Genomic DNA, 288,358 nt, shown 5'->3' on the forward strand with positions numbered 1-288,358 from the left:
GGGCTTCCCCTCCTTTTTTTTTTGCTGTGCACAACTATCTGACCTCCCTTCAATCCATCACTTTGACTTCTACTGCACTGCAATCTGGATCTTCGGGAAAGTGGTTGTTGTGGTTGTTACATTTATTTGCAATTATCACGACTTTGGAGTGTAGAAGAGATCTGGTCAGGCAGTGCTAGTCTGGAGAGTTGTGTCTGCTCATCCAAAAACCAAACAGCACCAGCTCAGATTCCTTCCAAAGGCCCCATCATTAAGCCAATTGTAACAACGCTGGGCTGGAGTTGGACACAAGACTCCTTGGAGGATGAACTAGACCTCCCATCAAGTCTTGTCCTCTATGAATTTGTCCGCTTTGAAGGCTATCCAAGTTGGCGGCCATCACTGCCTCCTGGGGGAGCGAGTGCCATTGTTTAACTATGCGCTGTGTGAAGAAGTTCTTTCTTTTATCTGTCCTGAACCTTCCAACATTCAGTTTCATTGGCTGTTCACAACTTCTAGTGTTGCAACAGAGATTTCCCCCCTCTATCTACTTTCTCCACGCCATGCATAAAGTTATAAATGTCTATCATGCTGCCACCTCCGACTCTCTGTTTCTCAAAACTTAAAAATCCCAAACACTGCAATCTTTCCTTGGCACCGTCTACCTCACCACTTCATTCAGCTGCATAGGGAACCGATTAGGCCTTAGAAGCCTGCCATCTAGTGGAACATGCTAAATAATGATTGCAGAAACACAGGGAGGGGAAAAGAAGCCAGGAAAAGCTGATGGGAACTTACCAGCGTTATTTTGGCTTTCAGGTTCTTTGTTCTGTCAAAGCACAAACGGGAATGTATAATGTAAATTAGCGTTTCATTACTTTGTGTTATGGTTTGGAGTGCTTCCTGGATGCAGAGTCAGCATGAGTGTTTTGGTCTGGTTAATGTGGCAGGGGGTAGCTAAACAAAAACCCTAAGGGAATATTCACAGGAAAAGGGGGGCAAGTGTGGTGGTCACCACTCTGTTGCCAATGTACCGTATTTTTCGCCCTATAGGACGCACTTCCCCCCCTCCAAAAATGAAGGGGAAATGTGTGTGTGTCCTATGGGGTGAATGTCCTATGGCTCCCACGGCTTGCGGAGAGCTGCCTACATCCCGAAGCTGAGCAGTCGCGCCCGGGCTTCGGGTAGCTCTGCGCAAGCTGCGGGAGCCCTCCCACGGCTTGTGGAGAGCAGCCTGTTCTGGGGGCTGGGGTTGGGGGAAGCTCGGGCCTGGGGGGGAAATATTTTTTTTCCCTTTATTCCCCCCCCCAAAAAAAAACACCTAGGTGCGCCCTATGGGCCGGTGCACCCTATGAGGCAAAAAATACGGTAAATCCTTTAGAGCCAAGAAGAACTGTCACTGACAAAATGCAGTTCTGCAGCAACAGAAAACTTGGAGATGGCTCTAGTTTTTATGGAGCGCAGAGAGACCTAACACTTTGCCTTCTGGGAGAAGGAACTGCTGGTCTTGCCCAGGGCTGGGGCCCACTTGCTCACTTTAGGATCTGAGAGAGCTGTTCAGGAGTTGTAGCCCACATTGTAGAGCAGGATATGAAGACCTAAGCAGGGTCTGTGTCCAACAACTTCCACTTGTGCAATGGAACTTGCTTCCTTCATCTCCCCCTGTGTAACTTCCCCCTGCTCCTTCTAGATCTGGTCCAGAGAATTGTGGGAAATTAGGGACACATGGGGGAGAGAGAGAAGAGGAGAAGTTCCACGGTACAGATGGAAGTCATTCTGCTCATGCAATTATTTTTACTTTGCTACAGCTCTAGGAGTCCAGTGGGTGGTGGTATCCGGATTCAACACTGGAATGAATGGTCCTTAATTTCCTTGGGACTACCAGGATTAGGGGTCAGGTCTAAGGCTTGGGCAGCATCCTGGAAACAGCCAGGACCCAATGACAATCAGAATTGGAGAACAAGCCAGGAGCCAAGACCAGACAGGATCCAAGGATGAACCAGAAGGCAGAAGAAGCGAGGAATTGGAAGTCAAAGAACAAGACCAGAAACACTGACAATATGGAATATCATGTTGCTCAGACTTGGCATGCTCACCCTTCTCTCAGTGGTGTGTTAAGGTGGAGTCCAAACTGAGCTATCATTCACCACTTTCCCTTGTGCTACATAGCTTTACCACGTGACATTTTTGTAATGAAAGGTCAGTGATCGTTGGTAAGTCCTCATAAAATATCACCAGCATTTTAATCAGATTTCTCCTAATATGCTCATACAAAATATGTGCCGTATTTTTCGCCCTATAGGACGCAGTTTCCCCCCTCCAAAAATGAAGGGAAAATGTGTGTGCGCCCTATGAGGCGAATGCAGGCTTTTGCTGAAGCTTGGAGAGCGAGAGGGGTCGGTGTGCACCGACCCCTCTCGCTCTCCAGGCTTCAGGAAGCTATCTGCAAGCCTGGGGAGCCCGTGGGAGTTCCTGCCGGGCTCCCTAGTCTTGCGGATAGCAGCCTGCATCCCAAAACCCGGGGCGCAAAGCAGAGTGCGCCTCGGGCTTCGTGCAGCTCTGTGCAAGCTGTGGGAGCCCGGCGCGACTTCGCGCTGGGCTCCCACGGCTTGCAGAGAGCTGCCTGTTCTGGGGGCTGAGGTCGGGGGAAGCTCAGGGGGGAAATAATTTTTTTCCCTTTATTCCCCCCCCCAACTAGGTGCGCCCTATGGGCCGGTGCGCCCTATGGGGCGAAAAATACGGTAATTTTGCCTAATATACACCAATTGCAAAGCAATTTCCCTAATACAATGCATTTTTGGATACTATTTTCAACAATATCTGCATTTTTATGCTCAACTGACAGTAGTATGTGCATTTTTGTACACATTACTTGGTTTGAGAACAGCATTGCAAAGTTCGGAGAATGTGAATTTTGAAGCATGGAAAATGAAACTTCTTTATCAGCTTGGTTTGAATTGTTTGAAATGTTGAAAAGCTACCTACACTACCTTGCCAGACCCTTATTTATTTTCCTTTCCTTTCGTACCTACGGGACCGCCTCTCCTGGTATGCCCCACAGAGAAACTTATGGTCTTCAAATAAAAACATCTTGAAGGTCCCAGGCCACAGAGAAGTTAGGCTGGCCTCAACTAGAGCCAGGGCTTTTTTGGCTGTGGCTCCGATCTGGTGGAACACTCTGTCACAAGAGACCAGGGCCCTGTGGGACTTGACATCTTTCCGCAGGGCCTGCAAGACAGAGCTGTTCCACCAGGCCTTTGGCCAGGGCACAGCCTGACTCCCTCCCTCAGCAATCTTCGCGGAGCTCTGGCCCAATGGTTGCCAGTGGCCTGAATTAATTAATTTTATAATGAATGATTTTAGAGTGTTGTTTATGCTATACTTTTATACTGTTTTATTGTTGTTAGCTGCCCTGAGCCCGGCTTCGGCTGGGGAGGGCAGGATATAAATAAAAATTATTATTATTATTATTATTATTATTATTATTATTATTATTATTTCTGATATTTTAATTCCTCAATGTTGTTAATTTTACTGATCACCTTGTTGAAGATCTGCCCTCTCCTGCAGCTCTTAAAGCCACAGGTGCCCCACCAAAATAAGGCATTAACACCTCCCCACCCCACCCCACCCATGCAACCATTTCAATCAATCCTAAACTGGAGGGTCTTCAAAGGAAGGAGGAAGAATAATAACCATTTTGGATTAATGCCAATAAGAAACAACCTGAGGAATACGAAACGTAATGGCCTTTGGCAGGAATCTGAACACTATTTTTTCCAAGTAGTCCAGATCTCCAATAGGAGGACAAGGTGCTAATAAGTGATTTCTGGACTGCGGCCACTGGAAGCAGATTACTTGAAATGTTGACCAAGCTCCAGAATGTACAACCTCTTGGTGATTCATTTGTTGAGTTTTCAAGAGGTTTCTCAGGTGCCGTACCACAGAAAGACATATCAAGGGCAGTATTCAATGAAACAATTGTGCAAGCAGAACTATTTCCACTAGCGTGATACGACTTCCCTCTTCTCTTCCCTCAACGTGTGCCCTGTGCCATCTTGAAATCTGCCCCAAAGGGTCAGGAGAACCCCTAGAACAGATTTAGGGCGCACACAGGGAGAGGAAAGTGGGAGAATACTCCATTGCGCAAAGTGAAATCCTTGAGCTGATAGAACATTTGCCTTATGAATATTATTATTTATTAAATTTATTAGTTGCTCTATTTTGCCCAAGGCAACCCAAAGCATCTTCCAACCAACCAAACAAGCAACCCCACACAGACACATTAAAACCAAGGGCAGGGGGAGGAAGAAATAAATTAAAAATATCCCACCCACTTCTAAAAGGCCACAGATAGTTAAAAGCCAAAGGTTCTGATTATTGGGGACGTTTTTGCCTTTTATCTCTTACTACATGGACACTATGCTTTTGTTGATGCAGCCTAGGATTGCATTAGCCTCCTGAGTAGAAAAGCACAGGACTGCACTCCATGAGGTTGATAACAACAAAGCAGAATTATTAGCAAAATTTGGAAGGCAGGCAGGCGATGCCAAATTCTCTCTCAGATGGCTGGGCAAATGGAATAAATCTAACACTGGTGACTTCTGCATAGCTTTAACTCACTTCAATGTGTGTAATAGTCCTCTTATATTCCAGAGAATAGGCCTTCTCCAGTACATAGAATAGAATCATAGAGTTGGACCCTGAGGATCCTCTAGTCCAGGGGCCAGCAACCTTTTTCAGCAGGGGGGCAGTCCACTGACCCTCAAACATTGTGGGGGGCTGGACTATATTTTTTTGGGGGGGGATGAACGAATTCCTATGCCTCACAAATAACTCAGAGATGCATTTTAAATAAAAGCACACATTCTACTCATGTAAAAACACGCTGATTCCCAGACCGTCCACGGGCCAGATTGAGAAGGCGATTGGGCCAGATCCAGCCCCCAGACCTTAGTTTGCCTACCTATGCTCTAGTGACTAATCCAACACCCTGCAGCACAGAAATTTGCAGCTGTCCCATACAGGGATCAAACCTACAACCTTGGTGTTATCAGCACCACGCTCTAACCAACTGAGCTATATAGTTTCCTCCTTACAAATAAGCTGCTGCTGCTGTCCTGTATGCATTGAACTGAGGCGTTTTAGGCAAACTGCTTTGTAGAGCTAGACACCAAGGGGTTAAACTTTTTTCTTTTTAAGCTGAAAAATGAATTTATGATTAACCAAAAAAAAAGGTCAGCCTGGGAACCTCCAGCCGTTAAAGCCAGAGTCATTCAGCAGCTAAAGATCAGGACATACGTTTTGTGGGATCTATTTCCAGGAAAAGAGAAGACGGCGCAACACAAAGATGGGAAATGCCTAATGTGAAGCAACTGAAGTGGTAGGAAAACAAAATCCTGAAAGATCGCCTTGGGACTCAGCAGAGGCTCCTGGCTGCTTCCTTTTTGCTGGTAGGTTGGAGGAGAAATGTTAACGCTTGGTCTGTGAGCCGTCACTGAATGTAATATGCTCAAAGACCTTCCGTGTGTATCGTATTTGATTCGTATTTGATTCAAATTGACAAATATGCGACGCTTAGGATGTTGAGGGTGTCAAATGCTATTAAAATTCTGTGCTTCATCATTTTGAAAGGTATAGAGGGAGCTATTGACTAGGTTTGCTCTTTTTTAGAAGAAGTAAATAGCTTCCACTCGTTTCTCGATAAAGCCCGTGAATGGTATTCAGCTACGTTTTACCCAGAGTAGACCTGTTAAAATTAATGGGTGTAACTTAGCCATGCTCATTAATTTTAGTAGGGCTACTCTGAGTAAAACGTAGTTGAATACCACCCAATGAATCAGAAGTTTCACCAACAAAGTTGTTTTTTTAAAAATCAGTTTAAGAACTGTCACATCTTCCAGCGTTTCCCTGTTTAGAGTGAGAATTCTCTGTGTTGCGATGAACAATGCTGTGTTTTTTTTCCTTCGCCTTTCCTTTAAGGAAGGCATAAATAATGTTTCCCTTTCATCTTTGCTTAGACGGATCAGGCATTGTTTAAAACCAAAACAGTTAATGGAGAGGAATGTTTGTCCCCATGGGCTAAAGAGCGGAAGACCATCCCTTTCAAGATTGCATAAACCACCCTTTGGGACACTCTGCTCCTGTGTTAGGCTGTGTCAGATGTGCAGCATGATCCAGTTTTATACAATCTGCCTCTATCCCCTTGTCTTGCTGGTTTGTCCAATAAGAAAGCAAGCAAAGACAGAACTTCTACATTAGTTTGCAAGTTGCCAGGGTTTTTCTCAGATGATTGTGGATAGCTGGAAAATTATATTAAAATAATCTCATTTAGTCAAGCTAACTAACGTTACTTTAAAATACACACGCAATGCATTTAATTTAATTTCACAGGGAACAGGACAGAGCGCTGTCCAATTATTTGCAATCAGCAAGCACTATCCATTAATTAGTAGGAGTCACGTGTCATTCATGAGAGAGAACGCAATCTGAATATCCTGCAACCAACAAGGGGTTCCTTGTTTTTCCTCCATTGTCTGTTTAAAAGGGAGTCGCCCAATGACTACCTCTGCCTCTTCAGATTTCTGCAATTTCTTGGCTTGAGTTATTTTATGAGTACAATACACAAGCCATGATTTAAGAAGAGAAAAGGCAGCCAAACTGAAAACTGCTAAACATTAGCTCCAGACAGTTGAGTGGGAGCTGAAATAGGCCCATTACTTTGTGGGGAGGAAAGGCATCACATTTACTAATATGTCAGCTGATGGAAACAAATTCTCAGTCAACTGTTGTAGGGCGGAGATAGGGGAGAATCTTCTGACTTTGTTGGTATATATTTTGGACTTATGGTAACACATGATGTAGAACAGCAGCTCTAGAACACTGTGTTAGTGATGTCTGGGTCACAAGGTCTGGGGCGGGGCAAGAAAAATGCTGCATTCCCCTCAGGGTCATCACATGAAAACATGGGCCTCAATCTCGGCTCAGAAATGAGCTCCCCCTTGAGATCAGGCAGGCTCCTATGCTGAATGGGTTCTGGTCTTCTGCTTTTGGGGATGCGGGTGGCACTGTGGTGTAAACCACTGAGCCTAGGGCTTGCCGATTGGAAGGTCAGCGGTTTGAATCCCTGCGATGGGGTGAGCTCCCGTTGTTCAGTCCCAGCTCCTGCCGACCTAGCAGTTCGAAAGCACGCCAGTGCAAGTAGATAAACAGGTACCACTCTGGCGGGAAGGTAAACGGCGTTTCCATGCGCTGCTCTGGTTTCGCCAGAAGTGACTCAGTCATGCTGGCCACATGACCCGGAAAAACTGTCTGCAAACAAACATCAGCTCCCTCGGCCAGTAAAGCGAGATGAGCGCCGCAACCCCAGAGTCGTTTGCGACTGAACTTAACTGCCAGGGGTCCTTTACCTTTACCTTTTTATTCTGCTTTTGCTGGGCCTTTGAGTATTAGCAGTTACACTGCTTTTTTAAATGAGATAAATATTGTGAGGAAGTCTGCTGCATGCATTGGTTTTAGAGATTTTATTTATTTGTGGCTAACGGTTGTCATTTCTGTTTATGCCCTTTGATGTTGTAATCTGCCATGCGACCTTAGGGCGAAGGGTGAGATAGAATTTTTTAATAAAGACACAACATACACCAACTCCTGTTGGTGTAACAGACAGCACAATCTTACGCACGCCTGTTCCAAAAGTAAGTTTCATTAGTTCAGCTGGACTTACTCCCAGGTGAACAGGTATATGGTTGCAACCTAAGGGCTAGTTCGCATAACCAAGTTTGCCACCTGACTTTAGCACCAGTTGGTGAACTGGATGTATAAACAAAACAAGCTGTGACTACACTGCTGCACCAAAGCAGGGAGTAGCTAGCAATGCAACATCATCAGTGCCAAGGCTGAAGTTTGAGTCAATTTCTGGTGTTGACAAAAGATGAAGATGGGGAACCGGTGGCCTTCTGGATGCTACTGAACTACTATTCCCATCAGCCTCTGTCAGCATGATCAGTGGCCAGGAAAGATGGGAGTTGCAGTCCAGCAACATCTGGAGGACCACAGGTTGCTCATCCCTGGCAAAAGAGTTCCTTTTGTGCTGTTCCACTAGGATGCTTCTGCTCAAGCCCTAGAGAGCAGGTCCTCATAAAGCTAAATTCAGTTATACCAGTACAGTGGTACCTCAGGTTAAGTACTTAATTCGTTCTGGAGGTCCGTACTTAACCTGAAACTGTTATTAACCTGAAGCACCACTTTAGCTAATGGGGCTTCCCGCTGCTGCCGTGCCGCTGGAACACAATTTCTGTTCTCATCCTGAAGCGAAGTTCTTAACCTGAAGCACTATTTCTGGGTTAGCGGAGTCTGTAACCTGAAGCGTATGTAACCTGAGGTACCACTGTATTTATTTACTATCCATTATACAAATTCCAATGTTGCTTACAACTCAACTCCAATAAAACAATACATTAAAAACAAATGGAGTAAAACATGTTACAATTAAGTAAAACAAAGTGCAGAAACTGCAATAGCAAGATAATTCTCTGTGGTTTGGTATTACATACTCACAAAAGCCTGGGTGAATAAATGTGTTATAAGGAGGTGCTGGAAAAGCAACAACTGATGCCTTATTTCCAAAAATGAAGGGGAAATCTGGGTGCGTCCTATGGGGCGAATGCAGGCTTTCACTGAAGCCTGGAGAGCGAGAGGGGTTGGTGGCACCGACCCCTCTCGATCTCCAGGCTTCAGGAGAGCCGCATCGCCAGCCCCACAAGGTCGGGGGACAGCAGGGAGGCGGAACGCCGCCATCCCACTGTCTCCCGATGTGGTTTGGAGGCTGACGGCGGGGAGACGCGTGCTTCTCCCCACCGCCAGCCCCGCAAGCTCCGGGGACAGCTGGGAGGTGCAGCGCGTCTTCCCGCTGTCCCCGGACCTGGTATGCAGGCGGGCGGTGGGGAGAAGAGCGCTTCTCCCCGCTGCCGGCCCCACAAGCGCCGGGGGGAAATAATTTTTTCCCCTTTATTTCTCCCCCAAAAAACTTGGTGCGTCCTATGGGCCGGTGCATCCTATGGGGCGAAAAATACGGTAGTTCCTAAACTAGATGCCACCAGAGAAAAAGCACGCCCTTGGAGGTTGCCAGGTGTATTTCTGCAGACTGCAGCACACCCAAAGGGCTTCAGCCTGTGATCATAACAACTGGGCTGGCCTACATGGGCAAAGGTGTTCCTTCAGATAACCAGCCCCCAAGCTGTTTAGCGCTTCATAAATCAGCAGCTGATGTCAAAACTTGGCCTGGTAGCAAACTGGCAGCCAGGGCTGCTCATTCATTGGAGGTGTTGCATGATCCCAGGAGGCTGTTCTGGTTAGTAGCCAAACTGCTGTGTTTTGAGTAAGCTGCAGCTTCCAAATCAACCTTAAGGGTAGTCCCACATGCAGCGCATTACAGTCATCCAGTTGTAAGGATACCAACACATGGATCATGGCGCCCAAGTGATTCCTGTCCAGGAACGACCAGAGCCATCACATCAGCCAAAGCTGGAAAATATCACTCATAACTGCTCTGGCCACTTTGTCCTCTGTTGACCATGATGATTGAACTAGCACAGACCCTCCAAGGGTCCCTATTTTTCAGGGACAGCCCCAGATTCACAGAAGCCATCCCGGTTTCTGATTTGATCCCAGAAGGTCCCGCTTTTCCTTAGGGCGTCCTTATCGTCATCGGCGAAAGGTTGGAGGGTATGCAATCACTCCCACGCTACATACCTGTTCCTTAAGGAGAAAGGCAGCCCCATCCAGAACAGGGAGTCGCTTAAACACAGCCTCTGCTCCCTCCCGCCGCCCCCCGCATCTTGTCTGGATTCAGTTTCATCTTACTGTCTCTCATGTGCAGAGAGAAACTGCCACTGCAAGACCAAATCTCACCAGGTATTAGGGGGTTATTTCAACACCAATTCTGCCCTTGTTAGCATATGCTCTGCTTGTAACAGTTGTCTGACATTTCATGGTAGCTTCAGCCATGCCTAAGTGAAGCAAGTGTGTGCGTGCAGATGACTGGTGCTTCCTATTTTTGTGCAGAGTTTTTCCTCTCCAAAGCAGCAGGAAAAACAAACGTGTCGGGAAACAATTGGAAAAATGTCCGTCTGGGTCTCTTGGGGATACAGTATAAGAAAAACAGCATGCCATACATCGTTAAAAATTGGATTGCAAAAGGCTTGAGAAAAGGGAAACAGAACAGTAATCAAATCAAGGGGGACCTTGGAAGCACCTACACGAAAGCAATTTGCCTTCTGCAGCTGAAAGTCTTTGGAAAGCTAAAACTGCGACATCGATAACAGAACTTTTGCCCGTGCCATAAATCTGGTACTCAGAACAAATGAAGTGCCTGTTCAGACCTGCTAGCAGCTCTTGAGCTTGTGCCAAAGCTTTGAATCATAACTTCAGCCAGATCAAAATCGCAAACATAACATTGGGAAGTTCTTGGTGTTAAGGACTCATTTGTTTCCAAATGGGATCAAGCCATATCTGAGTACAAGGCATCTCATGAGATGTAGCCTTTAGGCCTGAAAGGGCTGCGATCTAAGGTGGTTGTCCTGTATGCATTAATGGTATGGAAATGGGTTAAATTGTAGATTTCAGGTTTAAACACACAGCTTGCTTTTGGGGTGGTAAAGGAGCATATTTTGCTCACCTTGGTAGGAACCTTTTAGACAAGAAAGATTCTGGAAGAGAGTAGGGTCAGTCTCTTATAACGCACAGCCAAAGCCAACAAAAGATCAGTCCCATTCCTTGCTAGTGATTGTGATGAATTGCTTTCTTGCACTTATTAAGATTAATTTAGATTTCCACCACATAAGAAAGTATATGGCCATCTTGGCTTTCCCCCTTCTGAATCATTTGGTTACAGACATACCACATCCTACATGCTTTTCTGTTTATAAGACCATGCTATTACCAAGCAGCCAAACATTCCTGATAAACAAAATTATGTATAGCTGCAGAGGCATTGAGTTTTTCTTGGGTTGCAACTGTAGGAATGTCCCCCTACCCTGAACTCATACAAAAAGTGTATTCTCTCTAATGTATAATTTGGATGTTTCCATAGCAAATTAAAATCCTTCTAATTAAATATGTCAGTGCTAACGAAGGTATCCTTTAATTTTGGAGAGCCTTTAACAAGCCAAAAAGAGGGGCAGGATGAGTATATACTAGTGGAAAAGATCAAACCGTTCTGCTGAGTTTTGACAGGGTGATGCTTTGTCCTATGCTGGACAACTACTATGGTTGATTGACATGGGATTTCCCCACTAAGGCTCTTAGTGATGCTGGGAGCCTGAAGTCCATTTCGAGCACAGTGAAGAAACAAGCCTTTCCTCTCTCCGCACTGCCTTCCCCTGAATCTGTAGTTATTTAAGAAAAACAAGATATGTAGCTGTCTGCTGCTTATTGTGTGCATCTGGTTTGGCCCTACAGTAGATCTGGAGCAGATTCATAGGCATCAGGATGGGAGGATGGAAGTCCAATTAAGCTGGAAGTAAAACCATTCATTTCAGTGGAACTTTAACTGGCACTGGAACCATGGTGCAAAGGATGGGGGCAGGAGGAGAAAGAGATCTTTAGCAATGGCGGAAGAGTCAGACAGGTTGGCAAATTTGCATACATTGTGAAGGGCCAGATCAAAAACATATGGTCTGAGTTGTATGAGAGGAGGTCTGTGGTGGAGATTGGTGTTGATGTTGCATCCAATGTTGTTGGACTGCTACTTGTGCACTTGAGTTTTTTCTGCAGTCCCCTGTTCACCCTCAAGATCTACTCCAGAAAGTTGGAGGACTCACCAGGGCAGATTTTGAGAACGTATGGGGAGAGGAGAAGAAGGGGAAGCCCTGTTGTGGAAGTGGAACTTCACATATGCAGGGTTGGATTAAGTCCATTGTTCTGTACCAAAAGGGAAGAAGGTGAGCGTGGCACTATTGTGTTAGTCTAACAAGTCTCTCCACAGTGTGATAGGAATTTTATGGTCTTAAATATATAGTAATGTTCATAACTGCACATACATAGATCAACACAGGAAAGCCATCCTGGAACCATTTTGATTCCTAAACTGAGCAAATGTTTCTCTGCAAGGTTAAACTGGAAAAGCCTCCCCATTGTCTGTTTCCTCACAAATCCTGTCTCAAAGATATGAATAAGGTGTGAGCCTGTGACCTGGCCCAGGAAATAAGTATTTTAGCACTACAAAAGAATGGCCAGGCTCCCCAGAAATCCAATCAAGCAACCTGCTAGACAGGAGATAAACAAGGAGAAGAGAAAAACAACATTTAAATTTCTGTGATGTAGGTGGGATGTATCTGAGGGGTGGTCTTAGGTTGCACCCCTTCTGTGATGTATGCATGATGTTTCTGGGGGTGGTCCTGATCTAGAGAAGGGGAATTTCAAAAGTCTTTATAAGGCCTTGCAGGCCATTGTTCTGGGTCCTCTTCCTCTCCTGCGTGTGAGGAGAGTACCCTGTTGCAACAGATCAATAAAGATCAAGCTTACTAGCTGCTTTGCTTCTCAATATTCTCTGGTTGGCCTCTGTTATTTTCTCCTACCAATAGGGAACCTATGTAAGGACTCTATATGGGCTCTTGGATACCCCATAAGGGAAAAGGGCATATTTTTATTTACAACAGATGGCGACCACGAAGGGACTTTTGGTTACCCGGATTCTGGAAGCGAGGAAGGACTGGTTATCCAGCGCGCACCAGGCAGTTTGCCAGGAGGAATAACCAGTCTTCCATCGGTCCCAGGGTCTGGCAATAACTGGAGTTTCAGCGGGGCTAACCAGAGGAAGCAAATCTTGATCCAGGCCGGCCTTAAACAACCAGTCAAGAGATCGTGGGATCACCAGGAACAGCGCATGCGGAAGTGAGTATTAAGTAGGAAACACGGGTAGTGGGTTGGGGTCTCTAAACCACAGCAACCAAAATTCTTTAATTCTTCCTTTTCCCTTCAAATCTAAAATTTCTACTTTTTTCCTCATCTAAAAATTGCCTTCTCCTTCTTTCTGTCCCCTCGATCTCAACACCAGCCCTAGCCTTTCGGAGTATGCCCAGGCAAAGGTTGTGTGTGATTTCTTCCACTTAATTCTGTATGCCAACCTATTCCTTCGGAGTTTTGCCCAGAAAGGTTGTGCAATTTCTTCTGCACTGAAAACTATAATTCCCAAAACTATAACTCCCAGGTGCAGCCGCACCTCTGCCATGGCGATCTTTGTTAGAGATGACCTGTGAGCAGAGAAAGCAAGGGCACCTGATTCCTTTCCTTCTTTGTCATTTCTGAGTCCCAATCTGGCACTGCACTACGCAAGCGTCCAGTAGGGAACTCTCAGGTTAGATTGTAAGAGGCAGGAGGTTGCTGTGGGCTCCCTGGCTGAGTAATGACCAAAGGGGGGGTTTGAGATCGCTGACCGCACTGTTAGCTTAGTAGCCAGGAAAGGCCAACAGCTGTACCAGCCTAGTAAGTCAGGCCAGACGAACGGCGGTGTGTCACAGTACAAATTCTCGGAGTTGTCCAAATTGAGTGTACTGTGGGTTATTTATTGTGTTTCCTGAAAAGTGGGGATAAAACCCCGACTGCAGTATAAAAGTAAAAGCTAGCGCTCTTAAAAATTCTTAAAATGGGTGCACCTCAATCAAAAGAAATGAACCCACAGACTCCTGATGGGAAAGAAGCCCAGTTGGTGCTTACTTCCTGCCTGGACTCTGACAGTCCCCTTCAATTTGTGTTTAAGAAACGTTTTTCCTGTGTTTAAATTGTACTTAGGTAACATCCAGCAGCTGCTTATCTTAAATGTACCATCTAAAATAAAATTGCAAGCTTGCTCCAAATTCTAAATCTAAGGAAGCCATGTTGAGCCTTATCAATCTTAAAGCAAGACAAAATGGAGAATGGAGTGTGAAAATGTTTGTTATTTGAGAGAGGCTCTAAAAGAGAGTTTCCCTCCCAAGTGGTGAAATCCTGTATACGTGCTACTTGTGTTCTGAAAGGGGGATTACCCCACCTCTTTCTTCTAGTTTTAAGTGAGGAGGGTGATTCTAAGTCTAATGGCAAATGATGTTTGTTGTAACTTTTGAGTTTGTGAGAAGGTGAAGTTAACCTAATGTTTCTGCTGCAAAAGCCTAGTTGAGCACAACTGCTCTCTCAAGCTAAAATGCAGTGTATGTATTTCATTAAGCATATGCCTATGAAAGTATGGTGTTCCTTCTAAGAAAAATATCTGAGTCCAGTTTTAACTTTGATCTGGTTGGACAGAAGAGTTATTGTAAGGCTCCTGGTATCAGTCTCTATAAGACGTCCTGGCCTCTTTTCTTAGAAAATGCCCCCCCTTGTTTCATTCTGTCTCTTTCAGGGTTTTTTCCCCTTCTCCTTCTTATTCTGTGCCAGGTAAATTTACTCCCGAGTAAGCTTCCTTTAAAGGAAACTGCAAAGGGGGGGGGGCATAGATTAGGCTTACTATTCCTCTGCAAGTTCAGGAAAAATTGTTCACTCTTGTATTCCTTTTAAATCAAATCTATGGCTGTTTAAACTTTGCTTTATAAAAGATCCTCTCCCTATCTTAGGAAAAATGTTAACTTCAATCTTCTTTTAAAGATAATTTCTATAGGAATTTGCACTCTTTAGTCTAAGGAAGTAAACTCTCACTCAAACTAGCTTCAAGATCTGCTAAAAGGGTTGGGTACTTTTATTTTCCTCTTCCTTAGTACATGATAGGCGCATGGTTTGTGATAGGCGCATGGCTTGTGGTCTCTTCCCTGGTTGTGTCTGTGTATATAAGTATGTGTGTGTCTTTCTGGTAGTATAAATCTTGCTGTGAACCCTATATTTTGGAGGGTTGGACTAGATGACCCCAGGTCCCTTTCAACTTTCCCAATTTGTGGCTGATGAGTTGAAATCCAGCCCAGATTGCTCTTTGTTTTTAAAGGTGAGAGGTGAATGTGTGTGTTTCTGGTAGTACAAATCTTGCTGCGAAATCTTGCTGTGAACCCTATATTTTGGAGGGTTGGACTAGATGACCCCAGGGTCCCTTTCAACTCTCCCAATTTGTGGCTGTGTGGAAGACCATGTGTCTGCAAGCATTGGAGGGTAATTCTTAAATTCTGGTGTGGTAATGGAGTTGAAATTCAGCCTAGCTTTGCTTTTTAGTTTTAAAAGGTGAGAGGTAAAAGCCATGATGTTTTGAAGCACAACTGGTAATATCAAGCATTTGAGTGATTACAGTATTTATCATTTTGTCTACTATTTTTTTTTAAAATCAAACTTAAAAGTCAATTCAAAGTTTAAGCACATACAAATGAATAATCAAGTACAATTAGCCTTGGCCATTCCTGTAAATTAAGGCGCAGAAAATAATAATATTAATAATAATAATAATAATAATTTTTTTGTCTGCAAATGGTAAGGCTGAAATGGCTGAGAATGTTAAAAAAAAAAAAAAAAAAATCCTATGAATTCTAACTCTGGCCATTTTTACTCATAAATAAGAGAGCGGTTGATTGTTCCGCGAATGGCCAGAGGGATATTAGCCCTTTCCTGTACATAAAGGAAGCTTGGGCTGAATGGTGAATACTTGAATTGCTGAGTTTCTCTTTTTGTTTTAAAATCTAACCCTATTTTTAAAATGTACTCCTTACCTGGCCATTTTTACTCATAAATAAGAGAGCGGTTGATTGTTCCGCGAATGACCAGATAAAATGACCAATAATGATAGCCCTTTCCTGTACATAAAGGAAGCTTGGGCTGAAATTGCTAGCTTTGGTGAATACTTAAATTGCTGAGTTTCTCTTTTTTGTTTTAAAATCTAACCCTATTTTTAAAATCTACTCCTTACCTTTCCCTTCCTTATTCTAATTGAGCCAAAAGATGCAACATTTTCAATGGTATAAAAGGTTTGCTGAGGCATGAACTCTGCACATGCACAGAGGCTAGATCAGCTTACAAGAGAGAGAGAGAGAAAGGAGGGGGGGAGAGAGAAGGTTTGGAGAGCCTGAAACCTATACAAATTTCTTTATGTAAAACTTTGAACCATTGACCCTTAATGTGTTTTGCTCCAGGGGCTAACAAAAGGTTCGCCTCCCAATGGAATTTAAATTTTATAAGTTTTTGTTTTTGTTTTTGTTTTTTTTTGGTGTGTGATGTGGGCGAGGGGGTATGGACATCTTAAAGGTCTGGACCTCATGGATGTATAAAGGTGCTAAACTGCTGCCACGTTGCATAAAAAGACAGCAGATTTGATTCCCATTTGGCTGCTCAAAGTTGAGAAGTCAACTTTTCCACCAGTACCAAAGTCCAAACCCGAGCATGCCAAGATTCTAAGTAAAGGATCTTGGGAGGATTCTATATGTGTCCTTATTTCTATTTCATCTGTTTAATATGTGAATATATCATGCATGCATTATAGGTGGTCTGGACCACATTTTGTGAAAATAAAAATAGAACAAAAATAAAAGCAACTTGGCTGACGGGATACAAAAACACAACAAATGAAAAGAAATACACCGTGTCTTCATGTTCCATGTTATGCTAAATCTCAGTTATTCTTAGAGAATCGCTCGCTCCCAGGGCTTCTCCCACAAGACAGTCAACTTTGACTCACAGAATTCAGGTTCCTCTACCCCTGCTTTCTGGGTCATGTGGAATGTCATTGTAACCTCATTTCAATAGCCCATTGTGGCAGAGACGTGCCTATCTTCCTGTTGGAAAAGGCTTCTCAGCAGTTTTCTGTGGCTCACTTTCAACAACACACTTCCCCCTCTGCCGTCTGTGAGGACATTCTAGTGTTTCCTCACAGCAGAAGGGCGATGAGGCAATTGTAAGGTGAGTGGGTTTTTCAGTGACATAATCGCATGCCTGGAGCATTAGAGGAGAATGTTCACAAATGCTCTTGCCTAATTCTCTACCTTCGATTAGTGCTGATCGACTGATACACAGCACAGGCTCCCCAGAAGTTTATTGACCCAATCTTATGCTAGACATGCTTTCACAAGGGAAACGTCCGTCTGCTTCTGTGCTTCCTCTATCTGCAATTTGAATGCAAAGCAAACATAGGGGTGCTTCCTGTTGAACCAACTGTGTTGTTGCTACCATTACTGGGAAAGGCGACATCTGGAAGTACCTTAAGATCAAATCCATGTGGGAGCTTCTAACATTCCTCGCTTAACTTCTTAGGACCCAGAATATATAATGATTTTTTTTAATGCCTCTTTTCCAAATTTTGTCCTGCAGCCGCCCCATTTGCAAGTAACCAGTTTCTCCCAAAAGGACCTTTACTGTTGCTTATGAAAATGCCATGACAGTGCAGGGTTGGTGTCACGGGTGAAGATTGTTAGGTGCTTGCCAAGGTCTGCACCCATGTGAGGACCACGCTCTAGAGGAGCGGTTAACCTGTGGGTCCCCAGATGTTGTTGGACTACAACTCCCATCATCTCTGAGCTCTGGCCTTGCTAGTTAGGGGTGATGGGAGTTGTAGTTCAACAACATCTGGGGACCCACAGGTTGAGAAAGGCTGCTCTAGAGCCTCCTAACCCTGCCTCCTCTTCAACCTTTGGGATTCTGCCTGTTCATCTGCTGCAATATTGTGGATACTGCCAGTTTCCCCATTGCAAGCATGCATGCATGGAATGGCCAGAGTGAGAAGGAAGGCAATGACAAGGGCAGGGATGGACATTTGTTTCACTGTTTCTCATTTTGTCTAGTCTTAAATTCAGTTCACCACTTTTTAAAAAAATAAATAAAGACCTCACAAGAATTTGTCAGCATCCAAGTGCACATTTCTCCTAACAGACACGTTTTGCCATGCTGCTTGCTGTAATATAATGCATTTCCACAAATATAGGCGCACTTTCCCCTAATATCCAGATTTCCACGCACATCATTTGGTTGGAGAACTGTACTGCAAAACTAAGAGAAGTGTGAGTTTGGCGTACTTGGTCACGTATTGTTTTGGGAAGTGCAAATCAGATAGTGTTGCACTGAATTGCAAACCGAATGAATTTTCTCCCTCATCCCTAGGCAAGAGCAAAGACTTTCCTTGTGCTCTCCCTCTGGGAAGTTGTGTGCATTGAGCAGAGAGTGGGAGGGCAAGCCAAGGGCAGTTCCGTGGAGAGCAGATGGGGCCCAACAAAGAGGAGACTCCGCTGAAGACACCTTGCCCAAGAGCCCCTAAAACCTGGAGCCTCTGAGATACAAGTTCACAGGCGCACGGTATAAGAAAGCACCTTTGCACAGCATTCAAAAGAACAGCCCTGAATATGTTGAGCCGGTTTAATCTTGTGTCTCTTTCCCCCACCCTCCGAGTTTGGATGGGATTAACATAATAGGTAAAGGTAAAGGTACCCCTGCCCGTACGGGCCAGTCTTGACAGACTCTAGGGTTGTGCGCTCATCTCACTCTAGAGGCCGGGGGCCAGCGCTGTCCGGAGACACTTCCGGGTCATGTGGCCAGCGTGACAAGCTGCCTCTGGCGAGCCAGCGCAGCACACAGAACGCCGTTTACCTTCCTGCTAGTAAGCGGTCCCTATTTATCTACTTGCACCCGGGGGTGCTTTCGAACTGCTAGGTTGGCAGGCGCTGGGACCGAGCAGCGGGAGCGCACCCCGCCGCAGGGTTAACATAATACACCGGTCAAATACGCAAAACTATTGCAGCAGTGCTTCTGAGTACAGTGGTACCTCAGGTTACAGACGCTTCACGTTACAGACTCCGCTAACCCAGAAATAGTACCTCGGGTTAAGAACTTTGCTTCAGGATGAGAACAGAAATAGTGCAGTGGCGGCACAGCGGCAGCGGGAGGCCCCATTAGCTAAAGTGGTACCTCAGGTTAAGAACAGTTTCAGGTTAAGAACGGACCTCCAGAACGAATTAAGTTCTTAACCTGAGGTACCACTGTATTAGAAATGGGATGGAAATGTAATATTATATTTTTTAAAAACTGGCAATAAAAAATACATTGGGGGTGTTGCATTGCATGCTTCACTGAGCAACCTTTTCCATAATAATGGTGCCACCCACAGATTTTACTGAAAAGAAAGTATTTAGAGGACAGCCCTCCCAGCAAGGTAATGAAGAGCTGCTCCTGAAAGAACACACAGCCCAGAATTTTCTGGGCTTTAAAGATTGCCACTAGTATTTGAATGCTTGGTTTTAACTAACAAACCCCTTGCTAGTTTTATTTGCAGGCAGTAGGTGGCACCAGTGTTGTTTCTGTAAGGCCTCTGCATCCTGGCTTTTTTACATCCTCCATTAAGGGAATATTGCTGTTTACAGTAATGAATATTGGTTCTTTAGTTCAACTTTAGTCCAAAACACACACCAGGAACTCCTCATTCGGCACTGAAATGTATCATTTATTTTAGTGGGAACTATGGCAATTCTAAACGATGACATATATTTAGTCATCCAAACAGAATGAAATGTTTTCCTTCCCTTCCTTGCTCAGCGGGTCAAAGTTTGTAATCTTATGACTACTCCTCAAATCTGTGGTAGTCGGTTGGTGTAGAAGTTGCTTTACAAGCCCTGTCTCATTATCGCAACCGAGATCTCTCACAATCATTCTTACTGTGCTCAGGCCAAAAGAGACTTTTACCAGCAAACTGCATCTTCCCATTCCTGTTCTGCTCACCTCCTTGACAGATGATCCACTTTCTACTATCTGTTGGAATTAGTTGGATGGTTATGACAATGCAACAAGCTTTCAGCCCATTTCATAAAAGTAATCAATGGGTAGGTAAAGAGTGCAGAACCACCAGTACAAACATTCTTCTTTTCATTTGCTCCTGCAGGTCTCTTAGATATTTATATAGTCACCAGATGAACTGGGGACAGGCAATAATGGACACACAGTAAAGCTGCAAGGAAAAGCAACTGAGTCCCATCAGGGAACAAGGCAGGGTACAAACAAACAAACAGCTTTGGGATCCTGTTCATTCTCCCAGGCTAATGGGTTATATTGATTCTGCTCACAGCTTGATAGGTGGGGTGGCAAGGAATTTGCCCTTGAAGGAGCTGGAACAACATCAAACACAGCTCTACCTGTTATGGTTTAATCTCTCTCCCCACCCTTGTAAAGCCCTGGTGACACAATACTATACAGTAGTTTGCTGAAGTTGTAAGAACAGTGCACTAAACCAAATTATTCCCAGTCTGCTGCTGGAAATTAGTTAAGCCAGGCAGTGGGCAGAAAGTACGGTAAATTGGAACTACTGGCAGATTGCTGGATGATTTGCAGTTGAGCAAGAATTTCTCTTTCATAGCAACACAAAGCCCCCCCTTCCCCTGAATTAGCCTGCCACATCACACATGTGGGTACTAGGTTCTGTTAATACTTTCTTGGGTGCAAACTCAATGGGAACTTACTTCTGAGTAAGATCTAGGATGGCACCAATCCCACGTAGAATGACCAGAGGGAAAGTAGGTCAAGGGCACAACAGGGGCAAAGAACGGGGGATTTATTTACTTCTTATTCCAAGTCCACCTTTTTCTCCAAGGACGTCGTGGTAGCACACAGTCTTTCCCCATTTTAGTCCCAACAACAACCTTGTGAAGTAGTATCTGAAGAAGTGTATCTGAAGAAGTGTGCATGCACACGAAAGCTCATACCAAGAACTAACTTAGTTGGTCTTTAAGGTGCTACTGGAAGGAATTTTTTTATTTTGACTATGGCAGACCAACACGGCTACCTATCTACACTTGTGAAGTAGGTTAGGCTGAACGGTGGCAACTGAACCAAGGTCACCCCATGAGCTTCATGGCCAATCAGGGATTTGAACTCAGGTCTTTCAGGTCCTAGTCTGACACTCTAGCCACTACACCACACTGGCTTATTGGACTTCCTTATACTCAAAGTTGTACCCTTTGCGCATAGACAAGTGCCAGCTCTCTAACTCCTTTAGACTGGAAATGCCAAGGATTGAATCTCAGGCCATCTGCCTACAAACCAGGGATGGACAAAACTATCAATTTTCATTTCTCTCGCTTTATAACTTTTCCAATCTTTAGTTCACATTTCCACACAAGTTTGTGGACCCCCCCCCCCATTTCTCATCATTTTAGTGTGAAAGTCTCCTCATATACACATTTTTGAATGCATTTTCACTCAATGTACACATTTTTGCAAAGCAATTTTACCTTGCCTGATGTGTTTTGCCATTTTATTTCCACTAATAAATACACAATTATCCCTAGTGATTTTTGTAGACGCTACTTGGCTAGAGAACTGTACTGTAAAATCTGGAAAGGTGCAGATTTTGAAAGATGGCCGTTCCTCCTCTGTTCACGCATTGTGTCAGCAAGTAAAAATTGGGTAGATCTGAATCCCCACCCCGTACTACAAGCAAGGCCTAAGGTCCAGCCACAGAGCAACTCTCACCTCCATTTCAGAACATGCAGTTTTTATCACAGCTGCATCTCCCCAAATCCCCCTGTGTGCTAATATTATCCTTACTGAGAAAACCCCTTGGCCCCAGCTGCGGCCCAAGACTTCTGCATGGCACCCTGGGGGGTGGATCTATGTCTCTGTGGTGAAAGCAGGTGCCTGCCAGGCTTGCGAAGATGCTTCCTCCTCCTTTATTGCTCTGTTGCTTTATTATCATTAACTACAGCCTCAGGGCCTTTCCCCTCAGGTCTTACCTGCCTGGCAAGTACTGCAAGTTAGGGCTCATATTCGGCCCTTCTTGAAGGAGACATTTCTTTCTTACTTTCTTCTGTTAGTTTAGGACGAGGCAAAGAGGCAGCAGGTACCGTAAGACAGGAAGAACGCCCCATTTTTGGTCTATGTTCTCTAATACTCCTGGCTATTCTGAACCCATGTTGTCTGCCACACCCATTAGCCACAGTTTTCAGTACCCGCAAGCAGCTTATGGGACACAGGAGGGTGACTTAAGACTGAGTCAGTCCATTGATCTACTTAGCTTAGTGTTATCTATATAAACAAGCAGTGGCTCTCTAGGGATTCAGATCCAGCCCTACCTTCAGATAATAACCATCATTTTATCATGTATACCTTGCCCATCTGGCTGGGCTTCCCAAGCCACTCTGGGCGGCTTAAAGCACATATAAACACATAATAAAACATCAAACATTAAAAACTTCCCGATACAGGGCTGCCTTCAGGTGTCTTCTAAAACTTCTGCAGATGTTTGGGATTGATCCTGAGATCTTCTGTATGCTCTACCACTGAACGAGGGCTTCCCTGGAAAAGCTGCCATCTTCTCACTGGCCCCATTTCTGTATCTTTCAGACCTTATGCAGAAACTGAGCCAATGAAGCTTTTCCCACCACATGACAGGAGAAGCTACAACACAGCTGCTGCCGCCACCTCCCCCCAAGCCTCATTGTGTGACAATTTGGGTGTGCAAGTTGGGTTGTGTCGAGGAAGGACAGGTCTCCTGCACCTTTAATATTTACGCAGGAAAGGGAATATCAGCAGGTGCAGCTTTGTGGGGTTGAGTTGGCCGTGCTGCATGACAAGCAACACCTGCTGAAAACCCCTTCTGCATAATTGTTAAAGAAGCCCTGTCTTCTTTTTCATCTGGCCACCTGAATGACAGTCAGAAATTTTAGCGAGAGCAGCTTTTCCGCCAGCATCGAGATGCAGGGATTTTAACCACTTTAATTGCCATGCTTTTCAGCTGGCTTGTTTTATTGTCTATTTTAATTAAGGGTGTTTTACTGCTCCGATGGAATAATTGTGTATTTTAATTATGTATGGATTTTACAATTGAACGCATAGTTGTAAAGTGCCTCGAGGCCGTTTGGGCATATAAATGGTGTACAAATTAAATAATAAATATAATAAACAACTGATGCAATGCAACCTGGTTCTATATGCATGTTTGTTTGAAAAGCCATTCAACTGATTTCAGTAAGAATACTGTGCTATGCATGCAGACAATGTAGTTATCTCAAACCCAGTACGACTCCACCTGTAACCTCCATATTCATTGACTCATTTTCGTATGAGGAGGTTGTGGGTGGAGCCTGAAGCCATAATCATATTCTTCTGTTTGCACTGGTGGCTTGAACAAGGCATTATTCTTTTAGGAGTGCAGCACGAACGTGCAAGCAAGCCGTTTAAATAATTCCCCCAAGATCAGACTTCTTGCTGTGAATAGGCCTAGCCATGAGTAACTGTGTCAAGCATGCAATTTAAGCTGCAGACTTCAAACTGCTCATTTGCAGAGTAGCCAACCAATTTAAATATGATTATTCTCAGATAATTGATTTGAGGAGTGCAGCCTCAGTGACAATATTTGCTTGTTAACATTTGTGCCATCTTTACTTTTCTCTCTGTTTCAGTCTTCACCAGGAGGGGGAAAGAAGCCTATGTGCATAAAATACTGTATGATTTATTTCACTAGGAGACTTGTGTGAGATGCCTCCTGCATGACTCCATAGCAATTAATTCAGTACTGCTTAAGCAGAACTCAGTTTGAATTAAAATGCATCTGTATTGTAATTGGAGTTTTTGTTTTGTTGCTGTCAGCTGGACATGCATAATAGGATGGGCCCCTAATTTTCATTATCAGTCGCTTGCCGTCTTTCCAGCGCAAGAGGAGGGACACAAACTACAAAATAAGTGCGGTGAGCCTCATCGTGCTGATAAACATACTGGCTTCTTCACCACCCATGACCTTTTGTCTAGTTTATGGCCAATGCTTTTTATCCACTGAACTTAGAGCAATTCACTAAGATGGCTGTGATTTATGATCTCCATTGTAAAGATTGCTAAACAGAGATGAAAGGCAATCTTGTTCCTCCTCTGCCACATGGTATAACAATGGTAGAGGCAAGCGTTAAACAGAAGTCTTCCATTTTTAAAATCTGGTCTCTAATCCATTGGAATGATGTTGACTACCCTCTCCCTCCACTGGCCCTTGTGATCTATATGGAGATCTAACTCTGCCTCCCTTAGCTCATAGCCAGTAGGGCTCAATCCTGCAAGGTGCTAGGTATAAAGAGAAAAGCATTTCTGTGTTTGTTTTAAGCATACAAGGACAGACAATGGTGTTGGAAATAAATTTGGATGAAAATCTCTGAGTTGCTCTGACTTAGAAAAAGTATGGATTTTCTCTGTCATTAAAAAGCAATAACACCTTATGAATCACTTTGACATTCCCATTGGAAGTTGGAATCTAAAATACTATATGTTCCACGATGCCAGCTTTGTACAATTTGTGACCCACCCAGAAGTCTTGGCGCCTTTCACCAATCTCTGGATGAACAAGATGGGGGCGCATTGTATGTATGAGAGCATTTCTGGAAAGAAGCAATGACTAGTTTGCACAAGCAAGCTCTCCATGCAATTCTTCTCATGCATAGGACAGAGCATCCAAAGTTCATTGTAGGGAAAGGTTTGCAGCTAAGCAGTCGAGGTCTCAGGAGGTCTCCAGGTTCAATCCCGGGCAACTCCAAGTGGGGCTAGGAGAGACCCATGTGAAACCTGAGAAAGTCACTGCCAGCCAGTGTAGACAATACTGAGAGAGATTGACCTGACTTACTTCAAGGCAGCTTCTTATATTCCTAGTGTAAACCAGGCTGGACACAAGTAGAGCACATGGCAACCATCTCTGTGATTTTGGCAGCTTAAACTACAGCAACAAAAAGCCAGCCTAATCAAAGGAATTGGAGCTGACTGCTGTAAAAAGTATTCTTCTAGAGTCTGATAACACTAGGAAAGAGCGTAAAAATTCAATAAGGAGTCGATGTACCTGCATGCATTGGCTTTAAGAAAGCCTGTGGAAAATAATGTGTGTATATGTGCTTTGGTTTGTAGGTTTGTAAGTTATTGAGCAGCGGCCACCCAGGATAGCTTTGATTGAAAGTCCCTGCCCTGTAAAAGGCCCTCCAGATGTCTAAAGGAAGACCAGGGCCAATATTCTATACTTGTTTCTGTCTCAGAGTCTGAAAAATGACAAAGCAAAACAAATAGAGAAGTGTAGGTATTTCGTTTAAACATTCACAGCTTGGGCAAAATTATTTGTTATTCAGAGGCTACAGTTGCAATGTAGATCTCTTGATGTCCACCTTTTGTGTGATTGGTTCTGTTCTCTGCTTTGGCTAAGGGCACCAACGTACAGGACAAAGAGGACGTAAATCCAAGACTGGCCAAATTTCTCAGCCGTGTTTCTCTTCATAGCGTGCCTTAAGCCAGGAAGGAGGGACCTAAGGCCCTCTGGGTGATGCTGAAATTCAGCTCCCATTCTTTCTAACCATTGGTCATGCTGGCTGGGGCTGATGGGAGTTCAAGTCCAACACCATTTGACAGGCCACAGGTTTCCCATCACAGTTTTGAGCTGCAGTCTCAAGGAAGTCCCAAACCTAGGGTGATTTTTGTTTTGTTTGGGAGTTGGGGTGTAATAGAAAGACTGTAATTAGAGTTGCATTGATATGAAGGGTCTTAACATTTACTTGGGAATAGCTCCAACTGAAGTGGGTTGACCTGATTTAATGTATGTTTAAGGCTGAGTTGTAAGTTTCCCTGGATCAATCTATTGATCTCAGCCACTTGATAGCTAATTGTCATCTATCTATCTATCTATCTATCTATCTATCTATCTATCTATCATCTATCTATCTATCTATCTATCTATCATCTATCATCTACCTTTCTAATAGCAAATTGTTATGTTTCCCCAATACTATAGTTCCTGAATGCCGAAAATGGATATATAGCAATATGTACCTCCCAGGTACATAATGAGTTAGAAGTGTATGCTAAAGTACCAAATGTGTTAATTATTTGAACTCTGTAGCTTGTTGTGATTCATGTGCTTTTGTTGAAACATACAAAGAGGCCTCATGTTTACACAAGATTCTTACGTGGCTGCAAACTTATAAATATTTTAAATCAAGTGCTAATTTTCCAAAAACATCTGGTTGCAACATTATTCTTTTTTGCCCCAGTTGTTTCAAAGGCCATACCCAGGCTGCCTGCCCACAAGCCGCGGAAAAATATGAGGCACAAACCTTTCCCTGCACGTTGGATCATCCAGGGAGGTCTTTAAAAAAAGAAAAAGACTAAAGGAGACAAATGCCATCACTTCTTCTGTAGAAATCATTGCTACTGACATTAGATGCCTCTTCAAAGCAGAATGCCTCTTCATAAAAACTAATTGTTTACTCCTGCTGTGTAGATACTGTGCAATATTTTTAATGTGCATCTTTTGCTGCTATACATGACAAAACTATATTCAACAAGCACAGCTATGTAAAATGCATGAGGGAAACTGGATTTTTTGTTTGTTTGCCTGGCCAGTAGAACAAAGACCAATATCGTTAGCTGCAACCAGTTCTCAGTCTCCTAAAACTTTTGCAGATGTTACATTAGCATTTTAATATTAATCTCAATTGCTTTATCTCCCAAGATCATGGTGAGCTCTTGCTGCAAAATGCAGGATGTTTGGGGATTGATCCAAGTACGCACTGGATCTTTCTTGCCCCAGGGCTGTTCTGCACTCTGCGATATGGGGGGCTTCAGAAATATACAAGCACATAAGATTATGATAAAAGCTGGTTAACATGAAGCAAACCTCAAGACTGCATTAGTCAGCCGCAACCATACACTCTCGTTTTACTAGTATCAGTGAACGCCAGCAATAGTTGTCTCTCCCACACCCTTCTTCCGTTGGAAGCAAAGCTGCAAAACCACTCCTTGATGAAATAATGACAATGAAATTGTTGTTATCCTCAGGAAAAAAACTAAAAAGGTCTCCAGCAGAGAAGCTTTTCTTGCCGAGATCTAACTATGGCATTAGTATAGAAGCCAGTGGATGCTTTGTGGGGCACTGTTCCACCAAGTCTGCCCGCAGGCAGCTCCCACAAACCTGCCTCCTTACAACCAGCAATATGAGGGGTATGGGGCACTAGTTGTCAGCCTCTTCCTTAGTCTCATTGTTTCCTTTATAGAACTTAGCAGAGAGGAGGATGGGAATGAAACCAGAATTAGTTGGGACCACCTGTCATTGGCTCTGGTGCCACCTGCTGGTGGCCTCCCTGGCTTCCGCCCTATAGTTCGAATGAGCACCAGACATCAAAGGTGGAAGCTTTTCAATTTTGGATAAAGGTGTTTTTTGTACTTTTTTTGCACCCCACACCAGGAGCTCCCCAATATACAATCATATTGATTATATGGTATCAGACTTGTGCTACCAAAATATTGTGAATTGGGGGAAATGGCATTTTGCATCAAAGGAACATTACATGGGTGCTACATGCTAGGGGCTTGCAAACAACTACTTGTTCCCCACAAGTAGGAGGGGCTAGTAACCAGGCTTAATTAAATCGTGACCTGGAAGTGACCACTTAAGTAGGTGTTTGCAAAAACCAGCCATGTAGTACAAAGTTCATGTTCCTTGTATGGAAAAAGTTACTTCTCTTGTAAGATTATACATATAAAAAAAGAATAGGACGTAAGTATCATAGGTAAGAGTGGAAACTGGCAAGCATTTTGGTGCACTAGGTTTTCCGGATCTAGTTCAAGGCTTTCTTTTGGCACCTCCACAACTTTGGTTAATGGGAGAAGATCTGTAAAGCCAATGATTTTAAGAAAACAAACGTAGATCGATGGTTGCCTATTTAGTGTTGTTTACTTTAAAGGATTGGCTTGCATGTGGTTTTGCATACCTTTGTCAGGCAGGACCAGGGAAGGCCATGGAATATGGCCTGGAGTAAATATTATCTCTCATGAGCTGGAACCAGAGACAGAGATGGGGTGGGGTTTGTGGCTTATGGGAAGGCCTGCAATGTGGGCTAGGCTGCACAAAGGCTGAAGGCCAGAGTTCTTCTTACACACCCTCCAAGTGTCCCTGTTTTCCAGGGACAGCCCTGGAATAACGAAAACCACCCTGGCTTCTGATTTGATCCCAGAATGTCCCTATTTTCCCCATCAGCGTCGCTGCTCCCAAGCTCAGGGAGAATGAGCTGATGCTTGTCTGAGCAGTGGTGACAGCAGTGGTGGCTGCGATGAAGCATTTGGCTGCCACTGCTGGCCTCCTCCTTTGAGCAGCTTGTAGCAGCTGCTGGAGAGAGGGCAAGGAGGAGCAGAGGTTGCTGCTGCTGAGGCCCAGCATTGAGTGACACGCCGGCTCTGAGGGGCAGGCAGAGGGCATGGCTGCAAGAGCAGAGAGCAAGGAGTCTTGTTTGTCTTTTTAAAACAACAACAACAACAACACGCTTTGTGCATCCATGTCAAATCTCGCCCTTTTTAAAATTTATTTATTGCAGTGTATTTTTCTTTTTTTGGTAAATCTGTTGTTGTTGTTGTTTAGTCGTGTCCGACTCTTCGTGACCCCATGGCCCAGAGCACACCAGGCACTCCTGTCTTCCACTGCATTGTAAATCTACCAAAGAATAAAATCAAATCAGGATTAAGGGGTTTTCTCAAGACGGTAGAGGGCATGTGTTCCATTGCTGTAGCGGCTCTCACCCTTCTTGTGCTAGGAAATGCTCTGTGGGGGCAGGAGACAAAAATGGGGAGCTGAGGAGGGTCAGTTGGGGGGAAGAGTGAGAAATGTCCCTATTTTCATCTGAGGAGCATTGGAAGGTCTGATACTATTGAGAGGGTGCAAGAAGCTGGGCATGCAAAGCCCTGGGTTGCTCAGATGATGCCATTCTCTGACCATATGGTTGACCTTCTTTTAAGGAATGATAGTGAAAGGATGACTGAACAACATTTTGACTGTTCAAAATGTATATTTCTCCTCTTGCAGGGTTTTTTTTAAAAAAACAAGAAGCCAGGTAAACGTTTCCCACTGGGATGATTTATGTTTAGTGAATCCTGCCTCAGAGAAATGAATACAATTCAACAGCACTGGAGGTCCCCTCCAGCCTTATGAATCTATAAATAAATGCCAGCAGGACATTCAACAGCCTTGATCCACAAGGCTCTGAACAGCTTTTTGATAGCCAATCAACAGGGCTATACAAGAATGATGCTATTAACAAGCAAACCTGCCCCAGTTGCTATCTTTTGGCTGGAGGGGGGTGTTTAGTAATTTTAAAAAGCATATCTCCCTATCATTGTTTCAAGGAAGAAGTGGGAAGACCATATTGGAAAATGCCCTCTGGATATCCATCTAAAATCGTGCAATATGTAAGGATGGGCAAGGAAACTTCCCTTCTCTGTGTTTGCTGTAGAAGTCAAACAAAAAGGAACAGGATCTGATGTTGACGATAGTGTGGAAGTACATGTGTGTGTAATGTACACACATATACAAACATTTGCTCATTAAATACACAGCCAAGATCTTTCCCTGTGCTCTAGTTCACTTGTAATAATATACAGTACGAAGAAGATATTCCAGCAAATTTGGACGCATGTTTCCAACGTATGTTTTCTTTCAGTGTCTCCTGATGAAAACATAACTTGGAACATGTGCTCGATGTTAATAAGCATTCAAATTCACTTTACAAGCAAATGTTAATGATACTCGCGGCCAGCTTTGGGGGCTGAATCCTGGCCCCCTAGATAGTCTCAGCTAAAGATCATGGATAAAGCACTTGGCCTGTCTCTGCCTTATGGCAAGGGTAGGTATTTGCCCTCCCCCTTCCCTCCCGAGTCTCAAAGCAGCTACAAAATCATTCTGTGATTACAACTGCAGCATCCTATGTATATCTACTCACGGGAGGTCCCACACATCTCTGTGAAGCAGAGGGGCCAGAGAGCTGCCACCTACATTGCTTCAGCCCTCACTTTGATCTGCAAAAAAGCAGATATCCACACAGAGGAAAATGACCCTTGATTGACTTAAATATGTACCTAGATCTGAAGCTGATTGTATATAAAACATATTCACCAACCATGCAGAAAACATGAGTCAAAATAGCACTTGGAAGGCCGTTGTGAACCAGACATTTGGAGTGGCATCTAACCACCACTTAGTTACTATTCTGAAGCAACTTTAGCGTACTTGCACTATGGAATAATCTCAGTCAATTACAGTGGTACCTCAGGTTAAGTACTTAATTCGTTCCGGAGGTCCGTTCTTAACCTGAAACTGTTCATAACCTGAAGCACCACTTTAGCTAATGGGGCCTCCTGCTGCTGCCGCGCCGCCGGAGCAAGATTTCTGTTCTCATCCTGAAGCAAAGTTCTTAACCTGAGGTACTATTTCTGGGTTAGCAGAGTCTATAACCTGAAGCGTATGCAACCTGAAGCGTATGTAACCCAAGGTACCACTGTATATATTTTGGGGCATGGGGATCATAGCAGATATGAGAAAACAGCCTTCCCTTTGTATATTTGAATAGCATTGCTAAAAGGGAGAAACTATTAGGCTGCAGTCTTATGCACACTTCTCCCTTGAACATAGCCCCACTGAACTCAGAGTTTCCAAGTAAATGTGAATAGCCTTGTGCTGTTAAGAGGTGGAGGTCATATTTACAACCAGACTTGACTACTGCAAGACATTATGCATGCCCTTGAAGATTGCTCAGAATCAACAATAGGTTCGAAACGTGGCAGCCAGGACCAGAATGCAGCACTGTCTGCTTGGAATGTATTTCACCAGCATTATACAAAAATAAAAAATTGAAAAACTCCACTGATTCCCAGTTTGCTTTTCATTTTCCAGGCATACTTTGGGACGTATTTTTCTTTTCTTTTCTTGGTGGAGTAGAAGGACCATAGTTCAGTAATAAAGCACATGCTTTGAATGCAGAAGGTCCCAGGTTCAAACCCCCCTATTCCTTTCTGAAACCCCAGAGAGGCACAGCCAATCAGAGTTGACAATACTAAGCTTAAATGGACCAATGGCCTGACTCAGTATGAGAACCTTCTTCTGTTCCTGTAAGGCCTATTAAGAATGAATTAAATAAATTTAATTTAATGAATTAAAGGAAGAAAGAATTAGACATGGTTCGTTTTAGAACATAGCATCTGCCTTATCAATGTTACAAGGTATGACTCCTTTCTAATTGATCTTTGTCCAAAGTTAAGACCTTTAAGTAGCTACCTTATAACCAGAATACCAAGGAGGAACTGACAAAAGTAGCCAGTGAGTCCACCTTGCAAAAGAGATTGCAAACTAAAGGGCAAGCATTCAGGTTGTAGACAGCATCATGACTTTATAAGGCATTCCTTTTTTCCATCCATTCACCAGCCACTGAACGTTCACAGGGCTGTTGCTCAGATTCAGGGGAGCCTGGACAGGAATTTTCAGTGGGTACATCAGAAAGTACATATTCCCTTTCTGGGCATTGGATTCCTCTGCCAGCATGATGAAAGCACCAAGGGCTCTTCCACGTATCTGGCAATCTTTGAGTGTACTTCTACACTCCATGGATAAGTTGCCTATTTGGTAGGTCATTATTATTCCTAGTTTACAAACGGGGAACTGATTCTGAAAGAAAGCAATTTTCCCACAGCTGACCAGTGAGATCATAGCTGAGTTACAATCATGGCATTCCAGATCCTGTGGGAGTGCTGTCTCCATTGGACAACAGCGAGTCTCTACCCATAAAGCGAAGGCACATTAGGTTAGTTATTTATTTGGGAAAAAATATACCACGTTTTCCTCCAAGGAGCTCAAAGTGCTGCACACTGTTCTCCAACTCCCCAGTTTATCCTCACAACAGCCCTGTGAGGCAAGTTAGGCTGAGAGGCAGTGACTGGCCCAAGTCCCCCAGTGAGCTTCATGGCTGTGTGGAAATTTGAACCCTGGTCTACCAGGTCATAGTACAACACTCTGATGGCCACCAAAATCTTCAGCTTAACCAGCTATGTACCTCTAGTGCAGGCTTCCTCAACCTCGGCCTTCCAGATGTTTTGGCTTACAACTCCCATGATCCCTAGCTAGCAGGACCAGTGGTCAGGGATGATGGGAATTGTAGTCTCAAAACATCTGGAGGGCTGAATTTGAGGAAGCCTGCTCTAGTGCAATGGTAGTCCATGTGATGCCCTCCAGATGTTGCTGGAGTAAAACTTCCATCAGCCACAGCTAGCATGGCCATTGGCCAGGAATGATGGAGGTGGTATACCAATAACATCTGGTTGGCACCATGTTGGTTACCGCTGCTCTGTCGCTATGTACATGTTATTGGCTTGAAACACAGCTATGTCGTTCTTTTTCTCAATTTGGATTGAAGCTGGTTTGGCGGAAAACACAACAAAACATAGTATTTCAAAAGAAACTCTAGCATAGATATGAATTGTGGTTATCACCGTGCATATACCACTTCCCAAACCAGTGAATACAGAGTAAACAGGAGTTTGTGCACAGCTTAAGTGTATCAATATAATGAGAAGTTGGAGGGGCTCTTCCACAATGGCAGTCTATGGATGGATGCTCCTCCAACGAACATACAGGTTAATCCAGTTAAATAAAAATATCAAAAATACACAGATTCAGAAAAAAAGTTGTGAGAACAGATACAAAAGCTAAGCATAAAATCCAGATATTTGAAATCAGTGGCAGGTAGATTCTATAGCTCCTATGACTTACATACTTTCTACTGTTATCAGATCAAAAACATTTTACTAAGTAGGTGGTTAAAAGAAACTTTATTTACTTTTACTTGCCGATTCTATCTCAAGTCTTGGGTGTTTTGTGTTAATGTTTCATAACGCTGGTTACCAGCAGCCCACACCAAACATCCCTCCTAACAACAGTATAACTATAAAAGCAGTTATTTCCCCCTTTATAGGAAGAACCAGAACAACCAGCCGAAGTATCAAAAGGCCATGAGTAGTCATGAGTTGCAGCTGGCAGCTAGCTGCATAGTTGCCTATAAGCCATTTACTGTGTACACTTGCTCAGTTTATCGAATGGGTGGGCCAGCCCCTTAGTACGTTATTCATACTTAAAACAAAACAAAAACCCCACCTTATAATACTTTTACTTTTAGGACAATAGCAAAAGTAAAGTTTAAATTCAGGCACTACCCATAACTGCTCTGGAGTTATTGGAATCTGGAGCAGGGAATCATAAGATGACCCCAACTATCACTGGGGCTTGTTTCTGAGAGGCAACAGTGGCTCTTCCACCACTGGCTGCCACACCCAGTCTGGCAGGCAATTAAAGTCCTTCCCTGCTGGTGATGGCTAAGGCCCCAATCCTAATCCCACTTACCTGGGAGTAAGACTCACTGAATTCAGTAGGGTTTACTCCTGAGTAGGCATGGTTGGGCAGGATGGCCACAATAAGAGGCAATGCTACAAGTTCCTACACTGATGAATCCTGTTTTCCAGCGACTGCTGGGAACACCAACCTTCCTGCCAGGCTTGCTCTGATTATAGCTCTTTCCATGGCTGACATGTCTTCCAAGGGTCTCTGACATTTGCATTAGTTTGGAATCTGCGTCTCCCTTCCTTCCCATCTCGGCAGCAAGCCATTGTGCTGTGGCCAAATCAGGATGAGGGGCAAGGCGCTGTAAGTTTGCAACAAGCACTCCACCAGCAACCCTGAATCAAACTGGAAAGGCAGGAGCATGTGTCATTCTCACAGTGCCAATGGGGATCTATGAAATATCCACAACATTGGACTGAAGTTGGTTTCCTCCATGACCCAAAACACGTTGCTTGGTCTCCCAACCCCTCTGTCCCCATAAATACATTGGACTTGGCATCAGCTCAGAGGGCAACTCACAGGCATTGCTCTTCGAGGCATTTCAATGGCTGGCTAGGAAATGCAATTACTGTTCCTAACTATCATGATGACAGGAAAGGAATTATCCAAGTATGACATATTCCCTTTAAATCTCAGGGAAGGGCTTCTGGAAGCACACCAAGAGACATTGCAGATGGGGGCTGCTGGAGTCCTTTCCGCCATGCCTCCCCTAATGTGACATGTGCTGTTTGTGGCACAGGCCACTTAGCCATATGCTATGATGTGTACATCTTGGGGATGTGCCAGTTACATTTATGGCACATAGCTCTTCTTTCCTGTGTTGTGGTTGAGCAAATAGCCACAGTCAGATACACAGTGCTTTTGTGACTAACCCACCATACAGAGGAAGTTTCTGAAAGAAGAGGAATCTGAGCTCATGATTCAAAAAGCCAGTCGCCCTTACCAATAAATCTGAATGCAGAACGGTGCACAAGCTCAAAAAGGATCAAGCCCACAGCCAGAATTCTTGTGGTGAGAGTCCTGGAGGATAAGAAATTGAAGAACAGTCAGAACATAAATACAGGTAGACTAATATATTTAAGTGTCTAAGTGAGCATTTGGGTAAAAAAGAAGAAGCCTCCTAACTGGGAAGCACAGCAAAAGTCTACAAAGAGATCGTTTATTTCCACTTCTTTTAACTTTTCTTTCCCCCTCCCTCTTTCTTCCTAGTGCAGCCTTCCCTCTCTCTCACATGAGCATCCTCAGATATTTTCCTGGGGTGGGTATTTTTCCTGGGGTGGGGCAAAATAAAACACTGAAAGGGTGGAACAGGCAAATTTCTCACAAACAAAATGAGAAGAATGGTGTTTGCATGCTTTGCCTCAAATCTCAGGTTGCAAAAATGACAAACTTACTTTAGTAAGTAATTAATTATTATTATTATTAGTAAAAAACCATGAAATCTGGGAATTTGGGGGTTGTGCTTTATTCCAGGGGCACCAAGGAAAGCATGGCACCCATGGGTGGTGATCCCTGCATTAGAACATCCAAACACAGCCCTTGGCTGAAAAGGCAGGCTGATCCTATACACATTTCCTATTAACAGGGGAAGGGTTTGCAGCTCAGTGGTTGAGTATGAAGAAGTTCCCAGATTCAATCCCTTGCATCTCCAAGGAGGAGTGGGAAACCCAGGCCTGAAACCCTGGAGAGCTGCTGCCAATCAGTGTGACCAATCATGAGCTAGATCTTGGTATAAGGCAGCTTCCTATTCATTCCAGGCAGAAATGAAATCAACGCTTTCCCACCATGCTAGGGGAAAGACTTCACCCACTGAACTTCTCCTAGTCACAAAGTTGTTAAAGCACGGGGGTGGGGGTGGTGGCAATCCAAGCCCATGTAGGATTGGTATTCACTTGTGTAGACCACTGTGTGTTGTGTTCCATAGATTTATGGAACAAGGCTAGAAACTGTTGTAAGCTAGTGACATTTTTTATTATTTAAAACAGTAGGCTTCCACCTTGACTGATTTTCCAGCTTGTTCTCTCCCATTCCCTCTCTGCAGCTGGCCACACCTCCTCACTCCTTGGTGGCTTCCAGCTCATCATATCTTAAAGCAGGAGTGCACAACCTTTTGGGGACACATTTAGAAAAAGAATCCCAATGAATTGTTCTGGGCAGCAGAAAACACACATGCCACACAATGAAATCTGACAATGCTTCAGAACTTCATTTGTGAAAGAGCGACAATGACCAACTCTCCCCAAAACAAATAAAAATCAGACAAAGAAACAGCAGGCAACCACCTGAAAACAGCACCGAAAAGCCTCCTTTAACACATACAGTACATACAAATTGAGAGGAGCAGTGGGCCTTGCCTGAGGGTGCCAGGGTGCCATGTTTGGAGACCTCAGTCTTAAAGGAAATTTACCCTCTCCACACTGACCTTAAAGTGATGGGGTGTGGATGAAAATGGATTGTGCTGTGATTCATCACTGCTTCCATATTCTTGGGGAAGACCTCTTGAGCAAGATGCCCCCAGTGGGCCTACCTCCTCAAGCAGGCCTCCCCTCCTTGCCAAAATTGACAAAGGAAGGCATGGTGTTCAGCTGCAGGCCCTTACTTGGATGTGAGCCTAACAGTGCTGTTCTCTGATGTTGATCCTACATGCATGAGACTATAAGGAAAGCCCTGCTTTTCTTACAGTCCCTTCCTCTGGCACGGGAGGTAGAACATAGCCACTGACGGCCATGAATTTGGCCGGTCCTCTTTTAAATTAGCCATCCAAACAGGTGGCTGTCATGACCTTGGAGGGCTGGCACTGCTACTCTTTTGTTGTTGTTTAGCTTTAAAGGCAACAGCAGAAAAAGATGGAGAACCAAAAAATTCAAAAGAGAACATGTGCTCCTGTGGTCTCACAGTTGCATAGTTGTGAAGTGATTTCAGCAGATACAACTTCCACAGACAGAAACAAGTCTTTTTTCTTATTCAGAATTACATGTACAGTATGTCCCCCCTTTCCTGAAAGGACCTCAAGGCTGGTTTTATCCTCACAACAACCCTGTGAGGTAGGATAGGCTAAGAGATAGTGGCTGGCCCAAGGTTATCCAGTGTGCTTTGTGGCCGAGTGGGAATTTGAACCCTGGCCTCCCACCAGGCCCTAGCCCTGGCATTCACCACTACACCACACTGCTGCAGGAACACACCCCATATAGGTGTTGCCATAAACCTGAAACTTAAAAGCCTACTAAATACCTTATGGCAAACCTTCCATAGATTAGAGCATTGTTAATCTTTAAGGTGCCTGTGCCCCAATATTATTTGACATTTCTTTCATGCAAGTGTTATTGGTGGAAGAGATTTGAATCTGGGCATCCCAAAGGAAAAAAGTTAAAACTGGGCGGCAGTAGGAGGTTTCACGGGCCTGAGAAAACCAGGACTGCAATGGAAGGGGGCTGTGATGCGTTATGCGCAGCGCCTCCGACGGGGGGGGGGGCAGCGTTTTCCTCTCTCCCCCCCCCGCGCAGTTGTGTCGCTCCGCGTGCTCCGCCCCCTCCCTGGCTGGGGTCCAACCCCTTGGCCGCCACGGGGTATATATAACATCTGCAGGCGCAGACGGCGCGCAATAGTTCCTCTCTGCAGGATTGTTTGGAGGCGAGCACGTGTGCGCTCCGGAGGCGACGCTGGGCTGGTGGAGCCGGGCGGCTGGGGTTGCCAAGCTAACGGCGCTGTTCCTTCTCTTCCCTTGTAGTTTTCGCCGCTTGTACGCTTGGCTGCGACCCAGAAGCAGCAGCGCGAGGGAGGGAGCCAGCAAACCAGCCTCGGCGGGCGGGTTGGTCGGCCTGCCCGCTCATTACCGCCAGGAGGAGGCGGGGCGGCGGCCTCGACATGAGCACGCAGGCGCGGGGCCAGGCTGCTCGCAGTGACTGGAGCGGCGGCGGCAGCAGCAGCAGCTTGCAGCCTCAGTGGCAGGAGCAGCAGCAGCAGCACCAGCAACATCTCCTCCACCACCTTCCTTCTTCTTCTCCTCCCTTGGGCCGCAGCGACCTCGAAGGCGACCCCGCGGCAGCCATGCCGGTGACCGAGAAGGACCTGGCCGAGGACGCGCCCTGGAAGCGGATCCAGCAGAACACCTTCACCCGCTGGTGCAACGAGCACCTCCGCTGCGTGAACAAGCGCATCGGTAACCTGCAGTTCGACCTGAGCGACGGGCTGCGCCTCATCGCGCTGCTGGAGGTGCTGAGCCAGAAGCGCATGTACCGCAAGTACCACCAGCGACCCACCTTCCGGCAGATGCAGCTGGAGAACGTGTCCGTGGCGCTCGAGTTCTTGGAGAAAGAGAACATCAAGCTGGTCTCCATCGGTGAGCTTGTGGCGCGCCCGTCGGGGCTGGGCAAAAGACCCGTGACGCCTAGGCGGGCGGGCTTCCGCGTGTGGCGAGAGCAGCGCTTACGGGCTGCAGGCTGCCTGAGGGAAGCGGTTCAGTGTCTGCACCCCCGGACCTCTTTAGTCGGGCTTGGTACTTCGTTTCAACCCAGCCGTCCGGGCACCTCTTGTGCCTGGGGGGTTACGGCTCAAGGTTTTGGGGGCAAACTCAAACCAGCTCGTCTGTTCGCTGCTGCGGGGAGGTGTCTGAATTTCTCCCGGCGTGAGGAAGGCAGAAATGGGGCCAAAGTGCCTGGCAGTGGGTGCCCCGTCGAGTTGCCGCTCCGCTAGAGTAGCGAGCGGGTGGGCGGGCGGGCGAGGTGGCCGCGGCTCTGCTGCTGAGCGTCTTCCTGAGGCGCCGACGAGCCCCCGGGAGCCCAGCGTGGAGGGCGGCTGTGGGGAGGAGCCGCCCAACCCGACCCTCCCGGGGCGGGTACCTGCCGGCTTGTTGCACCCTGCGAGATTGGAAACCAGCTCGGCTCTTAGCCTACCGCCCGCCAAAGGAGGACCCCTAAGCTATCTAGAGCCCCCCCCTTCTCGGTCTCTTAAATACTCTTGTAAAGCACGCCGGTTGGAAGGAGGAGGAGGGACGCCCAGGCGTCGGGTATTTGCATGCTCTCTTCCCCCGCCCCAATTAATGGTGTCTCCACCATCTACAAACTCCCCCGTCCCCGGGCTCGAATTGAACCGTAAACGGGGCCCGAGCCTAATCCTGGGAAAGCGGAGAAATGGCTGGCGCTGCTCAGACAGGATTTCCTGAGGTGCCTCCCTCCCAGCAGGTAGAGCCACTTCCTTTTGGCGGCAAAGACTTCGGTTTCCATGCTGGAGGTTTCTGAAGGGTGTGCGCTGTATAAAAGCCCAGTCTCTGATCTGAGACCAGCTTCTTCTCTGCTTTCCTGGGAGAAGCAGGCATTGGGCTGAACTTGGTTCCCGTTTAAAATTAAAGATGGAAAAAGAGCAGCTGCGGGGCTTGTGGTGATAGTTTGCAAAGCGGTGCTCTGCCCCTCAAGTTGCATGTCAGGAAGAAAACCCAGCCGGCCTTCTCATTTTATTCTCTGGAGAAAGTGGTGTAGCCAAAATGTGCTGTGCTGTTGGTTCTGTGCACTAAGGATGCAGTATATAAGGAATGCTAATAATTCCTTGTTAAATTGTTTTAATACCTTAGCAAGCATTCTAAAGTGTCTGGATTTCTAAAAGTGTGACTGTGATAGTACATCTATTTTGACCATTAGGATTTGACATTAAGACTAATTTGGTAGAGACCATTCACACCTATTTTTTCAGTTGGCACTGCTGCTGTTGAGTCAGCTGTGACCAGGTTCTTGGTGGAATGAGACAAACTGCAAAATGATAGGCTATGTATGGTAATCTGGGTGTACATATTTGACACATCACACCTATAAGGTGTTGTGCACTATTAACTAACTTGTCACCTATCAAAGGGATAGCTGCAGCAAAATACAATCTTGTTGAGCCCTCAAAGACTGACATCCTGATGGCATAAGCTTTTGTGGACTAGCCCACTAGATTAGATGTATGATGTTACCCTGAATTGCAGGTACATATGCAGTGTGTGTTGTAGAATTGAAGTGTGAAAGGATCTCAGTCATCTAGTCCATTCTTTTGCGAATACAGGAAACTGTATTGGGACTCCCTTAAAAATTGTCCATGGATAATGACACTCCGTATTTTTCTCTTTTAAAGCTGCATTTTTCCAAGCTTACGAGTTGGGAGGTGGTAGTGGTAGAGAGGGAAGATACTAGTCAGCTTCAGTCTAGTCAGAAACCATTTGTAAAGGACTAGATGGCATTTCAGATGCTGTGACTAAAAGGCCAAAGCACAACAAACTTCCAAGATACAGTTGAACTATAGAATGGATAAATGTAGTCTGATTACAATAGCCATTAATTGTATAGAAAGCGCTGCAGCTAAGTACTGTTGCGTTGACTGTGTTTCTAGTGTCTTTTGTGTTGGGAATCTTTTCTTGCAAAATGCCGAACTTGTATTAAAGGAGGGAATAAATAATGCAAAATAGCACTAGGAGGTGTTTCTGGATAATATTGCATGGATAGAATGCCAGCTGAAATTATCGAGAGGCTAAACCTGATGCCTTGCGGACACCTGTAGTGTATACCAAGAATGCAGGATATACCGTATTTTTCGCTCTATAACACGCACCCGACCATAACACGCAAGTAGTTTTTAGAGGAGGAAAATCCGTAGGCATGCCACCCGTAGGCATTTCCTCCATAACACGCACAGACATTTCCCCTTACTTTCTAGGAGGAAAAAAGTGAGTGTTATGGTGCAAAAAATACGGTACTTCACAACAGTTGTGTTTGTGAAAACATGTAGGTAGCACAAACAAAATATTTGACTGTGGCTTAGAAATGTTAATTATAAAAAAGCTTAAATGGCTTTTTCAGCAGAGACACCATCAGCGCACCCACTTTTCTGCTGCCAATCACAATTCTAAAGTGACACAAAATTGAACACTTCTGCTTTTAACAGCTACATGAACCTTTGCATGTTTTCTGGGAAGTAAATCAAAGGGGGATAATTGGGAGTGCGTGTGCACAGCCTGTTGGGTCCATAGAGCATGAAAGCAGGAAGGGGTCTTGCAGAATTAGGTTTTTACTAAGGCAGGCCCATACCCTGTTGCAGAAAAGGCGCATTATCCAACTTGTCCGTGAATGTTTATGGATGAAGGCTATGTGATATTTAGGGAGGAAATTATGCATCTACTAGCAACTGCCCATAATTCCCATTTTAAGAGCAGAAGTTGCAAATGTGGTATCAGTAAAGTGACAAATACTCTTAAAACATTTTCACAAAGATAAACTTAATTGGCAGGGTTTTTCTGGGCAGAGACTTCATCCATTGGCCAAAACCCAAAACAAAAAAACTCTGCCACCAAGCAACTTGGTAACCATTCTCAATGATAGTTTAATGCTCTCAGTTGCAGATGCAGCTTTTTTCAAGGCAGTAATGGATATATTTTGGGAGCACTAAATGCTACTCTGAACCTCCAGCAGAAATAGTGGGGGCATGAGTATAAAGCACATCATTTTCAAATGAAGGCAGCTTTCAAACTTTTAAAAAGATGGGTTAATAGCAAGTGGTTCTCATAGCCAGATCTTGCTGTGTTCTCTATTAGCAGCCAAGTAGTAGCACAGAACTGGTGTGTTAACAAGCAAAAGAAAATAAAACTAATACCTGCCTGTGGGAGCTGAAATCTAACTTTCTAACAATTGTTGCCCTGTTTGGAAGTCTGTCTGAGTTTTAACTGGGGAAGTAACTTCGGTTCTCTCTGCAGTGGTGTCTCTGGAGTATAGAACTATGTTATGAGCAAAACGTGACCTTGAGTTAGAGACCTGAAACAGAACTTCAGAGACGTCCTGTCTGTGTAAATAGAGTTGAGGCTTCAAGGAAAAGTATAGGAGAAAAGAATGTTGGTTCTCTGTATGTAACCCATATGTTTTGAAGCACGGAAACCTTGCTGAGCTCTGAATCAGACTCCTTGTGGGAAAATACCTTTGACAGCTGTTGCAAACTTGCTTTTCCAGGGATTACTTCACTCTGATTTCTTTTCAGTTTAAATATTAACAGCAGAATATTGTTGGTGCAAAGCGCCAACAGAAGTAACAAGCAGAATAATGTGTACTCCTGCAACTAGTGCTGCTAGTTTCAGAAACCCCATTAAAAACTGTTGTGGTGGGTGGGGGAAATTTCGCCTTTCACTAGACAAGGCCCCGCCCATCCTGTACTGCCCCTGGGAGATGGCAAGCTGCCTCTTACAAGTTGGTACTCCAATGTCTGGGCAAAGCAGGAAGTATTAGGCTCCTGCATGTGTGGATTACAGTATATTCTATGTAGCAGCAATATATTTGATTCTATCAGATTCATTGCAACATGTTTTAAGGAAAGTTTCTGAAATGTGTGTCCTGGGTAAGCTTAATGATAGCTGTGTTCTTCCTCCATTGTTGAAGGAAGTAAGCCTTTGAACATCAGTTGGTGGGAGCCATAGGTGGGGGAGAGGACCTGCTTTCAGATTTTCCATAAGCATCTGGCTGGCCATTGTGAAAATAGGATGCTGGAGCAAGTGCTCTTCCCATATATCCTGAATTCTCCAGGCTGCTTTAAATGCTAACATGTCATGTCACTTAAAGAGAGGCATAAACTTATCTTCGGGCCAGGGAATAGCAGAGGTATAATTTGGTGGCGGCATCATTTTGATACATTCCAAAGGATTAGAGATCAAAGGATCAAGCTTTGCTTTACAGCTGCTTTAGCTTCACCTCCTGTGAAGCACAAGTAGGCTGATGGACTATCCTCCTTCTTTTAGGTACTTTGTCACTCATCATGGGACAGGAAGGGTCAAAAGTTCCTGTGTGGTCTTGGAAGGCATTCTGTGCCATAGCTAGAACTTGAACATGAAATTCCATGCATGTTGCCTCCCAGGTTAAGCCTCAATGAGTTCATTGGACCTTTGCCCAGGTATAGGATTGCAGCCTAAAGCAAAGTAAGGGAACTTCAGAATTTCAAGTGTACGCATGAAGGTCCCACCAGCATGCTGCTATACCTCTGATTCAGTTGCTGGCATAGGTTATCTTATAAAACAATCACCTTGCTTGAAATAGGATTGAGCCTCAATGTGAGCTATAAACTTGCAACTTGTTACAAAGTTCTTACTGAAATCTTAAGTACAAACAGCCCTACTAATTTTGCTCCAGGTGTTTATGTTCCTGAATCAGATAAAATCTGGCATTTCTTTGGATAGCCCTGTTCAGCGGTGCTTAGGTCTAAAATATCGCATTTCAAATATAAGTGCATCACAGTAATCTAAAGAATACCTTATTTTGTCACCCTCTTTCTATATTACATTGCAATACTGAAACCTTAAATATTACTGCCCGAAACCCTCCCCTTAATGATCAGCCCTCTAGTGTCCTGTAGCTCATGTCTAGATGCAGATTTATGTAATGAATTGTACTCTGCTAAACCAGTAGTGGTAGCTGGAATTCAGACTCTTACTTAGCAGCATATACCTCAATATTGAAAGCTGCTTCAGTCAACAAGAGACATATGAATCCTTTTTTGCTGGAAGATGCATAGTTAAGCACCTGTATTTTGGCAGTTAACATGCAGCTAATGACTAGCTATCAAATTTAATAACTGAGATTTTAGTGAACCATTTTGGTTCATTTGCCCCAAGCAGGTTCCAGTGTAGCTTTCTTCTTAGGCTCAGAATTGGGTTGCAAATGAAAGTGTAAGAAGTGGGAATTGATCCAAACTTTTAAAATTGTGATTGCTGTGTGATTGAGAGTGCCACTCCTGAAGTACAGGTTATGAGTGTTCTCCTCATTCGGTATATATTGCCAGATCTTTGTGGGAATTCTTTTCCTTCAGTAAACCTGGCAGGTTTTTTCATGAGCAGTAAAATGCTAGCATATCTCCTGCACTACACTCCTTAATGAATCACCCAAGTGAGCAGTTGGGTTGCCTTCAGTGAGCCAGATGTCTTGAATAACTAACTACAAACTGCAGCACTGAATGCAGTGGTCTGCTGGTGGTAGGAGATGCAGTTTGGTTTAATGGCAAAGGCTCAAAGGGAACATGGAACCAAATGTCCATGAGCACCAGTAAGCAAAATCATTTTTATTGTCCTGGGTCAGCTTCGAATTCAGAAGTCTCCTAATACATTCCTTTTTGAATACCCATGGTAATGTGTGCGTACGTGGAGTGTGATGGTCTCTTCCCAACTGATCAGGGATTGGATCCAGACTTCTTTGATCAGAGTTCCATTCTGCTGATGCTTCTGCTGATGGAAGGGGGGGAGCTATTTCCCCTCCCCAATGCCCCTGCCCCTGAAGCCTCTATGCCCCTGCCAATTGCTCAGAAGGATTGGGGATCCTTCAGAATGCTGTAGGCTGCAAGCAGAATTGGTGCAAAGGTCTTATCTCCCCTCCTCCAGTGAAAACCTCCATTGAATCGGACAGCAGGTACCACAAGCAGAAGGTGCCATTGCATTTGCAGAACAGAAAGTATTGATCCAAACCATAATCTTTTACCCCCATCGTGTGGTAGAGGCAATAGCTCTCTGCAACATAGGGCAGATAACTCTTGAAGTAGAAAAGCACTACACCCATGCTGACTCAGTTTAACAGGAACACTGATAAGCAATGCTCAGATGTCACTATATGGAGAAATACTGAACCAATTCCTGCTAGACATTCAGTCATGCAACTGTTGTACTATTTATCAGTGGCTCACTAGGGTGTGTGTTTGGGTGTGTGAATTGAGTTGCAATTAGTAATGCTATTGAAGCAACTTCCTGTCTTCATGTTGCAGTTCAAGGAACGAACCTGTACTCGACTTGGGTTTTTTTGGGTGGAGTAGTTCAAATGAAATGTTTGATTTATGGGTTTCTTTATATGCAGTTGTCTCTGTGAACAGAACTAGTAGCTTTTTAAATAGAGAGGGTGGTTTCACTGCTGCCAGCTAATGTCCACACCCCATGTTTATATATACTCAAAAACCTAGGTAACAGCAAAGCTAGCTACTGTTATGCAGCAATAATTTGCTGTTTTAGGATGTGGGGACTGGAAACCAGCATGTTTCTAGTCTGTACAATGCAGGAACATACCTTGTGTAATTGCAGACTCACCCTCAGCCTAGTATGATGTTCATACTGTGGTAATATTCTAGTTTCCTCAGGCAAGGAGCAGAGTGATGAAAGCGTATGCCTTAGAATCCTCTTGACAGTGGTTAATGCACCCTTCTCTGGTCAGGCGAAGATGGCGTAATACTTTGAGCAACATTCCAAAAACGATTTCTGCCATATCGGGCCCCAGGATTTGCATGCCATTGCCACCCATTGAACCTGAAAAATCCAGACCTTCAACACAAATTCAGTATTGTCCTTTCTGAGTGGCAGTGGTTTTTCAAGGTCTTGGGCAGAGAGGGCTTCCCCAGTCCTGCAACCTGAAATTTCTTGCCTAGGGATGCTGATGATTAGAACTTGGAACTTAGTCACACAAAGCATGAAGTGCTGGGTGTTGTACAGAAAACATGCTTGCCCTTTAGTATAGAAAAAAATAATTTCTCTACTGTGCTTATGAGTTGATAGTTTTGTTCAGGTTGGTGTGTGCAAAGAGGCTTTGGCTGCAATTAAAAATGACTCTCCTGGGTGAAAATGACATAGAAACCTCATTAGCAATTTTTTGGAGTGTGTGTGATAGTATTGGGACTACTGGTGCTTAGACTGTAGTCTTTAATCTTGAAATGGAAGCTTCTTAATGTACTCATAATAAAGGGTGGCATTGGTAGCTGAAATACATGTGTAACCTGAACTTATAAGCAGACTTTGCTTGTTCTGTTTCAAAAAGCATGTTCTTCTGTGTCTGCCTGATCAGAGCAAATGCTGCATCTTACAACTTACTGTTGAAAGGAATGTTGGCAGCTTCCTCCTCCCTCTCCTCCCATTTTGCAGATCCTTGCATAGGAACTATAAATGCCTAGAGATTATCACAGTGGAAATGGTGCTGCAAAGCGCAACTCGCCACCTTTGCTCCTAGAACAATGATTTAGCAGACAAACTTCCTGAGGAGGAACCCAAGGTTCAAGGATTGCTTTCTGACTGTTGACTGACTCCTTAATCATCCTTAGTTGAAACTCCGTCTACTTGAAAAGCCGAATTACTTATCTCGGGGCTTTACCACCGAGTTTCAGCTAACATTACTTCTTTATTGCTAGTGAACACCAGAATTGTTATTCCTATGATGTGCTAGGTTTTAATAATGGGTGAAATGTAAAATTATTGTAGATAAAATTGCTGTGTAGGAGGCTTTTTTTTTTTTTTTTGCCCAGCTTATAGTCGTGTGACACAGGGACATGAAACACTGACTCACTCTGCTCTACCCCTTGCAATGACATGTTTGTGTGTGTGTGCCTGGTTGCCTGGGCATCTAAATGTCCTGGTAGAACATATTCCCAGCCCTGGCTAGCTGGGAAGTTAGAATAATTCCTGCCCGTAGTATATGTAGTGTGGTCTTTTTAGAAGAACTTGTTTTTAAAATAAGTTTTTATCAGGAATTTTAATGCACATTTTATATTTTATGTAATTCTCTTAGAGGTTTGGATAAATCCTGATATCTAATGTATATATTTACAAACACACACACACACACACACACACAGAATATGAATATGAGGGCATATGCAGTTACAATGAAAGACAACTACGTAAATGAGGCATAAAAACAAACCAACAAAGACAGCTGTGTTGGGATGAAAAATATCTCCCAACACCCATAGCTATATAATACCTTCATTAGGACAAGCCAAGAATCATGAAATGTGCAAGCTTTCAAGTTCTCCAGAACTCTTAATCAGGTGAGATGAGTTTCAAAGCAAGGGATGGGGATGGGGAATAAAAATTAAATTGGCTGGGCCTTCAAGTCTAAAGATGGAGATTGCAAAAATGAATTAGCCTCCTAGGTGCTTGCCAGTGTTATGATCCTTGCAGGTACAGTATTTGGTTAAACCTGGAATTCTGGCATAAACAAGTGGCAACTGCTCCCATTTTTTAAAAGTAAAGTTTAGCAGCTATGCAGGCTTCCTCAACCTCGGCCCTTTAGATGTTTTTGGCCTGCAACTCCCATGATCCCTAGCTAGCAGGACCAGTGGTCAGGGATGATGGGAACTGTAGTCTCAAAACACCTGAAAGGCTGAGGTTGAGGAAGCCTGGGCTATAGCTTGAGATGAGCCATGAAACTCACGGGGTGACCTTGAGCCAGTCACTGCCTTTCAGCTGAACCTACCTCACAGGGTGGTTGTGGGGGTTAAATGAGGAGGGGGAGAACCATGTGCACTACCCTGATTTCCTTGGAGGAAAAAAGTGAGATGGGAATGCAACAAAATAGAACAGCTTCCATTGTTCAATGGGGCTTACTTCTGAGTATGCAAAATCGAGGGTTGCAAACAGATTCACACTGTTTACCTCCGCTCTGAAGGTTTTCTCCTGTAAGAGAGAAGCAGGGACGTTTGGGTTTAATAGACTTGAAAATCCTCTGAGACCCTTCAACACAACCAAAAAGAAAGGAGGGAAACTGGCGCTGCTGCTGCTGCTGGCAGCGCAATCATGTCATGTAAAAATGAACCATCTGTGCAGAATTGCGTTGTTAATCTGAAGAATGACTGTTGGCAAAGATGTACTCAATTCATCACGTGAAATATGCTTCTGTACAGTTCTAGAGAACTGTAGGCTGGGCATAACTCTTTGGTGCTATTGAGCTGTCATAGTGGAGGTAAAAGACCAAGGCTCCTACTGTGAGCCAGGAAAGACTATTCCTTCTCTCCAGCGTTTGTTTGTGGGTGCTGGGCTTGCTGCCTTGCTGCTCCTGTTTTCATTGAGCGTTTAATGGATTCGCTCTATACTTCTTTTCTCTGTAAAAGGAATTGTTACGTGGAAAAGGTAACCTATGGCGGGTCATCTCCTTGAGTTCAGGGCAGGGGTCCCACAAACTTGCATAAATCACTACTTGCAACTTTAGATTCAATTCACACACTGTAGGTAACTTTAACTTGGAGGGGTTTCTCACTTCATGCTGTGTGTACTGTTTTTGTCTCCCACAAATCCTCTACCACAGGTGTGGGCAGACTTCAGACTTGGGGGGAATCTCCTTCAGGGTATTTTCTGCTGGCATCTCATGGTCTGCAAAAGAGTGTCTGCAGGTAGGGTGGGGCTGAATATATCCTAGGGAGCTTCTGAGGGACATGCTCAGCCCAGGAATCTGTTTTCAGTACCAGAGCTGCTAACTCCTTGTGTTTCTCTCCTCAACCCCCTGTGCAACTATGTGTTTTATTAGTCTAATTTGTTTAGAGGTGCTTTTTTTGTTGCTGTTGATAAAGGAAAGTAGGAAATGCTTGCTCCACTGCAAACAGCTCATATCTATCACATGCTGGGAACTTGGGAGGAGTGGGTAGGATTAATTAAAAAAACATTCTATGCTTTGAAGAAGCTGGCTGCAGCAAGTATGTTTGCCACTCTTTTCTCCTTCCAACTCTTCCCATTAAATACATGAAGCAACTCTCTTGCTATCGACTTTCCCCCCCCAAACATTAGCATGAAGCTGAGATAAAAGTAGGGCCAGTGGCTTCCCGGCCCCTTTCTTTATGGATGGGAGCCACTCCCCACTTGCCTGCTTTATATTTCTGGCACGAGGGTTGGAACACTCAGGCTTCAGTATCTGTGGCCCCTTCCCCCCAGTTCTGTTCAGTAGAAGTCAAAGACATAACACAGTTTTGTGGTGGTGCAAAGTCATATTCTTTATAGCAGTGCATTTTTTTTTAAGTGTGCTAAAAGCTAGGGTATTGCATCCATATGGGCTACAATGATAGAGGCCACCCAGGCAGTCTGAGTGTTTCATGTGCACTTTGCATTGCGGTGCTCTGTGTCTTGGAAGTAGCTCAAGAAATGGGTGAACAATAACCACCATGATCTGACAACTGAACTGGGACTTGTGCCAACATCCTTAACTCTGACGTTGGAAACTTGGTGGTGTAAACCTGACCAAGTACTATACTTTCTGATTTCATCGGCTGCTGTGGGATCCCTAATTGGATTAAACAGGTGAAAATAACGCTCAAGTTGTGCTCCTTCACTTTATGAATGAATAGCGAAATGGCTTAATGCTTTTAGCAGCACAGCTCCACTTGCTGCTTTAGGAAGTGAAGGCTGCTTTGACATAACATTGCTCTGAGTGGGACCAGGCCCAAACTTCAATTAAGTTAGTGGGGGTGGGAGGCAGAAATCTTAAAAAGACTTCTGTGTGGAGGTGGAGATAACTGTTTGATCTGCAGCACAGCTGACATGAAAATGTGCTTGGAGCTCTACAAACTGCAAGGGAACCCTTCCCTCTGGGCACTGTGGCGGCTGATGGGGCTCTTCAGGGGTGGAGTGAAAGGTGGGATTTCTGAGCACAGTGGTACCTTGGTTTACGAACAGCCCTGTTAACAAACTATTTGGTGTACAAACTCTGCAAAATTGGAAGTAGCGTTCTGGTTTGTGAACTTTACCTCGGTCTACGAATAGACGCCAAACAGTGGAAGGGCACCGGTGGCAGGAGGCCTCATTAGGGAAAGTGTGCCTCAGCTTAAGAGCGCATTTGGTTTAAGAATGGACTTCAGGAATGGATTTACCGGTAGTTCGTAAACAGGTACCACTGTAAAGAGCTTGGGGAACTGAAACTCAGTAGGCAGCTGAGGAAATTAGTGGCCCTGCAGCAACAGTATCCTGCTGCAACTTAACGCAGGAAATGGAGATGGTCAGCTCAGACACTTGCAAGGTTCTGACTTTGAACTGCTGAGGAGCAGGTTTATGCGCCAGTGACTCAAAGACTTGGAAAGTCCCTATACACAGGGATTGCACCTTAACATACATTTTACTTACGCTTTCCGCTCTTGCCTGCAGCCTCTGTGTTTTTCAGGGGAAAGACCCATCAAGCAGTGAGCCAAGAGGGGAAAAAGGAACCCCTTTCAAAAATGAAGTGAAGTGGGGCTGTAGCCAGTCTGAATTGCTGCTGATAGGAGGGTGCCTGTCTGATGGGGGAGACTCCGGCTAGCTCTGGCGGGATGCGGTGAGGCATACTGGTTCCTCTTCAGGAGAGAAGCTGCACAGATGGCTTGCCTGCTGCTGAAAGAGTTGCACTGGTTATGAATTGGCTGTCAGGCTAAGTTCAAAGTGCTGGTATTGGTGTTCAAAGGCCACCAGGATACCTAAAAGATCGTCTCACCCCTTTACATACCTAACCAATCACTGTGCTCTATAGAAGAGGGTCTCCTGCAGATACGACCTTATCAGGTGATCCATTCTGTATGATGTAGTACTTGGACCTTCATTGTGGTGGCACCCTCCCAATTATACACCAGACCTTTCCTTTTTGACTCCCATTGAAGGCCTTCCTTTCCCAACAAGCCCTTTAAGTGGATTTTTTTTTATATATCCCAATCTGTAGCGGATCTGATGCAGTTTTTACATATGCAATTCTTAGAGTCCCCCTAGTCAGACATGTGTCTCTGGCCTGCTTGGTGTGGTCACTGAAGAATGTCTGTGCTGGGCAGAGGAAGCAGTGCTGCCCATCTTCCTCTCTTGGAGGTGATGCTGAACTACTGAAGGCAGGCTGGTCTCTCAAAGCTGCACAGGCAAACGATTTCCTCAGGTAATGTTGATGAGAGAGAAAGCATCCCTTCCCACAAGTACTGGTCCCAGTTGATTACTTATTCCTTGCAGTTAAATCATGGTTGTGGTCAAATTCTTCCAGGACTCACAGCCAAGATGGCCTCTGGCCTCTCCCCTATTCCTGCTTAGTCTAGGTGACTAGGTACTAGATGACCCTCGAGGTCCTTTCCAACTCTACAATTCTACGGCGCTATTTTGTAATTTTTGGCCCAGGGCTTAATGTGGTGGCCACAATAAGTGTGACTTGGGTGAAACATTGGTTGTTTTGTTAACAAAAATGGGAACACCTTTTAGGCTCATGCCATGAGTCTTGCGTTGCTTACCTTAATCAAAATGCTTTAAAACAGATTAGTTTGAGGAAGTAGCCAAAATATTGCATGTATCAAAGTTTTAAGAGGTGTACCAGGCTATGAACATTAAAATGTTTTTCCTTTAACTAGAACACTTCCTTTTTCTGAATGCTGCTCTCTGCCTGTGATGGAGCCTGGCTGAACTGTGCATACTTGCATGAATGGGATTTCCTCTCACCAATCCTGTTATGTGTGGTGACTCTGGATGGTTTCAGATGGAAAAACTGAATCAAAGTGTACATTGTAGTCAAGGATTTCCCCAAACAGTAATCACTTCTGATTACTTCCAACGTGTTGGTTTTGGCTCTAAAAACCCCATATACACTGTGGCTTTAGTGTTTGGCGTGTGCTGCACAGAAGATATTTGGCTCTACCATATCTAAATAGCTTCACTTATCTGTGCAGTCCTCTGCTGGTGTGATGGCTGCCTGGAAGCATCTTGACCCACACCCAGTGTGAGTAAACATGCTTGCTAATGCTGTGGATGTTGGTCTTGGAAGCTCCCCAGACTTTGTCACTAACCATGTAGCCTCTACTACTGACTGATTGCTAAAACAAGCTGCTGCAGATGAGTAACTGGAATCTTATGAGACCTTTTTTGAGCATAGTTATATGAATAAGGAACAAATATTGGGGTAAGCTAGTTGTGGGAAAGATGGCCACTTCCAGCTTCACTCCAAGCCTGCCTGGGTCAGATGTACCCTTTCCTGTTTCTGGGAGGTATCCAGTATTTTGAGTCTGCATGCTTCTACCACTGGGGATAGATAAGGCCAGAAGAAGTTGTTGGACTACAGCTCCCATCAGCCCCTGCCAGCATGGCTTAGTGATCAGGGATGGTGGGAGTTGTCTGTCAGCAATTTCTAGGGGTCACCACATTGGCCATCCCTCTATGAAGCACCCTTATCTGATCCCCCACAAAGGGCACCAGGTGGTAGTTTACTCTTCATAGTGAAGGTGAGTATTGAGGGCTGTGTCTCTGAATAGTTCCTATGAACAGTATTCAGTGATCAAAACTGAGCAAGATGAGTGAAGTTTAGTTGGCTGGTTTTGAGACCTAGCTAGTCTGTTACCTGAGATACCAAATAGTTTGAGAGTTGGTATTGCAAAGGCTTTGGCTTTAGGAAAAGCTAAAAATAAACTCCCATTGTGCTTTTAGATAATGAAGCCTAAGGAGATCTTGCACAACTCCCTTTAGAGTGCAAGTCAAAGGTGTTTGGGCCTACTTATTCCAGGTCTACCACCCTGACCTCTGATAGGTCACTGCAATAAGGACAACTTTAGGAAATGTAGACTGCCAAGAAGGTTCTGATTTTTTTGTTCTGGGCAGGGTACTTATAGCAGAACATACTGCAGAGACATATAAAGGATGTCAATGCATATATCTAGTTAATAGTGTTGGAAAAAAAGCGCATTGCTCCTTGGTTGCTGCCTTCCTGGCAACAGGAACCTCAGATGCAGTTATGATCTGTGCATGTAAACTGTAAATAGCAATAATTGTCTGCATAAACCATACATTTTGACAAGACTCTGTGTTATCAAATGAGAGGGTATTGCGATCAGGAAATGAGAAGGCAACAGTGGCTTGAAGCTGACATAATTTGCACTCTTAATGCCACAGACTCAAAGCCAAACATACCTTAAAGATAACTGCAGGCTTAAATGAGGGTCTGTTGTCTGCAATTAGCCACTGAAATAGGAGTGTGATGTGCATAGTCCTTCCAGCCTCGATCTGAGGTGGCACTTTTCTTGTCCAGTTGGAAAGCTTTTGCACATACTGTTGATGTTTACTTGTAGTAGAATAATATGCATTGAACTATGGCATATCTTGATGATGGTTGTGTGGGTTGCCAAGCCCACAGAACCTGCATTCTTCTGCCTAGTCTTTCTGGAAGGATTGTTTTACTTCTGTCTTGGCAAATGTCAAATTGCAAGACTGGCCTGCCTTTTGGAGAATGAAGTTCTGGTTTTTGAGAGGCCTTTTGTGGGAAAAATAACAAAAATGACTGTGCAATTTATCATGCACTGAATCCTCCTAGTATTTTTCAGTTCTGTTGTAATTTCAGTCTTCCCCCAACCTGGTGCCCTCCAGGGTAATGATCACCTGAACTCACTTCAGTAACAGGGATTGTAGAAGTTACAGTCCAGCAACAGCTCAAACTCACTAGTTCGGGGGAAGTCTAGTGTATTTTAGATACACTTTCATTATAGCTTTCTATACTTTCATGGGGCCATTCAAGGTCTCTGTAATGTGTATGCTATCTGTTTCATACTTTCTGCCCCCCACCCCCACCCCAGATTTATTTGACAGCAGAATAATGGGAGTTTCTACCTATATTTACCTAAATTTAATAGCATTGGAAGATGGAGCATCTTATCTTACTCTGCAGTCATATGCTGTTGTTTTTGAAGTGAGGTTTGAAGACATGGAAGCATGCTAGGCAGGAGCCATAAGTGTAATGTGCCTTTCAAACAGTTATTTTATATGGCTGCCTTATTCCAGAGCCAGTGGCTAGTTGATCTAGATTCTAGATACACTGTGAGCCGCTGGAGAAACATACTTACCGGAGTGTTCAGTTCCTTTTGAGGCCTGGTGATGGGTGTCCTGTCTCCTTCCTAGATGATCTATCCCTGGAATTGCTGGTTTTTTTCATGTGCTTGTGATGTGTAGCCACTGACTGGTGCATTATATTCATGAGTGGGCACTCTAGTATTTCGGAGAACAGGCTGGTGGGATGCCTGCCTGAAAATAGACCCATGAACAAATATTCCAGACAGCAGCCTCAAGCAGCAAACTTGAAGGGGGGCATTGTTGTATGTCTAGACAGCTACCATGAACAATGTTGTGGGAAAGTTAATACCTCCTTTCTGGCATATCTGAAACGAAATGCAGGATTGGAGCCTTAATCAGCAGGCAGGGCTACTTCAGAACACTATTGTACTCATACGGATGGCGGCAGATTACTGGGAATGGTGGGTGAATGTGGGTGCAGACGTAACCGTAGGGCTTTCCAGACAACAGTTTTCCACACCATTAGCTGTTGACTATAGTGCTACCTCTGAAAGCACTTTCCTGACATTGTTTTGCACAACCTGTCTTGGACTGTCCCACCCATTCTGTTCCTGATTTGCCACTTGGCCTAGCAGCGATTAGCACAGTCGTCATGTGCTTCCATTGGAGCTGCCACTCCTTGGCCGTCAGCGCCCTGGGGGTCCAGTGGTGCAGCTCTGTTCTTCAGGATGCTTGCTTCCACAGCATCCATTCACCCGTCGATTATTGGATGAATGAATCTAGAACCTCTGAGGTAGGTTTGGGCTGCCAAAGCAATTGCCATAGAAGCGAGAACGAGAGATCTCTATAAACGCTTGAGGCAGCTTGCGTCGAAATGAATGGCAGCATTGGGGGGTTGGGGAATGATTCTGTGCATGTGCAGGTTAGAATGGCTGCCAAGAAAATCTCCTGGGAATGTGTGCATCAATATTCGGATGCTTTGCAAGGCAGTGTTCCAGTCAAGCCAGTAATGAAGCAAACTGATCTCATCTGCAGCTTCTGGGGGCTTTTCACATACATGGGGAACAAGGGGTGACCTCACTAATGTGGAATGTGCTTTGCTTAGTGTAAGAGGGGGGCCTGTTCTCCTGGGGGTTATTGTCAGCATAACAAGTTTGCCAATGATGTCATTTATTCAAAGCGTGCTGCAGCAGGCTTTAAGGACACAGGAAGGGCTTTTCGAAAGCCGAAGTTTCTGTTTTAGTAATAAATGGAACCAAAGTTCTCCAGGTTGGCTGTAGAAAAATTTTATTGGAAAAGGAAGCATTACCAGGTGCTGACTCCTGTTATACCACTAGTGCCAGATCTTAATAGCCAAAAGGCTCTTAACTCAGAACTGTGGTGGTAAATATTAAGTGATAACAAGAACTGGTGAAAAACAAACCTGAGCTTGGACTTAAGTAGTGATCACTTAGCAAATGTGCCACAGATGTTTTCTAAGCAGCATAATAAAGCGCCCCAGTATTCACTGCCATACTTCTTGGCATCCCACTTGTTGGCATCTGTCTCAAGAGGTCAAATTAGCAACACCAAAGTGACCTCCCTGAGGCACAAGCCTGGGCAGCGTGTGTGGAGCTCCTGGGCTGCCCAGGGTACAAGACTGTCCCCCCAGCCTCACTGCTGTGGTTTAAAGGAAAGCAGAGCAATGCTTTTGGCACCAGACTGGCTGCAGGAGTTGTCAGAAGGAGGGGTGCAAGGCACCATCCAGCCGTCTTAAGGACTATACTCTGGATATGTGTAGGGTTTACTCCTGAGCCATTTATTCTCCTGAAGTTATCTCATAAGGCAGTGGAGTTTTAAGACCAGAGTTTTCCTTCTCCTAGATGGGCTACCTTCCCAGGTTGATGAGCCGCCTTCCAGGCTGTTGGAGTCACTATTGATCTCGATTGCTTAATCCACCAGAGCCTGTGTTTACATGCAGGAGGAAGTCGCTAACTTACCAAGGGTTTGAGACCCATTGGTTATCCTCACCTGATTTAGGTGGCCAATGGAAGCCATTCCCGGGGTGTGGCTACTGTCACATGCTGACAGCTTCTAGGAGTCACAGGTGAGAGCTGAGTGCAGGGTGGGGACTAAAGGTGGACAAACTACCCCAGAAGGGGTACAATGTGTCCCCCACCAGAGTTACTGTCCCTCCCCTAACACCCCATACCTTTTTATTTAAAATGCCTACTGCATTCTTTAAAAGCACAATCCTCTTGGGAGAAGAACTTTGTTAATGTGGCTCTGGTTGCATGACGTTCAGTTCACACTGCTTTCAGGGTAAATCACAAACATGAAAACCTCCCACTTTGATAGTTGTGTGCTTTATTCGGAGGCAGGTGATGGGAAAGTTAGCAGTTCTGTTTTAAGGTGCAATACTGCAAGAGTAAACAGGGCAGGGCATGAATGCCATTCCTGAATACCAGTATGTTGCAAACAGTATTTGCAGGACTAAATCATCCCTGCAACCATGAGATTTGACACTTGCTTAATATGGAGACAGTATTTCCATGTTAAATACTACAGCTGCCGAAGACAAATGGCTTGCGACTCTGTACTAAGAAACTTGAAACTTCTAACACATTCAAAAACTAAATACCTTCTGAGAAGTGGGAGGTGCAGGGAATAGTGTTGGTCCTTGTGGTGGTTGGGGGTATAAAAATGCTTCCTTTAAACATGGCGGGGGCCCCTAAACCACGGGCAGCATTTGGCACCCCCAAAAGGTGGTTCTATGTGCTCTGAAGATGTGTTGCTCATTCAAAATTATATTGAAAATTTAAAATTTACTGATTTTAATGATAAATGGTTTGAAATGATACACAATGGTGGATGGGACCATTGCAAGGCAGCTTTGAGAACTGCAGTTTGCGCCACACTCATACTAACACTTAAGCCGCACCCATTTTGATATGTGGCCCCCGGAGGGTTGACAATAGGTCATTGTGGCACTTTACCCAAAGAACCACAGGTGATTAATTGTCTGCAACAGACTCTTGATTTGAAACATTATGTGCAACAGCTTCATCTTCCCTAGTTTACAAGACACCTAAGGATGCATTTGCAGCCATTGTAAGGCAGCTGATGATGGCGGGATTGGGATCTTGTGGCCCTCCACTTGCTGGACTAACTCACATCAGCTGCAACCAGGGATGGTGGGCGATGTGGTCAGCAGCATTCGGATAGCCACATAACCCCCCTCCCCCATGCCTTTTCTAGTATGTTCTGTACAGTGGTGCCTCGCAAGACGAAATTAATTCGTTCCGCAAGTTTTTTCTTCTTGCGAGTTTTTCGTCTTGCGATGCACGGTTTCCCATAGGAATGCATTGAAAATCAATTAATGCGTTCCTAGGGAAACCGCCTTCAGACCAGGTCCGGGGACAGTCTGTCCCCCGACCTCTTCTGAAGGCTGGGGGGGGGGAGGGCTTTTCTTCCCACCCCCAGCATTTAAAAAAACCCCGGGACAGCGGAGGACTTCTCCGCTGTCTGGGGCGATCTTAAAATGTTGGCGGGCGGCTTCTCCCATGCGCGCACGATCGCTTCCATCCGAGGCGGAGGTGCAGGCGGGCGGGGGGCGAAAGTCTTTGCCCCCCCGCCTGTCTTCAAAAGCCGTCCGGGAAGGCAGGCAGGGGGGAGCAAAGACTTTCGCCCCCCGCCCGCCTTCAGAAGTGGTCCTGGACCTCTTCTGAAGGCGGGCGGGGGGCGAAAGTCTTTGCCCCCCCCGCCTGCCTTCAAAAGCTCTCCCGGGAAGGCAGGCAGGGGGGAGCAAAGACTTTCGCCCCCCGCCCCCCTTCAGAAGAGGTCCTGGACCTCTTCTGAAGGCGGGCGGGGGGCGAAAGTCTTTGCTCCCCCCCCCCCGTCTGCCTTCAAAAGCCGTCCGCGATAGCGGGAAGCTCTTCCCTGCTATCCCGGACTGCTTTTAAAATGCTGGCGGTGGGGAGCAAAGCCTTTCGGCCCCCGCCGGCCTTCCTGGACCTCTTCTGAAGGCCGGAGGGGGGGGGAAGGCTTTGCTCCCAACCACCAGCATTTAAAACAGGTCCCCGCAGATTTCCCTATGGGCTTTCGTCTTGCGAAGGAAGCCCATAGGGAAATTCGTCTTGCGAAGCGCCTCCAAAACAGAAAACCCTTTCGTCTTGCAGGTTTTCCGTCTTGCGAGGCATTCGTCTTGCGGGGTACCACTGTATTTTCCTTGTAGTATCATTCTTTGGCTTTTTCCTGGTGTCTGAAATGATTAGTGTCCAGAATGGTAGCTGTGTTAGTTGTTGTAGCAGGGACATCAAATTCATGTGGCACTATCAATCAAGTCCAACACAGTTACTATGATGTAAGCTTTCATGGACTCTGACCACATGACTCTTCATTGAAAAAAATAAGTGGTTCAGTTCTACTTTCAGGGAAATCTGCAAATGATATCATTTCTATTCACAACTCCGGTCAAGAACTTGCACTGCTCCTTCCTGCAACATGTTTATTCTCTGTACTAGAGTTCAGAGATCATGTCCTCTTGCTATGGTTTGGACCCACAGGCTTGAGTCTTAAGGTCAGGAGGAATGACCTGTTTCAGACATTACGACAAGCCATGTCCTACCATAATGGGAACAATTTGTAGTGAGACATGTGTACATATGCTTCCATTGTTTGATGGGTTGCAACATGCCATTTCCTCCAAACTCAACAAACTGTGTCTGATGTTGCCTAAAACTCCTATCTTAAGGTAAGCATATGAAGCCAAACTCTCTGCTACAACTAGAAAGCTAGTTGGCACCCTCTGTTTGCTTTGACATGGGGGTGATCTGCTTCCAAGGAATACATCTTTCAAATTTAGGCATATGGGTCTGCTGTGACTTTCCTCAGAGCTATTTCTGTCCCTAAACATCATTTATGCTTTTAATGGTCATGTTTTAGACTCTCCTCTTGTCAGTTGTTGGTGGTTAACATGCTGGTGAACAATGTGCCTCTCCCAAGTGAAAGTGTGTGTGGATGTGAGCATATACACACCACATTGCAGCTTGGTAGCAGAACCTTTGCTGCTGCCCCTTTAAGGCATATAGTAATCTTTGCTCAGTTCTAGTGATTTTTTTTGTGTGTGTGTTTTTTTAAGACTATAAGCTAACAGTACCAAAAATAACATGCTTCGGGTTTGTAATAATCTCAGTGGTTCCATTTGTCATTTTAAATTGCAGATGTGTCTCTAAGCTCTGCCCTCTGTTCCAGCGGAAGGCCCCCCCAAAAGAGAAGTTACCAAATTATGTACTACTAGCTGCTGTTATCTGCATGATCTGCATCAAACCTATAAAACTGGCTTACACTTTTTCATGGAAAAATAGCTGTGCTATACCAGTGGATTTCAGCCCTTTTAGGTTATAGGAAACAAACCTTTTTTTTTAGTACCGTGGCCCTTTCTCCCTGCCCCTGACATTCACCCTACAAAGTAAAAACAGGTAATGCATTGTAAAATGTTGAAAGACCCAAGCATCCGGTGGAACCCTGGTTGGAAAAGGTGCAGTCTAAAAGGCAGCAAGCACATAGGTGGGTGTCTGCCTATAAGGCACACCGTTTTTCAATGCCTGGAACCCAGTGTAAGGGGTCACCCAAGGGGTGCATTTGGCTACAGAAGAAATCCTGTCATTTAAGTTATAGCGGCTCATACCCTTTGAGATACTGTAAATCCCTCAAAAGAAACTTAATGGCTGGGGATACTGTATTTTAGTTGTATTGCCTTCACTCTGAACTATCACCTGAAGTTTTAAGTACAATATTCTGAAGGCTTGCCAAAAGTAGTATATTACTCTCTGGGCACTAGGTTCATAAATGATAAATCTGTCTCCCTTCCGTAGGAGCCTGGGTGTAATCTCAAATCAAGGCTAGGCCAGGAGAAGACAATCTCAGTGACATTATTCTTACTGAAAACATTGCAAAAAGTGCATACCCTTTCAAGAAATAGCGTGGCTAACAAATACAAATGAACTGGAGGGAATAAATTTGAATTTGCACACCATAACCGAGCTAATGGCAAATATGATGACCTGCAGTGGAACAGATAGGTGTGTGTGCTGCCCAGAGCCTGCTGGTAACCATTTTAAAAAATCCAACATAAAATCTTTTCTAGAAATCTTACTTTCCTGCCCTCAACTTACTTTGCTCCTGGCATTTGAAAGCAAGCCCAAATAAAACCTATTTTGGGATTGGGTCAGGAAAATCTAGGGGAATGGGCTGCCATTGCAATGGAGCAGCCTTTTTCTCCATGCTCTTGCTGTTCTAAACTAGGTGCACAGTCGAGATACCCTGTTGCAAAGTGGTGTCAAAGTTTGGAGTTTGTGCTGTTTGCTGAACTTCTTCCTTCCACAAGTCCAAATGGTTGCTATGCCAGTGAATATGTTAAGAACTGGCTGCCTTTCATTCTAGGTCAGTAGTACTACATAGGAGCTTGTTCACCGTAGGTATGTCCTAGTTTGGTCACTTCCAGAGTCATAATATCATAAAACTGTAGAGTTGGAAGGGACAAGGGTCATCTAGTCCAACCCCCTGCAATGCAGGAATCTTTTCTCAATGGGGGGGGGGCTTGAACCCCTGATCTTTGAGACTGAGTCTCATGCTCTACCGACTGAGCTATCCTGTTTCAAGTGACAGTTAACCTGCTTTTCTCAAGCTGCCAAATCTAGCTTATAACAATACTGTCCTTCCTTTGCCCATGTTCTAATCTCTTGCTCGTGCCAGTAAAAAGCATAGTTCTTCTGTGTATTCCAGTTACCAAGGAAACTGACCACAGTAGCTTATCGTGTTTCCGCTAATTGTCTTAAGAGCAAATTCCTTGTAGTACTGCAGCAGGACAAAGTTTTTTTAAAATTAACAAATTCACTTGGCTCTTATGCAACGAGGTTTTAGTTGGTGTTTCCCAGTCCAGGCACTCGTGAATAAACTGAGCCGCAAACTTTGTTTTGAACGGTGGTCCTGCAGAATAGTGGGTTGCTGGCAAAATGAGAACTGTTTGTAAAGCAAGGCAAAAGGTCCTATTGGGTGTCACTCTGGACTGTGTTGAAAAGAATTCTTTGGATTGCAGTGCAGAACTAACCCAGCTAGTAAATGCCAGTAATAAACCCGAATAACTATTCTTCTTTTTAGTAAATATTTAACGCTGGCCCCCAGGATCTGACTAATTCCCAGGGCTGCAAGTACATACTTGCGAGATTGCTCAGTTTCAGTATTGATCACTCATGTGAGGTTCACAATGGGCTGTAAGTAGGAGAAGGGGCAGAATGTTACTACTGTTTTGAACATGTCCCAGGTTTTAAAATGCATGGGTAACAACCAAAGATGTATTTGGAACAAATTACAGCAATTTCTGAAGAACTAGCATCTGAAAGTGAGAAGGCCACCAGCTAAATACTTAAACGATTCACTGTTGGAAAAACAGAAAAGAACTACAGTGGTACCTCGGGTTACAGATGCTTCAGGTTACAGACTCTGCTAACCCAGAAATAGTACCTCGGGTTAAGAACTTTGCTTCAGGATGAGAACAGAAATCGTGCGGCAGCGGGAGATCCCATTAGCTAAAGTGGTACCTCAGGTTAAGAACAGTTTCAGGTTAAGAACGGACCTCCGGAACGAATTAAGTTCTTAACCTGAGGTACCACTATATGCTAAATTTGTCTTCTCTAGCATACAGTCGGCTGATCGGCGGAGATGTCTTGTCGCTATTTTATTTTGGATTGTTTTATTTGCTGTTTTAATGTGCTTTAAACTGCTGTTATAAGAATTTTAAGGTCTTAGATAGATAATAAATGTTCATAAATGTACCAAGCAAACATGTACACAAATATATAAACCACATGTCTGAAGCAGCACAGGAAGACAGTCCTGAAACCATTTTAACTCCCAAACTGACGAAATGTTTCTCTGCAAGGAGGGAGAAAATGAAAAAAACACACCTTCCCATTGTCCCAGGAATTAAGTAATTACTATCTCAAAAGGAATGGCTACCAGACTACCAGAAAAGGCAATCAGATAAGGCATTACCAGATAACCTGGCAGACAGGAAAAACAACAACCTTCAAATTTCTGTTGTAGACCACCTTTTCTGTGATGTGGGGGGTGGTCTTGGGCTATACCCCTTCTGTGATGTATGTATGGAGGGGTGGTCTGGAGCTCCAGGGCAGGGAATTTCAAAATGGATATATAAGGCTTTGTGCACCATTTTTCGAGGTCGTCCTCCTCTCTCCTGTGTGTGGGGGAGCACCCTGTTGTAACAGTCAAAGATCAGGCTTACTAGCTGCTTTGCTTCTCAATATTCTCTGGTTGGTCTCTGTTATTTTCTCCTACCGATAGAGAACCTACAAAAGGACTCTTGGGTACCCCATAAGGGGAAAGGAGCAGTTTTTTAAACTTATATCACTGCATAAAATGATATAGAAATGAAATGAATAATGATGATTAACAGTGGCGTAGCGTGGGTTGTCAGCACCCGGGGCAAGGCAAGTAATTTGCGCCCCCTAACCCGTGGATTTTAGCACTCGAGTCTCTTCCACTAGATTAGTTAAAGAAACCATTACCCCCTAAGCACATGTATTGTTTGTTATGAAAATACTGCTGTAATTAAAGTAAAATGCACCTAAAGACAAGTTTATTTTCAAACACTTTATTGAGTGCAAACATGCATTACACATTCTCCACATTTTCAGCAGGTCTATGAATACAAATCTACAAATGTAGTAACCTAGCATGGGCCATGCTATTATATGTCGTCTCACAACCATCGTAAATGACAAAAAATATCAAGAACAAAAACTAAACATCAAAATGGAACCATACCCTGGAGATGATCCAAGACTGGGCTAGATGGAGCCAACTTCCTCAATCCTGTGCCTCTAATTGTAATTCTTTAATAGAAGTGCAAGATATCAATCTTCAATCCATCTGGTCAGCTCAACATGCAGAATGACCAGCGTGCCCCCTTTCATTGCAGAATGACCAGTGTGCCCCCTTTCAATGCAGAGAGACTTACCTGCAGCGGTGGCTTCTACTCAGTTCCCCGCGTCTCCTCGAGTCCTCCCGCCTCCTGCTCGGCAGCTCAGCCAATTGCATGCATTCGCCTTTCGGCCAATGAGGAAGTGGATCCCACTTCCTGATTGGCTAGGAGGAGGATCCGTGTGATAATAGCGAAAATTTTGCGAAATTTGTGGCAGCGCTGAGAGAGAGTGAGTGAGCCAGGTAGGGGCAGAGAGCTGTGAGTGCGAGCGCCCCCCCAGATGTTGCGCCCGGTGCGGCCGGTCCCCCCTGCACCCCCCACGCTACGCCACTGATGATTAAATCCCCACTCCCAAAAGGCAACTAGACAGTCTTGTTATGACCGTAACCTAGGTTGAAGGTGCCATTTGGCAATGAGCTTATATACGAGCTTCTAACACAGCTCTGGATGTTGTTGGACCATAACTCCCATCTGTGACCATTGGCTTTGCCCACTGGGGCTGATGGTAGTTCAGTAACACATGCAGGGCCACAAGTTATCTGCCCACGCTCTAGTAGTCACCACACAAGATCATATGAAGGTCTCCCCATTGTTTCTATAGACACAGTTGCAGCCTTAAATTTGGAGCACTTTTGACCTGCGGTGCCTGTATCACTATGGAAGCCTGCTTCTGCCTGAACCATTTTTCTTCAGTGATGCTTGTAAATCTTTCCCTGTGGCTAATGGCTCTAAGCAACTCAATTCATTACATTATAGCTCTATCCCTCTGCAGCTAATGTAGGACCTGCCCTAGTATGACTGCATATTATCTAAAATACAATGATTCAGTTAGGAAATGCGCAGGTAAAAATTTGGTGCCTGCTACCCAAAGACATTACAGTGGTACCTTGGGTTACATATGCTTCAGGTTACAGACTCTGCTAACCCAGAAATATTGCTTCAGGTTAAGAACTTTGATTCAGGATGAGAACAAAAATCATGCTCCAGCGGTGCGGCAGCAGCAGGAGGCCCCATTAGCTAAAGTGGTGCTTCAGGTTAAGAACAGTTTTGGGTTAAGTACGGACCTCTGGAACGAATTAAGTACTTAACCTGAGGTACCACTGTACCAGTTCTTGAGTAGAAATGTTTTCTACATAAGGAGGAAATGTCCAATTGGTGCAAAATGAGTTCCTACACTTTGTGCAACTTTTGGTTCACTGGTGGAATTACTTTAGGCTACTGTTTTCTTGCAAGCCCTTGCAGCTGTGAGAAGAGGTGATTGCACACCCCTTTAAATCTTGTGTGCATATTGTAGCTGTATACTGAATTGAGCAATGACCCCCTGGAATCCGACAAATCTCAGACTTCACATGTTAAAAGACCAGTATGCAGCCACAAAGCTAACTTATCTTCAGCAGTTGATCTGCCCTGCAAACCTGGCTTGTGTGAGTCTACAGCTTAAATGTTGCAATATAACTAAACACTGTTCCTCAGGCCATGTACCTTAATAACCTCCAGACTGAAGCTGTATTGCTTAAACAGTTTTAAGATGCAATTAACAAATGACAGTGGCTAGATAGAAATTCCACTGTTAATTGCTCATGAAATATATTTGTGCTTGGGGCCAGAAACATTACAATAGAGTTTTGCAATGGAGAGAGTTGTGTTGAGCAGTTCCTCATCATAGTCTGAGAGTTGAGCAGTTCCTCATCATGGTCTGTGAGTCCTGGTCTAGTTCAAACAGACCTGGCAAACAGGGCTTGATGTGAGTCCTGAAAATATTTGGATAAGAGTTCCCAGGAAGGACTTGTTTTCGTAACTATGAATCTTTAAATTTCCCTGGTGTGATTTTGGTTTTACTACTGGCCAGAGTGGTGGTACGCTGCAAACCGCTTCATAAGTTTTCTAGCCGCAGTATCACTTATGCAAGGACTCATTTTAAGTTTATTTCTAGATCTCTTTGGTACCTAGTCACAAATAGCTGTTGTAAGAGTCAATATAGAAATGAACTTTTGCTTATTATACATCTGAGCCAGGTAGTAGGGAAGCTTGCTTTCCAAGTCCAGTTTTGTCGGCATGATGCCATTTTAGAAGCACATTCATCTATTTGGCTTTCTAGTTTCATCAACATACTGATGTGTCCCGGGCAAATGTTGACTAGGGTACTAAGGAATTTCTAGCTTGGTAGAAAGTCTGCTACTAATAGTTGAGTGATAAGGAGGGGAAATACTTGGACTAAAAATAACATTTTCATATTGATGTGAATAAGCTATAGCCAAATATGCAACAGGATAGAAATCTAGCTGTGTAAATGCTCCTTTTGTTCTCTAAATTCTAAATGACTGATGCAGATTGGTTCAATCTTGTCTTTGTATATCTTATTCACCATGTAATGTAGCTTTCTACAAGAAAGGTTTGTGTTGTAGAAGTAGCTCATGGTTTCCACCCCCATTATTAAACTCAAGGTCTGTTGCTGCCAATCTGCTTAATTTTGCAATTATGCAGATTCTGTAAGAAGCTGAGTAAAACATTAATCTTAAATCATGGTTGATTCACTCTTGAAGAGAAACCAGAGCAAAGGATTTCTACCCTTTTGGGATATCCACCAGTTAGTATGATTGGCTTACTGCCACTTACTATGGATGTACATAATGAAAGTATATAAACCATGTTTATGCTCTCCTTCAGAGCAAGGTCTTAGATTGAGGACAATAAGCTGGTTGTCCTAGTTCCCAAGTTCACATTATTATGATCTGTCTGTTGACAGTAGATAGCTGAACTAATGGCTTGAGAAGAAACTTGGAGGAAGCTACTCCAACCATGAATCAAGTAAAGTATATGTAAAAAGATCTCAACAGAGACCTAGGTAGATAACAAGAAACAATGTGTCTGCGTGGTTAGATTGATGGCTCAAAGCAAATGCCTTTAAGTGGATTTGTTACCTTTCAGCTTGACTTGATGCCTAATGGTGGTTTTAGTAGTAATTCTGTGTTTTTTCTTCTTTTCAGATAGTAAAGCTATTGTTGATGGGAACTTGAAGCTAATCCTAGGGTTAGTATGGACCCTTATCCTCCATTACTCAATCTCTATGCCAGTGTGGGAAGATGAAGGAGATGACGATGCCAAGAAACAGACTCCCAAACAGAGACTCTTGGGATGGATTCAGAACAAAATCCCTTATTTGCCAATAACGAACTTCAACCAAAACTGGCAAGATGGCAAAGCATTAGGTGCCCTCGTTGATAGCTGTGCTCCAGGTAAGCCACCTGTGACCTTTCCATTTTCTCGCCCTATGTCAGTAGCAGTTGATTTATCTTTACCTTAATGTAAATAAGATTCCCTTGCTTTGAGAAGTCCTGTACTTGACTAGAAGTCACACCTATGAAAACAAGCTCTAAATGTCTGTATAAAGGTCAGGAACCCTTAATGAAGGTTTCACAACTTTTAGGCATTGCTTTAAGTTTGCAATGCATCTTTAAAAAAACTTGGTACATATTTTATGGATTCCAAAATGACCAATCATAGTTCAGCACGTTTTTAGCTTCATGAAGTATTGCACGGATTCTAAAAGCTTTTCTACAGTTGTTTTTTTAACAAAATATTCTGGATGTAAATGCAGCAGTAGAGCTGTTTTGTCATGTTTAGGAGCTGTTACCTTTGCTGCACCCAACTCTCAAGTGAATGAGAAGACTATTGGCTATGTTAACCTTCTTGTGGTCCAGGAGTAGCCAGTAGCCTTATAGATGTTGGCACCTGTTTCTGAGCTAAGAAAAGAAGGATGTTGGTGGACTAAACCTGCTGTCACCCCTGGCATGGGCTGGTGAGAGTGTGGCAGACCATTTTGGCTATTCCTGCTGTTGTCAATAGGATTCTTTAGCATCTTATTTGTTCCTCCTTCTGGCGAAACAACAATTTTCTGAAAATTCAGCACTGCAGAACAACTTGATAAATGTTGCATCCAGAATTTCAGGATAATCCTTAATTATTGCATATTGTAAATTAGAGAGCAGTTTGTCAGAATCATAGAATTTGAGAAGACTGGCATCATGGATTACTGGAAAAGCCAATCAGTGGTTCAGCAGTCAGTGTTGCTCAGTGGATAGTTGGCAGTTCCAATCCGTTAGATCTCAAGTTGGCATTGAATCTCTTTCCTCACAAATGGGAGTGGAGGCCAAACAATACAAACAGGATTTATCTCACATATCCCAACTTTGCAGTCTGAAAACCTTGGCTACCAGGCTATAATCTCCACTTCCTACTCTGTGCAATGCAAGTGCACTTCTGTGGGTAGACCTTGACAGTTACTAGCTAAAATTAAAATGGATTTATGCTAAGTGTAAATGCTTCTGGATGTTCATAGTATTTTAAACGTTATAATTCTTGCTTCGCTAGGTCTCTGCCCAGACTGGGAAACCTGGGACCCTAAGAAGCCTGTTGATAATGCCCGTGAAGCCATGCAGCAAGCAGATGACTGGCTGGGTGTCCCTCAGGTATGGAGAAGAGAAATGACATTTGAACTTCAGCATATCCAGGTGGCAGGATATGAACAGAAATAATTTTACTTGTAGCATCTGATGGTCCCTGTCCCACAAATTCAGCTGTGCTTAAAAATACCTGCTGTGGTATGAAATGTCACCGTCTCAAATGATTAAAAACAGTGGGTCCTCTACACAGAATGCGTTTGTTGAGACTGCTTCCTTGAAAGCTGCCTCTGGAGTATACAGTAAGCCCGTAACTTATGCATGGGTTACATTCTGGGAATCGTCCCTAAATCCAAAGTTCTGTGTAGTCAGTAGACATTGGGTTCAATGGTAGGTGGAATTGTCAGTTGCTACCTGGATGCCCTCACACCCATTTTATTTTTATTTGCCAAGCCTGTAAAGCTGAATGCACACAAATTAAATGTGCGTAAATCACAAACTTACAATATTGAAAAACTCGAGTTTCCCCTCTCATTTTTACAAGGATAGAAGCCCCCCTTCCCCCTTCCTTTGAAGGTTGGGCTGGATCCTATCCCTGCTAGAAACACTTCTATAGTTTCCTCTGCCTTTATTGAAATGACTCATGTTATGCCCATTATTTGCTCCAGTAAAAGAAAGCACTTACGACTTACTGTGCCAGTGCCAGTTCAATAAATCTGCCTAGCTGCCCTCAGTGTTTCTCTATGATTAAGACCCTTGACTGCTGTTATGTACTTTTGAATTGGTCCTACTGAAGTATTTATTTGACAGGTCTAAAAAAGTTTGTACATAGAACCTAGGCAGTGTTTAGGGGGACCAGTCAAACACTCAGTGCAACTTCAAGCGATTGGCTGTTGGGAGGAAGGTGGCATCATAACTTTTTGACTGGCAGTAGTAACTCAACTGCAAATGACCCAGCTACAAAGCTATGTGCGCAAATAAAGTGCACTTTTTCTATGTGTTGCAATTACATGGCGTAATCTTTCAAAAGGCTTCTTGCTCTTAGGAATGCTACTGGTTCACTATATTTCCAAACTTTGGGAATTATTGGACGGGCAGTGATTTGGATGTGTAGGAATGTATGAGGGGAACTCTGATTCACATGTTGTAATCCTAATGAAAATATGTCCTTATTTACCAGGTCATCGCTCCCGAAGAAATCATACACCCTGATGTGGATGAACACTCTGTAATGACCTACTTGTCACAGTTTCCCAAAGCAAAGCTGAAACCTGGTGCTCCTTTGAAGCCTAAGCTTAATCCAAAAAAGGCAAGGGCGTATGGCAGAGGTGAGGTCTAAAATGCTTTTCTTATAACTTGTGTGTATTGTTACTTATACCTTGTTACATACATTCAAAACTATTGTGCTTTAAAAGACCAGTTGGTTCTTGCTCTATTTAAATCATGTTTGTAGACTTCCAAGTTGTATTGTATTCGTTTAGTGCAGTGCTGAGATTCAGAAAAATGTGGAAATAATCCAAAAGCCACTCCTACTTTCACATGAAAATTCCCACTTTGAGAACCAGTTTAGCAAGGCTATTGTCTTGTTCTAAGCTGTAAACCTAAACTTCATCACTGTCAGTGGGAGGGGACCAGTTGCTTCGTGTAAGGCAGTGGTTCCCAAACATTTTTCCATCATGGACCACCTGGAAAGTTGCAGAGGGTCCAGTCCACTTAATGGTATTTCGGCCTGTTGTAGCAATTGTAATGCACTATGCTGTATGGTTTTTAATTGTATTTTGATGGCTGCTTTTATTTTGCACAAATTGCATCAGTTTGTTTTCAAATAATACAGCAAAATACAATATATCTTAGTGTATAATAAGATGGTAAGAATGTTGTTACACTGCAGTTTGCATGACTGCCCAGACAGAGGGTTAGCAGGAAGGCATGCTAGGCAGGTGGGTGAATGGTTGGCCCAGGTGAGTGTTGTCAGTGGTGGCTGGTCGGGGCAAGTTATAGAGGAACATGCAGGGTTCCCCAGCAAACATCCTGCTGTTCTCCCTGTGAACCTCAGCAGCTTAGGGGACCTCAGTATGAGGCGTGTCTGCTGAGGAGCTTCCCTAACCTATTCCTCCATAGCTGGCTTGGGCTGCCATTTGGCCAAGCTGTAAGAGGGGCATGGCTTGGGTGGGTGAGTGACAAGGGAACTAGAGGTGGATGGAGGCAGGCTGGTGAGTGGGGTTGGAATGAGAGGGGATGGGATGAGAACCTGGAGAGGAACAGAAGTTCTACTGAAGGAAAACAAGCAGGGATCCTGTGAAGACCATGAAAAACTAATGCACATGTATATTCACAAAGCCACCAAAATCTAGGGTATCAATGTTGTCAATGCTAGATTTTTTCTTTTTTAAGCAACACTAAGAATTTTAAAGCAAACTCCTAATTCACACACACAGATGAATACACAGTTCTTTTGGACACCCCCAGTTCTGCACACCTCCAAATTTTGAAATACAACTCGCTACTCAAATATACAACTCGCTACCTGTGCATTAGGATAAAATTCATTTGGAAATGTGTACATTGAGAAGTATGTATTTACATTTATTTTAAAAATGCAGTTTAATATGACGGTAGCTAAGACCAGCTTCATCACCTTGTCTGTCAGTGGCAATTAACCACGTTAGCCACAAATTGAACTTCCCATATTTTGTGGCAGTGTTTCTTTTCTTCACCATTATGTCCTGATGCTACATTAAGAGCAAGGATAGCTACAAATTGGTGCTGATAATTCTAGGAAATAATGTACTTGCATCACAGTTTAGCAAGTAAAAACTTTCTGCATGTCGTCTTTACAGCCAGCTAAGCACAACCTTTTATTCCTGCAGGAATTGAACCACATGGAAATATGGTGAAACAGCCTGCCAAATTCAGCGTAGACACCATCAGTGCTGGCCAAGGCGAGGTATTGGTTTTTGTAGAAGATCCAGAAGGAAACAGAGAAGAGGTATGCATATTGAGAGGTCTTGGGCCAGGGAAGGGAAATGGGTTGACCACTTGCTACTATCTTACACTATGGTAAAGAAATCCGCTTCAAGTATGTTGGCATTTGAGTGAGCTTCATGAATCATGAGGATGGACCATAGTTAAGGGGTACATGCCATATAGAAGGCTCTCCAGTGCAGGCTACAAAAATGTCTGTATAAAAATAGGCACAATGTGTAGAATTAAAATTCTAAAATGACCACAGCAGCCAATACGATACCCGGTGAAAAAGATCGAGAGACTTAAGCATGACTGAGTTGCCTAATGCCTTCCTCTTTCTTAGGCCCTGGTGACTCCTGACAACGATAAGAACAAGACTTACGCTGTTCAGTACCTCCCAAAGGTTACAGGACCTCACAAGGTAAGAATGTCTGAAGATTCTGGAGGGAGAGGTGAGTTTTAGCTGCCAAGTACATTTTGCTCAGGACAATCTTGTTGTAATACTATCTCAAAACAAGTTGGTCTAGTTTTGTAGCTGTAGTTGACAGCGACAACCTTCTCCCCCCCTCCCCGGCTTAAAGTACTGATTGGCTGGTCTAACAATTGTTCAGGTAAAAGAGGAGGTGGAGGCAACACTGGTAGTCAGATTTATTTTAGAGTAGGTAAGCTGCCTTTTTTATCCTGCCTTCTCTTTTGGTGAGAAAGTGAACTATATGGTTGGTTGACGTTCAATGCCCTATTAAAATATGTTTTGCCTGTAAAAATGTGCATAATTCATCTGGATATGGTAGCTGGCATACCACATTCAATGTTGGGCCTGCAGACACTTCTCCAGAAGCTTTGTTGTTTTTTTTAAATTGGTTTTTAAAAGCTTGTGAATTTAGAACTCCTCTGGATCTGCTATTGAGTGAATGCAAACTGGCTCCTGCAGTGCTGCATATCTTAACTTGAATACTGTTACTACACTTCCAGGTTACAGTTCTGTTTGCTGGCCAGCACATTGCAAAGAGCCCGTTTGAAGTAAATGTTGATAAAGCCCAGGGAGATGCCAGCAAAGTGACCGCAAAAGGACCAGGCTTGGAAGTAACAGGAAATATAGCCAATAAACCTACTTACTTTGAAATTTACACAGCAGGTAAGATGGGCTGAATAGATTCCTTCCTTTGTGACATGGAGCTGTGAGCAGGCTTGCCTTCTCTTCGTATGGGCCATGATGTTGCTTCTCCCTGTAGTGTCCACACCGGATAGGGACCCTGGGGCTCTGCAGATGTTTTTGGGCACTGAATCTCACCTTTCCAGACGTCAGGAGTGATGGGAATTGGATGCATAGCCAGAGACTCCTCCCCTGACACAGAGCGTATGTGAGGGTGGAAGGAATGCACAGTGCTCCATGGATTGGGCATTTACTTTTATTAAAATTTTATTATTTGTGGTGTTTTGAAAGGGTTGTCTTTATTTCTGTTTTTAATTAATATCGTGCCACTTTATATAAACCACTGACATATTTTTTATGAAGTGGTATATGAATCTTGCTAGCTAGAATAAATACAAATAAATGGGTTAAGGATGCTCAAGATGCATTTGAAGCTTCAGGGTTCAATTTGCAATTCTTGGCCACAGTACTTAATAACAACACCTAGTTTGGACATGAAGGGGTGTATATCTGCTTTACATCTCTTTGGTGTCCAGTACAGAAGCCTGCCTCATACCAACACTTACTAGTCTTCCAACATCTGGCCCTGTAGCTTCGCTATTGTTTCTTCAGAAGTCACTTAAGATGAACTTAGTGAGTACTAGACTTAGGAGTTTATAGCGCTTGAATTTTGCAGTAGTAACTTAAACAAAAAGGTGACTGCGAATTGAGTATAACGAGGCTTTTCCCAACTGGGTGTGTGAGTCTTGTTGGGCTATATTGCAAAACTAAACCTGCTTTCAAATCCTTCCAAATAGGAAAACTATTTAGACATAAGTCTAAATAAATCTAGCAGCTTTTTCTGCAAAACAAGCAGGACCTTGGTATAAAGATAAGGAGAATTCTGGCTGCAAATGTCAAGGGTGTATTATCAGGCATTTTGCAACTCATTTCCTGAGGCTGCAAACCTTGAGGTCCTCCTGCCCTCTGTTATGGATCATTATCGTACTCAATAGCTTATGGGTTCTTTTTGGAAAAGCTAAACTGGAAATTATTGACAAAACAATGTGTTCTTGAGGGGAGATGGTCTCCGTGTCCCATTTCCCAACACCCCAACTTGCCTATATAGAGTGTGCATTTCCTTGGCCCTCTTTCCACTGGTATGGCTACTGGCCAATATAAGAAACCGGGAGACTTCCCTAACTGTAGAAATAATTTTTGAGCTCCTATTTTGTATCTTGTAGGGGCTGGTGTTGGTGATATAGGTGTAGAAGTTGAAGATCCTCAAGGGAAGAACCCCGTGGAAGTTGCAATAGAAGACAAAGGGAATCAAGTCTATCGTTGCGTGTACAAACCTCTTCAAGCTGGTCCCCATACCATTAAAGTGGCGTTTGCTGGAGAGCAAATTCCCAAAAGCCCTTGGGGTATTCATGTTGGTGAAGGTATGTGTTTAGGGCAAACGTATAACTATTTAACCACATTACTGGATACATGTGCACATTAAGTGCAGTATCTATGAGACTCTCTAAATGTGGGAATTTAGTCTTTTGGCTTGGATAAAGCAGTTCAATTCTTGCATGAAAGTCATTTCCCCCAAAAAAGGAATTTTAAATGTTAGTATCTTACCACATTTAACTAACTGGGTTTTATCAGTCTTGTCATCCTAAATGACCGCATTGCTCCTCCTTACACTTTTAGAATTGAGCTTTCTTGCTGTGTCTCTTTAAAACCAACTATATTCACTTTATTTTGTATCACAACTCTCTTCCCTTCTTGAACTGACACTTGGCTTTCTATTCCATCCTTGCCTGCTCCTGTGCTTTCAGACCTCTGCTCACCTCTCCTGAGCTACTTTCAATTTGTGAGATGTTGGACTTCACTGCTATTGGCTTCATAGTTGGGCAAGCTCTGTCGGTAAGAGGGTGTGCAGGGTGCACTTGTGTTGCTGCGTTTTTTCTGAACACCTAGTCAGCAGGTTTGCAGCCCTAAGCAGAAGTGGCTGGGTTGTATGAAAATGTTGCAAGCAGCAGGTCAGGCTTCAAGCAGTCTCGCAAGAAGTCAAACGGCTTAACCACAAACTGCCAAACTTTGTTGCAAGGAGCTTGAAACTGAACTTCGGCTTGCTGCTACATCCCTGGTTTGTTGCATATACAGATGGATGTAGAACTAGTCAATGGAGATTGGCTGGGGATGAGAATTCCCTGCATGCTTGCAGCAGGACAGCTTTTCGTGGGATGAATTGATTTTCCCTCCAAGGAAATGGTTGCCAACTCCAGAAGGAAAGGCATGGAGTTGAGCTGTTGGGAGCCCAAGCCTGCATGCCTCGCGGTCCAATTTCATGGCTAGGCCAAATACTGACAACTGTGAGCCTGCTTATCTCCCATAAATCATCATTCTGTATGTGGTCTTTTTCACACTGTGTATCCAGTGGTTTCTGCATACAGACCTGCTTTCCCTAATGGTGGCGGTGTTCAGGGAAGCATGTTTAAACTCTTGCGTGAGAATTATATTTCCCCACCTCCATGGTATTGTTCATTTCAGGCACATCTGCATGGGGCTTCCTCTGGGGATTAAATTTGCTAATTTAGGGGCAGTAGCAGGATCAGCATAGCAACACTGTCTCAACAATGCAAGGTGCAACATCTCTATGAGATGCTCCCTGTCTCATGCTATGTTTCACTTCTTGCCCTCTTCTTCACCCCCCACCCCTTGAAACCTGAGACTTCACTGGGGGGAAAAAAGTCTGGTTCAAACTGGAAGGTTTCATCTGCATGCATGCCCTAAGGCAATATGCCATCCTAAGTTTGAAACATTGAAAATGAGGATACTTTGCTCCTTTTACTTAAAACACTTTCCTTTTTAAAAAAACAAGAAGTTTCTGCATTTCCCCCGGTCTCTCACGCTGATGTAAATTTGTTAGGAGTTTAGCTCATTTAAATGAGACTTGTGTTTGTACATAGTGAAGCACGTGAAGCAAAAAAACTGCAACCCCCAGTTTTATGTTAATATAATGTTCATTGACAGCCTTCTTAAGACTGCAAAATGGTGTTCAGGTTTTACATTTCATAAACTTAAAATCTCATCCATCTTAAAGCAAGCTGAGAGAAACCGTTCCAGAGTAGCTTGGCTAAGTTAAATATCTCTAGGAATCAAAGGCTGTATTGATGTCTGTCTGCAATTCGCTTGCAGCGTGCAATCCAAATGCCTGCCGTGCCAGTGGTAGAGGCCTCCAACCTAAAGGAGTTCGGATCAGAGAAACCGCAGACTTCAAGGTTGATACTAAAGCCGCAGGGAGTGGAGATATCCATGTGGCAATAAAAGGACCAAGTAAGTGCTCGGCTTCTTAGCATTGCTGGGGCTTTGGGGTGGGGCCAGGGAAGTTTGCAAAGGGCTTAAAAGTGTAATCCACCGGCTTGTGATTCTGGTATCTGTATGTTGACTTTATCCCCTGGGGAAACTCCAGAAGTGAAATGGAGCCGTTCTTTTCTCTCTCTCATATCTAATTGCACAAGAGGAGACTAGGTAAACATGGCTGGAAATTTGAAATGACTGGTTCTTTGGGTGTGATAACCGCCTTGTTTACCTGTTTATACAGAAGTAATCTGAGCTGTGCAACTGCTTTAGTGGGTTTGGAAAGGCTTGAACTTCTACTTCACTATCTATGGTGCAAAGCTCTTGGACAAAAGGGGGTGTGTGTGTAGCAAAAAACGTTCAGTAATAATGTTTCATGACAACATTGCTCAAGAAATGTGAGGCAAACATGCAAAAGGGGAAGAAAGGTTAGGCCAAACTAGACAGGATGGTATCAGGTGCCTGCATTTCTTTGCTTATCAGCCTGAATGGAATATAAATAAGAGGCTGTGTGTGTGTCAAACTGATAACCAAATGAGATGTGTGGCTGAGGAGTTCCCCTCTGTTTCAGAAGTGGTTTACCTGGGGAAATGTAAATACTGGAAACTAATGGAACTTGTATTAATTGTTTGAAATACTCCTCAGCTGCTTGAGGTAACTTGGACATGATTTGTCAATTTTTACGCAACTTAACTTGACTGTTTCAGGATTTCAGACAGTCGTTTCTTTTCCTTTTCTCAGACTTGGTTAAAAAAAAAAAGTGAAACTTAGCAGTTCAGGATACTACATTTTACACATTTTGGGGGGTTCTGACCTTAAAGATGGGTACTCAAAACTGAACCCCAGGATCATTTCCCCTCTGCTTCGCTTTAGCAAGTTAATGCTCCATTCTGGAGTCATAATGGACAGAAAGTCCCCCGCTGGCTTGCTGATCATATGGCAGACACCTTTTTCTACTCTTGGATCACAGTACGGCTTGAAATAGATGTAGGGCTTTGTTGCCTTCTGGCCCCAGATCAAAATGAATGGCAATCCTTTTCAGCCTTGTACAAATTGGTGGGGATTCTGGTGGGCCTCTTGTGAGCCGTAATGTGCTTAAAGCGTTGGCTACGGCAGGGTTGCCAACTGTGCACTGTTAAAGACAATAGTCTTGTATCAACAAACTTCGGCATATTTAGACTGTTGCAGGAAAATTAAATCAAGTAGGCATTCCCCAAATACTTGTGGTCATGAGGTCTGATGAGGCTTAAGCTTCCCTTGTTTTAACATGACACGCATAATTCTTTAGACTAAGGAATAACATAAGGGAATGAGTTAAGCGAGGTAACGTAACACTTTTCACTCATCGATCTCTTCTGGAAATATTTATGCCATCTTTCTTGCATGACAACTTAGAGGCCATTTCTTCTCCTTGCAAACTATTTCTGGTTGGGGGGGGGATGACTTCATTCTTAGCAATTTTTCTTAAACTACTGGAAAGGGGCAAAATTGCCTGTAACCAGAGGATTGAGGCTGTAACTATGGAAGGTTAATGCTAGATTGATGATATTTCTGCAGAAGGTCTGGAGGAACTTGTGAAACAAAAGGAGTATGTGGATGGCGTGTATGCCTTTGAATACTATCCAGTAACCCCAGGAAAATACATTGTGACAATCTCATGGGGAGGCCACAACATCCCTAAAAGGTGAGTTAGAACATCCATTTCAGGTTTGTTTGTTTTTAGCAACAGATGTGTATTCCCTACCAAACACGTTGGAACTGCTTAAGTTTCCACAGCTGCCAAGAGCAAATTAACTGATGGTAGTACCGTTGTTTGGTCCCAGATCCTGCCTGCCCACCTAGCAGTACCTATTTATCTACATGGACGTCAAGTGCAAGTAGATAAATAGGTACCGCTTCTGGTTCACCAGAAGTGGCTTAGTCATGCTGGCAACATGGCCCAGAAGCTGTCTGTGGACAAACGCCGGCTCCCTTGGCCTATAGAGCGAGGTGAGCACGCAACGCCAGAGTCGTCCGTGACTGGACTTAATGGTTAGGAGTACCTTTACCTTTTAGTGTCTAGTACAAGGGTACTACCCTGTTTGGACAAATTGTATATTTCAATTTCTGAAGCGGTGGACTTGTGTCTGCTGCATTAAACCAAATCCTGTGGCACCTTAAAGGCCAACAAACTATTGTGGCACAAGCTTTCATCTGTATTTCTAGGTATTGGATTACTATTTGGTAGCACCAAGATTATTCAGATTTTATTTAAAGAGTGGAATTTTAATGTAGGCAACCTTTGGAATACCTGCCTTATTTTAACTTTCATTGGTCCCTGTCTGTTTTCCAAGTGATGCACCACATAGAGGCTAGGCTCCCACTTCATCTATCTGTAGCTCTCGGTCTTTTAGCTGGACAGAGGTGATTGCACAGTAAGCTCTGCCTTGTTCTGGATTCAGGCTGTAACTGGAATCATTGACAGTGTAGGGAAGGATAGTGGTGACCATTGCTGCTTTCAGTCCCAAGCTTTTCCTAGAGTCCCAGGTGCATCATATCCTTCCTCTCCCTACCCAATCTACCTGATCTGATTCCAGTGGCAGAAATGGAAAAGAAAGGAAGAGATTTTTTGAAGTCTGGATCCAACCCAGGAGGCGCTTACAAAAATGCATGAGGACAATGTTTCTAAATAGCTACATCTCTGTAGCTCTACCTGAGCCCATCTTTAGTATCTGATATTAATTGCTCCTAATCCTGCTTTCTGGTGTTTCTGTCATAGCCCATTTGAAGTTCAAGTAGGCCCTGAACCTGGTCCTCAGAAAGTAAGAGCCTGGGGGCCCGGCCTTCATGAAGGCGTTGTTGGTAAATCTGCCGACTTTGTGGTAGAATCAATTGGCCCAGAAGTTGGATCCTTAGGTAAGAACTTGCCTGGCTTGCCCTGCTTTGCTATATATGGTTATTGCATTAATGTGATGCCTAGCTAACTTCACATGGAGAAAGTCTCTCAACATCACATTGCAGTGGGTGTGGAATCACATCCAATTGGATTTAAAAGAAATTGGTTTGTATAACACTTCTGACAAGAACAATGATGACACTGTCCTCCACCCAGTTTTAGCATGACAGGCAGTAAATGTTGGTTGATGCCTTTGATTCTCATGATTTTGTGACGGTTACGATGTCTCTGGTAACTTCATTATTGACCCTGCCTTTTAGCAGGCTCCAGTGCTATAACACCAAGGGGAAGGACTTTTAAAATTAATGAGTACATTTATAAGCCATTTTTTCCTCCTAGAAGCTCAAGTTGGCACACATTAGTCTTCTTTGTCCCACTTTCACCCCACTCTAACTTCACAACAACCCTGTGAGGCTAAGAGACTGTGACTAGCCCCAAGGCCACCCAGTCCAGCACTCTAACCGCAACACTAAACTGGCTTCTGACATAAGTAATGAGAAATTCAGCACACGGCCCCTGAAGCGCAGTAACTGCAGTGCGTTTTCTGGTTTGCTTTGCAATAGATGGTTTCAGTTCACATAAGGGTTACCTCAAACAATACCTGCTTAACAGGCTTTAATGCTGTGGATTTAAAAAATGGTTTTGAACAGGCAACCCAAGGTCTTTGAGTCCTACTAGCTAAAGCATGGCACCTCTTAACAGCACTACTAACATGTTTGCTTCTTTTAGGTTTTGCCATTGAAGGCCCATCTCAAGCCAAAATTGAATGTGATGATCAGAACGATGGCTCGTGCGATGTGAAATACTGGCCCAAAGAGCCTGGCGAATATGCCGTTCACATCATGTGCGATGACGAAGATATCAAAGACAGCCCCTACATGGCGTTCATCCAGCCTGCTTCTCCAGGCTTCAACTCTGACAAGGCAAGTATCTGAGGAGCTGCCTCTCTCTCTCAAAAAAGCTGTTAATCTGTCAGCCTTCTGTATAAACTGTGCTAGATGGTATTCAGGGTCAGGATTTAACCCCAATTTAAAGGAAACTCACGGCAACACCAGATATGAGTCTGTCCCAGGTTAGAAGTTCATTACAGGAGAAACTCCTTCCATTGAGGACTGTTGTAAATTTAGGCACTAGTGCATGTATGCTTTGCATTGTGAGTTGTTCCCAAGAACATCAAGTGGAAAACTATTTATTTTAGCAGTGACATGCAAGGTATATCCAGGTATCTCACTCAAACAAACTTTGGGCATTGTAGTCTGAGCTATTAACAACCTGTAAAGGTATGTTGACATATTCTCTTATGTTTCTGCTGATCTTTCTTAGGTAAAAGCTTACGGTCCAGGGCTGGAGCGGACTGGCTGCATTGTGAACAACCCTGCAGAGTTTACAGTTGACACAAAGGAAGCTGGGAGTGCCCCTCTGAGGATCTATGCACAGGTAAGGTCCAGAGTTCCAGGCTGGAAATACTTAAGATGCCATATGGCCACAGGCATCACAGGATGCTAGACTTGATGGGCCATTAGCCTAGTCCTGGCACTTGCCATATTGGCGAGTGTGAGTATGCCCTGAGCCCAAGTCCTTATAAGATACAGGGTCAGGTTTATTCCTTGATAGGAAAGAATTGCACTATTGGTCATGTCAGCTTGTCCATGTTACCCAGGTGGTTGCTGGTAGGTGGTTCTAGCAACACTTGTTAGTGTGAATTTGGTCCTAAGTGGGAGTGGCTGATATTACAATCTGCCCTGCTCTGTGAAATCTAGCTATAGCCTATAGGATTAAAGTGGAGCAAGTATTATGGCTCTTTACATGGTGGCAGTGAAGAGAAAGCAGGAAGGGTTTCCAATACTGTAGATAAGAAGGTAAACAAAACACTTCTTCGTCCTCTATACCTCTGTTGTGTTCTTGCCTACAAAAGGTTTATACATTCTATGTACCGTTAGAACATACGGTGCCACAAGGTATTGAAAGATATTCTGCATGGAAGTCTTAAATGCTGACCAGTAAGTTCGCACTAAAGACTCTTGACTCGTCATAATTTGTGGTAAACCAGCAGTGATAGGATTCCAAAACCATGTCGGTCCGTATTTCGCCCCTCTTAAGAGGATCTATATTCTTCCTTTTTTTTTTTTTTTTACAGGATGCAGAAGGGAATCCCATTGACATCCAAATGAAAAGCAAGCCGGATGGTATCTACGCCTGCTCTTACAATCCAACAAAACCAATCAAGCACACACTTGCTCTTACTTGGGGAGGAGCTAATGTGCCCAATAGTCCTTACAGGGTAAGTTTTAAAAGCAGCTAAATAGCTGCAGCTCTTTATCCTCCAGTTGTAGCATGTCTTACCATGTCTTATGCACAAACCCTTGCTTATGTTAATTGGCGTTTAGATGGTAGTATTACACTAAGCCCAGAGGTGAAAAACTGTATCCATCTGGCAGGCTGGATCTTTATCTCCCTCACCTGCTTGCAGGCCAAGTTTGACAAGTGGGTGGTGCCACCCGCCCGTCAGTCAACTGATACCAGGTGACCAGTTTCTTTAAAAGAAAAACGTGCTTGCAAGACCCAACAGAATTTTGCTGCTGCTGCTGAGCAGTGCCTGAAAATTCTGTTTCAGCCCTATTCCCCGAGCACCCTTGACATCATACGAGGCTGTAGGGCAGGTCTGTGTGGTTTAGGCCAAAATGGTCTTGTAGGACAAATGGAGAAGCCTGGTGGGTCTGATTTGGGTGTTCTCCACTGCTGTTGTAACCAAAAGTTCAGTTGCTTTGTGCCATTGTTGCACATCTTTATGTGCCACGCAAAAATATTCCCCTTTACTGAGGCCTTTGGCCATTAAACAATCTATGGCCTGTTAAAGCTTGGGTGGGGAAAACTGTTCTGACTACTTTATTATTATGCTGTTTGTCATTATGCTTTTTATTAAGTTTTTATAATTACGCTCTGTAAAATGTGTTGTTAATGTTGTGCACCGTCCTAGGATCTTTTGATAAAGGGTGGTATATAAATAGAAATAATAATAATTAATAATGCACCATTAAAGATGTAAATGAGATTAGGAAAAGTTATGACCATAAAATAAAGCAGGTTCAAAAATACTCATGTTTTCTGGTCCTCTCAGTTCTTAAATCAATTTTTAACTTTGCCTCAGGTTTTGTTATTTTGTATTTAGTTCCCTGTTCATGATTTTGTTTTGTCTCCACAAGTATTTGTCGAATACTTGCTGTAAGCCTTCCCTATTATGGAGTGGCATACAAATGTTGTAATCAAAGTGGCTCCTCCTTTAACTTGATGAAATGTTCCCCCCTAGGTCCAGATTGGGCAAGGCAGTCATCCCCAGAAGGTGAAAGTTATTGGACCCGGGGTGGAGAGAACTGGTCTGAAAGCCAATGAACCTACTCACTTCACAGTAGACTGCACAGAGGCAGGAGAAGGTAAAACCAGAATCACTAACACCGTGAACCTAAGCTCTATTTGCTGCTGTTCCAGTGGAACTGTTGTAGAAAGAAATGTGCTAATGGAAGTGGCTGACAAAGCTGTTAAGTCTGTGTAGATGTGTTAAGCAGGAGTAGAGAGCCTTGGGCTCTCAGGAGTTGCATTTTAGCAACATCTTATCAGCTTTAGCAAACATGACCAATGGTCAGGGGTAGTTGGTAGTTCAACAACATCTGGAGGGCGTAGGGTTCTCCATGCTGGGCGTCAAGCCACAACTACTGATATGAGGGGGCAATTGTGAAGTCATTTTACTAACAGATTGATACTTTTGTTTTCTTCCTAGGTGATGTCAGTGTGGGCATTAAATGTGATGCTCACGTATTGAGTGAAGAAGAGCAGGACATAGATTTTGGCATCATACATAATGCTAATGATACATTCACAGTTAAATACACACCCCCTGCAGCTGGGCGCTACACTGTCAAAGTGCTGTTTGCTGGAGAGGTATGTAGTTAAGATGGTGGAGGGGGGAGTTGAGAGGCCATTTTATATTGCTCTCTGGTTAGCTGAAGCTTCTGTATGTATGACATTATCGTATGACTGAATTATTTTTAAGCTCTGTTTCACGTCTCACAAGGGTTCACACCTGAAGGTCCTCAGGGTGGTTTATGACAAAGAACAGCAATTATAAAAACGTATCTGATAATATATAGAGATGGTTGCAGCAGATAAAAAACCACTTAATGGACTCTTGATTTCATGTTCTGCAGTTTCTGGCTCCCTTGCAGTTGTCACTAATATTTGAAGAGCAAAATGAATTTCAGTGTTTGCTCTTTAGAAATGAAACTTGTTTAATACACAGATAATACAAAAACTGATAAAAAATTTGATGTTCTCTTGCTCTGTGGCCAAGGACTGATTGTAGTCGGAACTGATTTAGCATCAGTTAAATAAAAATTTAGGGCACTTCTAAAAGGCACACACCAAGAAATAGGAATGCTCATTAAACCAATGGCAGAAAAGGTACCATGCAAAGCATCACTTCCTCTCTGTATGGCACTGTGACATTTGCTTGAATGACCACTTGAAATGTTCCATGATATGTGCAGGAACAGCATTTGCCTTTTGACCTTCTGGAGCAGAAGATTAGATTAATATTGGGGTTTCCGGAGTACACACAAAGAGTTGATTACGTAAGGTGGTCTCTGCCACAAAAAGTTGATTTTATTTTGGTATTCTTTGTAAATAAAAGGAAATCAATAGCTACATAGTCTGGTGTATGTTTGAAGATATACATTTTGGAAAGATGCCCCGGGTGTCTCGTGAGCTAGTACTTTTGTATTTTCTTACTTGAAAAGAAGACTTGCATTGCAACAAAGCTTCTTTTTTTTTGTCTTGAAGGAAATCCCTACAAGCCCTTTCAGAGTGAAAGTGGAACCATCACATGATGCAAGCAAGGTGAAGGCTGAAGGGCCTGGACTAAGTAAAACAGGTGAGAGTTCACCTTAACTTGGTGAGTGTGGAAGTTTGGGGGGCTGTCATGATAGCTGTTTGCTTGTTTCTTTTGTCTTCATATTAAAACAGAGCAATACCCAGATTGCGCATACTCCTTGTGCAATGGACTCCCACTTAAGCAGAAGGGAATTCCTTTCCCTCTCCTCCTTCGCAGCTCCCTGCATGTGTCCAAATCCAAAATGTGTGCTTTAGCCTTAGGGGACTGCAGTGGGAAGGAGAAGGAAGGGGAAATCCACTAGAACAATGTTGGATCTCACCTGTACAATTCTGGATTTAGGAGAGATCAGTCCATTGATACAAAAAAAACACACCTTAATCATGAAGAGTTCAGTTTGGTATTAGCCTGGTGTCTTCATTCTGTTAAAAGAAAAAGAAAGCATGGCACACCTTCTTTCTGAATATGCCTTAAGGGGTGATGATAAATTCTACTTTTTCTCCCACTTAGGTGTGGAAAATGGGAAGCCAACACATTTCACCGTGTTCACAAAAGGTGCTGGCAAAGCCCCTCTGGATGTTCAGTTCAGTGGACCGATGGCAGGAGATGCTGTCAAAGATTTGGACGTAATTGACAACTATGATTATTCACACACCGTAAGATACACTCCAGTACAGCAGGTAGGATTTCCTATAAGGGGTATTAATGTGATCTCTTCTGTCTCATGGCTTAGCCCCAGGCAGCATGATAGCAGGAGGACCAGAGGAGGAGACCATGATCTCCTCTCCCAGGGATGGTTTGACTGAACTATCACTTTATGTTCAAAATTATGTTACCAGCTGCAACTTTCATTTTTGCCCCTAGTAGTTTAAGTGTAGTGACTGCTGTGTGCTTCTGGCAAGTGGTGTTTCTGTACATCTCCTTCAGGCAAGCAGTAAAACAAAACTGAAAAACCCAACAGGTCATTCTGGATTGGATCTTTAACATCCTTATATGACTTTTCTTGTAATCCTGAGCAGAGCAGACACTGGTTTCTGCACTGCCGGGCATCTGTATTGGTCCATTGATACAGGTGGTCTTTCATCTAAGCTATGTTCATTTTCACGCCGAGATGATCCTTTGGATATTTTGTGCACCTTTTAGGTGTCCACAATTTGGAGTAGCTGGGTTCTATAGGCTTTTGTTTTAGTTGGATCTTGCTAGCAGAAACTTCAATGCCAGCTTTCTCTTTGGCATGCCACTCGTGACACTGGCTGGTGTAAATAGAACTGGAGTTTATGACTTCGGAAAACAGTGGTGCTGTGTACTATCCTCCAGCAACTTGCAGCAAGCTTGCAAGTGGTGGGGTGCATTTGAGGGACTGCCTTCAAAATATGGCTGACACTTGTTGAATGTGTTCTTTGGAGGCCAGTTAACTGTTCCTGGCTTGCTTACACCTCAGAAAGTACTAATTTTTTCCTATGCTTACCAAATCCAAGATACACACTGATGACAGCTAAGCCATTTTACGCTTGAATCCTTACAGAATTGTAGAATTGTGGATTCTACCCATTTGCCTAGAGCTTTGTTTGTAAATGCTTGCTCGCATAAAAAGTTCCCCACATGTCCCAAGAACATCCCTGCTGGTTCAGGCCAAAGGCCCGTTTCGTCCAACATCCTTTTCTCACAGTGGCCGCAAATGGGACTTGAGTACAACAGCACTTTCCACAATTCAGATTTCTAGCAACTGGTATTCAGAAGCATGATGACTTTGACAGTGTAGGCAGTACCTAGCCATTGCGGCTAGCGTCCAAGAATAGCCTCATTGTCCTTTAAAGTTATCCATGTTGTGTGTCATAAACTAGCACATTTAGGAGAAGACTACACTGGACGTTAACTCACAGATGATGCTGAATTATTTTGTGCAGGGAACTTCTTCTGCATGGAGAGCATTCAAAAATGCGACCCACTTTCTGGGTACAGTGTAGAATATTTGGCCCATGGGCTCCCAGCTTAGATAAAGGAAGCGGAGATAAACTCAGGAAACTGAACGCTGGCATTCTGCCAGCATTCTGTCAGGGGTTGAAAATTATAGTAGGCGGTGGCACTGTTGAGAAATACTGCCATATTTGAACACTGCACCATATGTACCTTGCATTTTTGAAGCAAACGTTGACAGAGGTTCTGGAGGGGGAAGGGGAGAGTGAGCTGGTTAAAGTGAATAAGGGGTGGAGTAAGCAAACATTGCAGTCTGCTCTTTTGCTCTGTCAGTCTGTAAACATAGCAGTGACAAATACTACTTATCAAACATTAAACTGCTCCGGGCCCTGTGAAAATGTAACTTCCATTCCCAAATGCCTTATCCAAGGGATTAATTTCTAGAACTGCCGCATTATATGCACCTTAGTCACAGGGAGTTAACATGCTATGCTTTGCTGGCCCGTGCCCAACTAGCTTAACTGAAAAATCTGAATTTCAAAGTCTCTTCTGTATAGCCAGCCTCTGTTCCTTCAAATTTATTAGTGTTCTACAGCAAATGAACAAAGGGAGGCTGAAGATTCTGGATGCATTAATCTTGTGCCCATATGGGAACATTGCAGATGAATGCATGGCAGTTTCTAGGCAGCAAATGCTTCGTTTCTTGGCACCTAATTTAGCTGTTTTACAGAATCAAAAGTGAAGTTGACCGTCTGTCTTGTGGTGTTAATAGGTGCAGCTCAGACTGTAACGGACGAATGGGAAACTGGGAAAGCAGGTTGCAGCCAACGTATGGGTGGCCTGTTTTGATGTTGGAAATACCTTAGATACATAATGTTGGGATTTGAATGGGCTTGGTCTGTAAGGTTTAAACTATTGGAGTTGATATATAAAACCACCCTTTGCCATACACAAAGGTTTTATCAACTGAAGATTTCTTACATTTTCATTAGTGGGGTTTTTTTTTGTGCCCTTCCTGTATCTCTTATTTGTAGATTATAAATTTGATAGTTACGGACTTGGGAGTATACATATCCACATTATACACAGTGTAGACATCCATGTAGAGGTCAGGAGGGTGGCAACACAAGAATGGGCCTTCTCTGCAGTGGCTTCTTGTCTGTGGAATGCTCTCCCCAGGGAAGTTCGCCAGGCACCTTCACTATACATCTTTAGGCACCAGGCAAAAACATTCCTCTTCAACCAGGCCTTTGCCTAACCTGACATCCTATACCCTTTTTAATATGCTGGCTCTTTTCCCCGGGTGGGGGGTGGGATCTGGTTTTTGTTTTTATTTTATGTAAGTGATTTTTAATGTGAACCGCCCTGAGACCTTCAGGTATAGGGCAGTATAAAAAGGCAAAGGATCCCTGACAGTTAAGTCCAGTTGCAAACGACTCTGGGGTTGCAGCGCTCATTTCGCTTTACTGGCCGAGGGAGCAGACGTTTGTCCGCAGACAGTTTTTCTGGGTTGTGTGGCCAGCATGACTAAGCCTCTTCTGGCAAAACCAGAGCAGTGCACGGAAACACCGTTTACCTTCCCGCTGGAACGGTACCTAGTTATCTACTTGCACTTTGACGTGCTTTCGAATGGCTAGGTTGGCAGGAGCTGGGACCGAACAATGGCAGCTCACCCCGTTGTGGGGATTCAAACTGCCGATCTTCCGATTGGCAAGCCCTAGGCTCAGTGGTTTAGACCACAGCACCACCTGTGTCCTTATAGGGTGGTATAGAAATAAAATAAAACTGCAGAGGACCCCAACAGTATTTTTACACATCTATAAGAAGGGTAAAATAGCAAACCTTAACCTGCAGAGTTGTCGTCGTGTTAATTCTGATGTTTTGCTTAGTGCTTGTATTAAGCCCTTGCACATTAACTGTAGTTAACTGATTTACAGTATCCTTGGTTCAAAAACTTGTATTGTGCTGAAATTTGTAGAAAATAGATTAGTTTGAAACACAGTAGGCTTAAGAGTGAAGCTAGCAAAATACGGGTCCTTATAGGGCATGACTGGGCACAGGCTTTCATCTATAACAGGGCAGAGCATCTTGGTATCCTAGTAAAAACATAGTAGTATTTTAGCCTTTAAATGCAGAACTTTAAATGCAAAAGCTTCATGCCAAGGCTGTATCTGCACAAAGCCTGCTTCCGCTACCAATTGGGATTTCTCCTACCAGTTATTTACTTGCCTCTACAACTTTGCTTGTATATACTGCCGAACAATTTTAAGCAGAACTCTGGAGGTTTGGGATAAGCTTTTGCTTCTTGGTGTCTGAAGATATGCATGATGAAGTATTAGGGGGCAGTTGCATGTCAGACTCTGCTGCTGTAGTTTCTGGCTTGTAGCAAATATTGAAATCAGAAACAACATTTTCCAATCTGTCCAATCTCTCTAGGGAAGCATGAATGTTCAAGTGAGCTATGGTGGTGATCCCATCCCCAGGAGTCCTTTCACTGTAGGTGTTGCCGCTCCACTTGACCTAAGCAAAATTAAAGTTAATGGCCTGGAAAACAGTAAGTAACTTAAGTAACGTGAGCTTTTTTTTAAAAAAAAAACTCATGTACAGAATAAACTTATCTGGACTGGAGGTCAAGATGCCAGTAGACACCTGAATTGACAGATATCACTGTTTTGTGTGTTGTGTAGAACTTCTGAGTTTGTTCAAACCTGAGAATTTTGGGTGGAGAAGGGTGTATGTATATGTTCTCGCTGTTAAACTGAAATTTGGCCATTCTCTGCTTTGGAAAGAGCAGCCCATTTAAGGCAAGTACTTGAAGCGAGAGTTCTGCCTGTATTGGCAATAAAAGAAGTTGCGAGCTTAAAGGTCAGCATTGACCTAGGACTTTCCTTGGATAAGTCCCGTTCAATACCCAAAATGTGGGGTAAGGGGAAAAAAAGGAAGGCGTTGAAGATTTCCTGAGTTCTGCCCATTAACCATGGGGAAGCAGGAATCCTTCTGGTTCTAAACCCTTCACCAAACCTTCCCGTATGATGTTTGCTCTTGCTAAAAAGTTGGTTGGATACACGTGAGAATTGTTTGGAAGGTAGTTCCCATTTTCATCTACTCCCCATCTGCAGTCTCCCTATGCTACATCCTGCAGTGTTTCCTTGGAATTGGGGTTCCAGGAGTAAAGTGGAGAGGCAGGACAATAGGAAACAGCATTCCATGAACAGAGGGCTGCTCATGGATTGGATCCAAAGCATGCTTTATTTTTTAAAATGGATACACCGAGGGTCATGCAGAATTTTAGGTTGGTGATCATGTAGCATTCCAGATCCCATTTGATGACTTCCTGGAACATAGATGTGGAGATGATACGTTTTGCTCTACTACAGGCATAGGCAAACTCGGCCCTCCAGATGTTTTGGGACTACAACTCCCACCATCCCTGACCACTGGTCCTGTTAGCTAGGGATGATGGGAGTTGTAGTCTCAAAACATCTGGAGGGCCGAGTTTGCCTATGCCTGCTCTACCACTTTTCCAAGCCATTATTTGAGTTGATTGGCTTTTAAAGAAGGTGCGTTTGAATTTTAAGAACTTGAAAGACCTGCAGGCTCCTGAAGGGAGTGTTCTACTATGAAATACATTGAGCTACAATAAAGAGTTTTGCATCAGTGAGCACTGGACCTTAGGTTAACCAAACATTAAACTACCTTCTCCATTCTAGACTTCACATGGCACAATAATATTATGGTGAGGCGATGTGAAAATGGCCTATATAAAAAAAGAGTATCTTTAAAAAAAGTTCTCACCCTGTATGTTGCATTATGTGACTGTTTTAAACACCTATTGCTCTCTGTTCCCCCAAAAACCACACCTTTCATGGCAATATTGGCACAGAGCAAAATCCTGAATGTGTTTCAAAATGAATGTGTTCCAGTGAGCTGCAGGGGCAATTCTCTGTTCTACTGAGTTTGAGCATTAACTCTGGGGTTGGCTTGTAAAATGAAATAGTAACTCTACATATTTTGGAATGTACAGTCTCCCTATGTCGTTGTATTGATAGCCGGTATGAATTTTGTTCTGAATATGACCTATGGTCAGTGTAGAGAAAGAGAACATGCCATAACTGTGTCTCCTTTCCTTTCTGAAGGAGTCGAAGTAGGGAAGGATCAGGAATTTCTAATTGATTCGAAAGGCGCTGGTGGACAGGGCAAACTCGATGTGAACATCTTCAGCCCCAGCAAGCAAGCCGTGCCATGTCTTGTGGAGCCTGTAGTAGGCAAAGAGTGCAGCACTGCAAAGTATATCCCACGGGAGGAGGGCCTTTATCTAGTTGATGTAAATTATGATGGGAATCCAGTCCCAGGAAGCCCTTACGCTGTGGAAGCCACTCTGCCACCAGATCCTTCCAAGGTAAGCTGTTGCTAACCCTTGCTCCATGGGTGGGTGAGATTTGGATGCTTCCATTGCTTGGCAAGTTGTGATGTATGTGCATTACACTGTTGAAAAGTGTGACAAGTGTTATCTTTTAGCAGAAGCCCTTAGACGCAAATTTGGGGCATGGGCCCACATAGATGTGCATTTGATAACCTTACATGAGTTTAAATTCAAATTTCACAGAAACTTAAACTTATTAACCACCCAAATTATTTAATTTGCACCCTCTCAGATCACCCCAGAGCACTTCCTTTTCAGTTAATTTGACCCAGTTTCCTAGCAGATCCTCCTTCAAATCGAATTGCCCTTATGTTATCCCCATTCATTACTCATTCAAATAGTCTATTGATATTTATCCCCCACCATTCAATTTCCCTCAAATTCATTATGGACTTAGAAATGTTCCAAAAGAGGTATAGTAATAGCCATGGATCTTAATTGTTTTCTCTCTTGGCGTTCTCATATATTACAAATTGGTAAATTTGTTAGATTGTGCAATGAGTTGATATAAGACATTACAATTTACTCAGAATTATTTTGGATCATCTGTGATTACGCATTAATGTCAGGCGTTTTGGTAATGATCTAAGCTTCTACGTTATTTTAATGCATGTTGAGCCTTGTAATAGCTGGCAGGATTAAAAGGCCTATTTCTTTCATAGTTCCTGTTGAAGAAATGTTGGCAATTTCTGAAGAAGTTAATGATAAATCACATGGGACCGTTTTAGCTCTTGTTTTCCTTTGTGCTGATTGGGTCAACTCTCTTGCTTTCAAAACAGATTAGATTAATGAGAATCAAGTTGGCGGCAATATGCTAATTAGGCCAACTGTTGTGCAATGTCGCTACGTTTTCAAAATCGAAGAAAAAAATGTTGAGCTTGAAATCTTGCTGACTTGTGATAACGATAACTTGTGATAGTGATGATAACAGTACCTTTGAGCAGTAGAAATACTGTTTGGTTCTTATACATTTATTTAGTGACTGCAGACCACTAACATAAGAGAACTCTAGAACTGGCTCCGATCCCTTCCTAGTTAATTACTTAATTCAGCACTTTCCTGTCCTTCCCAGGTGAGAGCCTATGGTCCAGGTCTTCAAGGAGGCCTTGTTGGAAAGCCTGCTGAATTCACAATAGACACCAAAGGAGCTGGAACTGGTGGTCTGGGGTTGACAGTCGAAGGCCCATGCGAAGCCAAGATAGAATGTTCCGATAATGGGGATGGCACTTGCTCAGTCTCTTACCTGCCTACGAAACCTGGCGAATACCTTGTGAACATCCTCTTTGAAGATGTCCATATTCCTGGCTCACCTTTCAGAGCAGATGTTGAAATGCCGTTTGACGCTTCTAAAGTAGTCGCCACAGGCCCTGGGCTTGAACGTGGCAAAGTGGGGGAAGCGGGCTTGCTACACGTAGACTGCTCAGAAGCTGGGCCTGGGACTCTGGATATGGAAGCTGTGTCTGATTCTGGCTCCAAGGCAGATGTCGAGGTTCAGGATAACAAGGATGGAACCTACGCAGTTACATACGTCCCCCTTTCTGCCGGGATGTACACACTCAAGATGAAGTACGGCGGAGAACCAGTGCCAAACTTCCCTGCACGGGTCAAAGTTGATCCGGCTGTGGACACAAGTCAAGTCAAAGTGTTTGGGCCAGGAATTGAAGGAAAAGGTATGCCTTCCTTAGTTTCTCTTTAGGTTTGTAGCACTTGTAGAATCTAGTTGGAAGGTACCCAAGAGTCATCTAGTCCAACCCCCTGCAATGCCGAAATCTCAGTTAGAGCATCCATGACAGATGACCCTCCAACCTCTGTTTAAAAACCTCCAAGGACAGAGAGTCCACCACCTCTCATGGGAGACTGTTCCACTGCCGAACAGCTTTTACTGTAAGAAAGTTTTTCTGAATGTTTAGTCGGAATCTCCTTTCTTGTAACTTGAAGCCATTGATTTGAGTCCTACCCTCCAGAGCAGGAGAAAACAAGCATGCTCCCTCCTCCATGTGACGGCCCTTAAGATATTTGAAGATGGCTATCATATCTCCTCTAAACATACTCAGCTCCTTCAAGCGCTCCTCATAAGTCTTAGTTTCCATACCCTTGATCATCTTGGTTGCCCTCCTCTGCACATGTTCCAGCTTGTCAACATCCTTCTTAAATTGTGGTGCCCAGAATTGCACACAAAATTCCAAGTGTGATCTGTCTAAGGCAGACTAGGGTGGTACTACTACTTTCCTTGATCTGTATAAAAAAATTGTCCAGTGGCACCTTAGAGACCAACGAAGTTTGTTCTTGGTATAAGCTTTTGTGTGCATGCACACACTATACAGTGGTACCTCGGGTTATAAACACATCGGGGTGCAGACTCTGCTAACCCGGAAGTAGTACCTCGGGTTAAGAACTTTGCCCCAGGATGAGAACAGAAATTGCGCGCTGGCGGCACGGTGGCAGCAGGAGTCCCCATTAGCTAAAGTGGTACCTCAGGTTAAGAACGGACCTCCGGAACGAACTAAGTTCGTAACCAGAGGTACCACTGTACTTTTGTTGTCACTCGCATGACTCTTAACCTGCATATCCCAGTACATGCTTAGATGTGCCCCTGGCAGTTCACAGTGCTTTCCAGGAAAGCACCCTTCCCGCTACCAAATCACATGGCTCACTTCCTCATTTCTGTGGGTTGATAGTGACTCATGAGACTGTAGGAAAGCACCCTGGCAAAATATGGCTTAGGTGAGCAGGTTTGCGGGAAACTGCTTGGTTGGGATCATTCTTGCTCGATATCATTTGGGTCTCTTGAGTACCATTGCTGTCTCAGAGTGGCTGAACCTATTTCCATGCAGAAGCATGGAATTCTTGGACATGGTTCTGCCCAAAACAAAGCTGTTTCCCACCTTTATTTCATAGATGTTTTCCGTGAAGCAACCACCGATTTCACCGTAGATGCTAGACCCTTGACCAAGACTGGCGGAGACCATATCAAAGCTCAGATTGCAAATCCTTCTGGAGCTTCCACAGACTGCCTCATCAAAGACAATGCCGATGGGACATATGCTGTAGAGTTCACGCCCTATGAAAGAGGTAAAGTCTGCTAGTTGCTACTGACTTTGGAAGAATAAGGGAGGAAATAGATTGTACTAAGCGGCACCATTCTATATTTTAACACACGTCGAAAGGCAGGCTTGTTCCAGGACAAGGGTAGCCAACTTGATGACCTCCAGATGCTGCTAGACTAAAACTCCCATCTTCCCTGACCATAGGCAATGCTAGCTGGCAGAGCCATAGCTAGGTGATCTTGCGCCCCTGGCAGAACCACCCATATTGTGCCCCCTAGCCATGGACAAATTAGCGCTTCTTTCTGCCTCTCCACCAACCCACCACCTTCCACCCATTTAATTCACCATAAATTTGAAACCATTTCTTATGAGGCAATAATCAATATTTATACTTATGGACATATTTTTAGCCAATTTTTCACACACACCCCATTGCCTGCACCCCTGGCGGGGGCCCACCTCACCAACCCCTAGAAGTTGTAGTTGAACAACATGGGGAAGGCACTACATGTTCTAGAGCAGGCACCCCCAAACTCGGCCCTCTAGCTGTTTTGGGACTACAACTCCCATCATCCCTAGGTAACACAACCAGTGGTCAGGGATGATGGGAACTGTAGTCTCAAAACATCTAGAGGGCCGAGTTTGGGATGCCGATCTAGAGTAAACTCTCTTGCATTCTGAAAATAGTTAATTCAAATAAGGTGGAGACTAATTGCCAAACACCTGTGATGTAACTTTTGCAATGCTTCAGAGACTTCCCCAGTAAACGTTCCATCTTCTGCTTGCAGGTCCTCACACTGTTGAAGTAACCTATGATGATGTTCCTGTACCAAACAGCCCTTTCAGGATTGATGTTACAGAAGGATGCCATCCTTCTCGGGTGGTGGCCCAAGGAGCTGGGCTACAAGAAGCCTTCACAAATAAACCAAACCCATTCACTGTTGTCACTCGGTAAGTATGATGGACTGTATTCTGATACATTAATGTGGGCAGAGTAAGCTGCATATTTATAAAATATTGGAAGATCTGACTGTAGGTGCATGAAGTAGAATCCGGGTGTCCTTGCCTCTCCTCCGAAAGCAGCTGATTGACAGGGACATGCCATGGGCTAGGTACAAATAGCAAGAAGCAACTTAGAGATCTTGACATTACCACAGGCTTAAACATTGTCATCTTACTTACAAACCCGCCCACACACCTTCAACTCGCTGCTTTGATTCTTGATGACTTTCCCCAGACTGTGTGATTCACACGCCTGCCAAGTAATGTCCTCACCAATGACTTCAGAATTCCCCAGGCTAAATTGGACTTTAAACTGAAGAAACCATTAATCAATCAACATGTAGACCTACCTGCATTACAGGTTCTTATTCTTCTCAACTGTCTAGTAGGCTACTGTCATTCTGAGAGAATGCAGCAGAGAACAATTAGTTGCAGTCATGCAAAGCAAAGTGGGCTCTTGACTTTAAAATGCTGTAATAGAAAGATGTTAACTGTTCCCCCCCTTTTCTTAAATGCTTGCAGAGGGGCTGGAATTGGCGGCCTTGGAATAACTGTTGAAGGACCCTCAGAATCCAAAATAAGTTGTAAAGATAACAAGGATGGCAGCTGCAGTGCAGAATATATTCCTTATGTTCCAGGAGACTATGATGTCAACATAACTTATGGGGGCGAACACATCCCTGGTAAGACGGCTTGCATCCTGAGGTTGGATTCAAAGTAAAAGCCTGTGAACTGACTTTCATATTGGAGAACACTTCTTTTTTTAAAGGATGTTGTAATGTATAATAAATAATGTGCGTTGCATTTGAAAAAGTCAACACATCATGCTTTTGCAAGAACATTCCCAGTGTGAATCAGCGTTTCATAGCAGAGCCTTTAGATTTTTGGGAATACAAAGCAAATAGCCATATTGACCTATAACACAATAGTAGTATATTTTGCTGCTATTTAATCGCTACATAAGAATTTGTCTTACACAGAGTCCACCTAGCTCAGTGTTGTCTGCACTAACTGGCAGCAGCTCCCCAGGTTTTGAGTTTGGGGGTATCTCTCAGCCCTACCTGGATTGCCCAGAGATTGAGAATCTGGGATTTCTTGCATGCGAAGCTGATGCTCTGCCACTGAGCCACTGCTCTACCCCAAATGTATCTAAAGATTTTGTGGTGGGTGCTAGAACCAACTTTCAGTGCCCCAAAACATATTTTTCTCACCTCATTAGAGCATCAAGTTCACATTGCATACAGTCCCATTTCAATTAAAATTTAATCCTTGTCCATCTAAATAGCCAGTATAAATCTGATTTAAGTTGCCCTTTTTATCAGGATAGTCATCAGTAGGGGACCAAGGGAGCAGTGTGAGAGGAGCTGGGCTGCTTAGGGGTGGCTGTTGACGCACCTTTTCACAAGTTGCTACATTCCCCTTTGTACTGAGCTAGCACTTGCTTCATTGGCAGGCAGTCCATTTAAGGTTCCTGTAAAAGATGTCGTTGACCCCTACAAGGTGAAAGTCTCTGGACCAGGCCTGGGAACAGCAGTCCGTGCCGGAATTCCCCAGTCGTTTACTGTAGATACCAGTAAAGCTGGGGTAGCACCACTTGAGGTTACAGTAACAGCACCCAGAGGTAACGTGTTCCACTGCAATCGCTTGATACTTCTTTTAAATGAGTTGTATGATTAGCAGAAGTCATCACTTGGAAGCACTTGAATGGTAACTGGTAGGAGTTGAGTTGGAAGTACTAAGAAAAAGTAGCGTCGTGTACAGTTCTGAAGTACAAAGTTTTGGGTACTGCTGATATAGCTATTACTCTGTAGTGCTTCTGAAAGTTGGGAGCTTCAGTAATCAAGGTGCTCCTTTATAACTCAGTTGGGAGTCTTCAAGGCAAGTCTAGTGTTTAAACAGACATGGGAGGACAGCAGTTTGAGTACAGTTGTACCTTGGAAGCTGAATGGAATCCATTCCAGAAGTCTGTTCGCCTTCCAAAATGTTCGAAAACCAGATTGCAGCTTCTGATTGACTGCAGGAAGCTCCTGCAGCCAATCAGAAACCGCGGAAGCCCCATCAGATGTTCGGGTTCCAAAAGAACGTTTGCAAACCGGAACAATCACTTCTGGGTTTGCGGTGTTCAGGAGCCAAAACGTACGAGTTCCAGGGCATTTGACAACCAAGGTACGACTGTACTTGAAACTTAGAGTGGAGCATATCTGGTCATTGAATGAACTTCTTGCGCTAAGACAATATGCTTTTCAACCGACAATCCCGCTAACAAGTCATTGTAATCAAATCTTGCATAGAAAGCGGCAGACAGGAGTATTAATATTTGATGTATTGATTTGCATTTTTTGTTCTGTTGTGAGCCGCTATGAGAATATAAATTTAAATAATAAAAGCAAATGGTACATGCTGATCCAAATATATTAATGTTAGGTTGTTTTTTTAAAAAAATCAAGGTAGCTCAGGTAAAAATAGTACTGTATACTCTTAGGGTGGTGAGAAATGGCCTAGGATCATGTGACAGCTGAATGGGGGGGGATCTGTGTTTTGAAACACTTCTTGGCTACTTTGAAGGGCCGCTTAAAAGGTAAAGGTAAAGGTACCTGCTTTACTACCTTGAAGGGCCGCTTATAACCTGTTAAAGATACACCACCGCTTACTCTGTATTTGTGAATGTACTAGAAAATGTTAAGGTGGTTATCTCTTTGGCAACGAGTTCATTGAGCTGCCCTTGGTCCTATCCACTCCTGTGAGACGTAAGTGTCTGGCTGCCTTCTCTGTGAAGTGCCCTGATCCTTGATAAGAGCATGGAGAAAGACTGAGGGAGGAAAGGGGACAGAGGTGAAGGCCTGAGGAAAGCGCTGTGACGGGGTAGCTAGGAAACAAGGGTTGGAAGAAGGAACAGCCTGGTGGGATGAGGGCTAGTGGAAGAAGCCCAAAGCAATTCTGATGTTACTAGATGCTAAGCACTCTTGCGTGTCAACTATCTAACATTGCCAGATATAGAATGCGAATGCATTGAACGTCAGATGAATGAAGCCCCTGCCCCCAAATTGTAGTTGGGTCCCCTCTCTTACCTCATTCTTCCAGTTACTGAAGACCTAACAGGCTTTTATTTAATGTGTTCTGAGTACTGCAGACTTATGCAAGAATACTTGAGTATGTAAAATACTTCTTGGAGCAAGTACATTTCAGCTGTTGGCAGATCTAATTCAGCTTCATCTTAAGAAGTCTTTCTTCGCTGAAGTTGTGAAACTCAGCCCAAGGGCCAGGGGAGGCAATGACATTTGGAATTAAATTGCATGTACATTGCACACCGTGAACCTATGCTGAACGGGATGCACTTGGTCTAACGTAGCCGTTGCATGAATAACCACCTTTTGTGTAATTGGTTTTAAGGCAAACATGTCTCAAGGGACAACTGACAGAGCTCTGATTTTGTATTACTAAGTTAATAGCTTTTTAATTCTAGCTGATGAGCCGGATACCCAGTCATGGCGCAGTCCGCTGAAAGCAATTTCAGAGTTCTTTAAAGGTGACCCACAGGGTGAATCTAATGAGACAGGTTTGAACTTTTACTAACTAATTACCTGTGCCTCCAGCAAATCCTCTAAACTGTATAAAGTGCTGCTGTGAATGAGCTTAATTGAACTTCTGTGCTTAACTGCTGCTGTACTATTAATTCTCCACTGAGTTATCCTTTTTACTAAACAATTCCTTGTTTGATTTATATGCACACTTACTTTGGTCCTTGATCTAAATTGTAACTGCAGGCAGTTCTAATCACGTTTGCAACTAATCTTGTGAAATAGCTGCATGTGCAAATCCACATATCTTGATTTTCTGGGAATAGGTCCTTGGAGCTCTTCTTACCTTGAACTAGCCGATCATAACACTTGTTTGACAGCACCAAATTTTGTTGACTGCGCTCAACTTGTCAATGTCATACTGAGGCGTAGAGCCTAAAGAAGGCAGGGTATTTTTTTTCCATTCTGCGCCAGTTTTCATATGTTTATTCATATGTCAGTTTGATCCCATTTCTACATTAATCTGCATTTTTTTATATAAAAAGCACGAGCATTTGTATTCAAATACATATTGTCATAATAAATACTTTAAAATGCATATCTTATCAGTTTCTCAACCTTTTAAATGCTAAAATATGCAGCTTAATTTTTTACACATTTTGCTGTTTTTGAGAAGTGTTTTGCTGCAAAATTTGGAGAGCTGTTCTGATCTTTGTATTAACCTGGGAGGTGCAAATTGATTTGGTTTGCTCATCGATGCAGACCAAATAAATCTCTCCTCCACCCCTGGGTTATAACGAAAGTTACTAACTATTCCAGACTAACACGCAGTACTGAATTGGATGTTGAGCCTAATCAGTAGTAGTGTTTAAATAAAAAAAGTCTTCCTTTTTCTGGAAGCTTATATTTAAATGTGCCCGATAACTGACCTAACCAGCTGTATAATTTTGAAACAATAAATCACTCCAACCCCTATTTGATGGGGGTTTCTTAGCTTACAGCCATTGGAGTTGAGCCAGCCAAGGAACTGCTAGTGATTTCACCTCTCTCTAATTGATGAGGTCACAGACTGGGAATGATAGGAATAAATTGGCTTATCTGAACAGACCACAAAGCAGATGTCTCTGCAGATTTCTTGCAAAGCTTTAAATCAGCATTGTGTGCGTGTGTCGGTGCTCAAAGCGGCAAAAATTGCTTGTGTGTCATTGAGGCCTTTGATGAGAAGGAATTGAAATGTGGTCTTTTTACTATTTAGGCTTGGCAGAACCCGTAAATATAGTTGACAATGGTGATGGCACCCATACAGTAGCCTACACACCTACGAAAGAAGGTCCCTACACGGTTGCAGTAAAATATGCAGATGAAGAGATCCCTCGCAGGTAAGAGTGGGGTGCAGGAAACAAAGCTTATTGTGCAAACTGCAGTGCTGTTGGCTGGCCTCCAAATTTGAGGTGGGTTGCATTGTTGTTCATGAGCTTAGTCTTTGCACTTAGTTTTGGTAAAGAGGCTTCAAAGAAATGCTTCTACAGCAAGGACTTGGTTCCTCCTGGTGGTTGTCAGAGAGGGGGAAGAGGCTACAAAGTGCTGTGCATTTCCTTGAACTGTAGAATCTAGCAAACATTCTGTAACTAGCTCAGTGTTTGCTTCTGCCAAGGACCAGCTTGTTTATTTATGTGCTGCTATTATTGCTTGAATGCCAAAATAGGCTTCCGAGAAGATTTACAAACCACCAAAACGAGTTACACAAGCATTAAAATGCAAGTGCCCGTCACTGAAAGGCACAACGAAACAACACAGCAATTAAAAACAGGGGTCAAAAGATCTCTAGGGAATGCCTGCGTAAACAGGTATGTCTGTCCCACTCTCTTCCCCAAATGTCTAGTAGGTTTGTACGTATAGTAATGAGTGGTTCCCTAACTCCTACATCAAAAAGGTTCAGTGACTAATCCAGTGTCTGGCCTTCGACAGTAATCTCGTACCTTTGTTTAACCTTCAGAAATACTTTCTTCATGCCGGTGAGGCATCTGCTTACATGATCTTCATTGCTGAAATATGTCGCTCTGTTCTTTCAACAGCCCATTCAAAGTTAAGGTGCTTCCAACATACGATGCCAGTAAAGTGACGGCGAGTGGGCCAGGGCTAAGCTCCCATGGGGTTCCTGCCAGCATGCCCACCGAGTTTGCTGTTGATGCTAGAGATGCAGGCCAAGGACTTCTCTCAGTGCATGTGACTGTAAGATACAATTTCTTCCTACTGTTGACCATTTAACACAGGAGCTGAATCTTCACACGCTGAACTCAAAGACCCCTGGTATTTTGAGTAGGAGAACTAGAATGTTTCCTTCTGATGCACTGCTGAGCATCACTGGGGGTTCAACAGGGCAGGCCTCCATTCAGCAGTGCCCTTAAAGCTTTCCTTTAAAAGTATCAGTGGGCAAACTTTGCTCTCTTTATATATCACCCAAATTTAGCAAGGCTACTGTGTACTGAGTATTTCTAGGCAATACTCCTAATAGAGGATGTCCTGGACATAGTACAGTGCTTTTTGGTGTGAACTATTCCTAGCCTTTTCAGATCCCCATAAACTAGGCCAGTCTGCAGTTTTCACCATGAATGAACATAGACAAGGTTTTGTGGAAGGGCCAGTACATACTTCAGAGGTAATCATAGCTGTTCTGGGCTCTGTTTCAAGGCAGCTTTGTCATGAGCATTTGCAAAGACAAACCTTGGTTTCGAGGGATGCTAGTTAACCCCCACAGTCCATTAAAGCAAACAAGTATGTATTAGCCAGAATAATGCATGGTGTCCCACTCCCCTGTCTAATAAGCAGTGCTATGAAAACTTGTTATAAAAATATAGTGGAAGAGTAGAGCTTGCAGCTATTAGTCAAAGAGGACCTTTGACTTGCAGCTATTAGTCAAAAACTGCACAGATACAACACCTAAAAGCTGTCTGGTGACATTATGATATGCAATAGTCTTGCATTAGACTCCTGTTTCAGTATAAAACTAGATCATTCTTAATGAAGCAGAAACAGGTTAACAAAAATGACTGCTTCCAGTGTAACATGGAAAGTGTTTGCATTACCCACAGAAGAAAGCCAATTGTACATTGCTCATCCAAAGCCTGTGATATTTCTTGCAGGATCCAGGCAATGTGGATATTTACTGCCAAATCTTGTCCTAAGGATTTTTTCTTGTCACAAGATTGGCTTTTACAGGCAGCAACAAATCACATTTGTTTGAACTTCCATGTCAACCTCAAACTGCCCTTTGATTGCTTAAATACCAGGTCCCCTTGAAAATAAAAAACAGCATGTTATAGAAACTGTCAAGTTCAGGGTAGATGTAAACCTGAACGTCTGCTGTTTTTAGAGCTTACGCTCTGCGTCTTCTTTGTGATTGAGGCTTTCTTGCTGATTGTGGCTTCGCTTCCGGCATTCAGGACCAAGAAGGCAAACCAAAGAGGGTTGATGTCCAAGACAACCAAGATGGCACTTATGCAGTGACTTACCTCCCTGACAAGACTGGTCGCTACTCAGTTGGCATTAAATACGGTGGGGACGATATCCCCCTTTCTCCATACCGAATCCGTGTGTCGCCAGCAGGAGATGCTAGCAAGTGTCAGGCAACAGGTAAATTCGTTCTGTTCTCTCACTGTAAGCAAGTGTTTTATAAGAGTCAGGCAAGCTATGCAAACTGCTCTCCTAAAAGCCTATGCACAGATAGATTGAAGTGAAATGGGCTACCTGCCCTATATGGTCAGCACACATACTTAAACAGTAACTTTTAAAATCTGCATTTGTGCCAAGATAGCATTTTGATGTACAGCCTTTAAACAAACAAAATGCCTTGCACTAGGTCTGACTTTTGGTTCATCTGGCTTAGTTTTGCCTTAAATTGACTGGCAGTGGTTTCATGTAAAGGGCCTTCTCAGCCTTACCTGGAGATGCCAGGGATTGAACTCGAGCCCTTCTGCATGCAAAGCAGATGCTCTACCACTGAGCTGTGTACCCCTTCACCATGCACAGTGATTCCCCTTGGTGATTGCAGCTTGATGCAAGAATAAGTTGAGCCCAAAAGTCTGCTGCAGAATTAGTTCAAAGTGGAGCCTGTGGCCAGATGCCAACCGTGGGCCCCCAATAGGCATCTTTCAAGCACAAAGAATGTGGAAGTGTTGGTAAGCATGCCAGTCTCTTAGGAAAGCATCAATTACAGCCTGAAGCAAAGCTCCAATGCTAGAGCCTAGGGTTGACTGCAGGGAAAGACCATGTTTGCACCAAAGGAGTGACTGCACTGTTGCCTTGATCCACAGTGGTTCATTTCTGGTAGGGTGTATGTCGTGACATCTTCTGGTTGTTTAAAGGCATTAAGGGGGCACAGTGGGTTTAAGGGAAAGAGCAGCTGTCTCTGCTCTGATAACCACCTACTTCTTTTCACACTCCCCACCTTACAACCAGCAACCTGTCATTTGAAAGCTGACACAAGGATCTTGCTTTCTGCATGAATAAAGCTTTGTGTTGCTCATGCAGATGGCAAATCATGCAGGGCTCCTTTAAAGTTAAGCCAAACTACTTTAGTGTTCACAAACGTACAGACCTCTCCTTATCAAAGTATGCTGTGGTACCCTGATAAAAATTCTCACCTGTAAAACATTGCTGTCTTGTGTGAAAAATGCTTTTGATGTGTTACGAGTGCCAGATAAAGGAGAAATGGATCTGAAGGTGCAAATGAATCTCTTCCCCACTTCATCCACCTCCACACGCACCCAGGGGAGCCTTGCGCAACAGCTGGGCTGGTTTGCAAAGGTTTCGTGACAAAAGCCTGGTTTAGGCTTGCTTGTCTGCAGAAGTTTGGATTAACTTGCTGTGTGTTTCATAATGCAGGTGTCCAAAAGGAAACTGCACAGGACTTTCTTGGCACAAGATATGAGAATCTGCTCTGATGCTCACCATACCATTTATCTCGTAGGTCCTGGCATTGCAGACACAGTGAAGTCAGGAGAGGAAGTTGGCTTTGTGGTTGATGCTAAATCTGCAGGCAAGGGCAAAGTGACGTGCACTGTCCTGACACCAGAGGGTACAGAAGTCGAAGCAGAGGTCATTGAAAACGAGGATGGAACATACGACATCTATTATACAGCTGCTAAACCAGGAACCTATGTAATTCATGTCCGCTTCGGTGGAGTGGACATTCCAAACAGCCCCTTCACTGTCATGGTAAGATGCCTGGCTTTTGGTTTTGAAACCCTTTGCGTGAACTTAAGAGTAGACTGATAAGTAGTGAGCACGTTAGCTTTAATAATGAAGTTTGACACACAGTCGTTTGCAGCCTGTTAGTCCAAACCTTATCAAGAGTAATGAGAAGAAAGTTCTGTTGAGTTCAGTAGGACAAACTCACAGGTAAGTGGCGCTAGGATTGCAGCCTAAATTAGCATTTGGCGTGAGCTGAGTGTTTTGCCTATGTGGTTCTTGTGGACAAAGCAGTGTTTCTTTCGGCTATGAGAAATACTACCTCACAAAACCCTAGTGTCGGATGCCATTCTTCTGTTCAGATGTGCTGTTGTACCACTTTCCCCCTTGTTCAGGGCTCTTCGCCATTGTGGTCCCAGCTAGTTGGGAAATGTGAGCGAGAAGTCAGCCCAACACAGAGTGCTTGCGCAAGAATGAAGTTCCGTCCCAAAGGGCTTTGGGGCACATTCTCGTTTCATGTGGAAGAGAGGGAAGGTGGCTAGCTTGGAAGTGCCGTGGAACCCTTGCATTCTGCTTCTGGTGTAGCTGCTTTCATATGTACCTCTTAAGTTGCGATGTTTTTTATAAGCTCTATGAATGAAGAGGGTTTTTAAAACTATACCTTGCCTTTTGCCACTAACTAGGCTACAGATGCAGATGAAGTTGCAGTGTTGTCTCAGGAGCCACTAAATGCAGCATGTCCCCCTGGATTCCATCCCTGGGTACCTAGTTTTGTTTTTTTACACTGTCTTCCGTGTTCCATGCAAGAGTTGACATCCTGCCTCTTGGGTCTGTTTAAGCTTGCTTTCTTGTCATATCTTACTGGTGATCAAAAAGCTACTTTGGGGCAACTTGGGTTTGATTCAGAACCTTCCTTCATATATATATATATATTTAACAACTCTTAACATCATAATCATTTTAAACGGTGCATCTGTGGTACTTTGTCCTTAGGGAGCTATTTTCTTCTTGACTTCAGATGGTGAACGGCTTCTTCCTAAAGTATTGTCACTGACCATGTTGCTCTGGCTTTATGTTTTTGGTTTCTCTTCTGCTCTAAAAAAACCACAACTTTCTTCCAGACCATAGCCAGCTTCAGTGTTCCTTTGGACGGAGCTATCCTTGCATCTTTTACTCTTCCATTTTGTATGTTTTTAAAACTCTCTTCTGAATGTTTTTCGCATTAAACAATGAATGGGAGCAAAGCTTTGTGTGGTGGTCAACAGTCGGCAGTTGATTGGTGTCTTCATTCTGGATGCAACTGTCTGGACTGACCAAAAATAGCTAAGCAAACTGTTTTGTGCTAGAACTCCTAAAATGACAATAACTTTTTCTCCACAATAGGTCACAGAAGAAGCTTACGTTCCTGATGGTGACATGAACGGTCTTGGGTTTAAGCCCTTTGATATGGTCATTCCTTTCGCAGTAAGAAAAGGAGAAATAACTGGTAAACAAGCTTTCAGCACACAGTTGATGACTCTCTTTAAAGCAGTGATGAGGACCCTGTGGCCCGCCAGATGTTGGGCTCTTAACTCCCACAGTCCCTGACTGCTGGTTGGGGCTGATGTGGGTTAGAGGCAACATCTGGAGAGCCACAGAGTCTCCATCCCTTAGTTAATGTCAAGGAAAATGCCTTGCCCCCACCTGTCTTTTGGGTGCCCCTTGCATGGCTCAGTAGTTTAGCTTTGTAACACATTGTAATAGAAGCATAGATTTCACCCTGCAATATAATCCTTCAAAAAGATTGCGCTATTGTTTGGCCTTAGCAGAGCTGGGAGGAGATAAAAATGAAACTCTCCTAGAGTAGCCGTGATTGTCCTGTCCTTGTTCCCCGCTGCGCAAGTCTATTTAATCTGCTCTTAAGCATCATCCAGCTCTTCATTGGGGCCTTCGATTATTATTTCTTATTATTATTATTTATTGAATTTCTATATTGCCCTTCATCCAAGGATCATGGAGCGGTTCACAATATAAAAACCCAAAAATACATAACATAACAATTATCATTATTGTTATTTATTGAATCTTCATCCATAGATCTCAGGGCTGTTCACAACAAAAACAAGAAAAAGCCTTGCACAAAATGCTAAAACCAAAGCGCCTGAAAATAATATCCCACCCCTACACTGTTAAAAAGGCCATAGATTGTTTAATTTGCCAAAGGTCTGGTTGAAGAGGAACATTTTTGCCTGGTGCCTAAAGGTGTTACAATGAAGGTACCAGGCGAACCTCCCTGGGGAGAGCATTCCACCAAGTGGGAAGCCACTGCAGAAAAGACCTTTCTCATGTTCTCCAGATCTCTTATGGAGGAGACACACAGAGGAGGGCCTTTGATCATGATTGCAAGGTCCGGGTAGGTTCATATGGGGAAAGGCTGTCCTTGAGGTATTGCGGTTCTGAGCTTGAAAACAGTCAGCTTTGGCAGGCCATGGCAAACTCTAGAGAGAGTTGTCTCTAGAGAGAGTTGTAGATGCCACCAGGCCCTGATGGCTTTATGGATTTTGTCTGTCTAAGCCAACCTTCAAGGACACGACTTGTGTTAAAGAATATTAGCGTGTTATACTCTGGTCATTATAAGAAGAATAAATGGATCTCCAAACCTTAATGCAGGAGAATTTTTGGAATGCTTTCAAAGAAATGCAGGGAAACCTTTGCACCTTTGTATAACCCCCCCTCCTCTGTTTATATGAGTGAAAGGGGGGGGGGCAATACCGTGTGGATTTGAGTTTGAAAACATCAAAACACATGGCTTTGCTTTTTGAAGTATTTTGCAGTTTGAATTCAGTTTGAGCCTTGTGTTTTCAGGGGAAGTTCACATGCCCTCGGGGAAGACTGCACCAGCAGATATTGTTGATAACAAGGATGGCACTGTAACCGTCAGCTATGCCCCTGTTGAGGTTGGATTGCATGAAATGCATATCAAATACATGGGCAGTCATATTCCAGGTGAGTGCCAGCTGATCTCAAATCAGCGCTACGTTATAAGAACTCAGCTGTTGTTGATTTGCTGCATTTGCCGTTGTTGAGGGCTTCATTTATTCACACTTTTTCTTCAATTGTGGACACTTCAGTCCTATGAGTTGCCTTGGTCTAGGGTTGTATTGCATGCCTCGTATGGCGATGGCAGCTGAGTGAAGGCAGGAGGAATTCTTAGTGGGTTTACAGCCTGTGCCAGACTTAAAACAGATTTGGCTTTTGTGGACAGAGTTTTGTGGCCTTACTTTTGCAGTTAGCTTGGAACTTATAATTAACTTATTTTAGTGAGGAGGTACTACAACTAGAATTGAGAAAAAGTTTTGAAATGCATGTGTAAAATATTAGGCCTCCTTTGCTTAAACTATAATCTGTGGAAAGGATCAAGCTATAAAGAGCTCAGCCCAATTTCCTAGTGAAGTACTTACGCTGCCAGTTTTGACTGCCTGCGCCGCTTTTGCTGGCTGACTCGTATGCATCGTCTTCATTGAGAAGTTGTAAAAATGAAATCTGAATACAATCCATCTGGCCTCCCCCCCTCCCCCGCCTCCTCTCTTAAGCCAACACTATTAGCTAGCTTAAGGTTTACTACTTGGCAAGAATTTTCAATTAATTTTATCTGGGAAAATGGACAAATCCCTGGTAGTTCAGCTTTTGCATACATATTCTTCTGGCTTACTGGTATTGATACATCCAAGAATTCTGCATGGATATTTTTCCTCTTTGGCATGCTGGTGCTTCGGGGGTCACACTCGGTGCCTTTCCACACCTGTAGTGCCGCTGCTCAAATAATTTCTATTACATCACTTAGAGTTTTGTGACTAAGCAGCTTTCTAAATAAATAAAACAGAAAGAGGTGGATGTCCTGTTCCATGCTACCTGTGTGTACAGCTCCCTATCTACTCTTGGAAGCGGCATTGCAGGTTTCTGCCCATGTCAAAAGGGGCTTTTTGTTCCTTGAACTGGGGCACATCCAGACAAACTGGAGCCGGCTCATAGCTTTTGGGGACAGGGACACGTTCAGCTATTTCAGCTTTGAAGCCTGTGGCAGAGCTAGAAATAGAAGCGCCAGTTAAGTCCCAGCCACAAGAACAGTCTCTGCATAAATCTGGACTTTTTTTATTATATAAAAAAATAGCATTGGCTTTTTTATGTGCTCCGTGATGACTGGCTTAGTGAACCTCTGGCAAACTCAAACTTCACTGGCAGCAAGCAGTTGATAAATTTGTAAGGAATAGGATCCTTTACATGGGCATGACTGAGGACCTGCTTTTTGCTTGCTGGTAGAAAGCAACCGCACGGGACGGTTGGAGTCCCTGCTGTGTGGATGTATAAGCTGGGAGGTGTAAGGCAAATTCCTGTGGGAGACTTTGATGGAGGGCTGGGTGCTGCATATGTTCATTATTTGCAGTAGTAGGCTTTCTAGAGTGCTCTAGTACACTTTGGGGCAGTGAATAAATGTGAAACCTAAATGGAAACTAGTGAAACACTGAAATCAGAGGAGGATAAAGTTACTGGAACTGAGCAGAAGGCTTGAAAACTTTCCTAAATGCTCATGATTGACAGTGGATCTTGCATTTAATTTCTTGCAAGGCTCTCCAGCATCAGAGGCATCATGCCTCCATATATGAATGAATGGCTGGACAACTGCAGCACAAGAGAGCGATTGCCCCCACGTCCTCCTGCTTGTGGATTTCCTAGATAAGCATCTGGTTAGCCACTGTGGCCAATGGATGCTGGAGTAGATAGATCTTGGTCTTATATAGCAGGGGTCTTAATACGTAGCATTCTCTGTCATACGGAAGGGAATATAGGGAGGGACTGAAAATAAACACTGTGTGTGCAAGCTTAAGACGTGTTAAATTGCTGAGTAAACACACAAATTTATATTCGTTCTCTTTGGAGAGATGTACAAAAAGATGTTGAAATAATTTAAATATCCTATCTCAAGTGTGTTTATGCATAGTTTTTCAACCTTTGCAGAGAGCCCTCTACAGTTCTACGTGAACTATCCCAACAGTGGAAATGTAACTGCTTATGGACCTGGCCTTGTCTATGGTGTAGCAAACAAGCCAGCAACCTTTACCATAGTCACAGAAGATGCTGGTGAGGGTAAGTGGTCTATTCCGTAGTCTCTGAAGAATTTACTTGACATGAATCCTGTCTGATTTTTGGTGGAATATTTTAACTTCCATGTAAGCATGCCCCAAAATTTAAATTCCGAGGCGGATGCTATAATCAGACTTCATAGAGGTTGAATAGAAATAATTCATCATTTTCTTCATTTCCCCAGTAACTTTAGGGATCCATAAATATACAGTGGTGCCCCGCAAGACGAATGCCTCGCAAGACGGAAAACTCGCTAGACGAAAGAGTTTTCCGTTTTGGAGGTGCTTCGCAAAACGAATTTCCTATGGGCTTGCTTCGCAAGATGACAATGCCTTGCGAGTTCCTGTGGGGTTTTTTCCTCCCCCCCCTTTTCTAAGCCGCTAAGCCGTTTATCAGCTGATCCGATCAGCAGATAAGCCGCTAAAAGCCGCTAATAGCGCTAATCCGCTAATCTGTCAATGGGCTTGCTTCGCAAGACGAAAAAACCGCTAGACGAAAAGAATCACAGAATGGATTCTTTTCGTCTTGCGAGGCACCACTGTACCAGTGCATGGTTCAACATAGCATCACTAACAGATTGTACTTCTGAAGCATTTTGCAGATTACATGATGTGTTACAACTGTCCCATCTAACATTATGGTGACCCTAATGATGGGTTAGGCTGAGAGCTACCCAAAGCCATGAAGTGAGCTTTATGGCTGAGCTTGGATGTGTACCTGCAAGTCCAAATACAATTCTGGACACTGAACCCTCCTTTAGGAGAAACGTAGATGTTTCTGTATAGAGCCATAGACTTGGGACACAGGGTCTTTCTGCCCTTGTAGTCCAACCGCTTGTTTGCAGCTGACATTCAGAGCTGATTACAGTCAGTTTGACACAGACTTAATTCCCTTAATTTAAAGTTGTTTGCTTTCACTCCCCATAAAACATTTTTGAAACTTGTATATGACACATGAGATCTTCAGAGGGCTAGCCATGATGCTCAGTCTAAGCAGGGCCCCCCACATCTGGAACTGAAACGTGGTTCTTAATTGAAGTTCACTGATTTTTATTTCAGACAGTGTCTTGAAAAATGTAAGTTTGAGAATTCTTGTGGCACTTTTTTCTCCAACGTGACAGGTGGCTTGGACCTAGCAATTGAAGGTCCCTCCAAGGCAGAGATCAGTTGTATTGATAACAAGGATGGCACTTGCACCGTGACTTACTTGCCAACTCTTCCAGGAAACTACAGTATATTAGTCAAATACAATGACAAACACATCCCAGGAAGCCCATTCACTGCCAAAATCACAGGTACGAGGAGCACTTGAAACACCTACGAATGACCTAAAAGCTTTGTGTTTGCAATCCGTTGCATTTAGTATAAATGTACATAAAGAAAAGACTTGCCTTTAACACTCATACTCTACACAGACTGCAAACGGAGAACTGACAACTTGTTTTTAACCATGTGATGAAGTCATGTTGTGTTTAGCTGGCTTTTGCCCAGTAATTTAGTATGAACTGCAGAAACAAAAGGTTCCCTGCAATAACTTCTGAGCTGTCAAGTGTTGTCCAGTTACTGTCCACTAGAGTCCTGGTTTCGTGGAGCATAAATTTGCATTTGTAAGCAGCATACATGTCTTCTGATTCTCATCAATGCTTTCTCTGTAAATTTAAGTGGAAAGGCATTTGGATGGTTTGCCCAGAATGTTAAGATCCAGTAATGTTAATATCTAGTGGTGTTTTAATCCAAAGTCCTAATGGGAAATTTTCCTTCTTAAAGATGACAATAGGAAGCAATCTCAAGTTAAACTGGGCTCTGCTGCTGACTTCCTGTTAGACATTAATGAGACTGATCTTAGCCTCTTGACAGCCAGTATTAAAGCCCCATCTGGCCGAGATGAACCTTGTCTTCTGAAAAGGCTACCCAATAACCACATTGGTAAGTCTTAATCGTCTTCTAGGGAGGCTGCTGTATTGGTTGTGTGGTGCTGGCAGGGTGGTCTTGGGGAAGCTTGTGAGCCTGCGCCACAATTGAAAACGAATAATACTTTTAATTTGTGGGTAGAGTGGGATTTTGATGCCACAAATAATATTTAATGCCAGCTATCTTCCAGGGACGCGGGTGGCACTGTGGGTTAAACCACAGAGCCTAGGACTTGCCGATCAGAAGGTCGGCGGTTCAAATCCCCATGACGGGGTGAGCTCCCGCTGCTCGGTTCCTTCTGCCAACCTAGCAGTTCGAAAGCACATCAAAATGCAAGTAGATAAATAGGTACCGCTCCGGCGGGAAGGTAAACGGTGTTTCCGTGCTCTGCTCTGGTTCGCCAGAAGCAGCTTAGTCATGCTGGCCACATGACCCGGAAGCTGTACGCCGGCTCCCTCGGCCAATAAAGCGAGATGAGCGCCGCAACCCCAGAGTCGGCCACGACTGGACCTAATGGTCAGGGGTCCCTTTACCTATCTTCCAGTTCTGTATTGTGATTTGACAGTGTGTGTGGAGGGAGGGGGGCAAAAAGATAAAGTGGGAAGTTACAAATTTGTCTCGCTGCTAACCTCTGTCTGGCAGGTATCTCATTCATTCCACGGGAGGTGGGAGAGCACCTGGTCAGTATTATGAAGAATGGGAGCCATGTCCCCAACAGTCCGGTGTCCATTATGGTGGTCCAATCTGAGATTGGTGATGCGAGCAGAGCAAGGGTTTCTGGACGTGGCTTAGTCGAAGGACGCACGTTTGAAATGTGTGACTTCATTGTAGATACAAGAGATGCAGGTCAGTACTGGGATTCCTGGGCTGCCAGAGGGTATTGAAGGGGTGCCTGTGGGCCGCGGGTTGCCCACCTGTGATGTGGTTGATCTGTCGTTGTTCTGAGTCTGTTGTCCGACCATCACAGCAACTGAGCAGAGCAAAATTGCCTCTGACTTGTAAATTGTGGTTGCCATGATGTAGAACAGGTTTGTATGCTCTGTCAATTTGCTAATTTATATAGGTTAAAACTCACAGCTCTATACCACAAGCAGCATATCAAGCAAAATCCCATATGTGACCATGAGCTGAAACAGCTGGCTCACTTGTAATGGTTAATATACAATTAATACACTGCAAAAGACTGCAATCCGTAAAGCCGTCCATCAAGATTTAGGCAGTGCTCATTGGAGCTCTTCACAACCGCTTGCACTCATCCCAGCTGCTTTCTTTTCTAGGTTATGGTGGGATATCGTTGGCAGTTGAAGGACCTAGCAAAGTAGATATCCAGACAGAAGATCTAGAGGATGGAACTTGCAGAGTTTCATACTTTCCAACTGTACCTGGTGTCTACATAGTATCTACTAAGTTTGCTGATGAGCACATCCCAGGTAAGAGAAAAGGAGCCTGCGTAAGCGAGCCATTGCTGGTCCACTTCCCCATCAGCGCTGACCTCTTGTAATAAGTGCAGAGTCTATAGAACACTATCTAGGCTTCCCACCAGGGCCTTCATCTTCTGAAAATGCCTGAAGAAGCTTGACTGCTAAATTTTGGAAGGCAGGATAATAAACCTCTTGCGCGCCTTGAAGGTGCTTTTGTTTGAGGGGTTGTCTCCTGCTGCAGTGTAACACTTATCTCTTTGTTACTCAAACTAGAATATTGGTTTGGTACAGGTGACTGTCAGCGTACATGGGGGTTGCATTCTAGGGTGTAGCTTGCAAAGCCAAAATCACATATAGTCAAAATACATTGGGGTCATAGGTGGGTGGGATTGCCAAAGCCTTTTTTTCCCTGGACACCTGCCCCGCCTTTAATTTATTTGAAATTCGCAAAGCATGTAAAGCTGAATGTGTGTAAATAGCAAGTTAATCTGTGTAGGAAGATGGGGCTTCCTTGATGGTCATCGCTGATAAGTCTCATGCTTAATGTGCTTAGTTAACAATGCAGTGGTCCAGCCTTCCTCAGTGGGAAAGAATTCTAAGATGGTAGTGGAAATAACTATTAGTAGATGATGGCTAAAAAAGCCACCTCTATTGGTCTGTCTCCCCCCAACTGTATTACCTGGGCTATGAAGGCGCCCAAAAGGTTTTAAAGCAAAGATTATGGGACAATGCACACAGTGACTTGCGATCTCGGTCACACGCAGTCTGTAGTCCGCTGGCAGCAGGAGTTCAATATGGGTATGTCTTTGAGTTAACATCTTACATCAAAAACCTAACAGTACCTAACTATCGAAGGCTTTTCACCAAAGCCAGACTGAATGTCTTCCCCTCTGCAGTGCTAGATGGTAGGTTGAGAGGAGTTCCCTACCAGGACAGACTTTGCTCGTGTGCTCAAGACATTGATTGCATAGATCATATTTTGTTACATTGTGCGAAGTATGAGCAGGCCAGGGCTGAACTGATACTACCCTTGCTGGTGCCTTTCCCGGGAAAGTCAGAGGCTCACTATGTCAGGTTCCTACTGGAAGACCGGACAAAAGCTAGAACGTTGGCAGTGGCAAAGTTTTTATCGGTGGTTGCAAGAACAAACGAGCCCTATATTCCAAACAAAGTGCTTGATTAACCTGGAGGTAGACTGTATGAACTCTGTATTAATTTGTAATGTTTTGTTGGGTCTCTGGACTGTAATAAAGATTGATGATATTAGTAGATGATATGTTACTTTATTGCCTGTGAAAGTCTTTATGCTTCCTGTACTGATAGATGGAACAATGTTTGTCTCTACTAACTACAGGGAGCCCATTTACTGTGAAAATCAGTGGTGAAGGAAGGGTGAAGGAAAGCATTACACGTACTCGGCGGGCTCCTTCTGTGGCCACAGTTGGAAGCTTGTGTGATCTTAACTTAAAAATTCCAGGTAAGTTAGTTCTACTAATACATTTACTGTTTTGGAAACCATAAACCAATAAGTCATTGAATCTTCTGGGCATTCTTTGCAATCAGATTTAAAAATGGAAAGTTATCCAAATACTTCTAGAGATCAGGGAAGGCATTCTTATTTAGATCGGGGCTTTGCATGGTAGGACTCACACCCATTTCTTCCTAGGCCCCATGAAGCGGCAGTGGCATTTAAATTTTGCTTTCCAGCACATCACCCACTGACTCAGTTCTAATAACAAGTGACCTGGTTCACATGTAATGCTAAGCCAAACCTGGACTTAAGGTGAATGCACAGGCTATTCAAAATGATACCATTATTTTTGCCTCTTAGACCTTCCTCCTGCTGCTATTCTACCTGAGTCTAAGCCACAATTTGACTTAGCACATGGCTGAACCCAGATTTGTTTTATTAACCAAGGTTTTTTCCTGGTTTCACAGTTTATGGTTTGTCTAGATGAAACAAACCATGAGCTTGAGTTTGGGCTACATGTTAAGCCAAACCATGGCTTAACTCACTGTAGCACAGCAGTACTGGATGAAGAACAATATGCCCAAAATTTCTGTTCTGGGAATTCATGCTATGTGTGAAGTACGGGTGTTAGGATGATCTCAGAAGGTTGTACTTGAGTCACTGTAATGCTTGAGTTATCTTCAGCCGTGTTTTTGGAAGGGTAGGAGTGCAGTTGCTGCTATAGAGATCTGTATCATGTGGATCTAACTGGGGGAGACACATAAAATAATTGGCTGGTTGAAGAATAAATGCTATCTTGCTCATAGAATGCACTAATATACAGAATATATTCAGCATGCCGCTTCAGTTTAATACGTATTCTGACGTCTGTTTCTGTCTCTTTCTCTGCTTCTCTAATCAATCTTGGTCTTCCTGTCTTCTGTTCCTTTCTTTCCCCCTATTGCCTTCTCATAGTTACATGGTTCCAAATGGCTATATGTCTGGAGAGATTGTCCCGTGTTTCACACCAGTTCATTCCCACTTTCCTGTGTGTTGAGCAGAAGGAAAACTGCCAGACTCAATTGAGGGAATCTTGGTGTCCTAGTTTCACAAAAAAATCGGCCAACATCAGACAACAATGTTTCCAATCAGTCCTTCTATGGGATCTACAGATGTATTACATACCTGGCTCCTTAGGGGTAGTGGGTACGTTGTAGTACTGAGGTTGTTCTATAACTGCATTACATACTTCAATAAAATTTGCTTTAAGGCGCAATGCATGGCAAGTAAGCAGCAAAAGTATTTGTTACGAAGACCTGTAACAAACCCTCAGTCAGTAATGGAGTTTGTGGCCCTCCAGATATTGTTGAATTCCAATTCCTATCAGTTCTCAGAATGGGTGATGTTCACTGCACTAAACCCAACTCTGTTCCCAAATAAAATTAGTTTCTTTCTTGCTTCCTTTCTCTCCTTTCCTTTCCTTTCCTTTCTTTTCTGAGAACTTCAAAGAATCTTAAGCACAACCCCTCCTGGACATATTTGTCTGTAACTTGGTAGATTTGATCTGCTCTGTTGTGGGGGGGAGTCTATTATGCCTGCAAATTCCGTCCTCTTCTGTCAACAGGAAAAGGTCGGGGTTTTTTTTACTTCCCAGTAGTTATTGGCGTGGGGGATGAAGTGGACTTAAGTTGGGTGATTCAATTCTTGATTCATTTGTCAAGTGCTTCAGAAAGCGGCAGACTGCTTTCTGAATTGAGAGATTCTCTTGTTTGAGAGATTCTATAGCTTCAAAAATGGATGGTGGGGACTCAAAGAGCAATGTATTGATTTCTCATTACGAGCTGCAAGCTCTCTTAACTCTGCTTTCTGCAGTCAATGGAGACACCATGACTTGCTTGTCAAGGGTGGTGGGTGACAAAATAATTGGATTTGTGAAGATTCTTGGTTTTTGAGCTGAACTGATAAGTATGTGCTCGTCCCTTATATATATCTGACACTCTGCATGCATAGGTGAATGCTTGGTATGCGCTCACTTAATTGTCAGTTATGATTTGCTGGTTGCAGTTCTGGGAAGTTGAGTTCCATCAGGTTCCCAGCAAATGTCTGCAGGTAAAAGTGTTTTGGTGTATGATCTGTAGATGAATGTGCACTCAAGGGCCACTTTGCATGTAATGTTTGAGGGCATGTCAAACATCTGAAAGCAGCTGCCTTTGGAACTTCCAATAGATCCCAAGAACCTCAGTTGTATAGTCAACTAAACTTGGTGACTGGGTTTCCTATGGGGAAGGTTTCAAAACAACTGAAATACTGGGGAGCTCTGCCCTCGTACACTGGGCATTGTGTGACAGAGTAAGATGTTTAGAAACCGAATCTACCTCCTCCCCATTAATGGTCAGCTCCTTTCCCTTTTTTTTAGAAATCGACATTGGTGACATGTCAGCTCGGGTCACTAGCCCATCTGGGAGAATGACAGATGCAGAAATAGTAGAGCATGATAAAAACACATACTGTGTCCGCTTTGTACCACAAGAAATGGGGGTCCATAATGTTGATGTGAAATACAGAGGACAGCATGTGCCAGGCAGTCCATTCCAGTTTACCGTTGGGCCGCTTGGTGAAGGAGGGGCCAATAAGGTCAGAGCTGGCGGTCCAGGACTTGAAAGAGCAGAGGCAGGCATCCCAGGTAAGACCTTCACTAAATTTCATCTGAATACATGGGCATGGGTCTAAGGGCCTTGCAGTGAGAGGGGACTATAGCTGTAATCTTGGAACAGGGTGCTTACACCTTGTAACACTAGAGCACATTTCTGGAAGCCTAGTGACCCTGCCTTGTGTTGCAGAGCCCCATATCACAAAGGGATTGGAGGGTCACTTGCCTGCTTCTAATTCCTGCATGGTGGTTGTTGTTAACAGCTGAGTTCAGCATCTGGACAAGGGAAGCTGGAGCTGGAGGTCTTTCCATTGCAGTAGAAGGACCAAGTAAGGCAGAAATTGCTTTTGAAGACCATAAAGATGGATCGTGTGGTGTATCATACACTGCTCAAGAGCCTGGTATGGATATCTTAAGCATTAGCAAGTTGAAATGAAGCAAAACGCCACAAAAACAATTCCTCCTTGCTTAGCAAAGTTCTTATTTCTTCCAGGTAACTACGAGGTGTCCATCAAATTCAACGATGAGCATATTCCGGAAAGCCCTTACCTGGTTCCTGTGATTGCTCCTTCCGATGATGCTCGTAGGCTCACTGTTATGAGCCTTCAGGTGAGACATAAGGAAGCATCTCCCATAGCCTACCACAAGCTGATACCATCCTTGTGCTCAAGCTCCTTAAAATTATTACTTGCTCACTAGCTACACTTCTTCAGAGGAAATCCCTTGGCAAGCATGTAGGCCTTCCAAGTTAGGAAACAGCATCTGAAAAGGGGTGACTCTTTCCTAGTGCTATTCAGCTAAGGAACAACTATGGCCTCCATTCTCCCCGCACAGTGGCACTAAGCAGTTCTATAAACCTTGCTGTTAATTTTCTCACAAGGTTTGTCTATGTGTGACAGTGTTCAGCAATGAAGCAATACTAAGTGGGGTAAGTTGGCTTGCATGATGGCATGCTGACAAGGCAGTTAGGCTAACATGCAACATTTCTGCTTGGCGTATGCTCCCAGAATGCACATGGTTGAACAAATGAGGCTCTGGGGTGAGCACAGAGCAGTAATTCACACATGTGCAGATGTTGCAAAACCACAAGCTTGTACTTTAAATGATTCTTAAACAGCAGCCAAAGTCTGAGTGGATTCCAGACTTCTAGTGGCTTGAGTTTGTACATAGTCCTGACTTTTTCATGGTGTGCATCTAGCAACATTTTTAAGTGACTGTCTTTAATCTAAAATAAGAAGCCTGGAAGTTTCAGATTGAGCGTCATCCAGCCCATGATGTGTAGATTTGCTGCAGCTTGAGGCAGCAGTACTGGTTAAATTGCACTGCTTTTCAGAACTATGGTTTTATAGACTGACATTTGGTGTAACTTTCTAGCCAGAGCTGAACTTAAAACAAGGAGTTACAAGGACGATAATTAGCTGCTGTGGTACTGATGTTTTTCTTGTGTTTCATTTAAAGACTCTTGACAGAATGTGTGGTGTCAGCTGACTTAAACCCTGAAGAGGGAAATAAAACTGATATTATTTTTTTGGGGGGGGAGGAGTAATCTTTTTACAAAAGATATCTTTTGGCACTCCATAAAAAACTTCCTTGGTGTATTTTAGCTGCCTGTTTCAGTTTATTTCTCTCTTGAGGATAAAACTGTTAAGTTGAAATTAAGGTAAGCTCTGCACTGAAAGCAAAAGTGCAGCATTCCAGCAACCCCCCCCCATGGAACTTCAGTTTTCCAGTGGTTGGGGGTGGGAATCACACATGCATAACACCAGGAGACTGTTTTTTTGTATGTGTGGTGACCGCTACTGGGGAGCAGGTGTGCATTGATATATACTTTTGGTTCCACCTTTGCTGGCATGTTAACAGAAATCTCCAAAACGTTGTATTTGTTGGCATGGGGTGGAACATGCTTTGCTTAATCGGAAAGCTCCAGGCTTAATTGTCGGTGCAATATGGAAATTTGTTTTTGGCAGCATATTAATGAGTTAGCTACACAATTAGGAAAAGAGATTTCAAGTGATTTTGGGAGTATGGCAAAGCAAATTCAGCCCAGACAACCATAAAGATTTGGGCAGCGCAAGCATTTTGTTTTAAAGCTAATGCATTTGATGATTTTGGGGCTGGCATCCTACATTTGTAGCAAAATGATGACCTTGCATACTTATAGTCAGACCAGAAAAAAGTGTGTGGGTAGACAAACTTAACCAAGCCCACACTTTGGGAATGTATTGTACTGCTGTTGAGGAATATAATTATTTGTTAATAATAAATAATAATAAATAATAATATAATTTTATTTATACCCTGCCCTCCCTGGCCAGAACCGGGATCAGGGCGGCTAACACCAATCAAAATTACAATAAAACATAATGGGGGGGGACAGTTAATTAAAATACGGGTTAAAATACCATTTAAAATGCTGCCTCATTTTAGTAGTAGCCCATAAATCAAAACTATAAGGGGAGGGACACATCAGGGTCAGACTGAGTCCAAACCAAAGGCCAGGCGGAACAGCTCTGTCTTGCAGGCCCTCCGGAAAGATGTCAAGTCCCGCAGGGCTCTAGTCTCTTGTGACAGAGCGTTCCACCAAGTCGGGGCCAGTACTGAAAAGGCCCTGGCCCTAGTTGAGACAAATCTAACCACCTTGCGGCTCAGGACCTCTAAAGTGTTGTTATTTGTGGACCTTAAGGTCCTCTGCGGGGCATACCAGGAGAAAAGATCACATCACTTAGTGGTATCTGGAACCCTCAGAACTAGGAAGTTAAAAATAAAAAGTATTCTTAGTTTTAAGACATGAGAATACCCAGTTGAGAAGAGCATAACATATAGCAGGGTTAGGGGTGCTTGTGTCCTTGTCAGACACATTTTTGTAAATAGTGAGACTGATAACGTTTTTCCACGGCCATAACTTCTGTGATGCAATAACTTTACATTTGCAAATGTGGTACAGGGCTACCACGTGTCAAATAATGGTTCTGTGTTAGACAAAATATGCAAAGCTGCTGCTATATTTCGGAGACAGTAAAGGACCGAACTGTTATATATTCCTTGCAAGCCAAATGTCAATATGTATGTGAGGATCTTACTGTTGCGTTGTTAGGAGTCTGGGTTGAAGGTTAACCAGCCAGCATCCTTCGCTATAAGGCTTAACGGGGCAAAGGGCAAGATTGACGCTAAAGTGCATAGCCCAATTGGAGCTGTAGAAGAATGCCATGTTTCTGAACTGGAGCAAGGTAAGGATGTGTCGTAAACTTGGTACTCAAAACTGCTTTAAATATGTAAACAGTCAAAATGGTTGTAAGAATTAAACAGGAGGTGGCCATTTCAGTTCATGCCAGTATAGAAACATGTTCAACAGTGATTGGATGCTTATTGTACAAAGGACTGTGTTCCACAAAGGAGTTTAGTACTAACTACTTCCTTGGTGGTAAAAGGAAAAAAGGAAGTACTGAACAAAATACTTCCGCATAACCCATTTTAAGGCTAATTGGCATGTGCACTTTACCACAACCCCAGTTGTTGTTTGTTTGTGCAGAGAGGAAGTCCTCCTGTGAACAGAGGTGTGCATCAGGTTGCAAGTGCTAATAGCTCAGTTGAATGGCTGCATGTGCATCTTTCTGCATAGTAGAGAGATTGCTTCACAACTTTTAGCCGAATTGTGGACCAAGGAAAAGTTATAATCCTACACAGGGCAGGTACATGTAGATCAGGCTTCCTCAGCCTCGGCCCTCCAGATGTTTTGAGACTACAGTTCCCATCACCCCTGACCACTGGTCCTGTTAGCTAGGGATCATGGGAGTTGTAGGCCAAAAACATCTGGAGGGCCGAGGTTGAGAAAGCCTGCTGTAGATATTTCAACTCTAGCTACCTGAAATGGCTCCTGTCTTTCCATCCTGCCCTATACATTTTCGTTAACTCTTTCTCCCTTCATCCTTCACTTTTGAAAATACACGGCATACCTGTAGGCTGATTCCAACAGGGTCTCATCTGATGCTGGTGCCAATTTGTTTAAATTGGCCTTACATTTTTGATAGCCATTTCTAGCTACTTTTAACCATGCAGATCTACCATTCTAGTATTCTATGTTTCCCAGACAGTTTTCAGACTAGCCACTGATTAAAAGGAACAAGCTATACTCAATTGTGCTATAATTATAATATTTGCTGTAGAATAAAGAATTGCAGTTTTCTACCAGTGCAAGCGGATAACCATTTTGCAGCATGCTGGTGGTTAAAGCAATAAGAACGGATTTTAAAGTGACAGCTCCAACTCCTATGCATGTTCTCCACATGAGGATTGCATTTCAGAGGCTTTGCTTCTCCTCAGGCATGTTCCATGTGCCGCCTTCCCATGGCCCAGGCATGGCAGTCATAGAAATAGTTTTAGATGCTGTGTGCTCTGCTTTTTAACATCAAGTTCTCAACCTACATTTATGATGATTTGCCTGTATATGTATTGCAGATAAATACGCTGTTCGGTTCATCCCTCGTGAAAACGGCATTCATTCTATTGATGTGAAGTTCAACGGGAGCCATGTGGTAGGCAGTCCTTTTAAAGTTAGAGTTGGGGAACCAGGTCAAGCAGATAGCCCAACTCTTGTCACCGCCTACGGGCCAGGCCTTGAGAGTGGCGTAACAGGTGAGAGGCTTCCTCTTTCTGCGTTAGAATTCTGAAAAATAGGGTGGTCTTGACCCAGAGATTGCCTTTGTCTCATTAGCTAACACTCTTCTCTCCGATGTGCACAGTTGGGCTATACCTTTAATAGGCTCAGCCAATAGGTTTCAAAATGGGTGGTGGTCTCGGTTCATTTCAGTTAAACAGGGAAAAGCAAATATTCAAGAAAATGCAGAAATGGATGCTGAACTGATTTGAACAATTCAGTTTAGCAGTTTATCACACCGTCGCATCATTCCTGACCATTGGTCATGTTGGCTCGGGTTGTTGGGAGTTCCACAACATCAGTTGGGGGGGGACACAGGCTCTCCATCTCTGGCCTGTGTAGTTTTCAGTGGGTCACATGGGAGTAGTGCCTGTTTATATCTCCTGAGGCCCTTGAAGGGAGAAATTAACTGAAATTCGATAGATGAGTTCGATGAAATTCGACAGATGAGTACCAGTAACATACCCATTCGGCAGCGTTGATGCTTAACATTTTGGGTTGGGTCCTTGCTATTGATCAAGCCGTAATGGATTCCACACAGCCAAACATTACTTACTGATGGTCTGGCTGCACTTAGGACTCAGCTATACAACTGCAAATAAAACATTTTAAGTGTAACACTAGATGGTAATGGTGAGCCTTTTGGAAAATTAAATGTATTTTTAAAAACGCTTTAAAGGAAAGCATTTTCAGAACGTTTTATATGTGTGTAGATTCCACCTTAGAAGAAGCATTCATCAGTCGTTCTGGGTTTTGTTTTGCTTTTTGCTTGTCTTCGCACACTTGCCCAGGCATCCCCAACCTTTGGCCCTCCAAGTGTTTTGGACTACAATTCCCATCATCCCTGACCACTGGTCCTGTTAGCTAGGGATCATGGGAGTTGTAGGCCAAAGCATCTGGAGGGCCGCAGGTTGGGGGTACCTGCACTTGCCTGTGCAGCAGCATGGGAAAGTGTGAAATTTGTGATCGCAAGGTATCAAAGAAAGGGCTGCTTTTATTAGGAGGTGGGACAAGTTTTTTTCTAAATCCTTTGGAGTATTTGCTTTTTTGATGGATTAGTGGTCGTGACTCACTTTGGGTATTTCTTGAGAAAGTGGTCTTTTTTATTATTATTTTAAAAAATACACAATTTGCAATGGCAGATTGTTGCGGCATGGGAGGCTGTATCCATGACATATACTTGGCAAACAAGATTGCTGCATGAAAGTGTGACGTGACAAATGGTTAGTCTTGGAACCCATGCTTCCTATTTCTCCTTTGCTTTCCAGGGTTACAATCGGCATTTACCATAGACACCACCAAAGCAGGCCCTGGAACCCTTGCTGTTACAATCGAGGGGCCGTCAAAGGTGAAAATGGATTGTCAAGAAGCTCTGGAGGGCTACCATGTAATGTACACACCTATGGCCCCAGGGAACTACTTAATTGGAATTAAATACGGAGGGCCCAATCACATAGCCGGCAGCCCTTTCAAAGCAAAAGTGACAGGTAAGACTCATGAGCCAGTATTACCTACCTGGTTGTGTTCTCAGCGGGAGGGTGGGTGCAGAGAGATGGACTTTCCCAAGGTGGCACAGTGTCTTTGACTTGACTGGCATCTAGTTGACGGTAGCCATTGAGCTCTTTCACTTAGCAGCAGGGGTACTGCCACACTGTTTAAACTGTGCTCTGGTTATCTTGCTCTGTAGGCCAGCGGCTGGTTAGCCCAGGTGTGTCCAATGAAACATCCTCCATCATGGTGGAATCTGTGACCAGGTCAACAACGGATACCTGCTATAGTGCCATTCCCAGATCTTCATCTGATGCAAGCAGAGTGATCTCCACAGGAGCAGGGCTCTCTAGAGCTTTCGTGGGCCAGAAAAACACATTTTCTGTCGACTGCAGCAAAGCTGGTAACTTCCTTTTTTAAAAAAATAATAAATGTGGGTTTCTATTACTGGTCCAGTGACCAAAGACCTGAGCTTCTCCACCTTGTAAGTGTCCAATAAATCTTTAGTGCCTCTTTCGCCCCAGAGAAAAGTATTCAGTTGCCATTGGCAGTGGAATGTTGGATCTCCCACCGCTTTACAAAGCATTTAAGAGCATCTAAAGCAGGCTTTCCCAAACTTGGGTCTCCCGTCTGTTTTTGGACTACAACTCCCATCTTCCCTAGCTAGCAGGTCAGGGACGGTGGGATTTGTAGTCCAAAAACAGCTGGAGAGGCAAGTTTGGGAAAGCCTGATCTAAAGATGAACTGCTAAGAAAAGAACTAGAATTCTTTGTCTTGCACAGGAGTCAGCAAGGTTTACTTGATAAATTTTGCCCAGTGCTTTTTCTCTGCAGAAATACCTTGCCCTGCAAATAGCATTATCGTCCATGAGCAGCATGCTGTTAAAGACTACTGACCGTAATGGCTGTGTTCCACTGTGGGAGGCAGTATGTCTCTGGACCCAAGTATGGGACTCTCAAATGGGGACAGTGCTGTGAATTCAGATTCTGCATCCCAACTTCCCATAGGCACCTGTTTGTCGGAAACAGGGCTCTGGGTTAAGTGAGCCTTTGGCCTGATCTAGCAAGGCTCTTAACTTTGAGTCTGATTAGTCAAAATACTTAGTAAAGCTAGATTGGAGCTGTTTGAATTTGGGGTGTGGTAGTAATGCTCTTCATTCTGCCTTAGGTTCAAATATGTTGTTAGTTGGTGTCCATGGACCTACAACTCCTTGTGAAGAAGTATCTGTGAAACACCTTGGGAACCAACAGTACGGTGTAAAGTACGTCGTCAAGGAGAAGGGTGACTATATTCTAGCCGTGAAGTGGGGTGAAGAACACATTCCTGGAAGCCCCTTCCACGTTACAGTTCCCTAAGTTCGTATTGTTTCAAAACATTCAGCTCTGTTCAAGTGAAATCCGAACAATTCAATACTGTGAGCATTCCTGTGAGAAATAGAGTATACCTTCATGTATACAGAACACATTTTTTAATGCACCCCCAACTTAAATTCTGCAACTTTTTAAAAGCGTTCTATTTGTCTTAAGCATCCCTCCTATACAAATGTAAACCAATGTACCTTTCGGATCGATATGCAATCATGTAACAAGGTCACTATCCCTTTTGTGGATTTTAGAATTTACATGTTAAACTGGAATTTGTGTTTGATAATTGGGTAGCTTAAACTACTGACTTTTGATGGACATTTTTTAGACTGGAAACTTTTTAAATTTAGCTGTAGAAAATCACTTTGGCTATTGCCAGTTAAAGTTCTTCTGTAAAGAAAATGAGGTAAAACTGGTACTTACTGTGCCTTTTGTATACTTGATTTTTTTAAAAAAAACACGTAACATTGAAAACTCTCAAGCGTTACAGCTAAACACTAAAACACCATAACAGAAAGCTTGGCTGTTTACATTAGCAGAAAATGAAAACTGCAAGGGGTATCAAACTGTTCCTGGAAGTCTTTGCCTCTTTTGCTGTGTACAGTTACGATGCTAGCTTACTTTAACCATGATTGTTGTGATTGACAGGATGCCAAATCAGCTGATATTCTGCCACAGGTGCATTTTGCTGACACACAGTAGGTGCAACATGCAGGAACTCAGTTTCTCCCAAGCTTGTTTCTGCACTCAGTGTAAAATTCATGCTTGTGCAACTCACACGTTGGCTATGCTAGAAAGACGTTTATCTCCAGCACACGAGGCTCTTAGCTGAGTAACAAAAAGTAGCTTCTGACTTGCTCATCGTGTTCCTGATCATGATGATGTGAAAACTAGCCTAGTCAGTCAGACAATATTAAGTGTACCTCTGAATGTTTCTGCTAATGGTGCGAGTTTATTGAGCCTGTTCATGCACAAAGTGTTTATCCCCTTCATTGTTTTGGGATAAGGGAATGAGCACATGGCCGTTCCAGATTTCAAAAGACATTCCAGGTATGCAACTAATGGTTACTACAAAACTCCTGTGGCTTTTAGCAGATTCTCTCTTTCTCAAAGAGCTTTAAATGTGCCTAATGGAAGAAGAGACTTGATGGAAATTTGTTCCCTCTCTTTAGAGAAAGATTTCTACTTAGTCAGCTTTATTTTTGTAGTATATCAGTGCACTAAGTCTGAGCACAGCTTCTTGGAGGAGGAGCTAGAGTAACAAGACATCCCTTTTTCTTTTCTTTTTTTACTGTGCTGTGTGCCTTAATGTGAAATGCTCACTACATTGTAAACTATAAGGAAAAGCAGAATAAACTGGAATAATTGCAAGATTGTAATATTGTATCCCATAACTTATTAAAAACCATGGATGTTGGCTTCATGAAATAAAATGTGCATGTTAAAAACAATCTCAGGTGGGCTGCTAAGTATTTTTTTTGGTTTTGCCATGACTCATGTCTGTCTAAATGGACTAACTTGTATCGTACCTGCATCAAATGTCATTCCTGCTGGTGGTCGAAATAGCATAAGGCAACAAAGTGCCTTACAATAGTACAGAGATCTTGAACATGGACCATAATTGGCAATGGTAAAAGCAGATGTGGTCTTTAGTTCATCATGCATGATTTTAAACACGAAGGCTCCCTAGCTCTTAAGACTGTCTCTGTGGCTGAGTTAGGTATGCTCTGTCTTTTCCACAGATTTTTACACTAAATATTCTAGGTCTTGTGCTGTGAAAACAAGCTAGCCCTTGGTCAAGTATTTAGCTCTTAAGCCTCCTACTTGTTTGCATGGTTCTGCCGAAGTCTACCCCAATCCCTAAAATCATTTGGTTCTTGCCATGCCATTGAAAGGCACTCTGAAGATCTGAATTTTGAGGAGGGGTTGTAGTTCAGTGGTAGAGTATACACTTCACATTCAGAGGAATCCAGGTTCAACTCCTGGCTTCTCCAGATAAAGACCACGTAGCAAATTATGTAAAATGTTTTTTTTTTTCAGAGCTGCTGTCAGTTGACCGTAGCCAGCTTTCCCCTAACCCAGTGCCTTCCTGTTTTTTTGGACTACCAACTCATATGCACCCGAGTTATCATGGCCAATGGTTGGGATGGTGGGAGCTGGTAATCCAAAACACTGGGAGGGCACCAGGTTGAAAAAGTCTGATCTGTGTTGACATGGAAGCAGCTCATCAGCATTTTAGTCAGGAGTTTTTCCAACCTGCTCTGGAAATGCCAGGAATGTAACCCAAGATTTCTGCTTGCATAGAATGCACCCTTCTTCTGAGCTATGGGTGATGGACAGTGTATGTGGAATTTATCAGTCTTTGTAACTAGCGCTACCATCGAACCAGAAGTAATGATTGCTGTTTTTGTTTTGTTTGCAATGTTCTTTTTTCGCTGCTAATATTCTTCCACTGTGGCCCTAGCTTAAAAGGGCTGTGCCATGTTTTCTAATAGATGTCAGATTCTCACATCTGTGGGCAGTTAATAGCTAGAGCAACATACAAAAGCTTTCACTGTTTTCCATGCCATTCCTAGGCACACACCACAGTTTCAAAGTTCAGTGTTATGAATTTGTTCAGAATATTCTCTCTCCTCTTTATATTAGTTTACTCACTATGTACTCTTTGAAACTTGGGTGGAGGCCTGGCATTTGAATCTTATAATTTATGGCTTAACTCCAGAGGTCTAAAACTTTCCCATTTCTTTATGGGTGTGGTAGTTCTTGCATTGCGATGAAAGCATTAGAGGAGGAAACCAAATGGCTGGCATGGAGTTCATCTCTATACAGCTGCCTTACCCATCTCTCGGCTACAAATGCTTTTGATTCTGTTATTTTAAGATGCTTTGCTTTTAAAGGGCAACTGCTCAAATTAAGACCACGGGACAAGAAAGATAGAGGGAGTACCTTTGCATGCATTTTAATTTCCTCTCTGTAGCCATGTGCTATATACATTTCTCTGAAAAAGATTTATCCCCCTACTGTGCTACCTTTCAGCTATCACTATGACTACTGTAAGGCAGGGGGCTTTTAAGAAGGTGTTTAAATTCTTTGTGTAACACACAGAGAGCCAGTCAAAACTTGCCTGCTTTGGGGCTGTATTACGCACCCAAACCCCAGGGTGGGTTTTGAGCAAGGGCGCACAGCCAGTTTTGTGGTTTCAGAGAGAGAAATCACAGGCACCACATGGAATGGTAGCCAATCTAACTTTTTGTGGCTTCCGCTGAGTTTGGCTTTGATTTTCTTTGGGTTGAGTCCAATGCAACTTAAAAACGGGGAAATGAAGATTGGCAAATCCCCTGCTTGCTTGTTGCACAAGTTGCATTCAAGATGGACTGCTAACTTCCAGCCAAGTGTTTTTGTTAAATCACTATTTGTGTGTGTGCACACTCGTGTGTGTCTCAGGTGTAAATATTCTCTATAGTCAGCACAAGTGGGAAGGGGGAGGAGGGCAAAGTTCTTTACTTTCAGTTTGATTTACGAGCTCTGCAGTTACAAAGCCCCAGCTAGGTTGTAAGGTAACTAATTCCACCTGTCGGGCAATTGTAGCTGCAAAGAAGCCCACCTAAGTTTTTCAACATTTCACCAAAAACAAACCCTTCCAATGCAGCTTTATGCCTTGTAGTCACCTAGTTGCAGGAGGGGTGTGTGTGTGTGTGTGTGTGTGTGTGTGTGAGAGAGAGAGAGCACACACAGGCCTTGTTCAGAGGCTGTAATTTGAGAATAGCTTCACTGGCCCTTTTGTGTATGTTTCCTTGGACACCAGAGGCAGGAAGTAACATTTGCCGAGCACACGGTGGTCACCACACAGACTCTGCCATCTCTCTGGGGCCATGAGGGGCCTGCTGACCACGCGGGAGCAAGATGGCTGGAGGGAGCTTATTAACAAGGAGGCCTCCTGCAGGGTCAGCTGGAAGGCAAAATACGGGCACAAATGCCCCAGGCGGGTGACTGACTATGGGGTCGCCAAGAGGAAGTGTTTCTTGCCTGCCATCTGCCCTCCTGAGAAGAGTGCAAGCTCCCTCCGGTGTCAAGAAGTAACTGTGCAAAAAGAGGACAGGCGGCACCTGTCGGGCAAGGAGGAGAAGCAGGAGGAGGAAGGCCCAAGCCTTCAGGAGCCTCTTCCTGAGATGAGGGTTCCCACACCACAGACAACTCAGCTGCTATACCAGGGCTTCTCACGTGAAGGCAAAGGGAGGCACCACTACCTCAAGCAGAGGACGCTGAAGAGCCCTGAGGAGAAATTCTGCTACCCAGTGCTGTCATCGTGGGAATACGGCTGGCGCTTAGGTAAGAGTAATGAACCAGTAATGGCTATTGCATGGATCCCAGAGCACGAGAGGCATGCAGTAGGCTTAAGAGAATGCTTCACCAGTGACAAGAAATATTTCAAGTTGCTTCTGCCTCCCCTGCTTTAATTGTCTTTGTGAGGGGAAATTATTAGGGTGGAATGCAGTGTAGCGCTGTCTGTTGTCCATATGTAATCTCCCCTGCCATGACATGCTTAAATTTGTTGTAGGACTTCCGCTGATCTCTAGCAGATTTGGGAAGGCACAGGGCACTAACAGGATGTGTCCCTGACAGCTGTCTGTCTTTCCTTATGCACACATGCCAGCTCCTGAACAGTCTTAAGTATGGTGGCCCACTTACACATTGGCAAAAACCTGAGGAAATGTATCTCCTCAAAAGAGGCCAGAAATCAGCGCAGTATTTAGCATAAGGTAATTTATATGTTTGCAAATTTGAAAATAATTAGTATAGGTCAAATGGGAAGACTGTGACCAGGTGGCCTGTGTGCCTGCAGTCCAGGTATCAATTGTTGATTGACAACTCCATTGACGTCTGTCTCCTTTGGAGCAGACTGTTCTTCAGTAGAGGACTGTCCTCTGTAAGGTAGGCTGCATGGTCACCCTTTTAAGCTTCGTTCAAAAACACTTTTTGAGGTGCAGGAGCTAAATTGTACCTTCCGCTTGCTCTAGTTGCCCTATGCCTGCCTTTCTATCTGTTACCACTTAGCAGCCTTCCTGTTTCATTCTGCATAAGCCCCCAGCAAACCACTGAATTGCGAGCTAAGCATTATTCGTGAGTCACGGTGACAGAAGCCAATCTAGTTCTGTATGCCAGAGTCTGAATAATGTTTCATTTGCTTACATGGTGACTCTGCACTGAGCGTAAGTGTTAAGAAGAAATACAAAACAGTAAGAACTAAATAGAGTGAAGCTGGTGGTGTTTGCCTGGGATGACGCCACCTTTACAGGCCCCACTTCAGAGTCCAAATCCCCATGCAGTCATGAACCTTTGGTCAGGCACCATCTCTCTGCCTAACCTGACTCATAGGATGGTTGCGAGGATAAAATGGAAGGAGGGGGAAGCCACATTTAAGCTCCTTGGAGGAAATGCCTGCCTGCCTGCCCCCTGAATGGTAGAAATTAGGCAGGTGAAGCTTTTAGGATAAAATGATGGGCAAGGGTGCGCCTGCTGAATTTCTGTATAGTCTGCTGCTATTACAAGACAGGGAAAAAGTTTGCCATCATCTAAGCCAGGCATAGGCAAACTCTGCCCTCCAGATGTTTTGGGACTAAAACACCCATCATCCCTAGCTAACAGGACCAGTGGTCAGGGATGATGGGAGTTGTAGTCCCAAAAGATCTGGAGGGGCGAGTTTGCTTATGCCTGATCTAAGCATTTATATCTTTTATTAATAGTGGAACTAAGCTGCTGTTTTGTGCATTATTGTTTTATGGAGCAGAGTTTTGTTCAGTGGGAGCTATAAAGCATTGCAACTCTTCAGATCTATCAGCCTCATTCCAAAAGACCCAAACAGGTTTTAGTGCTTTCTTCTTCAGTTAAGAGCACATATTGGCTTTAGCCAATTGTAAACGCAGGCAACTGAATGATAATCTTGGTCATTTGATAGCCCTTTTTAACCACTGTTGTCTTTTTAATTGTATATATTGCTTGTTTTATGTTGCTATGGCTGTTGGCTAATGCGAATAAAGTTTATCTATCTATCTACAGCATAGGCGGAACTACCTGAGCAGCCCCGGGAAGGCGATGTAGTCATCACAGCTACAGGTGGTGAACTCATGATGATTTGTATGGCAGTCAGTAAAATGCCTGGTGATGATTTCACCAAATCCAGGAAATGGATGACAGGTTTATACTGCTCCTTGCTTATCAGTTTACAAATTGTGACTGTTCTGTAAGGGAATCTGAAAATCACATCCTGTGGCAGCTGGCATTCTGCTTTAGGTTATCTTAGGCATGCAATTTTTAATGCTCAATTACACATTTATTTTTCCAGGAGACGTGGTTAAGGACATGAGGACACCAATTCATGGCAAATCCCGAATTGTAAAGGATACTTTCTACTTCAAAAACGGAATCTTCTATCATCCATCAAAAACTGACAAGCTGTCATGAATATTGTTGCTAACTGACATGTGGAAATGTTTGTGCAATGTTGCCTAGCGTGGGTATTTGTTGTGGTATTGGATCAGACAACCCTCTATAATTACTTCCCTCCATAATTACTCCATCAGATTTAGAACTTGCTTCTAGCCTTCCTCTCCCTTTAGCATGTAGCTCTGCTTCTTGTGTGATTGATGCACAGCACCTATCATTCTGGCAGAGTAACTTACTGGGTTCTTTGTCAAGGATGTGTATATAACCTTGCATACATTTGGGACCAGAGTCTGATTTAGAGCCAATTAATTCATATGGCTGTTGTGATGTTTCTTGTGATAGTTTCCTTTTGTGGTGACACCTTGAAAGAAGACCTGCCGTAGGCTGATTTTTTTTTAAAGCATCTATCACAGTTTATACTAAGATGAAGTTAGAGAACTGCTTTGAAATTCAAAAAGGGTGCAGGTCTGTAACAAAAACTTTTGTGACAAAGTATTCCCAGTTCTCCAGGTAGTGGATCTATGAAAGACCTTTGGCTGAGGCCTTGGAGGGCAACTGGCAGTCAGAGTAAACGGTATAGGAGTAGATGGACCAAGTCTGCTCCATTAGTGATTGGGTACATCATCGTATTCTTCCCTGGAGGTTGTGTGAGCTGTTGTATTGATTCTTAGTCATGGGGTGGAGTACCACAATGACTTTACTATTTTCACTCATGGGAGCGAACCCATCATTCACTTGTATAATAAAGGTAGACTATGAGGAATTTATAGCCACAATTATGTGTATGTCAGACATGGGTATGCTGATCAGCTGATCAGTCATGGAGACAACGAACTCATGGTGAGCAAAAATTCACAGGACACAGCCCTCGGAGATGGGCAGCTCTGTGGCTTTTGCTATTTTTCCTAGAGGTCTTCAGGGATGGATGTGACTGACTTGTGAGAGTACCCTGGTTTCTTTAAAAGATCGTGAGAAAGCCATGCTTTGCTGTGTGTCATATGCACAGCAAAGCTCAGATTGAGCAGGAAATTGATCCATGAGCCAAGGTTGCTGCCTACAGGGGACAGAGGCCCCCCAAGTGAGGTGAACCTGGGGCTACCAGAATTCCCTTGTTTTTCTAAGGGTTATTTTCAGATATGTGATTCCCCACTCCATAGAATAGTCATGACCGCCTCAGAATGCCCCTTGTTTCGAAAGCTTTTTGCTGACAGGCCTCCATTGCTCCCAACTGCTGCGTTACAGCCAGGAGAGTGAACAAAAGCTCTGTTGTTACTCGCAGCTCGAACAAGCCTGGCTGAAAAACATGAGATTTAAAATTAAAATGGGGGTTTGTGTGGGTGCTCATGCTCATTTTAAGGGTGCATAAGGCAGGCATGCTTTTCAAGGTTGTCTCCACAGCTGTGACATACAAGTATTTTATATGAAAATTGAGATACCCGAAAAATTGAAGGTGCTCCCTGGAGCCAAGACAAACTGTGCTGCTGCAACTCACTCATACAACACTCATACAGTGGACTTTGTAACTTCAGCTACTCTCCTGATTTGATCCGGAACCAGGGTGGTGATAATTTTTCTTTCTTTCTTGGCTTTGTTTGCTTGAGAAGTCGGAGAGATCCAGTGACTCACTGCTCCACAGAGACCACTTGACTAGAACAAAATAGCATAAAACAAGAGAGCTGCAAAATAAATTTAGTGAATGGAACCATAAATTTATGTGTGCTAATGTATCTAAAAGGTGGCTCTTTTTCAAGTATATGTGAATAATTTCATAGTGTCTTATGTCTCACTTGACTGAAATTTGATAGTAACATGAAATATACTTTCAGTGTTGTGATTTACTACAGGAATGTTGTCTAATGGGCCAGCAGGGAATAAGGGATGAAAATTTCAGTCCGTGTGTGATATATATTGCTGATATTTTATCTGCTCTCAGTAAAGCCACAACTTAGTTCTGCGATTCAGCTTATGCCGATCCATGGACTGAATAAGAGGCTGCGTCTAGACCAGGCACCCCCAAACTCGGCCCTCCAGCTGTTTTGGGACTACAACTCCCATCATCCCTAGCTAACAGGACCTGGTTCAGATCACTGGTCCATCTAGCTGAGTATTCTCTGCACTGGCTGGCAGCAGCTCTCCAGGGTTTCAGACGCTACTTTTTTCTAGCTGTACCTGGAGTTGTCAGAGACTGAACATGGGAATTTCTGCATTCAAAGCAGAAGTTCTACCACTGAGCTATGGCCCTTTCTCATGCTTGGCCATTGGAAATCTCTTCCCCTAAAGACTTGCTTCCTCTAAAGACCCCTAAAGTTAAGGAAAAGCCACAGGGAGCCCCTCTTTCCATGCAAAGCCAGTGAACTTAAGAGAACACATCAATTTCTGGGAATGCAAGTGTAGGATTTTATTTCCCCAAGCAATTTCTATATGTGCATACACATGAAGGATGAATGAATGATTCACAGGAAGACCCACAGCCACCACACAAGCAAATCAGGATTAGCACTGTCATATAACTGCCCTGCAAACAAAGTGGAACAAAAGCAGGATGAATGTCCAATAAGCCAGTTGTCTGAATGAGCCCCACATCTGAAACTGCTTGCCTTATGTGGTTATGTTATCTTAGGCAGCATTTCAGCTAGGAAATGACATCTACATTACACGTAGATTTTGTATTTGAGAGTGCAGTATTATTTTGATGATGGGAAATAAACAAAGAGGTGATCTCTAAGTTAAGCACAGCTTTCTTTGGAGATCCCTTCAGAAATACGGACCAAGGAGGAAGCAGCATGATGGAGCCAAACTATTTTTTGGCATCCTAATCTACGGTGAGCCACCTATTTTAAAAGGTTATCAAAATAGCTTCACTGAAACTTGCTTGCTTATTTGTTTTGTCTTCCCAGAATTGGTAGTATTTCCTGCACAGGAATTTTTAAACAGAAGCAAGCCTTTATATCAAATCCTGCAATTAATTTGTCTAATTAGTTTACATAAAAGCTATAGCAAATATGCTTTTTAGTATTTTAGCCTCATTTTACAAAATAGCACATGCATGAACATTTAGTGGTGAGGGCTTGAAGCTGTGCTAATTTGTACAGGAGGAAGGGCGTTGTGAAGAGTCACTAGTAGAATGACAGGAGTGTTGTCTTTGGATGTGGGAAGCCAGATTTTTAATCCCCATTTAGCTATGAAGCTGCAGGGGAGGCTTAGAAGTCAGACTAGTCAGGAAGCCAGAGAAGAAAAACAGCAAGAGGAAACTCCTGACTCTGTCCAGACACAACTAAGCCTAGTGCCACCTAGTGACTAAAGGTTATATTCAAAGAAGGGCTAAGTCACGTCCCTATTAGTGCAAGGGTTTCTGCTTGAACAACAAAACTCACCCTGTGTGCCCCTTAAATTTGTACTAGGGGTTCTGCCAACACCCTGGAGCAGATTTGGGGAGGGGGTGGGGGGTGGGGAGAGGGGAAAAGTCCCACTGCCCAAATAGATACCCATGCACTGTAGAGACACATTTATTGAAGGCCACCCTACAAAAATAGAATATACAGTGGTACCTCCGGTTGCGGACGGGGTCCTTTCCAGAGCTCCAGTCAGTTCTTGAGGTTTCCGCAACCAGAGGTGCTGCTTCTGCGCACGTGTGCGGCACGAAAAAGCACTTCTGCGCATGTGCACACGGCGAAACCCGGAAATATACTTCCGGGTTTGCCACATGCGTATCCCGAAGGATACGCAAGAAGAGGTGCACATAAGTAGAGGTACCACTGTAATCCCCACCATGAAATTTACAGTGAGTATGTAATTTGAAAGTAAAACCTATACTCTAGAACGCTCATACACAATTAAAAAACCAAACCACTATTCTCTTCTGTGTTAACAATGATCAAATATTTGCACAAAGAGAATGGGAGAGGTTTAGAGGCATTTTAAACTTCACATAGCATAAACATTCCCAAGAATGTGAGCTGAGAACTAAGTGGTTCAAATGTCACAACTATAAATTGCACTAGGGGTGTCTTAGGCCAGGCACGATCTTGCAGCCTCAGCTTCCCCATGTGGAATGTGGGGATAATACTGACCTGGCCTACGTAACAATAATCCTCTTACAGAGCAGTGGCGTAGCGTGGGGGGTGCAGGGGGGCCCGGCCGCACCGGGCACAACATCTGGGGGGGGGGGCGTGCGCTCGCACTCACAGCTCTCTGCCCCTACCTGGCTCACTCTCTCTCACTGCAGTGCTGGCTGTGTGAATCCGATCCGAGCCGCTGGGTCGCCGCCCACTGTGGAGGGGGTGGGTGCCAGGCGTGCGGTGCGGAGAGAGAGCGAGGGACTATCTGGGGGAGGGACAGTGCAGCAGCCGCCCAGCGCAGCGCTGAGCGCGGGAGAGAACCACACCAGACCAACCCAGGCAGCAGCAAGAAGAAGCTGGCAGCAGCGGCAGGTTAGGGGTTAGGGGGTGCAAATTACTTGCCTTGCCCCGGGTTAGGGGACGCAAATTACTTGCCTTGCCCCGGGTGCTGACAACCCACGCTACGCCGCTGTTACAGAGCAATCTTTTAGTTTGATGGGACTTATTAAATTGTGCATTTAAGATTGCAGCCTTTGCTAACCTACCTCACAGGGTTGTTGTGAGGCAAAATGAGAACCGAGTGTACACTGCACTGAGCCATTTGAAGGATACAGGTGTGACACATAATGCTGAAGATGGGAGAGTTTCAATCCAGAAAAAGGAAGACTGCATTTTACTCACACAGACTTAATATTTGTACCACATTATGGAAAGTTTGGGGAATTATTCCAATCCTCACACCTGTGTTCATTCCAATGGCTCATTCATTTTTATCTGTATACATTTTTAAAAGACTATATGTTATTGCAGGACTGTGAAAAAGATGTGGTTAGAAATCTGTGCACTAAATATGGCCACAGCCTGAAATAAGAACCTGGGTGGTATTAGCAGCAGCCAGCCATAAAATCAACACCACCTTTCTCGATGGCCACACAGAGATTTTTCTTCTTCACTTTTCCCCACCCGCTTAATGCATCAGGATGTATACAATTTGTGGAGGTGACATATTTCAGGTATCTACAAGGGGCATGTAGGTTATGAACAGAAAAGGCCGGGTGAATCCTTGACATTTCTGCTCCAGCAAAAAATAATAAACACTTGTGTTTACTTTGGCATTACACAATATACTTACTTTTTGCTTGTTTTTGTCCTCATGGGCTATGCTGAGCTATGAATGGCGGGAGGACAAGGGGGCACATTGTGGCTGGGTGGCTAAAGGCCAAGCAGTTGAAAAGTTATGGTTTTAATTAAAATTGACAAGTTAACACTGCTTAGTTTTATTCTTCTCATTTCTAATTGTTGTGGGGTTTTTTTAAATTCCCGCTTCAGAAACAGAGATTTGAGCTTTCATATCTGGCACAAGAGGAGGGGGTCCTCAGTTTCCTCCAGACTGTTCTAGTCTCTCTCGGTTGTTACTTTCCACTTTGGTGGTCAGGCAGCCCAGAGTGAGAAATCAGAACTTGTTCTATCATTCGGTTGAATATACATCAATATGTTACTTCAAAACAGGAGAATAAAATTTAAAACACGGCAAAAAATGTTTTATGGGAGGTGGATTAATGATGTCACATCTACAGCCCAATCAGCACTAGAGATGGAAGGATTTGTCAATTTTGTTTCTTTCAGTTTCTCATTTTCCCATTCTTAAATTCAATCCTGCAGCAACTAGCAATTTGAAAAAAACAAATCATTAAAATTATTCAGCATTTTAGTGTGAATTTCTCCTAAGACACATACTTGTATACAGCAATAGATTCATTTTTGTAAATATTATTTGGCTGGAGAACTCCCTTGAAAAATTCAGGTAAGTGCAGATTTTGATGGTTATACTTGTTTTGGTGCTGACATTGTTTTGGAATGTATGAAATCGATTGTACTTTAATGAAACTGAATTGAAATGCCCTCCCATTCTTAACCAACTCTACCCACATGACTTCTGCTGTAGACAGAGTGAATTGGGACTCAGCTACACGGCTGCAAATAAAACATCTTAAATGTGTTGTAGAGTGCAATATACAAATGTGACACTAGATGACAAAAGTGAGCTATGCAAAATTCAATGTATTTTTCAAAATGTTTTTTTTAAATTAAAAAAAACATTTTCACAGTGTTTTTATATGTGTGTAGATTCCATCTTAGTTTCCCCTGAGCTTGATCCAGAAGATATGATTGTTTAGAAATACAAACACAGTGAGTTGCACTTCCACAGTGGGTTGTTCATTGCTAAAATAATTGACATCTGAATATAATGCTTTTCTCTGCAAAGATGGACAATGAGGTCATACCAAAACTTTAAATGTATCTCTTTTATAGGCCAATTTGGCTTACCCTGAAGAATCACGGGAATTATAGGATTGTAGTCAACAAATGTCTACTCAAAGTAGACTCGCTGAAATGAATGGACTTAAGTTAGCCATGGTCATTCATTTCAGTTGGTTTACACTGAGTGAATATGACCCATAGCTTGGTGGTATGATGAAAACATAGCAAAGCTTATGTTAGGATTCCTTCCTTCCTTCCTTCCTTCCTTCCTTCCTTCCTTCCTTCCTTCCTTCCTTCCTTCCTTCCTTCCTTCCTTTGATTTATGAATGCCTCAAATCTTTTTCACATTGTGTAGTTACATTAGTCTGCCCACCAAACCCAGCTACAAATGGACAGTTATTTATTTTCCAGTTAGCCGGTGAAGTCAAGGGCAGACAGAACAAACAAGGAGCTTTTCCACACAATGCAACGTAGTCGAAAATATATAAACAATCCCAAACATTGATTTGAGTGAATAAACAAAGAAATGAGACCATGGCAAACAAGCAGAGAAACCCCACGGAAGACAAACGGGAGCCACATCAACCGCACTTGTTTATTTTAAAATGTGAATGTATTTCACTGTGGGGACCAAGAGTTGATAGCTTTTTGATGGAAAGAGAGGTGCGGTTGTGCATTTCTGGCTTCTTGGGAGTGGAATGAAGCCATTTTAGAGGAATAATTTCATTGTTGACACACACAAAATTCTGTAAACCATTATCTGTGGATATTCCCAGACGAGTCACAAGGAAATGACTTCACTAGAGAAAATGGGAGTTTGTCCTGAGTCAGAAGTACTGAGCCCTCAGTTTTTCCTATCTGAGCTCTGTATTTGCTCAACTAGGATTGTTCTAATGAAAACATGGCTGTCATCTTGGGCTTGGCCAGCGAGGCTTCAGAGGACAACTGGGCTTGTAAAAGCGTGGTTTTATCCATGTATATGTATGTGTGTGTGTGTGTGTGTGCGTGCGCGCACACACACTTGTAGAGCTTGAAAATAAATCTCAGGGGAACCTGAAGTAAACAAAACGCAGACCAAACAAATATTCCTGAATTTTTGTCAGAAAAATAAATCAAATGCTTTATATCTGAATCATTGCCTTGTTTTCAACAGCAAGGACTTCATGCTCCCCCTGGTGGGGAAAATGTGATACAAAAATATATATAAAACAAAATGTAGAAATGCTCCTGCTTTTGAGAGCTGCAAGGAAATAAGATAAGATTTTCAAATTCATTTAAGTTTTCTCCCCACAATGCCCTTCTAAAGTTTCAGGAAGGGCTTTGACCAAAGGATATAGTGGTGGTTGGCCTATTTATTAATTTATTATCATTGTGTATTACTCCTTCATGGATCACTGCCTTGTCGTGGCAAAGGAGCTTGAATAACTCAAAGAAGCAAGAAGATCAAACCTATCCATTCTTAAGGAAATCAGCCCCGAGTGCTCACTGGAAGGATAGATCCTGAAGCTGAGGCTCCAGTACTTTGGCCACCTCATAAGAAGAGAATACTCCCTGGAAAAGACCCTGATGTTGGGAAAGATTGAGGGCACAAGGAGAAGGGGACGACAGAGGATGAGATGGTTGGACAGTGTTCTCGAAGCTACCAGCATGAGTTTGACCAAACTGCGGGAAGCGTGCTCTGGTCCATGGGGTCACAAAGAGTTGGACACGACTAAACGACTAAACAACAACATTGTTTATTAAATTTATATACTGAAGATCACACGGTGGGTTACAGCACAATTCTTTAGGGTAGAGAAGCCACCGGCAAATTTAAAAGCTACCCCCTGCTGAAATATGAGAACAAAATAAGTCTCTTGTCCTAGACCAATAGAACAGGGAATGATTGAGTTCTTGCTTGGTTGCATTTCCACTGGAAGCAGGCAACATCCCATCTGAAGCAAATATGTATTTTGATTGCAACACAGCCTTTGCTGCCCTGACACACAGAAGGGGAACAGTAAGTACTGCCCTTTCCCTCAAATTCATGGTGCATAGTACCCAAGGATGGTCCAATTATTTTTGGCAGAAAATGCCACAGGGTCTCTTCCCAGTAATAAAACTACAGCAGTAATAAATGAAATCACAATTTGCTACCATTGCATCCAAAACCAGCTGCCTGGGCAACAAACTCACTCCACCTAGTGGTGTGATCAGTCCTTCTAGTATATCACAGCATGATTCATCATGAAATACAGTGGTGCCCCGCAAGACGAATGCCTCGCAAGACGGAAAACTCGCTAGACGAAAGTGTTTTCCGTTTTGGAGGTGCTTCGCAAAACGAATCTCCTATGGGCTTGCTTCGCAAGACGACAATGCCTTGCGAGTTCCTGCGGGTTTTTTTCCCTTCCCCCCCTTTTTCTAAGCCGCTAAGCCACTTATCAGCTGACCCGATAAGCTGATAAGCCGCTAAAAGCCGCTAATAGCGCTAATCCGCTAATCCGTCAATGGGCTTGCTTCGCAAGACGAAAAAACCGCTAGACGAAGAGAATCACAGAACGGATTCTTTTCGTCTTGCGAGGCACCACTGTACCTCTTACCCTGACCTTTGACACCTGAAATGTGTGTTTTCAGGACCCACCCTAGTCCTATGACTGTCATTTAACTGTTTTTTTTAATACTGAACTTTAAATTGTTGTAATGGGACGTACTGGTGAAGGCTGTGTAAGAAATGAGGTGGCAGTGATTATGACAATATTTTATATGCAAGCAGGTCCTGCTATCTGCATGCTTGCTATGCGAAAGGTCACTTATCCAAACATAATTATCCCCAAATTCTACTATACACTCCAGGTTCTGATTCTGATATCCAAACAGACAGTTGGCCCACTTCCTTAATTTCTTGCTTGTTTCCGCTTTGCTGGTCGGCGGCAGCCATTTTGGGGCAGAAGCCATTCAGGGAGGGGAAGATTGGGTGAAACAGACAGCAGGAGCTATTGGAAAAATAAGTTCCCCCCTTTGTCTCTCTTTGTTGGTTGGCTGTAGACATTTCAGGAAGAAACCATTAGAGGGGAAAGTGGGGGTGGGGAGATTGGAGCAATCCTGTTATGTACTGAGTTGAATAGGATCCAAACTGAAGCAGTCTGATTGGTCCTAGAACAATAGGATCCAAATTGCAGCAGTCTGATTAGTCCTAGAACAATAGGATTCAGAATGCAGCAGTCTGATTGGTCCTAGAACAATGCAGCAGTATGATTGGTTGGCAGGAACCACCCAATCCTGCTCCAGATAGAAGTGAATCCACAACCTGATTGGCTTACAGTAGAATTCCGGAATTAGCCAATCACGTGCAGCCCATTGTGTAAATATTGTATATAAGCAGATACTGTGAGGGGACTTGCATTCATTCCTCCTCACCACTATGAGCTGAATAAAGAGCATGAAATCACTTTGCGACTCTGAGTATATTTCACTGGCGACGAAGGTGGGATCCCGCTGAGCTGACTGCCACACACAGCACCGCAGCACCGCCACCTGCCGCACCGCTGCCTCACACCGTGTATCCAGGCTTCAGCTCCGGGACACAAGGAACTCAGAATGGCAGCCAACAGCAGCTTCTCGCCATTCAACCCAGCATCTGGAGACTGGGAAGCGTACGCCTCCCGTTTCACCTTCCTCCTAGAAGCCAAAGGGGTCACAGACGAAGAAGACGCCAAGAAGAGGGGATATTCTTCAGCGTCTGCGGGGAGGAGACGTTTGAAATCGCCCGGGCTCTCCTTGCGCCTGAAGACGTCGCTACTGTTCCATACAAAACAATAATGGAACAGCTGAAGGGGCACTTTTCGCCGCAGCCCTCAGTGGTGGCTCGTCGAAATGCCTTCTACGCAAAGTGACAAGCCCCTGGGGAAACCATAACTGGGTTTGTGACCTCTCTCCGCCAAGCCGCCCGGTTCTGCAACTTCTCAGAGCTGGAGAACATGCTTCGTGACCGCCTCGTCGGTGGCCTGAAGGATGAGAAGCTGCAACGACGCCTCTACGCCAAGAAGGACCTAACGTTCCAGGTCGCTCTGGAGGAGGCCCTGGCAATGGAAGCTGCCGAGAGGTCGACGCAAGAGGCACGGCCGAGCCTGCCATCCCAACCGAGGGTCCACCACAAAGACCTCACCGACGACTCAGGATCCGACAGGGAGGAGGTGCACCGAGTACAGCAGCGCACTCAAGCAGCGCACAGACCACAGCTGCCTCGACGAGAAGGAGGAAACTGCGCAAGCTGCGGGGAGAGTCACGAGAGGAGGACCTGCCGTTTCCGCAACGCAGAGTGCAGGCAGTGCAGAAAATCGGGACACATCGCCCGGGTGTGTCGGGCTTGGCCCACCCGACACCAGGCATCAGATGACCAACCCAAGAGCCCCAGGTCCCGGGGCCCAACGCACCAAGGCAACTCGACAGAGCTCACGGACTGCCAGGTATACCAGTTGCCCCACCCCAACGTAGAGAAAATTTATGTAGAGGTACAGATAGAGGGGGCCCCATGCCGCATGGAGCTTGACACGGGTTCAACTCTATCCATAATCTCGGCAAAGACCTTAAGGAAACTGTGTCCTACTGGGGGTCCCAAACTCAGGCCGGCCCCATTCACCCTACGGGACTTCCAGAAACGTAAGGTCCCCACAATGGGGGTGGGGACCTTCAGGGTGCAATACCGAGGGCGGACGCGGCAACTGGACTTGCTTGTGGTCAAGGGCCCCTACATTAGCTTACTGGGATTGGCATGGTTTGGACCACTGGGGCTAGCTGTCACCGGGGTGAACCACACTAGCTTACAAGTGGACGTGGACACCATATGCAAGGAATTTCCAGGGGTTTTCGACGGGAAATTGGGACAGTATACGGCCCCCCCCATTGCGCTACAGCTTGACCCCGCAGTACGACCGGTCAGGCTCAAGGCCCGCCGGGTCCCGTTCGCCTTGAAACCCCGTATAGACGAGGAATTGGACCGACTCGTGGAGCAAGGAGTGCTGTTAGGAATGTTCCCATAGAAATCAATGGACACCGTGGGCTCGTTATGCAAACACTTGTCTACCAAATGATTGTGGGAATGGATTGTGTTTAGTAAGCAGGACCTGCATGTACAGCACATATAAAGTTACAGCACACATAATATCTCCATTATTTGTACAACAGACCTATAATTATCTCCTTATTGCCAATTGGTGGCGGTGGAGAGAAGACAGAGGCTGAGAAACTGATGGCATACCTATGACTCCTAGTAAATTTGTGCCTACAGTAAGATTTGGGAGCTCACTACACCCGTTTTCATTGGATTGTGGTTTCTTGAGTGATATGCATATAGCTTCTTTCTGATAGCCTCTAAGAAATCCTGCATGTCTTGTCAAGTTTCTCAAACTTTGCAATTCTATAATTTTATGATTCATGCAGAACATGTGCCCTAACTACCGAGTCCTTTCCCTGTCTCAGAATCCTATTTTTCCTGTAATGTGCCTTTCCTAAGGGAGGCCAACCCCACATTTTGAGAATCGCTGCATCAGGTCTGGAGATCATGGTAGTTCTTGTGCAAGAACATGTAATTGAAACCTATCTGGTCTGGTGTGAGCCAGTCAGCATGTTCTATATTTATCATAATTCTGTCTTCAGTCTTGGGGGATTGAGACAAGGGGAGGTTATGGAATTGTCTATTCCTGTTTTGTTTCCCCATCAACTTCTTCCATTGCTTGAGCGTCCTAGCTTGAGCGCATCCTCCCTATGGGATAATTGTCTCCATGTGCCAGTTCATGTTCCTTTTAAAAACAGTGTCTTGTTTGCATTCCCCAACTACTAAATGTTAAAGAGCACTGATTTCGGGAGACTGCCATGTTTAGAGTCACTGTGTCAGCTTTCATATATTTTTGTCCCAACAGCCGGACCAAAGGCCAAAGTATATAAATGGAAGTTGAATAATTTTGTTTTTTGTAGGGAAGAAAGCAGAGGGAAGGGTGGAAAAACAGAATACTCATAGTCATTAACAAACATTTCCCATGGCATTTCAAAAATCTGCAGTAGAGAGATGTCTGGGGAGGGTGAAACCTCTTTGTTAACAAAGCAGTTATTCGATATCTCCATATTTCTCTCATAAGAAATCACATTAGAGCCCTGATCTATAGTATGTAGAGGAATATGGCTGGCTGACGAAAGTAAGAGAACAAGTAGGGCATTGTTGCATTACTATCTGGCTGTTTGCCTGCACAAAAAATACATTTCTCCTCTCTCTCTGATATATCATTGGCTAGTTCAAATATTCCTCCTTTGGGGCAAAATTAAGTAATGCTGAGGTTCTGCAACAGATTTCCGCTTGCACAACAGAACGTCTTTTCCCTTTCCACTACAGCCCTCCTATTCAGCTGCAAAATCTGCTCCAGAGGGTGAGGGATGGAACATTATCACATTTTGGGGGCACAGGGAAGAGAGAGAAAGAGGAACTTCCATTGCGCTTCATTGTGCACCAAGTTGGATGCAACCCTATGGGCCGTATCCAAATAAAACTCTCACCAATTGAATTTTTCACCCCAGCTGCCCAGCACTGGTGGGCTACACTTCCAAGAAAATGTAAGTCCTACCATCCATCAAATTTTAAAATAGGAGATGCCACATTCCCTTTTCACTCCAATTCCTGCCCATTTTAGGATTGCTTTCACTATATCTCCATGCTGATCCTTCTACTGCTGGCCCGTGTGGTTGAACATGGAAGCACCATGGGCTCTGTGGTTCATGGTAGTGAGTGCTGGAACATCAAAATGGGGAGCCAGTTGGTGGTTCTGCACTAAGGTTAAGGCCTTCTGGGATATTATCTACAACGAATTAAAAAAGGTATTAAAATATAATTTTAGCAAAAAACCAGAGGCATTTTTATTGGGGTTAATTGGCGAGGAAATTCACAAAAAAATATGTAAATTTGTTTATGTATGCCACAAAGGCTGCAAGAATCCTCCTGGCTCAAAGATGGAAGCAGCAAGAACTCCCCACCCTGGGTGATTGGAAGATAAAGATGGTAGAATTCATGGAACTGGCGAAGTTGACGGGGAAAATCAGGAATCGACCTGATGAAAGGCTTCAAAAGGACTGGAGCAAATTTATTTATTATTTGAAAGAAAATTGTAAACATTTGAAATCGTTTGTAGCTTTAACATGAAATGTTTGGTAATGTGGAATTAAGGATCTAATTTACAAGCTAGAGGGTGATTCTAAAAGTTGATATAAGGTAAAGAAGTGACTATTGAAATGCGATAGATACTTTATAGTTATAGGGATGACAGAAAAGAGGGAGGGAAGGAGGTCGATGCTCTTTTTGAGTAATAATGTAAGCTGTAGATATGTGTAATGTAATGAAATGAAATATGGAAAACTCAATAAAATATGATAAAAAACCCAAAAAACAAAATGGAGAGCCAGTGTGGTGTACTGGTTAAGAGTGTTGGGCTGGGACCTGCGAGTCCCATTTGGCCATGCAGCTCACTGAGTGACCCTGGGCAAGTAATTTCAACTTAACCCCCCTCACAGGGTTGTTCTGGGGGTTAAATGAGGTGAGAGAGAACCATGCGTGCCACCTTTAGCTCCTTGGAGAAAAAGGTGATATACAAATGCAATGAATGAATGAAAAGGGTAAATGTACCAACCAGCTATCTTCCACTCCCACTGGTGTTCTGCAATATGCAAAGAGGGTGGTGGGAAAACTGGCTGTACATGATTACAGATCTAAACAAAGGTGTGTTCCTCCTCTTCAGTTCTCACCCGTTTTGCTGCTTTGCTTTTAAGGACAATCCTTTTTCTAGGTTCATATCAGCCTGCCATGTAATGCTACCTTTCACTGTGATCTTGGAGAACAGCCCTGGGTTACTTGTATCTCACTTCCAACATGCAGCACATTAATTGATCCAACAAAGGACATCACTTTGTGCATGGTGTGCAAAGACAAACAATTTGAGTGAAGATAAAACAGATGGTTCCATAAGAGAGAGAAAAGGACAAAAAGCCACCCAAGTCATTAATCAGTCTGACTTGAGGATAATTTTCCCTGTCACCGTAATACGGGAAGAAATTAGATCCTGAGCACCCAAGCAAGATCAAGCTGTGAAATAAAATTTAGTCTAGCATTACAACATTCATCCTACTGGCCCATCTTCAAAACTGCAATAATCTAGAAAGGCAAATGTAAAGCATCATTTTCCAACCTACTTGCATGGTCTCAGTTCATCCAGACTGAGAATTTGGGTTTGATTAAGGATGAGGGAGAATACTCGATTAAGTTTGTATGTAAGGTGAATATTCAGTAATTCACACTCCTTGGAACCATAGGCTAACAGAAACACTGCCATTGTTGAATATTTGAAGTTCTCTGAATTTTGCAGCAAAGTTCTCCAACCAAGTAATGTGCATGAAAGCATGAAAAGGCATATTCCGGTGTGTGTGTGTGTGTACAAATGTGTATGCTAGTGAAAATATCACTCAAAAATGCACTACATCAAGTGAAATTGCTTATGTTAGGCAAGCTTATTTATAAAAACGTATGTATTAGAACGCTGATGAAATTTCTTGAGGGTTAAACTGCTCCCTCTGAACTGAACTTAAAATTGGAAAAACTGAAAAAACCTTAAGGCACATTCTTCTTGGATCTGATCTGAGGGGAGAGTTGAGTACTCACTGTCTCAGTGCTAGGTTTTTATTTTGGTAACCTTTGGAGTTCCACCTAAATCAACAATTTTACATTTCTCTAACTTCAAAGAAGTAATATGACGTGTGTGTGTGTGTGTGTGTGTGTGTGTGTGCGCGCGCCCGTGTGCATGCACCCACCTACAAGATTGGAGTCAGTCAATGACAAAAAGTGTGTTTCTGTAGCTTCTTTCTGAGGTCTTGATTGTAAAATATCTTTGGCCAGAAGACCCAAGTTGGGAACAGGCAGAGATGCCTAACAACTCTGAACAAATTGTTTCACCAAACAACCCCTGCTGAAGACATTGCTAAGGCATTCAGATTGCCTCACTGCGTTTGTCTTTCAGGTTACGGCAAAGTTAATTTTAGCTCATTTATTTTATTTAACCTTGAATGCTTTTAACAATAAAAATAGTTTCGGTTTGCATATTTTTGGTGAAATAGGCCATATGGGAGGCTGACATACATCAAGGAAAAGGTCAAAAACTAAACCCACTCTTTTCTTGTGAATATACATCCAATTTCTTTTCTCTTCGGAGAACAGCAGTCTCTTGTCTAGCCCTGTTGCAAGAGGCGCCTACAATTGCTTGCTCTTGCTCGTCTTGGGGAATGTCTGCTGGCTCTCAGCTGGAACTCTACTGGAAAGTGATCGCTCACTGCTAAAGCCTGCAGAGTAAGGGACACAATAGGTGGATTAATTGGACACCCTGTCCCTTGCATACAAATATTTAAAAGCCATACTATGTTGAGTAATTGCCATTTGTTGCTATATGAAGCCACACAAAGATAGCCCCTAAGTGAGGTGCATAGCCCTTATTCCAGGGAAGCCACCAATAAATTTGGCTGCTATGCTTTCAAACATCCAAAACCAAATTGCTCAGGAAGGCTATGGATGCATCTGTCCGACAAGAACACATATGGAATATGCAACCAACCTGAGAGCTCTACTACATTACAGCACAGGGAATAGATCGTGAATACTGCAGCACAATGCACTGTGTTAGTGTGGGTTTCCCCATGTCACATTAGCCTTCTTCGGGGAAACTTCTTGTGCATTCTGCCAATATGTGAGAAGGCTGTGCTGAGTAGTCCTGACCATGACATCACACCCTAGATCCATGCTTGCCATCTGTACATCCTTCCAGTGGCATAGCATGGGTTGCCAGTGTCTGGGGCAAGGCAAGTATCCTTCGCACTGCCTGCCAATGGGCTGGAGTGAAGGGGCAATAGCTTGGCAGCCAACCCAAGTGGCAGCCATGGCCAAGGGAGAGTGGTGATGTTTCTAAAGCCCATGCAGAAGGCGCCCTAGCAACCAGCCATAGCTCAAATCCTCTCTGCAGCCCATCCACATGAACATTGGGAGATATTCTGTGTTAGCAGGAGGGTCCACTATTTATTTTTTATTAATATTTTTATTTCCTTTTGAAATTTTGTGCCCCTAAGAATTTTGCACCCAGGGTAAGTGCCCCGTGGCTCTGCCCACACTACGCCACTGTGCCCTGCACAATCAGGGTTCTAGATGCACATGGGCTCCTTTGTGTGTGTAGCAGCCTGCATAAAGTCTCCCTCCCTGCAGACACTCCTGCTGTGTGTGCACAGGAACACAGGATCAGACCACTGGTCTTTGTAACTCAGCATTGTCCCCACTGACTGGAAGTGTCTCTCCAGGTTCAGGACAAGAGTCCCCCCTAGTCCTTCTTGGACACCTCAGTTGGTTAAAGCATGGTGCCGATAATGCCAAGGTTGCAAGTTTGATCCCCATATAGGACAGCTGCATTGCAAGGGGTTGGACTAGATGACCCTCAGGGCTTTTCCCAATTCTATAGTTCTATGATTCTATAATTATACGATACTGGGTCCCTCTGCATGCATAGCAGATGCTATGCCACTGAGCTCTATCTCCTCCCAGGGACACTAGGGGGGAGGGGCTAGTTGGAGTGCCCTATCAGTGGCAGGACTCGCTGACAGAGCACATGGGCCATGTCACGGCTAAAAATTGGCCGCTGTTTCTTTAATGCTAAAAGGACTAAGTCAGCATGAGTCAGCGGCCTACAATGACTCATGCAACCTTTCACCTAATTGTACCTGTATATACAGAGTGGTCAATGTTAGTGTTGGGTGTGGGTTGGATGGATGGTAGAAAGCTGGTTGCGTTTGGTGTGTGTAAAAAGCTGTCGATCTCGATTGTGGTTGGAGAAGACGACTTTTTAAGAATAAAAGCAGCAATACTCTGCAAGAATACTCTTTCTCAAAGACTCTTTTGTGCCAACTAAGGTCTGAGGATTAGGTAAAGGAGTAAAAAAGGAGGTCAGAACCTTTTCTTTTTCAAACACTGGCAGGCCATTCATCTAAAGACTGCCAAAGTACAGCTCTAAAATGGCGTATTTTGTTATCAGCTCACGGTTTAGCCACTGATGCAGCTGCAGGTACTACATAAATCATGTTCTTGGCTCCTCAGTCGTTGGAGTTGTGTTACTCCAGCTGTTTACGTAGCTTGATCCACACAGGTCTCTGATTTGCGTAGACAAACACAGTGGGGGGTAAAGTGTTGGAAGTATGTTGGCTGCACACATGGCACACACCTGTCTATCTGTGCAGATGGGCCTGGAATTCTGTTATGTGATTCCCTATATTTCTCCGCTCATGGTTCTTCCTGCTTCTCGGCTCTACCTGCTTGTTTCCCCTCGACTGGCTGCCTGCCTCTCTCTCTGGTCTGCTTCCCCAGTTTTGACGCAGCGCAGCTGTGGACTCAAGCCCCGGCGGATGCAGGACGAGAACGCAAAAACGCTCCGCTTGTGTACTTTTCCTGTCTTACACAAACCTGTGCTTCCGTCATCGAAAAGGCCCTCTGAAAATCAAAGATGCCGGCTGAGTCTGGCACAACAGCATTTATGAGTTTATCCCCACGGAGCACAATCCTGTAAGAGGCGAAAACAAGACCACTGGGTGTTAGCCTGCTGTGCAGGAGCAGAATACATATGCTGCTGTCAGAAAGAAAGGGTGAGCAGGGAGCATGGTGGGTTTCGATAGCAGAAAGATGAATTCGCAAGCGACCCAGAGGCAAGGCAAGGAGAGTTGCCTGCAAACTCCAGCAATTAAGCTGATCCACAAATAGCTTGTCTCTTAGTTGCTATTTCATCTTTCCGTGGGTGGTAGAGGACGATGGAAAATGGCAATTTAAGTGCCTCAGTAGTGCATCAGTTTCCATTAGTCATAAAGATAGGAAAAACAAAAGAATAACCAATTAAAATTATCCCAAACGTAGTGGGTTCTCAAGTATTTCTGGTTGAGCCTCATAGATACAGGTAAGCGCAAGTCCTCTTTATTAGGACTGCTTCTGATATTCTTGTTGTTCTGGTGTCAGGCCTTACTTGGCAAGTCAAAATTCTGAGAAGCATGAAAGTTAGCCAGCTGCGTATCTCAGATCATGGATAGGGAACCTCAGGCCCAGGGAGGGAGCAAAAAGGCCCCCCTCCAGCCTCTCTATCTTGGCCTTGGGACTCTCACCAATTCACCACTGCTTAGGGATGCAGTTACTAACCCAATGATACCAGCCTTTTTCTCCATCTAATTCTGCAATGCGAAGTCCTCTGGAGATCTTCAGGGATTGAATGTTTGCTTTCAGCTGGGTGAAGTTCATTCCACTGCAGGTAGGCTGCCACAGGGATACCCACCCACCCACCCACCCACCCACCTGACACATTTGTGCAGTGCTTTGTGCAAAAAACAACCAGAGAAGAGCTTCCCCAAGTGATTTCTCTCTTTCTCCCAAACTGCCCGTCCTCACACGACTATGTTCAGACATCACTAATCATCCTGGCACTACCTGATGCAGAGTGCTGGGAAAGGAGGCTGGATTGTGACTCAGAAGCACACTCCTATCTAACACAGCGCTTGCTTGCCAGCTGTTTCGGGAACAAGGGAAGGAGGTGATCTTGCCAAGGGTAACAGCGTGGGCAGAAGGAGGGAAAGTGCTGTGCCAACAGCAGGGAATGAGCTCATCGTGAGCATCAGTATGTTCAGGTGATTATCCTGGCAGACTTCATGGAGGTCAAAAGTTTTCTGTCTGGAAATCAACCAAAGGGCTTGCACAGGGAGGAAGACAATGGGCAACCCAGGAATGGTTCTGTCGCAAACGCTGCAATTAACTTGCCCTTACTGCCTCTCAGTGGGGGATCACAGTGGTGGCTAACCTGTTTCCCTGCATCCCCGGATCACTGATGCAACATTCTGACTCTTTTGTAGACTTTTAAATATTTTAGAATGGTTTCAGTTCTCATTCTTTTTTTCTTGCATAGCGCAGTAGGATGTGCAAGAATGATGGAATATAATGAATTAAAACGTGTGCAACAAGGAAGGTATGAAGTATGAGGAGGTGGCATTCAAGTTCACACAGTAGTACATATAAGAACATAAGACGAGCATGCAGGATCAGGCCAATGGCCCTTTTAGCCCAGTATCATGTTCTCACAGTAGCCACCTAGATACCTGTGGGAAATTTGCAAGCCCAAGAGTGCTCTCCCCTCCTGCAGTTTCCAGCAACTGGCAATTAGAAGCACTGTGGAGGTAGAGCATAGTCATCCTGGCTAGCAGCTGTGGATAGGCTTATTCCCCATGAATTTGCCCAATCCTCTTAAAGCCATCCAAGTTAGTGGCAATCATTGCCTCTTATGGGAGCGAGTTCCATAGCCTATGAGCTGTGTGAAACAGTACATTTTTTAATCTGTCCCACATCTTCCAATATTCAGCTCCATTGAAGCTCCATGAATTCTAGTGTTGTAAGGGAGGAAGAAAAACTTTTCTCTATGAAGCCCATTGTGCCTTGGTAATTGCTGGCATCTGTCTCGAGAGACAATGGAGTGTGCTTCTTGGGGTGAAGTCAAATCGCTGTGTTAGCAGCACCAAAGTGACCTCCTGAGGCCTAAACCTGGGCAGTGTGTATGGAGGTCTGGGCTGCCCAGGCGTCAAGACCCCCACCTCAGCCTCGCTGATGTGGTCCAAAGGAAAGTAGAGCAATACTTTGGGCATCAGCTTGGTTGCAGGAGCTACTAAAAGAAGGCGTACAAGACACCATCCAACCACCTTGGGGCCTCCTCTCTGGATTTGTGTAGAGTTTACCCCTCAGACTTTTCTTCCCCCAAAGATGTCCCACAAGGCAGCGGAGGTTTAGGATCGGAGTTTTCCTTCTTCTAGATGAGCTACCTTCCCAGGTTGACAAGCCCCGTCTGCCGCTCACTTTCCTCTACAGTATATGCAGAAACCACCTTCTTGACTGTCGGACCCACTATTGGTCTCGTCTGCTCAATCTGCCAGAGCCTGTCTTCACACGCAGGGGAAGTCCCTAACTCACTGAGGGTTTGAGATAGCATTGGTATAGCTTTATTCTTCTGAGCCAAGGAATAGGAAGAATGTCTTCACACCCTGTCACATAAACAATGGATTTCACTTCCAAAATAGACACCATGCGTGGCTTTTAAAAAAGGATTAGACAAATGAATGGCCATGATGACTATGTTCTACCCTTCACTGCTGGAGGCAGTATGTCTCTGAATACCTGCTGCCAGGAATTGTAAGTGGGGAGAGCGCTGTTGTGGTGAGACCCTGCTTGTGAGTTTCCCTTAGGCATCTGGTTGGCTGCTTAGAGAACAAGATGCTGGACTCTGATAGGTTTTTGGCAGGACTCTTACATTCCAGTGTATGTTCTTAAGAAATAATGGCACAGTGGAAGCTAGATTGGCCAATCTGTTCCAGTCCAGAAAAGCCACAGTCTCCAGCTGCCTAGGCCCATTTCTTGCACTTGTCACAGATTGGTTATCCATAGATGAATAGATGGATGTGATGTCACACAGGCAAGAGACCAAATATGCAATAATTTATCCATGCATAGATAGCCCAGGTGCACATTTCCCCCCTCACAATATTAACGACCTGTAGTAAATCAACATGCATTTTGTTAAGGTAACCAGCAGAGTTCTTCCAACACTGCAGATAATAGGTAGCTTAGCAGAGGCTCTAGATGGGAGGGTTCACAAGTCAGCTCTAAAACCAGCTGTTACCTGTCATAGGGGCAGCGGGTGCTGGCTTTCACCGTTGTGTCAGTTTTGTCATCAATCAGCCAAACAAATTCAGTGTGATTTCTCAGTCTGATATTCTTCCAGTGTTTCTTCGCAACATAGCCACAGCCAGCGTTGAAGTCGCCCATGAAGATGAAATTCTACAAGGTGGGGCAGGAGATTGTGAAAAGACAAATTTGAAGAGACAGGATTGCAGAAAGCAGGGCAGAAAGGTATGACAACTTCCTCCACCACTTTTTATTATTGGGAAAGTAAAGTGATCTATTTTGAGCTTCTTAGCAAAGGTGCCTTATCATGGCAGCAGGCGCACCCAGATCAGACTGGCTCACAGAGCCACTGATGAATTTCCCTGGGTGCGCCAACCACATATGAGAATTATCTCAATAGATCTTCAGGTGCAAAGAGATCTATGGGGAGTGTCAGAGAAATGAAAAAGGAGAGGAAGTTAATGGTGTGTGATTATGAGGAAGAGGGAGAGATAAAATTCTGAAATGACTTCATTCATTAGTACGGATGACAGGCAGTAGTAATCCTGTCTCCAGGAACATGGCTGGGCTGCTCAGAACAACCAAGCCACACTTTGACTAGGAGCTTTAGGAGAAGTGCAGTAGCTCAGTGGTAAAGCCTCTGCTTGGCATGTGGAAGATCACAATCCCTGGTCTCTAGGTAGGGCTGAGAGAGACCCCCATCTGAAATCCTGGACAGCTCCTGCCAGTCAACACAGAGAAAGCTGAGCTAGATAGACCATTGATCTGACTCAGAAGGCAGCTTTCTAAGTTCCGATGTTCACAGGGGTGGGGTGGGGTGATATTCAGCACAACTTTAGCACAAACGCACCAAGGAAACAGCGACTGACCTCAGACTTCAAGCGTTGTCTTACATCTAAGTACACATCATAGAGTTCATCAATTTCCCGAACAGCCATTTCAGGTGTTGTGTGCAGAGGGATTATCACAAATTCCCTGACCACTTAAGAAGCAAACATTGAAAAACAAGATGATCAGCATTTCCAAAACTCACTCCCATCATGGTTAGAAAAACTGACAGATCTAATATGTTTATTAGGTATATTGCCTTTTACAGGTCATGGATATTGGAGGGTCTTGTATTTGCATTGGAACTGCTCTCACCAGCATGTGGTCTTTTTCATTCAAGGATGTGTGTTGGGAATCCTATCCTTATATCCAATTTGAAAACTGGGATGAAAAAGGACATCTTGATGTTGACATGTTAGCATTGCAAAATATGCATATTCCCAGGTCTGGATCAAGGGGAGGGGAAGGGGGCACATGCCCTGGGCAGCAGATTTGGGGTAGCGGCAAAACAGCATCCTGCCCTGCGGCACAGGAGAAAGAGGAGAGGGGTACACAATGACCTCGGTGCATGTTTGGTGACTCCTTATGGTCTGGCAGGCTGCTGCTGCTTAGAAAGGCCCATCTCTTTGCCTGCCCCTGTCGTCCTCTCAGTGATGGCGGTGGAGACTACATGAAGCTGCAAGAGAAGGGGTGGTAGCAGTGCAGACTTTTGCCCCCTCCAGCAAAATTTGTAGACCCAGCCCTGCACATTATTGTATGGACCTTTAAACCTCAATATATTAATGAGAATTAGGATTCAACCATTTAAATCATGTGCCACACTGCATTCCTCTTGCTACTTACTACCCTATCTTCAGATGTTTTCTATGTGCAGCTATCTAGCTCTAGGACATTAATCACGCTTAGAAGCCTAGCTGCTATGCAGTGCTGGAAAATGTTGAAGTCAACAGATCTCATTGCAAAGTGCTTGGAGTTTTACAGTCTTGACTTATTTAATGTTTAGGACCTTAATTAAATTTAGCACAAATAAGTCAACGTGCGGCGAGTTCTGGATTATGCTTGTGGTTCTACAAAAGGCTGCAATCAAGGGTGGATGAATCGTGAAGTTAAAGAAGCTGCAGAGTAACCTCCGCCAAATTGGGATTGAAGAATGCTCTGTGGCTCACAGAATCCCATGAAGGCCCATAATGCATTTCCACTCCTGAAACTAAGCAGGCTTGGCCCCATAAGCTGCCTAGACAGCAGGCCCTACATTAAGGCTTGCCATTCGGAGCTCATCAGTGGAGTCTAAAATAAAGATCTGGGGCTTCCCTAGTGCTCATCCTTTTCCTGTATCTCTGCTTGTGGGTTATGAAAGACGCAGGAGGAGGATTGTGCACGCTCAGCAATGTCTCACCAGTTTTTGGAGAAGAGAACCAGACAACATAAGGCTCCCTGGAAAGTGCATCTTCGTCATCAGGCTGCAGATCGGGATACTGATAGATTTGCTTCACTGACACCATTTTCGATCTGAAGTGTGAATTAACATACAGACAGAATATCAGCTCTCTAAAGTAGTTTAGACCTTTTTTTAAAAAAAATGTATAGGCTGGCTTTCTGTCCCAAGATCCACAAGGCAGCTAATAGATAAGACTACAATGAACAATGAAATGCTGCAAAAAAGCAAGCTAGTTTTCATAATCTCAAATTTTCTTCCTCAGTAATACAACTACCTGAAGCTATGAAATCCTTGCATGTTCTGCTGTATAAGTGGGGTGAAAATGTATTTCAGGAACAGAAAATCATGTGTTCAGAGTTATGTGGTGGTGGTTGTTTTTTGTTTTGTTTTTACAGAAGCATCAACCCACCACAGTCCTAAAAAACGGAAGCATGTCTATATGAGAAATGTTCAGAGCTTAATGCTTGGATGCCATGAAGCCAGTGAGATGCTGTGAGAGGGCAATATAAAACAAAAAGTGATGCAACAAGGGGATGTTAGTGGAGATCAGGGTTAGCCAATGTGGTGTCCTCAAGATGTTGTACGACGACTCCCATCGTTGCTGACCACTGACCATGCTGCCTGGGAGCTGAAGTCCAACGTCAGGAGGCTACCCTTGGTGAGGATACTTAAAGTAGTTTTGCAGGTGAGAAGATCTGTTGCAAGTTAGTTTTTGCTTATTCATTGAAAAAAGGCAAATGGGAGATACTAGTCTTTGGATCCAATAACATCCATATATCTGAAAGAAATATGAATACTGCTTCTGTACAGCGAGTAGCACTGGAAGAAATCCTTGTTTGACCAATGGGCCACCATGGTCAATGGTCAATAAGGCCATCACTTCCAGGGTGCTCTATAGGCATTTTCCCAAGGGGAAGGAAGGGTTGTTTCGCTGGTTTCAGTGTGGGAGTCTCTTGCAAAATCCAATGCTTTCAAGTCATGTGTGAATGCGCCAATAGCACTGTGAGCACAAATCATCACGAATGTGCAATAAAAAGGGTGTCTGGAGAGGCCCCCAATATTACAGCTAGTAGAACCACTCCCAAGTCTGCCAAGCCAATCTAGATGCCCCAGAGGAGTCTTTTATTCTTATTTATTACCCAGCATCATCAGAGAGTACAGAGTGTAATAAGTATACAAAAGACAGGTCCCTTGCCCCAAGAGATATACAATCTAAACTGGGAATTGAAGGCTAATGCACCAGCTTATTTCCCTGCAGTTTCCAAAGAATGCCACATGCAGAAAGTTGCAAAATGCACTTACCTGTAGAAAAAAGCATATTGTTCCTTATAGGTCCTTCTTCCTAACCGATTGCTGACCACATAACTGTACTTTTCTTGCGAGTGACTGGAGAAAAATGATTATTTTTGATATATTTGAAAGAATACACAGGAAACACACACAGCATTGTGAAACACAAACAGTGGCCAATGCTTCTGGCTCTGGCACGTGGAGGAGCTCACTGCTCAACTATCTGAGCAAAATCCCCTTTCTGCCCTGACACAGTCCATCCCAAGGTTCTCCTGCTCTGCTAGGTGGGATGGTCTGCAGCGTGGATAATGTTTCTGGGGGGAATATCATACCATAGGGAAGGGGAACCAGTGGTCCTCCAGATGTTGTTGGACGCCATCTTCCATCAGCCCCAGCCACCATGGCCAATGGTCAGGGATGATGGGAGTTGTCTAAGAAGACCCACAGGTTCCCCATCTCTGGCAGAGAAAGAGGGCTAGTGCAGTGATTTCCCAAACAATGTGTCGTGAGGGGGCCTGAAGTGTGAGTTAAGGAATTAATCCACCATATTGGAGGCATCCACCATGGGATGCTTGAAAAGGGGAGGCCTCCTTCAGCATTGATTCTCCTCTCCTCTGCCATAGTTGGTCACCTCCTGAGGCCTACATCCCAGACGGGGCCCACTTGCCCTTCTCTTCCTACTCCTAGCTTTTGCTACTTAGAAACATTGAAAGCTGCCTTTCAATGAGATCAGTGTTGTCCTCATTGACCGGCAGTGGTTCTCAGGGGTTTATAGCAGGGAATATTCCCAGCCAAAGGTGTCTTGGGCTTTGAAGATGCTTGAACTCAGAGCGAAAGAGAGAAAAGCTCTAAGAGGAAGGCATGCTTGGCAAACCCTCACCATGATCAACTCCTGCCCGGAAACCTATGTCCCCACTGTGGAAGGATATGTGGATCCAGAATTGGCCTCCACAGTCACTTAAGGATTCACTGTTAAAACCATGTTTATGGAAGACAATCTTACTTGGCTACGAGTGATTGCTAAAGAAGAAGATCCTCAGCCCTAACTAGTGTACAAATGAATTTTATTATTATGGTCACAGACCAGTTCTGGCTCACTTACAATCAGGAAAATCATAAAACACAACTGGTGATGTCAATTTGAATCACACAACTCAAATTGATTCACTTTTTTGTTGTATATACACCTCAACAAAGTTTGAGTGTGGTGATCTGTCGTGGAGCAACCCTATTGAAGAAGACAACAGTGGTTATCCAGACCTAGTTGCTGGTTGCGAAGGGGCCTTCCATGACAGTTCAAGCTTTAGGGCCCTAAAATTGTAGGTGTCACATCCTGTTTAGTCACCTGAGGTGAAACAGGAAGCTGGTGCCACCGCTGCCAGTCTCCCTTACTTGGGTCGTGCAGCAGTGCCCATGAAGCTGCGGTGGATTCTGAAGAGATCTCGTGAGATCTCACCAGAAACTACCACTGCTTTGCCTTGTAGCACTCTACCACCAAAGGAGGCTGCCTCATCCTGTCTCATGGGCCACCAGACCCTAATGAACAGCGATGGCAGTAGCAAGGAGGTGGGCCAGCTGTGAAGTGGGCCCACTGAAAGCTTTTTGCCCAAGACACCAACTCCAAAAAACCATTGATCTGACCCTGCATATTTTAATAAATTTGACATTCACATCTTACCCATTCAATTTCTCTAAGAGGAAGGGGCATAGCCTGTTGCTGTTGTCCTTTATTTCCATCAGTAGCATGATGTCACACTGAGAAATAACCTGCAGGAGGAAAGAAAGAACATTCTTAAAAATGCTTTATTTGACACACTTGGAATTCCCAGAATGAACAGGCTTTGCATGCCTCCTGGACATTTCACCTATCAGAAATGGGCTTCAAAAAAATTCCTGGTCTTTCAGCTCCTGTACTAGAGAGCTCCTGAGTTAGAGGGAAGACAGAAGCAAAATTCTGAGAGTAGCAGCAATATTCTGGAAGCACTCTTACTAAGTTCAGTCCAAACACATCTATCCTTTTCCAAATCCATACTATGAAAAAAGACTGTTTCTGCAAGTTTGAAACAAACTGTCTGTGTATGGCACTGATTAGCTGATCCCTCAGTGATTTTGCTCCCCCATTTTCCAGAGCACTTTTGTGCAAATCCCCCCAACTCTTCCTTAAAAAAGGTGGATAAATGGATAAATGTGGGAACAGTTATGTGGTACATGAAAAAAAAGTTTAGAAAGTGTACAGCCCATCTGCAGGCCACTGTTCTTGATAGATGAAGGGATTTAGAGAGAGGCAAAGCCAATTAATGTCTTGTGTATTCTAGAATTCCAGATATCTCAAAGCTAGTGGCTGAGGCAGTATTTGATTTGCTGGTATTCACATCTGTTGTGAAGCCATGGAAAATAATGGGTGGAAGACTAAAATTAAAAATGAATAAAGACCTATTAAAACAGTTCAAAACATTAAGAACATCTAAAAACATTGTCATAATTTCATTCATTTATTCAAACAATTTATAGGCTGCTCTTCGAAGCAGAACTTCAAGGTGGCTTACACAGTAAAAGCTTTTTAAAAACAACACCCCACCTCAAAAATATAAACACAAGATGATATCGACAAAATGCCCCAACACTAAATGAGGCGGCAATAAGCTGAGATGGGTTTCTTATGGGGAGAGTTCAGCTATACAGGCACTCAGCTGAGGTGCCCAAACCTTCTCTCTTTCTTGCAGAAACAACCAAAGTGAGATGGAGTCTTTTGGCAAAATATTTGGAGAATGAAGTCTACCAGGTCAGGTGCAACCAGACTGCCAGGGCGCTTCTTTGAAACATTTGAAAACACCCTTTATTTGGCTTGTTATCACATTAAAACAGCACATGGTGGCTAGTGTGCTGGATTTAGACTGAAGTGGAGTGGGGGAGTCCCAGTTTAATATGCTGCTCCACAATACAGTGGTACCTCGGGTTACATACGCTTCAGGTTACAGACTCCACTAACCCAGAAATAGTACCTCGGGTTAAGAACTTTGCTTCAGGATGAGAACAGAAATCGTGCTCTGGTGGCGCGGCAGCAGCAGCAGCAGCAGCAGCAGCGGGAGGCCCCATTAGCTAAAGTGGTACCTCAGGTTAAGGACTGTTTCAGGTTAAGAACAGACCTCCAGAACAAATTAAGTTCTTAACCCAAGGTACCACTGTAAAACTTACTGGCTGAACTTGGGACAGTCACTAACTCTCAGCCTAACATACCCAAAGAATTGGTATGAGGATAAAAATTGCTTTACGGCTAGCTCAATCTTTTCTTGCTATGTTGTTCTACTGCTGTTTTGATGTGCTATATGCTGTGTTTCTGCTGCTTTATCAATATGCATTTTGCAAAGACATCATGTTGTCTTTAATATTATTTTATTGTCCTCTTGTGTGATTGCAAGCCACCTTGTGATTCCCCCCCCCCAATGAAAAGACAGGACGTGAATAAAATAAGTCTGCAACCCAATGCCCTTGTACCTGGGGAATAGGCCGCATTGAACTCAGTGGAACTCCTGAATAGACATAGAAAGTACATATAAAGTTGAAACATTGACAAAGATAATGTAGGGGATGAGGAGAGAGACACCCCTGTCCATGTTGTCCTGAGCTCTTTGGAGGGAGGGGAAACATTAAATATTGAGTCAGGGAAGAATAATGCATTTAGCTTAAAAGCAAGCCCTGGAATCAATCAACCTATCTTAGACATGTTCATTAACTTCAATGGGTCTACTCTGAGTAAACTTGTGCATGTTCCAGTATGAAGCTATTGGCAGGCTTCATTTGGGGAAGGATGATGGTCCATGACAGAGGACTGTGGAAAGTCTCCAGATCAACCCCCAGCATCTCCAAGTAGGGCTGGGATTCCTCTCTAAAATCCTGGAGATCCTCTCTCAGTCAGACAATACTAAAGTGGCTGGACCAATTACCTGTCTCAGTATATGGCAGCTTTCTGTGTTCCTATGTTTAAAGGACAAACTATAGCTGTAATGGTGGCAGAAGATCCATAGAGGCATCTGAATTGCTGACTTGAATTTAGCATTCATGTATTGTGTGCTGAATCACTGGTTTAAAGCCACTCAGCCAAATTAGCATTTTGGGCCACTTTTTAAAAATAAAATAAAATTACAGAAATGAGTCTGCAAGCAGATACAGAAATAGTCATGTCACGAAACGCTGCGTGTGCCCTCATTTTGTCACTGTCAAACAAAATACTTGAAGTTCATAATTTGCTGGGAGACTAAGGATTCAGAACAGCAGTTGCATTTGTACGTCTTCTTGTACACTTTAGAAGCACTAAATGGCTTCAAGCAGAGCTCGTTGCAATGCAAAGGCAATGTATTGTTCTTGTTTACAAGCACCCGATGCACAGGTTTTTGAATGGCACCAAAGTGCTTAAATCACTCGGAAGGTGTTTATAATACAATCACTTTTGTCTGCAAGGGTCCAACTTATTTTGTGATTGTAATTTCTCCTTAATGAGACCAGAGTACTTCATAGTGGTGATTAAACAAATTAAGCATGCTAGTAACGAAGCAACGTCTGATGAGACTATAGATGAGAAGGGGACAATTTTTCTTGCCCATCAAAATGTTCCCATAATCCCTCATGTTCATCTGCAACAGCATTCAGCATTGTATTTCTGCTAGATTTAATGTGTAAATAAATCTTGCTGAACATATGGCTTCAGGTCTGCAAATTGATTCTTCCGCTGTTAGGAACACAGCAGATTTATTAATGCTCAGCCATTCATTAGCAGGACTTGGCTGCGTGAAGATAAAATACCCTGAAAGATGAGCTAGATAAAATGTCCCTCCGTTCAGCTGAGTATTTATTTAATCCCGTCGAGCGAACAACATACCTCTACAATGACGTCCAAGATTTCTGGTCTTGTTCGCTTGGCTTCTCCAAATGACCTCACGTTGAAAGAGCAGATTTTAAGGCTCAGAGCTGCGTGAAAAGAGAAAAGCAGAAACAGAGAAACGCACAACATCTTTTCAAACCTGGGCCAAAAGAAAATGCAGTGAGGTGTCCTTCTCTCACTCAGCACTTGGTCTGCAAAAACCAGTGGAATCTAGCTCTTTATATTTCATGATTCCTATGCAAATTAAGGTGCATGTCACTGGCTTCTTTCACAGGTCATCAACTTCTTTATTTTTGGGACTAACATCTGTTGCTGAGGAACTCAACTTTTTGCCATAGGGGATTACCTGAATTTAGAGCCAACTTCCACAATTGACTACGCTTCTTCTTGAACCTCATGGGAGAATACAAAACTGAAGTTTGTTCCGAGTTCCTTATTTACGGAAACGTTCACAGCAAAGTTCGATATGAAGACTTAATAAGGAACTGGTTGATGTGCTCTTGCACCTCATAAGAAATGCTGACCCACCCCATTTTTTTGTGTGTGTGTGTGTGTGTGTGTCTGCTTTCAGGTCCACAACAATTCTCTGCTATCAAAACTGTTGGTTTGCCACAACGCTCTTAAACGCATGATGCCGCCCCCCCCCCCCAGATGATGATTGCAGATAAGGGAGTGGGAATGTGCCTCCCAGCTAAGATTTTGGAGCAATCCACTTCTCTATAAAAGTGTCCCCTATGAGATTGTACACAACTGTACCCAATCTAATGCTTTAAAGGGGATCCAGTTCTCCTCTAATATCCAGTCAGCAAGAAGGGAAGAAATGGGTTTTTCTTTTTACAGTATTAGGTATTTTGTGGTTTTATATCTTGATTTTATTCTGTGAACCACCCTGAGACCCCAGGTATGGGGCGGTATATAAATTCAATAAATAAATTCAAATCCAATAAATTCAAATCCAATAAATTAATGATAATTAATAAATAAAACACTACTACTACTACTACTGATTCCCTTTGTCTCCATCCCCCTCCCGGAACCCATTTTGCCTGGATTAGCAGAGGAGAGGGAGTGAACAATCAGGGCAATGGGGTGGGGCAGGGATGCAAACTTGGTAACACCACTACTCCTACTCTTAAGAGGATCTCCAGAGAGGACTATGGGAAATTCCTAGCATGAAACCAGAGGCGTGCCTAGACTTCTTTGCACCCTTGGCAAGGAGATGTATTGGCAGCTCTGAAGCCAGGAGAGACCATGGAGCAGAAACTCAAAATTTCACTCTTCTAATAGAGCCACTGGCCAACTGGGGAGGAGCCCCCGCAGTACTGCTGTGATGGTCCATGCCAGCAACCTCATCTGCCAAGGCACCCAGAGGAGCCTGTGTGCCTTGCCCTGCTGCCCAGAGCAAAGGAGGAGAGGCCTGGAGAGCGTGCAGATGGGTGGACGGACTCCTAGCAAGAGTGGAGAGTCACAATTCTTGCACACATCCCTGGGCGGGAGCCAACCTAGCCAGCCCCTAGCTATACACCTGCATGAAGCAACCTCCAGAATGACATGCAAGAGGTTTGTGAGCTAGGGCAAGTGTCTGTGTCCCTTCCACACTCATGGCTAGATTCATAGACCCCCAAAGGGGAAATGGTAAAGAAGGGGTGGCGAACCTGTAGACCTCCAGATGATGTTGGACTACAACTCCCATCATTCATGCCAGTCCCTGAATATGCTGCCTGGGACTGATGAGATAGGCAGGCTTCGGGCCTAATCCAGCAGGGCCCTTCTTCTGTGAGTGTTTTGTCCCCGAAACAGAAACCATGAGAAGGAAAGAAAAAGTAGAGAAGCCCAAAGCCACATGAGGGAAGCTCAGAGCAGAAGTGGGAAGTCAATAGGGAATTTCCAAGGGCAACAGCTGCTAGTTCTCTAGCCACCTGGCAATTATTCTGATGATCCTTTCCAAGGCAGAGAGGAAGTCTGTGGGGAGAGATAAGAGAAATGTGGCGCAGATTGCTTCTCTAGCAACAGCTAAACAGGAAGGGGGTAGGGATCTTCTGGAGATAGGCTGCTCAGGGGGTGGGGGAATGGGGGATGTTCAAGAAAATGCCCATTTGGTGAATTCTGAACTGGCACCCCAGCTCCAGTTCTATATTTTGTCGTACACTGCAAATGCAAATGAGCAGTGGCTCTGGCAGGTTTTCATCAGTTCCATTTAGGTGGCAAATCTTAGTCTTCCAAAATAGCTCTGGGGTCAAGGCACAAGCAACAATGAAAGCACAGATGTGAGTGTTCCAGGAATAGACAAATAGAGGGAGATGGGAGCATACGTGACAAAAGGAAAGCACAAAACATAACAAGCGGTACTTCAGCCTGGGAGAAATATGAAGGCAGAGCGACATGAACTTTAAATGGAAATTTGGTGTGTGCAGGGAGGAGACTGGAATACAAAATATGTCGCATTCCACTGGATATTTTTAATTTGTATCTCGCCCTTGGATACTAATGATCGTTTTACTACTATTTTTTATTTAGTTGCTAACATAAATAGTAATAATAATGACATATCAATGCATCAGAAGTTGGCAGGTGTAACAGAGCATTGTTCTTGGCTCAATAAAGCTGTGCTATGCTTACTGGGCTTATTCCTTTTGCTCAGTGCCTGGCACTTTATGAGACTGGTTGCATAAGTGGATTCAAGCAAACTTCCCTTGTCCCTAGCATGTCTGTCTGTCTGTCTGTCTGTCTGTCTGTCTGTCTGTCTGTCTCTCTCTCTCTCTCTCTCTCTCTCTGTGTGTGTGTGTGTGTGTGTGTGGGGCTTTTGTAGTCCCAACTGATCTCCTGACCCGTTTTAATTACAGTACTTGTGTTGTTTTAATGGGACTGTTTGATTACATCTTTTAATTATGGGTTTTTATAGCTTAACGTTACTGTAATTGGTTTTTATACTTGGAAACTACTTAAAAGCTTATTTTGGTATTAAGTGGCATGTGCATTTATCATTACTATTAACAGAAATAAAACAAATTGTCACGGACACCCCCCAAAAAAATTATATTATTGTTGGCATTCGTCTGTCTTGGGAGACAAAGGATGAGTGAGCCTTCAGGGGTAATGTCAGATGGTGGAGAGTTACAGCAGCTGCTGTGGCTGTAGATACCAATATGGGTGAGAAATGTTTTGTTGCAGCCGGGGCAGATGAAGGCATCCTAAGCATAGAACTATCCTGGTACCAACGTTGCAGGAGGGGAAAAAAACCACCACCATCAAAGTCCACTCTGAAGATGAGTTGGCCTAGGGAACGGGAGTATAAGGAACCTATGGAAAAGCTTGGGGTTGGCTGAATCTATACTTACTGTCCAAATTTACAAGGGGCAATCGCTGGTTGGCTTCAAGCTAATAATGTTTGCTGCCAAAAGTCCGGAAGCAATAACATTATTGCACCCTTAGATCAATAATGGAGAACAAGTAGTCCCCCCCCCAATGTCATTGGACCATCAGTCTCCAGTGCCGTAGTCCTGTGCTACCAGCCATGGTGGAGCTCAGTGGAGGGAGAAGCCAGCCAACTAGCTGAGTCTCGGGGAGGGGTTGGGTACTTGCCTGGAGATAGAGTCTCCACGTTCAGTCCAGTCCTAAGGTCCGGAGCATCTTAGTTCACGTAGTCAGACAACCCAGGAGTCAAGAAAGCCGAGGGTCCAATGTCATGGGAAGCAAGAAGCAGCAAGGTCTGGCCAGGAATGACAAATGTTTCCAGCAACTGACTGAGGCTGGAAACCCAGCTTAAGAAAGCTGGAGCCAGCTGGTTCTCATCCGGAGCAAGAAGGCTGATCATCAGCAGGTGTCACTTTGCCTTCTGCTCCTTCAGGCTGCTGCTCAGCAGGTGAAGCTGCCTCTTGGCCCATGACACCCAGCCTGCATGGCCAAAGCCAGAACCCTTCCACGCGTCCTTTCTATTGTGCGTCCATTGTGATGATGCTCATGATGCTATTGGTGTGGTCACATGAAATTCCACTTTGCAAAAGTTTTGGAGTGATCACACTGCTTCGTTTCCAATCAGTGCATATCCTGCTGAAATCCCAATGTTCTGATTTCTTTTTGTCCTTTTTTCGTGTTGTAATAATAATAATAATAATAATAATAATAATAATTTATTATTTGTACCCCGCCCATCTGGCTGGGTTTCCCCAGCCACTCTGGGCGCCTTCCATAGAAACCAAAAAAAACTAAAATATCATACATTAAAAACTTCCCTGAACAGGGCTGCCTTAAGATGTCTTCTGAATGTCAGGTAGTTGTTTATCGTTTTGACATCTGATGGGAGGGCGTTCCACAGGGTGGGCGCCACTACCAAAAAGGCCCTCTGCCTGGTTCCCTGTAGCTTTGCTTCTCGCAATGAGGGAACCGCCAGAAGGCCCTCGGCGCTGGACCTCAGCGTCCGGGCAGAATGATGGGGGTGGAGACGCTCCTTCAGGTATACTGGGCCAAGGCCGTTTAGGGCTTTAAAGGTCAACACCAGCACTTTGAATTGTGCTCGGAAACGTACTGGGAGCCAATGTAGGTCTTTCAAGACCAGTGTTATGTGGTCTCGGCGGCTGCCCCCAGTCACCAGTCTAGCTGCCGCATTCTGGATTAGCTGTAGTTTCCGAGTCACCTTCAAAGGTAGCCCCACGTAGAGCGCATTGCAGTAGTCCAAGCGGGAGATAACTAGAGCATGCACCACTCTGGCGAGACAGTCCACGGGCAGGTAGGGTCTCAGCCTGCGTACCAGGTGGAATTGGTAGACAGCTGCCCTGGATACAGAATTAACCTGCACCTCCATGGACAGCTGTGAGTCCAAAATGACTCCCAGGCTACGCACCTGGTCCTTCAGGGGTTGTAGCTCCTCCGGCAGCAATATGTGGCAGCGTGGGGAAATCCACCTCAGATGCACTCTAATTGTGCTATGACTTTATTGCAGGATACATCCACCATAAAACATCCATCTGAGATGATGGAGTCCAACCACATCCCTGCCTTGTTTGCCAATTTGGACCACGTAGCAAACAGTCAGTTAGCAACCCTCTTCTGAAATCTGGGACTAATAAGAAGTCAAGTTTTCTAGGACATGATAAATACCATGTTCTTACCATCTGAAGGTGCATCATCCAATAATGACAGGGTGTTTGCAAACGCACACATGGAAACCTGGCCACAGTCACGTGTGCCCTTTTATCCTCCTTATTACAAGTTCAGCAATACGTGTAACTACTTAATTATCGCATGGTGACCTACGTAATTAAAATTAATTTGCAACTCCCAACCTGGATCAAAATGTGTGAAATGTCAATGAGATAGACCAGGCGTGTTTTGAGGTCATTAGCTCAACTCATATTTACTTTCCTGGGTTAATGTGAAGTGTTGGCAGGTATGCCAGAACATCCCAGGTTGTCAAAGCCATAGGTGTCGTTTTACAGTGCAAACACACACACACGGGTTGTAACTGCAGCTGGCAACATGGCCTTTGAGCTAAGGAATTGTGTCCAGCAGGTGGCAGGGTTTATAATTGCTTACTCAGTCATCTGAGTCTTTTAGAAAACCCCAGGATTATCAGGCAGCACAGGCAGGGTACTTTGCACTCAGGTGAGTGAAAAGCAAGGTTTTGTGTTTGTTTTCTAAACTTCAGGATCCAATTGTGCAATACAGTTTAGATCAATGGCATGGATTTCATAGTCCAGACAGAGGGGAACTGAATATTTTTTGGGCCTCAACACAAGTGAAGGATCCTAGGAGAACGCTGGATTCGGCAGCAAAAAGTTTGTTACAGCAGTCCTAAGAATGTCTACTCAGAGGTAAGTCCTACTGAATTCACTCGGGCTTACTTTCGGGTAAAGTGGCTTTGGATTACAGCCATACTATTTCACTCTGGCACAGGGAGCTGGTTTGTCCCCCTGCAGCCAAGCAGCAGTGATCAGTATGGCAGTGTGAGGTGCAAATGGGAATACGCAATGTGGCTAGCAAGAGGTCTGAAAGCTAGCATAGAATTGCTTTGAAGAAAGGCTGTGGAAACAGATACCGTATATCTTATTAGAGGCTACTTGAATCCAGGCAGAGCTGTCTAGCTGCATCCTTGCTTGTCTCATCGTTAACTGTGACATCTGGAGCCTCTGATTGCACCAAAACAGCTGCAAATAAGGGGATAGGACAAAATGCCAAGGCTAGTTAACATAGCTGGATTTGAGGGGAAACAAGCAGTAGTGTGGGTGACGTAGTAATTTTAGGGCATGGACTTAATGGTCTTATCTTCTGCACTCTGTTTAGATTGCAATGTGTATTACTTCAGTTGTGAGACACTCAATTCACATAACTCTTCCCTGCAGTCATTTCATGCTTTACAATCGTTTTACATTCCTGATACGTTAGGGCAACAAATGAACAAAAAGCAGTTTGCTAACCCTGATCAGAAAGAAACACTGCAGGCGCCTGCACTTTTGCAGTTTAAATGCCCTCAAATTATAGCAAATTTGTTTAGGGAAGCTTTTAATGTTTGATATATTAATGTATTTTAATATTTTTTTGGAAGCCGCCCAGAGTGGCTGGGGAAGCCCAGCCAGATGGGTGGGGTATAAATAATAAATTCTTTTTCTTCTTCTACTTCTTATTATAGCACAATCACATATTTGGGAATAAAATGGTAACTTCTACTGCTCTAGTGCTCAATACATTTCTTTGGAAAGAAGCACTATTTTGTTGTAGAAAAGGATAATATACATTTAAAATAAACATAATACATGGACATCTGAAACCATGTACATGTCTAGCCAGCCACACTGGGCTAAAAAGTCAAGGAAGGAAGGAGAGATACTGTGGTAACCTGCCCCAATCCTCCTCCTCCTCCTCTTTCTTCTTTATTGAATTTATATACCGCCCTATACCCGGAGGTCTCAGGGCGGTTCACAGAAAAATTCAACATAAAAAACAATATATATACAACAACCCAATAACATCCCACCCCCTAAAAAGACCCACATTTTGAAAGGCGATAAGATGTCAATCAGATCAACCAAAGGCCTGGTTAAAAAGGAACGTTTTTACCTGGTGCCTAAAGGTGTATAATGAAGGCACCAGGTGAACTTCCCTGGTAAGAGCATTCCACAGACGGGGAGCCACTGCAGAGAAGGCCCATTCTTGTGTTGCCACCCTCCGGACCTCTCAAGGAGGAGGCACATGAAAAACGACCTCAGAAGATGATATCAGGGTCCTGGTAGGTTCATATAGAAAGAGGCGGCCCTTGAGGTATTGTGGTCCTGAGCCATTTAAGGCTTTATAGGTCAAAACCAGCACTTTGAATTGAGCCCGGAAACTAATTGGTAGCTAGTACAGTCACACCAGTATTGGTGTAATATGATCAAATCGTAGTGCTCTGGTGAGCAGCCTGGTTGCTGAATTCGGCACAAGCTTAAGTTTCTGAACCGTCTTCAGAGACAGACCTATGTATAACTCATTGCAGTAATCTAACCTTGAGGTTACCAGAGCATAGGCAACAGTAGTTAGGCTATCTCTGTCTAGATAGGGGCATAGTTGGGCCACCAGCCGAAGCTGATGGAAGGCACTCCAGGCCACTGAGGCCACCTGAGCCTCGAACGACAGCCAAAGATCCAGGAGTACCCCCCAGCTACAAACCTGCTCCTTCAGAGGAAGTGTAACCCCATCAACAGCAGGCAATCTCCCACCCATCCGGTCTAGAGAACCCCCCACTAACAGTGCCTCAGTCTTATGTGGATTGAGCTTCAGTTTGTTGGCTCTCATCCAGGCCATTACTGAGGCAAGACACTGGTCCAGCGCTTCTACCGCTGCACCTGCAAATGTAAAGGAGAAATAGAGCTGAGTGTCATCAGCATACTGCTGACAACATACTCTGAATCTCCGGATAACCCCACCCAGCAGTTTCATATAGAAATTAACCAACATGGGGGATAGGATTGAGCCCTGCAGAACCCCACATTGAAGGTTCCACGGGGCTGAAGAGCATTCCCCAAGTAACACCTTCTGGGAACGACCATCCAAGTAGGGCTGGAACTGCTGCAAAGCGGTGCCACCCATCCCTAGTTCGGAGAGTCACTCCAGAAGGATACCATGGTTGATGGTATCGAAAGCCGCTGAGAGGTCGAGAAGAATTAACAGGGATGTTTCCTTGTCTCTCTCTTGACAGAGGTCACCATACAAGGCAACCAAAGCAGTTTCTGTACCAAAACCAGGCCAATTGAAATGGATCCAGAAAATCAGTTTCTTCCAAAAGCACTTGGATCTGGTCTGCAACCACTTGCTCCAGAACTTTGCCCAGGAAAGGGAGATTAGCAACTGGTCAGTAGTTAGTTAGGTTTTCTGAATCCAGGGAAGTATTCTTAAAGAGTGGTTTTACCACTGCCTTCTTCAAACAGGCAGGAACCACCCCCTCTCGTAAGGAGGCATTGATCACCTCCCTGGCCCAGCCACCTGTTCCCTCTCTGTTGGTTTTTATTAGCCAAGGGTCTGGTTGCTCTGACTGATGGTGCAAACAAGGCAAATGTTAGCCTTTAACCTCATTACCTGTCACTGTCTGGGTAGTGGTTTGGGAGCCCCTGGAGTTCGGCCTTCAAATCCAGCCCAAGCCACATGTAATGATCTCTGGTAGGCAAGCAAGCCCTGATAAGAAGGAATGACTCTCCGGCAGTTTTATGTACGTAAGTTTATTTTAAAAAAGACACATCCAGAGCACAGCTTCTCGCCTGCTTGCATTTACGATAGTTGGCCAGTCTGAATCTTCGTCCATCCCGCAACAGGAAGGACGCCAAACTCCCGCCTTTTCCCTCTTGCCCTTCCATTGCCCTCTGATCTTATCCAGTCGTCTTGAACGAGGACTGAGAGGCTGGCCTGCCCCCTCCCCACTTCCACTCAACACAGACTCAGACCGCTGCTTATCTGCTGATTGCCTAGCAACGCTCTGGCTGCCTTCCAACTCTTCCTCTTCTTAGAGCTAACAGAGTCTTCCCTGGGAAGGGGGGGGGGGGTGTCGAACTGCCCTTTCTCGACTCTGTCAGCCAGCTCTCATCTGCAGAGTCGGTCCCTCGTCCACTTAATTCAATTTCTGAGTCTAACTCTTCACCTGCGCTCTAGGAGTCCACGTTCCTGACACCATACCCCTGGAAGTGATATAGTAGGTTAGCAAACTTATTTGTCAGCAGAAAGGTCCAGACCTTTTCTGGCTTCCTGAATTGGAATATGCACATGGTGCCATATATGGAAATAGCTGACCATTTGCTCTGTGAGTTCTGGAGAGTCATTCACACAAACTCTTGCCTTATTTGAATATAGCAAGAAAAGGTAATCTTTGTAGTTGAAAAGCGATTGCATTAAACAGACTTGAATGTGGTTCCCATTCTTACATCAGGTAGCACTGAATTCTTATGGGAGCACTTCTAAACAAACTTACTAGAGAGAAAGTCCTATTAAATATAGTGGGACTTAACTTATTCTGACTAAACATGTACCATTTTGCTTGTATGCAACTGAATGGTTGAATTTCTGGACCATGTTACTTAATTTACTGTACTCGGCTACTATACAGGCAGCCCCCACCACCTTATGTGGTTACATTCCAGGACCTTGGGTGCGTAAGTGAAATAAAGTGGGCAGCACCCACTAAAATGTTTCCCCTGCTCTTCAGATCTCTCTTCCTCTCTCTCGCCACACAACTCTCTCCTCAACTACAGTTGAAACTTTGGGGCCAGTTGGAGGCTGAAGGACGTGTGGGAAAGTGACTGCTGCTGTTGCTGCTCTACGCTGTGTGTCAGCTGTTAGACGGGGAAGCTGAGCAGCCTAAACAAACCCCCGGTGTACCTCCAGTCTATTTGGGGCTTCCTCCACCCTCACTGACAGTCTCTTTGGGCTCCGGGGAGGCTCCTCACAAGCCATGAGGACTCCCCAGCTCTCCCCAGCATTTCCTAGTATGATTCTATTTGTTTGTTTATTTCCTGGAGCCATGTGAGTAGTACACAGGTATGTGGGGAGGGGGGAATGCCTGAACTTCACTTCACTAGCTTTACTTTAAATTTACTCCTGTATAATTCAAAGCTTGTAGGTGAACAAACATATTCCTTAAGACAGAGTCAGGAATGATAGCACAAAAGGCAGTCTCTGTCAAACAAGTTATTCCTCTTTTAGGTTTATATAAAACATTGTATAAGGAAGAGCTGGATAATAGGTTCCTTGTGAAAAACGGATCAAAATTCTTTTTGGCAAAGAGACAATTATCTCTCGTCATAAGAATGATGATGCCATTTGCTTACAACATAGTTAATTACACCTGGTAACCAAATAATTAGGAGCCTTAAGCCTTTCAACATTTCTGTATCACTTTCATCAAATGGCTTATTGTCTCTCACACAAAGTTGCACACCTACTTAAAACTAGAAGTAAACATTTGCCAGATAACATAGTGCTGCCTTAGGGAGATTATGAAACTGGTGGTGTGACCTGCTTTTGTATGGAGTAGCCAGAGGAAGAACAGGGAGATATAGCAGATGAAGATGTAGCTTGTCAATCAAACTCCACCTCTTCTACACAACTATTAAAGGTGCAGGAGCCCTATCCCCCTTTTCACCTGGCCACCTTACTTCTTTTTTTTTTTATAAAATTTTTATTGATTTTACAACATTTTTAAGAAAAACAAACAAACACTAAAAATGACAAACATACACGTATAATTTCAAACATATTTTCATAAACCTCTTTTCTTGGACTTCCCCATACCCCCCCTCTCTGCATCCCAATGTCCATAATTCAACTAGCAACTCCCAATTGTTACTTTCCAATCTCTATCATCTTAGTCCTCTTTTATAGTCTAGCCTTGTATCCCTGTACCCTTTTGCTTCTAGAAACCACAACATTTTAGCATTCATTAAGTTTATAATAGTCCTTAAGATAGCTTTTAAATTTTTTCCACTCTTCTTCCACCGTCTCTTTTCGTTGGTCACGGATTCTGCCTGTCATCTCAGCCAGTGTCATATAGTCCATCACTTTCATCTGCCATTCTTCCACAGTGGGTAAGTCTTGTGTCTTCCAGTACTTTGCGATGAGTATTCTTGCTGCTGTTGTGGCATACATAAAAAAAAATTCTATCTTTCTTTGTCACCAATTGGCCGACAATGCCCAAGAGAAAGGCCTCTGGTTTTTTAGGAAAGGTACATTTAAGTACCTTTTTCATTTCATTGTAGATCATTTCCCAGAAGGCCTTAATCTTCGGGCATGTCCACCAAAGGTGATAAAAGGTACCTTCAGTCTCTTTACACTTCCAACATTTATTATCGGGCAAATGATAGATTTTTGCCAGCTTGACTGGGGTCATGTACCACCTGTATACCATTTTCATAATGTTTTCCTTTAAGGCATTACATGCCGTAAATTTAATACCGGTGTTCCATAACCATTCCCAGTCAGCTGACATAATGTTATGTCCAACATCCTGAGCCCACTTAATCATAGCCGATTTAACTGTTTCATCCTGTGTGTTCCATTTCAACAGCAAGTTGTACATTCTAGATAAATTCTTAGTATTGGGTTCTAACAGTTCGGTTTCTAATTTTGATTTTTCCACCTGGAAACCGATTTTCCTGTCCTGTTTAAAAAATTCCATTATTTGACGATATTGGAACCAATTTTCTACTCTATGCTTCAATTTCTCCTGACTTTGTAGTTTGAACTTATCTCCATCCTGTTCTAAAATTTCCCAATACTTCGGCCATCCGACCTCCTGGCCACCTTACTTCTGCTCATGGTTAGTTGGTTTGTTTCACTGCAGAAGTCCTTCAGCTATGGATACAAAGGCTTGAAGCATACACAGGAATGGACTAGCTTTCTGATAACCACAGTTGTCTCCTGAGTGAATGGTGACCGTTGGAGCACTAGAAAAAGCTATTTATTAGTGTCAGCCTTTTCAGACTGCAACTAACCTTTACTTAGTTTGCAGTGATCCCATTTTGATACATCCTTATATTCTTTATTTTTTTTTAAAGTTTTTTTATTGCTTTTTTTCCAAGGTCAGAATACATCGTCAATAAGACAACAAAAGCGATTTTACAGAAAAAAGAAGAAATTATAAAGAAAAAATTCACTTTTTCAAGTCTATTTTCATAGTCAACTGGACTTCCCCACGTCTTCCATCCCCTGCTTTCTTCACAATAAAAATAACAGCAAATTGATACCTTATTTTGTGTGTTTTTGTACCTTCATTTAGTTATATAACCTATAATTTATACTTTTCAAACTTAATTTTCATCATTTACAAATCTCAATACCGAAGTATGTTTTTCCCCGAAAACTTAGCAAATTCTCAACATTCATATAACTTATAATGTTTTTGTAAATAGTCCTTAAATTTTTTCCAGTCCTCTTCCACTGCCTCTTCTCCCAGATCTCGGATTCTGCCGGTCATTTCAGCTAATTCCATGTAGTCTATCAGCTGCGAATGCCATTCTTCCAGTGTGGGTAACTCCTGTGCCTTCCAGTATTTAGCTAAAAGGATTCTTGCTGCTGTAGTTGCATATAAAAAGAAAGTTCTATCTTTTTTTGGCACTCTCTGGCCTACAATGCCCAGGAGGAAGGCCTCTGGTTTCTTATAAAAGGTGTACTTAAACACCTTTTTCAACTCATTGTAAATCATTTCCCAGAAAGCCTTCACCCTCGGGCATGTCCACCAGAGGTGAAAGAATGTTCCTTCAGCCTCCTTGCATTTCCAACATTTATTGTCAGACAAATGATATATCTTTGCAAGTTTGACTGGGGTCATGTACCACCTGTATACCATTTTCATAATGTTTTCTTTTAAGGCACTACATGCCGTGAATTTCATACCGGTGGTCCATAACCTTTCCCAGTCTTCAGACATAATGTTGTACCCAATATCTTGTGCCCATTTTATCATAGCTGATTTAACTGTCTCATCTTGAGTATTCCATTTAAGCAACAAGTTATACATCCTTGAAAGCACTTTCGTCTTAGGTTCAAGTAATTCTGTCTCTAATTTTGATTTTTCCACCTGGAAACCCATTTTTTTGTCCTTTTTAAAGATCTCTGAAATTTGGGCATAATGAAACCAATCTCGCACCTTTCCTTTCAGTTTTTCGAAACTTTGCAACCTCCAGGTATCACCAACTCTTTCTATTATCTCGCAGTATTTTACCCAGCCACTCTCCATGTTACGTAGTTTTATGGCCTTAGCCTCCGTCGGTGATAGCCACCTCGGAGTCTTACTTTCAAGTAAGTCCTTATATTTAGTCCAGACAATAAATAGAGCTTTCCTGACAATATGGTTTTTAAACAATTTATGAAGCTTTATCTTGTCGTACCACAGGTATGCATGCCATCCAAAAGCATTGTTAAACCCTTCCAGATCTAGGACATCAGTGTTTTCTAGCAAAAACCAATCTTTCATCCAGCAGAAGGATGCAGCTTCATAATACAGTCTAAGGTCCGGCAGGGCAAACCCCCCTCTTTCCTTTGCATCTGTTAATATTTTAAATTTTATTCGGGGCTTTTTGCCCTGCCAGACAAACTTCGCAATGTCCCTCTGCCACTTTCCAAAACATTCCACTCTGTCCACGATCTGAAGGGTTTGAAACAAAAACAACATTCTTGGCAATACATTCATCTTAACTGCTGCAATTCTTCCCGACAAGGAAAGTTTCAATCTTGACCAAATTTCTAAGTCCTTTTTAATTTCCGACCAACATTTTTCATAATTATCTTTGAACAAATTCAAATTTCTCCCAGTCAGGTTGACCCCCAGGTATTTCACTTTTGTAACCACATTTAATTCTGTTTCCTTCTGAAACCCATCTATTTCTGAAGATGTCAAGTTTTTTGCCAAAACCTTGGTTTTTTGTTTGTTTAGCTTGAATCCCGCCACCCGACCAAACTCAGAGATTAGTTCTAAAGCTCTTTTTGTGCTAGCTTCTGGCTCCTGTAATGTCAAAACCAAATCGTCTGCAAAGGCCTTCAGTTTATATTGTTTTTCTCCGACCTGTATTCCTTCCACCTGCTGGTCCTTCCTAATCATGTTCAGCAACACCTCCAGGACAGAAATAAATAACAAGGGTGATAAGGGGCACCCCTGTCGTGTCCCTTTTTCAATTTTAAACTCCTCTGTCACCACATTGTTTACTATCAATTTAGCTTTTTGCTCTGAATAAATTGCTTCAATACCATTTTGGAACGCCCTTCCCACTCCCATCCCTTCCAAATTTTTCTTCATAAATTTCCAAGATATGTTATCAAAGGCTTTCTCGGCGTCTATAAAGATCAAAGCTGCTTTCGTGTTCAAATTTGTCTGTAATAACTCCAAAACATCAATGATATTCCTAGTGTTGTCAGACAGGTGCCTGCCAGGGAGAAAGCCTGCTTGGTCTTTATGAATTACTTCATTTAAAACTTTTTTCAATCTGTTTGCCAAAATGTCAGCAAAAATTTTGTAATCCACATTTAGGAGTGAGATAGGGCGGTAATTCCGAAGTTGAGTCTTTTCAGATTCCAGTTTTGGTATCAAGGTGATGAATGCCTCTTTCCACGATTCGGGTGCCCCCTTCCCTTCCATGATTTGATTACATACCTCCATTAATGGCTGGACCAAATATTCCTTCAATGTCTTATAATATTTGGAGGTAAGTCCATCTGGGCCTGGGGATTTGCCTAATTGCATGTTCTGAATGGCACTTTCAATTTCCTGTTGTGTTATTTTGTAATTCAGGGCTGTTTGCTTGTCTTGTGTTAGTTTTTGCAGGCCATAGCTTTTTAGAAAATTATTTATCTCAGTCTCTACTTGGGGTCCTTGAGTGAACAGTTTTTTAAAATATCTCTGGAAACACTTTCTGATATCTTCTGGTTTCTGAATACATTCTCCTTCAACCTCCAGATTGGTAACAAAGTTCAGTTTTTGTCTCTTTTTCAGCTGCCATGCCAGCAGCTTCCCACATTTATTTGCAGATTCGAACGATCTTTGTTTCATCTGTTTAATTTTCCATTCGACTTCTTGATTTATCAGTTTCGCATATTGTGCTTGATGGAATTTTATTTCTCTTAAAACTTCTTTTGATTTTGGGTTTAATCTCAACTTTTTCTCTCCGTCTCTTATCTTCTCCAAAATCTTGTCCTTTTTACCATTCCAGAGTTTTTTCTTGATAGAATTCTGCTGTATCAGGAACCCTCTCATAACAGCTTTACTTGCGTCCCAGATTGTTTTCTTTTCCACCAAGGTATTCAAATTTATTTCGAAATAATCTTTCAGCGTTTTTTGGGCCTTCTTCACAATCTCCTGATCTCTGAACAAATAGTCATTCATTCTCCATCTGAAGGATCCAGCTGGTGTAAGTCTTAAGTCTATTTTCAAAGCGTTATGGTCGGAGCAGGTTTTAGGGCAGATCTCTACTTTTTTTGTCTTAGGTGCCAGTCCTCTAGATCAGTGTTTCCCAACCGGTGTGCCGCGGCACACTACTGTGCCGTGAGACACCGGCTGGTGTGCCGTGGGAGGGAGGCGGGCGAGTCGGGCGGCGAGAGGCGGCGGCGGCGGCGGCGAGGATCCGCGTCGAGCCGGGGGCGGCTCCGCGGTGGTGGTGCCGAGCGGCGGGGCAGCGCGCGCGACAGCGGAGGAGGAGGAGGCCGGCATGTCCGGGCAGCAGCAGCAACAGCAGCAGCAGCAACTCCCGGCGACGGCTCCTCCTCCGCCCGCTATCGCCGCCGCCGCCTCAGCTGCCCTCGCTCTGCTGCCTCCTCCCACCCCGGCAAGGGGAAGGGAAGAAAAGGTTAACTTTTGTGCGTCCCCCCCCCGCGTGACGCTGCGCGCTGACGTCACGGGGCGGGGCTTTAATGTGGTGTGCCGCGAGATTTTTTTCCGGTAAGCAGGTGTGCCGTTGCCCAAAGACGTTTGGGAAACACTGCTCTAGATACCCAAATTTGGTCGATTCTTGTCCACGAAAGATGGGCCTCAGAAAAGAATGTTCCTTCTTTACCTAGAGGGTTCTTTGTCCTCCAGATATCAATCAAATCCATATTGTCTGTAAGTTCAAAGAAAGTCTTTGGGAGTCTGCCATCTTTGGTCAAGTTCTGATTTTGTGACTTATCCATGTATGTGGAGACAACTCCATTCATATCACCCATCAAAATGATGTTAGTATAGTCAATATAGTCCAACATTGTCTCATGCAGCTTCTTATAGAATTCCGATTTCCCATCGTTTGGTGCATAAATTCCTACAATCAAAAATTTTTCTCCTTGTGCTTGAATTTCAATCGCCAGAATTCTTCCTTGTTCATCTTTAAAAATCAATTTTGGTACTAGGGTCTCCTTTGCATAAATCACTACTCCTCTTTTTTTAACCTTATCTGATGAAATAAATTCTTGGCCTAGTCTCTTGTTGGTTAACACTCTCCTATGGAGCCTAGTCACATGTGTTTCTTGAAGGCAAATAATGTCTAATTGTTCTTTTCTCAAAATATGAAAAATATTTTTCCTTTTTTCGGGAGAGTTTGCGCCATTAATGTTCCAACTGAGAAGCTGTAGAGACATCTCGGACTAGTTATTGGCCTGCTGGGATGTCTCCTTTGTCGTTTTTGTCTGGAGGTGGAACCGGGTTCAGTCCAAACGAAGGAGGTGGCCAGACGCCTGCTATTCCTTTCCGAAGGTCCTCCCCGTGATCGTTTAGGAACTTTTCTTGCTCCTCTGCTGTTCTGATTCTTATCTTTACCCCTTTCAAAGTAAAAGATAGTCCTTGAGGGAATTCCCACCTGTATGGGATTGTGTTGTTTCTCAGTAAGCTTGCTAGGTCTTTATATGTGGCTCTTAAATCCAAAAGCTGTTTTGGTATATCTCTGAAGATTTCTGCCTTTTTTCCCTGAATCACCAATTAATTTTTAAAATGCAAGCCGAGTATGTTTTCTTTTTCTTGCCTAGATCTCAAAATGATCAGGCAATCTCTTGGTTTATCCTTCTTAGCCACTCTTCCTAATCTAAAAGCGGTGACAATTTTAAAGTCTTTCTCTTCTGCCAGACCCCAGAATTTGGATATTTCTGTTGTCAAAAATCCAATCAAATCCTCTTTTTCTGATTCTGGGATATTTCTAATTCTGAGGTTATTTTCCCTATTTTTCAGTTCTGCAAGGGACAGGTACACTTGTTGTTCAGTAACCTGTCTACTCAGTGGTCTGACTTCCCCTCTTAATTCCTCTATCCTCTTTTTATTTTCGTCTGCTTTTGTGTTTACTTCGTCAACTAATTTTCGGTTTTCTGTTGTAGTCTTTTCAATGTTACCTATCGCCTGTGTATTTTTAGTGACTTGGTCTGTCAATTTATTAATTGAGGCTGTCACCTGGTCAAATTTAGCAGCTTGTTCATCAAACCTAGCTGCTTGTTCATCAGCTTTCTTATTCAGTGCTGCCAACTGCTCCAATATTTCTTTAGAGACAGGGTCTATCCCTCCAGCAGCCATCTCTCCGAGAGTAGGCTGTATAGATTGTCCTTCCTGCAGACCTGTCAAAATTGGGACAGATGATCTGCGTAGCTGCACAGGCAGAGTTGATTGCAAAAGTTCAGTTTGTTTTGCTTTCTTTGCAGCCCTTGTTTTTGCTGTACCACTCATTCCACAGCTGTCCCAGTGTCAAGGTCAAATTGTAAATCCCATGGGAAAAGTAATCCCAAAAAAGGTAAACATCCAGACAGAAAAATTCCAAGACCAGTAGCAGTTCTCAGAGACTAATAATTCCACAATCCAGCAGGGGGAGCTCCCCAAAAATTAGGGAGAAGGATAGGAAATTTCCACCATTAAGTTCCCACAACAAAAAAAAATTATCCAAAGCAGGGGGGGGGGAACCCCTCACATTCAGTTTAAACTGCAGAGAATAAAAGTTCTTTGCCAAGGTGCGTGCAACAGTTCCTTTTTCCAACTTACAAAGTAGCCCAATGTAACTTATAACTTTGTCTACAGTTACCGCAGTCCGATGTTACTTGTATCCGGTCAGACCGAGAGCAGGGTTTCAAAACTTTGTAATCCACAGGGGAATAGAAAGAGGATCACAGACTTAGCTCACTTATAAAACTGTTATGTCCTTTCTTTAACTTTTAGTCAATCAAAGCCGAATTTGCAGAGTGAATTCCAACTCCTTTTAAGTTCCTTTCAGCACTTCAGCTTTAAAGGGACTTTGCTCGATACTTTAAACAGAGCCGGAAGACTGACTTCCTTTTTAGCGTCTCCCGCTTTCAGCCAAAATTCGCCAAATTTAGTTCAGATAAAGCCTCAGGTTTCTTACTCACGAGTAGGTTGTTTCAATTCTGTTGTTCAAAGAAGAAAGGTCAGCGCCGATCAGCAGCAGCCGCGCGGCTTCACTTCCGCGGAAAGAGCGATGGATTCACAGCACCGCTACCCCCTCCACGTTCCAAGACCCCTTACGGGGTCTCTTCTGCGTTTCCGAGGTCGCTTCGGGTGCCCGCCGAACCCCACGGCCACGGGCTCACTCTACCCGTGGTTTCTCTTGGTGGGTCGTCGCTGTGCCGCAGCGCACGACCCTTTTCCGCGGAGCCCCTCTTCAGCAGCTGAAGAGGACCGCCATTGCTGAACGCGCCGCCTCCGGAAGTCCAAAGAACCCATCCTTATATTCTTTAAACATTATTTTATCAACGACTATGGAAAGTTCTCTAAAGACCCAGTTAAACCTTGACCCATGGATTTCTTTTATTGGCTGTTAGCATTATCTTTAATAAATCATTCCAAAGGTTATTTCAGGTACTTCAAACAGCCCCAATACAGTGAAGACTGATAAGACATTTTCAAAGTGATGGTGGTGGTTTTCATGCTTTCTAAATGAGATCTTGAAAAGCCGGGCTTGATGGTAGATGTTTTTATAGTGGAGTAGCTTGAAAATCTGAGCAAGGAAGGTATATATTGGCTAACATCAGTGACATCACAAACCCATCTCCTCCCTAGGCAATTCTGCATCATTAAACAAATTTAAAACCTGGGTGGAGGTTTTGTGCAAGGTAAAGTATTAAAACCAGCAAAACTGGTTGCTACGTGGCAAGATTACTTATCTATGGCAGCAAGAATACTCATCGCTAAGTATTGGAAGACGCAAGATCTACCCACCTTGGAAGAATGGCAGATGAAGGTGATTGACTACATGGGCCTAGCAGAGATGACGAGCAGAATCTGAAACCAGGGAAGAGAAGCAGCGGAAGAAGAATGGAGAAAATTTAAGGACTATTTAAAGAAATATTGCAAAATTAATGAAGCTTAAAATGATGTTGGATTAGTGAATAAATGGTTGCTAGCGGTAATGGTTAAGATAAGGAGAAAAATAAGATCAAACTAAGTTAAAATATGAGAAGATTTGCTGAATAATTGATTAGAAAGTGGAATACAGAAAGGGGAAGCATGAGGAAGTCGGGGAAGTAAGGTTTAAGAAAATAAGATTTGAAATTATACTTGTTATTGTTTGTTTGTTATGTTTACTGTATTGTTATGTTTTGTTTCTGTAGTTATAAGAAAAAACCCTTAATAAAAAAATTATTAAAAAAAAAAGATTACTTATCTATGAAATGCCAAAGAATTCAACATCTATCATGGGTTAATACAAAGCTAAGAGACCAGCTCACACCTACATATTCAACAAGGTCATCACAGTGAACAAGGCAGATTTTGTTAACGTAAGTAATTCTGGCAGGAAAGGGAGTGGAAACAGAACTGCCAATATAATAATGCATATCTAAAGTGCAACTGGACTTGGAACTCTGTATACAATTCTTGTCACTGTAACTCAGGAAAGGATATTGTAGAACTGGAAAAGGCACATAAAAGGACAATCAAAATAACCAAGGAGCTGGGGCAACTTTCTTGTGAAGAAAGCGTACAATATTTGCAGTACTGAGTTTAGAGTAAAGGGGAGTACTGTAGTGGGGACATTATTTAGATGTGTACAATTATGCATGATATGGAGAAAGTACCGTAGATGGGTATTAGAACCCAGGGCCACCCAAAAAAGCTGAATTTGGAAGATCCAGGACAGGCAAAAGGAGATACTATTTCAGCCAGCTCACAATTAGAATTATGGCAATTGTTCTCCACGAGATGTAGTGATGACCACCAACCTGGATGACTTTTTGAAGGTGTTAATATGAATTCATGGTGGATAAGGCTATCAATGGCTACTAGTCATTATGGCTATGTACTACCTCTAGTACTGGAGGTGGTATACCTCAGAATACCAGTTGGTGGGGATCCAGTGTGGTTGGCCACTGTGAGAAAGGATGCTGGAGTAGGGAGGTCATTGTCCTGACCCAGCAGGACTCTTCTTATGTTCTTAAGACCCCATGTTGGAGGTAACAGTGCTTCAGAATACCAGGAAACCACAGGAGGGGAGATTGCGCTTGAACCCTGCTTGTGGGTTTTCCACAGGCAACTGGTTGGCTGCTTTGAAAACAGGATGCTGAACTAGATGGGCTGTTGGCATCATCCAGCAGCCCTTCTTCTGTTCTTACGGTTGTCTGGAAGAGACCATGTATATGAAGTAATGTGCATTGCCATCTACAGTGGCAATGCACCCAGGGTCTAAAAGTGCCAAAGTGCACCCCATGGCGCCTTACAGAAGTCTGTATTATATTTTACTGTATTATACAAATACGCAAGCCCAGGGCTTTCTTTTTTTTAGCCAGAGCTCACAGGACATCAACTCCGGCACTTCTCAGGTAGGTGTCATTGCCACTCTAAGAGAACAAGGGAGAAGCTCGTGGTGAGCTCTGGCAACTCCTTTTCTGGAAAAATAGGACTGCACAAGCCTATACTGTATTATAATATTGTATCACTTTTCATCGCAGGAAAACAGCAGCACATAAATGCTTCTAATAAACCCCATATAACAACTGCGTTTGGGGGGCTGGGTTTTTTGAAGAAGGAAAAAGCACCTTTTGGCGCGAAATGAACAAATTTTAGCTCCGTTTTATCGTTTGCACAGGGATGAGGGGAAAAGCATTGCTCGGGATGGGGAGGCGTGGAGGCATCCCCAAAGGTGCCAGCGTGAAAATGCCGCTTAATTTGAGCCAAAGGCGAATCTCTCCGCGACTCTACACTAATTGTGGGTCGCATCCCAAGAATCCAGTAAGTGCAGAACGCGGCGGGCCGATCCTTCGCCGCCTTTATTCGCCATCTCCGTCCCTCGTCTGGCGCGGGCGAGCAGCTCTCTCGGCTCCGAAGCCGAGCGCAAAGCCGCCTGGGTGGCCTCGGCCTGCCTTGTCGTTGCGAGGAGGCGGGGAAGGGCCTTCCGTTGAGCCAACCCCTTTTCTGTCGGAGGGTGAGGAATCACGCGCGGCCCTTGCCTTTAAGGTTCAATCGACAGAAAAGAAAGGGGGTGGTGGCCAAAGGCGCCGGCCGGCCGAGCCGAGGTGGTAGTGGTGCTGGGGCGCTGCGCGCGCGCGCCGATTCCCGGAGTTGGAACCCGCCCCCCCCCCCGCCGCGCAGCCGAAGAAGCAGGTGCAGCGAGGCGAGCGAGCTGGTGCGGCGCAAGGTGGGGGTGGTGGGGGTTTTGCATCGCAGAGCGGCTGGGGACCGGGGAAGGGGAGAGGGAGGAGGGCAAGCCGGTGGGGAGAGGGGCTGGGAGGTTAACAGGCCGGCGGGGGGAGAAGACAGCCGCTTCACTGCTGCTGCGATGGAGTGAGCAGACTCGGTGGAATGCGAGGCAGGCAGGCAGGCGAGGGCAGCCGGAGGAAGGCGCTGCGGCATCGCTTGCGTGCGGTGCTCCTCCTGCGCGGCTCGCCCCCAGGCGCCGGCCGGTGGCGCATCGGGGACCGTGCGACGAGCAGAGGGCCCTGCTGTGTCACGATGTTGGCAGCGGGGGTCGGACTCCGGAGGGCCAAGCCGGTGTGGCCCAAGGGCGCCCTTGCACAGGCATCCCTGACTTGGATGCTGGCCAGTGCAGCGAAGGCAGCCGGGCGGGCGAGGGAGGGAGGATGCTTCCCCGGCTAAAATAAATGCCCAGGCCCGCCTATCCTCCTCGCTCGTTCTTTAGGCCAGGCAGCCCCCTCTCCTCCGCCGACTGACCGACCACGCGTAATGTATGGGTCGAGCGATCCTCCGGTTTGCGTCCCCTCTGCGAGCGGACGTTTTTGCTGTGTCAGCCCAGGAAGCGATGTCGCTTCTGGCGCATTCACACGGTCGCTTGGCACGTCGGCTAGGATCCTCCTCAGGGAGCCAGCCCCCGTTGGACACGGTGGCACTCGCAAGACTTCTAGTATCGGGCTGAAAGGCTCCAAATCCCTCTGTAAGTTCCCCAGGAAATCGGGCACCTTCTCCGTTACTCCGTCGAAGGCACGCTCGCCTCTCCTTTGTTTCTCGGTTCGTTGCTGTCTGTTTATGCTCGGAGTGGCAGCTGTAATCTGCTTTAGTGCTCGGAGGACAGAATCAGGTGCTGATAATCGGCGGTTATTCCGGATTACTGGACGATAGGTGTGTGTGATCTGATCTCATGAAGGACCCCTGGTGACCCGCTTCTTTCCCCATGTCTGTAATGTCAGTGTAAAAGGTGCACTGGTTGTAGAAAGTAGGTTCGTTTCTTCGTCTTCTTTTTTAAAAAAGGCTTTCTTCAGCTTCTTATCCTGCACTGCCATCCATCTGGCATGCGAAAAGCATCTGAAGCGTGCCTAGCTCTGTCAAAGGACTTGGCATGTGTTTTGTGGACAGCTGAACCAAAGGGCAATAACACCTGGTATGTGGTACATTTCTGTTATAGGGAAAATGGAGACTATACAAAGTCCTGAATATTTGATTTTGCTATGTTTTAGGTAGGAGAGCCTCCAGGTTGCTATGTAGAAATCTGATGGGGATAAATGAAAGTTTGTTTTTGCATTTAACCAGTAATGTGCCCCCCCCACCCCATGCAAATAGCTGTGGTGGTGGGGGACTGTGGTGGGAAGGATTGGGACCTTGCAGGCAGGCCTGAAAGGTTTAATCCCCCCTAGCCATTATCATGACGTTGCCCTGAAATTTTTGTGATGAAGGGTGGTTGAGAACTATTTCATATAAATCACATGTAAGAATCCTCTCTCTCACTGGTGTAGCTATTTGCATTGAGACAAAAATTCCCATCTGGTGCCAGTGTTCTTTAGGTTGCATGAATTCCAACCCCCCAATTCTGTTTCCTTATACAGTGGTACCTCGGGTTACATACGCTTCAGGTTACATATGCTTCAGGTTACAGACTCCGCTAACCCATAAATATTACCTTGGGTTAAGAACTTTGCTTCAGGATGAGAACAGAAATCGTGCTCTGGCAGCACGGCGGCAGCAGGAGGCCCCATTAGCTAAAGTGGTGCTTCAGGTTAAGAACAGTTTCAGGTTAAGTACAGACCTCCAAAACGAATTAAGTTCTTAACCCGAGGTACCACTGTACTTTCTTTAAAGCTGAAGAAACTAATTTCATAGTGTGGATGTAAAAATGGGTATGTTCTTCCATCTCCTCCCAATTTTTAAAAACTTGAGCTGCTTCCCATTCTGCGCAAGCAGTCACTGTGGGGGGCATGGTATTTACATCAAGTATGAGCAAGAACGTATGCATTGCTAAATATGGTGGGCCTGTAGACACAGGTTGGACTGGCTTGTGTCTGCGAAGCCATATGCATTTGCCTTTATTGCTGTGTGGAAGTATTGCTGTAATAGGTAAAGGTAAATTGGGACACTGGCGGCGATGTGGTCTAAACCACTGAGCCTCTTGGGCTTGCCGATCAGTAGGTCGGTGGTTCGAATCCCCATGACAGGGTGAGTTCCTGTTGCTCTGTCCCAGTTTCTTCCAACCTAGCAGTTCGAAAGCACACCAGTGCAGATAGATAAACAGGTAGCGCTGTGGAGGGAAGGTAAACGACATTTCTGTATGCTCTGGTTTCCATCACGGTGTTCCATTGCACCAGAAGCGGTTTAGTCATGCTGGCCACATGACCCGGAAACCTGTCTGTGGACAAATGCTGGCTCCCTTGGCCTGAAAGTGAGATTAGTGCCACACCTCATAGTCACCTTTGACTGGACTTAACCATCCTGGGGTCATTTAACTTTTACCTTTTATTGCTGTAACCTTGGGTTACAGACGGTTCAGGTTACAGACTCCGCTAACCCGGAAGTAGTACCTCGGGCTAAGAACTTTGCTTCAGGATGAGTACAGAAATTGCACGGCAGCAGCAGGAGGCCCCATTAGCTAAAGTGGTACCTCAGGTTAAGAACAGTTTCAGGTTAAGAATGGACCTCCAGAATGAATTAACCCGAGGTACCACTGTAATATGGTTCTTCCAGTGGCAAAATATCGGAGAGGCAGTGAAGCTGATTTTCGGCATACACCAATTATGCCACCGCTGCTGCTGATAGTAAGCTGCTGCTGATAGTAACCAGGGATTGTGAGAGTAACCAGGCAGCGTGCCCCTGAATACTGATTGCTAGGAAACACCAGTGGGGAGAGAAACTGTTGCGCTCATGTCCTGCCACTGTGGCCAGCAGACCACGAGTAGAAAGCAGCTACCTTACCAAAAGAAGCCTGCAGAGCAAATGGCTCTGGGTGATGCCAGCCAGGAATCCATGCCACATATGATAGCTGAAGGGGGGAAGGAACCTCCCAGTGCCAACGCAAGGCAGTTGCTGCATGGAGCAAAGGACAATGCAGTGTCTCCCTATAGAAACTGAACAGGTTAGCCATTGATTCTTACTTCAACATTTATGATGGGACAGCACCCTCCATGTAATTGAGGGCATCTGTCTAGCTTGGGGGTGGGGACAGGACACACTACATGATGCACACATTTATTTTTTGTTGTCCTCTAACAGGAGAATGGCTTAGAAGGAGTGACTGGCACTGCTGCCCCCTGCATCCCAGAATCTACTGCCTGAGGTGACCTGTGCCTAACGATAGAGCCGGCCTTTATATCTTCCTAGGCTCAGATGTGAACTTTGATATATGCCAGGCCTAACGCAGATATGTCTGGAATTCTTATGGCACAGTGGACGATGCCACATTTGCTACCCCGATCTAGCTTTTTAGCTGTGAAAGTGCCACAATTTCAGCCCAGCGTTCTAATACGAAAGCAGTAAAATAATGTACTTTCTTGCACTGCCCCCTTTTTTATTAATACTATAAGAACGTTCTATTCTGAAGCCATGACTGGAGGGCAGGAAGGTTTTGCCGCTTGATGCTTTGAGACTTTAATGGAGGACCACGCCAGTCCCAAGAAGACTAGAGGAAATATTGGATGCGGCCGAGAAAGCTTAATATGTCAGGGAGGATTTGTTTGGTTATATGTTGCTCACTGCACTGTGCAAAGAGGACTGTGACGTACAGCTTGGTTTTTGCAGAAGGGAAGAGAGACTATTAATCAGATGGGTGTCGAGCCAAGAAGCATGGACTTAATATTTGAAACAATGTACTCTAAAAAAAATAAATAGAAAAGAGAAAAATGGATTGATTTACCTAAAAATGTTGCAGGACTGGAAAAGACCCCCTTGCAGTCATAGTAGATGAAGCCAGGCTTATATGGCAAAGGATGAGGTGGCTTTTTATAGTCAGAAACTTGTTAACTATCAAGGAGCCAGAGATTAATCCACATGACTTCCTTATACAGTGGTACCTCAGGTTACAAACACTTCGGGTTACAAACATTTCAGGTTACAAACTCCGCTAACCTAGAAGTAGTACCTCGGGTTACGAACTTTGCCCCAGGATGAGAACGGAAATTGTGTGCCAGTGGCACGGCAGCAGTAGGAGGCCCCATTAGTGAAAGTTTGCCTCAGGTTAAGAACGGTTTCAGGTTAAGAACGGACCTCTAGAACGAATTAAGTCGTAACCCAAGGTACCACTGTAATAGCATTTCACCAACAGGAAGCCAGAGGAGACAACATCCAATTCCAGGAGTGCTTTATTTATTATTATTACATATTTTATATCACCTTCCCCCCACAAGGAGCTCAAAGTGGTGCCCATGGTTCTCCTTTCCCCACTTTATCTTCACAACAGTCTTACGAGGTAGGTTGAGCTGAGAGACTGTGATTGGCCCAAGGTCACTCAGTGAGCTACCATATCTGAAGTTGCACAGTCTTCTGTATGCCTCAAGTTTCTCTGAGAAAGGCAAAACAAAACAAAACAAATTTCTTGTACAAAATTCATTCCCAAATCTACATGTTAGTAGCCAGAAATACAAACCTAAGTTGAAAACGCTGAGTTAACATCTGAAGGATTCATATTTTAAGTTTTGATCAGAAATAATTATTCCATTTATATACCACCCTTCCTCGTAAAGGATCCCAGTGCTGTGCACCATGTAAACAATAGTCCTGGGTAGCTCAGTCGGTAGAGCATGAGACTCTTAATCTCAGGGCTGTGGGTTCGAGCCCCACGTTGGGCAAAAGATTCCTGCATTCCAGGGGGTTGGACTAGATGACCCTTGTGGTCCCTTCCAACTCTACAATTCTACGATCAGTTGTTAGAATATGTAAAAATTGCAGTGCTAAAAACAAATATGGCAAAATAAGCCTCATAATAAGAACATAGGAAGCTACTTTGTTGTAAGTCAGACCCTTGGCTCATCTCACCCAGTGGCATTAATGATGGCTACCTGGCAGTGGCCCTCCAGGAATTCAGGTTGGAGATCTCTGCCAGCCTTACCTGGAAATGCCTGAGGGTTGAACCAGGGACCTTCTGAATGCACAGCATGTGCTCTGCCGCTGAGCTATAAGAAGAGAACAGTTGAATTCCAGAGCCAATGTCTGCCCGCCCCAAATGCCTTGTGAGAAGCTTTCTGCAAAAAAAGATTAAAAGGTTGCATGCTTAAATTTCAGGTTAAGCAGTAGGGGACCCAGGTGAGAAAAGAGGACAGGGCTCCGGCACTTTTAATGCTTGTGTAGATGAAGAAATTTCAGCAGGGTGTAGGTGGCTATTTGAAAGGTCCCAGGAGATGAAGGAATTACTAGAGGATTGGGATTTCCAATTATTCCTTGGCTCTTACTCCTGTGGGTAGGATTGCCAGCTACTTGGGGAGAGGGGGAAACCTGCTGTGGCCTCCTCATGCGCCTTTAAAAGCATTAAAAGTGGCTTGAGTTGCAGAGAACCAGCAAGATAAGCGTGAGCGCTTGCTACGTGCTGCAGATCAAATGGTTGTTGGAAGCCCAGCTACAGGTCTCACATCAAGACCTGCCAACTGGTGGAAATGTTTTGAACGCACCTCTAAGGGAGTCCCTGGTTTAAATTGGACTAGGACTGTGCACAGGGACAAATCTCTTTCATAGAAAGGTTTTAGGGAGGACGGTCAGATCTTTGCTAAATAGGAAGATAATTAAACTGGTATGTTGTAACTGCTTGTTGTAAGGTTGCATGAAGGACATCAGTTGGATTTGATAGTGGATGCTGGAGGATGGGGTTAGGGGTAAGCCGTGAAATGGCAAAGTCACCGAATTATTTAAGGTAGTAAAAAAGAAAAAGGGACAGCAAGAATTATGGCGCATGGCTCAGTCGGTAGAGCATGAGGCTCTTACTCTTGGGATTATAGGTTTGAGCCCAATGTTGGGCAAAAGATTCCTGCATTGCAGGGCATTGGACTGGATGACCCTTGTGGTCCCTTCCAACTTTACAGTTCTAAGGAGGTCGCAAATGATTGTTCCAAACCAGAGGAAAGGATGTTAAAATGGCAAATGTGAGTCAGTGTAAGCAAATGTAAAGTGATGCACATTGGGGGGGGGGGGGATTAAATCCGAACTTTGCATATATGCTGATGGGATCTGAGCTGGCAGCAACTGACCAGGAAAGAGTTCTTTGGGTTGTGGTAGGTGGCTCAAGGAAAACATTGGCCCTATGTGTGGCTGCTGTGAAAAAAGTGAGCTCTTATATTGGAGATCATTAGGAAAATAGTTGAAAATAAATCTGCCAATGTCACGATGCCCTTATACAAATCTGTGGTGCAACAGTGCTTGGAATATGTGAACAGTTCTCATCACTGTACTTCGAGAATAATACTGCACAGCTTGGAAAAGGTGTAGAAAGGAGCTTCTCTGAGAATATCATAGAATAGCGGTAGTCAACCTAAGGCCCGGGGGCTGGATGCAGCCCAATCACCTTCTCAGTCCGGCCCGCGGATGGTCCGAGAATCAGCATGTTTTTACATGAGTAGAATGTGCCCTTTTATTTAAAATGCATCTCTTGGTTATTTGTGGGGCACAGGAATTCGTTCATTATTTTTTTCAAAATATAGTCTGGCCCACCACATGGTCTGAGGGACGGTGGACCGGCCCATGGCTGAAAAAGGTTGCTGACCCCTGTCTTAGAGCTGGAAGGTACACAAGGGTCATCTAGTCCAACCCCTTGCAATGCAAGAATCTCGGCTAAAGCATCCATGACAGATGGCCATCTAACCTTTGCTTAAAAAACTAAAGATGGAGAGTCCACCACCTCTCGTGGGAATCTGTTCCACTGCCAAACAGCTCTTACTGTCTGAAAGTTTTTCCAAATGTTTAGCCGGAATCTCCTTTCTTGTAACTTGAAGCCATTGGTTCAAGTCCTACCCCCCAGATCAGGAGAAAACAAGCATGCCCCCTCTTCCCTTAAGATATTTGAAGACAGCTATCATAGCTCCTTCTTGGGCTCCATGATCACTGCAGATGGTGACAGCAGCCACAAAATTAAAAGACGCCTGCTTCTTGGGAGAAAAGCAATGACAAACCTAGACAGCATCTTAAAAAGTAGAGACATCACCTTGCCAACAAAGGTCCGTATAGTAAAAGCTATGGTTTTCCCAGTCATGATGTATGGAAGTGAGAGCTGGACCATAAAGAAGGCTGATCGCCGAAGAATTGATGCTTTTGAATTATGGTGCTGGAGGAGACTCTTGAGAGTCCCATGGGCTGCAAGCAGATCAAACCTCTCCATTCTTAAGGAAATCAGCCCTGAGTGCTCACTGGAAGGACAGATCCTGAAGCTGAGGCTCCAATACTTTGGCCACCTCATGAGAAGACTCCCTGGAAATGACCCTGATGTTGGGAAAGATGGAGGGCACAAGGAGAAGGGGACGACAGAGGACGAGATGGTTGGATAGTGTTCTTGAAGCTACCAGCATGAGTTTGACTGAACTGCGGGAGGCAGTGAAAGACAGAAGTGCCTGGCGTGCTCTGGTCCATAGGGTCACAAAAAGTTGGACACGACTAAATGACTAAACAACAACAATCATATCTCCTCTCAGTCTCCTCTTTTCCAGGTTTAACATACTTGGCTCCCTCAAGTGCTCCTTGTAAGGCTCAGTTTCCAGACCCTTAATTATCTTGGTTGCCCTCCTCTACTCATGTTCCAGCTTGTCAACAGCCTTCTTAAATTGTGGTGTCCAGAATTGGACACAATATTCCAAATGTGGTCTGACCAAGGCAGAATAGTGTGGTACTATTACTTCCCTTGAAGTTCCCTTGGACACTACACTTCTATTGATGCAGCCTAGAATAGCATTAGCTTTTTTTGCTGCTATGTTGCACTGTTGACTCATGTTAAGCTTGTGGTCCACCAAGACCCCTAGATCCTTTTCACGGACCAGGGATTGCCATGTGCAGCTTAGTTACATCACTTGAGCTTCTGTACTCCAAGTCTTAAAGGCCATACTTTTTGGGGGAAAGTGTTCAACTGAACCTGTCATGTAAGAAGAATGGTTTGGGGCCTTCATAATTAGAAGATAGCAGTTGGGCAGGAAACATGTTGTCAATAAAAATAATTATTAGGAAATAGGGGAGAAACCCTGGTTTATTGATACCTGCAATTTGCTATGCTTTCCAAGTCTTCATTCCAATGGTTTTTCAAAAGTTGACATTTCTCTGAACTGTAGATTGTGGGATTTGTCTTGAAGTTTTTCCTGTTGATCTACTATGTTCCAGAAAATGCTTGTTAGTTATATGCTGGTAAAATCTACTTGCATACCTGACCTAAAGCTTTGCTAATATCCAGTGTACTTCATATGCAGCCAGTGCTGGTTTAGAACAAGGATGTGAAACCTGTGACCCTCCAGATGTTGAACGTCTACTATCATCATCCATAGACCATTGGCCATGCTGGCTGGGCTGCTAGGAAGTGGACTTCAGCAGCATCTGGTGCCCCACATGTGTTCCACTCTGATTTGTAAAACTGGACATGTGCATGAACATGTGGAAAAGATTTGCCCAGTACAGATCTAGATCTTCCTGTAACTTTATGGCTGCTTCTCCTCAGTACACTTTCTTTGGGTCTGAAGTTTCTTCCATGATCCTGTTCATCTCCTGTAACATCCCTGCTTTACTCTCTCTGAGCAAGACAGGCAGTTACCTGCAGTTATTGCAACTGCAAGCATTTTAATCTGGCCTGCTGCCCCAGCATTTCTGGATGCTGCCATTTATCTTCAGTTTGCTGATCATCCCTTGAAGAAATTTGCTGTGTAGATTATGTAATGCATCCTGAGAGAGAGAGAGGGGGTGGGGAGGTGCACTGAACAAGAATCTGCTGACTGCAATGAAAAATACTCTGCACTTATTGGTCAGAGTTGTAGAATGATGTACCTTGGTGCTCGTAGATTGAAGAAAATTTTGGTAGAAGAAGTGAGAAGAGGAAACATTCAGAGGAATCATCAGGGAGACAATAGCTGAGTTCTGCCCATCACAAGTTAGATGCATCTCCTGTGTGCGTACATGGTGCCTTCAGAATGTATTCTGAGTTGAGGCTACTTTCAGGTGTGAAATATATTATACCTCATTTAGCTATCTCTGGTCTGTTACTATATATTCCCCATTTCTGAGCAGTGAGATGCTTGTAGCCTTTGCTCCATTTGGAAATATCCACACAGTGGCAAAGTAGAAGCAAGCAGTTGCCTATAAAGTATATGCAGGCAAGCAGATCTACTCGTCCTGTACCAGATTTCCAGAGAGAAAGAGAGAAGATTCTGCACTTCAAGATGCTTCACTTTCAGGCAATCCTTAATTCTCAGTCTCCTAGTTTCCACTCCTCATTCAAACTGCAAACTAGTTTCAAACTGCTTCTCTGTTGCTTCCCCAGAGCTGGAGTGCTCACTTCCTGAAGAGGAATTCCCACAATCTAGGGAGAGTTAGCATTGTTTTGTTCCTGTCTATTGCAACTCTCCAGTTGGCCATTCATAGTGATCAGGATGTCTCAACTTGTCACACCCTCTGTATAGTACATTCAGCACTCCTGGATGCTGCTTGCATCAGACAGAGATGGTTTTGATAAAAAGATGAGCTGGCATGGTTAGCTGTTGGCTTGTGTGGTAAGGGTTGCACCAATTGTTTTCTGAGTCTTTTTTGTGTTTCCAGCTCATAAAAGCTGCCCTAGTATCCTTAACATAAATCTAGAGGGAATTTTATTTCAGAATAAGAAACTTCAATGTGTCCAGAGGGAGATTGTTTGACGAAAATGTCTGACATTTCTGTGTTTCCTTAATCAGTTCTGATTAATAATACTTGAGTAAACAGCATTGTGTATTTAATTTCCAGATGCTTCATTGAATTTGTGATTGAGAATATTCACATTGTGAATATTCACACTGTGAATTGCGTTTTTATATAAAATGTGCTTGTAGGTTTGGGGCCTTATTTATGCTCTGGGGAAGATATTTTAGGAATGCAGCTTTATGCAATCTCTGTGGTGGAGAAAGCGACATTTGTTGAATTTCCGCTTGTGATGTAGTATTTAAATTGTGGGTAGAGAACCCACTGCCCTTCCAGGTGGGGTTGGACTCCATCTCCCATCAGTGCCAGAGAACATGGTCAATGGTCATACAAAACCAGTTCAGCAAAATCTGGAGCATCTGGGTGGGAAAGGCTGCTCTAGGAAATTTTTTGTGAACTGGGGCAAAATGTATGTGAATAGAATAGAATAGAACAGAATAGAATACCTTTATTGTCAATGTACAACCTGTGTACAATGGAATTAACCAAGCCTCCCACCCCAAACACTCAATCTCATTGCACTCTGTGTGCTTGTCGCACAACACACCAACCCCGAAAATCAGTTGCACTATATTATTTTCCATTCAGCAGCCTAACAGCCCACGGATAGAAATTGTTTTTTAGCCTGTTGGTACAACTGATTATATTTCTATATCTATTATACGCTGGGGGGAGGTGTTTGTTCGCCCCAGAACATTGGTATCACTTTAACTTACTGCGTTCCATCATACCTCTCCTCCCTTTTGACTGTTGCCCATAGGCTGGCCTTCACCAAAGCGAGGTTTAACGTTTTTCCCTCCAATGTCCTGAGACATAGATTCTCAAAGGGCCAAGCCTCCGCCATGTGCGAATGTGATAAGGAGACGCCGGAGTCGCTTCAGCACATTATGTTCACTTGCCCCTTATTCAAGGTGCCACGGGCAAATTTGTTGGGATCAATCATACAGAAACTAGAGGGTACCCCACCAAAATTCCACCTTGCCCAAATCTTGCAGGATAAGGATACCCATACGACCCTGAAAGTGGCTAGGTTCCTGGTCGCTGTCCTTACCCAAAAGCGTTGCCAAGGAGCACCACCAGCTAATTAAGGCGTAGTATGCCATTCCATCTTATAGTATTTTATTGTTATAGTAGTGTTTTAGCGGCTGTTTTTTCCCACGTGCACAGGCTGTTATTTATGTCTTGTTTTTATCTGTATGGGCCTACGGCCGTAATAAATTATTATTATTATTATTTCTATATCTCTTGCCCGAGGGCAGAAGATTAAAGAGGTGCTGGCCAGGGTGTGAATCGTCACTGAGAATTTTTCTCGCTCTCCTAAGGCAACGATCCCTTGCGATGTCATCTAACGGGCTCAGGGGACAGCCCATGATATCATGAGCTGTGTTCATCACCCTATGTAAAGACTTTCTGTCCGTGGCTGTCAAGCCAACGTACCACACTTTGATACAATATGAGAGGACACTTCCTATTGTGGACCAGTAGAAGGAGGTCATCAATTGTTGTTTAACATTGTTCTTTTGCAAGACCCTGAGAAAATGGAGTCTCTGTTGGGCCTTCCTAACCACCTGAGTTATATTGTTTTTAAAAGTGAGGTCTTCACTAAGGTAAACTCCCAGGAATTTAAAGGAAGAGACTCTCTCCACACAACCCCTGCCTGATATACAACGGGCCTAGTTCCCCTCTCTTCCTCCAAAAGTCCAACACAATCTCCGTTGTCTTGCTAATATTTAGTTGCAAGTTATTCTCTAGGCACCATGTAGATACTTTTTGAACCTCCCCCCTGTATGCTGATTCATCTCCACCTGTAATTAGACCCATTATGGTAGTATCATCTGCAAACTTAATAATTACAGTGGATGGATCAGATGAAATACAGTCATATGTATACAACGATGTATACAACTCAGCACACATCCCTGTGGGGTGCCAGTGCTGAGCTTCAGGGAGGTAGATGTAACAGGCCCAATCCTCACTGTTTGTGTCCGATCCTTCAGAAAGTCTTTAATCCAGTCACAGATGGTAGAAGAAAAGTCTAGTTCCATCAGCTTTTTGGTAAGAATGTCCGGAAGGATGGTATTAAAAGCCGAGCTATAATCAATAAACAACATTCTAACATAATTCCCCGGTCTCTCCAGATGACTTGTTGCAAGGTGAAAGGCTGTAGCTATGGCATCATCTGTTGACCTATTTCTCCTATAAGCGAACTGAAGTTTATCAAAATCCGAAGGAAAACATGTCCTATGGTGTTGAAGGACCAATCTCTCAAAGCATTTCATCACTACAGATGTTAATGCAGTAGGTCTGTAGTCCTTTAGGCAGTTAGTTGCTGTTTTATTTGGGACTGGGACAATGGTGGCTGCGTTCAAACATGATGGTCTGTTTGTGGTCTGGAAAAGTATCTGTTGCATCCTGGGATATACTTGTCTTCTGCCTCTTGTTTATGATTTCCAGTGCTTATAACTGACCATTTTTAAAATCTATTTTTGCAGCTGAGGTAGAGCCACCAAGAGAACAAAATGGACCTTGATGTGCTGAACATGTTTGTAATAGCGGGAGGCACTCTGGCTATCCCAATTTTGGCATTTGTGGCATCCTTCCTTCTGTGGCCTTCAGCACTGATCAGAATATACTACTGGTAAGTTATTCAGAATCCTGGCTCTGATGGGGGTTTCCTTCCTAGAAAGCCTATGTACTTCCCAAAATGTTTGCCACAATTAGAGTGAATGATCAATAGTGCTTAATTTTTTTTTAATTTAAAAACCAGTCTGAGTTCTTTTGGCAGCTGATTGATTGCAGCCTATTTGCATATGATGCTTCAGGAGCACCTCTTGATTAACGCCAATTATCCAGATTGAGGAGGAACCTTCCACAAATCATGCCATAACGGAGGCTTGTCCATGGTGGGGGCACACTCCAAGATTGCTCCCGTTCTGCCTTCCAAATTGGCAGACATGGGATTGTGCAACACTGCAGGATGCAGTGAACTTCCTAGACCCCACTGGGAAACATCAGGAGGGTTTATGCCTCATTCCCTTCCTTTCCCCTGCCTGAACTCCTTTGCAGCCCCTGGAGGGGCTACGGAGAACAACTACCATTGAATCGTGGGCATTGCTAGAAACCGAATGATCAATAGTTCTTAACTTCTGAATGAGCAGTAGTTGCAAAGGTTTCCTTTCCTTGATCCTTCTGTTGTTTAGACTCCTGCTTCATACAGCAACTCCCCCAAAAGTCAAAGGTCCCCTTTGGCAGTGGCGTCCAATGTAGCACTGTTAGTTCACAGTTGGAAGAGGTAATTGGGCAAAGCCTGGTGTGCATGTAGAACAGCTTTGGCCAACCTGATGCTCTCCAGCTGTGCAGGAGCTGATGGGAGTTGAAGTCCAAAACATCTGAAGGGTGTCAGGTTGACAAAGACTGACTTAGAACCATTTGGAAGCACGGGGCTCCTTCAACTTGTCCACTAAACTCGGACTGCCTTAAGCTGGCCAAGCGGATAACGAATCCTTTTCTCATCACCAGTGCTGATCAGATAGTGTTTGTTCCTAAGCCTGCTCCACATATTCAGCTGAACTGGCTCATCTCTAGGCATGGCATGGAAGTATGAAACACTTATGCGCTCCCACCATACCTGTGGTGTTGGGTGATCAAGCATATAGACAGAAAGTTCACAGTCTTTCCCCCTGACCACCTCCTGAAGGCTTCATCTGCGCATACAGCCTCCTCATAGCAACACAGGAAGGTGCCTTTCACTAAGTCAAACTACTTGTCCATCTAACCCAGTATATTGATTTACTTTATTTATAAGAGTGCTTATAAGCTCCTAGTAAATATGGCAATGTACACTAAAATGCCGTAACATAAAACACAAGGCCAACGTACTTCTTAATATGCCTGTATTTTCTACTCTGCCTGGAAACAGCTGTCCAGGGCCTCAGGTAGAGGTCTTTCTGAGCACCTGCTGCCGTTCCTCTTTTTTAAACTGGAGGTTCCAGGGATGGAGCTAGGGACCTTCTGCATGTAAAGAAGGTGTTCAACTGCTGAGCCAACCATAACAGTTGTAGTGTATGTATGTTGTAGGTTAGTGGAGTCGCACGCACACTCATTAACACTAGACTAGGGGATCTTTGGCCCTCCAGATGTTGTTGGACTCCAACTCCCATCAGCCCCAGCCAGCATGGTCAGGGATGATGGGAACTGGAGTCCAACAACATCTGGAGGACCAAAAGTTCCTCCCTGCCTTACAGCTTCCTTATTATGCTTATAGAGGGGCTACTAAGTCTACATATGTATGTATAGATGCATAATCTTTCTTAACTGGGATTTTTAGATCCCTTCCTGTACAGATGGTTATTGCTGTGGCTGTTCCATTAATGTAAATGCTGCTGGGAGAATTCTACATTATCTTATTACCAAAGCATGCCTGTTGCTAGGCAGGCCTTTATTACCCCGGTTACTCCGGCTGACTCGGAGGATTAGCTCCCCATGGGCGCAGATGTCATTGGTTCGTTTCTGAGTGGGGATAAATTGCTTGCCAGGAAGGTTCATCAATCAGTAAAGCTATTTTAAATGCCTAAGCAGGGGAAATTGTTACAAAGGGATTAGAGAGGCGGCTCTGGTTGTGTCAGTGAAGGGAGAACTGTGAAAAAGATTGGCGCAAGGGAAAGTGGGAGGGGGTCACATTGTGATTTCACAACCTTGTGGGAAGGAAGGCATGGGATGCCAGGGGCTGTAGCTCAGGGTGGAGAGAGTGCTTCACATGTGGAAAGTTCCAGGTTCAATTACCAGGTAGGGCTGGAGAGACTGCCTGTTTGACACTGGGTGTTCCTAAAAACAAGTTCAAGTGTGGCAGTCGCGCTGCGGTCTCCTGCAGGGGGAGCAGGCAGTGGTGATTTGAATTGATTGCAGAAATGCTTTGCTCTTGTGCTGAGGCTGCTGCTGTCCCCTTGTTCTGCCCCTGCTGCTGTCAGGTACTGGCGACGCGCCCTGGGCATGCAAGTTCGATACGTGAACTACGATGACTACCAGTTCTGCTACTCCTACCGAGGGAGGCCTGGCCACCGGCCCTCTGTGCTCATGCTGCATGGATTCTCGGCCCACAAGGATATGTGGCTTTCTGTAGTCAAGGTACACTTCTCCTTCTCTATGAGGAAATAACAGTTTCACCTGGGAGGGACAACGTTCTGCTCTTGGGCTAAGTTGCAGCCCATTCCAGTGTGCCCTTGTCACTTTTCTATGGCTGATTTGTGCAGCATCCAGTGTATGTATTACATCCCAAAGGTGGAGAATCTGCGGCCCTCCGTATGTAGTTAGGCTCCCATCCGCCCAAAGTTCAGGGATGCTGGGAGTTGTAATGCAGTAACCCCCAGAAGGCCACAGGCTTCCCACTGCAGGCCATGTCTTCCTTCCATCAGCGCTGCTACAGGGGAAGCACCCATGTGATATAAAATCCATATATTAGTGTGCCAGCAGTGGGGTTGTGCTATCAGCCATGCTGAAAAAGCAACAGGTGAATCAGCCTTGAGGATAAGTTCAAATGGTCCACTTGGTTGGGATCATGCCTGGCTTTCACCATGGGAAAAGGTAGGTACCACTTTCCTGGCCACCCATATGTTCAGTATGGAAAGCCAGCTGCTCAAAATGAGCATCCCACAGTCGTCCCTGTTAGTTCCGTGGAAAGTTTGGGCTGTCACACTTCTGTATCTACTGCGGAGCCACCTGTGCTCAGAATATTCCTATTTTCAATCCCTGTGAGGCTGCTGCTTGCTAACTGCAAATGAATTATTGTGATGAGATTGGGAGGGGAGGTTGCCTACTTGCTTTCTTTGGGATTAGCTTAAAGTGTCTTAAAAATAATAATAATCATATGCTGAGGACATTAGGATTCACGCAAAAGACTTTGTGGTAACGGCATGTGCGCATGCTTCTCTCCCTCTCTCTTTTATAAGAATTCTTTTCATATATTTTAGCTTTTAAGGAACAGCTTGCATGGGGCCAGTGTTAATACAATTCATCCGTTGCCAATGCAGTGCTTGCTCAGTTCCACTTCCACCATGATGGCAGTGGCTGGAAATTTGTTCCGATTTGCTTCTGGTGTGATCTCTCCTCCATCCTAACCACATGACACTTGTTTCCTGCAGTTCCTTCCAAAGAACCTGCACTTGATTTGTGTTGACATGCCTGGCCATGAGGGTACCACTCGCTCATCCCTAGATGACTACTCAATCTATGGGCAAGTGAAACGAATACACCAGGTAATAAATGCTCCAGAAATGACCCTGGAAACGGTTGGGATGTTCTCTCTGTTCCACCATCTTGAGTCCATGGACTGATTCAAAACTCACTGTTCGGAGGTGATTAGTGTTTTGATTTGGAGAGTCTGGGGAAGATTAAGCAACATTGTAAAGAGTGATGGGAGATGGGTTACAGCAAAACCCTGGAGATATATCCCAATATTTCAGTACAGCGACTCTGCCTTCTGAAAGCTCTCAACTTCCTTCCTTCCTTCCTTCCTTCCTTCCTTCCTTCCTTCCTTCCTTCCTGGCCAGCAGACATGCCAGCTATTTACAGTCTCAAAAGATTCTCTTGTCTGCGTTCTGACTCTCAAATCCTTAATCTCTTTAATTCTTCACATCCTGTTCTGTGAAGATCTAAGTCCATCAGTGATCAAAAGAATTGGTTTCCAGGTTGTGAGGTGACTGTCTGTTTCCTCCTTTACAAAGGGAAGAGCTGCCATTTGAAGGGCTGTCTGCTAAAAGACTGGCTTAAAGAGAAAAAAATCATGAGAGCAGGAAGGGCCTTGGCATTACCCAGGCATTACCTGCACAGCAGACTCAGCCATGTCTGAACCGCCAGGCATCATGGCCTTCCATCCTATGGCAAGATGGATAGTTTTTAAAACTTAAATTATTGCAACTATTTCTAAACTTGCATTTATACATATACAATCAGCACAAGGTAATTTACATAAATATTTTAGCGTTGGTGTATTTCCCGTTTCCCTTTGGTGATATGTAAGTGGACACCCTTCTGACTGGGTGAGTAGTCAGTTCACGTTTTAACTGTGGGGTTCCTCTGTACAGTTGTACCTCTAGTTACAAACTTAATTAGTTCCGGAGGTCCATTCTTAACCTGAAACTGTTCTTCAACCTGAGGTACCACTTTAGCTAATAGGGCCTCCTGTTGCCGTCACAGTGCCAGCTCGCAATTTCTGTTCTCATCCTGAGGCAAAGTTCTTAACCTGAGGTACTACTTCTGGGTTAGCGGAGTCTGTAACTGGAAGTGTTTGTAACCTGAGGTGTTTGTAACCTGAAGTACCACTGTATTCCAAAGGAACTGAATTGCGGAGCATGCCTAATATCTTCCACTTCCTTTCCCATCTCCCGTACATCCTGAGTTATGAGAAGTTATCAAAGAAGTAGCGTCTTTACCTTGTAGAAATGGCCCTCTCCTTTCTGTCAGCAGCTGAGCTGCTAATATGTGGCCCGCTTTGTCAGACTTGTTTATGCTCTCAGCATTTCCATAAACATAAGTGGATCAAACATATTAAAAAGACAATTCAGAGCCAGGGTCTGAGAATCAGTGGACAGCCATCAAACTCTTAGCTCGCAAGCTTTCTCTCTGGTAAGAGGTTTGTTTTCAGTTGCTTTGGGCCTGTTCATAGGATGTGCTGGTTTTCCTGTCTGTCCACTTAGCAGTGTTGAAGGCCGCTGTTCTGAACCCCTGGGGACAGAAGCCCCATTTACCTGAGGGCTAAAATGAAGGGTGAGGAGGGGTGCACCCACAAGTCCCACCTACAATGTCACTGTGGACGTCGGGCGCCTATTCAAACCTTTCCATGTTGGCCACGCACGCCCTGAAGGGAGATTGGAGGAATCATCAGAGTTTACTTAGAATACCCCCTGTGATCAGGAGCCTTGTCTTAACAGGGTTCTGGATCTCAAGGATTCTATGTTCATTCCCTCAGACACATGTAGACATCCTCATCAGATTTTCCCTCTCAGCATGGGAAGGTCTGGTCTGAAGTGAAGCTGACTTTCATGGGGATGTTGGGGGCGGGGGCTTCTTTGCACACCCCTCCCCTCTTTTAACTCCACACGCACCGGACATGCCCAGAAGCCCCCTTCAGACCTTTGTGACTGATGAGCAAAATTTTCCTGTAGGGATGAGGACAAAGAGGATGGGGTTGTGTGCACACAGAAAGCCAGCCTGGTGCAGTGGTTAGAGTGTCAGACTAAGACCTGGGAGACCAAGGTTTGAATCCCCACTTGTCCATGAAGCTCGCTAGGTGACCTTGGCCCAGTCACTGTCTCTTAGCCTAACCTACCTCACAGGGTTGTTGTGGGGATTCAGTGAGGAGGGGGAGAAGCATGTACGCCAGCTTGGAGGAAAGGTGGGATATAAATGAGATAAATAAACACTACCCTTTCCACACATTTACTCTGAATACCTGAAGAGGGTTTCGATGCCTGTTTTTAGCTTTCCCAGACCTAGGATAGAATTTGGCTGCTGTTAAAGTTGCAGTACCTGCTCAGAGAGCCAGTGTGGTGTAGTGGTTAAGAGCGGTAGTCTCGTAATCTGGTGAACCGGGTTCGCGTCTCTGCTCTTCCGCATGCAGCTGCTGGGTGACCTTGGGCCAGTCACACTTCTCTGAAGTCTCTCAGCCCCACTCACCTCACAGAGTGTTTGTTGTGGGGGAGGAAGGGAAAGGAGAATGTTAGCCGCTTTGAGACTCCTTCGAGTAGTGATACAGCGCGATATCAAATCCAAACTCTTCTTCTTCTTCCCAGCACAGTTAAGCCAATTTCCCCAACCATAAGCAACACTAATACTTTCTTAATACTACCGAAAGAAGAGCCAGGTAGGGCACTGCACATAGCCTAACTTCCTCTGGGCTGCCCCTTAACATCTCTTATGGTGCTGCATCTCATGCGCTTTTAATTGTGTGAGTATTAATTTCCAATCCAGTTCCTCTAATCTCTCCCAACTCTACTGCAGTTGCTGCCTGCCCCATAGTAACCCAAGTGTTGGTTTTTTTTATCCTTTCAGTTTGTTGAATGTATCAATCTGAACAGGAAACCCTTCCATCTACTTGGAACTTCCATGGGCGGAAACGTTGCAGGAGTTTATGCTGCTCAGTACCCAGCGGAGATCTGCAGCTTAAGTCTTGTATGCCCTGCGGGTGAGTGCCACAAATGAACTTCGCCTCCTGAGGCAGGAGATGTGTCCACGGTCCATGTGTCTGGTGAATTTAAATACTCAGGATGTGCACCAACCACAGGAGTTGATTGGTTCCTGACCTGGTGCTTTGGAAAACAGTCTGCTCATGTCAAAGGTGCTTTGGCTGCCTGGTGGAATGGCCACCTGACACAGATGCTTTAGTTGACACGGATGCTTTAGTTGAGATTCCTGCCTTGCAGCGGGTTGGATTAGATGACCCTCAGGGTCTCTTTCAGCCCTATGATTCTGTGATTTGGGCTGCGGTCAGTCTAAGTCCCCTTCTTTTCGCCACTGCCACCACCACCGCCACCCAATTCACAATTCTGCTTTTGGCAGAAGTGAATGAAATTTGCAGACCTCATAGCTGCTCCTGAGTGGTTAAAGCCTGCCAAATTGTAAGCAAATATGTCCAGGGGGTGTTGTGCTGGGCAGCTTCATTCTCCCCTACCCCCATTTTAAAAGGAAACATCTAAAACTTTATTTTGGATCAGAATTGGATTAAATCCGTAGACAAGGACACTCCTTCTGAAGGTGTGAATCCTGCCAGATTTCAGAAGGATTGCCACAGGGGTTTACCTGAAAGGGTAGCCTTTACAGTTTGGGTGTGCAATTGATTAACACCTGTCAAGTTGCAAACAAAAGAGAAGTCCAGGGGTGTTTGTTCTAGGCACCTTGTAAAGTCGATTGTGGAGGGAACAAAAAGGGATTGACTTTTTAGGTAAGATCATTCACTCGGATTACAAGACCAACTTGTCAGCCACAGTGAGGCTCTTCTTCCTGCTTCTCTCCATTGTGGTGTTTGCTACTCCTTCCCACATCTCTCCACCCTGATGTTATTTTTTCATAGGGTAACCTGTACTTTACTTTTCAGCAGATGCTAATATGCACCTTTCTTTATCTCCGGATCACTGAGGCACCACAAAGTGCTTCAGGGAACCCAGCTTCGATTTGTACTACCTCATAGACATCCCACTTCATCCCTAACAAGCTGCCAAACCCTCCAAGACACATCACTTTGGCTCAGGATTCATCCAGCTTAGCTCCACACCTCCTATTAAAAGCTAGAATTAGGCTCAATGTTTACATGTTAAGACACTAGGTAAAAGCAGCATTCATGTGTTTGCTACCTTGGCAACCCCTGTGCCCTTGTAGTTAAGAGCAGGCCTACATCATCTTCATTAATACCCTATTCACCCTCCTCCCATTTTAAAAGGGCACTGAATATCAGTCAACCAAAGGCTTGGTTAAAGAGGAACATTTTTGCCCAGTGCCTAAAGGTGTATAAATGACCTTGGCCCAGTATACCTGAAGGAGTGTCTCCTTGCCCATCATTCAGCCCGGACACTGAGGTCCAGCACTGAGGCCTTCTGGCAGTTCCCTCACTGCAAAAGTGAGGTTACAGGGAACCAGACAGAGGGCCTTCTTGGTAGTGATGCCCGCCCTGTGGAACGCCCTCTTCCTATCAGATGTCAAGGAAATAAACAACTATCTGACTTTTAGAAGACATCTGAAGGCAGCCCTGTTCAGTGAAGTTTTTAATGTTTGATGTTTTATTGTGTTTTTAATATTGTGTTGGGAGCCGCCCAGAGTTGCTGAGGAAACCCAGCCAGATGGGCGAGGTATAAATAATAAATTCTGATGCTGATGAAGGAGCCAGGCAAATCTTCCTGGGGAGAACATTCCACAAATGGGGACCTGCTACAGAAAAGTCCCATTCTGTTATAACAGACACATGGCTGTTATTGGAAAGACCAAATCAGTGTCTAACTACCTTCTTCCTAATCTTAATGTCAACACATCAAAGTGCTGAGCATCCTGCAGGCCCTCCACCAGCAGCAGCACTCAGCAATGGTTGGGAAATGCAGCTCACCATGAGTCTGAGTCACCCTAGATGAAAGGTGGCCGACACGGTATCCCCCAGAGCAGGCATAGGCAAACTCCGGTCCTCCAGATGTTTTGGAACTACAATTCCCATCATCCCTAGCTAACAGGACCAGTGGTCAGGTATGATGGGAATTGTAGTCATGGGTTTGCCTATGCCTGCCCCAGAGCTTGGATCACTGAACTCCTGTCAGTCCCAGTCAATGGCCAGGGATGATGGGAATTGTAGTCTAGATACATCTGGAGGGCCCCACCCTGGCTATCTTTGCCTTTGATATCCCAAGAGGAATCCAAACGTGCAGGAGGTGCCTTGGTGACAGCCATGTGTGCAACTCAAAGTGTCATTTCTCCCTACGTGGCGAACGTGGTGGTTCTGTACTTGGGAGATAAGATTAAGTCAGGTCCTGACACCCCCCACCCCCTCCTTCCTTGCTTGTGACTTTAAGAAATAATTGGCATGTTTTCTCTGGAGGGATTGTTGGAGGAATTAAAGGCTTGTCAAGGCCGCCTACCTATTGCGTTGCTTCTGGAGCTCAGCATATGGCTGTTCTTCTCTTTTTTCCTGCAGGGCTGCCACCTGTCGCGGAAAGCAAATTTGTTAAGCAACTGAGGGAGCTGAAGGAGTCTAAGTCCCTCAGCCAGATTCCCCTGATTCCATCCACCCCGGAGGAAATGGCAGAAATGTTAAAGCTTTGCTCATACGTACGCTTCAAAGTGCCCCAGCAGGTGAGAAGTATGAATGGCAGAGGCGCCCTTAATTGGGAATCTTCTGTAGCCCCCTCACCCCCACCCCAAGGCTGTTCTTCTTAAGTCGAGGCTGGTTGCTGCCTTGGTAAACATTTGATTAAAGCAAAGTACAGTATCCACCCCCTCCTCCCGCCACCCACGATGTGGCCTCCTAACTGGTTGGCTTGTACCGATTCTGAGGTAAGATGCATTTTAATGAATGAATTCCATTTGTGAATCGCTTCCTATAAAGTGCCTTAAAGCAATTTGACAACGAATACAACAGCAATAAAAACAAGAAGTGTTTCCTATGTAAAAATGAAACGATTTTCTATGTAAAGACAGTTTCAAATCTAACACATCTACAGACGGGGGTTAAAAAACAAAAACAAAACCCAGTTATAGGTCTTGTTGAAAAAAGAAGGGCTTCAATTACTATTTATGAATGAATTCTGCCCCTTTAATCCTTAAAATTTTAGTTCAGCACCTGTACAGCTGCTTCCTGGTCCCTAGGTAGGCTTGATAATAGGAAGTCCTACTTCCGGGTTAGCGCCTCCGGCAATGGCGGATTTCCTCTGATCTGGAGGAATCCGCTCCGTGGAAATCAGGGTCTGGACCGCCACGGCGAGGCGGAGACCCATCAAAAACCACAGGTGGAAGAAGCCTGTGGACGTGGGATTCGGCTGGCACCTTATGCGCCTCCCCTACTCGCGGGGAAACCCGGTTTCGGGGATCTGGAGCGACGTGGGGTGAGCGGCGTGGTGCTTCGAATCGACTGCTTCTTTCACGGAGTGAAGCCGCATTGCTGTTGCCGGAGAGCGCTGACTTTTTCCTGTGGACAATTGGACTCTAAACAACAACCCGTGAGTAGAACGGAAAATTGGATCTTTAAACTTCTTAATTTGGCATCGAAACGGGAAGGCTTCAAACAGGAAGTCCGCCTTCCTCTTTTGTAAATAGATTGAAGCAAAGACGTTGCAAGCTAAAGCCTGGAAAGTCTTTTGTAAAGGATTAAATCTCCATCGGTTGAAATTACTAAACCCCCCTTGGAAGCAGGAGAAGAGGGGGGAAATTTTAGATTGTTTAAGCCTGCAGGAGAGAGAGTGAAGAAAGATAAATCACCACCGTTTCGAACCTGGGAACGGGATGCCAGTAAAGATTGAAGTTTTGGGAAAGTGCATTGACTGTGAATAAAACGTATGTTGACAGATAGTTAAATAAGAGAAATATATTGTTTCCATTGTTTCCTTTTGCACTTAAAAAGGAGCAAAAAAAGTAACTGGCACGAGTGGAGCTGGGGAATTTTCCAGCTGCAGAGATTAAAAAGCGTGAGAACCAGAGTCTGACCTTGGATTAGAATGTTGACAGAAGAAGCTTTAGTGATTGCATTTTGCAAGACAAGTGCTTTACTGGAAAAGCTTCATGAGAAGATGGATGTGAGGATTATTAAAATTGACAATTTGGGGCAAAAAATGACTGAGTCGGGACAAAAAGGGAATACTTATACAGAAATCACTCAGGAATTGACCCAGGAATCTGTTTTGACATGGCAGGCTGTGGAGAAAACGAAGGAGAATGTTGTCGAACTTCAAGTAATTCAAGTGAAGAGAGCCTCGGCCTCCCAGAGGCAATTTGATGAGCATAAGCTGTTGCCCTTTATGATCGAATCTAGAGAAAGCCAGACGTGGTGGGATGGAGCCCTGCTTGTAGATCCTCCTATGCAGGGATGCTCTGGCCTTTGGGAACTGTATTTGGGTCAGGGGGAGAGGGGCGTTCTGAAATATCTTTTGGATTTTAGTTCTGACTATGGAGAATGGGCTAACCTGTCAAGAGGGAATAAACACATTGTTAGGTTGGAGTTTCCCCGAGATCTACTCCTCAACGCCAAAGGAAGGAAATTAAGAACAAGATCAGCACAAGATAAAGTAAAGTGCATGTATAAATATAAAGAAGATCTGCAGAAGGGACATGGAAGAGAGTTAAGAGCCTCGGACAGAAGGTCACCAGGTTGATGGACTATATGGTATTGATAGAAAGGACTGACAGAATCCGAGACCAGGGAGAAGAGACGGTGGAGGAAGATTGGAAAAAAGTTTAAAAAATTGTCAGAGCTGCTCCCAGATCCTAGCTCACACAGGATCACGCTAGCCAGCGTTCACTTTATAAAAGTCTTTATTGAGTTACAGTTTCCATTCTCAAGCTGCCGCGTGCAGCTCTACGTCTTATAAGCTAGACCGGCGAAGCTCCGTCTGAGTCTCCGCCCCCTGTACACCAACTTAATACCCTAGCCTTACTCCACCTTTTCCGCCTGACCGTTCTTCTCTGGGTCCCTCTGCCCCCCGTGGTCTCTTCCTTCCTGGACTCTTCTGACGCTGACCCCCCGGACCCTTCTGTCTCCTTGCGTCGGGCTTTAGGACCTGGCTCCCTTTCCGGGCTGCTTACTGCGCCGCCTTCCTGTGCATTTGAACTTGGCGCGCGCGCCCAACCTTCCACTTTCCGCTTGACCGTTTCTTCGCTCCCCGATGGAGGTGTGGCCACTCCTGACTCATGCCCTGCCCCCTGCTGCGAGCTGCCAGAGCTCGATACCTGGCGCCCTTCCTCTCCACTGCGCTCTATTGGTGACGCTGGCCCCGATTTCCAACTGCTGCCCTCTGAACCCCCTCTGGACCCTTCTTCCTGGGGTGTCCCCCTAGGCTCCCCCCTTGCTCGGGCCACTGGCGCTCCTTTCTGTGAATCTTCTGATTCACTGGAAAGACTCGGAGATCTCGGGTCGTCTTCATCACTCATGTTTTCTTCGGACTCCTCCCCCTCGCTCTCTGTTTCCTCCCTTGCCCTCGCCTCTGCTCCTGAACCCCTGACAAAAATAATAATAATTTTAGAGAAATGTTGTAAAATTAATGAGTATTAGAAAAATGATGGAATGAAATTATATGGCTTTAGTAGAAATGTTATAAGGAGTTAAGTGCAAATATGTTTTAGGGTTTTAATGGTAAGATAAGGTTAAAATTAAATTAAGATAATTAAATGACAGAAAATAGTGAAAGGTGGAAAGGATTTGCTGGAATAATTAATAACTAGAATACAAAAAGGGAGGTGTGAGGAGGTCGATGAAACAGGTTAACGAAAGATAAAGATATGGAAATACTGGATTTGTTTTTAACTGTTTTTGATTTTGTTTTTGTTTTGATGTATTGTGTTTTTTGCTTTTTTGTATGTATTGTAGTGTGTTGATTTGTGCTGTTTGTTTTTTCTCTTTCTTTTTTCTCTTTTTCTTTAATTCTTAAACTTTTAATAAATATTATTTTTTTTAAAAAAAGATAATAGGAAGTCCTATTTTTTTCCAACTTAAAAAACAAAACCCACTGTGAATCATGTCCCATTAAACTTTAATTAGTTTAATGCTTGTCAAATGTCCAGTGCGCTTCCGATGCCACAATGTCCCATTACAGCAGAGCATTTCGCACAGCGGCTCAAGAAGGGCTGGAGAGTCAGCATCTTTTCAATAAAGGAATCTTGGAGCAAGCGGTTTGGAACTCAAATAAAAGGTTTGTTTACACAAAACAAAAAACCCTGGTGAAGAATCACACATTTCAGCAAACACGCTCCAAAAGAAAGGAAGGGGGAAGGGAGGGGCAAACACACAAGTGAGTTGACTATTTATACAAACTCACATTCCTGGAAGCCTAACGACCTCCAGCTGCTCAGTGACTAGAGCGTCTTGATTAGAGCTTCTTAACCCTTTAATACCAACACCCCCTCTCGCTCGTAACACTGAGCTGTACCAACCTTAATTCAAATTTAAACCTGAACAGAAACATTTATGAGATTGCGGACTCAAAGCTTTTGTAAAACCGTCTGCGAGATTTTCTTTGCTTGGACAATACTTTAGTTCAATTAAACCTTGTTTTACACTTTGGCATACATTTTGATAACGGATATCCAAGTGTTTTGTGTGTGCCTTGAATTGACCTGATTTAGCTAGTTTAATACAAGGTTGATTGTCTTCCCACACTCTGATAGGTAGGGAACATTCTCCAAACAATTCTTGTACCAGTTGCTTATAAAATTCCAGTTCTCTACATACATCTGATAATGCATTGAACTCAGATTCAGTTGAACTTAAAGCTATAAGTGATTGTTTTCTTGATCTCCAACCAATTAGTGCATTTCCAAATTTTATCGCCATTCCTGACACTGATTTTCTATCTGGTCCAGCATCAGCCCAACTGCTGTCAGCCCAACATTCAAGTTGTGTGCTGCCCTCTGCTGATAGTTTTAAGCGAAACCTTTTGGTAGTTTGGAGATACCTTAAAACTCTTTTTACTCCTTGCCAAGCATGCATTGATGGTTTTTCAGCTTGTCTACACAGCATGTTGACAGCATATGTTATATCGGGCCGAGTCCACTGTGCAATGTGGAGTAGACTGCCTATCGCTGACTGGTAAACCCCGGGATTACAGAACTCTGTCTGTTGCTCAGTTTGAGCATCCTTTGTGTAACTTAATTCCATTGGGGTTTTAACACCAGCACAGTTGTCCATTTTAAACCTTTCCAGCAACTGCTGGATCTTAGCTTCTTGGCTGAGCCAATAGTTCCCATCTTCATCTTGCTGAATTTTAACTCCTAGATAAACAGATACATTGCCTAGTGATTTTATCTGAAACTTTTCTCCAAGCTTTGTGGCAAATTGTTGTGCAAGTTTATCGTCCTTTCCACTGTATAATAAATCGTCAACAAATATCAAGACTGCTTCTTGTTCACATCCCGAGCCTTTTAGATAAAGACACGCATCTGCTGCGCTCTTTCTGAACCCCATGCTCTCTAGAGCATCGTTTAAGCAGGAATTCCAATTACGGGCGGACTGTTTCAACCCATAAATGGATTTGTGTAGGCGCCAGACCTGGTTTGGCTTGTCTCCTTCAAAACCTGGTGGTGGCGTCATATAGACTTCCTCCTGTAAGTCTGCATTTAAATAAGCCACATTGACATCAAAATGAAACAGCTTATTTCCCTTCTTAGCTGAAGAGGCTAAAAGCATTCTTAATGACTCCGGTCTTGAAGTAGGGGCATAAATTTGAGAATAGTGAACTCCTTTGCGCTGTGAAAACCCTTTTGCAACTAGTCGGGCTTTATATTGCAACTCCTCAGTAGTTGTGGGCTTTAAACGATATACCCATCGACAACCTACAGCTTGTTGCCCTTTTGGAAGCTCTGTACTTGTAAACACACCGAGAGACTTCATTGAAGCCATCTCTTTTTCCATTGCTTCCTGCCACTTTGCGGCTTCTGAGCTTGGAAGCTGTTGTACCTCTACATAGCTATCTGGCTCACACTGTGCCATATTTAAGTATACACTTGTCACCTTAAACCGCTCTGGCGGCTTGCCCTTTGTGGCACGTTTTGACCTGCGCAATTGCTCCTCTTGTGCCCCCTCTGACCGTTGGCTGTCAGAATCTGTCTCAGACTTTATGTCTAGACGTGCCTCTAGGGATAAAGACCTCCGTTTAGATACCTCCCTTGGGCTTGGTGTTGCAGGCGACCTGCTTCGCTTTTGCTGTCTGCTAGGCCTACTGACTGGCGATGTTGGAACACTCTTAGATTCTGGCTTTTCTACCTTAGGAGAAGAACCTTGTGCCTGGTCAGAATCTGCATCTGAACCATGTGCACCGTCCCCTTCTGGCTCATCACCCTCTGGACTTTCTTTCTCAGCATAAATGCCTAAATCATCTCTCAAAATGTCAGGATTAGCATGTAAGTGAGTCCATCCGGATTGCTCACAAAATTCAGCGCTCCTACTGAGGACCACTCTTGTAGTATCCCCATCTGGGTTCACGAACCTCCAAGATTTGGCATGTGGTTCGTACCCACAAAAGATGAGTTTCCTAGCCCTTGGACTTCCCTTTTTCCTTAACGCTTTTGGGATAAGTACATAGGCTTGAGATCCAAACACCCGAAAGTAATTAACTTTGGGCTTCTTCCCATATAAAGCAAAATATGGCGTAGTATCAATTACCGAATTATATACTCGGTTCAGAACATGAGTAGCCGTCTGCCAGGCTTCCGCCCAGTAACTTTGAGGAAGTTTAGCATCAAACAACATAGAGTTTGCCAACTCTTGCAGAACCCTGTTTTTACGTTCGGCCACGCCTCCTTCTTGGGGGGAATAAGGTGTAGACAGACGATGCTTAATTCCCTTTTTCTTAAAGAAATTCTGCAACACAGACCCGGTAAATTCTGACCCTCTGTCTGTCTGAAAAGCAAGAACTCTAGTACCGAATTCAAGTTCTACTGCATGAACCCAATTTTTTAACTGTTTCTGCAGTATCTGCTTTTGTTTTGAGAGGAAAAAACCATGTAACCTTTGTTTTGTCATCTGAGAGACACAGTGCATACCTCGAACCCCCCATGCTAGCAACAGGCATTGGGCCACATAGGTCCATATGCACAAGTTGGAATACTTTGTCAGATTTCCTATTTGAACTGGGATAGCTGCATCTATGAACCTTCGCCCTTTTGCATGCAGTACAATCCAAATACTTAGTACATTTGTTCAATTTGCACCCTTCTGATAATTCAGGTTGTCTTTTAACATACTGAAAATTAATATGTCCCAAACGGCGATGCCATAAATGAACACAAGAATTATGGGTAGGCGAGTTCACACAACCAGCATGAACCTGTTCAACTTCATCTGGACTTGTCTCAAAATAATATAACCCATTTCTGCATTTCACCTGCAAAAGAGACACGTTATTCTTTGAAATAGTGCAAACCCCATTTTCAAACACAGTTTTAAACCCATTTCTATCAAGTTCTGACACAGACAAAATACACCCCTTCATTCCCTTTAGCACGTAGGCATCAATTTCTGTTTGCAAACACTTCAAAAACACTGTGCCTACGGTCTCTAAGGAACGTTTAGTTGAATCTGCCATTGTCACAACTTTAAGGGTTTGCAAATGTCTGCAATTCTGCAAACGGACACTAGATGGCGCCACCAGGTGATGAGATGCACCACTGTCAATCAACCAGCGTAGATTGCTGCCTTGGCCACGCCCTTGCATCAACACCATTGCTGAAGCCATGTGCTGTGTGCTGTGGGAGTAGCCACGACCTCCTCCTCTTCTTCGACGTCCCCTGGAACTCCTTGTCTGGTAACTAGGGGTAACGGCCTTGGTGCTGTCTTGACCAGGTTCACGTGTACAACTCCTGATTAAATGGGAAGAGGAACCACAGCGAAAACAGTGTCTAGCTGCAAAAGCATTTACTGTGTTCTCAAACTCAGCATCCCCACTCTTAGGCACAGCATAACTCCCCTTTGAAGACAAACCTCTTTCTCTTTGCCTTTTATCCTGTTCATCAGCAAGTCGAGAAGAAATGTATTCAAGGGTTAATTCAGATGAAGGCATAGCTTCCAAAGTTAAAGCTAGAGTCTCATAGCTTTTATCAAGAGAAGACAACAAAATGTATGACTGCTGCTCCATAGAGAAAGGAATGCCCAGCTGTCTTAGTTGATTAAAGGCAGACACCATTTTGGCAATATGTTCTTTCACACACGCTCCCGGTTGGAGACGTAAATCAAACAAACATCTTGTAGCATGGATCTTGGCCCCCGCAGTGTTTCTGGAATTTAGCCGCTGCAGAACCGTCCAGACCTCATGCGTGTTCTTTAACTCAGAAACATAAGGCATTTGCTCTGGTCCCACTGCCAAAACTAGTAGACCTTGGGCTTTCCTGTCACGTTTCTGTGAAGCTGCCGCTGCTGCTTTGTCTTCTGCAGACGCGTCTGCAGCTGCCTGTAAAGGCGGTGCTTCAGTACAACTCCACAACTCTTTTGCTTGCAACCAAACCCTTACTCTAGCCTTCCAATCTTGCCAATTTTTCCCATTGAGTCGCATAAATGGGACAGTAAAACTTTCCTGGGACTCTGCCATCCTCCCTGGGGCTTAGGAACGATACTCACAGACCTGTAGACCGTCTCCCAGCTGCTGAGGTGGCTCCTCGAGGAATAAGACGTCTTCCAGCGAGTACAAACTGCGCAGTGCCTCTTTAAAACTTTTCCTAGGCACGTTGCAGGACTCAAGCTGCTTTGAAGGCTTTCGTTGTCGGCAACCGCTTCTGTCTTCGCTCCAGTCCTTTCATAAATCACTCTGAACTGCACTCCTTATCTCCTTCTTGACGTACAAACATCCATAACCTGTCCCATTAAACTTTAATTAGTTTAATGCTTGTCAAATGTCCAGTGCGCTTCCGATGCCACAATGTCCCATTACAGCAGAGCATTTCGCACAGCGGCTCAAGAAGGGCTGGAGAGTCAGCATCTTTTCAATAAAGGAATCTTGGAGCAAGCGGTTTGGAACTCAAATAAAAGGTTTGTTTACACAAAACAAAAAACCCTGGTGAAGAATCACACATTTCAGCAAACACGCTCCAAAAGAAAGGAAGGGGGAAGGGAGGGGCAAACACACAAGTGAGTTGACTATTTATACAAACTCACATTCCTGGAAGCCTAACGACCTCCAGCTGCTCAGTGACTAGAGCGTCTTGATTAGAGCTTCTTAACCCTTTAATACCAACAAATCAGTACCTCAGTCACAAATAAACTGTACAAATTGTAACACTTGGAAATTAACACACTCTTGTACACCTCGTGTTTAGCTTTCCGGTTTCTGAGCTTCAGATATAATTCCTTATCTCAAAATCCATGAGGTCTAGCGGATTTTGAAAGCCATGGATTTGAACCTAACCCATGGTGTACTGATAAATTTGGAAGTGTAGGACCTCATCACAACAGCCTCCAAGGAGAGTCCAGGTTATCTAACACACACTCACGCAACATAGCAAGGGACAGCCCTACTTTTAGCACAATGGCCAATATAACAGGATTAGCACAACTGCAGCCCTATACGCAGCCTCCTGGGAGTGTTCTCTGCTGAACTCAGAGCCACTTGCTTCAGATTGTGTTTTAAATTTTCATCTGGTTGGTATTGCTTTCCTTCTCCACAGCATCAATTCTTCCCCACCTTTCTCAAGCTCTGTGCTGAATGTTCCTTAGTAGCCATGTGGGTGTTTGTACAGAGAGCAGATAGATACCAAGGTGCTATATGCAAGATATGATTTTTAAAATTGGGAAGAACAAGTGAAATGGATGTGGTGTGTGTGTGTGTGTGTGTGTGTGTGTGTGTGTGTGTGCGTGCAGCCTGTTCTGAAGAACCAAGCTTTCCCTGACAGGGAAACCTGATTTCCCTTGAAGTCTGAGCTGCGTGGGTTTACACAGGGCAAGCAAAGTGCAAAACAATTGCTTTAAAAATTGTGCAGAGCTGTGATTCATCCTCCCCTCGGCGATCTTTCCAAAGCAGGATTCTAACTTTCTCTATGTGGAAGATGTGCCTCCTTTCCCCTTACAGCTTGGATGAGGAACCTGAGGCCCTTCACCTTCCCCCCTCCCTAGCCAGCGTGCCTAGTGGTTGGGGACAATAGGAGTTGTAGTCCAGCAACTTCTGGAAGGCCTCAGGTTCCCCTGCCGTGCCCTACAGATTTGTAATCTTTCGTTTGAGTGCGTTCCATGCTGGCTCTCTTCCTTCTAGCAGCCCCAAAGCTTGTTTGCCCAGGTTCCCTGCCTCTACTTGCTGCTGTGCGTCTCCAAGCGGGTTTACTCCTCGGCTGCTTTGTGCAATGCTCAAGTGTTCAAGAGTCCTAATTGCCAGGTGGATTTTGTGGTGTGCCCAGAAAACCGCTCCTACTGGGAAAGAGAGAGGGAGCAGATGGACACGGTGTGCTTGCCCTGTTACGTAACATGGGGACGTAATAAGAGCCCTGCTTGTTCAGGCCAGGGGCCTGTCTGTTCCAGCATCATGCTGTCTCACAGTGCCCAACCAGATGCATGTGGGAAGCCTGCCAGCAGGACCTGAGCCCAGCAACACTCTCCCCACCTGGTGTGGAGAAGCACGATGCCTCTGACAGTGGAGGCAGAGTATAGCCATAGTGGCTAGAAGCCCCTGAGAGCCTTGCCCTCCACAAACCATTCTTCTAAGACGCCATTATGTGTTTGTAGATCCTGCAGGGCCTCGTCGATGTCCGCATCCCGCACAATGACTTCTACCGCAAATGTAAGTGCATCATGTCATTTCTCTAGCTTGGGATTGGAATTGGTGCTGGTCGCTTCTGTTATCTGAAGGTGCAGGCTACACCGTGGGTCAAAGGCTTGCCTGCTCCCCCCACTCCCCATGGTGTGATTTGGTTTTAAGGCCCATGGGACGGCAGCTTGGCCCAGTATTGAAGCAGCACACCTGTTAAAAATGTCTTTAAGGAAATGAAACAGTGGGGATCGCTGAGGCTTTGTGTATGCCACCATAGGAACGAAAGGAGAACTCCTCTGCTTCAGACCAAAGGTGCACCCGGTCTTATTTTATTTATTTTATTTTATTATTTTATTGTTGCCAACAGCAACCAGCCACATACCCTTGGGAAGTTTACAGGCCAGAAACTAACCTCATGGTCATACACAGAGATGGAGAGGACCTCTGGCCCTCCAGAATCAGTGGGACTACAGCTGCATTCACACGTGGGGTTTAGTGCATTAGTTCAACTGTTTGTAAGGCTAGCGCTTCGGCCCCACTTTCTAACATTCTTCCCACAGTGTGTACGCCTGTTCCACTGCTTCACCACCACCATGTTGCAGTGAACGTCATTGACACATGTAATTTCTCTATGCTGTCCTCCTCCCTCTAAGTTCTGCCATTCTTTTAGGCTATACCTTTTGGGCCTGACTTTCCGTGCTGAAATAACAAGGCACGTTCATGTCAGGCCCAAAACAAACAAGCCCCAAAGCATGGACAGGGAGCACCGTGCATGCCGCCTCACGACTTGTCACGTGAGCCACTGGAGTGTGTTCCTGTGGAAAAGGCGGGAAGGTTGTCATGCAGAACTCCCGCAATTTTCTGGGTTGCGGGGCCTGCAAACTGATTTATTTTTTCTGGGGCTGATGGGGATTGTGGTGCAACAACACCTGGGAGACCACAAGTTCCCCATTCCTGCCATGCTAGACACTTTCCCCTGGAATCGAGTATGATCAACAGCCTCCTGGATCTTGAGGTTCTGTTTGACTGTTGTGTCTCACAGCAGAGGTTTGGAACTGCAGGCACATAGCTTAGGGGTGGAGAACCTGTGGTCCTCCAGATAAAATTAGACTCCAAACCCTATCAATCGCAGCCAGCATGGTCAGTGGTCAGGGATGATGGGAGTTGTAGTCCAGCAACTTCTGCAGGGGCACAGATTCCCACCTATGGCCTAAACTATATGGGGAAGTATTGGGAAGAACAGGACGTGGGGATGCAGATTTTGATGTCAGCCACACATCAAGTGACTTTGAAGAAAGGGAACTTCCTCCAAAGGCTTTTGTGCACATCCCTCTCTGGCCAGGAAGGTTTTCCTTTTGTTATTTATGCTGTGGGAAATCTTTTTCTTCTTTCTGCGGTTTCATTGACCCAAACTGCATGATGGTTTTCTTCGGGCGGGGAGATAGGAGTAAAAGGTTAAAAAAACCCAGCTCGTTAAAATTTGAGTTGTCTGCAATGAAGCTGAGCTAGACTGATTTTTTTCCCCTCTCTCCTCCTCCTCCTTTTTCCTCTTCTGGAAAGTGTTTTTTGAGATTGCAGATGAGAAGTCCGTCAACTCGCTTTATGAAAACATGAGCAAGATCAAAGCTGCAACGCAGATCATCTGGGGAAAGCAAGATCAGGTGCCTCAGCCAATTTGTTTCTGCTTCCTTCTCCTCTTCTCTCCTTAGTGCAACATATAAAGATAAATTAGAACAGCAGAGTAACCAATAGGGAGAGCAGGCAGATAATGACGGCAACTTAAAAATTAGCAAACGTGCTCTGTGGTGTAAGACCAAACCCCACCTCATCAGATTAGGAAAGCTGCATTTGCATTTGTCTTCTACCGCTCATTTTCCTGCTATGTAATGTGTGAGAACGAAAGATCCCTGCCTGCTCAAGTGGACTTTTGTCTTGATTAAATGTAGTGGGAGATGAGGGGATGATATTGGATGAGATAATTGCACATAGAGGCAGAGGAGAATTTTGTTGGTCCACATTTTTAAAGAGACGGACTTGCCTTGTGCAGATTAGAACACCATTATTCTTTGGATTTCCCCCTTCTAAAAAAACTTAATGAAATGTGTAAAAATAAAAATGCATTTTGGGGTGAAATACATTTAGAAATGCATACGCTGAAGTAAAATATGTATTTAAACAGTAAAATACATATTTAAATACAAGTTTTATAAAGTTAAAAATAACAGTCATGGGACAGAACTTGCTTTTTAATGAATGCACGCATTCAAACTGCAATTGTTCCTCTAACAGAGCTACAATTCCCAGCACCATTAACTGACTATAGTTCCCAGGATTCTTTGGGTTGTATGTTTGTGTGCTATAAAAATGTGGAGCATACACAGACTCAAGGTGCAAATCGACTGATCTGCCCATTCCTTCTCCATTGGACACGCCAAACTCTTACATGTGCTCAAAGATTTCCCCATTCATTTCGGCAGAGGCAGCAGACCCGTGCACATATTCCTGTGCATACAAATTTGCTGGCCCCATTGAATTGAATGGGAATGTTGTGCTCCAACACTTGTACAGAATGGTTGGTTGAGGGATGAGTGAGGGTTGTATGATTTTTTTTAAAAAAAAGGTTGTGCCGAATACCAGTTCACCCCGAGTTCCAAATGTGTTTTGAGAAAAGGTACCATTAGCACGAGATCTGTAAGTTAGCGAGAGAGAGACGTTGCCATGACAACTAAAAAGGGGAACTGTTCTACGATTTGCTGGCACAGTTAAGAAGAAAGCTGAAAAATGTTAACTACGGGAAGCAAATGAGGGGAATGTGAAGAAATTATCAGTGAGTAGGAGGAGGAAATGATTGTGTATGGAGGAGCGCCGGTGGGGGGGGGGAATGGGGACGGAGGGCAAAGCTGAATATACGCAAGGCTGATTTGGATGAGCAGGTACAGGAATTGGTTTGGGGGCTAAGGATATGTGGTGTTCAGAAAGCCTCCAACAATCGTATCCTATTTCCTGCTGGTAGTTGATCTCTTTCTCTTCTCCCCCAGCATTCGTGTCCCTAGTTGCTGAGCAACTGCAGCAATGCTGGAGCTGGTACAAATCAGCCCTGCAAGCTGAGATATTTTTGGTCCACAAGAGTTGACCATGATGAGCTGCTTCAAATGTCAAGAAGTTCCAGCACTGACAGCCATTCTCATGGGACCGATAGGCAGTTTTAACATTTGTCCACGACGCTCTGTGTGTTTGTTCGTGGGGAAACGGTAGCTCACTGTGGTTTCTGTGTATGCTCATGTGCTTATGCCACACACACAGAATGAAATAGCGTGATTGTTGAATGGGGCAGTCCTTAGCTACAGATCTGCAGGCAAGGAGGAAATGTGTGGGGAACTGAGGGCAGGGCAGAGGTCTTGGGAGATAGGGGTGGAGCAGGAGACAGATCTGTGTGAGATTTCTTACTGCATGAAGTCTTCCTGTGCTTTGGCACCATAGAAATGAACTGTCATCAGGAAAAAACGAATGTGGGTTGATGCAAATCTGGGGGATACACCAATACAGTGTTTGGTTATATATTAAATTCAGGTTTAGTGCTCAGCTGCCGGGAGTGTGAGTGTGTGTCTTCTTTGTTTTTGCATCCCCATTATCGTTGGTTACCTCCTCCAGTTTGGTTGAGTGTTGCTCGGCTAATGTTTTCATATGGGCCAAACTAACCACGGCACAACTGGATCAGTTAGCAGTTGTGTGAATGCAAGAGTGAATGGTAAGAGTGTGGGGGCCCTGATCAGAACCTGGGATGCAGCTTTGACACCTCCTCTGCAATCCAAATAAAGATCACATACACCCCCCCAAAAAACCCCCACATGCCCTTGCTATTTGTGTTGGGCGTTCCATTAGAGCCAACTTTGTTTAAAAGTCAGCCTTAATTAAAACAAAACGCGCCATCCTTAAGAGGCACATTATATCACAATGCTAGCCTTTATTGAATGCTTCTTCTGACAGTTTTTCTGATCCAGGCCAAGGAAATGAGCAAAAGGTTGCCCTCTGCTTCCCCTTTGGCATGTTTCCACGGTCTTTGACAAGCATGTCATCCACATGAGTGACACCAGTTCCTCTTTTGTTGACTCCTTTTTCTCCTCGTCTAGGTCCTAGATGTTTCAGGAGCAGACATCCTAGCAAAATCGATTCCTGGATGTCAGGTACACATTCTGGAAAACTGTGGACACTCGGTAGTCGTGGAACGGCCCAGGAAGACGGCAAAGCTCCTCCTGGAGTTTTTAGCTACGGTACAGAATATGGATCACAATAAGAAGCTGGCTTGAACCGCCCACTGTCAAGTTGAACCCTTAAGCTAGATGTTTCAGTTATGATGAAATACTGCTGATTTGATCAATTCTCAGGGGTCTCATACAGAACTTGGTGACTGTGCCAAAATCCCTGAAGAAACCAGATTAATTGATATATTTAATTTGTAGGACCGTCAGTGAGGTGGCTCATGGGATACTGAGTCCAATAAAGTCCAATAAAGTTTACATTATCCAGATATTTTGGGTGTAGTAAAAGAGCCATCAGATTTATGACTCCTAATTTTTTCGTTCAGGCACTTTCCGTCTATTTTTTGATAACGTTTCCCACTCCTTTCTATCCAACTTGGGCTAGATAACATGCATGCTAGCTAGACAGAGTCGGGAGAGCCTCTGACCTATCTTACCTTGCCAGAAATGTACCCATTTCTTAGACTGTCTTTGGTAATTTTTCATTGAATTGTAAATCTAGTAACATGAGAAGAAGCTGGAAGAAGGACAGATCTTTCAGATTCTTTCTGACTTTAGTGAATTTCTTTGCGAAGTTCCTGAATTATCCGGAAAGTATGTACCCTGCATATCCATTGGCCTTTACCTTTAGCATACATGTAATATAATTATTTATATATTAACTAGACTATGACCTCAGTTCAGAAAAATCTATATCACAGAATGTACTGGCCACTCCTAGTTTTATACAGCTGTGTTATGTGATCTAGCATAATATCTGGCTAATTGGAATGTAGATGCCAATGACATTCATCTTGAAACATAGGAAAAATCAGTAAGGAGCAAAACTTCATAGACTGAGAGCGAAGGGATGTTCCTGCCTCTTAGTATATATGGCCTTGCATGATAAACAATTGTTACAAATGATTCTTAGGATCCAGGTGGTTGCTAAAGTGCTGTTTATGTCGCTCATCAATTTATGATTTCAGCAGAGAAGGAAGGCAATGCATAAAATTTTAAGGGCACGGAAGTTTTGGAGAATCTGCAACTCTGCAATGTTTACACCGATTTATTATGGATGAGTTTTTGTATCCCTCAAGAGCTCCGTTTCTTATGTATGTACTGCCTTAATAGTCAGTAATGCTGAAATAATTGGTACAATCTGATTTGAATCAGGAAAGGTTTTTTTATGGTTGTAGTATTCAAACAATTTTGGGGTAACTGGTTTTGGGATTCAGACTCAAGGGAGACATTCACTGACTATGTACTAAACAAACACACACACAGAGCTTAGGTCTACTGAAATCAACAGGACTGTTCCTGATTCAAGCGGTTAGCATATTCCCTGTGAAAAGTGATCTTTCTGTGCAGTTAATAAACCAAGCGGAGCCATTTCCGGAGCCATTTTTTTCCATCTAGATGGGACTTTCTCCAAGCAATAATGCTGTATGTAGATAGATGCACAAGTGATCCAATTCAGGATAAAGTTGGGATGAGCTGTTTTCTCAGCTCTTTTCTTAATTGTTTGTTCTGCTGAGTTATTTTGATGTAAATAATTGAGTTTCTTAATGAATTCTGTGAATTCTGTGAATGGTAATGTCTTGGCTGGGAGGGGAGGGGGGAATGTCTACATGTAAAAATAAAATCTAATTAGGGTACTCTAAAGTGAATTATTTATCAGATGCATTTTCAAGTTTATTGGACCAGAGCTTAGAAAATATGATCAGCCTTCCTTCTTCTAGGTATTTGTACTCATTTGCAGTTCCAGCTCTTTAGCGGAGTGAAATTTCTGAACCAGGTTTGTTTCATCTTCTTATTTGTGATGCTCCTTTTTTAAAAACCCAAACCAAACCAAAACAAAAAACCCACACACATTAATGAGGTTTCTGAAAACCTCCCATACCAAGAAACACACAGCAAACATCATTGTCGAGTCTACAGTAGCTATAATTTACGTTGGGTACTTAGGCAATAGTGTAGTGGTTGGGAACCTGTGGCTTCCCAACAGTCGTTGGACTCCAGTTCCCATCAACCCCAATTGGCATGGCCAACAGCCAGGGATGATGGGAGTTGCAGTTCTGCATCATCTGGAAGGCCATAGTTTCCTCATCCCTGCTTGTAGCCTATTGTACGCTTACTCCAGAGTATCCCTAATAAGTCAGTGGATCCATTCCAAAGTATGCTGATTACATATTGCAACTTCAGAACAATTTTGTAGGCACACTTTGGTTCTCAGCATTCCTTCTGCTTTTCTGTGGGGCTACTGAGTTCATGGGACCATAATGTGGTTGTATGGCTACTCCATTTCTTCCCCAGATGTAAGTGCTAAAGGTATGGTTTCTTCTAATTTGTAAGTATTTGTGTATTCTAAACTTGCATTTATGACTGCCGTAGTACCTTTTGAAACGTGATACATAGCATCCCTGTGTTTGAGCCATTGCTGGTCTATCACTTGCACAGGTGGGGGAAGGAAACTTTCCACCTTTTTATTCGAGGGGATCGGGAAAAATGTGTGCTTTTATCCAGTAATTGCTTGATCAACATTGCTGCAACTGATGGAAATAAAAACAAAGGGTGGTATCCAACTAAGACATACTTAGAGCAGACTTGCTGGAATTAATGGACATGACTAACCTAAGTACATGGATTTCAGTCAATCTGCTCTGAGTAGGACATGGTCATCTACCACTCAAAGAGACTGGCATCTTAATGCCTACAAAAACCAGAGGAGTTAGAATTTTATTTTATTTTGGTACGGCTTTCAGAAGTCAGTGTCATGTCGGCAAAAGGACTTACTGTATTTTTCGCTCTATAAGACACACCGGACCATAAGACGCACCCAGTTTTTGGAGGAGGAAAACAAGAAAAAATAATATGCTGAATCTCAGAAGCCAGAACAGCAAGAGGGATCGCTGCGCAGTGAAAGCAGCAATCCCTCTTGATGTTCTGGCTTCTGGGATAGCTGTGCAACCTCTATTCACTCCATAAGACGCACAAACATTTCCCCTTACTTTTTGGGAAGGAAAAAGTGAGTCTTATAGAGCAAAAAAATACGGTAATTAAAATGTAAACTGAAAGAAAACTCTAGTTCTCTTTTAAATGTTTTCATAATACTGGGACCTTATTCAGTTTGCAGTCCACCCCCTCCAAACTAAATATCCACACGCTAGAGATAGTCTTGATATGCTATAATGCTTGTTTTTATGCTTGGATTTAAAAGAGAATGTGAGTGCATGTGTGAATGGACAGCAAGTGCAAAGACGGGGAGAAACAGAGGAAGGAGTCTCCAGAGACTGGCACTGCACCCCTACAGGGATGTAAGCCTTGGCAAAGGCCCATTGATGCCAGCCTCTGGAAACAGTTCTGAGTAAATGGCACCCTGTTTGTAGGCAAATGGATCATCTACATCCAAACCTGTTTAATTCTATTCCCTTCTTGGGCCATTCAGGTAAAGAAATGTGGAGGCACTTCCAGACTGCCTCTTATTTGGGGGTGGGATTCCATTGCATTCAAGCAAATTAAAGGTGATGTGGAGGTCATGTGCAACAAACTGATTTCCCTCCAAAGATCAGGCTTTTGCAATAAGGAAAGTGACAGGTGAAATGTACTCGGAATCGAGAGTGAATTTCATGCTCTTTATTCAGCTCACAGTGGTGAGGAGGAATGGAAGTTCCCCCAGAATGTCTGCTTTATATACATTATTTACACAATGGGCCCCACGTGATTGGGTAATTCCGGGATTCACCTGTAGGCCAATCAGGTTGCGGATTCACTTCCACCTGGAGCTGGATTGGGTGGCTCCTGTGGACCAGTCAGACTGCTGCATTCTGAACTCTGTTGTTCTAGGACCAATCAGACTGCTGCCTTTTGGAACCTATTCAACTCAGTACATAACAACAGGGAAATGCATTGGAGCACACAGGATAGCATTTCCTTTGAAGCAACGTTGTCAAACCTCCCCACAAGCAAATCGTAGCAAATGCTCATTAAATAAGAAACATTGTCTAGCTTTCCACAAGCAAATCCAGATGGATGTTCAATGCAAGCGCCACTGGACTATGTTTAGTTAAAAAGCAAGGTCCAAATACTCACAAAAAAGTTATTGACGCTCAGGAATAACGCATAACCTTCATGGAAGAATCTCTCTTGTGAAATGGTAGCACTTCAGTACTGTGGCAAAACAGGATATTTGGGTTTAATGCACCCCAGGGGGGAAAAGTGACCGAGAATAATTCTTACTCTGGGTGTGTCCCTGTTGCAGAACTTGCTGTAAGTCTTGTATGAGAGAGAAATGAGCATATTGCTTTACTGAGATCAGTAAACAGAGGAACCGGCAACATCTCTCTCCCCACCATTGTCTGGTTTTAAATCCCCGTGGCTGTGGCGCTTATATTAGTGATCCTTATGGGGATGCTGAGCTAAATTTTGCATCAAATAGCATAACGTGTTCAGCCTATTAGAGCAGGGATGGAAATTCTGTCTGTGTCTGTTAGTGGCTTTTTGCTCCATACGAGTCCTCTCTTGTAATTAAAGTGATTACAATAGATTTAATCCTTAACTGTTGTTATTCATATATGCACTGCTAAGTGCTTAATGAGAAGCTGTCCAGTTCACCAGTGACAATGAAGGGGCTTAGATTTTTTTCAGGCTGGAGCATGTAACTGTTTAAAGGCCTGCCTCATACAATTTAGTTAAGCATGACATCACCTTCACCTCTGTTTCACCTTTCTTGCTGTTCCAAGACTGGGCTTTATTACAGCCCTCTTGCAACTTGCAGTGTGTGTGTGTGTGTGTGTGTGTGTGAGAGAGAGAGAGAGAGAGAGAGAGAGAGATTTGCTTTCTCCTGTTTTCCAAAGTGGCTGCACTTCTCTAGAGCTAACCATCCTCATATGACATTTCAGTTTGTAGAGGGACAGAAAGGTTTTAGCAGTGCATTGTTTTGAAAGCCCGAGTTAGGAAAAACCCTTGGAGGGCAGCCTTCTTCTGCCTTTGCCTTCATGATAAATTCATCATGTCTGTCCCACAACAGAAGCAGAGTTTTCTGCTCTCCTTTTAAGACGCAAGGCGCCGGGAGAACCACCCTGCATACATAAAGAACCGGTTTTTTATTTTTAAATCAATGTCATAATAAAAGTTCTTTTTTATTTGGGCGTTGTGCCATTCAGTGATGTGCAATTCATGCTCCTGCACGTTCTCTCTGGACCTCCAGCAGAACGCTGCAAGTAACTTCCTGGCTTGGGAGTTAGCAGCAAACGATCTAAACCAATATTATGGACATTAGTGAACTGTGACTCTTATATCCAGGGGCTCAGGTAGTTCTGCTAAGCTCAAGTCCTTTAAAGTGTGGTTGTTGGGTTAGAATGCATGATCCCATTTGCATGCTCTTAGTTGAATTTTAGATTCCCATAACGGGAACAGAGGAACACGGGTGGCGCTGTGGGTTAAACCACAGAGCCTAGGACTTGCCGATCAGAAGGTTGGCGGTTTGAATCCCCGCGACGGGGTGAGCTCCCGTTGCTCGGTCCCTGCTCCTACCAACCTAGCAGTTCGAAAGCACGTCCCGCTCTGGCGGGAAGCTAAACGGCATTTCCGTGCTCTGCTTTGGTTCGCCAGAAGTGGCTTAGTCATGCTGGTCACATGACCCGGAAACTGTACGCCGGCTCCCTCGGCCAGTAAAGCGAGATGAGCACCGCCACCCCAGAGTCGTTTGCGACTGGACCTAATGGTCAGGGATCCCTTTACCTTTACCTTTAATGGGAACAGAGCAGGCTAACAGCCAGCCAGGTGTGATATTCTAGTCATACTAGTTCTTTTTTGGTTGCTACCTTTTTAATGCCTACGCTGAGCAGTCGCCCAAGGCTCTGTCTGTGCTGTCACTGCCTACGCATCAGATGTGGCCGTGCCAAAGCTTTAAGTTCCTGCTGAAACAGCTGCCGTCTGGAGAATTGCCCATGCTCCTCCAAACCCTGCTTGTGTCTGACAGTGCAGGTAGAGCTCATCTCTTGCAGGAAGTTGCCACCATCTGCCCCTGCTTTAAAGAGCTGTCGCATGCATGTCGTTTGGATACTTTGCGCTGCCTGCAGAGAATGTCTACCTGCATTTTGTTGCAGGGGTGTAGGTATCACCCCAACACCTGTGCAGTTCTGTAATTTAGGAAGCAGTTCCATTTCCCCCATAACCTGCCCCCCTTCTCCCCATAAGCAGCTTAGCAGCTGCTAATATGCATTCTCTTGTGGGGCATACAATGTTCTTTCTCCTTCCCTCCAATTAAGAGAGACCAAGAAAGATCTGAATAATGGACACACATACCCCCCTCTCTCACACAGCTTCAAAAAATGTGTGTATGCCAAACAAAGCTTGACACCACAACATTTTAATAATAATAATTTTCTTTTTGTGTGTGGAACTGGGGGGCTGGATGTCATTGACTGGTTGGGGTGCAGGGGGATGATGATGATGATGGTAATAATTTATGACTTATACCCTGCCTATCTGGCCAGGCCCCCCCAAACACTCTGGGCAGCTTCCAACAGAACATTAAAAACACAAGAAAACATCAAACATTAAAAACTTCCCTAAACAAGGCTGCCTTCAGATGTCTTCTAAAAATCAGATAGTTGTTTATTTCCTTGACATCTGATGGGAGGGTGTTCCATGGGGGAGGCACCACTACCGAGAAGGCCCTCTGCCTGGTTCCCTGTAACCTCACTTCTCTCAATGAGGGAACTGCCAGAAGGCCCTCAGAGCTGGACCTCAGTGTCCGTGTTGAACAATGGGGGTGGAGACGCTCCTTCAGGTATACTGGGCCAAGGCTGTTTGGTGATGGGAGGAACTAGCTGGGGAACCCTCAAAGGAAGAAGGCTTGGAGCCCAAGGATTGGTGGTGGGACAATGATGAGTGGTCAGAGGGAGAAGACAGTGTCAGAAGCTGAAGAGGCAATAGGGCTGAGTGAGCTGGGGGAGTCTGTGGCAGGGAGAAGTCCAGAATCAGAGGCAGAAGCTGAAGCAAGGGGGGAAGGAGGCCAGAGGCAGAGATAAGTCCTCCTGGTGAAGAGGCACAGGTGTCTCTCCCTCCTGCTGTGACAAGCTTCCCTTCCCATTGGTGTCCCAGAACTAGAAGAGACATGAAAAGGGTGGAGGAGAGGTTGGCTTCTCACAGGCACAGTCTCTGATTGCTTGGGGAAAACCCTGGAGAGGATGGGACTTATACGGCTGAGGAGAGGTGGGGACTTTCAATCCCAGCAACTCATCTATGGGGCAAGACCTCCTGGGGATGGACTGCTGTGCTCATTAGGCCTGAAACACTGCCAAGTCTGTGCAGATCATGCTCTTGCTAATAAAGAGTTAACTCCAACTTGCCTTGTGTGATTTACTGCAGGCTCCCCTGGGTGGGAATGATGCTCTCCCTCTCTGGCTTGGGTTGGCAGTGGCCAAGAAAATAAAGGGGTGGCAGAAAGTAACAGTGAAGGGGAAAGGGGGGTTGCCTTTGGCTCTGGCCTTGCCCACTGCTGGTTTGCAGTCTCCAGCAGATTACACATGAGGCATAATGCCTCTTGACAGAAAAAAAGATCCTCTAGAGATGGGAGAGAAATTCAATTCCATCTGCATTTAAAGGTGGACCGAAATGGTACATGAATTGAAACGCAGCCATCCTTCGAGACTCCGAATTTTGCAGTGCCGTTCTCCAGCCGAGAAATTTCTACAAGAATGCATATACTTGGGTAAAGTATCCATTAAAAATACATATTTTAGTCAAAATAACATACACAGAGGCATTATTTTTGGGATAATTGCTTTGCAAAATTGTGCATGTGAGGCACAATTGCATGCAAACGTGCCTGTTAGGAGAAAATTGCACTACAAAGCTGGTGGATTTTCATGAGGACTTAAATATATATATATCCTGAAACTGATGTGGAGGACTGAACTTTAGACTCTGGTGTATGGGAAGAGAGCCTGGACATTGGCCTGTCTGTGTATTGGCTGTGATGTGAAAACACGGCGGCAGTCCATTTCTAAGAGGCCTGGGCTCAGGGCTCAGTGGAATCTCAAAAGTGCTGCAAAATACAACCATGCAGAAAAGGAGCTCAATTGCTGTTTATAGAAAAAAAAGGCTCTTCCAGTCTCATTCATTTCAGTGAGGCAGATTTGAGTTTGAAAAATGGCACTTGCTCATAGAGAAGCTGTTTCCTTCATCCAGGAGGAGCAGCCTCCTGCTCTCCTGTGGTAAATTTGGGTAGAAGGAAACCACATTGTTTTGCTTTGCATGGGAAGGCCTGAAGTGATGTTCCTACTCCCCTGCTGCAAAGGGCTTTTGTTCTTTATCCATTGCTTTCCCCCATGTTTGCCTTAAATGCTTATGAATATGATATATTATAATGCTCCTGAGGTGGAAGGGAAAATTAACAACAAGCTGCATTGAGACACAGAAGGTGCACATGCACCTTCCATGTAATTTCTGAGCAACACAACAACAGCAACAACTTATTATTTATACCCCGCCCATCTGGTTGGGTTTCCCCAGCCACTCTGGGCGGCTTCCAACAAAATATTAAAATACAATAGTCTGTCAAACATTAATAGCTTCCCTAAAGAGGGCTGCCTTCAGATGTCTTCTAAAAGTCTGGTAGTTGTTTTATCTCTTTGACATCTGATGGGAGGGTGTTCCACAGGGCAGGCGCCACTACCGAGAAGGCCCTCTGCCTGGTTCCCTGTAACTTCACTTCTCGCAGTGAGGGAACCACCAGAAGGCCCTCGGCGCTGAACAGTGGGGGTGGAGACGCTCCTTCAGGTATACTGGGCCGAGGCCGTTTAGGGCCTTAAAGGTCAGCACCAACACTTTGAATTGTGCTTGGAAATGTACTGGGAACCAGTGTAGGTATTTCAGGACCAGTGTTATGTGGTCTCGGCGGCTGCCCCCAGTCACCAATCTACCTGCCGCATTTTGGATTAGTTGTAGTTCCTGGGTCACTTTCAAAGGTAGCCCCACGTAGAGCACATTGCAGTAGTCCAAGCAAGAGATAACTAGAGCATGCACCACTCTGGTGATGCAGTCTGCGGGCAGATAGGGTCTCAGCCTGTATACCAGATGGAGCTGATAGACAGCTGCCCTGGACACAGAATTGACCTGCACCTCCATGGACAGCTGTGAGTCCAAAACGACTCCCAGGCTGCGCACCTGGTCCTTCAGGGGCACAGTTACCCCATTCAGGACCAGGGAATCCTCCACACTTGCCCGCCTCCTGTCCCCCAAAACAGTACTTCTGTCTTGTCAGGATTCAACCTCCATCTCGGAATTCAACATGGGGGAGGAAGGAGAGAAATTTGTAGTTCTTGTGACTGGGAAGGGAACTGAATAGGTGACAATTCTCCATGTTGCCCTTTGTGAGGGAAATGCCACAGGAACACACAAAGCTGCCTTAGAACATTGCTCCACCCGGCTCAGTGTTGTCTAGACCAACACCTTCCATCTTCAGTTCCTAAATGATGTCAGACCACAACCCCAGCCATCCCAAGCCAGTTTAACCCAATAGTCAGGGATGATGGGAGTACCTGGTTGGATCCACAGTTGAAAGAAGTCTGGTCCATAGTGACTGGCAGATATTTTCCAACCTTTCAATGAGAAGTGTTTCCCAGATCTACCTGGAGATGCTAAGGGTGGAACCTGAGGCCTTTTTGAATGTGCTCCGCTACTGAGCTGCAGTCCTTTTCTTGCAAGGACATGTCAGTATCCTAACAATACTGCCCTGTGGTTCTCAGACACCATTAAGGAACAGAGTGCTCGGGCGACAATATGGATGGTACTTCTGCTTGACAGGATCTCTAGCCCCATCCCTTGTTTCTCAACCACTCCCTTATCAACCCACTGCAGAGAGAATTTAGCAAGACATCAGGTGGGATAAACCATTCCGAAGGCTACCCCCGTATTCTTTTAAGCAACCTGTCTTGTTGTTTTGAAAGGATTCTTGGGCTGTGATATAGCTGCTCTGTGTAGCGTTGCCAGCTGTGGTGTTCTGAAATAAGGAATGCCTGCTTTGTTCAATGGCGCATTGATGTTCTGGGGACATCTGGCTCCCCTGTGGGTCTGCACTGTCACTAGTATTTCCACCTGGCGACCAATGGCCCTGGATAAATGAGTGGCATTGGTTTCCTGTGGAGAAGCCCCAACAGGAATCCAAGTTTCAGCTGAGAAATTCCTTTCTTAGTAATGATGTATTTGCATTTTGCACGCAACAAAATCTTCATCGCAAAATAACATTAGCTTTATGGGATTTTCAAAGGGGATAGCACCATCTAGAGACCACAAAGAGCAGGAAACCATGAGGCTGTGAGCTTAAGCATGAGTTGTGAAGGTGGCACCAGAGGCAGGGGTGTGTGTGGGTGTGGGTGTGGATGTGTGTTGCAAGAGCTAGCCATTTATGAGGACTTACTTTTAAGAATATGACAGTACAGTAGTAGAAAATCAGTTCTATGCCACACTCAAAGGGCTGAGAGCAAAAAGAAGGAAGGGGTGTGTGTAATCTGTTGTATAATGAAGCATAAGGACATATTCAGGCATGTTTTCCAGACCAGCAAAGAAGTCAGAAAATCCAAGCAACTAAACGGGGACTTGGAAAGAGGAAAATATATTGGGGGAAGGATATGCACCAGAGGAGTTCTAATTATTTGAAGAGCCTGGCTTCCAGTCGCATGGTGGAGTGGCAGAATACACTTATAAAGCATCCAAATTATTTTGCTCTTTAGCCTAAAAGCAAGAATGGGGATGGGAAGATGGGAGGATCCCTGCTATTTTAGAAAGTGTGCTTGGTCTTTCTTGCCTATGCATGTATCTGTGTCTGCATGCATGTTCATGGCTCCAACATTCCTCAGATGAAAACAGGGACTTTTCTCACCCCCACCCCACCGGTAGCCTTCCTTGACTCCCTGTTTCTTGTCCCCTGCCCCCATAGACAATTTCCTATCAGAAGAAAGGCACCACTGCACCAATGGGACACAGCACACACTCCCTCCCCCGGCCTGAGAAAATCCCTTAATCCCAATTTTATTTTATTTTATTCCTTAGCAGATTTTAAAAAAAGAAATGCGCACACCAATAAATAAATTTTAGAAAGGGACAAGATTAGACAGAGATGCACAAAGCTTTTTTTAAAGAAAAATAAACGAAACCCAAGACGCCCTGAGCTCTGCTCTGCTTCCTCTTTCTTCCTGCCCTCTGCCTACCCCTCAGAGCTGGTGTGTCCCATAGGGTTAACAGACTCTCCTCCTCGCCTGCTCTCCAGCAGCTGCTATGGAGGGAGGAGGCCGGCAGCCACCAAGAGGCAACAGGATGCTCCCTCACAGCCATGACCACCACCACTGTCATCGCCACCTGAGCTCAGCAGAGGCAGCACTGGCAGGGGAAACAGGGGCATTCTGGGATCAAATCAGAAGCTGGGGTGGCTTTCATGATTCTGGGACGGTCCCTGGAAAGTAGGGACACTTGGAGGGTATTGCATGTGTGTCTGCCCAGATAATAATTTGCTGATTCTTCTTGTGACGGTAAAGGGGCTGCAAACCCCAGAGACAGAGGAGCCAGTTTTCTTGGCGGGACGCTGGAAGACTGTTGGGAAGTCCTTACAGAGCTGGCTCTCACACAGCGGCTGTGTCACTCCCATGCAGCCTCCCGTCATTTGGGTGAACAATGCAGAAGAGTAGCTTTTGTGCTTCTTGAGGCTGCACCTGAAGGCATGATGTAATGCTGAAATGTTCATCGCTTTGCATGTTTTCACTGGGAAGCGATTCGCTCGTAAACAAACCCTTCAGCTGCTCCTGAGCTCACCACTTCATCTACAACATTTCCTTTAAAAAAATGTTATCTGACAGCATGGCCATCTCCCGGCAGAAGGCTAATCCAGCTTTCTTGCTTTCTGCTAGGACCAGGCTTGCGCAGTTTGATTGCTGCTAGCAAAGCCCTGCAAACAGCATCATTTATTTGGAAGAAAGAACAGCCGTATTTGGAACGGCTTGAAGGAACTGTGAAGGCACAGAGGAATTTCAACACGAGATCTTTTACTGGAGAGCAAATGAAGAAAAGGGGGTGTAACTGCAAAAAGCAAACCCGTTTTGTCCCAGCACTGTTCTTTGAGCTAACAGAAAAAGGGTAAGGGAAGGAGATTTGACAAATTTCTGGATTTTGTCATTTAAAAGCTCTGGTACAGAGGATGGTGCAAGTTCCCGACAGTGGCAGCAGGTGGCAGCATTGCCTCCCTTAAAAGGATTCTTCTAGTCACTAAGACAGCTGGAGTTTTTGTACTTTTCCTTAAGCCAATATATTTGTTTTTCCTTCTTCCTACAATGCCTGCTTGTTGGGTTTTAAACACAGGGTCCTGATCTTCAACTCCTGGCACATTGTGTATCCCATTGTGGCCACTGGTGTTTACTCCAGGATTTCTGTACAGTGAATATCTGTAAAGGACACAAGATTGCCTTAAGTGATAGTAAAATGATATTGGCTAGGTGCTTGAGCTCGCTTGTCATCTTCCCTCCCTATCCTTTTTACCTTTTGTGTCATGTCTTTTAGAATGTAAGCCTGCGGGCAGGCACTGTCCAGTGTAGAGCATATAGGTAAATGATGTAATTTAGAAAATGATGTAATTTAGAAAATGAGGTTGCTAACAAAATAAGTGACAACAGCAAAGGAAATACTGTCTTTGGAGCAAGAATTACAAGGATCGCTCATAAAAACGTGTCTCCCATTTGAGTATTATCTGTGGCAGCCAAGTTAAAACCACCCTTTTTACTGAGCTTTTTATACTAGTTGTAATAAATGTCAGGAATGGCTGCCCTGTCCCTTACGATGGATTAAAGCACTGCTCTGCCTCATCACAGTCTCTTGGCTCTTAAAGTTGCAAAGTTATTAGGATGACCAGCTTGAATGCAACTGTTCAGGGATGGTGGGGGTCAGGGTGGGGAGACAGGTGGACCCACAGTTAAGCTGATGGAGTGGGTGCTACAACCTCCTTATTCCATTAGCTGCAGCTGGCTGGAGCGGCTGCTGATAGATGCCAACTGTGAAAGAGAAGACCAATGCTTTTGTGCTGGTGTGACTGGAGGACTGCATTGGGAAGATCAGTGTTCAACTGCGGGCCCCAAAGTTAGAAGAATTCTTTAAGCCACCTCTCAAATTATGCCCGCCCTCTTCTGAAAACAGGAGCTGAAGAAGCCATCACAAAAGGGGAAGGAAAGAGATCACTTCTCCCTACTTGCTCCCCCCTTGGTGAGCTGAGCACTGGCTAAGATGTGGCTTAAGTAAATCTCTTCCATTAGATGGGTTGATGATGACTATTCTGCTTGGTACAAACCTAGGTATTTCTAGGTGGGGCTAACCAGATGTGGAGCAAGCCTATTCTGATTACCGAATTTTAAATATATAAATGTCTCATTCTGCCCCTTCCTTGCCACCCAATCAGGTTGTTTTTTGAATTCGTTTGAGAAGTTCAGTAGTAAAATTGTTCTGGACCATTCAAGTGACTATAAGCAAGGGCAGGTAGACTTCAGGAGATGTGGGAGCCAGGCTAAGTTAATTGAATTTGGGTCCCATTGAAACCAGCGAGACAATGGGACTTAAGCTCAACTTACTTAGGCTGTATATACACTGTGCATTTTAAAGCACCACCCCCAATAATCCTGGGAAGTGTTGTTTGTTAAGGGGTGCTGGGAATGGTAGCACTGTGAGGAGGAAAACTATGCTTCCTGGAATTCTTTTTTGAGTGAGTGGGCATGCTTCAAATAGTTTGGATTCAACCTTTCATTTTTACTGGAACCCTGAGACAGACCAGCCAAAGGCAGGTGTAAAATAGCAACTCAGAGGAACAGGCATATGCTTAGGATTAAGGAATGGGGTGCCTCTGAGTTCATGCTCAGTTGAAGATTTTGTTTTTATTACCAGAACTGAGCTCACAATCCTGTCACAGAAAAATCCACTCCTGTTTTACCCCACACCCCCAGCAAGCATTTTAGCAGCATCATTTGGAGGTGTGGTGGTGGTGGCTTTTTGTTTCTGCTCTACTGCAAATAATCTACAATATCTGTTAGTTAGTAGACCCTGATCTACTGTCAATCTACCCCAAAAAGGTAGGGCACAGAACAGGAACAGGTCAGACAATCTGGAGATTCAGTGCTCCACTTTAGCAAATACCCCGGAAGGTGGAGAAGGAGTCTTCCATTCTAGTGGCACAGGCGACCTCTTGTCTAGATTCATCAAGCTGTTGTTTGTTACCCTTTTTATCTGAGGAGACACGTGTGGTTGCAGTGATTATTTGATAAAGGAATCGTGTTCAGTGCTGTCCTCTGGAAGTTTTCTTACACAGCACAATCTAGATTAGAAGAATGTCCATTGCACTGTAATGAGTGAGACTTTACTATGTGCAGAGCAAGCTTCATCTGTGGTTGGGGTTTCAGACCCTTTGGAGCTGATAGCTGTCAAGGCTAAAGCTTATTCCATAAAATGTCTGGACTTAGAAGTTTAATGGCAAGTTAGCTCAGAACAGGTTAAATCATTAACCTGGTCTACAAAAGGATCCTGTAAGAATTTACACCTCTGGATCAAGTCATTCAAGGTCTTGGACCCACCCCCGTCCGAAACAAACCAAGGGACTGTGGGGAAATCCCAGCAGAAGAAAACAATAGCAGGTACCTTAGAACAGTGCTTGGTTCTCAGACAAGCAAAATTCCTTTCCCTGGAGCTGGCACAACAAGCAAATGGGCCCTGAGCTATGATTTGGGAACAAACGTTACCAGGTGACTCCACCAAATTTTAATCAAGTTGTGGTGAAACATTTGTCTGCATAAGGGGAAGACCTATGTTGTAAACAAAAATTGCCCTTTTCCCTTATGGGGTATCCAAGAGCCCATATAGAGTCCTTACATAGATTCCCTATTGGCAGGAGAAGAAAACAGAGGCCAACCAGAGAATATTGAGCAGCAAAGCAGCTAGTAAGCTTGATCTTTATTGATCTGTTGCAACAGGGTGCTCCCCTCACCCACAGGAGAGAGGAGGAACCCAGAAAAATGGCGTGCAAGGCCTTATAAAGACTTTTGGAATTGCCACCCTGTAGATCAAGACCACCCCCAGAAACATCATACATGCATCACAGAAGGGTTGAAACCTATGACCACCCTTCAGATACATCATACCTACATCACAAAAAAGGTGGTCTAAACAGAAATTTGAATGTTTCTTTTCTCCTGTCGTTGTTTATCTCCTGTCTAGCAGGTTACTTGATTGGATTTCCTGGGGAGCCTGGCCAGTCTTTTGTAATGATAAATACTTAGTTCCTGGGCCAGGTCACAGGCTCACACCCTATTCATATCTTAAATGTGCCCTTAAGACAGGATTTGTGAGGAAAGAGACAATGGAAGGTTTCCCACTTTGACCTTGCAGAGAAAACATTTGCTCAGTTTAGGAATCAAAATGGTTCCAGGTTGGTCTTCCTGTGCTGATCTATGTACGTGCTTGGTTGGTACGCTTATGAACATTACCATATATCTAAGACCATAAAATTCCTATCAGACCTACAAGATCTAGTGATGGCCACCAAAGTGGAGTCCATCAAAAAAGGTTTATTCATGATTTTTAAAATAAAAAATTCAGCGGCTCCCTGTCTGTGGAATGCTCTCCTCAGGGAAGTTTGCCCAGCGCCTTCATTGTGCATCTTTAGGCGTCAGGCAAAAACGTTCCTTTTTAACCAGGCCTTTGATTGATCTGATTGACATCCTATGCCCTTTTAAAATGTGGCTCTTTTGGGGGTGGGGTGTTATTGGGTTATTTTGATTATATGTATTGTCTAGGGGTGTGGGTGGCGCTGTACTCAAAAACTCAAAAATGTTTATTCGGCTTTACGCCCATCATAGAACACCACACAACAAAACAAATCAAATAAAACAGCGGACTCGTACAAGCCACAAGTAATATAACACAATTCACAGCTCACAAGGACAGATATTAGCAATTCAAAAGAAAAATATAAGATTGAGATTAAAATTTAGGCACTACACTAAAATCAATGTCTGTCGTCATTATAGAAAATTCTTATAACTATCAATAATCGGCTAACATTCCATTCCGTCTCTTGTACGAGAGGACGGCTGTTAGGAATTTAGCAACCTGTAGGGTAATATAAGGATCCACATCTTGAAGAACCCAGGCAAGCTGTAGGTCTACTGGTTTGTCAGCCATAGGCTGGATTATGGAGTTTAGTATGCTAGCATGAGCTGAACTGTACATGGGGCAGATAAACATAACATGATGTAGAGATTCAGATGTTTTCATTTCACAAGCACACACTGAAGGGACTTGGCCCTTAGTGAATCTATGTCTCAGCACGTTTGTTGGAAAAACATTGAACCTAGCTCTAATGAAGGCATATCGGTGAGACGCGACCATAAGCGATGTTAAGTAGGGCGGAGCACGGTAGATAGGGGTTATGCCGAAATTTAACGGCGAGCAGGCTCCACCACCAGCTAAGAAATTTTGGTATAGCTCCACATCATCCAGCCTTTGATTTATACACCTTTTTGCCACATTTAAATCCAGTTTGAGCAATTCAGTGGGCGAGATCTCATAGGACAGCAATTTGGCATGGATTGGTGGCGCTGTGGTATAAACCACTGAGCCTCTTGGGCTTGCCGAACAGAAGGTTGGCAGTTCGAATCCCTGCGACGGGGTGAGCTCCCATTGCTCGGTCCCAGCTCTTGCCAACCTAGCAGTTTGAAAGCATGCCAGTGCAAGTAGATAAATAGATACCGCTCCAGTGGGAAGGTAAACAGCATTTCTGTGCACTGCTCTGGTTCGCCAGAAGCGGCTTAGTCATGCTGGACACATGACCTGGAAAAACTGTCTGTGGACAAACGCTGGCTCCCTCGGCCTGTAAAGCGAGATGAGTGCCGCAACTCCAGAGTCGTTTGCGACTGGACAGGGGGCCCTTTACCTAGTTATATATATATTGTGGTTTTTATGTTGATCTTTTTTGTGAACTGCCCTGAGACCTCCAGGTATAGGGTTGTATATAAATAATAATAATAGTAATAGTAATAGTAATAGTAATAGTAATAGTAATAGTAATAAGTGTTGTCAGTGGCTGGCAGCCATTTTGATTGTGCACTATTATCTCCAGGATCAGAGGTAGTACATCTCTGGGTACCAGTTGGAGAGAGTGCTGCTGTGCTCATGTCCTGCTTCTGAGCTCTCCACAGATGGATGGGAACAAAATGGATTAGATACTCCCTTGTCTGATCTAGCAGGAGCCATCTTATATGATTATAAATCCTTTCAAGTTGTAAGACAGAGATAATAGAATCATAGAATTGTGGAGTCAGAAAGGACTCAAGCGTCATCTAATCCAACTCCCTGCAATGCAGAAATATCCATCAAATCATCCCTGGCAGATGGCCATCCAACCTCTGCTTGAAACCTCCAATGAAGGACACCACCTTTCAATGGTAAACATTTTAGCAGTAGCTGGAGCTGATGGGAGTTGCAGTCCCAGCAATATCAGGAAGGTCACAAGTTCCCCATTCCTGATACAGAAGAACAAGTCTTGTGAAGAAGAATAAGCATGGCTTCTCCAAAGGTAAGTTCTCTCTAACATTGTTGAATTTGTTGAGATGGTTGATAAATATGTGGAAAGGGGTGATCCAGTAGTATCCCTTATAAATTCTTTTCCCTGGTTCCTACAGGTAAAAAAATCCTGGTATTGGTTTCTTTATTTACCTGTATCATGCCTTTCCAACCTAATGTGACTGCTTTGGGCAAATAGCACCAGTGGCGTAGCGTGGGGGGTGCAGGGGGGGCCCGGCCGCACCGGGCGCAACATCCAGGGGTTAGGGTTAGGGGGCGCAAATCCACGGGTTAGGGGGCGCAAATTACTTGCCTTGCCCCGGGTGCTGACAACCCACGCTACGCCACTGAATAGCATAGAGGAAAGGGTTAAACACCTACTTTCCCAGTGCTACTGCTTTGATAAGAATCAGAGGTGCTTGTGGTTGCTTTAATTTAAAAAAACAAACAAATCAGGAGATCAGATCACAACTTTCCAGAATCACGCCATGAGTTTCGGCCTTAGGTGTGAGGTGCCACTGCTTGTTAAAACTTGTCCGTTATCCTGAGCAGAGACTCATTTCCCTTCCGAAGAACCACAGACTCTCTCATGAGGCTTCTCTTACCCTTGCCAACACATCACCCAAGGAAACAAACAAAATCCTGTAGCCAAGAAGAATTAAAATCCCTCCCATAAATATTTCCCTGGAGTTTATATCCAGCACGTACACACTCCTACACACAGGCACTGAGAATTAGTAAAGATTTATTGGCGTGGCATGCCTCAGAATATAGTCACTGGCAAATAGAGTGATGTCAAATACGGTAAGGAAATCATACCTGGTTTGAAACCTGTGGTTTCAGAATAAGTGATTTAATCTCAAGCATTAATTTGGATTTTTAGACTGGCTTTTCTTCTTCTTCTTCTCATCATCATCAATTTATTAATTGCCTTCTAAACAACTGTCTCAAGGCAGTTTCATTAAAAACTGTTAAAGACAAATACATACGGCAAATATACTTAAAACAAGACTAAAACCCCAACAAGAGGACAACCCAGCCATTTATCCATCTGGGAAGGCCAGTCAGAACAAAAACTATCTTCAGTTGTTCCTGGAAGATGCAGATAGTGGGCTCCTGTCCTATCTTGACATACTATTCCCCAGAAGAGAGGCAGCCACACTAAAAGGCTTGCTCTGAGAAATTTGGATAACCATTTAGAAGGACATAATGAGGCCAGTTCTATATCTTGGTTTCAAGCGGCCCAGGAGGTTTTCATCTGCTAGCCCCACTAAAACGCCTATCAGCTTTCTGAGTATGCTACTTCACAAAGTTCCCTTTCTCACCTGCTCTTCCTCCGAAGCTTTTTTTAAAAAGACCTCTTGCAGCTCAAAGATGCCATCGAGAGACTTCGTGCAAGGGCCATGAACAGACCAAGGAATGAGAGCGATGCTGAAACATGTTTAAATCTTGAACTGAGCTCTGAGAAAGTTTTGTGTAAGAAATATATATAAAGCTAGATATTCCTTTTAAAGCCAGGGTGAAACGCTAGCCTGTGGGGATTATTAGACCCAGATGGGGTGGCATGCAACTACGTTTTACTCAGAATAAACCTATTGAAATCACCGGACCTAACTTAGTCATATTCATTAATTTCACTGGGTCAACTCAGAGTAAAACTTAGTTGAATGCCACCCAATGACTGTAATGATAAGCATTGCCCCATAAGTGTCCCAGTGCTCAAATTGTAGGAAGATAGGCTGCTAATGAAACACGTAAACCAAACCAAGCCCCTTAATAGGCTTCTAAAAGCTCTGGGTAAGTGAAAATTCACAAAAAGGAGCCATCTTCTTCTGACCTGGCTTTCTGATAACTTCCCCAGTGAGCTGCACTGCCATCACCCCAAACACCAGCTTACTTTCATTTCCCCTGGATCTTAAACTTTGGGTGGCCTACCTGATTCAAGCCCAGTTTAAACATAAATAACCCTAAGAAGGAAGGGCAAGGACCTTGGGTAAGGTAAGGCAAAGGACCCCTGGACAGTTAAGTCCAGTCAAATGTGACTATGGGGTGCAGCGCTCACCTTGCTTTTCAGGCCAAGGGAGCCAGCGTTTGGCCACAGACAGCTTTCCAGGTCATGTGGCCAGCATAACTAAACCACTACTGGTGCATGGAAGACCATGACGAATGCCAGAGTGCAGGAAAACGCTGTTTACCTTCCCACCGCAGTGGTACCTATTTATCTACTGGTACTGGTATGCTTTCGAACTGTTAGGTTGGCAGGAGCTGGGAAAGAGCAACGGGAGCTCACCCTGTTGGGTGGATTCAAATTGCCAGCCTTCTGATCAGCAAGCCCAAGAGGCTCAGGGATTTAGACCACGGTGCCACCCACATCCCCAGGGACCTTGGACGTACAGGGAACAGACCTGGAATGGGCAGTTGCTCAAATCACCTGGTGGTTGCAGCCTTTGCCTGCTGGGATGTATAGTATTTCTATTTAAATTGTAATAATTACTTCTGAATTTGCACCTACACATATAAATCGGTACAAGTGCAAATGGGCTCCCGCTTTGTTGGGGATGCACGAGCACTCACTCTCCTCACACTTCCAGTTTGTGCCATTGACTTCCATGTTACTGCTTTAGCCCTCTGTGTTGTTTTCGTCCCGGGCGCCTGTGATCTCAAACCCTCCCTGGCTTCTCTCTCAACTTCCCCCTCCCCTCCCTCCCTACTAGTTTTCAACTTGTGTTTTTGGCAGAAACGTTGTTTAAATTTCTCACTCGGCCATCTTCACATGTCCCTCTGGTTGTATAACAGTTCAGCTGAGGATAATATACAGAAACTGGGTTTCCTTCTCACCAGCTGCAGATGATCCTCAACTGTGGGCTCTTTATTCTCAAATGGTCGTACTGCCTGGAGACCCTTTTATGGACACAAATAATGGGAAGACAGTGTAAATGGAGACCACGGAACCAATTGCGGTGATTGTGACCTAATATAAGTTCCCTGAGGTGAAACTTCTCAATCTGCTGTATTCCCATTCATTGTTTTTGTTGACCCTGGTCTCTCATTTTCATTACAACATCCTTATTTCCCCCCTTGGAGTTTGGCATATGGAAACCACCTGGCAATGAGCTGCTGCCAAGCATCACTTCTCTATTTTGTTGGGGCTTCCCCAGTCTGGTGTCTTCCAGATGAGGCTGATCTCCAACTCCCATCAGCTGCAGCCAGTGTGGCCATCAGTGAAGGATGAAGGCAGTTGCAGTGCAAAACATTTGAAGGGCACCAGGGCTACATACACATGAGTGCGGAGCTTTCCAAACTTTTCATGTCGGTGATGCACTTTTCAGACAGGCATCATTTCGCGACACAGTAATTCAGTTTTACTAGCAAACCGGAGGTTAAACTAACCCCTTTCCAGCCCCGGGAGGAGCGCGGGGAGCGTTCACACGACACACTGCAGCCGACACACTAATGTGTTGCGACATGCAGTTTGGAAAGCTCAGTGTTAGTGGCTCAAAATCCAGCAAGGCTTTTCCGATATGCTGACTTTCAAGTTGCATTTGCACTTGCTGAACATACCGGAAAGGAAGCAGGGTGTCTTTGCCCAATGCATATCACCCAATTCAGGGCCATCTTTAGCATATGCACTGCTGGGGTGCAAAGTGCCCAGTGCCCCCATTTTTTGGGGGGGGCAGGTCAATGTTGTTGAGATTTTTTTTAGGGGCACAAGTCTAAGTTGTTCAGCTTTTAAGGAGGGGAAACCCGCTAACATGAAGAAAAAAAAAAGTGGCAGCAATAGCTCCGTCTTCCCTTTTTGTGATCATGGGGAAATGAAAGACACCACTGGGGTGCTGCCGGATACATTGATTTTGCAGCTCTTCTGCAAAATAGAACGGAAATGACCCAGCGATCAACTGTGATCACGGTTAAGAGCTAAGGCAGCTTCAGTGCCCGGGTGCCCCGCACCTCTTGCACCCCCGGGTAAAGACGGCCCTGACCCGATTTGCTTCCTTGCACCTGCAATCCCATTCTACGCAAGGAAATTGTCATCTCTGCATTTGCTGTCAGCTGAGCATGTGCAATCACATCAAATGGGGGTATTTCTCAAGAAACTCCAGGGTAAAAATGGATTGTGACCAGGGCTTGCTTTTCAGCAGGAACTCACCAGAACTTAGTTCTGGCACCTCTCAGGTGGGTGCCATTGCCATTCTAAGGGAATGAGGGAAGTGTTCATGGTGAGTTCCGGCACCTCTTTTTCTAGAAAAACTGCACTGATCGTGGATAACATTATGTGTTTTGTTGTTGTTGTTTAGTCGTTTAGTTGTGTCTGATTATTCGTGACCCCATGGACCAGAGCACGCCAGGCACTCCTGTCTTCCACTGCCTCCCGCAGTTTGGTCAAACTCATGCTGGTAGCTTCAAGAACACTGTTCAACCATCTCGTCCTCTGTCGTCCCCTTCTCCTTGTGCCCTCCATCTTTCCCAATATCAGAGACTTTTCCAGGGAGTCTTCTCTTTTCATGAGGTGTCCAAAACATTATGTGTACTTGGCTTCAAACATCAGGGGTTGGAGTGCGCTGGTGCCAGAGTCCATGGTAATGTGTACACAACCCAGGTTTGGTGAAGTCATGGACTCTTGGAAGGGAGTTGGAAGGGATCCTGAGGGTCATCTAGTCCAACCCTCTACAGTGCAGGAATCTTTTGCCGAACGTTGGACTCGAACCCACAATCCTGAGAGTAAGAGTCTCATGAACTATCTCCTTAATCCTTAGTCTGATCTAGGTTGTATCTTCCCTATTCATGTAGAAGGGGGCAGGATATAATGTTAAAGGTGCAGGGATTAGGGCAGCTCCACGTTATTTCCCCATGGCCTGTTGCCACAAACATTTTCCTCCTGACTGAGCTCACTTTGGTATGGGAGCCAAGCTGGGAGGAAAAGATGTTTGGCCAATGAGCCAAAGACTCTTCTAATACCTATATGACCCACTGCCTCCCAGCTTCAGACATGAACAGGGTAGTCAGGCAAACAACAAACATGGTTGCCACCACCAGCTTTGGCTCTCGGCCTGCTGCGTTCCTGTCTGGAATTCAGACAAATTTAAAAAAAAGAATATGCATTGCAGTTCATTGTGTGGTCTTCATTTCCTAGAACCGTCGAATTAGGGAGGGAAAATGTTCTCGCTGTACAGCACATTTCCTGAGCAAATGCTTTCTTTGCCGAGTGTCTCTGGAGAGGGGTGAGGAAAGTGCAGGGAGGAGACGCTCTGGCTGAAAATGCTCTTAGGGTACAATCCTAGGCACAGTTCTTCCAAGGTGGTTTTTTCTTTCTTTTAATCGATAAGGATTTGCTTGAAGATAATGAGTTTGGGACAGAAAATTTTGCAATGCTTTGCTTTTCATAAATGCATCCCTTGGCCCTGCTACAAGGCAACTGTGCTTGAAGGACCTAGAGGCATTCGTAATAGGCAGTGCTTTTTTTCTAAAAAATAAACAAATGTTTAGGGGTACTCTCATTTTAAGACATCCCTCATTCACCAATCTTAACATTCAAGGCCCACTCAGCCTAGGAGTCTACTTAACCCCATCTTTGGCGCAAGGCAGAAAATCCATTCCTAGAGAAATCTCCAGCAATTGGTTGTCCAGTTTGGTTTGAAGACCTCCAGCTAATTTCCAGGGCACCTGTTTAGCACAGCACCCTGTAAGGAGCTGGCTCTGACCTAACAATAGAGTCATTTCTTACTAGCAAAAGGAAAACTGGATTCTTTATTCATACACTGGATTCTCTCTTCATGCATTCGTATGCCTGTAATTATGTTTTTACATGTGTTGGAAGCCGCCCAGAGTGGCTGGGTCAACCCAACCAGATGGGTGGGGTATAAATAATAAAATTATTGTTCTTTTATATGCAGTTTTTAAATTGTTTTGATACATGCAGTTGTTTTACATATGTGTTCAACGCATTATGAGACATTTGAAAGGAAATGATTCATAACTGAAATAATAATAATAACAATATCTATCTTATCCACTTTAATAGCCACTCTGAAGGAAGAATAGGTGAGTTGATCCTAAATACCTTTCCTCCCAAAGCACAGCCCCAGCTATTCTGAAATGCAAGAGGGGCAATGTCCCACTACCCAAACCCATCCTCCTTCCATGGCATCCCTGGCAGGAAAAAAAAGTATTCAATGTTTCCTTTACTCTAAAGTTATGCACAGAATCTAGCAAGGCTGCTGACCGAACAATCCTAGTAGTCCATTGCTGTGGCTTCAAGAGAAAACTACCCGAGGGCGATTTCTCAATAGTCGGTTGCCAATCCCTGACCTGGGGATTAGGAGGACATTCCAAGCTGCACTTGCTCAGGCCTTTTTCCAGGCAGGTTGGCATTTACAGGAGGTGGAGGAGACAAGAAGATATAGCGGTGGTGGGAGAAATATCCTATCCTGCATATTTTCCTTTCCTTAAAAGGCAAAAGTCACAGGCTCTGTCAGCTCTTTGTAAGGTACAAACAGCTAATTATTTACTAGCCTCGTAAGCATCTTTGGGATAAAGTATCAAGGGACGAGGGTGTGGGCACAATAAAAAACAAGGTGTGAAAGACCAGCAGCACGAAGGAGAGGTTTTTTTTGCTGTGTGAATACAGACCCAAGCTCATTATTCTTGTCTGAAATATTTCACAGCCTCCTCTAGCCTGGTTCCCTCCAGATGTTTTGGACTTCAATAATCCATATTTCAGACTAACTATGGTTTGGATAGAATGCTAAACTGTGGGCAAGCGACGGGGTTGGTGGGGTGTGTGCGCGCCCCAGTTTGCCTTCTGAAAATGTTGGAGGAGGGTAGGGGTTTGAGGCGTCTGCGCCATCCCTGTATCAGAGCCCCTGGTGTGAAATTGAAGTGCCCTGGTTTGTGGTTTGTTCCAGGCACAAAGCAGCACACCTGAAGAGTGGACACAGGGTGGACTTGGCAGCAGAAGAAAATGGGTTATAAGGCAGAGAGTAGAACATTGTCCCTCAATCCAACCTGGTCGATATTCCCACAACAGCATCAACAATCTTTTCTGATATGCCGGCTTGTACTTTGAACATACCATAGTTGTTTGTTCCCCTAGTGCAGGGGTCAGCAAACTTTTTCAGCCGTGGGCCAGTCCACCGTCCCTCAGACCATGTGGTGGGCCAGACTATATTTTTTTTGGGGGGGGGGAATGAATGAATTCCTATGCCCCACAAATAACCCAGATGTGCATATTAAATAAAAGGACACATTCCACTCATGTAAAAACATGCTGATTCCCAGACCGTCAGTGGGCCGGATTGAGAAGGCGATTGGGCCGCATCTGGCCCATGGGCCTTCGGTTGCCTACCTCTGCCCTAGTGGTATCGCTGTGTTGTCTCCTCATCCTCTTCTTCCACTGCTGTCATCTTTCCCTGAAAGTCCTCAGCTGCCCTTTAAACTGGCTCTGACATGGTGCAGTCTAAAGGTCGTACAGTCCCAGGGCCTGTGTGTGTGCTGATCCAGGCTGACCTTGTTCGCTCTCTCCCTTCAGAACAAGTGAAAATAGAGGGGTTTTTGCTGTCCACCAGGCTAGATGTTTGAAAGGCTCTGAGCTTCCACACTAAAGGGGAAATCTTTCCTCTTGTAGTAGTGTGGGATGTTTCACACACAAAATATTGTTGGGTGAAGGGTGATTGCCGCCCCTGTGCTCTGGATTAGTAGCAACTGCGGAGGCATGTATCTGTCAAGGAGATGTGATTTGCATCTATATTGCAGAGTACCCAAAGGAATCTCATCCATTGAAGTGTCTCTGGGGTTAGAAAAACAATCTAAAAATGGTGAGAAAAAGCTGGTGGGAAGAGCCAGAAAGAATAACAGGCTGAGTCCTGGAGAATTTCTCTTTGTTTTTGTGGGCACAAACTACTTCTGCAGATGGAAATGTTCTACTGAGGAAATATTTTATAATCTATTTTGTTTTCGCCCTCCTGTGCACCTGTCCACTCAGGCTCTGTAATAATTGCATTATTAATCATTATTAGCCCGTATTAACATTTGCCTACCCTAATCCAGCACTGCGTTGTACTGTGGCCTTTGAGTTAATGTAATCTTGCAGACATTGTAATCTTTAACTTCTTTTAGTCAGTGTAAAAGAAACCCCCCTGTGCCTCCCTTACCACCGTCACTTCAACTTTCTAATGTGAACAGTATCTGTTGCATTGTGTAAAAGCTAGAGGTGTACACAAGCCTCAAGACTGGCTTAGATCTCAGTCCAGCAAAGTGCTTCAGAGGCTCCCTGCTTTGGCTTGGGGCCTGAATCCGAATATGCTTTAGTGTGGGGGTGGGGGAGAACCTTTATTTTTCTCCCATTCACTTTTAAGGGGAATCAAAAACAGTTTTTGACAGAAGGGGATAAATTTTGCAGGCATATGCAGGCTGTCCAGAATGGATAAATCCTCTCAAATTACAGTCAAACAATTTCAAGGTTTTTTCTGCAAGACACCTTTAATGCTCACCCACCTACCACCACCACCACCTCCGGCAAAAAAGGAAATGTATGTAACTTTTAAAAAAGATTTTGGCAGAAACAGATGAAATTTGTAGGCATCCACTTCTGAGGATGAAGCCTCAGAAATTTTTAGAAAAATAGCTGCAGTGGTTTTCTTCCTAAGGCAGCCATTACTGTGTTAGGTAGATAAAAATGGAATCACTTGATCTCCCCTGAGATAACTTGTTGTTGTTTAGTTGTTTAGTCGTGTCCGACTCTTTGTGACCCCCTGGACCAGAGCACGCCAGGCACTCCTGTCTTCCACTGCCTCCCGCAGTTTGGTCAAACTCATGTTGGTAGCTTCGAGAACACTGTCCAACCATCTCGTCCTCTGTCGTCCCCTTCTCCTTGTGCCCTCCGTCTTTCCCAACATCAAGGTCTTTTCCAGGGAGTCTTCTCTTCTCATGAGGTGGCCAAAGTATTGGAGCCTCAGCTTCAGGATCTGTCCTTCCAGTGAGCACTCAGGGCTGATTTCCTTCAGAATGGATAGGTTTGATCTTCTTGCAGTCCATGGGACTCTCAAGAGTCTCCTCCAGCACCATAATTCAAAAGATAATAAACCTGCCAATGTACATACAAGGTTTCTGAGGTAGATAATTTTGAAGTTTTGTTTTTTGGAGGGAGGAGGGAGAACAAAAAAAGAGATCTACATATCTTCCTTAGTTGCTTTAGAAGGCAACTATTTTATTATGAAAATAGCATAAATCATTGAGGTGCCCCCAGGAAGTAACTCACAACATTTCAGAATGATGTTGGCAGGGGCTAGAGAGTTAGGATGAATGAAAAACACGGCCAACTTCAGGCTTGTGTTCTGTTCAGTGGGTACCAAAAGTCACAGAAACTAAGTGCAGAACTGATTTGACAGGAATGCATATGTGGGTCATGTGGCCTAGAGACAGAAGGACTTGAATGTTCAGCATTTTCCAAGCAAGCATCACTAGCAAAACTGGCACGAAAAGACAAGTCCAAGCTGATGCATTACCTCAACAACCCTTGCCCTGACTGACTCCATCTACAAAAGCTGAGGCTGCTGGACAGACTCTTGTGCTAGGGTGTTGTTTAGGGTTTTAGTTGGGGAAGGGGTTGTTGCTGTTATTGATAATTGATTTTTTGGTATATTTTATTTTTTGTTCTTATGATTTATGTGAAAATTGTTCACTTTGGTTGTGTACTTTTTGATGTTTTATTTATTGTTTATGACTACTTTTGTTATGTTTATAATTATGCAATTTTTGTCATGTCGTAAGTCCCCTAGAGGGACGCGGGTGGCTGTGGGTAAAACCTCAGCGCCTAGGACTTGCCGATCGTATGGTTGGCGGTTCGAATCCCCGCGGCGGGGTGAGCTCCCGTCTTTCGGTCCCAGCTCCTGCCCACCTAGCAATTCGAAAGCACCCCTAAGTGCAAGTAGATAAATAGGTACTGCTTTATAGCGGGAAGGTAAACGGCGTTTCCGTGTGCTGCGCTGGTGCTGGCTTGCCAGAGCAGCTTCGTCACGCTGGCCACGTGACCCGGAAGTGTCTCCGGACAGTGCTGGCCCCCGGCCTCTTAAGTGAGATGGACACACAACCCTAGAGTCGGACACGACTGGCCCGTATGGGCAGGGGTACCTTTACCTTTAAGTCCCCTTGAGCATGGTTTTGGATATGGATAAGTGACAAAGAAAATGATGAATGAATCTATGAATTTGACAGTTGGCTGGAGCAGCTAAGTCAAGAGCCTTAGACGCTTCTCTGTTTCGTACCTTTCTAACTGATATTTAAGGTCTGAAGAGCTAGATTGGTTCATCTGGAAGCTATGACTCACTGTTCAGCAACCCTATCTGCTATGGTTGGCCCCCGAAAGGAAGACAGACAAGAGTAATCTCAGAGGCGCTGTTGTTCCAAGGAATTAGGGGTTTGACAGGAAATCCTTACATCGCACTGAACCCACAAGAGGAACAGAACACTCAAGCGATGTCAGGCTCCTCTTTGTCACATCATATCACAGGCCAAGCACAAACATTACCAGAAGTCACAGTCCCTTCCTTGAACGGCTCACGGCCAACAGAGGCAAAGGAATACTGAAAACAAACAACATTATCATTTTGCTAGCTGTCCTAGCAATACAAAAACTCAGAGCTCCCCCCCCCCCCGGGATGATAAACTGTCCATTGTTGCTCTTACAATGCTCAGCAGTAATCTGTAAACATAGAGTACCTACTTATGAGAGGAGTGCTGCAATATCAACAATTTACCAAGATAAAGTTGTCCCTCTCTCTAGCAACTGGAAGGCAGGCAAGGCTGCAGTCCAAGGCACACACTTACTAGAGATGTGAACCATCCTGAGATCTATGGATGAAGGGCGGTATACAAATTAGAGAAATAAAGAAATAATAGAGATCCATTGCTATCAAACTCAGTGGGATGCTCCACTTCTGAGTCAACTGGCCTAGACCTGTACCACACACACACACACACACACACACACACACACACACACACACAGTGTTTTTTTTTCTGGGGGGACGCAGGGGTACATACATCCCTTAAACATTTTGTGAATCTTTGTACTTTTGTCCATTTACTGTATTTCTTTCCATTTGAACTATAAAATGGTGATTTTCTTGAGTCTAAGTGAGAGTACCCGTAAACATTTTATGAGAAAAAAGCTGTGATGGCCTGGGATTCCGATTCGGAGGATGAAACAGAGGAATCCCAGCCTGCACAAGAGTCCCCGCCTCCAGGGCCGGCTGAACTGGGGCAAGGCCTAGATGCTGAAGAACCTGCACCTGTGGCAGTGCATCAGGAGCTGGCCCCAGGTGAAACCCTTCTGGCCCCAGAGAGGCTTGACGACTCAGTGGCCACAGGTGAGCCTCCTCCAGGGCCCAGTAACCCTTCGGCCTCTCCTGATCTGCAGAGGCTTAGAGCAGAGAGGCGAAGGGAACTGGTTGCCCCCAGGAGGAGTGCTCGCCTTAAGGCCAGAGGAGGCGGGGCTCCTGGGGACCGGGACCGCCCCTGGCCTTAGAAGAGGATAAAAGCCCAGTCTGCCTGGCCCCAGGTTGCGGGAGCAACGTCGTTGTTGGCTTCGGACCTTCCTGTGTTCCTGATCCCTGCTCGGCTTCCTGTTCCTGACTATCCGGTACTCCTGTTCCCTGCTCGGCCTCCTGTTCCCGACCATCCGGTGTTCCTGTTCCCTGCACAGCCTCCTGTTCCAGCGTTCCTGTTCCCCGCCCGGCTCTCTGCCTCGGACCTTGCACCTCTTCGTGTGGACTCTGCTACACCCAAGGTACCTTACCCCCGGGACCAGCACAAAAGCACTGCACACACCAGAGCGCGCGCGCGCACACACACACACACAGAGATATCAATTTTGGTTTCTCACTTTTCCAGTTTTAATTTCAGTTCTCCACATCAGTTTTCCAATGAAAATTCACCAGCATTTTAGTATATGTTCTCTTAATATGCACAATATGCAATTTTCCTAATACATGCATTTTTGTATATTTTCCTAATATTTTTGAATGCTATTTTTACCAATATATGCATTTTAATGCATACCTTACCCTAGTGTCGTTACGCACGTCTGAACCCACATGCACATCCACATTCCCTGTGTATACTACACACAACTCAAGAGGGTTGGGACCAGTGCCAATTTTCTAGAAAAAGAGGTGACAGAACTCACCATGAACACCTGCCCCTTGTTCTCTTATAACGGCAATGGCGCCCACCTGAGAGTTAAAAGTTAAAAGAACAACACTCAACAACAGCAGCCTTTCAATTTCCACCAGTCAGGGGACAGGTCAAAAAAACATTTAGAGCTCCTTTCCTTCCTCTGGTTCAGCCCCACTTTCAAGTTTCTTGGTTCACATAAGATACACCAGTTTCACACCTCCTCCCAGTCTGCAGTAGGTGTGAGGGCTGACCATTCAAGAGCATGTTCCTAGGTGGCAGAGATGATTTGCTGTCTTGATCACCCACCAATCGGCATTCTTCATCGGCAAACACACCTCTACATAGTTTTGAATAACAGGACAGCGTGGCCCTGTTCTGGGCAAGGCCTGGCTTTTCCATCACAGTGTGTGAAACACGACGGGTTGTGAATCAGAGCTTTATTTTTGCACTGCAGCATCTAACCATCTCTTTGCCTGTCAGAACAGCCTGCAAGAACTGTTCCTTTCAAGTCAGCAGAACCGGAAGGCAGAGCACAGGGGCCAGAAGGCTCTGCTCTGGCTGCCAGGCTCTTTCCATCAGAATGGACTTGACAGAATCATGCCAGTGCCCATTTAAGGCTGCCGGGTGAACGAGGCTTTCTCAGAATTGTAGGCAAGATTGCCAGCAAGGAAAAGTCTTTGCTGGATATTGATAGAAGAGGAGTGCTTTCATTGCTCTTTGTGAATCAGAAAATGGCTGTGAATCAGAAAATGGCATGCCATCTGCTGAAAGTTAAGTTGCGGTGCCCATTTACTCCACGGAAGGTGGAAGCCTGATGCTGAGTGGCAAGTTTGCTTCTTTCTCCTTGCTCCCCTCCACAACCTGCACTGCTATGATTTATCCCCCTATACAGTGGTACCTCAGGTTACATACGCTTCAGGTTGCATATGCTTCAGGTTACAGACTCTGCTAACCCAGAAATAGTGCTTCAGGTTAAGAACTTTGCTTCAGGATGAGAACAGAAATTGTGCTCCGGCGGCGCGGCAGCAGCAGGAGGCCCCATTAGCTAAAGTGGTGCTTCAGGTTAAGAACAGTTTCAGGTTAAGTACGGACCTCCGGAACGAATTAAGTACTTAACCCGAGGTACCACTGTATTGGCTTCTTGCATGCTATAACATTGCAAAGGTAGAATAAGTCATTTTGGAGTTCTGCTGTGATATGAAGCCTTAAGGATATGTGAACCTCAGGACCAGCCCACCGATGAGGCAGATTGAAGCCTCGGGCAGCACCCCTGTGGGTGCCTCGCCACTTCAGCCAATGCTACTGGAGAAGCAAGAAGTTGACGCATGACCTCTGTAAATGAGGCTTTGGCAGAGGGGGAGCAGCAACTTCTCGTTTTGCCTCAGGTGGTGAAACGGGATGGGCTACACCCGAAGAACCTCACCTGCCTAGTAAATAGAAAATCTAGCTGCATAGTTGACAGTGTGGCCCTAAGTATGTTGAATCAGAAGTCCCACAATTGCATAGGGCATCTTCTTGGTAAGTGTGCTATTTAGAGATTGCAGCCTTTGCATTGTGCAAACCACCTGGGTATCAAAGTCCTGATCCAACATGGTTTGGCTTTGGACACCAATTTTGCTAATTTCTCTGAAATAAATGTTAGGAAGATCAAACGATTTGTCCACAAAATTCCCTAGCTTGAAATGATTATTGTTTCCATTGCCTCAGCATGTGGGGCTAGATGTTTAGCTTTGCCCAAATTCTGTATAAGGCAGTGTTTCCCAACCGGTGTTCCGCGGCACACTAGTGTGCCGCGAGATGTTGCCTGGTGTGCCGCGAGATGTTGCCTGGAGGGAGGCGGGCGAGTCCAAAAAAGGTTGGGAAACACTGACTTAAGTTTCTCTTTCAAAAAGGAAACGTGGGTTAAAGCGGCGACGCCGCCTCCCACTCACTTTCCTGCTCTGGCTTCCCTAACAGTTTTCCGAGTTGCGTCACTGGATCCAGCCCCCTTTTCCACAGGTGACACGGGGCTGGAGGGAGAGAAAGAGGGCTTTACGTCGCGCACAAAGGCAGCCTCCTAGAAGCGCTCTGGGACGGCGCCGTTTCGCCAAAGGCTCCGGAGGACCCCCACCCTCAGCTCCTTCAGAAAGGAAGCCCCGCCCCTCGGCTCCCTACGCCACCAGGCAGCTCAGTTGACTGACGAGGACGTTCTGCGGCGGCGGCGGCCGCACAACCACACAACCACCGCAGTTGCTGGCAGCGTCCGCAGCGCAATAAGTAACAGCGCCTGGTGCTGCCAACTCTTTCTCTCTCCCGCCCCCCCGCCCCCAAGCTCTCGCGCGCCCCGCGTCAACATCGCCGCGCGCAGCTTCCCGAGCTCGAGGCCAGCCGCTGCACGCACGCGCCGGCTCGTCATCGGCTCCGGTTGTTGCCTTTCTCCGCCGAGGTCGGTGGACCCCGAGCCTAGGCTTCCTTCCCGCACCCCGCTTTCCGAAGACCGCACACCAGTTGGGCCAGTACATATTCCCCTCCCATGACTGGAGCGGAATAGCCCTTTCTCTTCTTCCCCAACCCTTGTCGTTGGAGGAGTCCCTCAGTCCCTCGCTTTGCTGCCTCCTCCCCCCCACCCCCAAAGCTTGGAGGTTCCCCGGCAAGGGGGAGGGAAAAAAATTGAAAGTTACACTTTTGTGCGTCCCTCCCGGCGTGACGCTGCGCGCTGACGTCACGGGGCTGTAATGGTGGTGTGCCTCGAGATTTTTTTCATCAAACAAGTGTGCCTTTGCCCAAAAAAGGTTGGGAAACACTGGTATAAGGCAATGGTTGCTATTTTTCAAAGACGTTATTGAGGCTACATTTACACATATATTTAATGAGCTAATATTTCTCCCCCCTTGCACATATTTGATATGCATTGAGTTGCTTTACATTCCCAGTCAAGATGGTTTTCAGATCACATACCACCGCAAAGCACCTTCATTTTCAAATGTCGCAATTAGACAAGATGCAGGAATCCATGAGGTTGAGTAACGTGCAGAAGCCATATAGAATATGCCGCGCTTCAGTGTATGGAAGGTACACTAACAATTTATAGGTTCAGATTCTCCTCAACTTCCACTCCACCCATGTGAACTTTGCATACGTGGAAGGCCACTGTATTTGTCACGTCCAAGAAGCTGTGCTGACCAGTAGAAAACTCAGAGAACTATGTGTTATTCAAAGCTGTGATTATTGGCTGCAGGGGTGCTAGATATGTCTAATTAGTAACCCTGATATTTAGTTGTCAGTAAAAGACACACACCTACTAGCAAAACCTTTCCGCTCCCGTTTCTACGAGCAGAGCAGCAATCAAAATGCTTAGTTATGTGAGTGAGGCACTTGTGTGGGTGTGCACAGGTGTGTTTTTGTATGAAAATGAATGACTGTAGCAATGAGTCAGGATGAAGCCTCTGTCTGTTTTCCAGTAATATAATTTACAATGCAAAGTTGGGGTTTCCAACACACCTTGAGAAGGTTACAAGGCCTATGAGGCATGTTTAGAACTTCTTAATTTAGAGAAAAGGTGGTTAAGAGTTGGCAAGATAGTTGTTTATAAAATTATTCATGGCATAGAGACAGTGGATAGAGGAAAAATTTTTCTCCCTCTCTCATGGCTTAGAACTTGAGGGTCTCCAAGGAAGGTGAATGTTGGAAGATTCAGAACAGATGAAAGTATTCTTCATGCTGCATATAGTTAAACTATAGCACTTGCTTCCACATGGGGCAGTGATTGCCACCATCTTGGATGGCCTTAAAAGAGGCTAGTAGCCATGCTGGCTATGCTCTGCTTTAATGGTCAGAGGCAGCAATATTTTTGAATACACAGTTATTGGATAACACAGGAGAGGAGAATACTCTTGTGCTTTGGTCCGACTTGCAGTTTTCCACAGGCATCTGGTTGGCCACTGTGAGAACAGGATGCTGGGCTTTGATGGGACATTGGCCTGATCCAGCAGGGCTCTTCTCATGTTCTTGTGCCCTAGAATAGGGATGGGAAACCTTTCTCAGTCCAAGGGTGTGGGATGCGAAGCACAGAGCAGTCAAGTACAACATCCCTAGAGTGGACATAAAAAGGGGATGTCTGGACCAGCCAGTCAGAACTTCCTGTTTCCTCCTAGGCTGGGACAGACTTCCTCTACATGTGACCAGAGGTGGGTGTGGCCTCACCTGTGCAGGTAACAAAAGCATAGGACTGGCCACCATCTCTCTCTCTCTCTGACTCCATTTGTCGAAGAAGCAACATCTGCCTAGCCTAAGATGCTCTCTTGGCTTCTAGCCAAGAGAGGACAAAGGGACTATCTCTTTATGGGATAGATTCCAGGTGTATATATTTTGTAACCTAAGTCTGCCTTCTGGGATCTTTCTGTGAACAGGATGTGTGAGTAAACTCTTTTATACTTTTATACAAGACTGTGTCGTGTCTAATCTTTTTATGAGGGAATAAAGGGGAATTACCAAGGAAACTTATTTTAGAGGTTTATACAAGCCTGGCAAACACTATCTGCTGTACAAGTTTAAAAAGGGGGGTGTTACTCTGCTAAATTGTAGAACTTGTTAACACAAGTTGGAAAGGATATAATTAAACAAACTATCCTCTCCTGCCTCCCTGAACATTCCCACAAAGGGCCACATTTCCCAATAGGCAACCTTCCTGGGAGCACCTGCTCTTAGTGGGTGTGGCCAGAGACAAATGTGGGCGGAGCAACAGTGGTGGTTCTCTGGACATACAATATGTTATGCTTTAGATCTGTTGTCTTCTTCCTGGTCCCATGAGATATCAGTCTCTCCTAGGAGAGAAATGGATTGGGAAGGAAAACTATGTTCTTCTAACCAGGGGACATTTAGGTGCCTCTGTGACAACGTCTCCTGGTCTCCACTTCCTTAATTGCACCAACAAAATGGAAAGAAAAGGCTTTGAAGGCTTTTTTAAAAACAACCACAACCAAACAGTGTGTAAATTATATGAAATAAATAGAACATCTACAGCTGACTATTTTTAGAAAGCAGAATGATACCAGAGAGGGAAGAGAAGAAAAGAGAAATTCACTGGTTTTGAATAAGTAACCCCACCCTTGTTGCCCCTGGAAATTGTTCTTTCCAGCCTACCAGGAATAATCTACCAATGCTGGCTCAAGTGGTTTTTGTGTGTGCTTATTTTCACATCCATCAACTGTATTTAAAATAAACCGCTCTCTTATTCCCTCCCTTCCTCCCTCTGACCTTTTAATATCTACTGCTATTGTTAACATAGCCCGGCAGCTCTCAGCTGCTGTGTCACAGTCCGGCAATGGGCACACGCCTCTTCCATTGCCCCCTTTGTATATTTTTTTGGAGGGGGGAGTTTTAAACTCATCACACACACTCATCATACACACACACACACACACACACACACTGCTTACAGCTACGCTTTGCACAATGCTGTCCTCACATGGCACAACATGAGCAGATTTCCCTAGCTGCCGCCTCTCTCTCCTCCCCTACACTTTTGTCATTTGAACCAAGTATTCTCCTTTGCAGGCAAATGGGGAAATGTGCCACAGAGCAGAAGGTCTCCAGAACAGGAGAAGCATTTTGGTTCTCAGTGCAAGAGGGGCATATACACAGCTTCTCCCTCACTCCTTGCCCTGAGTCTTTGGGGGCATTAGGTAGCTTTCCTTCCTGTGATTTCTCAGTCAAATATCTTTGAGCACTGAGGGTGTGAATCTATAACTGATTCAAAGAAACCATCATTCTATTTCTATGTGCAATATACTCTCTCATGAATTTAGGTCCACTGTGGATGATTTGCCTCCAAGTTGCTGGATATCGTGAGGAAGAGAGTATTGCAGAATTGTTGGGGGATTCTTGAGTGAAGAAAGCAGCACAGAATATTTGGAAGGGTTTCTGAGAGACGGATCATACATTCTTGTCTTGAAATAACGAAGCACGAATTCTCTTTATATCTGGATCTAAGCACATGTTTAACTTTCTCCATTGGGATCACCAAGACAGATAGATTCTTTGACCCAATCTAAGCAGGAGCTGTATCCAAAGCAAGATAGTTTCATTCAGTGCTTTTTTTTTCTATAAAAAAAATGTTTAGGTGTACTCTCATTTTGACTCAAGAAAAATCACCATTTTATAGTCCAAATCGGGGAGGTCCAAATCAGTAAGTTCAAATCAGTAAGCGGTCCAAAGTACAAAGATTCACAAAATGTTTAGGGGTATTGTTGGGTACCCCTGTGTCCCCCTCCCCAGAAAAAAGCACTGGTTTTATTACTTTTGTAAGCTACTCTGAAATATGACTGAAAGGGAGGAGGGTGATAAAACTGTTGCTTCTTCTTCCTCTAATACTTCTATTAATAATAATAGATAAGGGCATAGATGCAATTCTAAAGCCTGATCTGAAAACTCGGCTCTCTCTGTACGTATCTGTGTATGTTAAAAAAACTTCTTAGGACAAAATGCAGGATATGAATAAATACTGGATTCATCCTTCCCATCTTCTTTGATATATATAGCTGACTGGAATACCAGTTTCTTTTATTCACTTATGCAGATAGCACCTAGCCCTACTTGTGCAAAATGTGTACTCTGTGGAATTTGGGCCCTTAACTTTGGATTGCGCCCTTGTATGGAAAGTTTGGGGCACGTTCTGCTATATCCTGGTGCCTGAAAATATAGCCAAGTAGGTCCTTTTTAAAACCAAAGACTGAAAAGAGGAAGCAGTATGAAGAGGTTATCCCAGGATACTCTGATTATGACAGACAGGCCTTGTGTGCTGAGAGATCTGCAAAGGCAATGTTCACACAAGCATGGGTCTGTCTGGAGACAAATTGGAATTGGGAAATTCTAGGAATCCAAAGCCATATGTTTGCTTCAAAGCTGTGAGACACAGATGGCATATCCCATCTCTTTTCCTTCCCCGTGCCCAGCCATTCATGAGGGAAAGCTTGAAGCAACTGTGAGTAGAAAATAGCTTGTTCCAGTAGATTTTAACATCCTTGGTCTTGTTACCCATGTTTTACCCCAACCAATTTGCCACATGACACCCACTTTTCCATTTTCCTTTAGCTATACAGTGGTACCTCGGGTTACATACACTTCAGGTTACATACGCTTCAGGTTACACACTCCACTAAGTCAGAAATAGTGCTTCAGGTTAAGAACTTTGCTTCAGGATGAGAACATAAATCGTGCTCCGGCAGCACGGCGGCAGCAGGAGGCCCCATTTGCTAAAGTGGTGCTTCAGGTTAAGAACAGTTTCAGGTTAAGTACGGACCTCCGGAACGGATTAAGTTCTTAACCTGAGGTACTACTGTATATGTCTGGCCTGCTGTTCCCACATGTTTCTCTTTCTCCATCCCCCTCTTCTTCCTACTTCCCCCTCTCTTCCTCCTTTTCTTTATCAATCCCTCTCTGAAAAGGGGGGGGAAAGCACATTTTTTTTACAGAGGTTGAATTGTTAGTGGAACCCACCTTAGGTTGGTCACAATGCAGTTTGGGGTCCTGATTCTTAAGTTATAGGTAAATGTGCTAAAATATTTGATAAACAGTAAGTGTGATATAGGGGGAGGTTCATTCATTCTCTTGAGTGTGCTTCCACGCTGAACATTTACTGTGGAATAGCTACGCTTTGGCTCAGGACTGGAAGAGGAGAAAAGTTTTATCCCTCACCAACAGTTCTTAAATTCATTCATAATTGCCACCTCTGAGCCCCCAGCTCACTACCACTCTGGACAATCTTCCATTACCTGATGGCTACAAGCAACAGAAAATGAGTTCCCTTTCTCTCCTCTCCATCCATCCATCTTCCCTGAATGGGCCTGCCCTACCATTAGACCAAGGAAAGCAGCCACCTCAGGCAGCTGATTTTGGGTGTCATTGAAGGATGACATATTGTTAGTTATTTAGTTTATTGCTATTGTATTTTTACTTCCAGGGAAGAGAGGGGCATGTGGGATTTCCTGCCCCAGATGCCAAAATAACTTGGTGGCCTTGGGCACTGCGTGCATTGACTTGGGAGAGGGATGCCATTTGCTGCTGCATCTCAGGCAGCAAAATATCTTCAGATGGATCTGCTTCTGTGGCAGCCTTAGTCAGGTGCCCTGGAGAAGCAATATTTCCCAGGGTTCTTTGTGCTCGAGATGCTATTGCTGGGGCAGCATTCATTGTATGAAGGAGGAGGGCAATGTTATTGCTGCTGGAGTAGCAGTCGTAGCAGAGGTGGATTGGAATGGAGGTCTTCATCTCTGACTTAGATTGAAATCAGAGCTGGGAATAGTGCATAGTGCACATACCGGTAGCTTGTGCATAGTAGTGTATTAACGGTGAGCATTGCAAGTGGTCAGAATTAATATTCATATTTTTACTTCACCCCCAAAGACATGCTCTTTCACTGTCTCCCAAGAAAGATGGATGCCAACATTCCAAGCCAAGGAACTGCAAACTTTATCAGTATCACTGGTAGCTAACCTCCAGAGTAGTCAAACCTTCATCTGATAATCTGCCCATTTTGAGATTCTAATTCAGTGTTTTTGCAAGCATATCTGTGAGATAAATCATGCATCCTTGGGTCATTTTTTAAAAATAAAAAATAACAAATACTCATCAGGATGGATTCTAATTATTGATTTTCCAGACAGATAATGGGCAGAGCTGAGCTGAGCAGAGCCTAATAGATTCTGGCTTTTCAGACTCCTAGCTATTTGCAAGAACATCATTTTAGGGATCAAACTGAGAAAATGCTGACTGGTTGGTAGATCTAACGATGATGGCAGGCTGTTCAGAACAGCCATGCCATTCATTGTTTTTGCTAATTCAGATCACTTTGCCAAACTGGTTAACCTTTGGACTCGATGGCCCTTGTGGTCTCTTCCAACTCTATGATTCTATGATTCAACAATTTAACAGTCATTATGGCCTTTTACTAGTGAAGCTGTTAAAAAAAGAAAGAAATGCCCATCTCAGATCAGAGGGGGGTTTGGAAAGCAAAATTCACTGAGTCATGTTCACTGACTCTGCAGTCCTGTCATTCACTCCATCGACTTTGGCAAGAAGTCCCTATTTACCTTCATGTCCTTATTGCTAAAAGAAGGGAGATTAAACAGCCTGCCAGCTGGCCTCTTTATACAGGAAATGCTTTTGTTTAATTGTTTAAAACCTCTACTTGTCCCTGACGTCTCTTTGCTGTGCAGGGAACACCCAGTAATGTTTTTCAAGGCACCCAAACCAGTCCCGGCCACTTCTGAATGTGGCTCAGTCACACTCATTCTCATCAGCTCAATTTGGGTGAACCATTTAGACCAGAGGCGAGCTCTGTACCCGGACATCTTCCAATGCATCTCGTGTTAGCCTGGTTTTTTCCTCCCTATGAGCAAAGGACAGGGCTAAAAACAAAGCAACCTACTTGTCTTTCCCTTCTCGGTCAACGTCAGCTCATCTGAGTAATAAATTAATTATGATGGCATGGATATAAGCAGAGGGCAAGGCGATCTGGGCAAAATGGGAGATGATGTTTGATGCTGCAAAGGACAATCTGCCTCTCCCTGCTGCTGTTTACTCAGTGCTGCAGCGTGGCACTAGAGGGCGCTGTGGGGCTGGAGCTTCTGCCTCGCGAAAGAGAATTCGTGCCTCAGGAAGCATTTCTGCTGCACTTGCCAAAAACAAGGCTACGCTCCGTTCTGCCTGCCTTTATTTACAGCCTTCCTCTCCTCAAAGAATTGTGCAGCTTTCTCAATGGAGCCATTTCACCAGTTTCTCTCCTCCGCAGGCCATGCATGCTCCAGCATTCCAATAGGGCAGAAGGTGGTGGATTTTCACATACCCATCTTTAAATGAGTGCTCTGTTTCAGGGGTGGGTGACCCCCACAGTCCTGGAGCCATGTAAAGCCTATGGCCAAAAAGTGCTCCTGAAAACACACCAGCATTTTAGCTTTCTCCTAGTATACACATTTTCGTATGCAATTTTCCCTAGCTTATTTTTGCAGTTTCACTTAACATAACACACTATCTCTCTCTTCATTACTTTCACCAATAAATGCATGTATATGCACACTTTGCCCCACTGTGTGAATTTTGTATACTTTGCTGGGGAAGTGCATTGCAGAATACAGAGAAGTGCAAATTTCAAATCACAGAACTGTAGAGTTGGAAGGGGTCATGAGGGACATCAAGTCCAACCTCCTGCAGGAATCTGTTGGGAATCTTTTGCCCAATGTGGGGTTCGAACCCACAACCCTGAGATTAAGAAAATCATGCTCTACTGACTGAGAGTGTGGTTGCTTTCCCATTTGCATATGGTTTTGGAAAGTGGAAATTAGGTGATAAATGTGAACCTAATCGAAATCCTCTCCCATCTCGTTCCTCTCTCAGCACACTCTTTCCTTTAAGTCCTGCTGTTATGGCAAAACTGGGAAGCTGGAACATCTACTACATAGTGTTTGCTCTGTCCATATAATGGGAAACCGTGGCTGGCAATAGCACTGCCGGTTTTTATTTATTTGCTTCCTGTTATTTAGGAGCACCATTGCAGAATGTGGTCTACAGAGCACAGAAGGATCATTTGTGTGGCCTTCAAATGACTGCTCTCTTTTTTTAAAAGCTCAGGTTTCGTTTGCCCTCATCATGGCAGAGAAATGCGGAAAACGTGACCTCAGCATAACCAAAAAGCTCAGACTCATTGCAGGGAATTGAAATCAAAAGAGGTACGGGATCTATTGCATGTATTGCTGAAATCTATTGTTCTGTGATTTTGTTAAGGACAGTTGACTCATGTTTTTGAGCATTTGATGTCAGAAATACAAGTGGCTCTTGGCCATCTCAGCTGGCTGGAAGGCTCAGATGGCCAAGAGGAACTTGTCATAGTTCCCAGCATGCCAGATATTGTTTCGCACACGTGAAACTAAAAGGTGGCATGGAACCAGCGAATCTGTGCAGATTGAAGGAAGGTTCCCTTGTTAAAGATGAGAGGAAACTGCTCTCCACAGACCATTTTTAATGGAGACCTCAGTTACATAAGAATGATCTTTGCTTCTAGTATCATAATGAAAACATTACTTATTTGTTGTGCCTAGTAAGCTACTTTGTACTTTGGCCACCTCATGAGAAGAGAAGACGCCCTGGAAAAGACCCTGATGTTGGGAAAGATGGAGGGCACAAGGCGAAGGGGACGACAGAGGACGAGATAGTTGGACAGTGTTCTCGAAGCTACCAGAATGAGTCTGACCAAGCTGCGGGAGGCAGTGGAAGACAGTGGTGCCTGGCGTGCTCTGGTCCATGGGGTCACGAAGAGTCAGACATGACTAAACGACTAAACAACAACAAGTAAGCTACACTGTCTCAAGAACTTCAGCATACAAAAGCATACCCTAACCAAAATCCAGGACAGCTCCCTGCACCATGCTGCCAGAGCGGCTGCTGTAAATCTAGGATGTCCCACTTAAAGCGAGACACTTGGCAGGTATGCAAAAGAGAACTTTGTCAAGGACGATTTTGCATCACTCAGGGCTCCCCCAGACTTCCTTTCATGTCATGTTTCTAGGTACAGGTTCATGCTTTAAAGCTCCACGTCTCTTTTTTTGCCCTGACACTTTCCCCACGAAAACCCGCTCTGTACCATAAAAATGTAGCAAACAGCAATCTGTGGAAAATGTGGATTGCTGTTTGTTCTGATTCAGTGTTAAAGTGAACACTGTAACGGGTGCCTGGACCACGTACCTACCGTGTGCAAGGCCTGGAAACTTAAGCAACTACGGTGAAGTCAAGAGGTAAATGTCCTAAGAACACACAAACACAGAGGGAATTGTCAGGACAGGAAGTCTTGTCCAGTTGCAGAAGCATTTTGCTAAATATAACCTAAGCCGATAGCTCTGGGCAAACAAAACAAAAAACCCAGCAGATAAGCTTGCAGTCGGTGCCCTTTGAGACCTTCACATAATGAATCACGTGAAATTCTTTTACCTTTTACCCATTTGAGTTCCCGGTTGTCCCGCATTCTGCTTGTTACCCAACAATCCTGAGAAGAAAAGGACCAAAATACAAAGCTTCCTCTGTCCAAAGGGGTTGGCCTGCAAACCTTTGTAAAGAATGGATACCTCACCTCTATGCAGGTATTAGTGTGGCAGATTGTTGTGGCTACCCTAGGCAGCTGGTTTGGGGGATGCTTCCAGATGAGCGTTGAGAACATAAGAATCCCATGATTCCTGCATTGCAGGAGATTAGACTAGGCAACCCTTTGAGGCCCTTCAAACTCTACAATTCTATGATTCTATATGGAACCAGACCATAGGTCCATAAAGCTTGGCATTGTCTACACTGATAGCGGTTCTCTCCAGAGTTTCCGGCAAGACTCTTTCCCAGCCGTAACTGAAGGTGCCAGGGACTGAGCCTAGGAACTTCTGACTGGAAGCTACAACCCTTCCCCATAGTTATTGTGGTATGGGTGTTTCTCATGCATGCAAATTTTTCACACTATCCGCATGAGTTGTTGGCATCAAAATGCCAGCCTGCATTTTTTCTCCATTGAATCCAGATTGTCAAGGGGGGGAATCAATGTTGCCAATTTCCTGTCTGTGATATCAGAATGATTTGCAATATTAAGTCCCATCTGGAATCACTCTGGGTTTCGTGAATGGGTAGCAAGCGATTAGCTATTTCATTGATGGTTGTCTGTTTACTCCTAGGGAAATACGTTTGTGGGATTGTCCGCCTCAGGTGCCGAAACAACTTGGGCAGCCATGGGTACGATGCAAACTTGGAAGTGGGCATCATTTGCTGTTCTGCCTCAGGCAAGAAAATATATTGAGCTGACCCCTGCCTAGGTAAAGCAATAATTTGAGTAAATTCTTCAGCAATCATAAATGGGGGAAACCCCTTAATTTCTGATTTGACCCCTGTCAAATGGGTACTGCCATCTACCATGACCTGTCTGTATTAAGTCTGTCATGCCACTTCTTCCTCTTACATTACAAAAAATTATGGCCCTTCCTCTCTGCCCCCCTCTGGGCATCTTTCTATTCCAACTTCTCCTTTCTAGACTTACGTTATCTCAGCTGCACCCTCTTACTTCTGTTAAGAACTCTGTCTGCAAAATCATTCACTTCTCGTTGCTTCCCAGACACCTCTCCTTGCATATCTCTAGCCATACCTGAATGCAGTACAGTGGAACCTCAGGTTACGTACGGCAAACCTGGAAGTAATGGGAAGGCTTCTGGCGGCCGCGCCTGCGCAGAAGTGGGCTACTGCCGCGCGCATCTGTGCAGAACAGGCACCTCTGGATACGAATGTTTCAGGGTGCACACGGACCCCCAGAACAAATTAAATTCATATCCAGAGGTGACACTGTACAGCATTTGCTCCTCGTCCTTAACTTCTAAGCTTTCTGAGAATCATGCCCCCCTTTAAAAATAAAACAAATCATAATAAAAACTGCCCATACTCTAGTCCTGTCCCCTTCAAAGCAGTAGCAGGGAAGCTTGCCAACAAATCTGGCAATAAAACAGTGTTACTGATAGCCACAACTGTGGGGGAAGGGGTGGGAAATTACAGTAGTGAAACAGGAGTTCGGGGAAAGTTTCTCTTGCATCACTCCATTTGGTTAGCCGGTGTTACAAAATAGACCCTCGTTAATAGGATCAGGAAATGGGAAGTTTCTTTGGCTCTCGTTCTGCTGAGGCTAACTAAGAATAGGCACTCACAAGTAATCACACAATCCCGTTCCTTAGTAATCCAGGCGAAAGAGGCTGAGCCAAGTTTCCGTATCTTGCAGTTAACTGTCTGACACCTCAGGAAATGCCAGAAATAGGTCTCCTGGAAGAACTAGGCCAGCCTTGACCCTGAACTTTCCCACAGTTCCATGAGTGGATTGGAAGGAGTGGCTTTATTCCCTATCCATATCTACACCTACAAAAACAGTAGGAGCTTATATTAGATTGATGGATAGATGACAATTATTGTGTGACTGCTATTTACAGTCAACTCACCTGTGATCAAACAGCAAATTGCTGTCCAATTTCCAAAGATCTAAGCACTTAACCTAGAAACCTAGTTTCTGTGATCTGGGAGAAGGAATCGAAGGAATTAAGAGGGCTTATTATAATGCCCCTAGTAAGAAGATCCATTTGCACACCCCACTCCAAAACTTCTCATGCCCTTGACCAATTAAACAGAACAAGACTCTCCGTATTTAGAAGCAGCCTGACGAATTATACGTAATACTGTTAAGAGTTGTGGGGGGAGGGGAGGTTAGATCCCCCTAAATTCTTAGGTTATCTCTGAGGGCCTGGACCTAGCAACTTTAAGACATAGCAAGGGGCATAATAAATAATTTTGAGACCTGCCAGACATCTTGTAGATCAGAAGGGGAATGGCAGAGTGCTGTGTGGAGCTCAGAACATCAGGAGAACAGTGTAGGCTGCCTTGGCCATCAGTATGCCCTCGAAATGTCAGGAAATAGATCTATACATAACTCCTTCCTGGATTATGGCCAGTACTTTTACAAAGGAAGCACTAAAAATGTTGAAACTGCTATATTTTAACCCAGCCTTTGCCCCTGGCTGGGGCTAATGGGAATTGTAGTCTAAAACATCTGGAGGGCACCAGGTTAGCAAAGGCTGAGTTAACCTGAACCGTCTTGCACTGACACACTTTCTTCCCAAACAGACAAAGTTTTATAAGCATTGAGAGTGTGTTCCGTATAAAGTGTTCTTCCCTTTGTAATTTGAAAGTGAGTCAACAAAAACTTACATGCCAGTGGGAAGTGATCCATCACTTAAAATAACATGAAACCAGAGATGGTTATGAGCCTTTGAAATGACTGCAGACGTGCAAGGAAACGTGAATGCAACAACTAAGCTAGCACAACTGGGAAACTCCTGAGGACAGCATGCGGCAAACATCTTGCTCCAGTTACTGGAAGGTGATTCAGGGAATCCAGTAAGTCTCAGCTTGGTCTTCTCGACTCTCATGAAGGGGACAAAGTAACTGGATATTGGTGAGAAGCTGGGCATGCCAGTAACATTTATATTTCACTCTCAGGTTTTCTGATTGCATCCTGCAAAGGCTACAGGGGGTCACGCTGGCCTTGTCAAAGTATACAAATCAAGTGAGAGGAAGCTATATTTTCAAGTCTCCCAATGTTCCCTCACTTAGGGTGTCCGTCTAGACAAAATAAGATAACAGGCAGCAACTAGGCAGAATGAATTTAACTCCCACTGGATTAGCTGTGGAATATTCCATCCGTTTCGTCAACATAAAGAATTTGCAGGCTTTAGATCAGAGGTAAGATCTTTATTCAGTTTGGAGTAGGCTCACACCTAGGAACTGATATACTTGCCTTAAGCTGAGTCAGTTCAGTGCTCCATCTAGCTCAGTGGCAGTCGCAGTGGCTGCCATGATCAGGTAAGGGCTATAGTTCAGTGGCGAAACCTTGTGAGCAGAAGGTCCCAGGTTCAATCCCCAGCATCTCCAGATAGGGCTGGGAGAGACCCTGTCTGAAACCCTGGAGAGCTGCTGCCAGTCATTGTAGACGAGACTAAGCTAGATGGACCAATAATCTGACTCCAAAGAAGACTGCTTCCTAGGTTGCCATGGCATCATGCAGGGGCTGTTCCCAGCACTACCTGGAAATGAGAGGGACTGAACCTAGACTCCCAAATGCCAGCCCCACAATAGCCAGTAGTCTCCAACCTATTGTGTCTTTAAAACACAGACAAGCAAACAATGTTGTTATTGTTGCAATAATCCCTAGAGGGCCTCTGGGTCTCTCATAGGTCCAGAGAGGTATTCTGAGAACTGAAGAGGGCAAGCTTTGCTCCATTTGCAGCAGTGCACCTGATGGACTTTTTATTTTATTTTAAGATGATGTGGGGGCTGCAGCTGCCTGCCTGGGAAGGAGGAGGAGGAGCAACAACAACAACAACAACAACAGGGAAAGGTGATAAGTAACTAGGCAGGCAGTAGGGGAAAGGACCATTTCCCCTAACTTTTCTTAAAAAGTTAGAGATTGCTGAGTGTGCTAGCAACCTTTGTAATTCTATAATCCGAGTTTTAGATGATGATGATGATTCCCACTTTTCCACTTGAAGGAGCCTAGGGCAGCAGCAGACACAGCAATGAACACACATTAAAAAACAGGTGGTTTTTTACATTCCAAAAAGCAGTTTAACATGTTCTAATCAAAATGACAAAGGGGCTCATTCCCCACTTCTTTTAAAAACAAACAAACAAACAAACAAACAAACAAACAAACAAACTGGTTGGAGTTATCAAGAAAGTGAAATGCTCTCCAGGTTGGAGGAGAGGGAAAGTGACAGGGTAGTGGTGGGGTCCCCAGAGGGCACCTTTCCCAGGGTCCTCTGAAATCTGGACATGGCACTGCATGACTCAGTGGCAGGTCACAACCTGCCAGTTGAAGACCGCCATCACAGAAGATAGGAAAATCTCCTGCGTTTTTAATTGTTACCCTGGAGATTCACTTTCTCAGCATCTGAAGTTTCTCTGTTGAATCTGGCACCACTGTGTTTTCATTCTCAGAAGAGATGTTGAAACTCTTCACTAGCCATTACAACGGGTTCCAGAATTTTATCTCTGGTACAAAGGCCATTACATTAACCATACAAGCTAGACGGGGCAAATTAGCACGAATGGTGTGCTTCTAAAGATTGTTCGATCCAGATAATTCTATCCCAGAGTAGCAGCTTGCTGTTCCCAAGCCAATAAATCCTGCATCTCCCGCCCCCCTGCCCGCCCCCCCCAAGCTGCTGTCATGCAGAACCCATTAAAGACCACTTCAAAAAAGCTACCATTCAAGCATTCCCATGTCTCCAAGCCGCCTTCTTTCAGGATTTATTTGACCAAACCAAACTGGTTTGTAAGAGCAAATTTAAGAAAAAGAGCCAACGGCTGTTTTATGCCATTTGGTGCATTTGTGTTTGATGCTCTTATGCACCCCACTCACTCCCAATTCCCCAAGTGGAAAGAAGTCTAGTGGTGATATTACACAAGGTTTCATTTCCTTTGAATGAGATCGGCAGAGACTTAGGTGTCTTTGTACTATTTGTTTTGGTTATTAATGTGCAAGCAGAACACAGTGGAAGCAAATGCAGACCTGTAAGCAGGCAACGTAATACAGTCATACCTTGGAAGTCAACTGCAGCCAATCAGAAGCTGTGGAAGCCCTGTTGGACATTCAGCTTCCAAAAATAGTTCGCAAACCAGAACAATCCCTTCCGGGTTTGTGGCATTTGGGAGCCAAAACATTCAAGAACTAAGCTGTTTGAAAATCAAGGTACAACTGTACTGCGCTTGATTCCCAGAAATTTGCTGTTGCAATTACCGCAAGGTTTGTCCCCCAGTAGAAACTCTCAACGTAACACTATTTCTCTTTCCCCTCTCTCGATTCAAAATTACTATCCTCACTCCAAATTCTTCTTAGCTGTCTCTGGGTCGCTTCAGACAATACCATGGGTAGGCAAACTAAGGCTCGGGGGCTGGATCTGGCCCAATCTCCTTCTAAATCCGGCCCAAAGATGGTCCGGGAATCAGCATGTTTTTACACGAGTAGAATGTGTCCTTTTATTTAAAATGCATCTCTGGGTTATTTATGGGGCCTGTCTGGTGTTTTTACATGAGTAGAATGTGTGATTTTATTTAAAATGCATCTCTGGGTTATTTGTGGGGCATAGGAATTTGTTCATTCTTTTTTTCTTCAAAATATAGTCTGGCCCCCCACAAGGTTGGGGGAACAGTGGACCGGCCCCCTGCTAAAATATTTGCTGACCCCTTCTTTCCAGTCTAGCCCAATGCATGGAGGGGAGTGAATGTGCACAGGTCTTCCCTATTACCTAACTGAGTGTTCAACCCTATGCTATTCCCATCTGCACACGAGGGCATGGGTTGTCTGACTACTACCTATGAATGTACAAATTGTACAGTTGTTTTCCTGGTGATTCATTCATTCATTAATATAACGCTTAATGCCAGTGTCAAAATAGGCTTCTTTGTGGTTTACAAAGTGTAAAAACTAGTTATACATACGTTAAAATATAGACACCCATAATTAAAATACACAGTAAAACCATCTCATGAAAACAACCCAGCAATTAGAACAGGAGACTCAGGGACAGAGATCAAGGAATGTGTTTTCAAAAGCCGTCAGAATGCCGATATAGATGGGGCCTCTTGGTTCTCATCAGGGATTGTATCCCGTAACACAGGTGCCTCCAGAGAAGTAGCCGGCCTGCTTGTTCCTGTGAGCTGATCACAGTCAGGTCATAGCAATCGGCAGGCTATATATATATATATATATATATATATATATATATATATATATTGATTCGGAAAACAAATATGTTATGTACATGCACAGGTGACCATCAGACAATCTATCCACATGTGGAGACCACATGCCAGATCGGGGTGGGGTCTGTGTGCAATTGTCCCCATCCATATATATGCTGGAACAGGGGAGAAGTACAGTGGTACCTCAGGTTACATACGCTTCAGGTTACATACGCTTCAAGTTACAGACTCCGCTAACCCAGAAATAGTGCTTCAGGTTAAAAACTTTGCTTCAGAACAGAAATCATGCTCCGGCGCCGCGGCAGCAGCAGGAGACCCCATTAGCTAAAGTGGTGCTTCAGGTTAAGAACAGTTTCAGGTTAAGTACGGACCTCCGGAACGAATTAAGTACTTAACCCGAGGTACCACTGTATTGGCTTCTTGCAGCTTATTTTCCTGATCTTATGCTATGTAGGCAGGAACACGGGCAAACAGCAACAGGAGTGTGGCAAAGCAGTGCCCGCCCTGTACATAGTCCCCTGCCCCCTCCCCCAAGGCCGGGAAGGGAGAAAGTGAAGAAGGGGGAAGGCCGCTGGCAATGCAGCCCCCACCCCCAGTATGCAACCAGAAGCAGTGAGGAATGGAGTGGCTTATCTTATATATTTTCTTTTTTTCTCCCCCCCCTCCAATTTTAGAGGTGCGGCTTATATTTGTGTGTGGCTTATATTCGGGCCAATACGGTACATCATGTTCAGAGTAGGCCAACTGAAATCAATAGACTTAAGTCTATTGATTTCAGTGGGTCAACTCTGAATATCACTTAGTTGGATGTAAGTCAAAGACCTCGGCATCCCAAGCCTAAACTGAGAGCCAGTGTGGTGTAGTGGTTTCAGACCAGAACCTTGGAGACTAGGGTTAAAATCTCCACTCAGCTACAAAGCTCACTTGGAGGCCTTGGGCCACTCACTGCCTCTCAGCCTAACCCACCTTACAGGGTTGTAGTGAGGATAAAATGAGGAGGGGGCATAACCATGTACACCATCTTGAGCCACTTGAAGGAAAGATTAGGTATAAATATAATAAATAAATAAACAAAACACACACACACACACACACACTTAGTTTGGAACCATTTGAGTTCCACAGTATCTGCTTCCTAGTACAGTGGTACCTCGGGTTAAGTACTTAATTCATTCCGGAGGTCTGTTCTTTAGCTGAAACTGTTCTTAACCTGAAGCACCACTTTAGCTAATGGGGCTTCCTGCTGCTGCTGCGCCGCCAGAGCATGATTTCTGTTCTCATCCTGAAGCAAAGTTCTTAACCTGAGGTAATATTTCTGGGTTAGCGGAGTCTGTAACCTGAAGCGTATGTAACCTGAAGCGTATGTAACCCGAGGTACCACTGTAAATATATTCAGGACTGGGTCATTGCCTTTGTGCAGCCTTTGTGCTTCTCCATTTTTTGGCACGAAACTTGGCATGGCAAGGAAAATTCACAGCTGCCACTTGGGGATATGAGTGGTGACTCATCCAGCTGTCCGCTTGTGGGCAGGAGCTGACCAGCACCTGCAGCAAAGGAGCCTCTATGCAGGCTAGCTCAGCTGTCTGCTAGCAGGATGATAAATGGATCGAGCTGATATGGCAAATCTCTGGCACTAGCATCTTGGGGGTAGTTTACTTAGCTGGAAAAGTAGGCAGAGGAAGATACTGACTTTTATGAAATTATGGGGGAGCAAGAATAATCACAATCCCTTCCTGTGATTTTAACAATTTGCCTGTGGCTATATTACAGGGGCGGATGGTCCATGAGGGCAAATGCAACACGGCCCCACCAACCTCTTATTTACAGCCAGTCGGGGCATGTATTGGCCTGCGATTGGCCTCCCTGCCTTACCAATCCCAATAGGCTACGAATCACTGCTGGTTACAAAGAGAGTAATAATATAGGTGAATGTGGGGAGAGTTAAGCAAAATATAGCAATCCTAATCCTGCATTGATGAAGGCATGCTGTCCAATTTTTGGAGACCCAAAACCAGGGTGTGAAGCTAGCCCAGGCACTATGGATGAAATCGCACTAAAAAAAAATCACCCGGTGCAAGGATTTCCACTTGTGCAATGGAACAATGGAACTATCCCTTCCCTCTCCTCTCCCCATGTGCCCCTATGCCTTCCCCAAATCTTTCCCAGAGGGCTGGGAGATCCTCCAGAACAGATTTCAGGGGACACGGGGGATGGACAAGAAGAGGAGAGAAGTTCCATTGAACAGCCAACAGTCCCTGCACTTAGTTAATGGGGCCTCCCGCTGCCACTGTGCCTCCAGAGCACAATTTCTGTTCTTATCCTGAAGGTGAGGGGAGAGACTCCATCAGGCAAGGCCTCCTTCCACCTGCCTTGCCCCACCCTCCGACCCTAGGAGTCCTCATAAGGGAGCTGTTCCTGAAGGAAGAACTGTGAGGGGAGAGACTCCATCAGGCAAGGCCTCCTTCCACCTGCCTTGCTCTACCCTCTAGTCCCTGCTTCTCAATGTGTATTGTATTATTTTATGTACTGTGGCTTGCCCTTTTTTATTGATTATAGTTTAGATATTATTTACTGTAATTGTTGAGTGGATTTCTGTTTAACTTTTATATGTTGATATTATTTTATACTATTCTAATGACTGTTAAATGTTACTTTTTTGATGGAGGTTGCCTATTTTAAAGTTATGTTTTATTATCACAATTTTTGTATTGCATTAGATTGTTATAAGATGTACATTTTTTGTTTCTTCAGCTTGTAAACCGCCTTGAGTATTGTAAGATAGAAAGACGGTATACAAATTAAAAATGATGATGATGATGATCTACTTCACTGGACAATGCCCTATATTTCTGGTGCTGTTCCATATGACACCCTCTCTGTGTTTCCAGCCAAGGGCTGCCAGAGGCCCTAGCCTAGACTGTGTTTTGTCATCTGAGACAGACACTTTTGCTACTGTCCCTGAAGATGTGACAGTCCCTTGTTGTCTGATCCTGACACAATGACCTTTGCCCAGATAAGGTATTGAGTGGCTCATCCTTAATGTTGTTATGCACAATTATCACTATTAATCTGATTTTCTTAAAGAGGGGAGGAGAGAACGGAACATTTTTTTGAAAGCCACTAATCCAAGGGGATTAGGCTGGAATGTTCCCAAGGGCCTTTGAACTGTTTGTAGGTTTCCAAAGGCAGGCAAAGATTACTCTGCTAAAAAGAAGCTCTCTCCTGCCCTGATATCTTGAGCTCTCCTTGGAGAATGAAAAGTCGTCTGCATGTTTTCCACAGTAGAATTTGATTTGTTACTAGGCTGCTTTGAATGGATCGAAAGTAAAGCAGGGGAGACATATATTTGAACAAAATACAGAACAGCTTTGCAGAAGGCTTCTGCTCCTTTCTGTAGATCAGACGAGTAGTTTAGAGTTTGGAATCTTCTTGGGCTGTTTGGGGCGGGGGGGGGGGGAATTTGGGACCTGTTTGCTGCACCTGTAAAGAGATGAATTTTATGCTAGGGATCATTAGGAGAGGAATAATAGATAAATCTGCCAATAGTGTACTGCCTTTAAAGAAAGCCATGGTGTGATCACAGTTGGAACAGTTCTGATTGTCACAGTTCAACAAGGCTATTTTAGAGCTGGGAAAGAGGCAGATCAAACGATCAAATATAAATAAAGCCATTGCCTTACTGCCTTGTGAAGTGCCTTGATATGTCTTGGTATGAACTGCCTTGGTGTGCAGTTCAGAGATGGGAAAATCTTGCTCTTCACCTGTAGCAAATAGGCAATACCATGGAAACAGAAAAACATCCTTCAGGATTCACATCTGGATCCCTGCATCAGCCAAGTACCAAATCATTGTGCAGAAATATAAGGCCACCTGTGTCAACAAAATTAATGCGGGGGGGGGGGAATTAGGATTGTGCTTGAATTCAGAAGCGCTGACTCACTGGACTTGCTTAAGCAGGGCATTTGAACTTCCTTCTTCTCTGTTGTGAATTGGAAAAATTCCATTTTAGGAAGGTGATCCAGTTACTTGTCTGCCTCTTTCGCTAGTCTAGCCCTGAACTAATCATAGTGGGTGAAATGCTACAGCTGGAAAGGATGAAAGCATCTTAAAAATTCTGCTGCGGCTGGCCCACTCAAAGCCCCCTGCTTATTCCACTGAAGCATTTCAGCTGTCTTAAAATTTGACATATCAGACACCTTCTCTCCACTTCTCTATTAATCATGAAGAGGAGCCGGGCTTCGTTAAAAGAACATCGTGTATGTTCTCAGGCAAGTGCTAGGACTTGGGAAAACAGCATTTGTGTTTATTATGGAAATGAGCCTTTCTAAAAGATCTTTGTCTCTTGCTAGGAAACTAAGAAGACGGAACCAGAACGATCAGATAATTGTGCACGTTTATGTAATTTTTGGTGCAAAGGCTAGTTGGAATAACATTGTTGAGAAAGGCCAGGTTTAAGCCTGTGCAGTGTTAAGGAGTGAAATGAGTCAGTATGTTTCAAGGACTGGGAGGCATGGGGGGTCTGCAGGGGCGCCGACTTATAAAAAATATTGGGGGGGCCCATACCGGGGTCCTGCCGCTGGTTCGCTCGGGTAGCCGGGAGAACGCAGTTCGAGGTGGTGGTGTTGGGGAGAGACCCTCGCTCAGGGCGCCACTAGACTTGGCGGCCGGCGGCCTATCTGGGGGGTTTTGGAGCGTATTTCGGCGGAGCGATTGGGGAGGAGGGGGCTTGTTGCTGGATTCTTCAGCTGAGCCGGAGATCCGCTGCTGGGGGTCCCTGGGCCGAGTTGTGAGCACGGCCTGCTGAAGGGAGATCCAGCCGATTGCGCGACGGGGATGGCCGGGGCTCTCCGGCTAGGGCGCGCGGCTGGCTGGCTGGCGAGGGAGCAGGTGGGGAGGAGGCGGGGGTCCTCACTCTCTTAGGAAACGCACCCGCGCGCCCGATTGCCACGAAGTCCGAAGGGTGCGTGTGTGGAATTAAAAAGCAAAAACGAGATACGGGCAGGGCAGGCAAAGAGTTTTCTGCAAGAGGATGGAGGGCAGGTTGAAGAGAAAATCACTCAGGATGAGACAGTCAAATCAGCCATGATAAAATGGGCTCAGGATATTGGGTATAACATCATGTTTGAGGACTGGGAAAGGTTATGGACCACCGGAATGAAATTCACGGCATGTAATGCCTTGAAGGAAAATATTATGAAAATGATTTATAGGTGGTACATGACCCCAGTCAAGCTTGCAAAAATATATCACCTGTCTGATAATAAATGTTGGAAATGTAAGGAGGCTGAAGGGACATTCTTTCACCTCTGGTGGACTTGTCCAAAAGTGAAGGCCTTCTGGGAAATGATCTATAATGAGTTAAAAAAGGTATTTAAGTATACCTTTCCCAAGAAACCAGAGGCCTTCCTCTTGGGCATTGTTGGCCAGAAAGTGTTAAAGAAGGATAGAACTTTCTTTATGTATGCAACTACAGCAGCAAGAATACTTATCGCAAAATATTGGAAGACACAAGATTTGCCCACACTGGAAGAGTGGCAGACGCAATTGATGGACTACATGGAACTGGCTGAAATGACTGGCAGAATCCGAGATTTGGGAGAAGAAACAACGGAAGAGGACTGGAAAAAATTTAAGGACTATTTACAAAAACAATATAAGTTGTATGAATGTTAAAAATTTACACGATTCGGAAACTATAGCTTCAGCAATTAGATTTGGGAAACAGGAAATTATATTTTAAGTAAGAAAAGGTCAAAATCTAAGGTAATACTATGTTTAATTTAAGATATAAGTAACTGATGAAAAGTATGTTAAATTTAGAGGTATAGTATTTGAAAAGTACAAAATAAGGTACGAAACAAGGTAATAATTTGCTGATATCTTTATTATAAAGAATGCAGGGTAAGGGAGATGCGAGGAAGTCCAGTTAGTTATATAAAAAATGTGTTGAATGGTTGGTTTTCTTTTCTTCTTTTTCTTTTTTTCTTTTTCTTGTTCTTTTACTTTTTTCTTCAGTGTATGTTTCTAACTTTGTATTTGAAAACTTAATAAAATATTTATAAAAAAAGAAGAAGAGAAAATCCTTTCGCTTTTCTGGGGCGCAGGGAAGTCTCAGAGCCGGAGGTTGGGGAAGGGACCCCCTTTGCTCTGCCCTCTTCTCCCGTCTTAGATTCGCATGGGGGTCCCCGCTCGAGCTTGCCTGGCCACCGGGCCACACAAGGGCCGCGCTCTACGCGGCACACCTTGCTAGCTGCGCAGCTGTCCTCCGCGGCTGCGGAGCGGCCCTGCGCCGGTGCCCAGCCCCTCTGGGCGCCCGCTGCGCTGCCAATGACAAGCGGGCGACGTCGCGGGCGGGGAAGGCGTCGCTTTCTTTCCCGATCCTGCATCCTCCCAGTCTTCCAGCCCTTTTTTGGGTTGGAAGCTCGTCTTGTTCGCCCTTCTCCTTTCTTCACCCTGCGCGCAATTTTCCTCCCTCGTCTCCCTCCTCATTTCTCCTTCCTTCCTTCCTGACTGACGGGCTTGGGCTTGGGCTCAGGCTCGGGCTCGGGCTTCGGCTCGGGCTCGGGCTCGGGCAGCCACAGCGTCGGCGGTGTTGGCGATCGGCGGCGCGGGGGGATGGCCCTCCCGGGGGAGCCGGTGCTGCTCAATGGGGTTGCCAAGGAGACAGGCCGGCCGCCCCCCTCCCCCGGCGCCCCCCGCCGCGCCGGTGCCCGTTATCGAGCTGGTGCGCGCCGGGCGCCCTATAAAAGCCGCGGACGCGCCCACCGCCGCCCGAGATTATTGGGGGGGCTGAGCCCCCCCAAACGAATTTTTGAGGGGGCTCGGGCCCCCTCAAGCCCCATGGAGTCGGCGCCTATGGGGGTCTGCCAGCTGCAAAACCTACTGGCAAGGCAGAGGTTAGCAGTGGCTGTTCTGAATTTGGCTACCTGCAGTGGGTTTAGATTTCCAGACCTGGTCCATACAATTGAGTCAGGGATTGGGAACTTTTGGATCTGCAGATGTTGTTGGACTCCCAACTGCCCTCAGCCCTGGCCAGTGTTGGGATCACCTAGGAACTGCATGCACACACCACTTTGGATTCCATGATAGAAGTAAGGTGAGATGTAAATGTGTTAAAATAAATAAATAAAACACACACCAGCAGGTTTCCTGTCATGAATTAAGTCAAGCCTTCAATCCATGTTCTCCTTTCCCTCTGAAAGCAATTACCATCCATCAATCCCACACTTTATAATTTTACCAATCCCAACCAACATTTGTCTGAGTGGTGCCCATTCCCTAAGTGGCTTTTGGCCCTACTTTCAACAACTGTCTGGAGGGCAAGTGCTAGTTATGACATTTCTAGAGCTCAGTAACTTGCTACTTCAGCTCATTGTGAAGATCTTATCTTTGCCATCTATTAATAAGGCAGGATTTTATTGATTCCTGGTTTTCTAATCTTGCCTGCATCTGACATCCTGCCTGTGCCATCTCGTCAAACTGATCCCGTGTGATTTTGCCCTGACTATGGGATCATGAGGGGGGTCAGGAGTGATCCATTCCTGAGGTCTTCCGTCAAAGCACGCATGTCACAAGGCAGGAGGGGGCACGACACCAAGGCCATGTGGCCACAGAACTCCGGAGTGACCTTATATCAGGCAAACTCACAATTTTCATAAATACACACACACTTGCAGCACAGAGGCCTGGAATAAATATTTGCACGAGGAAGTTCTTTCCCCCTGGCAAAGGACGTCACTTAGTGGCCTTGATGCTGGCAGCAGGCGAAATCCTGGGGTGTTTTATTACTTGGAAAATGTCAGAAAAATAAGAATAGCAATCCGAGCCAAGTGCGATAACCTCAGTCCCATCCCACGCATCCTGCTGCTGGTGCAGCAAACTTTGTGTACGTGTAGGTAGACCTGTGCCATACAGGAAAGAGCCCATACAAGTGAAGAGCCTCAGCTAAGTTTATCTGCCAAGCATTTACTCTTTCCTTTGCAAACAGCTGGGGGCTTAACTATAGAAAAGAAATCCAGAGAAACTATAAATAGTTCAAAGGACTAACTGATGTGCTGGGTGGCTCCCCACCCTCGTCTAAGCTCCCCACCCATTTCCAACATTGAGGGCAGCAACCTTTCCGGGACAGGGCATTTTCTAAGTCAGCCTTTCCTTTGGCTTGTAAAACAGGAACAGCACACTCTATGAACACATTTGTCACATGAGGGAGCAGCAGTTTGGGAGACTAAAGACAGATTTGAAGTTCAGCTGAAATGAGGCTTGGCGGAGGAAGGAGCTCTGAAGCAGGTTCTACTGACAGTGTCAGAGTTTCAAGGCCCACAGTTTGTGTTCTGAATTGAGCAGTCCATCTTGTGTAGGAACTAAGAGTTCAGTTGTACCTCGGAAGTCGAACGCCTTGCAAGACAAACGTTTTGGCTCCCAAACTTCGCAAACCTGGAAGTGATTGTTCCAGTTTGCAAACGTTCTTTGGAACCTGAACATCTGTTGTTGCTTCCGTGGCTTCCGATTGGCCGCAGGAGCTTCCTGCAGCCAATCAGAAGCCGTGCCTTGGTTCCGTTCGACTTCCAAAGTACGACTTTACATACAAAGCATGCAGAAGGCACCGGTTGCCACCCCTGGCATCTTCAGGTTGGGCTTGGAAAGACCCCTGTCTTAAACCCCTAGCACTACTGGTTAATGTAGACCAGGGCCAACTCACACATGAGGCAAGGGGAGGAGACTGCCTCAGGTGGCAAGGTGCACCAGGGCAGCAGATCCCAGTGTTTATCTTTCTACTCCTGGATCAGAGATCCTGAAGGACCAGAAGAAACTATTTATGTACATGACCATGGCTGTGCAGCGTGGGGATCCGAACCGCTGACCTTCCAATCGGCAAGCCCTAGGCTCAGTGGTTTAGACCACAGCGCCACCAGCATCCCATATATATATATATATATATATATATATATATATATATATATATATATATAATTCTTCTCCCTCCCCCCTCCCTTGTTCCTAATGTAGATCATCTCTAACCCCTTCCTTGGCAGGGAGGGAAGGCACGATTTTGGGGTCTGCCTCAGGTGCCAAAATGTGTTCGGCTGGTGTAGACAGTATAAGGCAGCTTCTGAGTTCTCTGTGTCTTTGCAGGTAATGAAATATATACAGTAGCTGCCTGCGGAAGCTTGTGCTGCCGCGAGACTGTCTCTGTGAAACCACAAGACCCTTCCTCTTGGTGATACTGAAGGAGCACATTTTGGAATGTGTTTTTCTGTCTCAGTAGCACCATCCTAATATCTTTGCACATTTTTTTTATATAGAATGTAGAACTGCATCCCAGTCCGGTTGGAAGGATAGCTTTGTTTCAGTTTGTGTGTGCCTTCGGAGGGTGAGAATTTGGTAGGTCTGCATTAAAGTGAGTATTGGGCCAAATCTCTCTCTCATCCCAACTCCCAGCAGCATGCCAGGGTGGGGGGCGGGGAGGCGGGGGAGAAAGAAGCTGTGCTACTGGCACTGTGAATCTCCATTCCACCAAAAACCTGTTGAATATTTCTCCTGCCCCTGGAGCAATTCAGTCAAATTGCTGCCATCTCCAATTTCTTTGTTCAGAAATAGGGTGGGTGGGGGGTTCTGAGAGTCCATTTGTGCAAATCTTTTATTAATTCCTGATCCAGGACCAAGCTGTCCCCTGCTTCCAAAACAAGGGCAGGAATCTTAAGAGGACCTTTGTTGTTGTTTAGTCGTGTCCGACTCTTCGTGACCCCATGGACTAGAGCACGCCAGGCACTCCTGTCTTCCACTGCCTCCCACAGTTTGGTCAGGCTCATGTTTGTAGCTTCGAGAACACTGTCCAACCATCTTGTCCTCTATCGTCCCCTTCTCTTTGTGCCCTCCATCTTTCCCAACATCAGGGTCTTTTCCAGGGAGTCTTCTCTTCTCATGAGGTAGCCAAAGTATTGGAGCCTCAGCTTCACGATCTGTCCTTCCAGTGAGCACTCAGGGCTGATTTCCTTAAGAATGGATACATTTGATCTTCTTGCAGTCCATGGGACTCTCAAGAGTCTCCTCCAGCACCATAATTCAAAAGCATCAATTCTTCAGCGATCAGCTTTCTTTATGGTCCAGCTCTCACTTCCATACATCACTACTGGGAAAACCATAGCTTTAACTATACGGACCAGTATCCCTGCCAAGAAAACTCCATGGAGAAAGAGGACCTTAGCTGCTAGCATTTGCCCATCGTTTTACTTCATATAACAGTTGATTGCTGGTCCTCAGCTCCACAGCTGTTGTCAGGACTGATCCAGGATGTGGCACTTGCATGGTTGACTATTTGGTTTTAGCACTAAGATGGTGAAGAAGGTAAATGGCTATTGTTTGGCATTTGAGAGTTTTATGTTATTTACACCTGCATGAGTCATTTGCTGTGAGTCCCTCCAGAGACCCTGCTATGAAAGCACAGGCTGAAGCAGAGAGAGCACAGAGGCAAACAGATTGCAATTTTAAAAAAAGAACCACGGATACAGAGTAAGGTGAATCTTGGAGACTTTAAATTAAAGTAAAAGGTATGATTAAGCCCAGTTCAATTTGATTATGGGGTATGGCACTCATCTCAGCTTTAAGGACGAGGGAGCCACCGTTTGTCCACAGACAGCTTTCCGGGACATGTGGCCAGCATGATTAAACTGCTTCTGGCACAACGAAACACTGTGACAGAAGCCAGAGCACACAGAAACGCTGTTTACCTTCCTGCCGCAGTGATACCTATTTATCTATTTGCACTGGTGTGCTTTCAAACTGCTAGGTTGGCAGGAGCGGGTTTAGACCACAGCACCACCTTCATCCCTATTACCTTTACTTGCCTGAGGCCTGTACACACCTCTAAAAATACACACCTAAAATGAATTGCAAGAAATGCTGGTGAAGCTTTGCAAATACTTTTTTTTAAAAAAAAATTGATGGATAATTCAACTTAAATGGGAAAATGAGAATTGGAGAGAAGCCAAAATTGGCAGATCCACCCAGCAAGTGGCGGCAGCAGCAAATGGCAACCACCACTTTGCATCTACCCCAACATCCTGGACTTAAGTGTGATTCCACTGGAGGAAACTGCAGCTACCATTAAAAAAAAACTAACTCAGGGCTTTCTTTTTCTGGGGAGTGGGGGGATGAGAAAGAGTGGGGGAACTCAGATGTTTTCTAGGAAAAGTATCTTCTGAGGAATGTCTTCTGAGGAATGTCTAGGATTAATATACCTTTAATCCATCCATTGTCTCAAAAGGGCTGTTTTTCCACTGAAGACAATAAGACTATTGATGTATTAGGGCTCTGGCTGCAGCTCACCATAGCTGACATCAGGGGGATATTGTTCCTAGAATGGTATTTATTTATGAGACACCACGTCATCCAAGGTTGCAGCGGATTATTTGTCCCAATAATATTCTCCCATTTTGTCCTTGTACTCTTTCACAGGTAAGAGATCATTCATGTCGTCCATTGCTGAGATTGCCAGCTGGTGCCAGGTGTGCCTTGCTGATAATGTTGCCAGTGGAGAAACGTTACAAGAGGGGGGGGGAGGTCTAAATTCAATGCAGCAGATCCAACCAGTGTCCTTGGGGCATGTATTTAACCCACTTACATTGAACACATTAACCACATCACAGTGTCCATAGCCCAAGAAGTGATTACCGGAAAATATCATGTGCTGAGTGTGATGTGAATGATCAGTACAGATCCCATTGCCCACCTTTGGCAGGATCAGTTTTGAAACTGCACAGTTTTGAAACTGGTTAATAGCGAGTTGCACTGACCCACTGTGCCACAAATTCTCACAGAGACTGAACCTGGGATCTTTTGCATGCAATGCATACACTCCAACACTGAACTACAGCCTTTGTGATGGCCTGGGATTCCGATTCGGAGGATGAAACAGAGGAATCCCAGCCTGCACAAGAGTCCCCGCCTCCAGGGCCGGCTGAACTGGGGCAAGGCCTAGATGCTGAAGAACCTGCACCTGTGGCAGTGCATCAGGAGCTGGCCCCAGGTGAAACCCTTCTGGCCCCAGAGAGGCTTGACGACTCAGTGGCCACAGGTGAGCCTCCTCCAGGGCCCAGTAACCCTTCGGCCTCTCCTGATCTGCAGAGGCTTAGGGCAGAGAGGCGAAGGGAACTGGTTGCCCCCAGGAGGAGTGCTCGCCTTAAGGCCAGAGGAGGCGGGGCTCCTGGGGGCCGGGACCGCCCCTGGCCTTAGAAGAGGATAAAAGCCCAGTCAGCCCGGCCCCAGGTTGCGGGAGCAACGTCGTTGTTGGCTTCGGACCTTCCTGTGTTCCTGATCCCTGCTCGGCCTCCTGTTCCTGACTATCCGGTACTCCTGTTCCCTGCTCGGCTTCCTGTTCCTGACTATCCGGTACTCCTGTTCCCTGCTCGGCCTCCTGTTCCCGACCATCCGGTGTTCCTGTTCCCTGCACAGCCTCCTGTTCCAGCGTTCCTGTTCCCCGCCCGGCTCTCTGCCTCAGACCTCGCCCCTCTTCGTGTGGACTCTGCTACACCCAAGGTACCTTAACCCCGGGACCAGCACAGTTTGCTCCCGCCACACCCGCACTCCCCCTTCGTAGGGGTGCGTTCGGGAAGAGCCAGAGGCCATGGCTGAACAGGCGGCTGCACTGGTGGCTTTGGCCCAGGAGAACCAGGCCTTGACTCACACCGTGCAGCAGCTCAGTGACGCGGTTGTGGCACTTCAGCAACGCTTGGAAGCCCTACCGGCTCCTGGGGCCGACGCCCCGGCTCCGGGCAAGTACCCAGTGGCTTTGCCTGAGAAATTTGATGGAGCCCCGGCCAGCTTTCCCATGTTCCTGGCCCAGGCCAAGCTGTATATTCAGGGGCGAGCCCGGAACTTTCCTGACGACCGCACCAAGGTGCACTTTTTGATTAGTTTGTTAAAGGACCAGGCGGCCAAGTGGGCGTTGCCGCTACTCAGGCAAGACTCCCCCTTGCTGGCAGACTATACGGGGTTTTGCAATCGTTTGGAGGCCGCGTTCGGCAACCCCCAGAAAGGGAGTCAAGCCAACCGGGCAATTCGGCGTTTGAAACAGGGCAAGTCCACGGTGGCTGCATATACCACGGAGTTTCGGCTGTTGGCACAGGACTTGACCTGGAATGACTCGGCACTGCGGGACCAGTATCTCGAAGGGCTTTCGGACGAGGTACTGGACCAGTTGGCCACAATGGAACGCCCCACCACGCTGGACACTCTCATTCAACGGAGTCTACAAATAGACGACCGGTTGGAGGATCGTCGTCAGGCCCGGGGTCGCCGACACTTCCAGTTCACGGCACCAGCTTTTTCCGGCAGCCCCACGGTCACAACTGATTTAACGGAGGAGCCTATGCAGCTCGGGGCAGTGCGGCCACGCCTTTCCCCCGCAGAGAAGGCGCGGCGTCGGGAGGGAAATCTCTGTCTTTACTGTGGCGGAAGTGGACACTTCGCTCGGTCCTGCCCTGAGAAACGCCAGCCGCAGGGAAACCGCCAACCCCAGTAGCTGATGGCCCTAGCTACCGGGGGTCCCAAACCGTACAGAATGGGCCCGCACCAATGGACTTGCAACATCTTATGGTTTCGGTACGTTTATACCCTCCAGGTGGGCCCTGGATCCTCACCCAAGCTTTGGTAGATTCAGGGGCAACCCGCTCCTATATGGACGCTGCTTTTGCCGCCCATCATCAGGTGCCACTTCGGAACAAGCCAGTACCGGTCCAGGTGGAAGCGATTGACGGACGACTTCTGCGTTCAGGTGCCGTTACTCAGGAGACCCAGCCCCTGGTCCTGTGTCTCCAGCAGCACCGGGAGTTGCGAACTTTGGACATTGCCTCTATGCCCCGCTTCCCCCTGGTGCTCGGGATGGACTGGCTGGAAGCCCACAACGTTCAGATTGACTGGGTCAAACGGACCGTGCACTTCCCAGACCCATGTTCCCATGCTCAATCCGGAACGCTGGCGGCCGCGCCCTCAGAGGAGGCAGCACCCACGCTCCCAGCCGTGTACCAGGACTACCAGGACGTGTTCGAGGAACGGGGGGCAGACCAGCTGCCGCCGCATCGGCCTTTTGACTGCGGCATAGACCTCCAACCCGGAGCGCCTTTACCAGTGAGTCGCTTATATTCCCTAACAGAGCCAGAGCGCGAGGCTTTGCAGGACTTCTTGCGCAAGAACCTGGAGTGTGGGTTCATTAGGCCTTCCACCTCGCCTACCGCGGCACCAGTGCTTTTCGTTAAGAAGAAATGTGGGGAACTCCGCCCTTGCCATGATTACCGAGCCCTGAACAAAATTACCGTCCCAGACCGGTACCCCTTGCCCCTTATCTCGGAGCTGCTGGAGCGGGTGCAAGGGGCACAGGTGTTCACCAAGCTGGACCTCCGGGGGGCCTACAACTTGATTCGGATCCGAGCCGGGGATGAGTGGAAGACAGCGTTTGGGACCCGGTACGGGCAGTTTGAATATTTGGTTATGCCTTTCGGTTTGTGCAACGCGCCTGCTGTGTTTCAACGCTACATCAACCACGTGTTTCAGGACTTGTTAGACAAGTACGTGGTGGTGTATTTGGATGACATACTGATTTACTCCCGTGACCCGGCTCGCCATGAGGGACATGTCCGGACCGTGCTGCAGCGCTTGCGTGAGCACCGTTTGTACGCAAAGCTCAGCAAGTGCGAGTTCCATCAGCGGACTGTGGACTTCCTTGGTCACCGGCTCTCTCCAGATGGGGTGCAAATGGACCCGGGGAAGGTGACAGCGGTTCAAGAATGGGCGGCACCCCGGAACCGCAAGGACCTACAGCGTTTCCTGGGGTTCGCCAATTACTACCGGACCTTCATCGCTGATTATGCTCATCGCACCACCCCATTGACCCGGCTACTGCGCCCAAAGACGCCGTTTTCCTGGGACAAGGAGGCAGAGGAGGCGTTTCAGGGGTTGAAGGCCTGTTTCCAGAGGGCACCAATCTTACAACATCCTGACCCCTCTCGACCCTTTGTGGTGGAGACCGACGCTTCCAGTACGGCTCTCGGTGCCGTCTTGTCTCAACAGATTGGTCCTGAAGCGCCACTCTTACCCTGTGCCTTCTATTCCCGCCAGCTCCTACCAGCGGAGCGTAACTATACTGTGTGGGAGCGGGAACTACTGGCCATCAAGGTAGCCTTTGAGGTCTGGCGCCACCATCTTGAGGGGGCACGACATCCGGTGGAGGTGAGAACCGACCACCGGAACCTGGAGTACCTCCAGACCACCCGCAAGCTGAACCAAAGACAGATCCGGTGGGCGTTGTTCTTTTCCCGGTTCCAGTTCCGGATCCGCTACATCCCTAGCTCTCAGAATCAGAAGGCGGATGCCCTGTCCCGGAAACCTGAAGACAACGCAGACACGGTACAGCAAGCAGAACCCACCACGATCCTACCTCCGGCTGCATTCCTGGCCACCCAGGAGGCGCAGCCACTGCAGGTTCGGGTGCGGGAACAGCAGCGGGTCGACGCTTGGGCCCAGGAACGACTCCGGGAGCTGGCTGAAGGGTCCAGCCCACAGTATCCGGGGCTGGTCCTGCATCAGGGCCTTCTGATGCACCACGGTCGTCTGTACATCCCGCCAGGGCCACTACGGCGGGAGGTTCTCCGGATGGCCCATGATGCCCCAGCAGCAGGGCACTTTGGACGGTATCGGACCACCCATCTGGTCAGTCGAGAGTTTTGGTGGCCCCGCCTGAAGGCTGACGTGGCTCGCTACGTTGCTGGTTGTGATGTCTGCCGGCGCGCCAAGGGACCTACCGGGCGACCCCCCGGCCTACTTCAGCCATTGCCAGTTCCACCGCGCCCTTGGCACACGGTTTCGTTGGACTTTATAGTGGACTTACCCTCGTCTCGTGGCTGTACCTGCCTTCTGGTTTTCTCCGACCATTTCACCAAGATGGTGCACTGCGCTCCCTGTCCATCTGTACCCACAGCCAAGGAAACTGCTCAGCTGTACCTTCAGCATGTCTTCCGCTTGCATGGCCTACCTGAGCGCGTGGTGTCCGACCGGGGCGTTCAGTTCACATCCCGGTTCTGGCGAGCATTACACCAGACCCTCGGGACAGAGGTCTGCCTCTCGTCAGCCTACCACCCACAGACCGATGGCCAGACGGAACGGGCGAACGCAGTGCTGGAGCAGTACCTCCGGTGTTACTGCAGCTACCAGCAGGATGACTGGGTCGACCACCTGGCATTGGCAGAGTTCGCCTATAACAACGCGGTGAATGCGTCCACCCAGCAGACCCCGTTCCAGGCCAGTTATGGTTATCATCCACGGCTGTTTCCAGAGGTGCTGCCGGCGTCCGCGGTCCCGGCGGTGACGGAGTGGCTTCAAGAGCTCCAGTCCCAGCAACAGCTTTTGGTGGAGCAACTGCACCAGGCCAAGGAAGCGTACAAAGCCCAGGCCGACCGCCACCGCCAGGTGGGGCCGGAACTTCGCGTCGGTGACCTGGTTTGGCTCTCCACTCGCCACCTCCACCCCTCTCGACCTTCGCGGAAGTTGGACGCCCGCTTCACCGGCCCGTTCCCTATCGTAGACCAAGTCTCTCCTGTGGCATTTCGTCTCCGGTTACCCGCAACCCTGAAGGTTCACCCGGTCTTCCACAGGTCCCTTTTGAGTCCGGTGGCCCCACCCGACGAGTTCCACCCGAACCGTCCCCGACCGCAGCCAGTGTTGGTTCGGGGAGAGCCTGAGTACGAGGTGGAACGCATCCTGGACTCCCGATACCGCAGGGGAAAGCTGCAGTATCTCATTGACTGGAAGGGGTACGGACCGGAGGACCGTTCCTGGGAACCAGCGGCCAACGTCCACGCACCTGCCTGCCTCCGAGAGTTCCATGCGACGTACCCCGGCAAGCCGGGTCCGGACCCTCGGTTGAGGGGGGGGCCTGGGAGGGGGGATGGTGTGATGGCCTGGGATTCCGATTCGGAGGATGAAACAGAGGAATCCCAGCCTGCACAAGAGTCCCCGCCTCCAGGGCCGGCTGAACTGGGGCAAGGCCTAGATGCTGAAGAACCTGCACCTGTGGCAGTGCATCAGGAGCTGGCCCCAGGTGAAACCCTTCTGGCCCCAGAGAGGCTTGACGACTCAGTGGCCACAGGTGAGCCTCCTCCAGGGCCCAGTAACCCTTCGGCCTCTCCTGATCTGCAGAGGCTTAGGGCAGAGAGGCGAAGGGAACTGGTTGCCCCCAGGAGGAGTGCTCGCCTTAAGGCCAGAGGAGGCGGGGCTCCTGGGGGCCGGGACCGCCCCTGGCCTTAGAAGAGGATAAAAGCCCAGTCAGCCCGGCCCCAGGTTGCGGGAGCAACGTCGTTGTTGGCTTCGGACCTTCCTGTGTTCCTGATCCCTGCTCGGCCTCCTGTTCCTGACTATCCGGTACTCCTGTTCCCTGCTCGGCTTCCTGTTCCTGACTATCCGGTACTCCTGTTCCCTGCTCGGCCTCCTGTTCCCGACCATCCGGTGTTCCTGTTCCCTGCACAGCCTCCTGTTCCAGCGTTCCTGTTCCCCGCCCGGCTCTCTGCCTCAGACCTCGCCCCTCTTCGTGTGGACTCTGCTACACCCAAGGTACCTTAACCCCGGGACCAGCACAGCCTTTCTCCAAACACACATGCTTGCTGGAACACTAAATATCAATAAAAACGAGACAAGTATAATTGCCACTTCTGTTACCTTGATGACAAGGGAGGGGGGAGAATCCATGACATTAGGATCAGTACGGAAGTCGTGACTGTTCCTGAGAAACTTAATAGAAGCAATGAAGGCACTGGAAGCACTGGAGGCTAGGTACCTGAGGCTACTAGAGGAAACAAGATGGGAGTGTTTTCCTTGTTCTGCCTGGCAAGGAAATGCTAAGTGCTGCTGCGAAGGAGAGTGGAGGGTGAGCCAAAGTAAAGGTTGGATAGGAGCTCTCCAGTCTTGGCTGCCTGTAGTAGCTGTTGCAAGCCAGGACAGTCAAGAAGAGGCTTCCAAATCTGCTTGCTCATTAAGATGATATCACCATCAGTAACAATGATAAACAGTTTTAAGGTCCTAACATTTCTAAGTACTTTACATATATTAAAAGGTGAGACCAATGTCCCTGTCCTCGGGCTCATAATCTAATAGAATATATGATATGACCTCCAGCATGCCACATGACTAGTGAAGTGCGTATGAAGTTTGGAAAGGAGGCAGGCAAGAGAGTGTAGGTCAGTCATCCGTGGAATTTAGGGGAAGAGATGTGTTAAAGGGATATTCAAAAGATACATTTGGGTTGTACTTGCAGTTTTTTGCCACAGATAGTACTTCTTATAATCTCTTTTTAGGCTATTTATCAGAGTTTGGACTATATTGTCTGAAGTATGTATCTCTGGGTCACCAAATCACATCAAATGCTATCAGAGATATGTGTGTATATACTGTCTTTTTGTGCAGTTGCACACACACACATTTATAAACATACACATGTATTGTTATTGTTAGAATTTTGTTTTGTGCAAAGGGATGGTTGCATTGCTGCTCAAACAGTATCTTCCAAGAATTGGTTTTTCTTGCTGCACTCATCATTACCTATAGACATAGAAAAGGAAGAAGGTCCTTTTCTTCTCTTGGGACATATAACTAGGGACAATCAGACAGCTGAAAAAAATCATGACTACTAAGTGGTTAGGTAAAATGATAGTGGGATCATCAGAACTATGACTTACTATAGTGAGTTCTGATCTTTTGGTATTCTCAGAATCAGATCAAATCAGATGAAATAACACATACTGATATAGTCTGAAGGCACACAAGGCCTTGATGAAGCTAAGCAGGTCTGGATCTGGTCATTGGCTGGATAGGTGACAGCCTAGGAATCACATGTGTGCTACCTTGGGTTCTATGATGGAAGAAAGGTGCACTAAAATGTAAGAAAATGAATAAATTAGTAAAAATATTTTTTATATTTATAGTCTGCCCTTCAATTATATTCCTGGATGTGTAAGTGAAGAAAGAACCTGCATTAGCAGTGCGAATGCACAAGAGACAAAAAAGATAGTGGATAAATTCAAAAATATACAGTGTTATGCCATCCATGAGAATGTTTGCTCCTCACTGCTGTCCTGTATGCATGTCTACCCAAAAGGAAGACTTACTCCTACCTAAGAGTACATTTGATTGAAACCTAAAGCATCCAAGCAAATGTTAGAGAGATGCACTGCAAGGTTGGGAATGTTGACAGGTTTGCAGAGAAATTCTCTGTGTTCTCTGCTCGCTGCTAGTATATAATTACTGCTGCATGATCTCCTCCTCCCTCATGTTTTTCGATCTTGCTGTGTGCCTCTGCTAAAGGGAATGTTTATGGAGAAGTAATTGAAGGGAGCTGTTAAGAGCTGACTCCACTTGTGAGCAGCTCTTAATGAGTCATTTGGAAGGATTGGGCTTTGGCAATGCAAGAGGGGATGAAGTCATTCTGCAGTTGTTTGATGTGTATTTACATGGCCAAGAATAATCTGTTGTATAGGCCTTGCTCCTTCAGTCTCCCAGTGGGTGACATGTTTAAAATACCCTTGTTCTCTTTCCACCACTTGTTCCATACCAGATCCTGCATATTCTAGGCCCCAACACCTTTTTTCCTCACCCACACCTGGTTTGGAATATACAGCTTGTTGTTGTTGTTTAGTTGTTTAGTTGTGTCCGACTCTTCATGACCCCATGGACCAGAGCACGCCAGGCACTCCTATCTTCCACTGCCTCCTGCAGTTTGGTCAAACTCATGCTGGTAGCTTCGAGAATACAGCTTCATTTGGTGGAGTGGAAATGTGGTTGCATCACCACATGGCCAGCTCATAACTCAAGTCACACTTATCACTCTGTGCCGACACTTGGTGTACTGTCAGCAGATTTGTGGGACCCATAAACTGTGTTGCAGCATGAGTCCATGGTTGCTTCATCATGCGCCGATGGCATGCATCCTGCACTCATGTTCTTGACACGGCAATTTATTTTTCACCATTTGTTCTACAAATATCCCAAATAGCCAGTGTGACTGCAGCTGGCTGGCATGCAGGACCATCCAGTGCACACTGACTGCGAAGAAAGTCCTATTAACGGGGGGGGGGGGGAGGAGGTTGCAGGAAGCAGCTGTGTTAGCCTGAAGAAGATGATACCACTCTTCAAATATCTGAATACCCATCACAGAAGAGGGCAAAGACTTGCTCTCTGCTGCTTCAAAGGGCAGGACTAAATATAATGGGATTACGTTACAGGTGGACAGGATTCAGTTGAACATTAGGAGAAAGACGGTGACATTAAGTGTAGTTTGACAAGGTAACCAATTAGAGAGGTAATGGGCTCTCGTGCACTGGAGGTCCACAAGCAGAGGCTGGCCAACCATCTGTTGGGGATGTTCTAACCCTGGATTTACTGCATTCAGCAAGAGATGGGACCAGATGGCCTAGAAGCTCCTCTCCTTAACTCTATGATTCTATTGGTCGTTGGTAGTAAAGGTTTATGGACCACTGGCATGACTCTCTGCATATCCACGGGACTTGGATGTACACTAAAGGGATGAGGTCTTGGTTTAGCAGGTAGGTGGACCAACTAGCCAACAACTCATGCATCTATTATCATAAAATGCTTTGAGGCCAGTGTGTCTGAGGGTATTGATGCTATTTCATATGAGCTTCGCTCTTGAGTTATTGGGATGTTCTTGTTCAAATTAGCCTGAGCTAACCACATCATTCAGACGACAGAGGGATCACTGAAACCTGGAGGCCTCTTATGCCAGTTATGGATGCCCAGAGCGTTGGCTTTGGTTTTAAATAAAGTAACAACATGTGTGAATGAAATTCTGTTGGGATATTGTTAGATATTAGAAGACAACAAGGGTGATATTCCAGAGTGGTTTAATAACTGATCCCTCTTCCAAGGGGACTCTGGGAATTGTAGCTCTGTGTGGGGAATAGGGGTCTCCTAACAATTCTCAGCACCCTTAACAAACTACAGCTTCCAAAATTTGTTGGTGGAAGCCATGACTATTTAAAACAGTATCATGGTGTTTCAAATGTATGGTATGAATGTAGTCTGGATTCTTATCTGTATATGGGACATGCATGGTTTCTATAGCTTACATAGCATAAATACAGAAGCACTGTAATTATGTGAGGCCACTTATTAAAAACACATGCTTTGCCATGCACTGTGCTGATTCATGCTTGACACAGCAAACACATTTGCCACATGTATATTTTGTGTATCTTGTGGTGAATGCAAGGTGGAGAGAGTGTTTGTAAAAATAAAAATAAAACAGGAACATGTGCTTGTTGGGTGATAATACTGAGGCCTGGTGCCTCCCCTCAACGCAGCGTCGCCCGGGATTCATCACTCCGGTCTCCCGTCACACTGATGTGCCCCATATCGAGGGACATGTGCACACGATTAGCAGAGTTCAAAACAGAAGTTCAGCTTTGAAGAGTAACATCTAATTTTCATCTAATAGTTCAGCTTTGAGGAGTAACATTTATTGCAAATAAAAACAAACAGAACAGAGCAAAGAAAAACATGGCTTCTCTCTCTGTCTTTCTTCCTCGGAGAGAGAACTGCAAAAGCAAAAGCTATAAAAGTAATGTTGGTCACCAGAGGGTTAATGTCATTAAATGTATTAAGGTCCATTAACAATGAGATCCTCTTGTAGGCAGGGTTGGGTTTCCTGTCTCTTAAATGTCAGATCAAGGTCAATGGTTTATGCTGCAGATTGATCGCTCTCTTTAAACTGCCTCTTCGTAGCGTACACACAAAAAAGTGCTGTTTCTGAATTTCATAGGAGAACATATATGATATTGTGCCAATGTTTATGTTAGCGCCAGGGCACTGCATTGTAGGCACACAATAGGATTGCCGACTCTTGAAAGATATAGGTCTAGTACCTGGATGGAGTTTGAGGAAGAAACCAGGAGAGGACCTTGCCAAAAAGTAGATCCAAGCTGATCAAGGGCTAGAGCCCAGTGGTACTTGAATAACTATTTCCAGAGGGTGGTGCTTGGGTCGTGTTGTTCAGCCCTGTGGAACCTTCAGGGTGGGCTTTCTGCGGGATTCGATTTAATCCCCCATGCTGTTTAACATCTCCATGAAAACAGCTGAGTGGGGTCATCCGGAGTTTGGAAGTGCATTGTCTGCAACATGCTAATGACACACAGCTCTGCAGGTGTGGCAGCAGATGAGGCTCGACTGATCCAGTCATGGACTGGATGAGAGTCAATAGACTGAAGACTGATCCAGACAAGACTGATCACTTTTAGTGTGTGGTTCCCTACACCAGATGGATGGGATCTAGATGGAGCTAAACTTTGTCTGAAGAAGCAGGTGCATAGCCTAGGAGTAATTCTGGAGCCACTACTGTCGCTTGAGGCTCAAGAAGCCTTGATGGCCTGGAGTGCCTTCTGTCAGCTTCAGCTGGTGGTCCTGCTGCATGTAGTACTAAGGTTCTTTCCCTTTTCTTCTGAGAACTCCTGTTGTGTTGTAAATGATTCTGTGGAGCGTTGTACAATCCACACACGGTTCACCCAGGGCACTGACATCCTTGGGCCTCATTGTGCTGCTCCCTAAAATATGCCTCTTCTACTGCAGTGCAGAACAAGGGGAAATCAATATTGAAGGGCATCCTATTTTATGCAGAAACTTGACCATCTTTAAGGATATTCACAAACTCCTGACAGGCTTCCTTATAGATTTTCCCAGAACACACTGAAACTCTCTCCCTTAGAGATGTGTAGTGTAGAAAATGGACTAACTTAACAGAATTACCGTTGGCTAGAAGGACAAACATTTGAAGAGAACTGCCTAAATACAGCGTCTCCTCCACTCCTATGCTACTGCAAAGGCCTGTCAACATTTCAAGGCTTCCAGGAAGCTGAGACAGAGACAAAGCAGAATCCAGTGATCAAATTCTGAGGTGGGTGGGTGGTGGTAGTGCAGGAGAATGACTACCCTGATCCGACATAACAAGTGGGAAGCTGAGAATCAGTGAAGAATAATAAAAGCTAGCTGTGCACGTCCTGAGCCTTGCTCTCATTATCTTATTCAAGGAGTGATTTGTGGGAATCTGCTCAGAGCCTCGCCTGAGTATCTCCCATGGAGGAAATAATCGAGATTAATGAATCTGAACTCCCAGGAAGTTATAATTTACATTTCCCTTCCACATCTGGAGCGCTGCAGTTCTTAATGTGGTGGGTTTCTTTTTGCTGAGCCCCTCCCCTTGCCCCCGATGAGCTGGACAACATGCTGTTCAGTGAGCGATAATTACAGTGTTGGCTCAGGCAGGCAGCCCTCTCCTTTAAACAACATGTTGCTCAGAATCTCATGCTGGGTCAGGAAATCGCTAGAAGTCAATCTTTTGTGAAGGCTTCTCACTGGCCCTGTAGGCATATCGAGTGATGGATAGTTCTTCCTTCTGGTGGTGGTGGTAGTGATGGAGCAGAGAGAGGGGAAGTTTCTAGAAGAAAAATAGCAGCGCCACAAGTAGCAGTCAAACATTCCTCTGTTATTTGCTTTAATGAAAGTAGGTTGATGAGGCAGCAGGGGACACTCTTGGCAGGCATTGTGTTCTTCTTAGGCCTCATTCTCATTGGGCTGGTAAACCTACGCCCAGGCAACTTACCATATCACCAGAAAAGAAGAAATACGTTACCGCGAAAGAGGGCACCAACTTGCATCAGATTTGCAGGTGCTAATTTCTCTGTGTAAATGCTGATTTAGAAATAAGGGGTTGTATCCAACGGCATTCTAGTCAGAGGAAACCCACTTGAATTAACAGATGTCTGTTAAATTCAATGGATTTACTCTGAGGAGGATTACTGTGTGTGTGTGTGTGTTATACAGTACAGTGGAACCTTGGGTTGCGGACGTAATCCATGTCGGAGGTACGTCCACAACCCACAGCGCTCGCAGCTGAAGCGCCGCATCTGCGCAGGCGCCGGTGCGATTTGGTGCTTATGCGCATGTGCGAAGCGCGATTTATTGCTTCTGCGCATGCACAAGTGGCAAAGGCCGGAAGTAACCCATTCCAGGTTTCCCGCAGTCTGCAACCTGAAAACACGTAACCTGAAGCAAACGTAACATGAAGTATGACTGTACACCATAATTGTTTCACCAATGATTTGTTAATTATTCTATATGATTTATGCAGTATTTGTGATGTTCATTTATGTTCTAACATGTTATTGTTATTTATTGTTTGTAAGCCACTTTGGGATTTATTTGAATGAAAAGTGACATAGAAATATTATAAATCAAAATCAAATCAGGCCTATTTGGAGCAGAGCCATAGCTAGGTGATCTTGCACCCCTGGCAGAACCATCCAGATCGCGCCCCCTAGCCATGGACAAATTAGCTTTTCTTTCCACCACCCCCCCATCCATTCAATTCACCCTCTTTTTATAAACTTTTCTTATGAGGCAATAATCAACATTTTTATTTATAGACATATTTATGGACATATTTTTAGCTATTTTGCACCCCCCGCCTGCGCCCCTGGTGGGGGTCCACCCCACTAGCTATGGAGGGACCCAGGCCTTGTTAGCATTAGCCCCAGATTGCTACAGCTTGGGTTGAGGGCCCAGAGTCATATGGGGCTGTTAGGGGGAAGGGCAACAGGCAGGAAGGCAGATGTGAGTGAGAAGAAAACCTGTAAATCATGAAATGGAGAGACCAACTGGGTGGTTGCATCTTCACATAACAACAACAACAAAAACAATAATAATTTATACCCCGCCCATCTGGCTGGGTTTCCCCAGCCACTTTGGGCGGCTTCCAACAAAATATCAAGATACAGTAGTTCATCAAAAGGTGAGGGATGCCTTTTCTGCCAGGGATCTCCTTCTTCCTATGCCTTTCCCTCTTCTTGCCACTTTCCAAACTCTCTGCCTTCCTGGTTTGCCCCCTGAAAGATCCAATCCTATGTGGTGCTGCTCCTTCACAAAGAGCTTCAGTTGCATGCAGCAAAATCACTTGCACAAGAGCAGGATCATGCAGGATCAATGGGAGTGGGTGGCGCTGTGTCTAAACCACCGAGCCTCTTGGGTATGCCGATCGGAAGGTCAGCAGTTTGAGTCTGTGCAACAGGGTGACCTCCCGTTGCTCTGTCCCAGCTCCTGTCAACCTAGCAGTCTGAAAGAATACCAGTGTGAGTAGATACCGTAAATAGGTACCACTGTGGTGAACGGCATTTCCGTGTGCTATGGCATTCGTCATGGTGTCCTGTTGTACTAGAAGTGGTTTAGTCATGACCACATGACTCAGAAAGCTGCCTGTGGACACTGGCTCCTCCAACCTGAAGAGAGATGAGCATCTTACTCCATAGTCAAGTTTGACTGGACTTAACCGTACAGGGGTCCTTTACCTTTACATGTAGGATCAAATTCTTCTGCTTAATAGCTGTTAAGTGGAAGGATCTGATCCTGTGTGGTGCCGGTTCACCCCTATGACCTTTTAAAAATAATCTTACTTCTACGTGAGAGTGGGATGAGTACTCTTAACAAGACTTATAGGTTTCAATATATTGAAGAGCAAAAAAGAGGATACATTTGCCAACTTCTGCTTTTAAACTATGGATCGCTATGACGACTCTACCCTTGAAAAAAAGGATGTGTCCTGGAAAAAGAGGACACATGGCAACTCACCCCTCAATAAAATATTTGATGGGGCTGGGCCCTTCCAAAGTTGATGGGCATTGCCATTCAAATGGTGTGTGTGCACCATGCCATGCCATGTATTATGTGGTGCGGGGCTTACCTGCCCACCCCCAATATTTTATTCAAGTTGGCACCCTTGGCAAGACATCCCACTTGCCCCCAGACTTGGGGCTCAAGCTATTGTTGCCTCTTTAACCAAGTGGACCAAGTGGCTTGAGCTCATGGGTGGGACAGATCCTTTGAGCCAGGCGAAAGATCCCAGATTCCAAAGCATGCAGGTGTATTTAATGAGAGTAGGAGAAAAAAGAAGTTAACAGAGAAAGCTCATGAAACAGTTCTAATTAGTCTCATTTGAGATAGACTTACAGAGTGACATCAATCATACTTGGAAGGCTTTTCCCCATCGCTCCAGAAGAAACAACCAGCCCCCTTTTATTCAGTGTGCTCCAGAGGAGGTGCTTGATGGGTCAAGAGCTCTTTGCCCATCAGGAGGTGGTGACAGGCATTTGGTGTAAGCATTAGGTGCCTCTGAGATGAGTGGTTAAGGATGCTTATCACTAGCCAGGAAAAGAAGGGGAGGTGGGAAACAAGGTGTCAGTTCCCCTGTGACAGGGCGAGACTGAATGGGCACCCACAACCTCGTCTTGCAGATGCAGAGCAAAAGGCAGGCTCTGTATGTTAGGATTGTTTTGCTTCAATCGAAG

General features: G+C 44.8%; 4 protein-coding genes and 1 long non-coding RNA gene across 16 annotated transcripts; 3 read left to right on the forward strand and 2 right to left on the reverse strand.

Annotated features, from left to right (window-relative positions):
* Positions 1-32,479: 32,479 nt before the first annotated feature.
* LOC310700240 lies at positions 32,480-35,154 on the reverse strand. The gene is made up of 2 exons (XR_014522522.1): positions 35,058-35,154; positions 32,480-34,081 (listed from the first exon to the last, which is right to left on the reverse strand). It is a non-coding gene; the product is annotated as an uncharacterized lncRNA (long non-coding RNA).
* On the forward strand, positions 34,076-121,818 carry FLNB (filamin B). Of its 5 annotated transcripts, none has more exons than XM_083489083.1 (47): positions 34,076-36,847; positions 36,901-37,400; positions 64,533-64,781; positions 65,917-66,014; positions 67,126-67,273; positions 68,816-68,934; positions 69,256-69,333; positions 69,885-70,047; positions 71,289-71,486; positions 73,234-73,371; positions 74,953-75,079; positions 76,154-76,290; positions 77,060-77,253; positions 77,654-77,767; positions 78,468-78,611; positions 79,638-79,761; positions 80,106-80,266; positions 81,164-81,254; positions 81,723-81,892; positions 85,566-85,683; positions 87,266-87,528; positions 88,625-89,222; positions 90,451-90,624; positions 91,388-91,550; positions 92,124-92,284; positions 93,055-93,222; positions 95,065-95,157; positions 96,375-96,498; positions 97,195-97,351; positions 98,563-98,752; positions 100,089-100,336; positions 101,693-101,795; positions 103,154-103,294; positions 105,305-105,433; positions 106,551-106,724; positions 107,197-107,355; positions 107,983-108,186; positions 108,618-108,770; positions 110,116-110,238; positions 112,628-112,894; positions 113,125-113,262; positions 113,355-113,470; positions 115,956-116,088; positions 117,317-117,493; positions 118,784-119,002; positions 119,203-119,406; positions 120,171-121,818. In XM_083489083.1, the coding sequence occupies exons 2-47, from the start codon at positions 36,926-36,928 to the stop codon at positions 120,356-120,358; spliced, it is 8,013 nt and encodes a 2,670-aa protein (XP_083345209.1). In that variant the 5' UTR covers positions 34,076-36,847; positions 36,901-36,925; the 3' UTR covers positions 120,359-121,818. The 5 variants fall into 5 exon arrangements, with proteins under 5 accessions (XP_083345209.1, XP_083345211.1, XP_083345212.1 ...); XM_083489082.1 differs by lacking the exon at positions 34,076-36,847 and adding an exon at positions 100,993-101,070 and having other exon boundaries at positions 36,931-37,400; XM_083489085.1 differs by lacking the exon at positions 95,065-95,157.
* Positions 121,819-124,092: 2,274 nt separating this feature from the next.
* On the forward strand, positions 124,093-132,977 carry LOC310700208 (protein SPMIP1). Its single transcript, XM_083489440.1, has 3 exons — positions 124,093-124,696; positions 126,711-130,915; positions 131,348-132,977. The coding sequence occupies exons 1-2, from the start codon at positions 124,240-124,242 to the stop codon at positions 126,827-126,829; spliced, it is 576 nt and encodes a 191-aa protein (XP_083345566.1). The 5' UTR covers positions 124,093-124,239; the 3' UTR covers positions 126,830-130,915; positions 131,348-132,977.
* Positions 132,978-142,172: 9,195 nt separating this feature from the next.
* Positions 142,173-158,250, reverse strand: DNASE1L3 (deoxyribonuclease 1L3). 2 transcript variants are annotated; one of them, XM_083490662.1, is made up of 9 exons: positions 157,965-158,250; positions 156,307-156,395; positions 153,109-153,197; positions 151,443-151,526; positions 150,099-150,211; positions 148,744-148,856; positions 147,870-148,027; positions 144,635-144,731; positions 142,173-142,479 (listed from the first exon to the last, which is right to left on the reverse strand). In XM_083490662.1, exons 3-9 carry the CDS (start codon positions 153,174-153,176, stop codon positions 142,369-142,371), a joined length of 744 nt encoding a protein of 247 aa, XP_083346788.1. In that variant the 5' UTR covers positions 153,177-153,197; positions 156,307-156,395; positions 157,965-158,250; the 3' UTR covers positions 142,173-142,368. The 2 variants fall into 2 exon arrangements, with proteins under 2 accessions (XP_083346788.1, XP_083346787.1); XM_083490661.1 differs by lacking the exon at positions 157,965-158,250 and adding an exon at positions 156,656-157,141.
* A 3,475-nt stretch (positions 158,251-161,725) lies between these two features.
* Positions 161,726-215,300, forward strand: ABHD6 (abhydrolase domain containing 6, acylglycerol lipase). Of its 7 annotated transcripts, none has more exons than XM_083489410.1 (9): positions 161,726-162,119; positions 190,261-190,406; positions 192,736-192,892; positions 193,906-194,019; positions 196,814-196,946; positions 199,434-199,591; positions 209,646-209,700; positions 211,231-211,331; positions 213,801-215,300. In XM_083489410.1, the coding sequence occupies exons 2-9, from the start codon at positions 190,288-190,290 to the stop codon at positions 213,975-213,977; spliced, it is 1,014 nt and encodes a 337-aa protein (XP_083345536.1). In that variant the 5' UTR covers positions 161,726-162,119; positions 190,261-190,287; the 3' UTR covers positions 213,978-215,300. The 7 variants fall into 7 exon arrangements, with proteins under 7 accessions (XP_083345536.1, XP_083345537.1, XP_083345534.1 ...); XM_083489411.1 differs by having other exon boundaries at positions 161,726-161,910; XM_083489408.1 differs by lacking the exon at positions 161,726-162,119 and adding an exon at positions 177,625-177,811.
* The last annotated feature ends 73,058 nt before the right edge of the window (positions 215,301-288,358 follow it).

The sequence above is a fragment of the Podarcis liolepis genome (genome assembly GCF_965112155.1).
Source record: "Podarcis liolepis genome assembly, chromosome: 2".
NCBI classification, from domain to species: Eukaryota; Metazoa; Chordata; class Lepidosauria; order Squamata; family Lacertidae; genus Podarcis; species Podarcis liolepis.

What these genes read in the sequence shown, in the direction of transcription:
- LOC310700208 (XM_083489440.1), top strand. Translation starts at nt 124,240, where the DNA reads ATGAGGGGCCTGCTGACCACGCGGGAGCAAGATGGCTGGAGGGAGCTT. An exon ending in GGAATACGGCTGGCGCTTAG is followed by an intron (nt 124,697 to 126,710) that starts GTAAGAGTAATG and finishes TTATTTTTCCAG; the next exon opens with GAGACGTGGTTAAGGACATG.
- FLNB (XM_083489083.1), top strand. Translation starts at nt 36,926, where the DNA reads ATGAGCACGCAGGCGCGGGGCCAGGCTGCTCGCAGTGACTGGAGCGGC. An exon ending in CCATTCACTGTTGTCACTCG is followed by an intron (nt 91,551 to 92,123) that starts GTAAGTATGATG and finishes AAATGCTTGCAG; the next exon opens with AGGGGCTGGAATTGGCGGCC. An exon ending in AAGAAAAGGAGAAATAACTG is followed by an intron (nt 101,796 to 103,153) that starts GTAAACAAGCTT and finishes TTGTGTTTTCAG; the next exon opens with GGGAAGTTCACATGCCCTCG.
- ABHD6 (XM_083489410.1), top strand. Translation starts at nt 190,288, where the DNA reads ATGGACCTTGATGTGCTGAACATGTTTGTAATAGCGGGAGGCACTCTG. An exon ending in CAATGACTTCTACCGCAAAT is followed by an intron (nt 209,701 to 211,230) that starts GTAAGTGCATCA and finishes TCTTCTGGAAAG; the next exon opens with TGTTTTTTGAGATTGCAGAT. An exon ending in TCTGGGGAAAGCAAGATCAG is followed by an intron (nt 211,332 to 213,800) that starts GTGCCTCAGCCA and finishes CTCCTCGTCTAG; the next exon opens with GTCCTAGATGTTTCAGGAGC.
- DNASE1L3 (XM_083490661.1), bottom strand. Translation starts at nt 156,707, where the DNA reads ATGAGGTTCAAGAAGAAGCGTAGTCAATTGTGGAAGTTGGCTCTAAAT. An exon ending in TCTTGGACGTCATTGTAGAG is followed by an intron (nt 153,198 to 156,306) that starts GTATGTTGTTCG and finishes TTCCTCCTGCAG; the next exon opens with GTTATTTCTCAGTGTGACAT. An exon ending in GTTCTCTTCTCCAAAAACTG is followed by an intron (nt 148,857 to 150,098) that starts GTGAGACATTGC and finishes TTGCTTCTTAAG; the next exon opens with TGGTCAGGGAATTTGTGATA.